The 253,733-nt window shown below is 39.4% G+C and overlaps 6 protein-coding genes, 1 long non-coding RNA gene and 2 pseudogenes across 15 annotated transcripts; 5 read left to right on the top strand and 4 right to left on the bottom strand.

Moving 5' to 3' along the window:
* The first annotated feature begins 11,322 nt into the window (after positions 1-11,322).
* LOC123942901 lies at positions 11,323-11,422 on the top strand (annotated as a pseudogene).
* A 4,407-nt stretch (positions 11,423-15,829) lies between these two features.
* Positions 15,830-52,016, bottom strand: PPIL4 (peptidylprolyl isomerase like 4). Its single transcript, XM_046005665.1, has 13 exons — positions 51,912-52,016; positions 45,761-45,828; positions 45,609-45,673; positions 45,230-45,347; positions 44,149-44,291; positions 43,639-43,735; positions 42,771-42,887; positions 37,104-37,228; positions 35,562-35,628; positions 31,353-31,464; positions 29,943-30,039; positions 24,697-24,844; positions 15,830-16,615 (listed from the first exon to the last, which is right to left on the bottom strand). Exons 1-13 carry the CDS (start codon positions 51,979-51,981, stop codon positions 16,364-16,366), a joined length of 1,479 nt encoding a protein of 492 aa, XP_045861621.1. The 5' UTR covers positions 51,982-52,016; the 3' UTR covers positions 15,830-16,363.
* On the top strand, positions 22,904-23,061 carry LOC123942807 (annotated as a pseudogene).
* Positions 52,017-58,297: 6,281 nt separating the features above from the next.
* Positions 58,298-83,568, top strand: GINM1 (glycoprotein integral membrane 1). 2 transcript variants are annotated; one of them, XM_046005903.1, is made up of 8 exons: positions 58,298-58,472; positions 62,997-63,056; positions 63,224-63,320; positions 71,215-71,366; positions 71,887-72,043; positions 72,629-72,759; positions 74,357-74,520; positions 83,090-83,568. In XM_046005903.1, exons 1-8 carry the CDS (start codon positions 58,353-58,355, stop codon positions 83,202-83,204), a joined length of 996 nt encoding a protein of 331 aa, XP_045861859.1. In that variant the 5' UTR covers positions 58,298-58,352; the 3' UTR covers positions 83,205-83,568. The 2 variants fall into 2 exon arrangements, with proteins under 2 accessions (XP_045861859.1, XP_045861858.1); XM_046005902.1 differs by having other exon boundaries at positions 72,626-72,759.
* Positions 83,569-85,215: 1,647 nt separating this feature from the next.
* KATNA1 (katanin catalytic subunit A1) lies at positions 85,216-137,344 on the bottom strand. 6 transcript variants are annotated; one of them, XM_046005894.1, is made up of 12 exons: positions 121,410-121,692; positions 121,011-121,113; positions 113,133-113,307; positions 110,266-110,423; positions 104,637-104,817; positions 94,200-94,321; positions 92,659-92,764; positions 91,624-91,782; positions 88,151-88,277; positions 87,507-87,641; positions 86,857-86,983; positions 85,216-85,571 (listed from the first exon to the last, which is right to left on the bottom strand). In XM_046005894.1, exons 2-12 carry the CDS (start codon positions 121,037-121,039, stop codon positions 85,373-85,375), a joined length of 1,518 nt encoding a protein of 505 aa, XP_045861850.1. In that variant the 5' UTR covers positions 121,040-121,113; positions 121,410-121,692; the 3' UTR covers positions 85,216-85,372. The 6 variants fall into 6 exon arrangements, with proteins under 6 accessions (XP_045861850.1, XP_045861851.1, XP_045861854.1 ...); XM_046005895.1 differs by lacking the exon at positions 121,011-121,113 and adding an exon at positions 114,886-115,095 and having other exon boundaries at positions 121,410-121,670; XM_046005898.1 differs by lacking the exons at positions 121,011-121,113; positions 121,410-121,692 and adding an exon at positions 137,252-137,344.
* On the bottom strand, positions 128,285-182,217 carry LATS1 (large tumor suppressor kinase 1). Of its 2 annotated transcripts, none has more exons than XM_046005891.1 (8): positions 182,090-182,217; positions 157,951-158,438; positions 152,377-152,524; positions 143,469-144,979; positions 140,621-141,203; positions 137,558-137,740; positions 137,252-137,358; positions 128,285-132,121 (listed from the first exon to the last, which is right to left on the bottom strand). In XM_046005891.1, the coding sequence occupies exons 2-8, from the start codon at positions 158,290-158,292 to the stop codon at positions 131,612-131,614; spliced, it is 3,384 nt and encodes a 1,127-aa protein (XP_045861847.1). In that variant the 5' UTR covers positions 158,293-158,438; positions 182,090-182,217; the 3' UTR covers positions 128,285-131,611. The 2 variants fall into 2 exon arrangements, with proteins under 2 accessions (XP_045861847.1, XP_045861849.1); XM_046005893.1 differs by lacking the exon at positions 182,090-182,217 and adding an exon at positions 181,817-181,938.
* On the top strand, positions 182,059-195,964 carry LOC123941996. The gene is made up of 4 exons (XR_006818377.1): positions 182,059-182,176; positions 191,498-191,600; positions 194,811-194,990; positions 195,911-195,964. It is a non-coding gene; the product is annotated as an uncharacterized LOC123941996 (long non-coding RNA).
* Positions 189,417-202,135, bottom strand: NUP43 (nucleoporin 43). Its single transcript, XM_046005900.1, has 8 exons — positions 201,985-202,135; positions 201,549-201,671; positions 200,625-200,702; positions 198,836-199,016; positions 195,717-195,852; positions 194,805-194,956; positions 191,471-191,593; positions 189,417-190,740 (listed from the first exon to the last, which is right to left on the bottom strand). The coding sequence occupies exons 1-8, from the start codon at positions 202,102-202,104 to the stop codon at positions 190,511-190,513; spliced, it is 1,143 nt and encodes a 380-aa protein (XP_045861856.1). The 5' UTR covers positions 202,105-202,135; the 3' UTR covers positions 189,417-190,510.
* A 2,441-nt stretch (positions 202,136-204,576) lies between these two features.
* PCMT1 (protein-L-isoaspartate (D-aspartate) O-methyltransferase) lies at positions 204,577-252,070 on the top strand. Of its 2 annotated transcripts, none has more exons than XM_046005757.1 (8): positions 204,577-204,934; positions 220,578-220,682; positions 222,295-222,326; positions 232,567-232,671; positions 234,778-234,898; positions 237,347-237,432; positions 243,464-243,680; positions 251,264-252,070. In XM_046005757.1, the coding sequence occupies exons 1-7, from the start codon at positions 204,706-204,708 to the stop codon at positions 243,641-243,643; spliced, it is 858 nt and encodes a 285-aa protein (XP_045861713.1). In that variant the 5' UTR covers positions 204,577-204,705; the 3' UTR covers positions 243,644-243,680; positions 251,264-252,070. The 2 variants fall into 2 exon arrangements, with proteins under 2 accessions (XP_045861713.1, XP_045861711.1); XM_046005755.1 differs by having other exon boundaries at positions 204,578-204,934; positions 243,464-243,633.
* Positions 252,071-253,733: the final 1,663 nt, after the last annotated feature.

Below are 253,733 nucleotides of genomic sequence, written 5' to 3'. Positions count from 1 at the left end.
GGCACAGGCCCCAGAATTCTGTGTCTGAAATCTTGGAGACATTATGTAGACGAGAAAAATTGTGATTGCTCTGTCTAAGAAAAGGATCCCCAGCTGTATGGGGCCATGATGGTATTGGATCCAGAGGAGCCTGGGCTGAGTCCTCTACAGCTAAAATGACTCAGTTGCCCGAAACGAGGTGCCAAAAGGATGAAGCCATGGTTGAGGCTGCTTATTCCCAAGTGAATGAGAAATAGAGTCTACCCGAGGTAAGGATCTTCATGAGGATGTCACTGACCCGAAACTAGCCTGTGCTCATGACAGATAGAAGAGAGACAGCCGGGGGGACAGGGTGGTGGCGATAGCTCTCAGAAGCCAGGAGTGCCCTGACAAGGGTGACAAGGGCTGGAGGGCAGGCCTGGCACCCTCCTCTCCTCTACTCTTCTTACCCTGGCCTTGCACCTGCCGTGCTCTGGCCCTCCGGTGAGAAGGAGGAGGTCTGTGCTTTCAGGAAGGGCCCGCAGGTGTTGAGCCAGGGGATCCTAAGTGTGGGGACAGACCTTTCTCCGGGAGGGGTGCTCAAGCATGCGGGGAAATGGCCTCACGAAGGACCAAGGGCAGGGCCCCGGGGCCTAGTGGCCTCCCCTCTCTCCACAGCCTTGGGGAGCACAGAGAACAGTCTTGCTCTGTATCCAGTTTTCTCCAGAAGCTAACACAGCCTGAAGGAATTCGCAGCAGTGGCCTGGGGCCTGGGGAGGAGGTGGGCCAGCTGGACAGCTCACAGCCGCCCTCTGCCATCGGACTCCTCCCCAGGAGTCGGGAGGGTGACTCATTCTGCTTTCTGCCCATCCGATGGGTAAGAAATGCTACAGCCCTTCTCGTGGTTATCTTGACTTTCATTTCCCAGATTGCGAGGGAACGTGGGGATCGCTTTGTGTTTACTGGCCGGGCAATTTTCCTCTTCTTCCCTCTGCGGCCCGCGCTGCTCCCCTGGGGGCTTCTTCTTACTGAGGCTGGTCACCTCCACAGAGTCTCGTGCTAAGCCCTTATCTCGCCTGAATGCTGCAGCTGTCTGGGCCTAGCCGGGCTCTTGTCCTTTAGCTTTGTTTATGGTGTTCTGCAAACGTTTTAGCTTTTGTGTGGTCAAAATTGTGGGCTTTTCCATCATCATTTGTGCCCTTTGAATGTTGTTTAAGAAGTCTTCCCTATCCTGAAATTGTAAATATGTTTTCCTGTATTTCCTTTAAAGTGTTAACGTTTTGTGTTTTACAATCAGGTCTCGAATCATGATCTGGAATGTGTTCTGCTGGATGGTATGAGAAAGGATCTAAGCTTATTATCATAGTTCAGGTCATAAACTCAGAGTCAGACCGCCCGCCACCTACTAGCTGTGGAAACCTAAACGAATGGTTTAATCTCTCTGTGCCTCAGTTCCCTCATCTGTAAAATGGGGATAGTAATCACATCTATGTCATGGGGTATGAGGAGAATCCAATTAGACCATGCATGAAAAGTGCTTAGAGCAGCCCTTGGCACCTACAAATTGCTCAGTGGATGGTTGTTACTGTTTTGAGCACAAACTTTAATGAGGATAGGATTCCAGGAAGTGATGACAGCCAAGTCTAGCACCCAGGAGAAACTGAAACACTGTCAGGGAGCTACAGAGACCAGGGAAACAACACTCTTGGTCCTCAACAGGCATGGGTACGCCCACAGCAGACACCGAAGCAAAGAGGGGAAGCAGTTGTCATTGCTGTGTGGGGTCAGCTTTTTAAATCTAATTTAAAACAACTGTGCATTTGAGACAATTGTAGTTTATTAAATAATATCTATGCATCACTCCTCTGAGTTCTACCTGAGATGTGATCCCAATTTTTGTTAAGAACATTCCAGTCTCATTTCACACCCTGCACCGGGCTGAGAGCACCAGCACCAACGGAACATCTCTGCCCCTGCGCGGGTGGAGGTAGGACTGGAAGCGAAGGGCTATGGTCATGTTATAGTAACGTGGTAAACGTTAACCTAGAGCAGGATTTCTCGACCTTGGCGCTACTGACGTTTGGGGCTGGAAAATTCTTTGGAGTGCAGGGACCATCCTGGCCCCTGGAGGATGTTTGGCCTGTTCTCTGGTCTCCAGACTCACCAGCACCCAGGAGCACAACCCATCATCGCAATGAGATGACCACGGATGTTCCCAACATTGTCAAGTGTCCCCGTGAGGGCAAAAGGGCTCCTGACTGAGAACCACTGGACTAGGAGGTCCCTCAAAGAGGGAACTCCCACTCTGTGAAGAGGCAGAGGAGGCTTCCTGGAGGAAAAAATGGCTCAGCTGATTTGAGACAACAGGCTAGTCTGCGTTCTCTGGGACATTCCAGGTGGCAGGAAAGTCCAGGCATAGGCTCAGAGGCACAGGGAAGCCTGGCAAGATCCAGAGGGCTGGTATTCAGCCTTGAAGTGAATAGCTCAGCTCAGGAAAAACTTCAAAAACTCTTCGAGAAGACGTTTAATTTTAAAAAGTAGAATTAAATGGGGCGCCTGGGTGGCTTAGTCAGTTAATCATCTGCCTTCAGCTCAGGTCATGATCTCAGGGTCCTGGGATCGAGCCCCACATCGGGCTTCCTGCTCAGTGGGGAGTCTGCTTCTCCCTCTCTTTCTGCTTCTCCCCCTGCTCGTGCTCTCTCTCTCTCAAATAAATAAAATCTTTAAAAAATAAAATATAATTAAATTATATTAACTGAATTATTAATGAATATGTTCTTTCACCTGGCTTTTCTCCTGTTTTTTTTTTTTTCAAGATTTTATTTATTTATTTGACAGAGAGAGATCACAAGTAGGCAGAGAGACAGGCAGAGAGAGAGGGGGAAGGAGGCTCCCTGCTGAGCAGCGAGCCCAATATGGGGCTCAATCCCAGGACCCCGAGATCACAACCCAAGCCAAAGACAGCGGCTTAATCCACTGAGCCACCCAGGCGCCCCATTTGTTTTGTTTTGTTTTTTATTAAGCAAAATAATTTTCGTTTCTGGGCCATAGTGAAGCTACCAGGTTGGGAAAACGGATGGTCTCAGATGGTCTCAAAAACTACACCACAAATATAATGTCTGCCTGGGCCCTCGCAAACTTCCTTTATTCCTTCTCCATCCCAGGCTGCTGACTTCACTGCCCTGCTGTTTACTGCCTAGTTTGCTAACCTTGGCTCAGATGCATCTGTGTTTGGTCCTAGAGACATTCTCTACTTAGAGAACAAGATCATATCTCTAAAACCTAAATAAGCTGGCATTCTGGAAAATCTTCCTAAAGCTGCTGTGACACATAGCTTCTGGATGACCAGTGACTTCAGAGAGCCTGCGTCTTCTGGACTCTGTGGTTCTCTCATAAAAGCCCTGAGGGAGATATGAGATGGTCTCTCCCTCTCCCCATGACAAGAAAGACAGACTATGAATCAAAAGGTGTGAGGTTTATGAAAACCAGGTAGAGGAACCCAGGCTAGAGACCAAGAATGAATGAGGATACATGTGGTAAACTAAGGCAGCTTCTCCTGGGCTAATGCTCCTGGGTGGTAAGTGGTCATATCTGAGCCCTTGCAACGTCCCGTATCTAGAAACCTGGGCTCTAGGGCTCAGCCTGGTTTTCTCTCCACAGCATCTTGGCTGGCCTCTGGCCAAAGGGCTGCAGAGGCTTTTCTTGGACTTTGCAAATACCTCACCCCTTACAGTGGGCTGAATTGTGCCCCCAAAAAGATACGCTCAAGTCCTAACCTCCAGTATCTGTGAGTGTGGCTTTATCTGGAAATGGGGCCTGCGCAGATGTAATCAAGGACGGTTGTTACTCTGAGTTAGGCTGGGCCCTAAACCCAGTGTTGGTCAGAGAAAGGAGAGTGAGGGTTGGATGCAGAGACACAGAGGAGCCACAGGGAAGGCCTGAGGATGAGGAGATTGGAGTGTCACAGCCGTGAGCCAAGGACCACCACCGGGAGCTAGGAAGTGGCAAGGGAGTGTGGTCTTCCGGCCTTGCCAACACAGGAGACTTCCAGCCTCTATAACTGTGAGAACGAATTTCTGTTTTGTTAAGCCACCCAGTTTGTGGTCATTTGTAATGGCAGCTCTAGGAAGTGAACACAGTCCTCAATCCCCAAACCGCCTTCCTCTCAGAGTTCTTAGCTGTGGCCACCATTTCCTCAGCTAAGCCTGCTTCTCCAGAATGGGAGGACGGGCAGACAAGCTCTCAGGCAGGTGAGTCCGTGGGCCTGAGGGTTGGCTGGTGGGCCAAGGAGCCACTGTCCTCCCACGACACAGCATCACCTGGGCCCGCACACCTAGGACAGACCTGAAGATCTGGGCACTGTACCGGGAGGCCCAGCACACTATTTCCCATAAGCACATGCTGAGAGAAAAGGCCACGGATGTGTGTCTTTGGTTTGTTTTCAGAGAATGAGTAGTAGATAGTTATCAACATAATTACGAAACAACATTTATGATAAAGTTAAAAATACATTTACTGCCACCTGCTGAGGTGGCAGAATTTGCGAGGCTGGTTTTCCACTTGGCGTGAGGCAGTCTCCTGCGGGCCAGATGTGAACAGACCAGTCAGGCCAGGGGCCTGTGGCTAACCTCTGCTGGTCTATCCGTGACCATTCCAAGGATATCCCAGTTATTTCCTATAAGGCCAAATGAGTGGTTATGTAGCCAGGACAGGATGACTTTCACACATTTTCACTGTGATGCCCGTTCCACATTCTGGCTTCTACATCACCTCCTCCGGGAAGCCTGCTTTGATGTGAATCTGGATTGGGGACTATGGTTGAAGGAACCATACACAATGCCATTTGAGGGATTTGGTGCCAATCCCCAATGATGATCCTATCCACAGCTCCTCAATGATCCCAACACACCACTTCCCTTCTGGGGAACAAGTTCTAATTTTCTACTGTCCGGAAAATCAAAGCCTAGTTTCTCAGTCTTGCACTCAGCACACTCCCATCCTGGTTTCCTCCTCCCTTTCCATGCCCGGGAACCTCCACCATCCTCTGCCTCAGCCACACCGTCACATTGTTGTCCCCTCCATGGCGTGCCTCTGCTCTCAAGCTTTCTGGCCCAGAACCCGAAGTTCTCTCTGCCAAACCAAACTGCTTTTGGAGGAAACAAAACAAAACTTTCCTCTTTTTCAGAAGCCAGTGGTTACTGTGGTCTGGTTCTAGATTCACGACAACAAAGCAACACCTTTCTAAATTCTCTTTTCATCTACTGTTACCTTGTACAAAGTAGGTTGCCCTATCTGCAGTCCCCTGTGCATCTTGAGCTTCCTAGAGCCCAAGGCAAAATAAATAATAGTTATACAGCCTTTTTCTTTTTAAGATTTAATTTATTTATTTGACAGAGAAGAGAGATAGAGAACACAAGCAGGGGGCGTGGGAGGGGGAGAAGCAGGCCTCCCACTGAGCAGGGAGCCCGATGCAGGACTTCATCCCAGGACCCTGAGATCATGACCCGAGCCGAAGGCAGACACTTAACGACTGAGCCACCCAGGTGTCCCAGTCGTACAGACCTTTACCTGCGCAGGAGACATCTCTCAAAAGCCCTGCCCCATCTGCCCATTCGATGCACAAGGCATAGAGAGAAGGCAAACGCAAAATTAAACCTAATGGGCAGTCCTTGGGTGGGGTAACATAGGGTAAGAATGAAGATTGTTCCAGTCACAATAACTGAGATTACTTGCTTTTAAAAAAGACAATTTTGAAAATTAAGGGGATCTCCGTATTCTATCACTTAACAACAGGAAGCACAAACTTCTCTAAAATTTCCCATCAAAACAGTTTCATAGCAACAGCCACTGAAAGGTAAGACTTCTGTGATTTCGATTTTACTGTATATTATGCATTCTTTGTGACTCAGTGAGGTGGGGAAGAAATGTCAAACTTGAGATTAAACATTTTTTATGATGCATGGAAAACATAGATAGGAAAACTATCTTTCAGTAATTAAAAAACAACCAAGTTATTTAAAGACACTTGTGAAAGTATCAGCTTATTTACAGTTTCTTTCTTTTGCTGTGACTCCTTAGGGCTTCTCTACTTTTAGCTTTTGCTAGTTCTGATCAAAACCTTTGAAAATTCAACAGGTAAAACAGATTGACCTGAAACTTCATAGCAAAGTTATAATGAGTGGGCAATTTTAGCCTTAAAATAACCTTTAAAAAAATAACCTTTTTTTGTTGTTGTTAATAAAAAACAATTTGATTACTGTATCTTGTTCTTTTTTCCCTGGTTTTAGCAAAAGCAACTAAGACGTGTTACTAGAGCCTGGTTCTGAGTTCAGAGAAAACGTCGAGAAGCAAAGCAGAATAAAGAGGAAATACGGTCACCTCCTCCCATCCCCGCCATAACAGCCCCCTGTAAAACACCCTCATGCCAGATAATCATACCAGTCATACTTTAAATACACCAATGAGATTGGAAGACAGGGATTTCCTCAAGACCCAAAAATATATTAACAAAATGGTAAGTGAACCACCAGCCTTCATGCAGAGCTTGGCGGGGCGTTGGGTGGGGGGGGCAAGGTAGTAAAGGCCTCAGACCACAGGGATGAGAGATGTCAATGAATACCAGGATTTGGGCCCTAAGGGAGTTAGGAACCTAAAGCCAGGGACTAGAAGGGATGACTACTGGAGAAAGTCTAGGCTAGAAAAGAACATGTGCAGGCATCTTCCCAGCCCTGCAATGATGGAGACAGGAATAGACCTTAAAACAGACTGTTTTCCCTGATCTTTTGTTAACTCTCACCATGGTCTACACTATGCATGCCCATGGAAACTATAAGCCAAGAAATCAAAGTGGCTCCAGGTTATGTGATTTGCCTAAAAGGTAAATATAAATGTTCTTTGGAGAAAAGCATTCTCAATTTAGATAACTTAGGAGTCCCAAATTACGTATTCCCGATTAAAAAAAAAAAAATGAAAACACACAAGAAATCACTATGTACAAGAGCTAACAGAAAAAAAAAAACTAAAGACTTAAATTCTCAGAAATATAAGATATTGGAATTGTCAAAAACACAATATAAAGTAACCATGAGTGGAAATAAGTGATTAAAGAAAAAAGGAAATAAAAAATAACCATGAGAACTCGAAAAAGAAGCAAACAGACTTCTAAAAATGAATCACTGAAATTAAAAACTCAGTGAATGGAAAAAAATTCAGTGGATGGGTTAAATAGCAGATCTGGCTTATTTGAAGAAATAATGGGTGTCCCGGAAAACAGGCATGAAGAAATTATTCAGAATGAGCCATATGGAAAACATGAGAGTGAAGATACAAAGAACAGAAGATGGAGACATTTAAAAAAAAAAAAATGACTGGAATTACGAAGGAAAGAACAGAATGAACAGAGGAGAGACAATATTTGAAGAGAAAATGGCAGAGAAGCTTCCAGAATAATGAAAAATCTGAAGCCATCAGGCGTAATACAAAATAAGGCATTGTAATCATGAGACAAATGATATACCAAGAAAGCTAACTTAAATAAATCTGGAACTAGACATATCATGGTGAAACTCTGGCACACCAAAGACAAAGAAAACCCTTAAAAGAGCAGCCAGAGACTTTTCAACAAATGGTGCTCCAGCAAATGGATTAACTCAAACTGGATCACAAAGTTAAATGTAAAACTCTGAAACTTTTAGGAAAAAAAGTAGGAGGAAAACCTCAGGGCTAGACAAAATCTAGGGCTAGACAAAGATTTCTTATTCATGACACCAAAAGCACAGTGTGTAAAAGAAAAAACTGATACACTAAACTTAAAAAATATTAAAATCTTTTCCTCTGCAAAGACCCTGTAAGAGGATGAAAAGACAAGCTGCACACTGGGTGAAAACATTTGCAAACAACATATCCAACAAAGACCTAATAACTAGAATATGTAAAAAACCAAGAGCACCTGGGTGGTTCCATTGGTTAAGCGTCTGCCTTTAGCTCAGGTCATGATCCAGGGCCCTGGGAGGGAGCCCTACGTCAGTCTCCCTCCTCCACAATGAGTCTATTTATCCCTCTTCCGCTGCCCCTCCGCCTGCTTCTGCTCACTCTCTCTCTCTCAAATAAATAAATAAAATCTTAAAAAAAAAAAACAACTCTCAAAACTGAGAACTAAAAAAGAAAAAAAAAATCCAATTAGAAAGAGGCAAAGGACACAAAAGAAGAGACATTTCACCAGGTGACAAAGATGGGAAAATGAGTACATGAAAATCAGGGTAACAGAATTAAAATCAGGGTAACAGAATTAAAACACAATTAGATACCACTACATATCTCTCAGAATGGCTAAAATAAAACATAACAAAATTGCCAACTACTGACGAGGATGTGGAGAACCTGGGTCACTCATGGATTGCCGGTGGGAATGTAAAATTTATGACCACTCTGGAAAAGAGTTCAGTGGTTTCTTAAAAATCTAAATAGGCAATTATCCTATGACCCAGGACCTGCACTCCTAGGCTTTTACCCAAGAGATATAAAGACTTATGTTTAAAAAACAAAAATCAACAGCAGCTTTATTGTAGCCAGAAATCGTGAACAACCTAGATGTCCTTCCGTGGGTGAATGACTAACCTGTGGTACATCCATATCATGGAATATTACTCAACCATAAAAATGGATGAAAATATCAATACATTGAACAATAGAAGAATCTCCAAAGAATTACACTGAGTGGTAGAAAAAAGCCAACCCCAAAAGTCTACATACTATGTAATTCCACTTATATGAAATTCTTGAAATGACCAAATTATCAGAATAGAGAACAGGATAGGGGTTGCTAGAGGTTAAGGACAGAATAGGAGGTAAGGAAGTAGGTATGCCTATAAAAGTGCAACATGGAGCTCCTCGTGGTGATGGGCTTGTGCTATATCTTTACTGAAGTAGTGTCAATATTCTGGTTGTGACATTGTACTATTACTTTACAAAATGTTACCATTCAGAGAAACTGGATAAAGGGTACCATAAAATCACTCTGCTTATTTCTTATAATTACATGTGTATCTATAATTATCTTCAAAATGAGAAGTTTAATTAATGACAATAAAGCAGACAGAAAGAAAAGATACATTACCTCTGAAAGAATGACATATGGAATGGCAATAAATTTCTCCACAGTGGTAATAAGTCAGAAATTAGGATCTTAGGGGGAGCCTGTGTGGCTCAGTGTGTAAAGCCTCTGCCTTCAGCTCAGGTCATGATCTCGGGGTCCTGGGATCGAGCCCCACATTAGGCTCTCTCCTCAGTGTGGAGCCTGCTTCCCCCTCCCCCTCTGCCTGCCTCTCTGCCTACTTGTGATTTCTCTCTCTGTCAAATAAAGAAATAAAATATTTTTAAAAACATTAGGATCTTGGAGTACTGGGGAAAAAAATTACTGTCTCCTTACAACTGGGTATATTAAAAAATCAACTTTAAAGAGCACGGGGGAATTAAAAGCACTTTTGATAAAAACAAAGGGTTTAGCCACCAACAGACTTGGCTGAGAGGCTATCAAAGACATGTTTCAGAAAGCAGGAAAATTATCCCAGGTGGGAGGTCTGAGATGCAAGAAGACAGGTAAGTAAAGAAACTGATTTAACACAAGGACAAATCCTAACAATTACCTGTATAAAAACAATAATAACCATAGGGTCTGATTTGCAAGGTGAAAAATCACAAGCTAAGACTAAAATACTGGAAGATTGAGTGCAAAAGTTGGAAGAAGGGCAATTTAAACTTTAAGATTCCCAAGATCATAAAAAAAAAATTGTCAATATCTTCAGTTAGAGAGAAAGATGAAGATACTAAAATTACACTTGAAATGTAGATGGTAAAATTCAAATGCAATTCCGCTAATTAAAAAAGATGGGGGGGTTGTGGAGAGGAGTGATTTTTTTAACTGTTTTAAATTAGGAAAATGAGGGGGGAGGGCACCTGGGTGGCTCAGTCAGTTAAGCATCTGCCTTCAACTCAGGTCCATGATCCCAGGGTCCTGGGATGGAGCCCTGCATTGGGCTCCCTGCTCAGCGGGGAATCTGCTTCTCCCTCTCCTGCTCCCCCTACTTGTGTTCCCTCTCTCTGTCTCTCTCAAATAAATAGAATCTTAAAAAAAAAAAAAAAAAAAAAAAAAAAAGGAAAGAAAGAAAGAAAGATCAGTGGGGAGGGGTGCCTGTGTGGCTCATATGGTTGAACATCCAACTTGATTTAGGCTCAGGTTGTGATGAGATCCAGCCTCAAGTTGGGCTCCATGCTCAGCTGGGAGTAGCTTGAGAGCCTCTCTCCCTCCACCCCTGCCCTGCCCCCACCACTCACGTGCTCTAAATAAATAAACAGATAAGTAAAATAAAATTTTTAAAAAAGGAAAATGTGGGAACAGAACTAAAAAGGTACAGAATAAGGTGGTAGGAATAAATCCAAATACATCAGTAAACAATTAAGATTAAACCCATCATTAAAATTAAAATTACGTTAAAAAATTATCTGGCTATATGTTGTTTCAGAGCCACACTAAAACATAAGATGTAAAATAAAAGTAAAAGCAAGGAGAGAAAAAAAAAATCTACCTGATATATTGAAAACTTCAATGAAAAAAAAACAAATTCCCAGGGAAAAAAAAGTAATAACAAAAATAAACACTTAAGAAACGGAAAGTCTAGTAATTCTACAACCATTGAAATCTAATAGCTAAGAAATTTCAGAAAGGAAATACAAAGTTCAGACAATGTCATAGGCAAGCTCTACCCAATTTTCAAGGATCAGATAATTTAAATCTTTTTCTTCTCTTTGAAGAGAACAGACAAAAAGAGAGAGAGAGAACATTGACTAACTGATTCTATAACCTGGACATCAAAACCAGAAAAGAGCAATAGAAAAAAGGAAAATTATAGGCCAACTTCATCACTGTACTAAAAATCGTAGCCAGCAACCATTAAAAGAATACCACTACAACTAAGTATATACATATTTTTTTAAAGATTTTATTTATTTATTTGGGAGAGAGAGCGATCATGAGAGGGGAGTGTCAGAAGGAGAAGCAGACTCCTTACTGAGCGGGGATTCTGATGCAGGGCTCCATTCTGGGACTCCAGGATCATGACCTGAGCCGAAGGCAGTCGCTTAACTGACTGAGCCACCCAAGTGCCCCAAGTATGTATGTATATATATATTTTTTCCCTAAAAAAATAATTTTAAAATAAGAATGGGGGAAAGAAAAGAAAAAAAAATGTATTTGCAAATAACATTATTGTCCCCATAGAAGATCCCAAACACCCTAGAGACCAATTCTAAATATAAGACTTTGGTAAAATGGCAGGATATAAGAGCAGTGATCAAAAACATTAACTTGTGTACTCACTTCAGTGCACATATAATGGAATTGGACCAGAGATTAGCATGGACCCTGCACAAAAATGACATGAAAATTAGCGAAGTGTTCCATATTTTCATTTTTGCAATGTTTCTGTAAATCTCAAATCATCTCAAAATAAAAAGTTGAAAGAAAAGTGTGACCTCGTAGGTCAGGAAACAAAATCATACTTTCAAAGATCCTATTTTAGGGGCATCTGGGTGGCCTGGTCAGGTCAGTATCTGCCTTTGGTTCAGGTCATGATCTCAGGGTCCTGGGATCCAGCTCCCTGCTTGGTGGGGAGCCTGCTGCTCCCACTTGTGCTCTGTCAAATAAATAAATAAAGTCTTTAAAAAAAAGATACTATTTATAATAGAACAGAATAGAGTAGAATCTTATTCATAAAAGGTATAGAAACCAGGAGTAAATTTTACAAAAGAAGAGCAAAAACTTCGTAAGGAAAATTCTAAAAGGTTCAAGAACAAACTAGGGCTATGCTATTTTTATGAAAAGGAAGATTCAATATTATGATGTTTTTTTCCACGAACGTTCCGATTGTTTTAATGCAAATGCAATTAAAATCCCAACAGAATTCTTGGGGAAACCAGGGAAGTTGATTTCAAAATTGCACACAAACAAAAAAAAAGGCAAAGGCATTACTAATAAAACCGGTGGGGGAACTTGCTTAAATAAATACTTTCTAGGGGCACCTGGGTGGCTCAGTGGGTTGAGCCTCTGCCTTCGGCTCGGGTCGTGATCTCAGGGTCCTGGGATCGAGCCCCGCATCGGGTTCTCTGCTCCGCAGGGAGCCTGCTTCCTCCTCTCTCTCTGCCTGCCTCTCTGCCTAGTTGTGATTTCTCTCTGTCAAATAAATAAAATATTAAAAAAAAAATAAATAAATAAATAAATAAATAAATAAATACTTTCTAGGGGCATCTGGGTGGTTCAGCATTTAAATGTCTGCCTTCAGCTCAGGTCATGATCCTGGGGTCCTGGGATTGATCAGACTCCCTGCTAGGCAAGAAGCCTGCTTCTCCTTCTCCCACTCCCTGCTTGTATTCCCGCTCTCACTGTCTGTCAAAAAAAAAAAAAAAAAATTTAATTGAATCTTTAAGGAAAAAAAAAGACTTTCTATAGTCACAGAAATGTAGATGTTTGATACTGGTAGTGGGATAAACAATAAAACAATGGACTAGAGAGCCCATGGAACAAAATCCACACACATATGGAAACATATATGACAGAAGTGGAAAGGTAGATCAACAGGGAATAAATGAACCGTTCACTAATGGATTTTGGACAACTGGTTGTATCCATGGTTTTTTTTTTAAGTGATTTTTTTTCATTATATCAAACCATCTACATACACACATAAAACGTAGATAGATTGAAGAGTGAAAAACAAAGCTTTACTACTATATCTTAAAAAATCATGAATGAGTATTGAATTTTATCAAATACCTTTTCTAAATGTATAAAATAATCAGTTATTTTCACTTTATTCTTTTAATGCATTGAATTACAATGATAGATTTATTCGTGCCAAACCATTCTTTTATTTCCAAATAAATTTTAAAAAGAAAGCTTCACTTATAATTTTTAGAATGTAGAATATCTTTATTAAGGATATCTTAAAATACAAAAATCACAAAACACACAGAGAAAGGCTAATAAATTTGACATTCAACTTAAAAATTTCTGCCTAAATATATATCCGAATTCTAGTCAAATATTTAGACCTAACTTCCAGTTCATAGGAAATAGAAGAGTTGGAAGACACCATGAAGTTACCACCAAATAATTCCCAAAATCTGAAACATTCTGTGAAATATTCTGGCCTGAACTCTTCAAAAAGTCAATGTCATTAAAAAAAAAAAAAAAAAGAAGAAAGAAAGAAAAAGGAGGTGGGATGGATGGGTAAGCAATTCTTCTGGATTAAGAAAACAAAATGACAAGAACAACACACAAGGCCTGAACCTTGAGTTTGGGTTTAAAAACAAATCAACACCTAAAAATGACATTCCTGAGACAATCAGGGAAATTCAAATATTGACTATGTGTTATATATTATGGGATTAGTTACTTTTTTAAGTGATCTCTATGCCCAGTGTCGGGCTGCAACTCATGACCCTGATATGGAGCTGCATGCTGTTACCGACGGAGCCAGCCAGGCGCCCTTATTGTTAATTTTCTCAAATGCAATAATAATATTGTGGTTAAACAGGATGCTTGCATTTTAGGAAATGCATGGTGAAATATTGAAAAGTGAAAGGTCATGTTATTTTCAATTTACTTACAAACTGTTCAACAACAAAGAGTTATTGACTGTTGAATCTGGATGGACGGTATATGGATGTTCCCTGTTTTTGTGTTTCTGTATGTATGAAGCTTTTCATATTACAAAGTTGAGGGGAAATTCATAACTTGTGCTCTTCCAAGGGCATCAATAGGAAGGTGAAAAAATTAGCCACAAACTCAGAGAATATGTTCATAACATCTCATGGTAATAATGGATTAGTATCCACAATCCATAAAAATTCTGTAAGACAGTAACTTCATATAAAATGGGCAAAAGACATGTAAAACTTTTCAGAGGGAGCCATCAGGAATTAATAAAACACATATGAAAAAATGCTCAACCTTGTTAGCATTTAGGAAATGCACATTTAAATACTGAGATTTCCACTTGGGCCAAAAAGAAAGTGACAGGACCAGGATTTACCTTCCCCATTTTAAACAACTAAAAACCTGTACAAAGTATATACTACATAGTTTTTCAGACACTGGACAGCAGCCAGTGCAGGACAGTGACTCTTGAGAGAAGGAAAACAAACAAGAAAGCGACAACTGCCTGAGCTGATGTGCAATTTCCACACTGTAGGACTATGACAGGGATGTGATTCGAAAGAGCCTGGGAGTCTCCCGGAGGGGGAGAGTTAGCGGAGCCAAGATGAAGTTTGCAGGGCAGAGTACTGGAAAAAGGAGGGAACTACAGAGGGAAGAGTTCCAGATCTACAGAGGGTTTGCCCGAGTCTTCAGCTGAATATTCACTGGTGTATACACACGAGGAAACCACCCAAAGGTGGGAAAGAACCATCAGGAGAGAATAGGCAGCACAACTTGGGAGTTCATATAGGGCTCAAAATAGTTCTTGTTCCCAACAGCAGAGAGGAGAAATCTCCGAAGAGACTAAGCAAAGGGGAGATTATTCAGAAGGTTATTACCTCAGTAGTGGGCCACATTAATCCAAAAAGCTCTTCTGGTCCCACCTCATTACACTTAAAAGCAAGCTATAAAAGGATCAGACTGTTTTCAAGTAACTAAATTATGTTCCAGAGAAAGCTCAACATATTTAAAAGAACACAAAAACTCTAGTATGCAGCAATGTAAAATCTAAAAAAATCAGTAACAGAGACAGACCAGAAGTGATACAGATGACAGAATGGTCGAGTACATTAAAACAGCTATTATTAATGTACTCCAGGTGTTTTAAAAAAAATGGAGGAAAGCATGAGCCTGTTAAGGAAAAGCACGGAGGATATAAAAAAGACCCAAATGGAACTTCTAAAATTAAAATATTGTATCATTGTATCTGAGGTGAAAAATATGGGATTAACAGAAGATCAGATACTTGAGGAGAAAAGATGAATGAACTTGAGGACACAGCCATGGAAACTATTCAATTTATGAAACAGGAGAAAAAGACTTCACCCAAATGGAGCATCAGTATAATATGTGACAACCTCAGATGGCCTAACATACAAGTCACTGGAGTCCTGGGGGAGGGACAGAAAAAAGTAACTAAATAAATAATACCCACAGCTTTTCCAAATTTGGTGAAAACCATAAACCCGTAGATAAACAGCCCCAGCAGAAGAAACATGAAAAAACTATACCAAGTACATCATAATCAAATTGCACAATAGCAGTGATAAAGAGAAAATGTTAAAAGCAGCCGGCGGCAGCAGAGGGGGAGGGTGGAAAAAAGCAGCCAGAGAAAAATAACGAGTTACATATAGAAGAACAAATATAAGAATAATAGTAATCTCCTTGCTGGAAACCACAAGAAGGTACCGCTAAGCATCCACTACACTGGTGAAATTTAAGTCTGAAACTAAGAAGTGTTCAAGATGGTAAAACGAAGGTAACTCACATAGTGCTGGTCTGGGCATAAACTGGTTTAGCCACTGCAGAATATAATTTGGCATTATCTTGTAAAGATGAAGATATCCACAGGCAGGTAGCGTGGCCGAGCGGTCTAAGATGAAGATATCCACACCATCTGAGCGAGCAATATCACTCCTGGACACAGAATGTTCACAGCAGCAGTGTTTGCAACAGCAAAACCAAAAACAAACCAACAACTCCAAATGTCCATTAACAGAAGAATGGGAGAGTTGTGGTCTATTCATACGATGCAATAAAGCAATAAAAATGAATGACTCTCTAAAGAAATACTAAGTTGAAAAAGCAAGTCACAGAAGTAAACATACATTATGCCACATATAAAATTCAAAAACATACAAAATTTAACATTTTATTTTTGAATACATACATTGTTGTAAAACTGTAACAAGCAAGAGAATGACAAATACAAAATTCAGAATAATCATCACTTGGAGAGCACAAAGAGGGTTTCTAAAATGCAGGTGATCTTCTATTTCTTAAGCTGGCTCATGGGCACACAAATATTTACTATTCTTTATACCTTATATATACATGTCTGTGAATTTTTAAGTATGAAATACTTCATTTAAAAAAAAGAAGAGTGGAAAATGTGAAAGACTTTAAAAATGAAGACTACTGTTTATGTATAACAATAAAATTAGTGTAAAAAAGTATACCAAAAAAAATGTTCAGTTCTTTTATAGTCTTTCTGTGCCCTATACAATCAGTATCAATTGAAAAGGGCCATAACCCTAGGGTGAAAAATAATAATGAGCAGAGTCTTTAATGGCTTTGACATAAAATCTGAATATCTGAGGCTCTACATTAGACAACAGTAAATACATAAGCCACTCATGTCTGATTCTTCATTTTTCATCTGTACTTAGATTTTTCTTTATCTTTGGATTTCTTGGGACTCCTACTTCGGTCTCTCTTTTTACTCCGTTCTCTTTCGTAGGGGTCGGTCTGGTATTTGGATTTGTGACTATTACTGTAGTGGCCATCCCTTTCTCGAGATCGGCTACGACTTCGGTTTTGAGGTCGGTCTCTCTTTTCACTCTTTTGTTTCTCCCAACAGCTTTCTTCTTCTTCATAGTGACCAAACCCCATCTCCCTGTAGATATCCTGTCAAAGGAATGGAGAGAGAGTTACAAGTCAATCCATAAAATAATCATTTTGTAGGTACTGTCAATTAATAAAACTCAGAAAGTCTACCATACCAAGCAGCTGTAACAGCTCAAATTTGAACACTACCACTAATGCTGAGAATCTTCTAAATTAGCAAAAATAATTCAGAAAGACTTAATCATTTTTCTTAACAATCTCATTGCTTTCTATCTACTACTTCAACTGAAGGATCTGAACGATCAGATCCCAAAACAAAGAACTGAAATCAACCAACTGAAATCAGAACAAATGTTTAGAGAAAATCACAATACCAAGAATTCTGGCTGTGGCTAGTCACTTTTCTACCTCCCCCTTCTCCACTCCCCCAACTGATCTGCAATGGAATTGCTAAAATTCCCATTAAAAACCCTAAAAAGAGGGGCACCTGGGTGGCTCAGTGGGTTAAAGCCTCTGCCTTCGGTTCAGGTCATGATCCCAGGGTCCTGGGATCGAGCCCCACATCAGACTCTCTGCTCTGGGGGAGCCTGCTTCCTCCTCTCTCTCTCTCTACCTGCCTCTCTGCCTAGTTGTGATTTCTCTCTGTCAAATAAATAAAATATTAAAAAAAAAAAAAAAAAACCCCTAAAAAGAAGACATTTAAATAACATAGCCAGAAGAGGTTTTAGACAAGTCAATCAGTCTAAAAAGAAAACAGATACTGCATACTCTGGGTCTGAGTGATTATTTTTATTTTTTTTTAATTTTTAAAAAAAGATTTTATTTATTTATTTGACACAGAGAGATCACAAGTATGCAGAGAGGCAGGCAGAGAGAGAGGGGGAAGCAGGCTCCCTGCTGAGCAGAGAGCCCGATGTGGGACTCAATCCCAGGGCCCTGAGATCATGACCTGAGCTGAAAGCAGAGGCTTAACCAACTGAGCCACCCAGGCGCCTGAGTGATTATTTTTAAAGTGCTTATTTTATAACAGCTTCTCTCCAAATCTTCAATATATTTTCCTTGTTTACATTAGGCTGATGTATGTGTTTTACTAAAATCATTTCTTGGGATGCCTGGGTGGCCCAGTCGGTTAAGCATCAGACTCTTGGTTTTGACTCAAGTCCCGATGTCATGGTCAGGAGATGGAGACCAGTGTCAGGATCCACCCTCAGAGGGGAGTCTTCTTGAGAGTCTCTCCTGCTGCCCCTCCCTCCTCACATGCATGCACTCTCTAATAAATAAATCTTAAAATAAATAAATAAACAAATAAATAAATAAAATCCTTTGTTTACATATTTTTTAAAAATGAGTTAAGAAACAATGGGCCAACAGAGTAGATACATTAAATTCTTTTTTTTTTTTTTTCTTTTTTAGAGGGGGAGAGAGAGACAGAGACAGAGAGAGGAGAGGAGGAGAGGAAGAGAATTTTTTTTTTTTTTTTTAAAGATTTTATTTATTTATTCGACAGAGAGAGATCACAAGTAGGCAGAGAGGCAGGCAGAGAGAGAGAGAGGGAAGCAGGCTCCCTGTTGAGCAGAGAGCCCGATGCGGGACTCGATCCCAGGACCCTGAGATCATGACCTGAGCCGAAGGCAGTGGCTTAACCCACTGAGCCACCCAGGCGCCTGAGGAAGAGAATCTTAAGCAGGTGAGCCACCCAGTGTCCCTAAATTCTATTCTTACTAATTAAGTAACAGTAATAATTTTCCTATATGAAGAGAGCTGGTTACAACAATTCTATTTCTGTTTGTATTCTACCCCTAATTAAAATGAGTATCTCAGGGGAGCCTGGGTGGCTCAGTCTGTTGAGCATCTGACTATTAATCTCAGCTCAGGTCTTGATCTCAGGGTCATGTGTTCAAGCCCCACCTTGGACTCCACCCTGGGCATGGAGCCTACTTTAAAAAAATAAATTAAATAAAATGAGAATCTCAGCAAGTGGCTGAAATCTAAAAAGAGACCAGAGCCAATGCTCTTTCAAGAGACAGTTCATAAAATTCAACTTCCTTAAAAGATTTCTCTCAGAGAAAAGCAAAATCCTAAGGATTGAGTCCCCAAGGGTCCCAACTCTATCACCACAGACATTATTATAGTAGATGTCAATGTCAAGGTTTCAAATCTAGAGTGATGAATACCCATGGTTAATGACTAGGTTTTAAGCAAAGAATTCATAATTATTCCATATACTGTCTAGATACTGTACCTTACACCTGGCATGGAGTCTGCAGCATGTGAAAATAGATCTAACAGGATTGTTATAATCAGTGTTTGTGGAATACAACTTTGTAAACTGTTCCATGATTTCCTGCACAATCCCAATAGTTCTTTTCACTCTATAAAGTCCCAGAGGAATGGTTTAACTCTTTAACAACTACTTTCTAGCAATCTATGACAGCTCTAGATAAAAGAATTTTTTGTGCTTCCTGTAACATACACAAAGTGTAAATATCTATGTACTATTCTGTCTACTTAAGTCCTGTATTAGATGAGGTAACAAACTTCTAAAATGGAGAGACGGCTAACCAATACAGAACTAAAAAATCTAAATATATAAATATTTATGTATATTTATATAAATATTTATGTATATATACATATATATTATATTATATATTATATATATTATATAATATATAATATATTTTATATATTATATATTTATATATAATATATAATATATTATATTATATATTATATATAAATATAAATATTTATGTATATAAATAATTATACAAATAGGCACTTAAGTGCTTTGAGTGTTTAAAATATAACAGAAAGAGATAAAAGATTATACAGTACTTAATTCTCTGAAAAACTTGATGAAATTGAAAATCTGAAATGCACTGAAACCTTAAAACCTCTCCTACTTGGGGTGCCTGGGTGGCTCAGTTGTTAAGCGTCTGCCTTCTGCTCAGGTCATGATTCCAAAGTCCTGGGATCGGGTCCCACATTGGGCTCCCTGCTCAGCAGGAAGCCTGCTGCTCTTTATCCTACTCCCTCTGCTTGTGTTCCCTCTCCCTGTCAAATAAATAAAATCTTAAAAAAAAAAAAAAAAAGCCTTTCCTACTTGGAGTATTTTTCGAAGCTACACACTTTAAAGTTCGGCAGTTCTAGGTTCAAAATGGTCTTTGTTATTTAAGAGATGTGCCAAACAAGAAATAATCTTGAGATTAGATTTACCAGGGAAGGTTTCATAGAGAAGTTGGGACTTGAGATTAACCTCAAAGAATGAGTGGGTTTGGCTGTGGATTGACGGCAAAAAGGCTAATGCATGGAGTGGAAGTGAAAAGTGAAAAGGAAGAATCAGCACCATGTGCATGAAGGGGAAAAGGTCAGGAGGCTGGATGAAGCCATATTAGAACAGACTTTTAAGTGTGTGCTAGCACAGTGCTGAATATTTCTGGAATACAATATTACCCTCGTTCTAGAAAATAAGGAAAGTGAGACTCAAGAGATCTATAACAGGGTGGAGAAAATTTAATTGATCAGTCACTTGACATACGAAATTGAAAAGCAGGTGGTACAGAACAATGAAAAACCCATACCTGACTGAATCAATATAATGTTAAAGTTCTAGCTCTCTCATTAAACTATAATAGGCTACAGGCCTGTGGGGTCAAAATCTTTACATCTAAGGGAAAGGCAATGAATTAGATGAGCTGTCAGGCCTCTCCAGTGCAGACTTTAAAAAATTCTATCATTTTATACCCTTAAGTCGTAAGACAAAATAACGAAACTAGTATGTGGCTAAAAAGGAAAGAAACACCACAAAATAGCCAATTTATTTATTTTTTTAAGTGGCCAATTTAAAGCAATCACCTTAACCTATCCAATAATTTCATGTAAAGCAGTTCAAAAAACTCTAAACTAAAAGCTAACCTTGCTCAGGTCTCTAGGACTAAATCAAAGATTTAGTTAAATCTAAAATCACTAAAGTAACACTAACTGGTTAAAACGACAGCAAAAACAGAGTCCCCAGTTATAAAAAAATAACCACCTATGAAAGCCACCAAGGAGAACTGACAACCAGGATGCATCCTCTCCGCCAGGCAACCCACAGCCCAAAACTCACTTCCCGAAATCCAGTAAAACCTAAACCTCAACAACATAGTAACCATCTCTGGAATAAAGACATGAGGTGGAAAAATTAAACAGAGAAGTTTTCAAATTGAACAGTGAGGCTGTCACTCAATAAAAAACAAAGAACTTGAAGAAATAAGTTAAAACATTCTTAGGAAACTAGGTTCACCAAGCAAAATACCAACAGGAAAATCTGAGCTACACTTGAGAATGACCTAGTACTGAAAATTCCCTTTAAAGATTACATTTTTGAGACTGAAATCAAAAGGATAAAAATCAGAATAATAAGACAAAAAATTGGGCCCACTAAAATCTTAAATACAGATGCTATTTCATTGGAAAGAAAAAGAAAATTAGCGCACTTGTATTGTTAAATCAAAGTACAAAACAAAAAAAAAAATTTGCTTTGAGGGGAGAAATAAGTTAAGAGATTATTTGGAACTTAACAATTTTATAACTGCCAAATAATTTAATATTATTATTTTTTAATTCTAACAACATTCCTCCCAAAAGCTACTTAATGGCTTTTACTCCATGCCAAAAAAGAAAAATAGTTTCTATTGTCAAATTTTAAGTGATCAAACAGCAGGATAAAAGAGATGCACAAAAAGAAGGGGGAAACACACACTTAAAATGCAGCCGGATTTTGGATTTTTTTAGACCTCTGGTTATTTCAATACACCAATATGTATTTCACACCTAAATTCACTGAAGATTCTATGTACAAGTACAGGATGAGAAGCCGTAGCTAAAAGCAACACATGGCACGGTGGTCGGGGTTGATGCCGGGTGGGGGGTGGGGGGTGGGGCTAAGGAATTCTAGTGGAAAATGTGCTAAATATTCATAGAAATGTTACGTAGCCACCATTTCAAAAGACTGGGTGGTCTTAGCCTAAACTAATACAGTACAAAAATTAAGAGGGAAACATGCCAGTTAGATCACACTGGAATATTACACTAGGAGACAAATTTTATTAGGATAGCAACAGAATTTAGGAGAGAAAACTGCCAGAATGTACTCCAGGTCAGAGCAGCAGCAGAGTGGCTAGGAGTGCAAGTCTGGACTTACACTGTGGCTCTGCTACTCATCAGCTCTGAAAAACCAGGGCAAGTCACTTAGAACTCTTCAGTTTTCACCCTCTCTGTTGTAAAATGGGGAAAATCGTATCCACCTCACATTGTCAAGCACACAGATGCCACTAGCTGTCACTGACTCATGTGCGTCTTAGTTGGGAGAACTGAGTAACAGAGAAAAGGTGTGACTTACACGCTTACGGCGGCACATTAAAGATGGGACTCTTTAAATAGCAAAAAGGTGGGGCGCCTGGGTGGCTCAGTGGGTTAAAGCCTCTGTCTTCGGTTGGGGTCATGATCCCAGGGTCCTGGGATCAAGTTCCGCATCGGGTTCTCTGCTCAGCGGGGAGCCTGCTTCCCCTTCTCTCTCTGCCTGCCTCTCTGCCTACTTGTGACCTCTATCTGTCAAATAAATAAATAAAATCTTAAAAATAAATAAATAAATAGCAAAAAGGCTGTGGAAAAAGGTCCACAGGCTAACACCAAGGAGTAGGAATACATGCTATCTAGAATAGAGGAAACTAAGAATATATATAAAATACAAATCAGCTGAAATTTTTTAAAAGTGAAGAACAATCCAGGAAGCACATTGGGCTGTTACCTTGGGGGGGGGGCAGAAGAAAGGGGGCAAGGTGGGGACAGAATCTAGGTTCTCTGCACATACCACTTCGTAGATTGTACTTTGGAAGCATACAACAAATTTTAAAACTACAAAACACATAAAAAATTATTTAAAGCAATCCCTAAATATTGAAAAGAAACAAATTAATTGAAATATGAGTCCAGTGAATGACCCTACCACAGAAACTATTCTAACTTAAAACACAGTAATTTGACTATAACAGTAAAATAACAGCCAGTATAGAAAATGTGTGCACACACATACTTCTTCACTTAATCTTAACAACATACCTGTGAGGTAAGTATAATCTCAATTTCACATAGAAGGCGGCTGTGGCTCAGAAAGCTAGTTAGCTTGTCAAGGCCACATCAATGGCTAGTGGTGCAGAAACTTTACACCTTGCTTCTCTGGAGCCAATCCTACATTTTGCCAACCATACTACATCTCTCCTTCTCTGGGTCTTTGCTTGATGTGCCATTCCCCCATCTTGAATTTTCTCCCTCTCACCTCTGCCTACTAAAATCTCTTTACCCAGCTTTGCGCAGTGGCAGTATCGTAGCCAATGAGGTTTATCCGAGGCGCGATTATTGCTAATTGAAAATCTCTTTACCCGCCACACGTAGCTCAAAAGTCCTCCCATGGTAACACAAAAGCAAGAAGCTATCATGTAATTTGCTTTTCATTTAACGGAGAGCCAAAACACAGGCTAGAAATGACCTCTCCCTAAAGTAAATTTTCTTTGAGGAATTGTCAGTATCACAGTCTTCAAAAATGTATTGTTAGGGCACCTGGGTGGCTAAATTGGTGAACAGTCTGACTTCAACTTCTGCTCAAGTCCTATGTCAGGATCCTGGGATTAAGCCCCCTCTCAGGCTCCGAGCTCAGTGGGGAGTCTGCTTGTCTCTTTGCCCCTCCCCCTGTTTATGATGGTTCTCTCTCTCTCTCTCACACACACACACACAAATAAATAAATCTTTAAAAATAAAACATGTGGGGCGCCTGGGTGGACTCAGCCCGTTAAGCCTCTGCCTTTGGCTCGGGTCATGATCTCAGGGTCCTGGAATCGAGTCCCGCATCGGGCTCTCTGCTCAGTGGGGAGCTTGCTTGCCCCCCCACCTCTGCCTGCTTGTAATCTCTCTCTCTCTCCAATAAATACATAAATATCTTAAAAAAAAAAAAAGAATATGTATTGTTCAAGAATACATTAATACATTTGGGATGATCAAGTTAATTATGAGTGCTCTTTTTATTTCAGATATACAATATGGAAGGGCATAAATGTTTCACAGGTCTTAAAACTTCAAGAGCAGGGCTCCTGAGGAGCTGAGTCAGTTAAGGGTCTGCCTTCGGCTCGGGTCATGATCCCAAGGTTCTGGAATCGAGCCCCGCATCAGGCTCCCTGCTCAGCAGTGGTGTCTGCTTCTCCCCTGCCCCTGCTCATACTCTCTCACTTTCTCTTTTTCAAATAAATAAATAAAAATCTTGGGGCGCCTGGGTGGTTCACTTGGTTAACCGACTGTCTTTGGCTCAGGTCACGATCTCAGGGTCCTGGGATCGAGGCCTGTATTGCGCTCCCCTGCTCTGCGGAGAGCCTGCTTCTCCCTTTCCTTCTGCCTGACACTCCCCCTGCTTGTGCACTCTCTCTCTCTAATAAATAAGTAAAATCTTTAAAAAATAAATAAATGGGGACACCTGAGTGGCTCAGTGGGTTAAAGCCTCTGCCTTCGGCTCAGGCCATGATCCCAGGATCCTGGGATTGAGCTCTGTATCGGGCTCTCTGCTCAGCAGGGAACCTGCTTCCCTTCCTCCCTCTCTGCCTGCCTCTTTGCCTACTTGTGATCTCTGTCTGCCAAATAAATAAATAAAACCTTTTTTTAAAATTTAATAAATAAATGAAAATAAATATCTTTAAAAGAATAAAAATAATAAAAAATAAAGTAAAAAAAAACCTTCAAGAGCTATAAGCACTATCCATAACACTAGGTGATAAGTTAAAATGACAAATGAGCACTTTTTCAGCACAACCACACTTGCTTCTGATGGGAGTAAGTAAGTGTCCACAGGTTCAGAAATCACTCGTTTCACAATATGGAACTGAATGATATATTAAGTTACTCTGAAAACAATCTTTCACCATTTGTGATCTATATTCTTGAACACTCAAGTCCCTCACCCCAGTGAAACCATTCTATGTACAAGAGTTAGGAACAAAACCACCCTGTTCAGAGCTATATCCACACCCCCTATATTATGCCACTAAGAAATAATTTACAGAGGGATGAAATATTTCTCTCTCTCTCCAGCTAAGGCTGGACATTACAAGTACCTGGTTGGTATTTCTGATTGGCATGTAGTCCTCATCTTCTTTTTCTTCAGAGCAGTGACGAGTTTTCTTCTTGTGTTTTTTACTTGTGTGTGAATGACTTGATTTTGAATCTTCTGCTTGCTCATCTAGCACAAGATCATATTTTGCACTGCAGCAACTAGTTAAGGACAGACATGAGAACTGACATGATAATACAACAAAACGTAAGAATCTGGTAAACAAAGGAGGCCGTGAGGCTAAAGGTACTTTTTTAAAGCAAAAAGCACCTCACAAACATAGAACTTATTTCTGAAACAAAACGACTTCATATTTTCTTTCAGGAAAAATGGAAAGAACCCTGTCCTGAAGTAAACAAGTAACAACTGGCAACTGAGTGGGCAAAAAAAAAAAAAAAAAAGAGGGGGCAAAGACCCTATATTCACAAATGAAAATTTAAGCAGCCATAAAAAACAAGGAAACCTATTTGTCAATAATGAAAAAAACTTAAACTTAGAAAATGAGGTACAGGTTTCACTGGAAAAAGTTAAGATATTACAAACCCCAATGACAGAGGAGCTACAGGAGATAAAAGACATTCATGTGACCCCTCTTTTCAAGTACTAATTAGTTCAATTCTATAGGAGAAAATTTAGCAAGGCCTCATAACAGCTATATTTAATATGAAGGAAGAATTTATAAAAGGTTAAAATAAGTTAAATAAAGGTATATATAACAATTACTTTTTATAACAGAAACTGAGAGTAACAAAAGCCTAGTAATAAAGACATTCTTAAATATACTGTAGAACTTCAACAGGATATATTATTACAAAGAAGTTATCAGCAATGATAAATGAATGTTACAAAAACACCCAGAAAAGTGACTGTGAAAAATTAAAAGTGAAAAAAGCTTGAAATAAAAATTGTCTATACCATATGGTAATCGTAACTTTACAAAACATAAAAGATCAAGATTTGAAAGAAACAATGAGAAAACTATCATCTGTCTAGGTAAACTGTGAGGATTTTTTTTTCTTAGTTGAAGTGTAGTTGACATACAATATTGTGTTAGTTTCAGGTATACAACACAGTGACTTCACATTTACGTGAGTGAATCCTGTCTTAACTTCATATAAACGTGTTCTTTTTTAAGGATTTTAAAATTTTTTATTTGACAGACAGAGATCACAAGTAGGCAGAGAGGCAGGCAGAGAGAGGGGGGAAGCAGGCACCCCGTTGAGCAGAGAGCCCGATGCGGGGCTCAATCCCAGGACCCTGAGATCACGACCGGAGCCGAAGGCAGAGGCTTAACGCACTCAGCCACTCAGGCGCCCACACATAAATGTGTTATAAAGGTTACGGTAATGCGTTTTAATTCAGAGGCATTTTCTCTAATATACTATTATGTTTTAGAATAAGAGAAAATATAAAACTATTGCACTCTCTGTTGAAAATAATCTCAAATCCTAAAATAGTATTTGAGGAAGGCTAACAAGGGGCAGAATAGTGGTTTTCAAAAAAACAGCTTCGGAGGAAGCCCAGCATGCGAGCTGTTTTAGAGGCGTGTGCAACTAGAGAAATAGCGGACACGCTTCCCTCAGGACTAGCGTTGTTGGGTCTGTTTTCACAACGCCAAAGCCTATGCCTTCCTCTAGGGCGTCTCACTTCTATGTAACATTGAACAGGCTTGGTTTTTCACAAGATGGCTAAAGACAGCCAGTCAGACTGCACCATATCCTATTCCTACTTCATTATCTCTAACTTCTTTTCTCCTTTATATTACGTCACACTGCTTCCAGAGTAGCTTCTGGAGCCTCTCCTTTTCAGGTACGGATCTAACTGCCCTTGCCCAGGATTTCACTTCCTGTGCTGCTGTACACATGCAGCTCCTTCCGTCCAAAATCCATTTAGTGCATCACAGCCAGCATTTTGTAATAAGGTAGAATAGAAAACAGAGTACATGGCACCTAATAAAAATACTGTGGCATTTCTGTTTCAGTTATGTGTGCATGTGAATGGCTATAGTTGGACTGTGCTGGGTATAATATAAACTAGACTTCTTAATGATGGATCGAGTTAGAGGAAACAGGCTCCCAATCCTAGCTCTTCCCCCATACCCAAGGTGCAGCTTTAATGTCACTTCTCTTCGTGTCACCTGAAGGTCTTCCCCAACTCCTCACCTCTGTAAGCCCCATGTACTCTCTTCTCCCTCCCTTATCCATCATCTTCTACTCACTATGACAGGCAACACTTGAATGTGTCAAATCTTTCCAAAGCTCTTTGAATTAAACACACATATGTGATTATCTCTCACTTCCTTTCCCCAATTTATTCCCCAAGGTCTACCCCAGCCAAATTAAACTTGCTTTTCCTTTTGTTCTATTTTTAATCTTATTAGTAGTCTAATTTACAATAACTTCTCTTTCTCTCAAGATCCATAAAAGTGTATTTCCACTATGACTTCTGAACTTAAAACTTATCTGATTATTTTTTTTTTTTTAAAGATTTTATTTATTTATTTGACAGAGAGAGATCACAAGTAGATGGAGAGGCAGGCAGAGAGAGAGAGAGAGAGAGAGGGAAGCAGGCTCCCTGCTGAGCAGAGAGCCCGATGCGGGACTCGATCCCAGGACCCTGAGATCATGACCTGAGCCGAAGGCAGCGGCTTAACCCACTGAGCCACCCAGGCGCCCAAAACTTATCTGATTATTAAAAAAAAAAAAAAACCACTAAACTTATCTGATTATTAGATTGTTCTCTGAATCTCCTTTCCCTGCCATACTGACAAAGTCACATAATACATAATACACAAGGTAGGGGGAAAATATATAGATAGATAGATACAGATATCTATCTTACATATTATATATGTATATATGTATATATATTATATAGGTAACATATATCTTACATATTATGAACACACTTTCTATCACTCTATTATTCTATCTGAGATTATAAATACCTTCCTAAAATGAAATCTATCAATTCCCAAGAAAATAAAGACTATCTTACCAGGTCAGACTCAAGAATTTCCTTTTTCCTTAATACTCTGTTTGAGAATGATTAACAATGTTTTGACTCAGGATATGTCTGTCTTCTCCATCAATTTCAAAAGACTAAAAGCAGGCACTGTTCAATATTACCCACAGGTGGTTGTTTAATTAAAATAAGCAAACTTTAAAATCCAGTTCCTCAGGGGTGCCTGGGTGGCTCAGTGGTTAAGCCTCTGCCTTCGGCTCAGGTCATGATCTCAGGGTCCTGGGATTGAGCCGCACATCGGGCTCTCTGCTTGGTAGCGAAGCTGCTTCCCTCTCTCTCTGCCTACTTGTGATATCTGCCTGTCAAATAAATAAAATCTTTTTTTTAATTTTATTTATTTATTTGACAGACAATGATCACAAGTAGGCAGAGAGGCAAGCACAGAGAGAGAGGGAAGCAGTCTCCCGGCCGAGCAGAGAGCCCAACGTGCGGCTCCATCCCAGGACCCTGAGATCATGACCTGAGCCGAAGGCAGAGGCTTCAACCCACTGAGCCACCCAGGTGCCCCAAATAAATAAAATCTTAAAAAAAAAAAAAATCCAGTTCCTCAGTCCTTTTCACATGCTCAAAACCACATGGGGCTAGTAGCTACACTGGAGGGTGGACATATTTTCCACCATTGTAGAAAGATCTAGTGGACAGTATTGGGCTACAGATTTATTCTCAAACATGCCTGGTTTCTTTAACTTTCAGTAATCTATCACCTTGAATTTAAAATATTTTAATACTACATATTCATTCTCTTTAGCCTGAACTACTTACCTCTATGAGAGAAAAGACAAAAAAGACATCGCCTTGTATTTTATACTTGATGCCTGTGTTCCTTGTATTTTATACTTGATGCCTGTGTTATACTTGATGCCTGTGTTCCTTTTATTTGCCCTACACATCTGCCAGTTGCAGCTATTAATGGTTAGCTTAAATTTATTTTTTTTTAAAGATTTTATTTATTTATTTGACACAGATTGAGAGAGACACTGAGACAGAGAGAACAAGCAGGGGAAGTGGTGAGAGAGGAAGAAGCAGGCTTCCCACAGAGCAGAAACCCAGATATAGGGCTTTATCCCAGGACCCTGGGATCATGACCTGAGCCGAAGGCAGCCGCTTAATGATTGAGCCACGCAGGCACCCCAGTGGTTAGCTTAAATTTAATTTCAAAGATTTGTTAAATAAATCTCAATTGTATTCTATCCAGACCTTTTATAATTTTAATATTTCAATCACATCCACCCTAATGTTCATCTTTTTAGACTAAATCTTTGTTTACTGTGAAAGCTTCCTCCTCATGTCAGTACAATTCAGACTTTATCCACCTCTTATGCCTCTTTATGCATTGTAGACAGTCAACACATTTTTTAAAATGAGTATATAGTAAGTCAACCTGATATTCATCTTTCCATGATGAATACTTGGAAAAGAAATGTCTAAGACAGTGTGGGAAAAGAGAATCCCTAAAACACCAACAGAAATTAGGAAACAAAGAAACCATTTACCAGAAAGAATCACAAAATCATCACTTTGGCAATGTGTAGAGTGATAGATTTATAATGAGAATATCAATGAACAAATTAAAATGACATAATGTAAATAGTATGTTTCATTGATTTTTACTTGTCTCAATCTAAAAGTTGGAAGAACCTAAATTAAATGGTCAAGTCAATGCATTTTTTTAATCCTATAAAAACCAACTCTTGCATACAAATACGAGCCCAATAAATATTTGCTGCTGGACTGACAATGTACTAAGCAGAAAGAAGCAACCTAATCATGTAAGAGAACAGGATTTTATTAATCTACATATTTACCATCTCCAAAGAAGTTAAATATTATGCAAAAGGTTAACACCAAGAATTTAGCTTATCTATATGAAGAAAATTTCTGAGTATGAGAAGTTTAAAACATTAAAATTATATACAAAGTACAAATCTTACCTAAGATTTCAGCATTAAGTGTTAATCTTAACCTAAGAGTAAGGAGGGAAAAGAATTAGGCCAGAGATTTTTTTCAACCCTAACCTTCTTCATACATTAGAGATTATACCAAAGAAAGAAAAGTATATGTAAGACAGTGAAAAAGGACTACAATAATCTAAATGATGTCTTCACAAACCACCAGATTTAGATACCTTGTCTTCTACAGACTGTGACTTTTTTAACATATTACACAGTACTCTACACAGAGCAGATGGTCTATCCACAGCAACTAATTGGTTCTTGTAAAGGATACTCCTGCTTGGGCTTTACTTTATCTTTCAAAACTAAATTAGACGGTTTATCCTGTTCTTTTTCATACTCCTTGAAATCACTCTTGGTATATTTCCCACCTATTTATTCAAAAAAAAAGAAAAAAGACTTAGTAAGAAAACTCAACTAATTTATTGAAGAACAAAAATTAATTTGTAAGACATATATTAGCTATTTTATAAGTGGCATATATATTGGAAGACAGAAAAAGGCTGAGAAGAAAACAAAAGAAGAGTAATTCATTTTCCATTACTATTTTAAATGAAATCAGATACCCATTTTGCTAAGTAGCTATACTGCCACCTAACGATGTGTGTGAGTATTACAACATCTAACTTTAAAATCCTCAATTACAAAGTCAATACATTCACTGGGAAATAACGCGGTATTTAAGTAGAGCCATTAACTCTGTGAGAAATTTAGGTCCAAAGGAAACTGAGGGCTTGAGACTGGAGTCTGAGATCTGAGAGGTTTAGAAGTTTGGAATAAGTGAGGCTTTAAACTTCTCTGATCTGTCATAAGAGACATGGACCAAAATCTCAACAGAGCACCAAGCAGATAGCACGACATCAGGAAAATACATAGAAGTTCACTAAAGGGTGTGAAAAGGGAGCGTCCCTCCCAAGTGCCAAAAATGAAATCAACAATCCTTCAGAAAAACAGGACCTACTGTTATGTCTTGACTGGCCTTCACTGGCAGGGCCAGGAAAAAGCATCCTATGCAGCCCCTTTACTCCCAAGTTGAAAAATATATGTATAAAATATACATACTTCCTTTTTTAAAAGAAAAAGCTATCAATATACATAAAGCCTACATGGGAATAAAAACATGAAATAAGAGGAAATTCTAACATAAAGTAAATATATATGTATGTATGTTCAAAGAATGTATGTGGAAAATAATACAAGAACAGGTAAGAGCGGTTACCTCTGGGAAGGGAAATTGGAAAGATGAGGAGCAGGAGTGGAAGGGAGAGTTTTTTACACCACCTTTTCAATTTTGTACCATATGACAGCTAAAATAAACTTTGAAAAAAACTTAAGAGTTTTGCTCCTAGGAGAACCAAGCCACCACAACCACCAAAATCATTACTTTGCAAATATGCCGGGTTTGCAATGGGTAATTATAATTTATAACACAAAGATAGTGAATATTTTCACCATCAGCTTAAATACACAAATACACACTCACACACACTCCCCTGGTACCCTAGATTCTTGTTATCAGTTATGTGAAACCATAAATGGCAGAAGTTCCATCAATGAACATTTCTCTTAATAAACAGCACTAAGGCAAAGGAGGTACAGCACACACACACACACACACACACACACACACACACATGCACATACATCCACAGTGAACAGAAACAAAGGAAGCTGAACAACATACCTTTTCCTTTCCATTTAACCTTTGCAACAGACTGGCTAAAATCCACATGTATTCTTCTGTCATCTATAAGTACATTGTCCATTTTGAAGAACGCTTTCTCACAATCTTCTTCCTGATAGTAATTATAAAAACTCAAGCATAAATCTTTATGGGAAATATTTCTGCAGCTAGAACAAATACTGAAAATACCACATGTCTGTTGTTATGAACACTAATTTTGAGTGCCTGTCACACCCCAGATGTTGCTGCACGTTCTGCATCTATGGGTTCAGTTAACTCTGATAACAAGCGTGTGAAGTACTACCTACCATTATTGCCATTTTCTCAAAGAGAAAACATGTATTTAGAAAGGTACAGAAGTTGCCAAAGGTCAGCTGGCAAAGGGGAGAGCCACGATTTGAGCTGAGGCAGTGTGACTGTAGTGGACATACATACGCTTGCAAACTGTGCTGTCCACGTCCCTCCACAAACCCTTTCATTTAAAACCTAAAAGTATTCTGAAAGTTGAAAGCTGTTGTTATAAACTTGGTGTTAAAATCCATTTGACAACAAAATTGGACCCAACAGAAGACCGTGGCCTTAATTTATTCCATTTAGTGTGAATATGCATGAGTTTCAGTGCAGAAATATTCTCTGAATGATTATGGAGTGCTGACCCAGAAGAGTATTATATAGTCCACAGACGTGTGTGTAGACACACACACATACACACTTTACCTTTCTAAGTTCTGAAAAAACCTGAAATCAGAAACTTAGCTACTCCCAAGGATGTGGATAATGGACTGTGGGCCGGAGATACCAAGGTCTGTGTTACATAAAGATTCTTCCTGTCAGCAACTTTGCAAACCCCGTATCTCCATTTCTGACAACCGAAGACTAGAAGTGATGCATTTCAACCCAGTGCTGAACAAGTATCTCCTATATTTCTGGAAATATATATATTTTTTAAAGATTTTTATTTATTTGACAAGAGAGAGATCACAAGTAGGCAGAGAGGCAGGCAGAGAGAGAGGGGGAAGCAGGCTCCCCGCTGAGCAGAGAACCCAATGTGGGCCTCAATCCCAAGTCCCTGAGATCACGACCTGAGCCGAAAGCAGAGGCTTAACCCATGAGCCACTCAGGCGCCCTGGAAACATATTCTTTGGTGGTGTGCTTACAACTTACTGGAGACAATTCAGAGAAGATTTAAAAAAAAAAAAAAAAAAAAGAACTAGTTATAATTTATTTATTTACCATGTATGTCAAGAGTTAAATGGATTATAAACTGCATAAAGACACAAACAAAGCTTTATTTATCTCTGTACTACATCATTTAGAACATCATCTGGCACATGATAGGCAATCAGCATATTTCTTTTTTTAAGTAAACCTTACACCCAACATGGGGCTCAAACTCATGACCCAAGAGTTGCATGCTCTACTGACCAAGCCAGGCAGACATCCCAACGATCAATGCATGCTTGACGAATCTATATACTTGGACAGGCATAACTTCATCACTGCGCCATTTCCATAAAGAGAAAGTTCTCAGATACTTCACACTTATGTAGGCACCTGATTTATGACAAAGATGGCACTGCCAAGCTGTGTGGATAGGAAAACTTTTTTAATAAACTATGAGTCGCCTTGCTATCCAATATAAGAAAAAATGAAATTTAAAATGATACACATAACACTCAAAAATCAACTTAAAGATCTAAATGGGAAAGATAATTTCACAGCAAACCTTCTAAAGGTAACACTGAAGAATATTCTCATGACTGTGGGGGTAGGCAAAGCTTTTTAAAACCAGCCATAAGAAAAATATTGACAAACTGAACTAAAATGCAGAAATTTCTGCTTATCCAAAGCTGCCATTAGAAATGGCAAAAAGGCAAATCTACAGAGAAGATACTTGTAACACACACAACTAAAAAATAAGCTTATATCCAGAAAATGTAAACAATCCTTATACATCAAGAAAAAGGCAGCCAAACACCCAATCAAAAAGTGGGAAAGTCTTCACAGTTACTTCATTTAAAAGAAAAAGGACAGGGGTGACTGGGTGGCTCAGCGGGTTAAGGCCTCTGCCTTCTGCTCAGGTCATGATCCCAGGGTCCTGGGATAGAGCCCTGCATTGGGCTCTCTGCTCGGCAGGGAACCTGCTTTCTCCTCTCTCTCTGCCTGCCTCTCTACCTACTTGTGATCTCTGTCTGTCAAATAAATAAATTAAATCTTTAAAAAAAAAAAAAAGATTAAAAAGACAAAAAGAAAAAGGACATCCGGGGCGCCTGGGTGGCTCAGTGGGTTAAAGCCTCTGCCTTCGGCTCAGGTCATGATCCCAGAGTCCTGGGATCGAGCCCCAAATCGGGCTCTCTGCTCAGCAGGGAGCCTGCTTCCCCTCCTCTCTCTCTGCCTGCCTCTCTGCCTACTTGTGATCTCTGTCAAATAAATAAATAAATAAATAATAAAAAATAAAGAAAAAGGACATCCAAATGCAATCATCATATGAAAGGGGGCACAACAAAGGAAATGCAAAATAAAGTCATCATTAAGATACCACTACACACTCACTAGAATGGATAAAAATTTAAGACTGATTATAGTAAGAACTGGTAAAGATACAAAATGACGGGCTCTCACGCATTGCTAATGGAAGTGAAAATTAGTATAACCACTTTGGGGAAAAAAAAAGTATAACCACTCTGGAAAACTGACTGAAATAATCTACTATACCCACAACTACCCTATGACCTAGCAATTCACTCATAGGTACATACCCAACAGAAATGCATATATATGTACACCAAAACGTATGAAAGAAATGGTTTACAGCAGAACCATTCATAATGACTCAAAACTACAAAGGACCCAAGTGTCCATAACAGCTGAGTGGAAATCTAAATTGTTTTACATACACATAATAAAATACTATACGGCAACAAAAATCCATATACACACAATGAAATACCATGTCAATGGAAATTAACGAAAAAGATTAATAAAAGCTACATGTAATCGGGGCACCTGGACGGCTCAGTGGGTTAAGCCTCTGCCTTCGGCTCGAGCCATGATCCCAGGGTCCTGGGATCCAGCCCTGCATCAGGCTCTCTGCTCGGCGGCGAGTCTGCTTCCCCCTCTCTCTGCCTGCCTCTCTGCCTACTTGTGATCTCTGTCTGTCAAATAAATAAATAAAATCTTAAAAAAAAAAAAAGCTACATGTAACAATGTATAAATCTTATAGCACTTAAGCTAAAGATGCTGGAGACAAAAAACACGTACTATGTTTACATTTACATCAAGTTTAAAATTAGACAAAACGGGTCTACGATATTAGAAGTAGCAGTGATATGGAGGGCCTCTGGAATTCTGCTAAGTTTTTTTCTTCTAATTGCAATGCCTGATATACAGAAGGTATGTGATAAATGTACTGGAATAACTATCAGTTGGAAGGCGCTACAACTGGATACACATCAGTCCAAAGCTGCTTAAAGAAATGACACAGCCTCACATAATGGCTAAAAGCAACAGGAACAGAGTCAGACTTTTCTAAATTCAAATCCCAGCTATGACATTCACTAGGGGCATGATTTTAATCAAGTCACATGACTACTATATGTCTCAGTTTACTTATTTGGAAAAGGAGGAAAGTACCTATCTCATAGAGTTGTGAGGGTTAAATGCAGGTCAAATAGTATAATGCCTGACTTAAAGAAAGTTATCTGAGTGACATAAGCTATCATTATTATTATAGATACTATTTAATCCAATATTCAAGTTGAATTTATAAGGAGGGTAATGCCTAGAAATAAGAGTTCTAAACAAACTGACAAACACCATAAAATAGGTGGTCAGTGACAGAGCCTGGGTTAATAATATCTAGGAATTTATACTCAGCCCAGTTCTCTATTACTCAATTATGGATCTACATAAACAATGCTGAAAAATCATTTATACAATGTGAGGGACTTCACCTAAAACTTTAAAATTTCAAAGATACATAAACTCAGACTGCACCTGACCCTCATGTAAAGGTATACATATTAACACCAAAAGATGTTGAATTTACCCTCTATTTTAAATATATAAAATTATCTTTCCTGGGTGCCTAGAGAAAGGGTAAACTAATTTTCTAATTTCAGAGACTATGGAGTTCTATAATTTTTCACATTTTAACACTACATAAGAACAAAATAAATATAAACTTAAAATATGTATATTATGACCTACCTTTTCAAATTCAATAAAAGCATAACAGAGGGATTCTCCTGTCTTCCAATCCCGAATAACTTCACAACTGAAAAAGTTTGGAAAAAGTGACTTTTAAAGAAAAATCATTCACTTTTACTCTTCAAAAGTGAAGAACAAAATAAGCCAGTAATTAAAAGTCAAAGTTAGGGGGTGCCTGAGTGGCTCAGTCAGTTAAGCATCTGCCCTTGGCTCAGGTCATGATCCCAGGGTCCTGCTCAGTGGGTTGTCTGCTTCTCCCTCTGCCTCTCTCTTTCACACACATAAATCAATCAACAAATAATCCTTTAAAAAATATATCCTTAAAAAATAACCTCTCATGGGTGCACCTGGGTGGCTCAGTTGGTTAAGTGACTGTGTTAGGCTCAGGTCATGATCCCAGGATCCTGGGATCGAGTCCTGTATCCCGGCTCCTAGCTCGGCAGGGAGTCTGCTTCTCTCTCTGCCTGGTGTTTCCCCCTGCTCATTCTCTCTCCCTGACAAATAAATAGATAAAATCTTTAAAAAAACAAACAAACCAACCAACCACAAAACCTCATTAAAAAAAAGTCAAACCATGGAACTATATTCCTCCAAGTTTCTTCAATAACAATTAAAAAAAATAGTTCACTGGTATAGTAACAAAATTATCTCAATTCTCCTCTAAATCCCCAATCTTGGCCTACAGTCCTCAATTTCTAATGCACTGAAGAAAGTATAAGATAAAATTATTTACTTTCCTGTGCCAAAAGTAAACCCCTGCTAAAAAACTCTTTAAGTCATATTTCACTTCTGGTCTAAATGTAGATGAATTATAGAATACCTAATGTTACTACAAAATAATGTAGACACATTCATACATATATACATGTTTAATAAGTTTATGCTTTGTAGTTTTTGAATTTTAATATAAATCAAGCTTAAATTCAACCCCTAAATATAGCTATTAGACTTCAATCAAGTAAAAGAGACAATAAGATGGGAGCTGAAAACCATGCAGCTTGTCCACTTCCTCACATATTGTAAGTCTCATTTTATTTTTTTTATTTTTTTAAGATTTTATTTATTTATTTGACAAAGAGATAGAAAGTACAAGCAGGGGAAGCAGCAGGGAAAGGAAGAAGCAGGTTCCTGCTGAACAGAGAGCCCGATGTGGGGCTCGATCCTAGAACCATGCATGACCTGAGCTGATGGCAGACACTTAACCAACTGAGCCACCCAGATGCCCCATAAGTCTCATTTTAAAAACATGAAATGAGGAGAACTGTTCCATTCACTTCTTGTTTTAAAGCAAAAATGTGTGTGTTGGAAGTGGAACAATCAGTCAATTATGTGTGTGTATATATATATATGTACTTATGTATATATCTTTGTATGCCCACATACACACATATACATACATATTTTTCTTCCCCACTGTACAAAGATTTATCTGTAAAATCCATCACTACAAAATTCTAGAGTTCACAGATTCATCAAAAAATGTCCTTAGAAAATCACCAATACTTAGCTTTTCTAAAATCTCTCACTAACTCTACAGATTACCTTCTTATTGGTCCAAATCTTGAGAATATTATCTCCAGATCTTCATCAGTGGTCACCGGATTCAGTTTACACACAAACAGCACATTTTCTGGAGGTTTAATATCTGCATCAGGTAGGTCTCCCACCTAAATTATAAGTAAACAAAAATTTAAATCAATTCCTTTACTGTTTCTTTTCTAAATACCCTATCTAGCCCAAAATGGTGATTTCTCTAAACAACTAAATTTATATTAGAAATCTACTACAGGCTTAGTAAAAGAAATCTAAGTATGATTTCAAAATTTGAAATTACAGGGGTGCCTGGGTGGCTCAGTGGGTTAAAGCCTCTGCCTTCGGTTCGGGTCATGATCTCAGGGTCCTGGGATCGAGCCCCGCATCGGGCTCTCTGCTCAGCGGGGAGCCTGCTTCCTTCTCTCTTTCTCTGCCTGCCTCTCTGCCTACTTGTTATCTCTGTCAAATAAATAAATAAAATTAAAAAAAAATCTTTTTAAAAAAATTGAAATTACAATGTTCCTGGTAGTAATATTAATAGCTAATACTTATCTACCTCTGACTTTGTATAAACAACATGCTTGGCACTTCATGTACACTACTAACCAATTCTTAAAACAACCATGTGGTTTCCATTTTAAAAATGAATAAAGTTAAATTCAAAAACATTAAATAACTTATGGCCACATAGCAGTAAGCAACAGAGTTGGGATTTGAACCCAGATCTATCTGGCTTCAAAGTCCCAATTTTATCTCCTATTTTACTTTTTTCAAGTATTTCACCTATTAAAAAAAGAATTTATATAAAGTATATCTAAGTTAAGAAGCATGAAAATAAAAAACACCCATGATGCCAACAACTAGCTTAAGAACCAAAATATCCCCTGATCCCACTGACTTTGCCTTTCCCCCCAGAATACCCAATGTCCTACTTTTCGGTTTTCTTTTTTGGCCATTCCCCTGTATCTTCAGTTTTCCCACATAAGTATGTATCCCCAGCAATACAGTTTTAGTTTTGTGGGTTTTTTTTGTTTTTTTATAAACATATAATGTATTTTTATCCCCAGGGGTACAGGTCTGTGAATCACCAGGTTTACACACTTCACAGCACTCCCCATAGCACATACCCTCCCCAATGTCCATAACCCCACCCCCCTCCCCCCAGCAACCCTCAGTTTGTTTTGTAGATTAAGAGTCACTTATGGTTTGTCTCCCTCCCAATCCCATCTTGTTTCATTTATTCTTCTCCTACCCCCCTAACCCCCCATGTTGCATCTCCACTTCCTCATATCAGGGAGATCATATGATAGTTGTCTTTCTCTGATTGACTTATTTCACTAAGCATGATACCCTTTTTTTTTTTAAAGATTTTATTTATTTATTTGACAGAGAGAGAGGTCACAGTAGGCAGAGAGGCAGGCAGAGAGAGAGGGAGAAACAGGCTCCCCACTGAGCTGAGAGCCCGATGCGGGGCTCGATCCCAGAACCCTGAGATCATGACCTGAGCCGAAGGCAGAGGCTTAAACCACTGAGCCACCCAGGCACCCCTAAAAAAATTTTTTTAAAGTTCTTATTTATTTATGTGACAGAGAGATAAGAGAGCACAAGTATATAGAGTAGCAGGCAGAGGGAGAGGGAGAAGCAGCCTCTCCGCTGAGCAGGGAGCCCAATATGGGACTCAATCTCAGGACCCTGGCATCATGACCTGAGCCTGAGGCAGCCACTTAACTGCCTGAGCCACCCAGGTGCCCTAAAAAAGATTTTTTTAAATCAGAAACAGTAATAAGCAACAGAGCCCATATGATCTGCTCAGTGTTTCTGAAGCCTATCAAAAGATGATAATCTGGGGTACCTGGCTGACTCAGTCAGTAGACCATACAAGCCTTGATCTCGGGGTCGTGAGTTCAAGTCTCATGCTGGGCGTAAAGCTTACTTTAAAAAAACCTTTTTTTAAAAAAGATAATAATCTATATCCAATAAGTAATATCCCAGTCTCTAAGGGGAAGAGCAAATCAGTAAAAATTCTAAAAAGCACCTATAATACTACATCTAAAGGAAGCACAAAAGGAAAAACAAAAAAGGTTATTGAGTTAAAAAAGAACTTGTTACAGTACTTAGTCAAAAGTAACTTTAAAATACTATAAGGGGGCACCTGGCTGGCTCAGTCACTGGGACATGTGACTCCTGAAATTGGAGTTCGAAGTTTGAGCTACACACTGGGTGTAGAGATTACTTAAAAATAAAATCTGGGGAGGGTTTTGAAGGGGGGGGGTGGGAGGTAGAGGAACCAGGTGGTGGGTGATAGGAAGGGCACGTACTGCATGGAGCACTGGGTGTGGTGCAAAAACAATGAACACTGTTACGCTGAAAATAAACAAATAAAAAAAATTGTACATTAAGCATAAAATAACTGATTAAACTTTTTGAAATTGTTAAAAAAAATAAAAATAAAAATAAAATAAAATCTGGGGCACCTGGGTGGCTCAGTGGATTAAGCCTCTGCCTTCAGCTCAGGTCATGATCTCAGGGTCCTGGGATCGAGCCCCACATCGGGCTCTCTGCTCAGCAGGGAGCCTGCTTCCCCCTCTCTCTCTGCCTGCCTCTCTGCCTATTTGTGATTTCTCTGTCTGTGTCAAATAAATAAAATCTTTAAAAAAAAAAATAAATAAATAAAATAAAATCTTAGGGATGCCTGCATGGCTCAGTCAGTTAAGCGTCTGACTTTTGATCTAAGCTCAGGTCTTGATCTCAGGGTCATGAGTTCAAGCCCCACATTAAAAAAATAATAATGATAGAGGCGCCTGGGTGGTTCAGTGGGTTAAAGCCTCTGCCTTCGGCTCAGGTCATGATCCCGGGGTCCTGGAATCGAGCCCCGCATCGGGCTCTCCACTCAGCGAAGCGCCTGCTTCCCTGCTCTCTCTCTGCCTACTTGTGATCTCTGTCTGTCAAATAAATAAAAATCTTAAAAAAAGGAAAATATTCTTTAAAAAAATGATAATAAAAATTAAAAAATAAAAACAGAAGATAGAGGGGCACCTGACTGGCTCAGGTGGTAGACATGTGACTCTTAATCTCACAGTCGTGAATTCAAGTCTCATGGCTTGGCACAGAGCTTACTTCAAAAGAAAAACACACAAAAAATGGCGGTACCCAGCTGGTTTAGTCGGAGGAGTATATGACTCTTGATCTTAGGGTAATGAGTTCAAGCCCCAAGATTACGTAAATAAATAACACTTAAAAGAAAAAAAAAAGATGAAGCCTGTTAACACTGAGAATCAAAACTACACAGGATCACCTATTAGAATGGCTAAAAATCCAAAACAGTGACCAAATGCTGACAAGAGGATGTTAATCAACAGGAACTCTCAATTTTTTTTTAAAAGATTTATTTTTCAGAGAGCGAGAGAGCACATGCACACAAGCAGTGGGAGTGGGAGGTAGGAAGAGAAGCAGGCTCCCGGCTGTATAAGAAGCCAGATGGGGGACTTAATCCCAGGACCCTGGGATCATGACCTGAGCCCAAGACAGATGCTTAGCCAAGTGAGCCACCTACGCGTCCCTGGAACTCTCAATCATTACTAGTGAGAATACAAAATGGACAGCCAGTTTGGAAGACAGCTTGGCAGTTTCTTTTTTTTTTTTTTTTAAAGATTTTATTTATTTATTTGACAGATAGAGATCACAAGTAGGGAGAGAGGCAGGCAGAGAGAGGAGGAAGCAGGCTCCCTGCCAAGCAGAGAGCCCGATGCGGGGCTCGATCCCAGGACTCTAGGATCATGACCTGAGCGAAAGGCAGAGGCTTTAACCCACTGAGCCACCCAGGCACCCCGCTTGGCAGTTTCTTAAAAGGATAAACAATCTTACCATAAATTCCAGTAATTGCACCTTTAGATATTTACCCAAACGAGTTAAAAACGTCTATCTATACAAAAACCTGCATACAAAAGTTTACTGCAGCTTTAGTCACACTTGCCAAAACTTGGAAGCAATCAAGACATTTTTTAATAGGTAAATGGATAAACTGTGGTACATCCAAACAATGGAATACTATTTTGTGATCAAAAGAAATTAGCTATCAAGCCACAAAAAGACATGGAGGAAAGTTAAATGCATATGGCTAAGTGGAAGACGTCAATCTTAAAAGGCTATATACTATATGATTCCAACAGTATGACCTTCTGGAAAACACACAAGTATGCAGATAATAAAAAGATCAGTGGGGGTTCCCGGGGGCTCAATCAGTTAAGCATCTGCCTTCAGCTCAGGTCACAATCCCAGAGTCCTGGGATCAAGTACTACATCAGGCTCCTTGCTCAGCGGGGAGCCTGCTTCTGTCCTCTGCCTCTGTGTCTCCCTGCTACTCTTGTCCCCACCCCACCCCAAATGAATACATAAAATCTTTAAATAAACAAAAACAAAACAAAACAAAAGATCAGTGGTTGCCAGGGGTTCGGGGCAGGAAGAGATGAATATACAGAGATTTTTAGGGCAGTGAAGCTACGCTCTATGATACTATAATGGTAGATATATATCTTTATACATTTCTCAAAACCCACAGAACGTATACAAAGAATAAAACCTAATGTAAATTATGGACTTTATTTAATAATATATCGATATTGGCTTACCAACTGTACCACACTAATGCAAGATGTTAATAAGAAAAACTGTTGGGGAGTGGTAGAGAGGTACCCAGGAATTCTCTGTACTTTCTGTTCAATTTTTTTTTATAAACCTAAAACAGTGGGGCACCTAGGTAGCTCAGTAGGTTAAGCATCTGCTTTCAGCTCGGGTCATGATCCCAGAGTCCCGTGATCGAGCCCCATATCTGGCTCCCTGCTCAGCATGGAGTCTGCTTTTCCCTCTCCTTCTGTCCCTCCCCCTGCTCCTATTCTCTCTCTCTCCTGCTCAAATAAATAAATAAAATATTTTAAATACATAAATTAATAAACCTAAAACAGCTCTAAAAAAATAAAGTTTTATTTATTTATTTGACAGAGATCACAAGTAGGCAGAGAGGCAGGCAGAGAGAGAAAGGAGGAAGCAGGCTCCCTACAGAGCAGAGACCCCCACGTGGGGCTCAATCTCAGGAACCTGGGACCATGACCAGAGCCAAAGGCAGAGCTTTAACCCACTGAGCCACCCAGGTGCCCCAAAAGAATTATTCTTTAATATACATAATATTCGGTCCAATAAACACTCTTAAAAAATGAGATGAATATAAACAACTGAAATTCAATGAATATTTGTAAATTGTACATCCACTACTCATCTTTTAAAAAGGCACTTGGTACTATATTGATTTTGGAATCAAATTTGTTTACTACCACGTATTATGTCATATAAAATTTAATCGAGAAAAAAAAAATCTTAAATTTTTATTACTCTATCAAAGAGCCAAAAATAGGGATGCCTGGGTGGCTGTTGAATGAGCATCCAACTCTTAATTTGGCTTGGGTCATTATGTCAGGGTTGGGGATCGAGCCCCACATTGGGCTCTATGCTGTGTGTGAAACCTGCTTGAGATTCTCTTCCCCTCTCTTCCCCCAAAGTCCTGCCCTCTCCCTATCTTAAAAAAAAAGAAAAAAAAAAAAAAAGAGCCAAAAGTAAACTCATAATAAGTTATATATGAAATAAACTGCAGAACAACTATCTGAACAAAGATAATCATCTTACCATTTCTAATAGAATAGCTTGAGTTTTGGCCTCTTTTTCTGCCTTTATTTCTTCCACTTCTTCAGCTGATCTTCCTTTGAAATCATCAATTTCTTCATCTGCTCCTATTCGACCACTCTGTAAAGGCAGAAGTTACTTAAACATATAGTGAAAAAATGGAAAAATCTGACAAGCATGGGAGATGTGATGCTTTATCCTTAGTTCCATCAAATGTGTTAGATAAAAACTGAAATTTACAAGCCTCTGAAAATTGATTTAAATTAATTTGATAATATGAGACAGATGAAGCTTCTAATTTATTGTTAAATCAAGATAAGCATTATAAAGAAACTATCTGGTATCCAACTCAGTTCTGAATGCAGAAAATAAATGATCTTAAAAATTAAGCACCAAATCTCAACTATGAAGATCAATTCAGCTTTGAGAAAGCTTCATAAACAGAAACTTATACCTTAAAAAATCTGAAGGAAAAGTCTGTATTATTCCACAAAAAATTTCTGGGTTCTAGCATGGCTCCAAAGTGTTCCAGGTGAAAAGCTCCCTTACAAGATAATAGTTTACCTTAGCCTTAAAGCTACACTCCTAGAGTTAGAAGATAAGAAAAAACATTTTTGCAAGGTATTTACATAAGCTTTCAGAGCTAAGGCTCTTCTAGTGGAACAGAAATTGAAAAAAGGAAATTAGGGATATGAAAAGATAGCTAGAATAATGAGTATCTCTATGGAAGAGAAAAAGAATGCTAAACTTGTCCTAGAAGAACTGATCAAGAAAGACAGTCATTCTGAGGAAGTTTTAATAGACTAAAAAGCAAAATCTATACAAAGCATTAATATGCATGTACATTCAATCACAAGAGGACTCTACCTACATCTAGCTGTTCCCTCGTAGGTTCTGGTGATCGATCAGGAATTAATAAATCAGGAGGGTCATCAAATGGATCGTCTAAAATCACTGTATGATTTATCCTTACAAAATAAAACCAGGTCAAAGGTTACATTTGCATTATTTCAGAATCTATGTTTTATTATTTCTAAAGATTATAACAAATGTCTTAAGTATTTCTAATGCCCCAAAATCGTAGGCATTTAAATTTTAATGCACAAGTATGTGTTACTAGGGTATACTTTCACAATTAGTGTTACTGTTTCTCATTGTTCGATATTAGATTTAGTACTCTGCATTACTCTAAAAATATTTCTAATATTAATATGTCTAACTAGGTATTTCTGCCATATTTCTCAATAATATGCATTTTTAAAAACTAAATTAAGGATTAATAATTCTCCCAACATAAGCAATTATAAATAATTAATAAAAGTATAAAAATACAAAAGGTCTTTTTTACTTTACGGATATTACACTGGGATAGCAACCACACCTGATATCTTGATATGGTACAAAGTCCTTGTCAACAAAGGTCTCATTAATTTTCTTAATTATGTCCATGCCTTCTGTCACCTCACCAAACACTGTATGAACACCATCAAGGTAATCTAGATTATCTCCTGTAGTAATAAGAAACTGAATAGAAAAACATAGAAAAATATACATATATATCTGTAATTCAAACTGAAATCAGTTACAGACTGACAAAAATATACAAAAGCAATACTCTACATTCACTGCATGGATTCTTACCCACTTGGTACTAGTACTAATTAAAAAGTACAAGCTTATATGTAAAATATCAATACACACATAGATGCTTCCCTGATTCTTTAAAATACTTGGGCAAGGGGCGCCTGGGTGGCTCAGTGGGTTAAGCCTCTGCCTTCAGCTCAGGTCATGATCCCAGGGTCCTGGGATCCAGCCCCGCATCCGGCTCTCTGCTCAGCGGGGAGCCTGCTTCCCCCTCTCTCTCTCTGCCTTCTTCTCTGCCTACTTGTGATCTCTGTCAAATAAATAAAATCTTAAAAACTTCAGGCGCCCCTGAAATTCTCTTCTTATTGGATAGTTTAAAAAGATACCTTGTGGCTGGGGTGCCTGGGTGGCTCAGTGGTTTAAGGGGCTGCCTTCAGCTCAGGTCATGATCTCAGAGTCCTGGGATCGAGTCCCACATCGGGCTCTCTGTTCAGCAGGGAGCCTGCTTCCCTCTCACTCTCTCTGTCTGCCTCTCTGCCTACTTATGATCTCTCTCTGTCAAATAAATAAATAAAATCTTTAAAAAAAAAGATACCTTGTGGCTCTTTCCAGTCCTTCATTTTAAAACAAAACTCATCTTGGGGTGCCTGGACGGCTCGGTCAGTTAAGTCTCTGCCTTCAGCTCAGGTCATGGTCCCAGGGTCCTGACTGAGCCCTGCGTTGGGCTCCCTGCTCAGCAGGGAGTCTGCTGTCCCTTCCCCCTCCCCCTGCTCATGCTCTCTCTCTCTCAAATAAATAAAATCTTTAAAAAAATATTCTCTATATAAAAAAAGAATAATAAAAATATTAAAAACTCATCTTCTTACTCATTTACTAACCTGAGATCCATGTTGATCACTGCCATTGTTCACCATGGACACAGTGCCTTTCTTCTTGTGCTTAATTCTTGGCACTTTTTCAGCCTCGAAAAAGCATGCTTGATCACCATATAGTTGACTGAAAATACGTATAATAAAGTTATAAAATATAAGTACTCTCAACATGAAATGCAAAGTACTAGTAACAAGTAGGATAACCATTTCTTTTTAGAAATGCCACTATGACTAAAATACTTTTTTTTTTTTTGCTATAGACATTTAGGGAGATTGAAAAAAAAGATCTATATTTGAACTGTATTTTAAAATACAGATTGAAATATGTTAGATAACACTGTTGAGGCAATTCTAATTTTTCTCATTTAAAAATAAAAGAACTCACCCAAAAACAGACTCTCCTCCACGACCAGTCCCTGTAGGATCACCAGTTTGTATGATAAAATCCCTCTATAATAAATAGAATATTTAGTTAATTCACAGAGTTTGCTAAATGGTTCCAATAATATAGGACATGACTAATAGCCACCAACTCACCTGTACATTATGAATAAGACAATAATTATAATACTTTATTTTGCACAACTTCAGGAAATTCAAGCAGGCTGAAAGAGAAGTAAATAGTAAATTTATCATAGTTGTTAACAAAACATTTTAAACCAAGTAAATGCACAGTTGGCATAAATTAATTTCTAAATTATCAAACAAACACCCCCAATGGTCAAATATACTAAATCATAAAAATGGCATAAGTGTACAAAAAGGCAATATATTTTATATTTCAATATATTTAAGTTATCTTTTTATTCTCTTTTTCTTAGGACTTCTTGGGCATCTGAACTAATGCAGGAAACTGCCAAGTATTTGGGATAGGCAACCATTTATTAATGGATTAGTTCTGCAAGAGAAAAAAAAAAAACCAAAGAGGATACTATGATGGAAAAGAATCTGAGTATCTGAAAAGGGGTACAAATTATATAAACTAGAGAAAATCAAGTATCTGAGACCAATTTCTTAAACGACTAAATAGCTCCTCACAAAAATCCGTATACTTATCATGTAGCAGCTTTCTCATATAAATGCACTCATTACTCAATAAATATTTACAGAGTCTCTTCTAGGTGCTTGGCACTGCTATCACAAATGCCATTAAACCATAGTCCCTCTCCTCAAGAAATTCATAGTCTAGTTGTACACTAACAAACGCTCCAAACACTAAGCTAGAAATCAGACAGAAAAACCTATGAGGCTATCCAGAGTCCTTACACCCAAGAAAAAATAGTTACAATACCAGATAGATCTAATACCATCTGTGCCATTTATGTAGTAACATGATAAAAAGTGGTTTTTAAAAAGCCACAAGAGTTCAAAAGAGATTGTTTCTGGCCAGGGAAATTAGAAGACCTTAATTAATAACAATTAATAAGAAGGGGCACCTGGGAGACTCAGTGGGTTGAGCCTCTGCCTTTGGCTCAGGTCATGATCTCAGGGTCCTGAGCAGGGAGCCTGCTTCCCCCTCTCTCTCTCTGCCTGCTTACTTGTGATCTATCTCTGTCAAATAAATAAATAAATAAATAAATAAATTTTTTTAAAAATTACTAAGAAGAGGCTTAAGGGGCACCTGGATGGCTCAGTGGGTTGAGCCTCTGCCTTCGGCTCAGGTCATGATCTCAGGGTCCTGGGTTCGAGCCCCATATCAGGTTCAGCAGGGAGCCTGCTTCCCCGACCCCCACCTCTCTCTGCCTGCCTCTGCCTGCTTGTGATCTCTCTCTCTCTGTCAAATAAATAAATAAAATCTTTAAAAATAAATAAATAAATAAATAAATAAATAAATAAAAAAAGAACTAGACAAGCAAAGAGTAGAGAGTGAGCATTTCAAGCTGGGAAGACAATATGAATAAGTCTGGATGTGCAAATATAAATGTTTTTTGAAGGGTCCAAAAGACCAGTCTAAGCTCTGTAACACTCTGGTAATACAAAGTGATAGAGGGTAAATAGGCCAGCAGGGTAAGATGGCCCATGGTATTGAAAGTGCTTGAGTATCAGGATTTTTATTGTTTGTCTAGAAAAATACATTTCTGGGATTACTGTTTAATACAAAAAAGTAGTTCTTTAACTAGAAAACAAAAATAATGGATCTAGGCAGTGATCATCAATGGCTGCCAAAATTTTTAGATGAAAAGCTAATGGGGACACTGCAACAGACACAATAGGTAGACAAGCCTGAACCCACCAACCAATTTTAACTTCACAGGAAGAACCAACCAGACATGAAGTGCTTCCTGAATTTGATGCAGCTGAAATGCAAAAGACCTTATTTGAAAATATTCTTGCCAAAAACATTAAACCTGTACTTTATCAAGACTAGATTTAAGTGGCAATTATGAGAAACAGAATAGATAAAAATACATTTAAATATACAATAAGGATAAAATAAGTCAAATCCAAAATGAGGGAAATTCTATAAAATAAATCACTAAGATTCCTTCTCAAAAAATTGTTAAGGTAGAGGTGCTTGGGTGGCTCAGTCAGTTAAGCCTCTGACTCTATTTCAGCTCAGGTCATGATCTCAGGGTCCTGGGAGCGAGCCCTGTGATGGCTCCACTCAGAGTCTGCTTGTCCTTCTCCCTCTGCTCCTCTCCTGCTCGTTCTCTTTCTCTCTCTCTCTCAAATAAATAAATAAACTCTTTAAAAAAGTGAAGTTGTTAAGGGAAAAATGGGGGTGGGGTGGGGAAGAACCTTTAGATTAAAAGGTATCAACCAATATAACATATAGATCTTGGCAGTTTCTTACAAAACTGAACACATTCTTACCATACAATTTAGCAATCCAGCAAATACACCTCTTGATATTTACTCAAAGAAGATGAAAATGTATTTTTACACAAAACCTGCACACATGTTTATAGAGGACTTGTTCACAATTGCCAAAATATGGAAACAACCAAGATGTCCTTCAGCAGGTGACTGAATAAATAATATGTGGTACATCCAGACAATGGAATATTATTATTTGCTACAAAAAAGAAATGAGCTTTTAAGCCATGAAAAGACATGAAAGAACCTTAAATGTATATTACAAATTGAAAGAAACCAATCTGTAAAGACTACACGCCGTATGATTTCATTCATGTAACATTCTGGAAAAAACAAATCTATGGATATGGTAAACACTGGTTGCCAGGAGATGCGGAGAGATGTGCAAATAAATAGAGAGAGCATGATTTTTCTGTATGATACTGTAATGGTGGATATATGCATTATATATTTGTCCAAACCCATAGAATGTACAACGCCTGAAGTGTACCTCAATGTAAACTATGGGTTATGACATGTCAGCATAGGTTCATCAAATGTACCACTGTAATAAGTGTACAGTGTTACATAGTACAAATGTACAAGAAAGGTACACTCTGGTGGGGGATATTGAAAATGGGGAGGCTGCACATATGTGGCAATAGGGGTATATGGGAAATCTCTCTAGATATCTTCCCCTCAGTTTTGCTATGAACCTTAAATTGCTCTAAAAAATAAAGTTTTTTTTTTTTAATATTTTATTTATTTATTTGACAGAGAGAGGTCACAAGTAGGCAGAGAGGCAGGCAGAGAGAGAAGGAGAAACAGGCTCCCCACTGAGCAGAGAGCCCAATGCGGGGCTCAATCCCAGGACCCTGAGATCATGACCTGAGCCGAAGGCAGAGGCTTAAACCACTGAGCCACCCAGGCGCCCCAATAAAGTTTTTAAAAATAGGCAAAAGGGGTGGTAACCAGAGCATAATGTATAGAGAAACTGAATCACTAACTTACACCCCAAACTAATGTAACATTATGTGCCAACTAAACTCAAACAGGTTTTTTTTAAAAAAAGGCAAGGAGGAGTTCTATAGATCAAAAGATATTTAAGAGCTATATCAGCCAATATAATAAATGAACCTTGTTTGCGTCCTTAAATTACCAAGTATTCTTTAAACACTTATGAGACAAAAGGGAAATATGAATGATACCAAAAAATTATTGCCAATTTTTTCAGATGTAATAATGATTTGTGGTTTTTTTTTTAAAGATTTTATTTAGGGGCACCTGGGTGGTTCAGTGGGTTAAAGCCTCTACCTTCGGCTCAGGTCGTGATCCCAGGGTCCTGGGATCGAGCCCCACATCGGGCTCTCTGTTCAGCCGGGAGCCTGCTTCCTCCTCTCTCTGTCTGCCTCTCTGCCTACTTGTGATCTCTGTCTGTCAAATAAATAAATAAAATCTTTTTAAAAAAATAAAGATTTTATTTATTTGAGAGAGAGAGAGAATAAGAGAGAGAGAGCATGAGAAGGCGAAGGGTCAGAGGGAGAAGCAGACTCCCAAGAGTCTTGATCCCAAGAGCCCAAGGCAGTCACTTAACCAACTGAGCCACTTGTGGTTATTTTTTTTTTATCACTTTTTAGAAATACAAACTGAAGTAACTGCAGATTAAATAAATCCCACGTAATGGAGTTATTACCAAAAAATCCAGTATAAATGATACAATATTGGTTATGTGTTGACAAGTTCATTAACTGGTCACTGGCACAGGAGGGCTCATTTTCATGACTCTTTCTCCTTCTGTATATAAGTTTTCTATAATAAAAAGTAAGAAAAGGAAAGAAATGGAAGGGAGAGAGCTCTAGATATCTAGATATCTAGATAGAGAGGGAGAGAAAGAGGAAGAAAATTAAGTCTGGATATATTTACTATAAAGTGGTAAGTAGTTATACATGTAAGTAAATATCCAGTCATAGGCTTACAAATATATACAAAAGGGGTGGGCTTAAGTTTTTAGTCTTCCAAACTATCTTTGAAGAATCGCTGTTTGTCTATTCTGTCTGTGTTAACTAGGTAGGATAACCCTACCTCCCCCTTTAGTTCCTCACAACCCTGGGGAAAGAGGCCCATTCATTTATCAGATGCTGTCCCACATGAACAGAGTGTCAAACAAATTCAAAGGAAAGGAAAACCAAGAGATGAAAAATACAATTTCCTATAATATCCTTTGAATCCCTGGATCCCACCATTCTTAAAGACAAGCTTACCTCAGTAACAGGAGGTACTCAATTATTTTCTTTGTTTAAGCCAGTTTGAGTTTCTATCATCTGCACTGAGAATCCTACCTAATAAACACATTTATATACATTAGTCAATCATGTAATGAGCCTTTAGTGTGTGCAAAGTGGCAGGCACTGCACCAGGTGCTTAGGATAGAAAGACAAGGAAGGAAGGCATAGTCCTTGCCCTCTTGGAGTTTACATTCTTGAGGGGAGACAAGATTTGCAAATGATTCCAGGATAACAGGTAAATGATATAACAAAATGTGTTACATGCTGTTTTAAAAGATCTCAGAGCAGAAGAAACAGACCTAATTCTGCCCAGGGACAAGAGAGAGCTTCACAGAAGAAATCGTGCTTGATAAGCAGGAAGTTTGCCAAAAGGACAACAGTAGAAAGAAACATGGAAGTAGAAGCAACAGTATGAAGAAGGCATGGAAGTATAATTGAGCATGTAGTGTTGGGGGTGGGGGTTACAACTCAGTGTGGGACAGAGTGTAATGTGGCAGAAAAACACTGTATGTACTGTTTCATCCTCTTTGACAGACTGCATGCCAGGGGGACAGGATCCTGATTGTAACTAATCTCTGTGGCCACTAGTTTCTCCCAGCTCTGACACAGTCTCCACACTGTTGCCTGTCATCTTTCTAGAACATATTTGCCATGCCTCAATCCTGCTTTTAAAACCTTCAAAGATGCTAGCCATCAGTAGGGCACACAAGACTATTCACATCTGACCTAACCAACATAACTTATACAACCAGACTCATACTTTGCCATTCCACCTCATGTTTCATTCCTTCAAGCCATACCAAACTACTTGCTGTTTCCAGAAAATTCCAAGTAAATTAAAAACAAAAAAAACAAAAAACCGAACAAACAAAAAAACCACCCTCATTCCCACTCATCTTTGAAAGAGCTAGTTCAAGTGTTCTACTTTCTTGGCTTGCTTTGCTTCTCCCCGCCCCCAACGGGGAAGAATTACTCCCTCCACTGGTTTCCATAGCAACTTACATTCCTCAACTACAACACTTACAATGGACATACAACACTTAAAGGGGCTCCCGGGTCTATTTCTCCCAATAGAAAATTAGACCGTCAAGGACAAGATGCCTATCCCAGAGCTTGGCACAGTCTCGCACCGCAGACGAAGAGTGTTTGCGAGGGCTCCGTGCACATCTCGGGACAGCCCTTCCTCCACCCAGGCGGGATGCTCACACTCACAGCTCCAAACACCATCCTTCCCGTTTCCATCAGGACTTACTGATTACACACCAAGGAATACAGGTTGTGTTCCTCTCACGAGTAAAGCGCAGTAAATAGCCACAAAAGCTATGCGCGTGGTATATGCAGCCTGCATTTCCACCCCCCTGCAAGCACACATCACAGGCATTTAATGCCACAAGCACTCGCCACCCGATCGGCTCGCCCCAGATACAGGAGAGAGGCTGCTCCTCACAAAAACTTTTCTTCGAACCACGGCCCGCTAATAAAATAGCCCTGTCGTGGGCACCCGTAGCCCAGAAGCTCGAACCCAGTCAAGGGGACCGGGCAGCGAAGAGACAGTGAGGAAAGGAGATTGGGGCCACCGCCAGACGGGACCAGGGCCCGGGTCTCACCGCGCGGCCGCTCCTCAGTGTACAGATCGATGACGACGTCGCCCAAAGTTGTCTCCAGCAAAACCGCCATGGCGCCCGCTCCTCCTCCGCAACAAGCCGCGGGTGTGACAGGCGCAGCCCGTCTTGGGTCTACGCCTCACGTCACTCTCGGCGCGACGCCTTTTACGTCATCCCTCCGGCGACGATCCTCCGGTAGCGGCCGCCCTGGTCAGCGCCAGGCCCTCTGTGGGCTGGCGTGGTAATCGTGTGTCCCGCCTCCGACGCGGCCCGTTTGAAAATCCTGGTTCTTCCAGGGCAACTGGCGCGGAAGCCTGTAGCTCAAAAGGACTTTTGTAAAGGGTTTTGTGTCCACCTCAAGAACGGGGGCACCTTCGAGCGGCCCATTTTTCTCTGCTCCTGGGGAAGCATTGAGAGCGACCGCGGCGCCTGCTTCTCCCACGTTATTATTGGGAGGACTACTCTGGATTTCCTAGTCAGGGGTTTTCGTCGTCCTGAATCGAAACCTTTAGGCCTTAAATGTACAGTTTGTTACCCGGAAAGGTGACTAACAGGCAATTCTTCCTGGCTGATCGTGCCCAGGATAGAAGCTCTGCTCACAGTAACAGCGACTAGTCCTTAGAGCGACTAGCTAAAAAACAGTAGGCTTCAGCCCCAATTTCTACTGGTTTTATCAATAATCTCTAACTTTGAAGACTTAAAAAATGATTTTTGGTCTCTGTTGAGGATTTCCACGCGAAGTTTATTCCGCCCCATTCTGACAAAACATTACTTTTGTATCATTTTGTACAATTATAGCTTCCAGTTACTTCACATCTGACTAAAACCCAACGTTTTTACAATGGTCTGCACGGCCTTACATGATACTCTTGCTGCCTATCTACCTGTCTTCTCTCTTACTTTGAAGCCACACTACATTTTTGCTGTTGTTTGAGCACTGTTGGCCACACTTCTGCCTCTGGGCCTTTGGGCTGGCTGCCCACTCTAGTTACAACCCTCTTCCTCTAGATATTTTCATGGCTCTCCTTCACCTCCTTTTGGTCTTTTGCTCACTTGTCACCTCTCAGTGAAGCCTTGCCTGACTACCATAATTAAAATTAAGCCCACATACATACACATTTTTCTGCATAAAGCCTTTTCCACATGGCTCTTTATTACCTAACATGCTATTTATGAATTTGTGTATGATAAATATGAATATATTTTATATTACTGAAATGTAAGCTATAGAAGACTAGAGCCAATTTTACAAGTTTTATTTATTGCTGTATCCCTAGTGTCTATGACAGCCTGCCACATAATGGGTGAGTAAATATTAGTTGAGTGAATTAATGAATATTGGCAATTAATTAAAGAAATGCATATTAAAATAACAATGAGATTGTTTATGGGAATATAAAATGGTAGAGCTATTTTGGACAGTGCATAAAACTCCAGTCAGAATCGCTGAAATTAACAAGTCAGGAAAGGACAGATGTTGGTGAGGATGTAGAGAAAGGAGAACCCTCCTACACTGTTGACGGAAATGCAAGCTGGTGCAGGCACTCTGGAAAACAGTATGGAGGCTTCTCAAAAAGCTACCCTAGGACCCAGCAATTGCACTACTGGGGATTTACCCCAAAGACACAAATATAGTGATCTGAAGGGGCACAGGTACCCCATCGTTTTTAGCAGCAATGTCCACAATAGCCAAACTACGGAAAGAGCCTAAATGTCCATCGACAGATGTATGGATAGAGAAGATGTGGTATAGGGGGAATATGCAGCCATCAAAAAATTGAAATCTTGCCATTTGCAATGACGTGGATAGAACTAGAGGATATTGTGCTAAGCAAAATAAGTCAACAGAGAAAGACAGTTATCAAACGATCTCAGTGACTCGGGGAATTTAAGAAACAAAACAGGATCATAGGGGAAGGGAAAGAAAAATAAAACAAGATGAAATCAGAGGGGGAAACAAACTATAAGAGGCTCTAAATCAGAAGACAGACTGAGAGTTGCTGTAGGGGAGAGGGTGAGGGGATGAGGGAACTGGGTGATTCACATTCAGGAGGACAGGTGATAAAATGAGCACTGGGTATTATATAAGAATGATGAATCACTGAACTCTACCTCTGAAACTAATGATACACTATGTGTTAATTGAACTTATTTACTTTTTAATATTTTATTTATTTGAGAGAGAGAGGAAGGGAGCACAAGCAGAGGGAGAGGCAGAGGGAGAGAGAGAAGCAGCCTCCCTGCTGAGCTGGGAGCCCGATGATGCAGGGCTTGATCCCACGACCCTGGGATCATGACCTGAGCCCAAGATAGAAGCTTAACCAACTGAGCCACCCACGCACAATTAATTGAATCTAAATTTTTTTAAATTCTGTGTATGGTTATAAGACATAGATCAAGAGAAAGAGAAAATTTGGAAAAATTAAATATTTTTTAAAGACAAATTTGGACTATTCAAAGAGAATGAGAAATTGACATAATAAATATGAAGAATGATTTCACATATAAAGTGATTCACTAATCACCATAAATGATATGACCAGACTCTTTTGCAAACTCCAGGCCTAGGTGTGATATCTTAAGCCTAAGATAGAATACCTTATTTATTCTTCAGTGTGCAATTTGCTATATCTTTAAATTATGTTATACTGAATATATATACACACATAGACACAATGATATATCACTAAATATCAAATATTCTACCTTCATGGGGAAAATATTTCATGATGTTATACAGTTCATGCTTATCAGCATCTTATTACATTTTAAATTCTAATGGTATAAATGCTTACGTGGTTTATACAGTAGATACGTAGGTGAAAAGAAACGAGATACATCCTTCACAATTCTACTAAATGTAACTACTAAAGTAGATTCAGTCTAGAGAAAAGATTAGTAAATTTGTATTGCCTTCCAAAAATCACGATCACCAACCATTACAACCAATTTCTCTGTTGACATCATTTCATATATTAATCTGAACAACCACATTCAAATGTCTGTAGCTTTACTAAAATTGCCAAAGGTAAAATCCTGATTTTAAATGACTAAATGTATGAACAACAAAAACACATATTTATGATCATATATAATATTATTTTGTGCAGAAGCATTCATGTGTTTGACAAGTCCAGCATGGTTTTCTGTACTCAACTTCTGTTCCTTTTCCTGCCGTTTCCCCTCACACCCTGAGGAATCTCCGTTTGGTGAACTAAGATTCATCCTAGTCACTGTTGTCATTATATTTACAGTAAAATGTCTGGGACAGTGGCAGTTCGAGGGCTAGAGACCATTTCTGGCTGGATGGAAAGCAGGACTTTTTGCCCTCATTGGAAGCAATCTTTATCTGCTTCTTCATCTGCCTGTCCTTGTCAAGGACTTCAACCACCTTTTCTTTGTTGTGATTATTTTAGCATTGACCTTTTCCATAGGTATTAGTATGGTGTTTTAAAATGTGGGCTTTATTATTATGCATGTACAGTAAAGCCAACAGGTCAGGAGATGATTGCCATTGAAAAGAGAGTTTGCTATTCACAATGGGGTTGGGGGGCACACACCATGCCATGCAGGACCAAATAGAAAAGTACAAGGGTTGGTCAGGATGTTGAAGGAGCCAAGAGAAAACTATAGGCAGGAGTCCTTTTTCTGGTTTCCATGGAGAAGGTGAGACAAGGAAGGATAAATAGGTTTAGAACTGGCTAGTGTGAATAATTTCAGTGGGCTCTGGGGTACAGAGGCTATCTCTAGTTGTCTTATACCTGGTCCTGGGATGATTAGGACAGAGGAATATTGCCTCCTGGACTGTAAAAGTCTGATATAAGAGGAGATTCAAAATATGGGCCCTGGATTGATTGTTTTGCATATAAAAGGCATGCTGTGAATTAATAGAAAATATATATTGGTCTTTGCCCCAGTTCCTGCCATGGAGATCCTGAAACCTGTTAATTTCCTAAATGATACAAACACTAGGAGCATCTCTTGTTTTGAGATTGGTTTCTCTCTGGGGCACCTGGGTGGCTCAGTGGGTTAAAGCCTCTGTCTTCGGCTCAGGTCATGGTCCCAGGGTCCTGGGATGGAGCCCTGCATTCGGCTCTCTGTTCAGCGGGGAGCCTGCCTCTCTGCCTACTTGTGATCTCTGTCTGTGAAATAAATAAAATCTTTAAAAAATAAATTGGTCTCTCTTTTTTTAAAGTAAATTCTAGTCCCAATGTGGGGCTTCCACTCATAACCCCAAGATTGAGAGTCACATGCTCTACCAACTGAACAGTCAGGCACCCCTAATATTGGTCTTTGACTCTGTTTCAGAAGCTCTTGTGATCTCGTGGGTAATAAGAGTGTCTTTTGTTCTACTGAGGTAACTCTGGGTGGGTTTCTGGCTGGCTCCTGGATGAGGACTGGTCACCAGAAAGACCAGGATGTGGCTTAGAATTTTCAGCCCTGCCCCTCATTCTCTTGACATGACACAAGAGCTGAAAATGGAGTTAATGATTGATGATGCCTCCATTAAAATCTCCTAAGTACAGGGTACAGAAAGCTTCAAGGCTGGTGAATAGGGGGAGGTGCTAGGAGTATCGTATACCTGGAGAGGGCACGGAAGCTCTGCCCTCTCCCACATACCTTACCTATGCGTGTCTTTCCAACCGTTCATCTGTATCTTCTATTATATCCTTTAACAAATGGGGAAACCTAAGCATTTCCCTGAGATCTGTGAGTTGCTCTAGCAAATTAGTCCAGTCCTTGGAGGGGGTCATTGGAACCTCTGCTCTGTAGCTGATTGGTCAGAAGTACAGGTAATAACCTGGGCTTGCAACTGGCATCTGAAGCATGTGTGTGTGAGAGTAGGTGGGGGCTGTCTCAGGGGAGCCCTGATCCTGTGGGATCTGATGCAATCTCTAGCTAGATAATATCAGAATTGAATTAAATTGTAGGACACTTAGTTGGTGTGGCCAAGAACTGCCCGCTGGTATGTGCCAAAACCCCAACAAACTCCAACTCTAGCAGGCTTTTTTTTTTTTTTACTGTTTTTTTGTCCACAGCCTTCCTGGGGCTCAGAGCTAGCCATGGAGACAAATGGAAGGATAATGGATCGTTAGACCATGGGGCAGAATCTATTGGGAAACAAGCTACTTCACTTTCCCTGTCTACTTTTTCATATAAATGTACTTTAGAATTGTATACATATTACTAATTCAAATTATGCAGATCCACATGTCATGTGTTCTGATCTCCAGATTGGTTTTTAATTCCAGAAGTCTGAAACAGAGTGAAAACCAGGTGGTTGTAGTAGGAACCCAAGAGTGGGCGGAACTTCACTGCAGAAACCCCTTGCAGGTTAATAATGTTGCGAATCTCACAGTAGGCAAGGAGCTAGTTGATTTTTGCAGTATACCCTACAAAGATTTTATAATTTCCCTAGCTAGAAAAGCAGACATGGGGGAGGTGTTGATAAAGAAGAAGGGCTAAGAGGGATACAGAGATTTGTGTTGCTTCCATGTCAAAAGTTTAAAAAAGGCTGAATGTTTCTTATTCTGCCTTGAATGGCAATGTCTCCAAGTTCTCAATCAATATTCAATCCTATTAATCTGAAATACCTTCCTTGGCATTCTCTCCTTCAAAGAGTTTCATAAAATATTTTTTAACAGTATGAGGGGGGGGGGGGAGTCTATCATCTTCATTTTGTAGATCAAGGAGATTAAGGAACTGAATAGAAGAGCCCCGGGAGCTCAGGTGGAGAGTGTTGTTCCCACGACGTCTGCAGTGATCCGCTGAATGTTGAACCTTTGATGCGTGGTTGATCCTCCACCCTAACACAATAAATCATTTGGGGGACTACGGATGCCGGAACAGCAGCCCAGACTAACTAAATCAGAAACTCGGGTGCCCCGTTAAGACCCCACAATTAGTAATTTTTAAAAACTGCCCAGGCAATTCCCATGTGCAGTCACGGGTGAGAACTACCGATTTAATAAAATTCCCCCTCGTGACATATTCCCCCTCGTGACAATTCTGCGATATTATCATTATTTCAATTTATACATATGTAAAATATGCACACGCAGAGCTATAGCTATTTCCATACGTATATATACTAGTCTCGTTAGTATATACTAATTTTAAAATCATGTCAATGAAAACATTTTTACTCCTTCGGATCAGGATTTCCTTCCAATTCGTCCCGCCAGTCTGAAGACCAACTAGGACCTTCCCCCGGTTAACTCCACCCACCCTTCCGACGTTTCGCGGAAGCACGCACGCGCAGTCCGCTTTTCCCGGAGCCCGGGAGGTACGCGGCCCCGGCAAGTTCCCCGGCCCCTCTCGCCCCCGCCCCGTCCCGCCTCCCAAGGTCCCGCCCCCCGGTAGTCTCGCCCAGCCCCCGCCCCCGCCCCTCGGGCTGGCGCGGCCCTCAGCTCTCGGCCGTCCGCCGCCGCTGGCCTGTCCAAAATGGAGGGCTCCCCGCCGGCGTCGTTTGCCCTCCGGCTGCTCCTGCTCGCGGCGCTGCTGGCCGCAGGGTGGCTGAGGACAGCTACCCGTGAGCTGCCACTGCCGCCCCAAGCCCCGCAGGTAGGGCAGGGCGGGCGCGGCTCGGCCGCTCCTTCGCACGGACCCTCCGGGGAGGCCCGGGCCGGAGCGGTAGGACGTCGGTGTCCGCATCGACGCTTCTTGCCACCGGCCGGCGGGCCAGGGGAAGGGGTCCGGGCGTCCAAGATAGGAGTGGGAGAAGCATCCAAGGAAATGGGGGCAGCCTGGGAAACGGCAGCGAGAGAGCGAAAAGGGATACTTAATGTGTGGTTAAGCCCAGTGCCGCGAAACTTGGGAATTCTTAGGGCAGTCCCAACCCTTGCCAGCCGGAGGGGATTTTGCCGTCGAAAGTACGCGACCACAAGTGCTCCCAGCCTTTTGTAATGGCGCCTTCTCGAGGTAGAGCCGGCACTGGGGCCGCGCAGTGTTGGGGAAACGTCGAAGTGGCTGTGTGAGAGAGCAAGAGCGATTCCAGGCCACCTGTCTGCTCCCGCGGCGACGGGAAGCACTGCCTTCCGCCGCGGGGTGCAGGGCTCGGGGGGGTGCGCCTACTCCGGGTCCCAGCCGCACCAGCATCCACTGGGAGCAGGCTGGAAACTCACTAATCCCATGCTTTGCCGGTAGGGCCCCCAGGTTGATTGTAAAGCAGCTGAAGTTGGATAACCACTGCGCCCTTGTACTGGAGGGTGGTTGGTTTTTTCTCGCTTTCGCGGGGCACGCATGTTGAAATAAACCAGTATTTGCCGTTCATCAGTTGAATGTATGGTTGGGAAAAGTTTGAAGATTTTAAAATGGGAGTTTTCCCAGAATGAGAAGAAACAATACAGGTATACTTTTTCTTACCCGTCAAGACTTGAATACTCTAAATTCAGGGGTGACTTACAGCATAAATATCACTTCAAAAAAAAATTTTTTTTTTACTTTGAATGACATTATTTTCTCTCTGAGAAAAAAAATAACGAGCATATCTCACTTCCAATTCTGCTGGGGCATTTCAGCAAGGCACAACAATGCAAGTCCTAAGAACCACTTGTACATGAAATTGTATACGGATCACAGTGCAACTGGCCAAAAATACGAATGTGATCGCTGAGCACCAAGACACCGAATAAAAATGAAATGATTCTTAAAGTTCTGGAATTCCACTGTCTTCCATTTTTTCCCCATTTTTAAAAAGATTTTATTTATTCATTTGACTGACAGAGATCACAAGTAGGCAGAGAGTGAGGGGGAAGTAAGCTCTCCACTGAGCAGAGAGCCCAATGAGGGACTCGATCTCAGGACCCTGAGACCATGACCTGAGCGGAAGGCAAAGGCTTTAACGCACTGAGCCACCCAGGTGCCCCTGTTTTCCAAATTTTAAAGCTTCATCATGGTCCCTTGTGAATCCAAGGATACTTAAGCCTGTCCCCATATAGTCTGAGAAAAATGCATTTTGACTGCAAGCTGAAAGTACATTGCACTGTGAGCTTAGTGAGCTTATCATTTTAGTTCTCCCTTTTAATGCCATCCTTCCACTTCTGGAAAGTCCAGATCTAAACTCAGAATTTCATAGATGAAAGAATGCTGAGCTGGGAGAGGGAGAATCGCATTCCTTAGAAATGTATATATGGGAAACTGAAGCCTCTTGATCTAAATTGTTCAATGTTTTATTTTTTTAATTTTCCTTCCTTTCTTTTCCCTTTTTTAATGTTTAAGCCCCAGTGCAGGACTTGAACTCAAGACCCTGAGATCAAGACCTTAGCTGAGACCAAGAGTTTGACCCTTAACCGACTGAGCCACCCAAGCAACCCTATTTCAAATATACAGAACATTTGAAAGAATGTTGTGGTGGTCACCAGATTAGATGAGGTCTGTCCAGTAGACTTTGGTATAATGATGGTGTTTGCTCTGTCCATTACAGTCGCCACTGGACTACTGTGGTTAGTGAGTGCTTGAAATGTGGCTGACCAGGGCAATTCAGGAACTGAGTTTTTAAATTTTAATTTTAATTAAATGTTAATAGCCACATGTGGTTATTGGGTACATACCATATTGAATAGCACAAACTTAGGCCACCGTTAACATTTTATTATACTTTATGCTTTATCATGTATCTGTTCATCTGTTCATTTTTGTATCTAACCTGATATGAATGTAAGAAAACTGAAAGTTAGGAAAATTCTCTCCATATCCCCTCAGTATGCAGAGCTACTGGATTATAGGCATTTTTCTGTTTTGTTTACATGTGCAATTGTTAGAAGTTGAGGTTACACCGATTGTAAAATAATGTAAATTTTTGTAGTACATGCTTCTAGTATTAAAATAATTTTGTCACCAAGGAGAGGCATCCAGAGGACACATACTTTCTATATGTGTAAATATTTATTTCGTATATTTCCCTGAGACTTAATTCATTTATTTTAAATGAGGTATCTATTACCTTTTTCCTTAGGAAGCTATGTGTACCAGCTGGGCATCTTGTGAGTGAAGGAATTAGAGGAAAAACTGAAAATGGGAGGGTAGAAACTTCAGTTCTGCCACCCACTCTTTAAGTCTCTGCCATCATGGCTCACAAGCTTGAACTTCCAGTTCAGTCAGAGGTTCTCAGAGCAAGAAATAGGACCTATCTCTGAACTTGAGCTCAGAAGGCAGTAAGGGACCCGGGTCACCTCTGAAATGAAATCATTCAGAAGACTAAAAAATTTAATTGAATCTGGTTCTTGCAAAATACAGCAGGATAGTGTCTGTTAATTGTCTTTTACAAACCCCAGATTTTACTAGGCAGGTGATCTATGTAAGTGCAGTAAATTACTAACAATGTAGTGTATATTCACTACTGAAAGGCAGAAGCTATGAAAAGGTTTCTTAGAATACTATCATTGGAGGGTTTTCCCTGGGCTGTTAGAAGAACAATAGAGTGTATAGTTGACGGATCCTCTAGTTTGAAAAGAGGAATTTTTGGCTGGAATTAGAACATAAAAACTATAACCACCAGTTTGATGACTTACTGAGTGTTGGTTTGTTCTAGAGTTGAGTGTATTGGTTCTGGCCCATGCTTAGTTCTAGGTTAGGACGGACCCGGAGAAAGCCAGGCTGGTTCTGAAGCTTCGTAGGCCCCCATGTAGGTTGGCAAGTGTACCAAATGTATGGCATGGACTGTCCATGCTAGAGTCCTGTTCCTTGAGTAGAATCACGTCAACCTCATACAGGTGCTTCAGTCTCATTCTCTCATTTGTTGGAAGTGTATAAAGTATTAGAGATTGTCATGGTGCCAAGAGATACTCTTGTATATTATTTTGATTATGAATAATTTTCCTATTTTCAAAGAATAACCCCTGGAAAAAAATACTTTTTATTCTAGATAACAGTATCTAACTGTGAGTCAACTTAGGGAAGGTTTTGTTTTTCAAATGACAAATTGTGAACCCTGTGAGTATTGGTGAATACTTATTAAAACAGTGCTTTCTTCTCTTTAGAAAGCATGTCATTAATAAACTTAAATATTTGAGTAACTGCTTTTGAGCATTTAGTGCCTCTCAAGGATTGTGAATAGTACATACTTGTCCACGGGCACAAGGGGTCCTATTTCAGAGGGGTTAGAGCAGGGGTGCCTGGCTGGCTGTTGTAGGAACACATGGCCTTTAAATTTGCACCTCATGTTGAGTGTAGAGATTACTAGGGGAAAAAAAAGGAAAAAAAAAAAAAAAAAGAAGGGGGTGCCTGAGTGGCTTAGATGGCAAGTGTCTGCCTTTGGCTCAGGTCTCGATCCCAAGTGCTGGGATTGAGCCCCACATCGCATCTGGCTCCCTGCTCAGCCTGCTTCTCCCTCTCCCACTCCCGCTGCTTGTGTTCTCTCTCTTGCTGTCTCTCTCTCTCTCTCTCTCGAATAAATAAATTAAAATGAAATCTTAAAAAGAAGAAGAAGGTTTAGAGCAGTTTTGTTTATGAAAATGAGAACGTTGGAAACGACTCAAATGTCCATGGATAGTAGAACAAATAAGTAAATTGGTAATCATTTGATGGGCTTTTACACAGTACTGCAAATAAATGTCTTCAACTGCATGCATTGGAAGTTTTAAATGAAAGAAGTTCCAGAAGAATCCGTACAAAATTGTTCCACTTACATAAAGCCTAGAAACAGATAAAACTAAGCAACTTATTGTTTGGAGAGAGACAAGCACAATAAAACCATAAAGAAAAGCAAGAAATGATGAAAATGGAGGGGAGGGAGGGGAACAGGACAGAGAGGGTCACGCAGGAGACTTAAAAGGTGTAGACGATACTCTGGTTTTTAACTAGGTAGTAGGTACATGAGTGTTAAGTTTTTCTCTTAAACTCTCCATTTGCATATTATATGCTCATAAATGTGACATTTCATAATGAAGTGGAAAAAATACAGATTAGGAGGAGTTGGAATTGTGAATAAGGGCATAATAAAGGCTGTAAAAATTAAAATGCTGGTTTTAAAAAATGTTCTTTTGATGTTTTGAGTGATTATACTAAATATAGTTGAGGCGAAAAGAAAAAGAATTGAGCTCTTACTTGGTGAAATGCATACCTATCCACTTCATGTGTGTTTTGCAGGACAGCATCAGAATTAACGTAACTACCCTAAAAGATGATGGGGAGGTATCCAAAGAACAGGTTTGTCTCCTTTTGATTATGTTTTAGTTTCACTGAGCTTAGTAGTAGGCAGCCTCTGTTATTTTTCCCTGCATGTCTAATTTAGTTAGATAATGTATTTTTGACATGAAGAATTTGTCATCATTTATAAGCCATTGGAATTAATGTATATGCTGCTTTATTTTAAGGTTGTTCTTAACATAACCTATGAGAGTGGACAGGTATATGTAAATGACTTTCCTGTAAATAGTGGTGTAACCCGAATAAGCTGTCAGACTTTGATAGGTGAGTACTACTAAATTATTTCCATAATTGTTCTGTTTTTAGTAATACTAAATTTGTGAAACACGTTTTTTTTTGTGATGTATTTTCATTTTAAATTAATAATATACATCATTACTGGAGTGTATAATAACACTAATGTGTTTAAAATTCAAATCCTACTTTATTTTGGTTATTCCTGGCATATTCACATTTCTTTCTCATGAGATTGTTGTTGACCAGAGCTGCATTTCTGGTAGGTTGATACCAATGTAAGAATATAAAGAGGGGTAATAAGTGGAGATTTACAAGTAAGAGGCAAAATCTTGAAGGAGTGCTTATCACAGTTGGGAGAAAATAAAGAGAAAAATGAATTGTTGCTCTAATTCTCTGGTTGCTTCTACCCTTTTGTCCAGATAATATTTTTTTAATCTTTTAAAATCTTGAGTTGTTTAAAGACAAGCAGATATGTTATGTTGTACCACCGTATTTGAAGGAAATAAGGAATATGAGAAATATGTACAGTAGTCTTACTACCTGTTTTAATATATGCATTTAAGGCAGTAAAGTTTTCTCTAAATAATTGTATTTTGTCCTTAATTTGTTACTTACTTTTTTTTTTTTTAAGATTTTATTTATTTATTTGACAGAGGGAGAGAGATCACAAGTAGGCAGAGCAGCAGGCAGAGAGAGGAGGGGAAGCAGGCTCCCTGATGAGCAGAGAGCCTGATGTGGGGCTTGATCCCAGAACCCTGAGATCATGACCTGAGCTGAAGGCAGAGGCTTAACCCACTGAGCCACGCAGGCACCCCTTGTTACTTACTTTGATAGTCATTCGGCTCACAGTGTTTTCCAGTTATTTGTAGTGAGAGTCCCTTGTCCTGTGGGTTATTTAGGAGTTACAGTGCTTAATTCCTAAACATTTTGGAACTTTTTACTGTTTCCACCTCTGTCATCAGAGGTGTACGGTGTATAATTTTAACCCCTGAAATCAGAGACTTGCTTTGTGGCTTAGCAGATAGTCAATTTTAGGAAATGGTGATGTCCAGGTGTCCTTGAAAAGAAAGTACATCATATAATTACTTGGGTATGATGTTCTACATATGTTGGGTGAAATTTTTTGTTAATTGTATTGTTCAGTCTATTAGGGAAGTACTGATTTTTGTTCATTTGTTTGCTCTGTCAGTTACTGAGAATGTATGTTAAATCTCCACTATGTAGATTTGTCTGTTCTCCCAGCTGTGTCAATTTTTGCTTTCTATCTTTTGATACAATATTACCAAATGCATACAGATTTGAAGTGGTATGTCTTCCTTGTAGATTGACTTTTTTATCATTGTAAAATGTCTTTATCTCTAGTGATACTTTTGCCTTTAAGTCAACTTTATCTATATTATTTTAACAGCAATTGCTTTTTGGCCTGGCAGATGGGAGGAAGATGGATTGTTGTGTGGTATCTTTCCATTTTTTTTTTCAGTCTTTCTGGGTCCTTACAATTCAAGTGAATCTCTAATAAGCAGCATATATTGATGGGTCTTATTTTAAATCAGTCTGTCAATCCATCTTTTATTTGGGATTTTGATTTATTTATATTAATGTTATAACTAATATATTTGGATTTAAATTTTTTTTTAATTTAAATTTTTAATCTGAATCATTTGTTTCCTGTTTGTGTCCCACCTATTCCATGTCCCTTTTTCTTCTCCTTTTGGCCCTCTTCCGGGTTTTTTATTTTTTCTTTCATCATTTCCCTCTTTTAATGGTTATCTCTGAGATCAATAAACTAGTATTTTTATCACTTCTCAAACAAAGCAAGAACCTCAGAACATGGAAACTCCATTTATTCCCTTTCTGCATTTTTGCTGTTACTGTCATACATTTTAACTCTTTGTGTTCTTAAATCCTAATATTATGCATCATGTCCACGATTTTGCAACATAATTGTTCTTATTATTTTGTGTAGTCCAGTAATCATTTATGTTTACCTCAATGGTTGCCCTTTCCATTGCTCTTCCTTCCTTCCTGAATGAAGAAATGAAGAAGGGGAACAAGAAACACACACATATGCACTCAAAACCCACACTCAGGGTGCCTGGGTGGCTCAGTGGGTTAGGCTACTGCCTTTAGCTCGCGTCATGATCCTGGGGTCCTGGGATCGAGTCCCACACCAGGCTCTCTGCTCAGCGGGGAGCCTGCTTCTCCCTCCACCCCCCACCCCGAGCCAGCCTCTCTGCCTACTTGTGATCTCTGTCTGTCAAATAAATAAAATCTTAAAAAACAAAACAAAACTAAAACCCCACACTCACTTAGTGTATATGTGTTTCATGTTCCCCTCAGGGCTCATTTTTCCTCTGCCTAAAAAATTCCCCTTAGTAGGGGATCAAGAAATCCCCTTAGTGCAGATTTGTTAGCCATGAACTATGTGAGCTTTTATTTGAAAACATCTTTACTTTGCCTGCATTTTAGGAGGATCTTTTTACTGGATGGGGAAACACAAGTTAGTACTTCATAGGTTAGTATTTTAAAGACCAGTTTTGTGGTCTTCTCCCTTCTGGAGTTTCTGTTGAGAGTATCAGGCTCATTGCTCCAGGATGGATAATAAGGTTTGGTTTTGTTTTCCTGGTTGCCTTTAATATTTTTTTCTTAGTCTTTGGTTTTCAGTAGTTTTACTGTGATGTGCCTAGGTGTAGGGTTCTTTAATCTGTGACTTCCTGTCTTTTGGGAAAATTTTTGAGCATTATCTTTTCAAAAAGTACTGTAAGTCCTCTTATTCCCTTCTTGCTTTTCATTTACATGTATGTTTGACTCTTTCATAAAGTTCCATATAAATTTTATACTGTTTTCTGTTTTTTTTTCTATCCTTTTTTTCTTTTCATTCTCTTTCATTAGCTCTGCCTAATTGAGTTATTTTCATTTACTGGACTTTACTTCTAGGGTGTCCATTTTATTCTTTTAAATTTTTTTTTCTTTTTTCTTTTGTTTTCCATCTCTTGCTCAGGCCCTGGATACTGGATAAAAAAAATATATATATATATAAAATATATATATTTATATATTATATATATTTATATATTATATATATAATTATATATATAAATATATTTATATTTATTTATTTATATTTATATAATTTATATTTATATATATATATAAATATATATATTTTTTAATTTATATATATATTTTTTTTCTAGATTTTTTTTATTCACTTGACAGAGAGAAATAACAGGTAGGCAGAGAGGCAGGCAGAGGGAGAGGAGGAAGCAGGCTCCCTGCTGAGCAGAGATCCTGATGCAGGGCTAGATCCCAGAACCCCGAAATCATGACCTGAGCCGAAGGCAGAGGCTTATCCCACTGAGCCACTCAGGCACCCTAATTTTATATATATATATTTTAAAGATTTTATTTATTTATTTATTTGACAGAGAGAGAGAGAGCACAAGTAGGCAGAGAGGCAGGCAGAGGCAGAGAGAGAAGCAGGCTCCCCACTGAACAAGGAGCTGGATGCGGGGCTCAATCCCAGGACCCTGAGCTCATGACCTGAGCTGAAGGCAGCAGCTTAACCCACTGAGCCACCCAGGCACCCCTAATTTTATATTTTTAATTTTGATTTTAGTAGCTTGCACTTACCTGGTGGAATTACTCATTTTATCACCTATTTTCTTTTATTTAAAAATTATTTATTTTAGAGAGAGTGCACATGAGCAGCAGGGCGGCGGGGGTGGGGAGGGGAGGGAGGTTGGTTCCTGGTCTGAGGGGCAGGGGGACGATGGAGAGAGTCTCAGGCAGACTGTGATGTGCGTGAACCCAACATTGGGGGCTGGATCCCATGACCACGAGATCACCATCTGAGCTGAAACCAAGAGTTGGATGCCCAACAGACTGCACCACCCAGGCACCCATTATTTCTTTTCCTTCCTTCCTTCCTTCCTTTTTTTTTTTTTTTTTAAGATTTGATTTATTTGAGAGAGAGCACGAGCAGGGGGAGGGGCAGAAGGAGAAGCAGACTCCCTATCTAGCAGGGAGCCTGACGTGGGGCTTAATCTCAGGACCCTGAGATCATGACCCAAGCCTAAGGTAGACGCTTCACTGACTCAGCCACTCAGGCGCCCCTATCATCTATTTTCTTGAACCTATTACTTTAAGTAACTTTATTTATTTTTTAAAGTAAGATTTACTTTTTTTTTTTAAAGATTTTATTTTTTTGTCAGAGAAAGAGCGAGCCACAGGCAGAGGGAGAGGCAGGCTCCCTGCTGAGTCCTGATCCAGAACTTGATCCTAGGACCCTGGGATCATTACAACCTGAGCTGAAGGCAGACGCTTAACCAACTGAGCCACCCAGCCATCCCTAACTTTAAAGTATGCCCAGTCTAATTTTTTGAGCCCCTTGGGATCTGTGTTTTCTTTTGATCCTTCTCCTTCAAAATATGTATTATTTTTGATATTGTGTACAAAAAGTTATAAAGTCTCCAGATATTATTATCTTACTCCAGAGAGGATTGACTTTAACCCCTTGCAGTCATGATAATAAGGGGCAGAATACCATAATTTTTAAGTCGAGGATTGGGCTGACTGAAGGCTGGATTCTTATCTCTGTGAGACTTAGTCTATTTCTTATTAACTGCTTTTCCCCAGATGTAGCTCATCGTAGGTCCCGAGTGAAAACTGGGGGTGATTATGAGGGCCCCTGTTTTGTGGGCCTCATACTCCGCACTGTCATTAGCCTGCCAGGGTTCTGTTTAGCTTCTTAGTGTCTTAGATAGAGGCTTGGTTTCTCGGCCCGCCCGACTTACTAATTAGCACATGTTTCTGCAGGGGGAAGACTGCATAGAATGTTCGCTTACTTCTGTTCTTCCCTTCTCTCTAGGATCTTGTAGCCATAATCTTTATTTTATGCCCCTCTGCGTGGGACTGCCCATTCAGCTCTGTTTAGCTTCTCTGCCTCTGAGTTCTTACTTTCTATTGAGCTTTGCAGCTTCTCTAGTTGTCAAGCTTGAGAATCAGTAAATGCCTTGTGGGGGCGCTGGCTGACTTTTTAACTCTCTGCTGCCTCTAGACAGATGTGGGTTTTGAGTATATATGAGTGTGTTTCTTTTTCTACATGTTTTCTGGTGGCTCTAGTGAGAAGGTTAGTATACAACAAGTTAATGCTTCATAGCTTGGAAAAGTGCTGTTGTTGGTTTAAGTAATAACTCCATTGATGGCATATTCATTAGGAATTTGCCACAGGGTGTGACCCAGCTGCCCTCTGTAACAGTTTAGTTCTAAACTTAGTAGGCCATAACAGTATTATCTCTTGGTTCCTGTAGATCAAGAATCTGAGCTTGGCCTAGCTGGGACATCTGGCTGTCCTGTAAGGTTGCAGTCCTCTCAAGGCTTTGCTGGGGAAGATCTGCTTGCTGGCTCACTCACGGCTGTTGGCAGGATTTAGAACTGTGGGACTGAGGCCTCCATTCCTTGCAAGAGGTTGGCCAGAGGCCTCCCTCCTTCCCTTGCCGCATGGACCTCTCTGTTGGGCATCTCACGAGATGGTAGCTGGCTATATTGGCTGGAGGACGAGGGAGGCCACCAGCAAGAGTGAACCCTCACAAGACAGAAGCTGCAGCCTTTATAATCTAATCACAGAAGAAACTTCCCATCACAATTACTTTATTCTATTTGTTGGAAACAAGTGACTTGGTCCAGACCATACTTGGTGGAAGGGAATAACGCAAGGACATGAATTGCCAGACTTAAGGGTCGTGGAGAGCCATTTTTGAAAGCTGCCTACCACAGGCACAAAGTCAGAATATCAAGGGCTTTTGTGCTTTTTAATTTTATTTTATTCTCCAATAGGGGTGCCAGATTTGGGGGCTGAAGAGTCACCACCTTGATGTCTTTATATGACTGTATTTTCCCCTCTATTGAATCTCTTGTGCCCTGTGCACAGCCTTTGGGCAGACAGATACACTGACAAGAAGCATGATGTTCTATGAGCAGGACCAAGGGGCAACCAGGGAAAATGCAGAGATGGACCACAGGAGAGGGGAAGTTTTACAGCTAGGAGCCTTAGAGGAGGGGAGGGAGGGAGGTTAGGCAGACCAGAATGAGAGAGCAGCAAGCGTTCCCAGAAGGAGCCTGAAGAAGGACCATTCAGAGAACTACCGAACAAGTCAGAGGGATGCCGCTGAAGGTGTCCGAGCAAGGCAGCTGTGTAGTCAGAACTCGTTACAGAAGATTAATTGTGCTCCTCTGTGTGAATGCTTTGAAGGGAGGGGGATTGAAGAAGGGAATAGTTAGGTAACCATTATGATGGTTGAGTAGTTACTGAACCACATATTCCACACCCCCACCCCCACCCCACCCCTGGTGGAAGGGAGAAATAGAAGAGAGACTGGACCTGGGGTGGCCCGAAGGAAGCAACTAACTGGATACAGGGAATGAGGGTGCAGAAGTCAAATGTAACCTCCTAACTTCTGTCCTTGCGAGTTTGGAGGAGGGAGGGTGGATTTATTTACAGAAACAGGGAAGTCAAGGAGAAACAGTTTTGTGAAGATTTAGGTTGAACTAAAAAAAAGGTTAGGTCACTTGGTTCTTAATGGAAATGTCTGTACCTGTTTCAAAAGTTAGAAATGGTAGTCTGTACCCCCCAGAGATTTTGCTTTATTGATTGGGATGAGGCTTGGGCGTCTGTACTATTCCTCAGTGGATTCTGATGCATAGTTAGGATTTAGAACCCCTAGACTGGGATTTAGAACCCCCAGACTGGTTTTGAATTGTATTGGTAACTGATGATGGCATATTTATTTTAAATTATGTATGTCTGATTCTGGATGGAATCACTGCTGAATGAAAGCCACAGAACAACAAACCTGACGTGTACTACACTGTCAGGAGAAGGCCGCCAAGTAAGGAGACAGGGTTATAAACCAAGAGCTACACTGCAAGAAAGTTAGTGCTTAAAAAAAGGCACAAACTCAGAAATACAGGGATACAGTAGCTAGAACTGCTTAAGTAGGAGTTTATTTAAAATGGATGAGAAGCCAGGGAGGAGTAGAGAACATTCCAGATATAGGGAAGAGCCCTAAGGATCTTAGGGAAGAGCACAGAATCAATTTAAACAGCTGGATCTGTATGCAGACTATCCATCTGGGTTTGATTTTGGCTGACCGTCCTCATATGATAACATTTGAGAGACTAACGTTTGAGAAGCTAAGTGCTCCTTTTCCACTGGTTTCATTGATGTATATTGATTTATCTTTTTCTGTAGTGTTTTCTGCCTCCGGAAGGTCACCGCTGGCTCTGTAGACCAGCTGCAGCTGTCACGCCCCGCCTCCACTGCTGTGGTTTCGGAGGCTCTCCGCCAGAGAAGAGTCTGGCCAGCTGCTGATCCTACCCCGTTGTCCCTTAGTGGGGAGGAATTACAGGGTGGTCCCAGCCTCTCCCCCATCCCTGCCCTCCAACAGCAACAGGTCACTTACTGGAGAAAGAATTGAGAAAACAACTTAGTGTCCTCACTGCTTTGGGGCCCCTAGATCCCTGGAGTTTGTGAATGAGTGAATGGATGGATGAATGTACTTACTTTACTATTACATGGGATTAGCTCTGTCTTCTGGTTGCTTTGTAAGTAGTTATGCCTTGTTCGTTCCTCCTTAACAAACTATGTAAAGGAATAGGAATGATGTTGCTAGTGTGGTAGTCTAAAGACCATCGAGCATTTTTCCCTTTTCAACAACTGGTAGACGTGGTGAGGATTTGTCAAGTTGTCTTTATTTTCATAAATTCTGTAACATCAGTGAAGTCGGAGATTGAGAAAGCCAAAGAAATTGTTCTGCAACTGTCTTGTTCCATGTAAATGTCATCAAAATAATCAAACACAGCATTAGATTTGGTGGCATTTGTTTTGTTCAAAGCTGTCACTACTTTTTTTTTTTAATAGTGAAGAATGGAAATCTGGAAAATATGGAGGAAAAAGAATATTTTGGAATTGTCAGTGTAAGGATTTTAGTTCATGAGTGGCCTATGACATCTGGTTCCAGTTTGCAACTAATTGTCATTCAAGAAGAGGTAGTAGAGATTGATGGAAAACAGGTATGATAATATTAGTAATTGGGAATTAAACCCTAAAGATTTATGCTGGGTATTATGCATGTGTTACATTATTGTATTATTTATTTCTGACTTGATAAGGAAGAATGGTACCTCGATCTTGCCTGTATGCAAGCATTTAGAATTTTTTACTTGTTTTAACATTTGTTTAGCATTTGAAGAAAAAATGACTATATTCATACATGTTTGTATCACTTTAAAATATTATAAACATTGGTAAATAGAGCGGATTGAAGGGATTGAATTTGGTTTATAGCTCTGCCACATTTTCCCCTGGCTAAGTAGATGAAATGGGACAGGGAGCAAGCTTCTAATACTGAATGCTAAAACACTCAGATTAAAGTTGCTAATTAAATGCCTCAAAGTGCAGGGAATGCAGAGTAATTGTGAACTGGTAAGTTTTTTAGTTAAATACAACAAAGGAGGAAAAGTTAGTTTTAGATTCTTAGGAATTGTGCCATTATTTAAAATAAAGAGTAATTGTTTCTTTTTTCTTTCTTAGGCTCAACAAAAGGATGTTACTGAAATTGATATTTTAGTTAAGAACCAGGCGATACTCAGACATTCAAACTACACCCTACCTTTGGAGGAAAGCATGTTGTATTCTATTTCCCGAGACAGCGACATTTTATTTACCCTTCCCAACCTCTCCAAAAAAGGTACTTTCAAAGGCTGTTACTTAAAGTATTAAGGAAATTATTTCTTTAGTGGATAGCTTTGTAATCATAATTAATATGTTTGGAAGTAGGCATCTTTCAGAAATGTTTTACAACATCTTTTACTTTATGTCCATTTAAGAACTTCCAGGAACCTATCTTGAGTCTTAATAGAAAGTGATCAAAACAAAAAGTGATCAGTGGTGACTGCTTGGTGACATTTTGTGGTAAATAGCTACCCTTACTTTGGGCAGTCATCACAAAATACACAATCAGAATATCGTTTAGGTACATTTAGAGAAAGAAGAATTCATTTTTTTCCACCGAAACGTGCAACTTTCTGAAAATTGGACTTCTACGTTCTGTGTGGTAGAATCATAACTGATGTAGCTCCCTCTTACTGTCTGAGTTTATGACTCCTTTCTGGCATTTAAACATGAACAGTGAAATGTTGTTTTTTTTCTCCTATGGATGGAAAAGTATATTCTTAGTATCCTACATGTGTTTGGCATAGTAACAGTAGAACTAGGAAGAGCGACACTAGTGTGTACCTAGCGTTTTGGTGACGTGGCTCTTCCTTCTCAGTAGAAGGTGTCAGCTCACTGCAGACCACCAGCCAGTATCTCCTCAGGAATGTGGAAACCACCGTAGATGAAGACGCTTTCCCTGGCAAACTACCTGAGACTCCTCTCAGAGCAGAGCCTCCGTCTTCTTACAAGGTACATCCGGTATTCGGGATTATCTATTACAGACATCTGTAGAAGAAAACAGCATTTCAGATGAGGTGGAAGCCATGAGGACTGGGAGTGTGAAATGTTAATAGTGGGCTCCTCACTGTTGGCAGTGGGAGGCTTTCAGGTTTTCCCATTTTCTTTTCTTTTCTTTTTTTTTTTTTAAAGATTTTATCCATTCATTTGTCAGAGAGAGAGCGAGTACAGGCAGACAGAGTGGCAAGCAGAGTCAGAGGGAGAAGCAGACTCCCTGCAGAGCAAGGAGCCCGATGCGGGACTCGATCCCAGGACGCTGGGATGATGACCTGAGCCGATAGCAGCTGCTTAACCAACTGAGCCACCCAGGCGTCCCGAGGTTTTCCCATTTTCTTCTCAAGTTCCATTTAATAATACAGTTAGATAATGATTATCAAGTCCCTAGATATCATTCTGGGGGGATTTTCAGCTCCAGAGTCATTCCCATATTCCTGTTTATTGATTCTGCGACTACCGTCTCAAGCACACATGCGTGTGCTCGCAACCACACACAGACACACACACACACAGACACAGAGGCCTGGGGCCCTCGGGATCTTCACAGTGACCGAGCGCATGCGGTGAAGGGTATACTTTCCCAAGTTGGACCGCATGGGTTTGAATCCTGGTCCTGCCACGTACTAGTTGCGTGATCTTAGACAAGTTCTTAGGCTCTCTAACCTCAGTTTCTTTATCTGTGCAATGGGGTATCCACTTTAATCTGTAAAATCATGCAGTTGTTACCAGGATTAAATACACTGGGTACAAATGTAAGGATGTATTTCCACCTATTAAGTACTCCTATATTACTAAGGGCGTGATACGGCTGCCTGGAAATATATTCGGGGTTTACACTGAGTATCTTGATACCTCCATACGTATTAGCTCAGCCTCTTACTTGAAATACTTTCTGTTTAAGTGAGCAAGATCAGTGGTCCAAAGGATTCCAGAGACTTTTTTTAGGTTCCCACTGACAGTTGGGATTGCCTACTTGGGGTTGTTGTAGAAACTGGTCACTTTTTGCTGCCTGAATACCAACACCCTCACTCTGAGTACATGCCTCCCTCCCCGTCCATGCACCCCGTCCATGCACCTTAGTGTCTGTTCTGATGTGTTCTGTGCCCAGTGAACTCCCCATCTGGGCCAAGAGCCACTAACACATTTGTCTTTCTCTCCTGCTGTTGTCGTCCAACTATTAGAAACCCATGGTTGCCTTTGGTCTGTTTGGCGTAGACTAGCCAAACCTCTTACCATTTAGCAATAACTTCACTTAATTTATACACAATAGTATAAATAATTGTAAAGGATAACAAAGTAACATTCCTATGCCTGTATTACTAGAATATAATTTTTAAGATTGTAAATAATTTTATCAAGGTATATTTTAAAATAAAATAGCACCCATTTAAAATGTACAGTTAGATAAGTTTTGATAAATGTAGGCACCCATGTAACCAGCATCACAGTCAAGATGCAGAATTTTATCATCGCTCAAAACTAGAACATAATTTTTAAAGTCTCTTAGAGATCAGATGGTACTTGGCTTATCTAATCAAAACTCCTCTTTTAGGTTATGTGTCAATGGATGGAAAAATTCAGAAAAGATCTGTGTAGGTTCTGGAGCAGTGTTTTTCCGGTATTCTTTATGTTTCTGAACGTCATGGTGGTTGGAATTATAGGAGCAGTTGTGGTAATAACCATCTTAAAGGTGCTCTTCCCAGTTTGTGAATACAAGTAAGTATTTTTTTTTAAGATTTTATTTATTTACTTATTTTTTTGAGAGAGAGAAAGAGCACAAGCAGGCAGAACGGCAGGCAGAGGGAGAGGGAGAAGCAGGCTCCCACTGAGCAGAGAGCCTGACTTAGGGCTAGATCCCAGAGCCCAGGGATCATGAACTGAATGGAAGGCAGCTGCTACTTCCAGGTACTCCAGTAGTTATTATTTTTAAACAGCATTAGTGTTTTTAATGATTAAAAAGTTGTATTTACTGTATTTTAGAGTACAAAATATAAATATTAGGAAGGCTATAAGATAAGATGGAGGGAAAATCATGTCTGCTTTTTTTCTAGCTTGTCTTCCAACTTTAGCAAAACTAAAACATTAATTGGATATCTGTCATGAACAAGACACTTGTCTTGGGGATTCAGATGTGAATAAGACAAACTCTACCCTCTAAGATCTTAGCCTATTAGAGAGAAAGGAACCATTGCATTTTAGTGAAAAATGCAATGTTAGACTAACAAGTGAAACAAGGGCTTCACCATGTATAATTTTCTACCTTGATCTATCTGTTTGTTTTTTCAAAGATTTTATTTGTTTATTTGACAGAGAAATCACAAGTAGGCAGAGAGGCAGGCAGAGAGGCAGGCAGAGAGAGAGGGGGAAGCAGGCTCCCTGCTGAGCAGAGAGCCCGATGTGGGGCTCGATTCCAGGACCCTGAGATCATGACCTGAGCCGAAGGCAGAGGCTTAACCCACTGAGCCACCCAGGCACCCTTCTACCTCGAAGTATCAATTTTAAATGAAGTGGATTTTAGAAGACTAGCGCAGCATTGCTAGTAACAAAGCAAAAACAAAAGAGGAAACCTCTGAACTGTTTATCAATGGTGGCTTAACTGACTAGCAAGCAATTCACATGTGCAGTGGGATTCTGTGCAGCCAAGAAGCAAAGAATCCAAAATCTATTAGGTGGGGGAAAACACTGCGTAGCATATGATCCCATTTGGGTAAAACAAAAGTATTATATATATGTGTATATAAATGCATAGGAAACTAATGGAATGACAAAATAAGTTAACTTCTAATGATGGAATGAGAACAGAGGTAGAGGTAGAGATACTTTAATTGTTTCCCTTTCTGGATGGCTTTTTTTTTTTTTAAGATTTTTTTTTTTTAATTTATTTACAGCATAACAGTATTCATTGTTTTGGCATCACACCCAGTGCTCCATGCAGTACATGCCCTCCCTATTACCCACCACCTGGTTCCTCAACCTCCCACCCCCCCCGCCCCGCCCCTTCAAAACCCTCTGGTTGTTTTTCAGAGTCCATAGTCTCTCATGGTTCATCTCCCCTTCCAGTTTCCCTCAACTCCCTCTCCTCTCCATCTCCCCATGTCCTCCATGTTATTTGTTATGCTCCACAAATAAGTGAGACCACATGATACTTGACTCTCTCTGCTTGACTTATTTAGCTCAGCATAATCTCTTCCAGTCCCGTCCATGTTGCTACAAAAGTTGGGTATTCATCCTTTCTGATGGAGGCATAATACTCCATTGTGTATATGTACCACATCTTCCTTATCCATTCATCCGTTGAAGGGCATCTTGGTTCTTTCCACAGTTTGGCGACCGTAGCCATTGCTGCAATAAACATTGGGGTACAGATGGCCCTTCTTTTCACTACATCTGTATCTTTGGGGTAAATACCCAGCAGTGCAATTGCAGGGTCATAGGGAAGCTCTATTCTTAATTTCTTGAGGAATCTCCACACTGTTCTCCAAAGTGGCTGCACTTACTTGCATTCCCACCAACAGTGTAAGAGGGTTCCCCTTTCTCCACATCCTCTCCAACACACGTTGTTTCCTGTCTTGCTAATTTTGGCCATTCTAACTGGTGTCAGGTGGTATCTCAATGTTGTTTCAATTTGAATCTCCCTGATGGCTAGTGATGATGAACATTTTTTCATGTGTCTGATAGCCATTTGTATGTCTTCGTTGGAGAAGTGTCTGTTCATATCTTCTGCCCATTTTTTGATATGATTATCTGTTTTGTGTGTGTTGAGTTTGAGAAGTTCTTTATAGATCCTGGATATCAACCTTTTGTCTGTACTGTCATTTGCAAATATCTTCTCCCATTCTGTGGGTTGCCTTTTTGTTTTGTTGACTGTTTCCTTTGCTGTGCAGAAGCTTTTGATCTTGATGAAGTCCCAAAAGTTCATTTTCGCTTTTGTTTCCTTGGCCTTTGGAGACTTATCTTGAAAGAAGTTGCTGTGGCTGATATCGAAGAGGTTACTGCCTATGTTCTCCTCTAGGATTCTGATAGATTCCTGTCTCACGTTGAGGTCTTTTATCCATTTCGAGTTTATCTTTGTGTACGGTGTAAGAGAATGGTCGAGTTTCATTCTTCTACATATCGCTGTCCAGTTTTCCCAGCACCATTTATTGAAGAGACTGTCTTTTTTCCACTGTATATTTTTTCCTGTTTTGTCGAAGATTATTTGACCATAGAGTTGAGGGTCCATATCTGGGCTCTCCACTCTGTTCCACTGGTCTATGTGTCTGTTTTTATGCCAGTACCACGCTGTCTTGGTGATCACAGCTTTGTAGTAAAGCTTGAAATCGGGTAACGTGATGCCGCCAGTTTTGTTTTTGTTTTTCAACATTTGCTTAGCAATTCGGGGTCTCTTCTGATTCCATACAAATTTTAGGATTATTTGCTCCAGCTCTTTGAAAAATACCGGTGGAATTTTGATCGGAATGGCATTAAAAGTATAGATTGCTCTAGGCAGTATAGACATTTTAACAATGTTTATTCTTCCAATCCAAGAGCATGGAACAGTCTTCCATCATTTTGTGTCTTCTTCAGTTTCTTTCATGAGTGTTCTGTAGTTCCTCGAGTACAGGTCCTTTACCTCTTTGGTTAGGTTTATTCCCAGGTATCTTATGGTTCTTGGTGCTATAGTGAATGGAATCGATTCTCTAATTTCCCTTTCTGTATTTTCATTGTTAGTGTATAAGAAAGCCACTGATTTCTGTACATTGACTTTGTATCCTGCCACGTTACTGAATTGCTGTATGAGTTCTAGTAGTTTGGGGGTGGAGTCTTTGGGGTTTTCCATATAAAGAATCATGTCATCTGCGAAGAGAGAGAGTTTGACTTCTTCCTTGCCAATTTGGATACCTTTTATTTCTCTTTATTGTCTGATTGCCGTTGCTAGAACTTCTAATACTATGTTGAACAAGAGTGGTGAGAGTGGGCATCCTTGTCGTGTTCTGATCTCAACGGGAGGGCTCCAAGCTTTTTCCCATTGAGGATGATATTTGCTGTGGGTCTTTCATAGATAGATTTTATGAAGTTCAGGAATGTTCCCTCTATCCCTATACTTTGAAGCGTTTTCATCAGGAACGGATGCTGGATTTTGTCAAATGCTTTTTCTGCATCAATTGAGAGGACCATGTGGTTCTTCTCTCTTATTGATTTGTTCTATCACATTGATTGATTTGCGAATGTTGAACCAACCTTGCAACCCAGGGATGAATCCCACCTGGTCATGGTGGATAATCTTTTTAATGTGCTGCTGGATCCTGTTTGCTAGGATCTTGTTGAGAATCTTTGCATCCATATTCATCAGTGATATTGGTCTGAAATTCTCCTTTTTGGTAGGGTCTTTGCCTGGTTTGGGGATCAGGGTAATGCTGGCTTCATAAAAAGAGTCTGGAAGTTTTCCTTCTGCTTCAATTTTTTGGAACAGCTTCAGGAGAATTGGTGTTATTTCTTCTTTGAAAGTTTGGTAGAATTCCCCAGGGAATCCGTCAGGTCCTGGGCTCTTGTTTTTTGGGAGGTTTTTGATCACTGCTTCAATCTTGTTACTAGATATCGGTCTATTCAGGTTGTCAGTTTCTTCCTGGTTCAATTTTGGGAGTTTGTAGTTTTCCAGGAATGCATCCATTTCATCTAGGTTGCTTAGCTTATTGGCATATAACTGTTGGTAATAATTTCTGATGATTGTTTCTATTTCCTTGGTGTTAGTTGTGATCTCTCCCTTTTCATTCATAATTTTATTAATTTGGGCTTTCTCTCTTTTCTTTTGGATTAGTGTGGCCAATGGTTTATCGATCTTATTGATTCTTTCAAAAAACCAGCTTCTAGTTTCATTGATACGTTCTACTGTATCTCTGGTTTCTACCTCATTGATCTCTGCTCTAATCTTGATTATTTCCCTTCTTGCATGTGGAGTTGGTTTGATTTGTTGTTGATTCTCCAGTTCTTTAAGGTGTAGAGACAGCTGGTGTATTCTGGATTTTTCAATTTTTTTGAGGGAGGCTTGGATGGCTATGTATTTCCCCCTTAGAACCGCCTTTGCTGTATCCCATAGGTTTTGGACCAAAGTGTCTTCATTCTCATTGGTTTCCATGAATTATTTAAGTTCATCTTTGATCTCCTGGTTGATCCAAGCATTCTTAAGCAAGGTGGTCTTTAGCTTCCAGGTGTTTGAGTTCCTTCTGAACTTTTCCTTGTGATTGAGTAATCTGAGAATATGCAGGGAATAATGTCAGTCTTTTGGTATCGGTTGAGTCCTGCTTTGTGACCCAGTATGTGGTCTATTCTGGAGAAGGTTCCATGTGCACTTGAGAAGAATGAGTATTCTGTTATTTTAGGGTGGAATGTTCTGTATATGTCTATGATGTCCATCTGGTCCAATGTTTCATTCAATGCTTTTATTTCTTTATTAATTTTCTGCTTCGATGATCTATTTCTGAGAGAGGCATATTAAGATCTCCTACTATTATTGTATTCATATCAATATGACTCTTTATCTTGATTAATAGTTTTTTTTTTCTGGATGGCTTTTTTTTTTAATATTTTTAATTTAATTAATTAATTTATTTATTTATTTATTTTTAAGATTTTTAATTTATTTATTTGACAGAAAGAGAGACACCAAGAGAGGGAACACAAGCAGGAGGAGTGGGAGAGGGAGAAGCAGGCTTCCCACTGAGCAGGGAGCCCAACACCAGGCTCGATCCCAGCATCCCTGGGATCATGACCTGCGCCAAAGGCAGACGCTTAACAACTGAACAACCTAGGTGCCCCTGTATGGCTTTTTTTTAACCATAAGAAATTATTTTATACATGTAAAAGCGCATTTATTGTTAGCATTTTTACAAGTTGAACAGGCAGTGGGCAACTGGCTGGCTCAGTTGCGGGAACATGCAACTCTTGATCCCTGGGGTTGCAAGTTGGAGCACCATGTTGGAAGTGGAGTTTACTTGGGAAAGAAACAAAAGAAATTTAGTAAGTTAAATAGTCATTTTAGTTGTCTTAATAGAAATAATTTTCAGTAGATAGAAATGACCACAGTTTTTGGCTTAAGTTATATTGTACCATGTTAGAAAAACCCTAGGATTTATAGGAAAAAAAAAAAGATTCAATTCAGACATTTGCTTTTCTACTTGCTTGTCGTAAGGTCTTTGAAATGCCCATTTCTTTATGTGTAACATTGAACTAAAACCTCAGAGGCTTTGTTAGAAGGCCATGATGCAAGCAAAGAGCCTGCGGAGTAAAGAAATATTAGTATCTCTCCCACCTTTTAGTTTGGTTTCCCCTGAAGAATTCACATTTCCCATTTCTTTCTGAAAATGGAAATCCTGGAACTTAATAGTTTCTTCCTTTTTCCTTTGACTGCTAGGAAGCTTGGGACCTTTTTTGAACTTTTTAGGCAAACCTGCCTAGAAAACCATGTTGCACTTTTTTTTTTTTTAATTGTTCTTTTACCAAATGTTTTGTTATGGGCATTTCTGTGGGAAGAGCTACAGTGTAAAATTAAAAACCAGATTTGCAGTATCTTGTGTCAATGGCAATTGTACTAAGGTTACTTTCTGGTAGTAAAATATTTCATCAATATGGAAATACAGAGAGCATAAATTAAACTACCTCTTCATTTCCCTGTTTTTTAATTGTTGTAACTAGAGGTGATCATGGTTAACTTTTAGAGTGTGCATCTTTTATCCAAATTCTCTGTATTGATAAAAATGTATGGTAGAGTAAATAGTATGATCCCATTTGGGTAAAACAAAAGTATTATGTTTATAATAATAAGGTTGTTTATCAGCTAGATTCCTAACTGTCCCTCAGATTGCTTTATTCACTTAACGACAGGTACATAGCTATCTCAGTGTGCCAGTAATTTTTTCCTTGGTCCCTTTATCAAGGCCAGATGAAAAGTAAAAGAAAAAATTTTTTTATTTTTATTTTATCTTACATATAAAAAAATTTATTTTTTTATTTCTTTTTAATGCTTTATTTTTATTTTAAATAGTCTTTACACTCAACGTGGGGCTTGAACTCATGACCCTAGGATTGAGAGTCACATGCTCCACCAACTGAGCCAGCCAGGCGCCCCTTTATTTCTTAATTTACATAGAGATGTATATCATTCTTACGTATATTTGCAAATGGGCTGTGTGTGCCCTCTAGGGCCCTCTAGAAAACTCTTGGAATCAGATGGGACCCTGCCACCTTCACTTCCTGTCCACCACTAGCTTTTATACAGTGTTGCTTTTTATCACAGCTGCCAAAGTCCAGCTTTGCAAAGATCTGACTTCACTGAAAGGAATGTGTAGTACAACCTGATGTTGAAACTGTGAGCTACCCTCCAAATGAAATCTTGAAAATCTACAACAGTCTGCAGGGCCCATGAGTCTGCAGTGCCACCCCAGGGGTCTTGGTGCATATGGGAACCACGGCCTTAAGACCTTTTCTTCTCAGCACATGTATTTGCTTATTGGTCCTCCTTCTGGCTGCATAGTGTTTTCCAGCATAGCTAAGCCATCATGTAACCACTCCTCCACTAGACATTCAGGTATCTTCCAGTTTCATGTTCTTTTCAATAATGCTCCCGTGTACCTTTTAAATGTACACATATCTCTTGGCACGTGTGTATTTACAGAGATAGATTCCTAAAAGTGAAATTACTGGGTCAAAGAGTATGTGTATCTTGTCAACAGCTGATAGCAGTCTTTTTTGTTTTTGCTACTGTGGACAAAAATATAATCTCATTTTAACTTGCCTTTTCTTTTTCCTTGTGTCCTTACTAGCCCAGGTCTAGCGGAGTCTAGCATCTTTGTGATAATTGGCTGTGTATTTCTCCTGTGACATGCCTGTTTATAACTTTTACCTGTTTTTCTATTGTTTTCTATCATCTTTAGTATGTGGGAGCTCTTTTTTTTTTTTTTTTTTAAAGATTTATTTTTTTGACAGATAGAGATTACAAGTAGGCAGAGAGGCAGGCAGAGAGAGACAGAGAGGAGGAAGCAGGCTCCCAGCCAAGCAGAGAGCCCGATGCAGGGCTTGATCCCAGGACCCTGGGATCATGACCTGAGCCGAATGCAGAGGCTTTAACCCGCTGAGCCACCCAGGCGCCCCTGTGGGAGCTCTTTTATCTGTTATACACACATATCTATTACAATTTAAAAAAATTTTTTAAATTAACATATAATGTATTATTAGCCCCAGGGGTACAGGTCTGTGAATTGCCAGGTTTACACTTCACAGCTTCACCATAGCACATACCTTCCCCAATGTCCATAACCCAACCTCCCTCTCCCTCCAGCAACCCTCAGTTTGTTTTGTGAGATTAAGAGTCTCCTATGGGGGGGCGCCTGGGTGGCTCAGTGGTTTAAGCCGCTGCCTTCGGCTCAGGTCATGATCTCAGGGTCCTGGGATCGAGCCCTGCATCGGGCTCTCTGCTCCGCGGGGAGCCTGCTTCCTCCTCTCTCTCTGCCTGCCTCTCTGCCTACTTGTGATCTCTCTCTGTCAAATAAATAAATAAAATCTAAAAAAAAAAAAAAAAAAGAGTCTCCTATGGTTTGTCTTATTATAATTTTTTTTTTTTATCCCAGATTACAATTTGTCTTTTACTCTTGTTTCTGGTATCATACAAAAGTTTTAAATTTAGGCTTAGAGCAATTCATGGATTTCCTTTGTGTCTTAGGATTTTAAATTTTTCTTAAATATACCTTTCCCATCATAAAATTATTTGTTTTCTTAAAACTTAGGTTTTTACCATCACTTGTGTATAGGTTAAGCTAGTTATGATTTAGTTCTTGCTTTCAAAACAGAAGCCATTGTTCCAGTTGTAATTTTCCCAGTGAGTCGGAATGCTACCTTATTATGAATGCAGTTCCCACATACATTCGTCTTTTTTCTGGACTCTCTTCTTCGCTTTGTCTCATGCTGTGCCACTAGCACGCTTTTAATTACTGTATTGTTTTAATAAAACCAGGCAACTGTCTCTGCTCTCCATTGTTCTTTTTAAAAAATGTTACAGCTATTCTTGCTATACCCCCTTGTGAACTTTCAGAATCAGCTAGATCAGTTCCATAAACAACTACCTTCTGTTGACATCTTGATTGGGATGATATTGAACTTGCAAAACAGGTCTTGGATCCAATCCAGAGACCTCCTCCTTGGACAGATACTTAAGTAACAAAAGGGAGAATACTGTGTAAAGATCCTTGAGGTAGCCTTGTCTTCCTATGAAACTGTAGACAGGAAATAATTAATTTCTATTTTTATATTTCAGAGGAATTCTTCAGTTGGATAAAGCAAATGTTATACCTGTCACAGCTATCAATTTATTTCCAGATAATCCTGAGAAAAAAAGAGCAGAAAACCTTGAAGATAAAGCATGTGTTTAAAGCACCATCTCAAATCATGGACTCTGAATTAGTCTTTTGGCTCTAAATTTGCTACTTGAATAGAATTTTCTTTAAATCGCTAAGAATCTGTTTATATACTGGGGAAATTGCTAAACAACTAAAACTGCCTAAAACTTGACCTTTAAAGTGACAAGTTAAAAGTCACCTTATTCTGTAATAGGGCTGGCTATTCAGATGATGAGAAATTTGAATGAAGTGGAAGAGAAGACATTAAGAAACTTCAAACTTACCAAAAAAAAAAAAGAGCAGGACAAATGCCATATGCCAATACTTTTCAAGGTGCCTTTGTAAAGGAAATTCTATCCACTTAATTACTATAATATATGAGACTTTATGAAAAGCACTTTATGAAATTCTAATTTAAAAACTCAAGAATTTAACACTTATTTTTTTATTCAGGTTAATGTGCCTTTATATGAAGTATGTGACTCAGTATAGAATCACTGAAGTGTATCATGATTTGATTATATCCTGTACCAAGACTACTTACCTGAATGCACCAGGATTTAAAAATAGTAGTGACATGTTCTCACTCTAAAATAAACTTTTTTTGAGGAAAACAATATAGAGTTTTGGTATAAAAACATTTCCCAGGCAAGAACTGCTTCTAAGGAAGAGCTCCTTTCACAATACACTGGCTGAAACCAGGGCTCAAATCAGTTAAGAGTCCGTCAACGTCCTGGAATCAGACCGTGCCCTTGCTCTTGTGGTTCTTAGTGCTGTTTACCCTTCAGCGGTGTTTGGTCTTTCTTTAACCATCATTCACACTGACATCTATTTTATGCAATCTAGTACATATAATACTTTACTCCAAATGGTATTTCCTATTGTTTAATTATTTATTGCAACCCATCATTTTAAACATCCCATTCAAGAGTGTAGTGACTGGTTTTTAAAACCACCTTAAATGGGGTTGGGGGGTAAAACCCCCTTAGAGTTAGGCTAAATAGATATGTATTTTTGGGGAAGGACGACAGGTAGCAAAATGAAGGAGTGAGATTTTATTGTCTAGCTGTTTTTCATAAGGAATAACAGCCCTGTGAAATATACTTTCCCCATATTATAGAAGAATAAATAATAGCATGCGATTTGGTTTGATCCTAAAGTCACCCAGCTAGTAACAACTGCTTTTTGTCCTTCCTCACCTTGAGATGCTAGAGATTCTAGTTCTAACTGCAAATAATGACAGGTTCTTATTGCATCCATTAAGCATATAGGGACTCAAGTGAGGAGAACCATGCAGGAGTCTCTGTGGCCCATTGGAGAGTGTGGTGTGGGATTTGCAGCGAGCAGAGTCCTGTCTGCTTCCCTCCCTACTGGTGAGCCCCAGGACCACGGCATCATGCTCTTTTCTGTGGTTGGGATGATACAGTAAGTTATTTTTTAAAAAGTAATCCTAAATGGGTATCTTACCTATAAGATTTTATACCATTAATTCCATTTATTAACCTACAGTTGCACCATTAATTATTTTAATTATGCTTTGTATCCATGAGTGAATGGGTTCATTCATTCATTAGAACACAGTGAGCAGCATGGGCTTACAAGCATCCGCTTGCCTACAGTGCATCCTCGAATGTGGGCAGAGTAAAGTCAAGCAAGAGTGAGTGCGCTCGTGTGTGTGCATATATATATATATATTTATTTTTCTAAGTGCATTATAAAATGAAGGGTCTTTAAAGCTCTCCCAGGAAGGGGAGGGAAGCTACTGTAACCCCAAGCAGGAAGGCACACCAGGGCCGTAGTTTGTGCATCAACTGGCTGCTTCTGTAAAAACGTTTGGGAATTTTCAGTTATCCACTGGCATCCAAGGTGCTAGAGCCAGTCTTACTCCCTAGAAGGAACAGCAGCTGGACAGTGGAAGAGAATATGTTGTACTTAGAAGTGCATGTAAAGACACTTTTCCAAGCTAAGTAGTCACCCCTGTGCTGCAACACAACATGGTCGTGAAAGAGAAAATCGGGTCATGCTAAAGTAAAACACATGTTTGCAGCTTTAAAAACTTGCCTTTATTCAGAATCATACTTTTTTTAAAATTTGACCATTATCAAAGTTTAAAAAAATATAGCACTCAGTGCAATGAAATACTACATTTAATTATTAATCAAACACTTAAGGCAGGTTTCTCACAGTTTACATGTGAGAATTTAGCATGATCCAAACTCAAATATCCACTTCTCGTATCTTTCAATGTCTGCAGCAGAAACGGACTTAGAGACCTTTTTTAAAGCCATTTCAAAGTCCTCCATAGTTGTAGGCATGTGCATTTCCTCTCTTGAAAGATTTCTGATCTCTTCTGGCGTCAAACCTTCAATGCGCCTTCTCATTGCCATCAAAGATGCATCCCTAGGTTTTAAATTAAAAGTGTTATTTTGATTGAATAAAAACCTATGAACAGAAAATCTTTTCAGAACGTGTTATTTTATAATTACCCCCTATACACACTTAGTACTGCATAGACTCTTATCAGAATATAAGGCCTGTTCCGAGATATTTTTTAGCTGTTAAATATTCCATGATGAATTAAGGATATTAATCAATTTAAATAATTGATACTGAGTAGGAAGCCAAGAAAAAGTAAAAGGGTGTAATAAAGAAGCTAGCAATTGAGGCACCTGGGTGGCTCAGTGGGTTAAGCCTCTGCCTTCAGCTCAGGTCATGATCTCAGGGTCCTGGGATTGAGCTCCGCATTGGGCTCTCTGTTCAGCAGGGAGCTTGCTTCCCCCTGTCTCTCTGCCTGCCTCTCTGCCTACTTGTGATCTGTCTGTCAAATAAATAAATAAAATCTTAAAAAAAAAAAAAAAGCTAGCAATTGAATTTCATTGTACGTGTCCAATAAAAGAAAGAATAAACATCAAAGAGACAGGAGAGAACCAGATGGCTGAAAAACCATTTTCTACATGGGCTGGAAAAACTAAATGGTCAAGTTAGCGTGTTTCAGCTTTCCCTTCTTTATTAGTTTTGTCTTGTTTTTCGGCATTTTTTTGTTTTTAAAGAAGAAACTTAGACTCAAGGACCTCTCCTTTCATCAAGTTTCAGCTTTAATAACAGCCACCATTTATGCAAAGGGACAGCACCCTATAGCTGCCTTCCATCCACATGTTCTCACTGATGCTCACAACAAGCCTGCGTGGTATACTTTACAGTGAGTACCTTGCTAATAAACATATGAACTAAAAGGACAAAACCTACTTGAATCAACTGGATTAGAGACTGTTTTTTTTCTTTTTTACTCCTGTTCCTGTCATATTTAAGACACCTGCACTGAAAATGGGATTGTACTCCCCTGGAGTATGCCCAATCCATTTCATACTTCTTAGGAAAAATACTGAAGAAGTACACCAACATTTTTTTAATCCAAGAAAATTACTCATTTTCTATATTATACCAATTGTTCTAACATGAGCTTCTTGAACTTGTAGCTTTCAAAAGCACTGCAGACTGTTCAATGACATGCAAGATACCCAAATTCTTACCAGCTCCTTACCACAAACTTAATACCAAAACTCTTATCTCTCAGTAGAAATTCTAATGTGGGTCTTTATTCTTCACCCATTTTATTAATTCAGCATAAAAACATCATAACAAAAGTTTATACCCACATACCCTACGCTTTCAAAATAATTCATACCTGCACACATTGGTAATGTCTGCACCTGAATACCCTTCCATATTTTCTGCTATGCTTGCAAGGTCAACATCATCGGCCAATTCCAGTTCACGTAGACTTATTCGTAATAGCTCCTCCCTGCCTTTTGCTAATGATGGAAACAAATTTAAAAATGTAAGCCTTCAACATAAACATACTGTTATTTTTTTCTCAAATCTACTTTGTATGAGAAGTTGTTTTCCAATTCTTAGAGCTCATTTGCTTAAAAATTTAAGAGCCCTTCTAAATTTAAAATTTCCTGGTACCAGGTGGCTCAGTCAGCTGAGTATCTGCCTTCAGCTCAGATCATGGTCTTGGGGTCCTGGGACTGAGCCCCACACTAGGCTCCCTGCTTGGCAGAGAGTCTGCTTCTCCCTCTCCCCTGGCTTGTGCACTTGCTCGCTCGCTCTGTCTCAAATAAATATATCTTTTTTTTTTTTTTTTTTTTTTAATTTTCTGGTACCAAGGCTTTCAGAAAAAAAATTTTCTGGAACCAGTTAATATAAGGAAGGACAACCTACATTTGTCTCTTTAAAGGAAATTAAATTAATTACTACCAAATTTTAAAATCTCTAAGCAAAACTACCTAAGAGTTAACATGAGCTTTCAGACAAGATTCAAATGCAGATAACCTGATGGTAATGGAATATAGATTCTTTTTTCAAGACGTCGTCTTAATGCCTCATCAATATCCCAGGGAAAATTAGTAGCTGCCAGAACCATAACCATTTTGGAAGGGTCATCATTTTCAGAAGCACCTCCAACACCTAAAAAAAAGGGAGAGGAGAATGTAAAAAGACAGGAAGTCAGAGTATAGAAAAATAAAGCTCAACTACTTAAAGATCATCACATATTTAGCACTCAACTGCAAGGTTGTGTAACTGTTAAGCCTCCCTAAGACTTCTAAAGCTAAATGGTACGTATATGAATTTGTGGCCTAAGAAAAATAAGTTTTAATATGCAAAAAGTAGGACGCAAAATAGATTTAATCAAAAGACCAGCCTAGTTTAACTACATACCAATTTCTTAAAATTTTTCAAAAACATACATATCCCTCAGGCAAATTTATTTACATTTATTTCAATTTCATTGCTGAAAATAAGAAATCCGAGCATATGCCCATGAGTGCTCTGTGAACAGCCATTATTTCTGGCATGTCCCCACAATACAGTCAATCTCCAGGACCTCCTTGCCAGCCCAGCTCTCTCTTGTCGGCAGGAGCTGTGTGGCTTAGCCCTAGGAGTAGAGCCTGGTCAACGCACAGACATACACATACCATCCATTTGAACCAGCAGCTCGGCTTTCACCCTTCTGCTTGCTTCGTGCTCTTCAGAAGTCCCTCTGCGACTACAAATGGAATCTATCTCATCGATAAATATGGTAGCTGGAGAGTAAAATCGAGCCTAAATAAAGAAACCATGTAACATCAGGTTTTTATTTCATTTAAAAAATAATCGGTAACAATTAGAAAAGAGCCCAGGAGCCTGCCATACCACGCATCTCTCTCTCATCCCAGCATTGGGAGAAGATAAACTGGAGCAGGTAAAAGACAGCTTTGAATGGAAACTCATCCTAGACTTCAATATGATATGGCAGTATTTTAACTGGCAGTATTTATTTATTCATGAGTGATATAAATACAGAATTACCTTATATGCTATAATAAGTCAACAGTGGTGGGAAAACACTTACAGATATTGGTAAGTGTTCTACAGTTCTAAAAAAAAAATTGGTTAGGGTCGCCTGGGTGGCTCAGTGGATTAAGCCGCTGCCTTCGGCTCAGGTCATGATCTCAGGGTCCTGGGATCGAGCCCCGCATCGGGCTCTCTGCTCCGCAGGGAGCCTGCTTCCTCCTCTCTCTCTGCCTACTTGTGATCTCTCTCTCTGTCAAATAAATAAATAAAATCTTTAAAAAAAAAATTGGTTACAGAGAATCATTACCTTAAATAAAATCATAGATTCTTTCTAAGAAATCCTAATTAAGTTGCCATTTTTCTTTTGACAATACATTTATTATAGTAACTAAAGAAGTTCATAATCATTTTATTTTTAAAGATTTATTTATTTTACAGTGAGAGAGCATGAGTGAGGGGAGGGACAGAGGACGAGAGGAGGACAGCGAGGGAGAGAACAGACTCTCCCTCTGAGCACGGAGCCCAGAGTGGGGCTCGATCTCACAACTCTGAGTTCATGACCTGAGCCAAAATCGAGAGTTGATGCCTAACAGAATGAATCACCCACGTGCCTCCATAGTTAATTATTTTTAAATGAAATATCCAACGAGGGCTAATTTCTCAGAGATTACCATAAAGACAATAAAAACAAGGCTTAAGGCACTGATGGCTATCAGAGCCACCACACAAAATCAAAGCCAACCCAGAGGTAAACAGGCAAAGGTCAAAGAGAAATCCCCCAAAACATCTAAACTGTTAGATCCTGCCAGGCCTAAAAAGCTAAAATAGATTCTGAAAATTCCTAGCTGCATAATCCAATATATTACTCTTTGGTTTAAACTTACTTGATTAGGTTTCTGACACTTGAAAATGAAAGTTCTTGACAATACAACAAAAATTACACCATTAAGTTTTGGTTATGTGTTTGCTACCATGTAATGAGAAAAATCCTGGAAAGATTTGTATTTAAGTGGCATTATTAAAAATACAGGCCTTGGGACGCCTGGGTGGCTCAGTTGGTTAAGCAGCTGCCTTCGGCTCGGGTCATGATCCCAGCATCCTGGGATCGAGTCCCATATAGGGCTCCTTGCTTGGCAGGGAGCCTGCTTCTCCCTCTGCCTGCCACTCTGTCTGCCTGTGTGCGCGCGCACTCTCTCTCTCTGACAAATTAAAAAAAAAAAAAAAAATCTAAAATAAAAATACAGGCCTTGAAAAAGAAAAAGAAAAGAAAAAAGAAAAAAGACACCTGAAATATGTTTGCTTTGAGAGATTCGGGGGAGTGGGGCTGGGTCCTGGGGGAGAGGCAAGTCATCTACAGAGCAGACAAAACAAGATGTGAGAGGCACTACTCTTCACTCCAGGAAGAGTCCATATGATGAACGGGGGGGAAACATTAAACCAGTTTTAATTTGAGTTTTAAATATGAGCCCTAATCAGAAGTCCCAAAGGCAGAAGCTCCAACTAGCCAGTGATTCAGCCCCACTACTCAGCCCCACTACTCAGCAGCAGGCAACTCAAAGTAGCAGATTCCAGAAAAGCAGGCACTTAAAGATGGTTAACATCAGGGAAGCCAGTAAAAAACAAGCTGTTTGATAAGCCTTCATAAACCTCACCATAAAAAATGATGTAAATTAGGATTTTGTAAGATGCTTCCTGGCACAGAAAAAAAGGGCCATTTTTTAAAAATATAAACTCTCCATTAGAAAATATATCAAATAATCCTGAAACTGAACAGCTACTACCAATTAGCCCCTATGAGTCAGGCTCTACAGTAAGCAATTCACAAGCATTAGCCCGTTGCGCCGTCCGAACATTACAGAGGCAGCTCCTGTATTATAGTCATCCTCTCACAGATAAACTGAGGAACAGCAAAGGAATTTGCCCAGAGTTACCCAGCTAGGAAAGAGATGACGGAGGTGGGATCTGAAGCCGGGCCACCAGACCCTAAAGACCCCAAACTTAGCCGTTCATTCTATTTACGTCACATTTTTTAAAAGCCCGAGTATTCTGGAATCCTGGCAATGTAATTCTCCTTAAGCCTGAGTATTCTGGAATCCTGGCAATGTAATTCTCCTTCCCCTGAAGCAAAGGGCAAACTAATATTTCAAACTAATCTAAGAGGTTCTCCACTACTACAGTATAAACTACAGATTCCCCTACTACAGTATAAATTTCTGATAAACTATTAAGAACCTGTTGGAATTTGCATCCTGCCATATGAATTATCAAACTTGAAGGAGAAAATGGGAATTCAAACGGGGAGAAACCTTTACAGAAAACGGATAACCTTAAATCGTAAGGGTTATCATTTACTTGTCTTATTTTATTCGGAGTCCAGGAAGTAAGATCTAGCGTCATATTAACACGGTCATCTAAGGCGTTGTCCACAGTGAAGTCTTTAAAGTTAAGCATGCAAGTCCCTGTCCATATAATAAGCATAGCTCTGTCCTGATACATGTAACTACATTATTTCTTAAATGAGGCAAGACTGAAATAATCAGTGAAGCTTAACAGAGTCTGAAGTCTAAAAAGCTGTTGAATTTAATCCACTCTACTACGAACTTGTTAAATTATAATTCCTTCTACTGATACTCAGATTAGTGGGAGTTGAAGAAGGGAAAAAAGAAACTCAAAGTCATAAGAAAAAGAGGAACAATCCAAAGTCTGGATCATTAAACTTAAGGTATTTAGCATAGTTAATAGATTGGAGGTGATCTAACTTCCACAACTACTTGATTTTCACCATCTCATATTACTGTTACAACACTGCACTTATCATATATATAAGCCTACTGATTTAAAAAACATAATAATTTCAAACGCCTAGAAAAGATTAGGAAGGCAGATCCCATAATATGAGCATGCCCATAAGCCAACAGAGATGGCTCCTCCTCTGGAGGAAAGGAGACACAGAAAAACTCCAGTTACTCATGTAGGTTCTAGCTTTGAGGGCACGGGAATCACACTCTGGGCACAGTATCATCCAGCCCAGCTATTCTACACACTGGAGATGGTTACGACTCACTTCCACCCCTTTTAGAGGTAAAGAATCATTAGAGTGGTCTCAAACATTCACCATTTCGAACAGAAGACGAACAAGCTTCTCAGACTCCCCTCTGTATTTGGAAGTCAGAGTTGATGAAGACACATTGAAGAACGTTGTCTTGCATTCTGTAGCTACTGCCTTAGCAAGGAGGGTCTTTCCTGTGCCGGGTGGGCCAACCATCAACACTCCCTGTCGGGGAAAATAATAACGTAACTGAAAGATTTACCTGCCACTGTTCTAATTCATAAGAATTCCATTACTAAGAATTAATTTTCAACTAACATAAAATATTAAGAAAAATAAAAGTAAGCAAAAGGATACTTTATCACCAAGTTATTTTTTTTCATTACAAAAGGTAACTACATTATTAAAAATGTGGAACTCAGAAATGAGAAAAAAACAATGTTATAATACTGACATTGTAATAATTACACCCTAACACAGGTACCAATAGTATTTGGATACATTTCCTGCTAGTCTTTAGGTCAAACAGATTGGTTTTTTTTTGTTACATAGTTGTACTCAAAGAATGTCCAGAATTTTGTGGCTTGCTTATCATTTAATATTTTAAGAATTTTTAATAATAAGTACAGAGTTAGCCATGACCACATTTTCTATGTCCAAGAAAGTTTTTTTCAGTCTCTTTTTAGATCAACTTATGACTTTTTAAAAAGGTATTCATTCAATACAGACAGATAGGTCCCAATTTCTTAAGGAAAACAGCAAGAAGTAGAGGATACAAGTTCTGTAGCAGATACACCCAATGGAGTAGTTCTGCATTAAGCGACTTGTTCATATTTGCAAATACAAGCTCATTCTAAATCAACTTTCCAAAGGTCACACTGTACCTATTTCTTACTCTGGGAACCTTGCAATAGCTTTTCGTCTAAATAAAACATGGAGTAACGTATCTTTTACTTCAAAATTTTCCTTAAAAAATAAATAAAATAAAATTTGCCTTACTTATTCTTTCCCCTCACTTCCCTGAATAAGATAAATACTGGTTTTCTATAGCAAAGTACTTGCCGTTCACTTTGTCAACACTATTAACAGTAATAAACTTACTTTCCATGGTCTCCTAATGCCCTTAAAGAATTCTGGCATCCACATTGGTAACACCACAGCTTCCTTCAGCAACTTTTTAGCTTCTACTAAATCAGCGATATCATCCCTGAAAGAGGATATATTTTATCAACACCCTCTTAGATCACATATTTAGCTGTAGGCACTCTTGCAAAACACAGAAACACCGTTTTCCACAGCTGCCAGACTGCGAAGCCCCACGCCTGGCATGAGTGAACTCGCACACAGGGAGGAGGCCTGCCACACCAGCCAGGACACGTGCAGCACAACCTGAATCTTCAATTCCTGGCAATAATGATTTCCAACTTGGTGAATGACACCACTGGTCTATAGGCCCACTCTTAAGTATTTATCATACCATCTCATTTTAAATTCCTGCCCTTGTGATGCTCATTTTCATAAACCCCATGATTTACAAACAATGAGCCCATTTAAAAAAAAAAAAAAAAAAAGAGGGGCGGCTCAGACAGTTAACTGTCTGCCTTCAGCTCAGAGTCCTGGGATTGAGCCCTGCATCAGGCTCTCAGCTCAGCGGGAAGCCTGCTTCTCCCTCTCCCACTCCCCCTGCTTGTGTCCCTCTCTCGCTGTGTCTCTGTCAAATAAATAAGTAAAATCTTTTTTAAAAAGTAAGAATAAAAAGGGCATAAAGCAGAGACAAGGCTACAATATTGCTGCTTTGCCCCCGACCCTATTAAAATGTAGACACCAAGGATAAAGAGTATCACAGAGACTATGAAGTTACCACCAACCACCAGAAAACTCTTACTGCTACTATTACTGGTACATGTGGCATTTTCATGAAAATACATGTTGACTATATAAATACAAAATACCAAAAAATATTTTTAAAATATCCCCAAAGTCATACCTAAAAATCATTAAGATTTTAATGAAAATATATAGCAGAATTAATTTTGTGGGAAAGAGGGCCTCTTTTTTAATTTAATTTTTTTTGAAAGGGAGCTTTTAGAACTCAGTGTGATAATTACAGTTCTTTGATTAGATACAGTAAGTCAAGCTGAGAACCACTGCTCAAAGTTACAGAAAATAAAAGCAACATGCATGGGATAAACCTATAGATAACACATAACAATGGGGCATCTGGCTGGCTCAGTTGCTAGAGCATTGCAACTCCCGATCTGCATAGGGGTTGAGTTCAAGTCCCACTTGGGCACAGAGCTTACATAGGAACAAAAAACAAAAGCAAACAACACACATGCCTAAGAATCCATGCCATTTCAGCATTAGAGGATGTCCCAAAAAGAAGATGAGATGTCTGTGATCTTTAGGAGATTTTTTTTATTTAATAGAAGAAACTTATTTACTGTTTGTTATTTTATTAAATGAAGATCTCAGACAAAAGTCTGGTATAGCCGGAACCAAGTGCTGGGCTTACATTGCATGCACTCTCATTCCAGCCTCAAGGGCTGATGATCTTCAGTGCATTTACTGAAAGTAATGGTTCCCGTTACTTTTCCTAAAAGCATTATCAGCATCAGTTATCTTGCTGTGCTATAACTTACCATCGAACATTGGGATTCTGAGAAATTATATCTCTTTCCAAAGCTTCCACTAAGTCCTTATCATATCCGGTACTATCAAATTTACTTGTCTCTGATTCGGTAACTGCAGCAGGTGATTTGTTCTACATTGGGAGAAAAACACAAGACCTTCTTCTGATTGACTCAAAAATGATACTCAGAAAAACAGATTCCAGTGTTATTTTTAAAAGAGCTAATATAATAGTACAAGTAACAAGAGAATCTGAGACTATTAAGTTATCCTCTACACCAACATCAGAGTTTCATATTCAATTTTTACTTTTACATTAAAAGTATGACGAAAGTATTCAAGAAAAACAAAAATACTATGCATATGAATTGGTGAAAATCAAAAAAGTCAACACTAAGATGAACTGGTTAAAGACAGATGGCTTATGTAGTTAAGATTACAGCTCGCTTTTTTTTTTTTTTAAAGATGTAATTTATTTATTTGAGAGGGAGAGTGAGCTCACGCATGTGAGTTGTGGGGGAAGCAGAGGGAAAGGCCAAGAATCTCAAGCAAACACCACGCTGAGTGCAAAGCCCCACGCAAGTCTCCATCTCACAATCCTGAGGTCTCGACCAGAGCCAAAACCAAAAGTTGGATGCTTGACAGACTGAGCCACGCGGGTGCCCCATTGATGGCTCATTCTTAACCACCTGCTCAGCCCTCATCAATGCTCCTACGACTTTGCTTTTCTCTGTTCTCACCCTGCTCCAAAACAGCACCATCTCCAGGAGCGATCCCCTCCCACCCACCACGACTGCAGCCCACAGGGCCCCAGCTCCTAGGCCCTGCACTGAAGTACTCCAGGGCACAATGGCAAGCTCACAGAGCGCTGCAAGATATTTTACATTTTTTAGTGAAACCCAGCATTTTCTGTTGAACTCTGGGTGAAATACCAGCTCCCTCTCTGTCTCTACATTAAAACTGCTACACTCCTTTCAGTGATGCCATATTTGTGTGAGGCTGGGTTTCTGGCAATTTCTGTGATAAAAGAAATAGCGGGAGAAAATCAAGGTGAAAGAGGAATCAGAGTGAAATATCCACTCTGCCTCTGAAGTCTGAGAAACTGAGCAGCACCCAAAGTTATCTGAACTGAACTTCTTCACCGGTGTATGGGTATTCTTTTTGTCCTTGAGGGGCTGTGAAAACATCAGAGATACTCATGAATTTTTTAAGACAAGAAAATTTATGACACGCTGCCTTACTGTGAACAGTCATTTACTTGGTCTTCTACTAGAATTCTCACCCTGTCTCATTAACATTGTTTTGCCCACATGTGCGTTCTCTGTCAGCAGTGCTATCTAAAGTCAGTATTAACACCTACGCTTAACCAGTATTTATACAGTCAAAGGTCTTAACACTAGATAGTCAAAAAAAGAGTGTCTTACAATACACATATTCACTATCCAATACGGACATACAAAATTCAAGGAAGGTACTGTGCAGCCTTTAGAAGGCTGGGGCTCCTGGCTGGCTCAGACAGAAAACCATGAGACTCTTGATCTCAGGGTTGTGAGTTCAAGCCCCACGCTGGGTGCAGACATCACTAAAACAATAAAATAAAATAAACTTTAAAAAATAAATAAGGGGCACCTGGGTGGCTCAGTTGGTTAAGCATCTGCCTTCGGCTCAGGTCATGATCCCAAGGGCTCCCTGCTTGGCCTCCTTTTCCCCACCTCCTCTGCCTGCCACTTTGCCTACTTGTTCTCTGTCAAATAAATTTTTAAAAAAATCTTTAAAAAACATAAAGTAAAATAAAAAATTACAAAATAAAGAAGAGGGGCGCCTGGATGGCTCAGTGGGTTAAAGCCTCTACCTTCGGCTCAGGTTATGATCCCAGGGTCCTGGGATCAAGCCCTGCATTGGGCTCTCTGCTCAGCGGGGAGCCTGCTTCCCCCCCACCCCGCCCCCTGCCTCTCTGCCTGCTTGTGATCTCTGTCAAATGAATAAATAAAATCTTTAAAAAAAATAAAAAATAAAGAAGAGAAGATGGTTATCTTTTAGGATTTATGCAGTTGTTGTTCATTCACAAATATTTACACCAAGAACTCATTCTGTGCTAGCAGCTGTGGGGGACAGAAAGAAGACACTGTCCTTGATTACTGGGAACTCACACTGTGAGCCTAGAAAGACACAGATAGGAAAGCACTTTCTAGTTGTTTTCTTTCCTCCCATAGAACACAGAGCTGATGGGATGTCTGCAGACAAAGCAAAAATGAATTTAAGCTAGGCAGAAAGGAGAAACAAATAACAGGTCACCAAAGGGAGATATGGAATTCGAAGTGCTGACATTTTTTATAGGATTTTATTTAATTAGCTGAAATAGTACAGTTTCCTTTAAGCACATATTGATTTAGTAAGTTGCTCTGAGTAAAAATGCTAACAATTAGCAGATGAAAGGGAGCAGGAGAGGGGCTAAAAAGAACACAGCGTCCTTTCTGATGCTTAAAATAAAGTTGAAGATGAACCAATTACCCAGGAGATAAATACCCAGATTTATAACCAGCTATTGTAAAAGCTGGCAACATTATACATACAAAATCCAAATCCACTATCTCAATTAAAATAATTTAAAGTGACAGCTAGGCTTTCACTCACAGGAAAACAGAGTGCTATGGAGAACTAAAAATCCTGGCTTTAGACATTTAACAAAGACAGGACTTTGAAAAGTATAGAGAAAGGAAGGTCAACCAGGGAACCTAGACAAGGTGGTACACCTTCTAGGTTTTCTTTCTCCTTCATAAATCCAGACTCAAGGTCAAAGAAGCCAAAACCCGAGAAACACCATGGGCACACAAAAACCCAACAAAAGCTTGCTCTCTCTAGCCAGAGGACCAAGAAAGAAGGAGACTAGCAAGACGGAATTTCCAGACAACACTCTACTCTAGTCATGCACCTCAGGAAAGGCCGGATCCCAGACCTAGCCAGGCAAGCAAAAGCCTAGGCTTCCACCCTTGGGAAGCTGGAATGAAGTACTCTACACCTCCATTAGGGTGTAACAGAGGCCAATTAGGGAGCTGGAATTTTCATCCCTGCCAATCAGTAACAGGACTCCCACTCAGTAAGCAGAGATTACAGAGGAAGTGTGTGATCCCCACCCGGAAGTAACGGGGCACTGGGGTGGTGTCAGAGGAAGACTTGCAGACTCAAGACAAGGTCACTCCCACCACAATGTTACTGGAGTTCACACGGACAGCTTCCATCACAACTCAGCGGTAATGAGCCCCATTCAGGTGTCAACAGAGGCTGGGTGGGACTTCTACTTTCATCTGATTGTGACCCCTCCCCCCCATTTCCCTGATACAGCAGTGTCAGAAAAAGTTAGGTAAAACAATAGGTGTAAATAACATCTACAGTCTCATAACATAATATGAAAATGTCCAGGTTGCAATCTAAAATCACTTATTAGACCAAGAACCGCAACTTAACGAAAAGACAATCAACACATGCCAAGACCAAGAAGATAGAATTTCCTGACAGATTTGAAAACCACCATGAATTTAAAATGCTTCAAATGAGCAATTACGAACAAATCTGAAACAAACCAAAAAAACAGAAAACTTCAGAAAGAAATAGAAGACCCCAAATTAATCCATTGAGAGTAATAAGCAAAACAACACCTTGCCTACAGGGAAAAACTATTCAAATAAGAGGAATTTCTCCTCAGAAAAGGAGGCCGGAAGGAGTTGGCACAAAACTGTTCAAGAAAAAGAACTGTTAATACAGAATCCTCTAACCAGCCTTCGGGGAATGAAAGCGTAATCAAAACATTCTTAGATGAAGGAAAAATAAGAGAATTCGTTGCCAAGAGACCAACCCTAAACAAACAAACAAACAAACAAACAAACGGTTAAAAGTTGTTCTCTAAACAGAAAAGAAATAATGTAAAAAAGAACCTGGAAAGATCAGGAAGGATGAAAGGACACAGTAAGTAAAAATAGGGGTAAAGGGGCGCCTGGGTGGCTCAGTGGATTAAGCCGATGCCTTCGGCTCAGGTCATGATCTCAGGGTCCAGAGATCGAGCCCCACATCGAGGCCCACATTGGGCTTTCTGCTCAGCAGGGAGCCTGCTTCCTCCTCTCTCTCTGTCTGACTCTCGGCCTACTTGTGATCTCTCTTTCTCTGTCAAATAAATAAATGAAATCTTTAAAAAAAATAAAATAAAAAAATAAAAACGGGTAAGTACAACAGGCCTTCTTTCTCCTTTTGAGTTTTCTAATTTATTTAACAGTTGAAGCAAAACTTTAACACTGTGTGATGAGGCTAGATCTAAATGAGGGAGAGGAAATATTTGAAAACAATTATAAATGGCAGAGGATAAAGGGATATAAAGAGAAGTAAGATTTCTATACTTTATTCAAAGTGGTAAAATGACAGAATCAACCAGTACAAGTTTTGTACACGTGATATCTAGAGCAACCACTGAAAAAGCTAACACAAAGGGATATACTGAAAACCATTATGGAATATCAAAATTTAATTCTAAAAAATATTCAAGTAAGCCCCATGAAAAGGCCAGAAAAAGAACTCAGAATAAAAAACAAAACAAAAACCACATCAGAAAACCAAAAATAAAACAGCAGACTTGAACTCCAATATAACAAAATATATTAATCATAAATGGCCTATACACACCAACTAAAAGAAATAAGTAGAATAAATTAAAAACATGACTCAAGTATCGGCAATCATCAAGAAACTTGTCCAAATACAAAGATACAGGTAGGATGAATGTAAAAGAATGGAAAAAGGTTTAACGTGCAAACATTAATCAAAGAAAAACAGGAATGGCTGTATTAATATCAGACAAAGTCAATTTCAAAGAAAAAACCAAAAGCCAAAAAACAAAACATAACACCTACCAAAGACAGAGAGGGACATTACATAATGATAAACAAGTGAATCCACCTAGAAAACAAAGCAATCCTAAATGTGAACGCACCAAATAACAAAGCCACAATATATGAAGCAAAAGTCCAGAGAAGTGAACGAATTGGCAAACCTTTACATATAGCCGGAGATTTCAACAACTCATCTCTCATGCAGAACAATCAGAAAGAAAATCAGCAAGGATACAGAAAAACTGAACAGCACCATCATCCAGCAGAATATAACTGGTATTAACAGAAAGTTCCATCCAACAAGGGCAAAATACACATTATTTTCAAGTACTCATAGAACATATTTCAAGTATTCACAGAACATATACCAAGACAGACCATATTCAGGGCCATACAACAAACTTCAACAACTTTAAAATAACTGACATCATATAGAATATATTCTCTAAGCACAAAGGATTCAAACTAGAAATCAGTAACAGAGAAGTAACACAATCTCTGGCCTATCAGAAACTAAGTAACACACTTCTAAATTGCAGGGTCAAAGATAAAGTCTCAAAAAAATTTTTTAAATACACTGAATTAAATGAAAAGGAAGATAAAACATAATTTCTGGGACACAGTTAAAGCTGAGTACTGAGAGGGAAACTTACAGCACTAAGTACATAGATTAGGGAATAAGTCTTAATAATCTAAACTCCCATCTAAGAATGTACAGAAGAACAGCAAAATAACTCAAAGCAAGGAGAAAAAAGGAAGTAACAGTGATAAGAGCAAAGGCCAATGAAATGAAAAACAAAAAAACACAGGGAAAAATCAATAAAACAAAGAACTGGGACACCTGGGTGGCTCAGTCATTAAGCATTTGCCTTTGGCTCAGGTCATGATCTCAGGGTCCTAGGATTGAGCCCTGCATCAGGCTCCCTGCTCAACGGGAAGCCTATTTCTCCCTCACCCACTCCCCCTGTCTGTGTTCCCTCTCTCACTGTGTCTCAGTCAAATAAATAAAATCTTAAAAACAAATAAACAAACAAACAAAAAAACTAGTTCTTTGAAAAGGTGAATGAAACTGACAAATTTCTAGCAGCACTGAAAATGAAAAAACCAGAAAACACCAATTATCAATGTCAAAAATGATCTAGACTTGCAGATACCATAACATGGAATCTTTTTTTTTTTTTTTAAGATTTTTTTATTTATTTATTTGACAGAGAGATCACAAGTAGGCAGATAGGCAGGCAGAGAGAGAGGAGGAAGCAGGCCCCCCACGGAGCAGAGAGCCCGACGCGGGGCTCGATCCCAGGACCCCGAGACCACGACCTGAGCCGAAGGCAGCGGCCCAATCCACTGAGCCACCCAGGCGCCCCCATAACATGGAATCTTACAAAAAACTGTACATACAGTTTTTAACTGTTAAATTTGTTAACTTAGACAGAAGGGATTATGTCTTGAAAAACCAACTACCACAACTCACCTAATATGAAAGATTATTTGAACAGCCTTACAACTACTGAGGAAATTGAATTCATAATTTTAAAACCAAAAAGGAAACGTCCAAGCCTAGATGTTTCACGGACAATTTTATCAAGCATTTAAACAAGAATGACTAATCTGATATAGTCTCTTCCAGAAAACAGAAGGAACAACTCTCAATTCATCATTTTTGAAAAAGGTATGAAAGCAATTCAATAACATACAGCCTTTTCAACAAATGATGCTGGAGAAATTGCACACGTACAATAGGCAAAAAGTGAACCTCAACCTAAGTCCACAACTTACACAAAAATCAACTCACAATAGACCATGGGCTTAAATGTAAAACATAAAATTATAAAACTTTTAGAAAAAAAAAGAAAATTTTCAGGATCTAGGGCTAGGCAAAGAGTTAAAAACTTGACATCATATGGTACAATTATTTATAAATGGAATACTGGACTTCATCAAAATTAAAATCTTTTGCCTTATCAAAGATCCAGTAAAAAGGATTTTAAAAAGACAAGTTGCACATTGAAAGAAAATGTTTTCAAAACACATATTGACAGGGGCGCCTGGGTGGCTCAGCGGGTTAAAGCCTCTGCCTTCAGCTCAGGTCATGATCCCAGGGTCCTGGGATCGAGCCCCGCATCGGGCTCTCTGCTTGGCTGGGAGCCTGCTTCCTCCTCTCTCTCTCTCTGCCTGCCTCTCTGCCTACTTGTAATCTCTATCTGTCAAATAAATAAATCTTTAAAAAAAAAAAAAAAAAAAAAACAACACATATTGACAAAGGGCTAGTACCTAGAATATATAAAGAACTCTCAAACCCCAATAAAAGAATGGACAATTCATTCTGACAATGGACAACAGAGTGTAAGAGAGAGCACTGAAGAGCACTTTGTGCTTGTTTTCCTTTCCTCTAGTCCTCTGGACAGCTACTATTTAGAAGAGCAGACCAGGGGCGCCTGGGTGGCTCAGTGGGTTAAAGCCTCTGCCTTGGGCCAGGTCATGATCTCAGGGTCCTGGGATCAAGCCCCGCATCGGGCTCTCTGCTCGGCGGGGAGCCTGCTTCCTCCTCTCTCTCTGCCTGCCTCTCCGCCTGCTTGTGATCTCTCTCTGTCAAATAAATAAATTAAAAAATTAAAAAAAAAAATTGATTAGAAGAGCAGACCAACTCAGTACAGAAAGAGTGTTAGAACGTACTTATTACTGAAAAGAACAGATTATGATTCCACTTGTGCCAAAAAAAAAAAAAAAAAATCATGCATATGGAAAAGGATATACCATGGGATAAACAGATCTCAGGAGGGGTAGGAATGTGAGTTTGAGTATTTTTGTTTTTTTGTTTTTTACTTAATTCTATTTTCTGATTTTCTAAAATGAATATGTTATAAAAGATTTTAAATAGGATAAAAATCTATTCACCTTCTATGGCTCAATAGTTTTATTTCTTCCATAAAGAAAGTTTTCTGACTACCATCAACTTCTAAGAATCTGTTCTTTTTAGTCATTAGTTACTACCACTGTTAAGCATCTAATTATGCTATAATTACTTGAAATATATTAATCTGGTCTCCCCAAGTATAGTTTCTCAACAATGGGTAAATATACTCAAGACACACCAGCTGACTTGAGGGGGGGGACCTTTTTTTTTTTTTTTTAAGATTTTATTTATTTGTCAGAGAGAGAATAGCAGGCAGAGGGAGAGGGAGAAGCAGACTCTCTCCTTGGCAGGGAGCCCGATGAGGGACTTGATCCCAGGACCCTGGGATCATGACCTGAGCCTAAGGCAGATGCTAAACCAACTGAGACACCCAGGCACCCCAGGGAGAAAATCTATTTCATACATTTGTTCTCTGCCATCCTATACCCCGTGCTCAAGGTCCTGAGGATTTTGGAAATTAAGTGAAGCCTACACTCAGCAGAGATACAGATAAGACCTCCTCTTATTGCAGCTAATCTTACGTTTATTTAGTATACTTTCTTTTCCTACTCTTGGTTGAAATAGTAGAGAACCAAAGAGTGGTGGAAACACTATACGTTTAAAAACTGACGGTTAGAATACTTTCACTGATAAACAAGAACTTTTTTTCTTAAGTGAGTTTCCTTTTAGGGGATTTATTTTTGTCTTGTTTTTAACCCACAATTTCTACCTTTGCATTTATATCCATTAAGGACCATTTTGAATATAGTCACCAACATCTGAAATATCTCATTAAATTTTTGAAAAAATGCAATGGCAAACTGTCTAAACCAACAGCAAATACAGGAAAATCTCAGTTACCTGGAATGTGTGGGAAATAGTAACAGCTGACACTCAAGAAGTATGTGCTGGGAGCCAGAAAAAATTACACACTTAACCTATGAAAACTCTAGGAGACAGGTGTTAAAATAATTCTATATAAGAGGAAGTAAAACTTAGAAACACTAAATAGCTTATAGTAACACAGCCAGAAAGAGCAGTGTTGGTGCTTCAACACAGGTCTACCTGTATCTAAAGCCCATGCTCTTAATCGCCATGCTGTATTTTTGAAAAGCTTTATGTTTTCGTGCCTTACCAGCAAGATCATATTAATTTAATCTCGGTTGAATAACTGATTTGTTGATTATTATTGTGCCAGAAAATGAGGAGGTACTCAGAGAACGATGAGTACATGTCAAAAAAAGACATAGGATCTAGCTTCCAAGGTCACACTCCTCAAATCGTGGACAATTTAAGCATCAAAAAGATAGCAACAGATGATAATTCACTGAACCAATAATCCATGACTGCATACTGATAAAATTGAATAAAGAGAAAGAGATGAAGTTTTTTCTTATGGTAGGATACCAATTAATGTTTCTTTCTTTCTTTTTTTTTTATTTGACAGAGAGATCACAAGTAGGCAGAGAGGCAGGCAGAGAGAGGGGGGAAGGAGGAAGCAGGCTCCCTGCTGAGCATAGAGCCTGACATGGGGCTCAATCCCAGGACCCCGGGACCACAACCTGAGTCGAAGGCAGAGCCTTCACTCACTGAGCCACCCAGGTGCCCCAGGATATCAATTAAATGTAGAAAAAATAACAGCATTAGAAAATCATGATTTTTCAATTATCACAGGAATAACTGATTTAGGCAAGCATCACTGGATGCTAAAACAAGTAGATGAAATTTTGATGAGAAATAAGATATTTACATAGTCTGAAGGTATCTCCCCCCAAATTACTGTAAAGGGAAAAAAGAGTAACTTTATAGTGGAGAGCCTAGGCAGACACCGCCTAACAAAGCACTCCAATTTATCACAAGTCACAGAACAAATAAGCATCCTGTGTCTCCTTATTATACACTGTAAAGAACAAAACTTCTCTTCAATGGTATTCCTGTCCAAAATGCACACCCTCCATTTAATCACGAAGAAACATCAAAAACAGTCCAAACTGAGAGGCATTCTACAAAACAACTGGGCTGTACTCTTCAAAAACGCTGGCCAAAAAAGAGAAAAGCTGAGAAAGATTTTCATATCAAAGAGACTACAGAAACATGACAAAAAAATGTACTGTATGCTTCCCTACTACGTCCTTGCATGGGGATAAAATGAACTACAAATGTCATTACTGGGATAATGGGGCTAAATTTTAGGAGGGTCTGTGGCTTGATACAGTACTGTATCAATGTAAAATGTATGGGTTTTAATAACTGTACTGTGCTTATGTAGAACAATGTCCAAGTACCTAGGAAATACACTCTAAAGTATTTAAGGGTAAAAGGGCATGCAGGATACCTACAATTTACTCTCATTGTTACAGAAAAAAAAAATTGTATATAGAGAGATGATAAAGCAAAACAGGTAAAATATTAATAATTGGTAAAACTGGATAAATTTATACCATTTATACCAACTTGTTTGCAAGTCTGAAATTATTTCAAAATAAAAGGATAAAAAAAATTACTCCAAAACGTTTGCTTAATATTGTGAATGGGAAAAATCCCAGTGTAGGTGGAATATGACTAAGGTTTTATTATGGTCTGGTGGTTTCAATGACTAAAAATTATTAACATTTATACAGTCTTCATTTTTAAGGTTAATAAATATTTCACTTATGAAAACCAGTAACATTTACCTTTTCCTCTCTTCCTTTACTCTGTTCTTTCTTTTCCCGACAACGAACAGCTTTCCCTCTGTCGTTGTGAAGATTGTGGGCAGATGAACGGTGAACTCTCACAGTTGTGCCTGGACGGTTACCATGTGGCTTAGGGTCACTGTACTGAGGAGACTGGCGTTTTCTAGGTCCTGGCGAGGGTCTAATTAGACATAAGATCATGAAAATCATAATGAACTGGAGGTGGTCCAAATACAGATGAATACATATCATGTGTAAGTTAGAGTCTATGACCTAAAGAAGCCAAGGCAATAATGAAACACAAGATAAGACTGAGTGAACGAAGTCACTAAAATCTAAGATCTGATATTTCTATGTTACACAGTGGTCTGTGGTGATTTAACTAACAACAAGAATGGACTGCAGTATGGTTATATGGTAGAAATAATAGAAGGCAAATAATCATCACCTCTCCTTTGAGAGGCAGTCACTGGTGTCCATCAACGATGAATGAAAACTTCATCTGACTCTTAAAAACTGAAGACAGTAATTATCAGAGAGAGTTTTATCAACAGAACCAGAACACAGCACAGGTACAGGATTCACATGTATCCACTGGTACATGGGTAAGCTGACATTATATTATTTAGAGTATATCACAGTTCTTATATTTTAACTAATAAAATTAAGTCATTTTCCCATTTAAAACACTGGCATAACCAGTGGCTGTGGACAGTCACAAGAAGTGAGGTACAGCATCTTATGTTTACACACACTGCCTCATGTCATCTATCTTTCTGCAACAGGACTCGCAATGCCCAAATATTTCTCAGGCTCCTAGACTTGGTTGGGGCCATTAAAATGAGCAATAAAAAAAGGTAAAAGAGGCCTATTCTCAAATACCTCAAGTATGGTTAAGAAAGAAGGTATGTAAAATTAGGCAAGTATGCCAGAAAATGTACAAGAGACCCAAGTGCTACCAATGACATCAAGAGGACAGAAAATAAACTAGGCCTAGAAACACAGGAGATGAACTAAACAAGAGGTTAAAACTGCAGACAAGAAAATCAGGGGCACCTGGGTGGCTCAGTGGGTTAAGCCTCTGCTTTCGGCTCAGGTCATGATCTCAGGGTCCCAGGATCGAGCCCCACATCGGGCTCTCTGCTCAGTGGGGAGCCTGCTTCCCCCTATCTCTGCCTGCCTCTCTGCCTACTTGTGATCTCTATGTCAAATAAATAAATAAAATCTTAAAAAAAAAGAAAAGAAAATCAGTGTAGAAGAGCAGAGAAATCAAAGTGATCTTCATCTATGTAAAAAATTATAAAGACACTAACTATAGACAACGGTGAGCCTTCAGGAAGGATACTGGAGAGAAGGTGGTTCAGTGAATAGAAAATCTGAATACTAGTTCAAGAGACTTAGGTTTTAGCTAACTGCTGCTCAAAGGTTTAAGAAAGATGAGTCCAGTGCTGAGAAAGATACACGGATAAAGGGAACAGAAAGCAGGGGTATCTGCAGGTTACAAATGTTATGGAGGCATGAGATGAGGGCCTGGCTTATGGCAGTAAGCAATGTAAGTCCGAGAGATACACTATTAAAAAAGATACTCCTAGCCATGGAAAGTTGAGAATGAGGATTTGGCATGATGATAAAGACAAAAAGGAACGATGGGGGTTTGATTTTTTAATTTAGGCACCTGGATAGCCAAGTGGAGCTATTCCTTTAAAAGATGTATTTATTCTCCTTTTACTAGAAAAATAATATAAAACAGACACAGAAATATAATCAAGTGTAAAGAATAAAAGTCACCTGTAACCCTATTACCCAGAGTTACCCATTTAACACATTAGTCTATTTTCTTATAACTGCCTTTCATTTAAACAGAACTGGAACTGTTATATATACATCCACTCATATTTTTCTCTAATCATATAAGGCATTTCCTGTATCATCACCTCATAAATGGCTTTTAATGACTAGATGGCAGTTACATGTAAAATATGCCACTTTCTATCCACTTCTTACTGCTAGTTATTCATTCCTCCAAAAACTAATTTACTGAACTATCACTGTCGATATGCACTTGGAACAAAAAATTTCAAATAAGTTTAATAAAACCTTTACCCTTACAGACTAGTATCTGTGTGTGTATGTATGTGTGTGGAAGGGCGTGTCAATGAAGACATCAGATGATGCTACCAGCAGTCTAGAAAAATAAAGGAGGGTAGGGGCTCTCATCGGGGGCGGGAGGCATTTCAGGTAGGGTGGTCAGAGAAGGACTTTCTCAGGTAACATCTCAACAAGGTGAGACCTGAAGGAAATGAGAGAACAAGTCATGAAATGTCTGAGCTGAAGGAAAGGCACGTGCAAAGAAGTGAAGCATCTGTGTGTTTGACCTGCTCGAGGATGAAGAGTTGTAAGAATTCAGGTTCTAGAGTTAGTACACAGGACCGCATGTGCTGTTGAAGGAGATGGTAAAAACTTTGGGTTTTATTGTGAGATAAGGAGATATCTGAGGGATGCTGGCTTTTAAAAGACATTTTAAAAGAATCACATTTAATAGCTTTGAAGCTATTTCTAATCTTTGCTCTAAAAGGCTCAGTGAACCACCTTTTACAAATGTTTCTGTGCATGATCATAGAAGAGAACAGTGGGGGCACCTGGGTGGCTCAGTGGATTAAGCCTCTGCCTTTGGCTCAGGTCATGATCTCGGGGTCCTGGAATCGAGCCCCGCAATGGACTCTGTGCTCAGCAGGGAGCCTACTTCCCCATCTCTCTCTGCCTGCCTCTCTGCTTACTTGTGATCTCTCTATCAAATAAATAAAATCTTTTTTTAAAAAATAAAATAAATAAATAAAAGAAGAGAACAATGGATCAGCTCAATCTGTTCTTTAAATGGGACTAAAATCCAGCTGATGACAAGGTCAGAATCACCAACAGAGTTCAAGAATGAGCAAGCGCGGGGCGCCTGGGTGGCTCAGTGGGTTAAGCCGCTGCCTTCAGCTCGGGTCATGATCTCAGGGTCCTGGCATCGAGTCCCACATCGGGCTCTCTGCTCAGCGGAGAGCCTGCTTCCCTTCCTCTCTCTCTGCCTGCCTCTCTTGTGATTTCTCTCTGTCAAATAAATAAAATCTTTAAAAAAAAAAAAAAAAGAATGAGTAAGCGCTCATAAGCATGAATACAAATGAAGACTAACAAAAATATAAAGCTTTGAGGCCATATAGTTGATGGAGCAAGTAAAATAAACTACAGGAAGGAGCAAAGACACAGCAAATAAAGTCAAAGAGGAGGACTTTATAGTTAATAGTGATCCATCCAAGGCACTTAAGATGAGGGACAGAAAAAGATATTAAAGAAAGCAAAAAGCAATCAGAAAGGAAACTAGGACTTATCATCATAGAATTTCCTGATGAAGAGACTCCTCTAATTCAACGTTCTACTACTCCCAAAGAGATTCCTCCTGCCTATGCTTGTTAGACTGAGGTGACCAAGTAATTCATTAAATTTGAAAGGAACTAAATTTTCACCGGGCACATGTATTCATCAGAAAGTTCTTACCAATAAAGTCAGAAAGGAGTTACAGGGCTGTTATGGACTGAATGTGTCCTCCCAAAATTCAGTGTATTAATCTCTCATCCCCAATGAGACCATTTAGAGTAAGGGAGAAATTAAAATTAGGGGCACCAGGCTGGCTCAGTCAGTAAAGCATGTGACTCTTGATCTCAGGTTGTGAGTTCAAGCCCCATGTTGGGCATGGAACCTACTTAAAAAGAAATTAATTAATTAAATAAAGTTAAATAAGGCGTTGATCTGAGGACCCTGTCCTTGTGAGAGACACCGGAGAGCTTGATTGTTCCCAAAGACAGAGACAAGGCAGTTGTCTGCCTGGAAGAGTCCCCAGGAACCAAACTAGCAAGCACCTTGATCTTGGATTTCTGGTCTCCAGAACTGTGGGAAATAAAGACATAAAATTCTGTTGTGTGAGCCACCAGTCTAGTGTATTTTGTTACAGCAGAAGGAACAGACTAATAGCACAGGGGCCAAATGATGATTCTCCAGAAAGAGGAAAGAATAAAGAAACTAAATAGGAATAAAACATATTTATAGGCAAAGAAAAAATAAAAACACTTGACTCATTATTAGTTCTACTGAAATTAAGAAAAAAGAAAAAATAAATGTAGAAAAAGATTCACTTACAAATATTCACTTTATAATAACAAAAAGTGGAAAACAACTAGTAAGAACACAATTAACTATGTAGGTTATATATAACCCTTTAAAAGCACCCAAACCTGCAATATCTCCTAGGTAAACCTGTATTATTTCAGACTCTCAGAGAGTGAAAACCCAGATAAGTGCCCCAAGAGATCTTTAGGTATTCTAGAGTTTGAGAATAACTGGCACGGCAGAGAATGTCAGTTTTGTAATCAAATATATCTGTGTTCAAATTCTAGCTCCACCAATTATTAGCTTTGTGATAATGGGGGAAAGTCACTGTACATCAAACTATCTTATCTGCAATATAAGGAAAACAACTTATTTGAAAGGCTAACTGTGAATAAATTAACATGTATAGTTCTAACAGTGCTTAGGACACATGAGCACTCAACATCCAACACTTAACATAAAATACAATCGAGCACTGAGAGTTACAAATGACAATGTGAAGCTGAAAAACACATGAGCAACGTCTTATTAGTGCAAGGTTCTCAAACTGATTAGCGGGCAAAGGACCTGCAAATGTGTTTTTTTTAGAATGCTCTTACACACTCCCATGTTTAGGTTCACAATACAAACTAGGAAATCTATTAGGTGAGTGGAATAGATAAGTGACACTTGTCAGTAAAAAATATGCAGGGAAACCAAGCATGACTGGCTGTGTAGAACATTTCAGTAAGTATCACTTTCACTGTTCATTTGCCAGCTCCAGATAATAGGAAGCCAAGGGAAAAAATGGCCAGAAAAACCCCTAAAATAGAGAACATTTTATCCTTTTCTTCCTGTGAATAAAAAGCCCATTTTTCAGGGCACCTGAGTGGCTTAATTGGTTAAGTGTCTGCCTTTGGCTCAGGTTATGATCCTGGGGTCCTGGGATCGAGACCTGCATCGGGCTCACTGGGAAGCCTGCTTCCTGCTCTCTGTCTGCCTCTCTGCCTACTTGTGATCTCTCTCTGTCAAATAAAAAATAAAATCTTTTAAAAAAAAAGCCCATTTTTCATTTTAACAATTCTGATGAGCAGCAGTATTCTATGACAGCCTGTTTGAGAACTACTGTTTTAATCTAACTCCCTCACTTTACCTAAGAAAAATCTGAAGCCTAGAAAGATTACATGTTTTTTCCAAAGCTGCGGATAGTGGCAAAGAGAGAATGAGAGCCCAGATATTTCAATTCCCAGCTCCTTCCATAAGATAATGTTGTCTCAACTACTTCTATAACCTCACTCACAAAAGCGTAGTTTTGGGTTATTTCCACCTAAGTTTAATTTATCCACATGGGTCATAGCTACATGATACACAATGTAAGAGTTCTAAAAGGCATTCAGTAAAAAACCTTCTCCTGTTACTGTGTCCCGACCACCCAGCTCTCCTAGATATAGCCAACGGTATTAGTTTCCAGCACCAATATGTTTCTTGAAAGGTCTCTACTCACCTTCGTTCAACAGGCACAGGCAAGGACCAGACTTCCCCCTCAGAGGCTGGGAGCTCATGCTGTGCAGCTTTCAGTGGAGTGTTGTCTAGCTTAAAGCTCTCCAGGGTTTTCATAATATCCTTAACATGTTTAGCTTCCACATTTATTTCCTCCCAAACCTGGTGTCAAAGGAGAATATGGCTCTTTAAATATCTATAACCAATAAATCACGGCCAAGACTAAACCAGGGCCATTTATTAGAGACGTTGGAAACCTCCATTTTGACATCAGCTATCCCATAAATCATGCCAAAATATTCTGTCAAAATTTTAAGGATGGTTCATTAAGGAGCGCCTGAGTGCCTCAGTTGTTTTAAGCATCTGCCCTTGGCTCGGGTCATGATCCCTGAGTCCTGGGATCGAGCCCTACATCGGGCTCCTTGCTCAGTGGAGAGCCTGCTTCTCCCTCTGCCTGCCACTCTGCCTACTTGTGCTCCGTCTGTCAAATAAATAAATAAATAAAATTTTAACACCCCCCCACAAAAGAATGGTTCATTAAGTTTTTATTTGCAACTGTAAGAAAAAAATGAATTAAATATTCTGACCAATTAAACCATATTATTAACATATGGTTTGTACTCAAACTGCATAACATACTGAAGTTAGCTATAACTTTCTTTTTGGAAATTCTGGTAAAAATAATCCTTTTGTAAATTGCTACTTTGATGGTTTTTATGCTGTTATTGGACTTTTTTTTTACGATTTTATTTATTTATTTGAGAGAGAGAGATCACAAGTAGGCAGAGAGGCAGGCAGAGAGAGCAGGAAGCAGGCTCCCCAGTGAGCAGAGAGCCCGACGCGGGGCTCGATCCCAGGATCCTGGGATTATGACCCAAGCCGAAGGCAGAGGCTTTAACCCACTGAGCCACCCAGGTGCCCCCTGTTATTGGACTTTTAAAATGGTGATGAGAACGCACTAATTTCATAGCTCATTAAAGGACTGAAACCTATAGTTTGAAAAATATGGCTTCAGATGACAAATAGCACAATTCACATAAAACCAAGATTTCTTTTAAGCATTCTCGACTCAATTTATAAACAATATATACAAAATATTGAAATAAAGTTGGTAATTTTTTTTTGTAATGTTTGGTTTTAAAACTAAATGATTTAAGCATCTTTACCAAAAAAGCGCAGACTTTTGGGGTGCCTGGGTGGCTCAATCAGTTAAGTGTCCCACTCTTGGTTTTGGCTCAGGTCATGATCTCATGGTTGTGGGATTGAGCCCTGTGTAAAGTACTGTGCTCAGCAGGGAGTCTGCTTCCCCCTCCACTCGCCTGCACACTCTACTCTCTAAAAATAAATAAATAGGGGTGCTTGAGTGGCTTATTTGGCTGAGTGTCAGGTTCTTGATTTTGCTTCAGACCATGATCTCAGGCCTATGACATCAAGCCTCACGTCTGGCTCCAATTAGCCACACAGTCGGTCAGCATGGAATCTGCCTGTGATTCTCTCTCTCCTTCTGCCCTTCTCCATCCTGCCCCACCCCCACCCCAAATAAATACATAAATCTCATAGGGGAAAAAAAAAAAAGCTTAGACTTTTAAAATAAAAGTCTCTGGGCTAAAGGGGCACCTGATTGGCTCAGTCAAGTGTCCAACTCTTGATCTCAGTTCAGGTTTTGATCTCAGGTTGTGAGTTCCAGTCCCACCTTGGGCTCCATGCTGGGTGTGGAATTTACTTTAAAAAAAGTCTCCAGCCAACAAACATAAGTCTTCCAGTGACAAATTTAAAACTCTTTATAAAATAAAATACTTTCCCTCTTCTGGTAATGTAAGGGATATGCAGAGGCAGATTTAGGGGAAAAGGTTTAAGTTCAAAGAGGTAGGATATTTCCCTCTTTTGAAGAAATTAAATATAGGGTGCCTGGGTGTCTCAGTTGGGTAAATGGGCTGCCTTTAGTTTGCTTTGCTTCTCCCTCTCCCTCCACCTGCTGCTCCCCCTGCATGTGCTCACTCTCTTCCTCTCAAATAAATTTTTAAAATCTTACAAAAAAAAAAAAAAGGAACCAAAATTAAGTACAAAAATGGAATACTATTCATAAAAGCAGTTTAGTGGAATCTGAGGGATAACACTGTACCAAGAAGACCAGCTCAAAAAGACTATTAAATTCTGCTAACATTTCTTTCCTCTATGATGTACCTAACCTTGCTAGAAGTGCCATCTTCAGGTGGACTTATAACCTCCACACTTTCCTCATATGGGATTCAAATAGGGTCTGCTTTAGAATATTCTACAGAGGGACGCCTGGGTGGCTCAGTTGGTTAAGCGGCTGCCTTCAGCTCAGGTCATGATCCCAGCGGCCTGGGGTCGAGTCCCACATCGGGCTCCTTGCTCAGCAGGGAGCCTGCTTTTCCCTCTGTCCCTGCCTGCCACTCTGTCTGCCTGTGCTTGCTCTCTCTCTCTCTCTCCCTCTCTCTCTCTGACGAATAAATAAATAAAATCTTTAAAAGAAAAAAAAAAGAATATTCTACAGAGAATCCGTAGCCATGATTCAGCTGTCATCTGCAGTTTCAACAATGGCTTAATAAAGTCAATTCTAATTTTACCAGGTAAAAAAATGTGATGTAGAAAAAAACCATCAAAACCATTATTTTTTAAAATCTATTACATTCCAACAACTATAACTGAGTAGAACTCGCAATACTGATGACAGTGACTATGGATATTATTAATACAATAAATCAAATTTCAAGTAACATCATATATAAATCCATGTAACAAACCACACACTCTTCACGTGTAACTGCAAAAGGCACTGACAAGCTCTTCAAGTCTTCTCTTTTGAGTGCTTAAACCATGAAGACACACAGCAGCCATGATTCTCACCTGTTGCCACTTCTGCTGGAGATAGGTATCCTTGACTGAATACAGATACTTGTTCATCTGGTCAAGAACTCCCTGATAATACACCATCGCAGAGTCATAGTTGCCCAGCAGCGCATATTCACGGGCCAATTTTACATTCTCACTAATCATAAGAAGACTCATGCTCACTTGTAAGCTAAAAAAAAAGATTTTCACATTAAATGTCTCCTAAAAATAAGTATACAAAGAGTTTCTCTAAAGTATACACTCTAAATAGTTTCTCTGAAATATATACAAGTTGGGGCTCCTTCAAGAAGCTCACAATCACACACACTGCACTTTCCATCTGTTATTTGATCAAGCCATTTCTCCTTCTTCAAAGAGTTCTTGATTCCCACACACAAACCCCACCAATGCTTCAAAGTCCAGCTCCAAGGGCAGTTCTCCCAGCATATCTACCCTCTGAACTTCTCAGTCTAAAATAAACTCTTCCCCTTCTAAAGCCTGCTGACGCTTTACCAGGCCAGACCAAATTTAAATAAAAACGAAGGGGCACCTGGCTGGCTCAGTTGGTGAAGCATTCAACTCTTGATCTCAGGGATGTGAGTTCAAGTCCCATGTTGGGTGTGGAAATTATTTACAAACAAAATCTTACAAAAAGAAAAAAGAAAAGAAAACCCCAAAACACTGGAAAATACTTTTAAAAATCAAACTATGGGTCACTTAAAAATTAAGAAACAAATCTTGGTGAAACTGCTAAAGGAAAAGAAAAAAGAACATTCAAATAAATGAAACACAAAATGAAAAAGAGAAAATAGGGGCGCCTGGGTGGCTCAGTGGGTTAAAGCCTCTGCCTTCGGCTTAGGTCATGATCCCAGGATCCTGGGATTGAGCCCCGCATCGGGCTCTCTGCTTGGCGGGGAGCCTGCTTCCTCCTCTCTCTCTGTCTGCCTCTCTGCCTGCTTGTGATCTCTGTCAAATAAATAAATAAAATCTTAAAAAAAAAAAAAGAAAGAAAGAAAAAGAAAAAGAGAAAATAACTAGATGGATCTGAGTTGAAAGTAAATGAAATTTTGGAGGCAACAGGGTGGCTCAGTAAGTTAAGCGACTGCCTTCAGCTCAGGTCTTGACCCTAGAGTCCCAGGATCAACCCCTCATCAGGCTCCCTTTCCTTTTGCCTATTGGTCCCCCTGCTTATGCTCTCTCTGTCAAACAAATATTTTTTGAAAAGATGAAATTTTTAAAAAATTTTATTTTTTCAGTGTTCCAAGAATCACTGTTTTAAGATTTTATTTATTTATATGAGAGAGAGAGAGCACGAGACAGGACAGGCTTAGAGGGAGAAGCAGACTCCATGATGAGCAGGGAGCCTGAGATGGGACTCGATCCTGAAACTGAGATCATTACCTGAGCTGAAGGCAGACGCTTAACCAAATGAGCCACCCAGGCACCTGAAATTTTTTCTCCTTTAAAAAGTTTTTCTTCCCTTATTTCCTAGAAAATGGAATTTTAATGAAAGAACTCTACCTTTAAAAGGCTTCAGGTCCAGAGGATCATTTTATAGGTGGGTTTTACCCACCCTCTAAGCAGAAAATAATTCTAATCACATAAAAGCTGACTGAGAAAACAAGGGAAAAACTGACCAACTCTTTTTAGGAGGCTGGGCTCACCTCAATTTCAAAATTGAGTATGAACAATATAAAGCCCGTTTTGCTTAGGACTAAAGATGTGGAAATCCAATAAGAGCGAGCTAACAATGTTTCAAAGCACACACACTCTCTCTCTGATCATGAAGATTTTCCACAGAGGGGTGCCAGCGTGGCTCAGCGGGTTGAGGGTCCACCTCTTGGTTTCAGCTGAGGTCGTGATCTGAGGGTCAGAGGGTCAAGCCCAGTATAGGGCTCCATGCTCAGCAGGGAGTCGGCTTGGGGTCCTCTCTCTCCCTCTGCCCCTCTCCTGTCCTCTCTAGGATAAATGAATAAACCTTAAAAAAAAAAAAAAAAGATTTACGCAGGAATGCAAGGATAATTTAAGATTAGAAAATCCATCCTTTTAATTCCTCATACTAATGGACAAAAGACTTCAATGGACAAAATGGACAAAAAGAAGCAAGTAAAAAGCACAAAGGACAATTCAAATAAGAGAAAACCCAAATGGCTAAAAGTACAGATACTATTAACATATGAATGCAAGTGAAAGAGTCCCTCTTATACATTCACTAGATTAAAAGCGAATTAGTAACTCCAATAACACTAAGTATTGGTAAGGATTTGGGAAAAAGGAAACCTTCACATATAACTTGTAGATATAAACTGGTATAGTCATTTTGAAGAGCAACCTGGTAGTCCTTAGAAAAGTTGCATAGGGGCACCTGGGTGGCTCAGTGGGTTAAAGCCTCTGCCTTCAGCTCAGGTCATGATCCCAGCGTCCTGGGATCGAGCCCTGCATCGGGCTCTCTGCTCAGTGGAGAGCCTGCTTCCCTTCCTCTATCTCTCTGCCTGCCTCTCTGCCTACTTGTGATCTCTGTCTGTCAAATAAATGAATAAAATCTTTAAAAAAAAAAAAAAGAAAAGTTGCATATGCATATATCCTATGATCCAGCAATCCCTCTCTTCTGTAAATATTCCAGAGAACATCTCACACAGATTCAGAGAGACTTGTTTTGGGATGTTAATGAAAGAACTGTTGGAGAAATCAAGGAGCTGAAGACAATCAACCTCTTCCCTGCTAGAGAAATGGGTAAGGAAATGTGCTGGAGGGGCGCTTGGGTGGCTTAGTTGGTTGAGCTTTGCCTTCGGCTCAGGTCATGATCCTAGGGTCCTGGGATCAAGCCCTGCATAGGGCTCCTTGCTCAGTGGGGAGTCTGCTTCTCCCTCTCCCTCTGCTGTTCCCCCCTGCTTGTGCACGCTCTCTCTCCCCCGTCAAATAAATAAATAAAATCTTAAAAAGAAAGAAAAGAAAAGAAAATGTGCTGGATGCATTCTCTGGAATACTATGTAGAAGATGGAAGCAATTGGGTGCCTGGGTGGCTCAGTGGTTTAAGACGCTGCCTTCGGCTCAGGTCATGATCTCAGGGTCCTGGGATCGAGTCCCACATCGGGCTCTCTGCTCAGCACGGAGCCTGCTTCCCTCTCACTCTCTCTGCCTGCCTTTCTGCCTACTTATGATCTCTCTCTGCCAAATAAATAAATAAAATCTTTAAAAAAAAAAAAAGAAGATGGAAGCAATTAACAAAATTTACAAATAGCAACATGCCCAGATCATCGAAATACGGGGTTGGGTAAAAAAAAAAAAAACCTTAGATACAGAATAAGATCTATACCACAATACCATTTTATAAACTCAAAATACATATGCTATACAAAACACTCTTTTGTCAGAGATAAATACAAATCCGAATACACATATTAAGTATCTTAGATTGCCTTTGGAGGATAAAGATACAGAAATATGAGTGAAGAAAGAAGATGAGGGTAAGGAAGAAAAAATAAATATTACAAAATAAGGGTCTTCTATCAATATACAATTAGAGACAGCTTCCAAGATGGGTCTCCATACCCTCTGCCCCCTTGTTTCCATAGCCTTGTGAAATCACGTTCACTTGAATGTGAGCTTGTAACAAACAGAATAATCAAAATAACGAAATGTCATTTCTGAGATTAGACTGTGACTTCCATCTCGTTCACTGCCTCTTGCTAGCTCACTCTAAGCTGCCCGTGCAGAGGTTCACATGACAAAGAACTGAGGAAGGCTCCAGGCCAATAGCCAATGAGGAACTGAGGCCCTCAGTTCAATAGTGTAGAGGAGCCGAATCCTGCCATAACCATGTGAGGGAGCCTGGAAGCCGATCCTTCCTCAGTTGAGTCCTCAGATGACTGCAGCCCTGATACCTTGATTACAGCCTGTGAAAGATCCTGAATCAGGAGCACCCAACTACCACACGCCCACAGCCCAAACAAAGAAACTCTGAGATAAAAGTTTATGGTTTCGAGCCACTACGTTTTGGAATTTGTTATGAAGCAATACGGCTATGAACTGACATTTGTAAGTAACTCAAGATTGAGCACTGGAGGTCCAAAAGAAAAAAGATTCATGACATACACAGTGATTCCATGGAGTCATGACCACTGATAATATTCCATCTTAATAAAAGCTCCATGGCCAGGGTATATGGCTCTCTGTTACTTAGATATACCCCTAGCACCTAGAACCTTGTTTGGAACAAAGTCAATATTCAGTCAATCTCTGAATGAATGAATGATGACAGGTTTTTATTTGAACTACTAAGACTTCTTATCTTTGTCCAATTCCTGAACCTCAGCATTCTCACATTCCTTCATCCTCAACTCATCCTTACCAGAACTGTGACTGCTTCTGCCCTAAGGCTCTAGATACCCTATAGTGACACCTCATCTGGGAAACAATGTTAGAAGAGTATAGCTGGGGCCAGATGCTGGCATGCTGGCAGTATACAATGTATCCTAATGAACCTAGATAATAAGACTCTGATGTCTTCTTCTCTCTCTTTCTCTTTTCCTTAACTGACTCCATCCAGATCTTTCTTTCTATATCCCCCCTACTAAAAAACAAAAACAAAAAGTAAACCAAGTTGTTACTGATACACAGATTTCGTCTACTTTTTTTTTTTTTTTTTTACTGTTTAAGGAATTTTTATTAAAGTACTTTTTTTTTTTTAATATCATGATTCAATGTCTCACAACTCATAGAGTTCACTCCAGGCCTTCTTTGAAGGTTCTGTGTTATGAATACTTCTTTCTAGTCGGATAAAATTCTTTAGCATCCAATGAACTGACATTTTCTAACAAAAGAAATACAAAGTCAATCCAAGGTCACCTGAAAAATTTTTGATTATCAAAGAAACAATGTGTTTACTGAAAATAGTATCAAAATACCCTTAGCTGATTAAATGTGAGACAAAAATAAATTTTCCTATTCTTCTAGAAGTCGCTAAGATAGCTTTCTTTTCAAATAAACAGCAACACTGCAAATTTATGAGGCTCCAATTTTGAAGAATATATATATATATTTTTAAAATATTTATTTATTTGACAGACAGAGATCACAAGTAGGCAGAGAGGCAGGCAGAGAGAGAGAGGGAGCAGGGTAGAAGCAGGCTGCCCACTGAGCAGAGAGCCCGATGCGGGGCTCGATCCCAGGACCCTGAGATAATGACCTGAGCCGAAGGCAGAGGCTTAACCCACTGAGCCACCCAGGCGCCCCATTGAAGAATATATTCTCATCGTTGCTAAAATTACACTGGAGTACAGAAATGAGGTCTACCTGGCACAATACCTGGCAATTTCTGAAGAAATGAGTATATTTGGAGAAAAGCCTATAGTCAAATTTTAACCACCATGAACAGTGAAGAGTATCTACTGGTTCAATTAATAGAATACTTACAAAAGTGAGATTGTCCAACAACTCAGATTCTTGATTAGAGAGATTATTAAAGAGAACAATAACCACAGGTGATGCCTATTTTCTCTCACAGCAGGCTTTTCCTTTACATTATCCTATCAGAACCAACCTTTTGCTTACGTGGCTTATGTATTCACTTTTGCTAATGATTAAATCAATTTAAATTAAGTAAGGTCAAACATGAAATTTTAATTCAAGTAACAGAGTAAAAATTTTTAGACAATAAAAAATATTGTAACATGGGGCGCCTGGGTGGCTGGGTGGGTTAAAGCCTCCGCCTTCGGCTCAGGTCATGATCCCAGGGTCCTGGGATCAAGCCCCGCATCGGGCTCTCTGCTCAGTGGGAAGCCTGCCTCCTCCTCTCTCTTTCTCTCTCTGCCTACTTGTGATCTCTGTTAAATAAATAAATAAATAAAATCTTTTTTAAAAAACCAAAATATACAAAATATTGTAACAAAATTTCTAGCAAACTTAATAGTTGCTGTGGTGTGGAACTTAGGTTGTCTTTTTCTCCTTGAGGATTAGGGAAAAGTGATTAAAGAGAGAAAAAGAACAGGCAACAGATACAAATATCTGAGGTTCTAAGATTCCTCCTCTCTTCCAAAATAATAAATATGGGGCCTTCCTTATTTCACACCTAAAAAGGATACCATATCCACTTAATTTTTTAAGGCTTTAGACTGGGTTCCACTAATACTGCAGTTTTACTGTAATGTGCATAGGTCATTCATTAAAGAAGTACTTACAGAGCACCTACTCAGTTGCAAGGAACTGTACTGAAGACAAAAATAAGAATTAAAACCTTTAAATCCTTGAAGTTTAGTAGAGGGGACATCATTTGATCTATCCTATGTGTATTTTCTTCACTTAGGAGGAGGAAACAAGCACAGCACAGTATTAAGCACAGGCTAAAAAATCAACATCTATGTTAAAAATATTTATCTGTGAGGCAGCTGGGTGGCTCAGTCCAGCGTCTGCCTTCAGCTCAGGTCATGCGGGATCAAGCCCTGGCATCAGGCTCCCTGCTCAGCGGGACGCCTGCTTTGCCCTCTCCCACTCCCCCTGCTTGTGTTCCCTCTCAGGCTGACTATCTCTATCAAATAAATAAAATCTTAAAAAAAAAAAAAAAAAGTTATCTGTAAAGCTGTCCTAAAACAGAAACAGATGAACCTCAATCATACATTTTCTTGAAGGCATTTCTGTAAATCGAGTGTAACTTTAAAAGTGACAATACAGTAATACGCAATGTTCAGAATGTTCATCTCTGGAATATGAAAACAACCATAATACTAGGTTACAGTCAGTCGCTAATGATTATAAATACATACAATAAATGAGTGACCCACGACCAATTACAGCATGGCATACATTCTTCTTACTTTTATAATCACTGTATAATAAATACTCAAGAAGCATGGGAAAGTTATCAAAAGAGTGCTCAGGAAAAAAAGGACATATATATGTATTTAGTAAACTTTCTCTCAGTTTATATTTATATAAACAAAATAAATCAGTGAATGTAACAATTAAAATGTAATTTAAAAGCCATGTTCAAGCCATATCAATAAACACTACAAGCAAAATCTATTTAGCATATTATCAACACTGACCACATTGATTTGATACACTATCTTTTTAACCAATCATGTAGCTAAAAAGAAAAACCTAAACCTTGTTGTAAACAGAAGTTCAACAATGTTGTTAGTACAGTACATTTCACAAGATTTCCTAATTCTTGTACTTGTCAGAAGAGTGACTCCAGTTTCAATAAGATGCAGAATCACTGTATAATATGCCAAGTACAGAACCTGTAAAATGAAAAAGCTTCTTGAATAACCAATGCCATAGAGAAGATTTACACAGCTTTCCACAATCTAGGAATGTTGGAAATTGGTCAGCACTGCTTTTTTTTTTTAAGGCATGATACAGTAATATTAACAATAATACAAAATACAAGAGTTCTGCTGCTCTTCCCGTATGAGAACTCACTGATTACAAAAAATTATCTCATTTGGAAAAGACAATAGGGCTGCACATAGAGACATTTAGTCCTGTGAACTTTACAAGAATCTTTCTTGACACCGTGGTGTTCTATCATTGTGGCAAAGATTCTAAAACATTAGGAATGTTTTCAGCAGTAACTAAAGGTCTGATTTCAAAGAGGAATACATAAGTGGATGCTTTCAAGAGAAAAGGATGCAAAATTGTGCTGTTGGAATTTAGTAACATATAAAATGGCACTTCGCAATTAAAAGAGAAATTTATTTTTTATTAAATAAGGGCTGAGACTATCCACTATAAGGCACTTAGGGCTTCACGTTTATCTCTAGCTTCGTCTCCATATACTACACGATATGAAACAAAGGTTTGGAGGGAATACGTATTTTTAAAAGGTACAAAGGCCTCCCAGAGGACGCCCGGCGCCAGAATAAAGAACATCCTCAACAATATCACACCCACCTAACAAAATGTAAGAAAAGAAGCTGCATCCCATTTCAAGGCTTTCGAGGTTTTTCAGGGGTGAGGGTATGGGCCGGGGGCGTGGACGAATTCCGTAGAGAACCTCTCAAAAAAGCGAAGAAATAAAGATAGACATGTTTTTCCGACCAGAGACTTCTCTAATGACACAAGCCTAGAAAAGGGATCGCCAGGAACCCCCCAAAGTCCCAGGCTGGACAGGATCCTCAGGTAGGGGAGCCGTCACCTGAGCCACAGGTGTCAGCGACAACCTGAGGACCTGAGGCCTCGGCGCAAGCAAGGGCAGTCTCATGGCAGGATGCGCAGAGAGCTCTCATTGCTGGCCGCGCGTCCCTCGCCGAGCTCCGGGATCCCCGGAGCACGGGGAGAGCAGACACTCACCTGTGGCTGCCGAGGCTCCCTGGGAAACCACCCACCGCCAGGCGAAGGGGAAGAGCCGTGCGTGGCTCAGGGCTGCTAGAAGACAGGGCCGGCCCTACCCAGCCCCAAACACTCTGCTCCGTGCTCACGACCCCAGCACGACGGTATCCAACCGTCACCAGCCCCCAGTGCTGCTGCAGCTCGCCGAGAATTTGAAGGCAAACCCACCAGGGTCACTTCCGGTGCTGAGGGCGGCCTCGGTGACTCTACCGCACGCGGGGCGACGCCCCGGGAGCGAGGACGCCGGGCGGCGTGCGCGCGCCGGGAGCCAGGCACCGGGCGTGGGGGCTGAATGCAGCTGGGCGGGGCTGGCGGAGCGCGCCTGCGTAGTCCGCACCGCCTCCTGGCGGCGGTCTGGGCAGAGTGAGGATCGTGGGGTTTTAAATTAGTGTCACGGATCATATCTTGGTATCTTTTTCAAAGATCTCCCTCACATTTTCTCCTATTTGATTTTCACCACACTCCTCAAAGGATAGGAAGTCAGAGTGTCTATTTTACAGGTGAGTGTCAAGGGTCAAATAATTTGTTTATGACAAATCCATATACGCAGAATTCGACTGAGGCTCTTGTCACGACATAAGATGAGTAAAATAGGGAATGGGTAAACAAAGATAATCGGACATGCTTCTAGTGGAGTTTTATTTTCTTGATTTACTTTTTTGATCTTTCTCTTAGTACAATCAGAAAATACACAATACTATGCTGTTTCAGGGTTTAGATACGTACTCCTCAGTATAACTGGCCATGCTTCCTCCAGTCTCAATCTCCATCCTCTCCCTCCACCTAAAGTGGAATGAGGCACTAGACACGTTTTCCTTTATGAGTGCATGGTTATTAAAATTCTAATCTTAAATCATCGCAGTAATTTAACACCGACTTATATAAAGGCAAGTCAAGGGAAATAAATCCATTTAGTCCACAAATATTTATTGAGCAACTACTATGCTGTCGACACTGTTGTAGACATTGAGTATATAGCGATCAAAAAAAAGTCTCATGTTGCTTAAAGTCTTGTAAAATTCTCACTTAAGTAGAAAATAATAGTTTTGCTACGGTGGACAGGAACTCCATTGTAATGGAGCAAAGGAAATTGTAATTAGTACAGCTAAAAAAAATGAATAAATAAAATAAAAATAAAAAAATAAAAAATTCAGGGAGGTACAGATTATCCTACTTAGGCTGAATCAACCTTCACCTTTTGTATGTGTACAAAGGTATGATGAATTATAAAGCCCATTTGTACTTTTAAAACTTCTCAAAACAGAGGTGATTGAGTGGCCCAGTGGTTAAGCAGCAGACTCTCTTGGTTTCAGCTCAGGTCATGACTTCGGGGTCCCCAGGTGGAACCAGATTCTCTCTCTACCTTTGCCCCTCCTCACTCCTCGCACTCACTCTCTAAAATATATCCTAAAACAAAACAAAACAAAAAAGAACGCATATTATATAATTCCATGTATATGAAATTCTAGAACAGGCAAAAAAAATTTATAGTAACAAAAAGCAGATCAGTGTTTGCTTGAGGCTGAATTAAGGGTGGGGGGAGGGAGGAAAATAATTAGACTTCTCAGAGGCATGTGGAAAGGTTTTGAGGTGATGGAAATGTTACATACCTCAATTATGGTAGTGGTTATACAAATGTATATATTTATTAAAACTCTTCAAAGAGAAAACATAAAATGGATGCATTTTATTGTGCAGAAGTCATACCTCGATGAAGTTGAATTTTAAAGTAAAAAAACCTCCAGGGGCGCCTGGGTGGCTCAGTGGGTTAAAGCCTCTTCCTTCAGCTCAGGTCATGATCCTAGGGTCTTAGCATCCCATCCGGGTCTCTGCTCAGCAGGGAGCCTGCTTCCTCCTCTCTCTCTGCCTGCCTCTCTGCCTACCTGTGATCTCCGTCAAATAAATAAATAAAATCTTAAAAAAAAAAAAACTAGAGACTTCTTTAAAAAAAAACCACCTCCAAAGAATGGCTTACATTCACTAGTTCGTTTCTTCCTTAGTAGTACCAGTTAGGGAAACTACACTAAGCTGTAGTAGCTCCTACCTCTAGGTTTCAAACAACAGGATTTTTTAAAAATGGGAGTATAAAAAAGAACTCCAAAATTTTAAGAATTTAATTAAATTAATTAAATTAAATTTTAAGAATTTAAATTTAATAGATAAATCTCATCAGAGAAATCTAAAAGGACTTTCAAGACCGATTTATTAATTTTACTCACCTGGTCGATTGTATCTGGCAGTCCTTGTCTATATACTTCAAAAATTTGAGCCATCTCTTAGAGTACAGAGTATATATAAAATAAGAAAATTTTAACCATGAGTAAGACTCTGCTGAATTTTTAGATTATGTCACAATATTTGCAGCAACAAACTGGGGCAGATCCCCAGTGTTGTTCATTAAGCTTATTATATACTTTCTTCCTAAATAATAGCTTCCATCACTGTCCTGCTACTCCCAGACTGCTGTATGCTGGGGGGGGGGCGGGGAACACACCACCATGAAGATGAATGCAGCACAACTGTGTAACTTCCAACCCACCTGAAATATATTTTTCTACATGTTCCACCTCAGTTCTCTCTCCCACTCTCTTCACATTAGTTATTTCAAACTTTAACCACTTTCCTCAAGCCACTACCCATTTCTGCCCTTTAAGCAAATCACGATGTCTCCACCCTAGGAGAAAATGGAAGCTATCAGATTGAAATTCCCTCAACTTGCTCCTTGTGGCAGAGACTGCCATCTGGCCACCAAATACTCATTTTCTTTACTTAGTAACAGAACCAAGCTTGATGAAATTGGGCCATCTGGAATAAGGACTACATTTCCAGACTCTCATGCACCTAGGTGTGGCCATGGATATAACTTCTGGCCAATGAAGAGTTACATAGAACTTTCAGGAAGATACTTTGAGAGGTCCTGAAACTCTCCCTTATCCTCTTTTCACCATCCCCTCTTTCTACCAGGTGAGAACTGGGAAAAGATGGGTGGAATATAAGCAGCCCACAACTGATATGTCACCCTTAGTATATAAGCCGTATGATGAAAGTAGCAGAATTGAACAGACGAGGTGTTGACTATGAGCAGCTGCCATTCATATCTGCTGTGGACTGCCAACTCCAGATATTGTATGTCTAAGCAGTGATTGTTTGGGGTTTTATATGCAGCTAAATCTAATCACAATACTTTTACCCTCCAACTTACATATCTCTATTCACACTTGCCTTTTTTTTTTTTTTAAGGTTTTATTTATGACAGAGAGAGACAGCAAGATAGGGAACACAGCACGGGGAGCTGGAGAGGGAGAAGCAGGCTCCTCGCTGAGCAGGGAGCCCAGTATGGGGCTCGATCCCGGGACACTGGGATCATGACCCAAGCCAAAGGCTGATGCCCAATGACTGAGCCACCCAGGTGGCCCACCCCTTTGGTTTTGCCTCCCACATCAACGAAAGCATAGCTTCCTTTGTCTACACCCAAGTCCTCCACTCGAACCTAAAGATTTTGGCTTTTAGCTCCACTTTATGTATTCATATGGTTCAAAATTCAAATGATACAAAAGGTTATATAGTGAGAAGTCTACTTTCTTGCCACTCTAGAAATCCAGTTCCCATCATCAGAGATAATCAATGACATCAAATTCATTAATTACCTTCCAGAGATACTATACATGCAATTAAATTATCCAATTTATTGGCTCCTTCATGGGTTTTCTCATATTCTGCCAGTTTGTCTTCAAAGGACATTCCTTTTTGGTTCTTACTGCTTCTGTTTTCTTACTGAGACTTCCTATCTTAACATTTGCTATGAGAGTATTTTTCTTTACATCACTGTGTTTTTTTAAGATTTTATTTATTTTTTGGGGGGTAGATGCAGAGGGAGCGTCAGAGGATAAGCAGACTCCCCGCTGAGCTGAGAGCCGATGTGGGGCTTGATCCCAGGACCCTGAGATCATGACCTGAGATGAAGGCAAACATTTATCGGGAGCCGCCCGTGCGCCCCATCACTATGCAGTTTAAGAGCCATTGTACTATCTTTGGCAATTCCTTATGTTGGAATAGGTTCTTGCAGTTGGTCTCCACTGTTTGTTTTTTTTGCCCACTGTTACATTCTTTTGAGACTAGGTCATATTTTTGTATTTCTGTGTGACAGGTAATTTTGAAGTGTATCCTTGATATTGGATATGTTATGTTATACTCTGGTTTAAATCTGTGATGTATCTCTGGAGATGTTTGTTTTGTTGTTAAACAGACAATTAACTTGATTTGATTTGCTTTCTGTTGGGCAGCACCTCAAATGCCAGTTTAATTCTTTTGTTCTTAGGATGCTTGGATTCTTCCCCACAGATATGTGGCAAATGACTCAGCTAGAGATTTGGGGCTTTCTTAGGCAAGATATCATGAAAATTAGATACTCATCCAGTGCCATTCCTCTCTTTCAAGTGTTGACTTCCATCCAAATCTGCCTGTTCTTGGTTCTACTCAGTTATCTTTAGAAGTGGCTGCTTTTGTATTTTCCCGAGTCTATGGGGGTAAAGTCAGTTGTTTAGGAGCTTACTTGGTCATAGTAGAAAGAGAATCCAGTTATCTTTCAAGTAGGTCATTTGGATGCTAGTTTAGCTAATAAACTTGAAGGACCAGAATGAAATCAAATAGAAAAAGTTACTGCAGTGGGTGCTTGGGTGGCTCAGTTGGTTGAGTGACTGCCTTCAGCTCAGGTCCTGATCCTGGAGTCCTGGGATGAGTTCCACATTGGACTCCCTGCTCAGCAGGGAGTCTGCTTCTCCCGCTGACCTCTCTCCTCTCATGCTCTCTCTCTTTCTCTCTCAAATAATTTTTTTTAAGACTTTTATTTATTTGACAGACAGATCACAAGTAGTCAGAGAGGCAGGCAGAGAGAGAGAGAGGAGGAAGCAGGCTCACCACTGAGCAGAAAGCCGGCTCCCCGTTAAGCAGAAAGCCTGACGCGGGGCTGGATCCCAGCACCCTGAGACCATTACCTGAGCCGAAGGCAGAGCCTTTAACCCACTGAGCCACCCAGGCGCCCCATCAAATAAATAAATAAAATTTTAAAAGAAAGTTATTGCAATAATTCAGGCAAGAGCTGATCAGGGCCTCAACGAGAGTAGTAACAGTGGAGCTGAAGATGATGAACTGGAGAAAAATGTACAAGCTAAAGTAACTGAGTTTCATGACTGGTTGCCTGGGAGATGATCAAAGTACAAAATGAGCGCCTCAAATTGTTTTGCAAATCAGATTAAACAGTAATATAAATTCTATACTAATTAGGGTACAAGTTCAACAACAGTAAGAAATGGGGATTTGTACACACACACAGTTTTGCTGGTTTTCCTTTTCTCTAACATTCTACAATTTATTAGTCCAGCCTGGACAGATAGCCCCGCACCACACAATCTTTCAGGTAACCAGGTTCCTTATTTTTTTTTTTTAAAGATTTTATTTATTTATGAGAGAGAGAACACGAGCGGGGTGTGTGAGGGCGTGGTGGATGGAGAGGGACAAGCAAACTCCCTGCTGGAACCCCAGGCAGGCCTCAATCACCAGACCCTGAGATCATGACCTGAGCTGTAGTCAGAAGTTTAACTGACTAAGCCACCCAGGTGCCTCAGGTAACTACATTCTACTCCTTTTGTTGACCCACCACCCCTAAGGTGTTTTCCCTAGTTTTCATGGTCAATATAAAGTCACCACTCTGTCCGTCTTCCATCCTGTGGGGAAGAGGGAAAGAGCAAGTGGAATGCAAGCAACATCAACTTTTAAGTGTGTATCACATATGCTCATATCCCAAGGGCCAAAACTTAGTCATGTGGCCACACCTAATTACAAGGGAATATGAGACAGGCTCTAGCAGGACAGTCAAAATCTGGACAGGGATGGGGGCTCTATTCAGAAAAGAATGAGAGAATGGATGCTGGGAACAAGAGCAGCCTATGTCATTGGTCAACCACTCTGGGAACTAAGGACTCATGAGAACCCCTTTCTCACCACAGAACAAATTTAAACCTTCTTCAGGGGGAAACAACTCAAAGTTCCACCCAGATTCTGAATCCAGCAGTATGTTTAGAATCTCTGGATCTTAAGTAGGAAGAAGGAAAGACAAGATATTAGGGATGACAATAACTGCCTATGTATCAGACATAGGCTTGACATCTTTCCTCTACCCTTCACACACATAAGCAGATGCATTTTTTGTGTGTTGTGTGTGTTTGGCATAACAAAGTAGAGTCACAAGCATGCCAGATGTGGGCCTACAATGTAGTATAATGAATCACGGGAATAATGCAGCTTGCATCAGCTATACAACAGCCTCACGAAGACCAAATATAATTTTATAGGAAGTGCAAACAAGAGATAAAGGAGATTAAGAATGATGGTAATGCTTGAAAAAGAAAAAAAAATAAGACAAAACTAAAACTGTGTTCATCGATGTAAAGTTGATTTAAGATGTAGCATCAGTATATGTATGATAAAGGGTTGTAAATAAAGGAAAACAGATTAGCCAACAACCATCTATTTTAAAATTTTAAAGCTGACTCAAATGATATGAAATGAGTCTGATAATTAAAAAGATTTAAATCTCTGCTAATCTAAAGGAAGCCTTTAACATGAAATAGTTACTGTACTTACGTTGGGCAAAATGAAAACATTTTACTGGGTTACACTAACTACTCAGTTTGCCTTAACCGTATTATCATTAGTTATATATATTCTAATTCTGAAACACTGAATTTTTAATCATAAATTTTCTAAGAATAAACATTAAAATACACTTTTAAAAATGAAAATCAACATAAAGTGCTTTGATAGCTTTCACACACAACTGAAAGATCTGAATTTTTTTTTATTATTATCCCAGCAAATATGACACTAGAGAAAATGGTTGGGAAAATACAAATAAAGTCATTAAAAACACAGGCTGATTATTCATATCTACTACATTCAGAAGTATGCAAAACAATTTAGTTATATTGCAAAGCCATAATTCCTTTTCCTAACAAAGCATTATTTTATAAAACTGTAGTGTTGTGTTGATTCAATTTTAATACAAAATACTTATATACACAATACAATATAAAAGTAAACTGTGGGATAATGCCTTCCACAAAGGGATATATTAAGGCGCTTTACAAATATACCAATATGTTGACCCAAATTACTTTTTGCTTTAGATTAAAACAACCAGGCTAAATAAATGTTTCACTTTAAATACCAAAGGGATTTTTGTTTATTTTTGCTTATTAAAGGAAAATTTCTAAAGTACCTTAGGTAACAGCAGCAGCAATATCTAAAACTCTTCCCACTGTACTCTCTAATTTCTAACATATTATTAAGTCAGAATAAAACATTTCCACTCACAGTTTTGCACTTTGCAACAGCAGAAGGTAATAACTTTTTAAAAAAGTCAATCTCAAAGTGACTTCTTAGTCATACATTCTATAGTTCCTATTACAAATAAAGTAGAAAAGATACAGCAACAGGGCCTGCCTTGGAATGTCACCAGACAATACATAATAGTATCTACAATTACATAATTATAGAACACATTTCATAAATACTATTGATATACATAAAAAGGGGATAAGTATAAGAAAGACAGCAAGTTTTTTATTAAGTGGGAAAATTATCTGAAAAAGAAAACACATATAAGCAATGTTTTCACTCTATTTCAACTGAAAGCATATAGATTTTTTTCATGTTGTTCTCATCTTTCTGGTCAGGAAACACCAGAATCTGTGCTAGAAGAACTGGATATGGTTTGGGAATAAGAGAGCTAATAAGTATATCCAAACTGTTAAAAGTGCAGACAGCAAAGGCTTGTACACTGCTTTACATAAACAGAAAAAGCTTACGTTGTCAAAGAAAATTTTAAAAGAACACAGAATTTGTAGTGTCAACACAGATTTTGTGGGGAGGGAGGGAGAGGAGACAGCACCTTAGTATTCCTACAACATAAAACAAAGTTGGTTTTGTACGGCACTGCATCACAATCCAGAAGTAAAACAACCAAATGGAAATTTCAATAAATCTGAGAAAACCCAAAGAGCCAGAGGGATATCTTAAAATTTGGTACTGAGCTAAAAATTCTTAACTACTTTGTTTGGCACAGGATTTTATAGCACTAATCAAATGTTCCATGAAGTGGAGACTGCCAACTCATTCTGGTGCCCTTTCTTACAACTCTCTGATTACAAGTCCTTCAGAAATATTCCTGTATCAAGCCTGTAACAATCCAAACATCTATTTCAGTGCTCTCAAGAGTATGTTTAAAATGTCTTAGTGCTGTACCAGCAAGAGAGAGGCATTCCTAAGGGTATCTTATCACATGGTACAGACTTTTTTCCATCACAAATTATCAGTGTTTACACAAGATGTGTGAATCTGAGTACTAATCAGTAAATTTAGAGCAAAGTTCTAGTTTAATATATCAGTGTTCTTCTAGGACAGAGGTTCGTAACCAAGTTTATGAAGTTTTCAACATGTCCAGAATTCCTAAGACTGCATGTAGCATTCTGTATGTGTGTGTTGATGTGTATTTTTCTGGGTAGAGAGTCCCCACCTTTCACCAGATTCTCAAAAAACCAATGAACCCCAAAGACCCATGGTTTACAAGCTGAGCTCTGAGAGGGACACCCAGAGAAACATGGGAAGTTTGAGCTAGTAAGTCTTCGTTGCCAGCCCCAATTCAAATAGAACAGCTTTGCTTTAATTTTACTTACATATGTGAGACTTCCACTAGCTTTTTTCCATTATGAAAATCACTAAAATTATGCCTCTTCTTATGCAGAAATATAAAATTTTGATAAAAAAAATTCCGTATCAGTGGAACTTAAAGAAAAGGAAGTAAAATACAAATTTTACTAACGGCAGAATAGAGCCCTTTTCCCCTTCCTAAAAGAGAAGCTAAATGTATTTTGGTTTGAAACCATAAGAGTTCTTAAAACCTAAGCATTATATATAATAGGCATGCTGAAAAACATATTATTTAACCTTAAGTTAGGAGGATTTGAATTTTCTATTAAGACTACTATGTAATTTTTTCTAATTACTAAGGGCCACTCAATTAGAATTTAAATAATAATCTTTTCACCAGTTAATCTGCCCATAGGTAAAATATGGTCAAACAGCCAGATTTCCTTTGCCGTAACAGTCCATATATACAGCACTGTTCTGAAAGAGGAAACATGTAACTTTACTGATGACATAACCAAAACTGTCACTATACAGCAAAAGTACTTTTCTAGTGAGTACCCACAAATAATTTTTCTAATTAAAGTTTCATATGAAACTGAAATTAATCTCTCTGCTTAGGATGGTAGAAACTTTAAAAAAATTTGAAGGAAAAATATGAAGGATGCTAGCTAGCATTCAGTACTGTAAATTTTGACTTATGGCAACTTTATTCCCTTTTAAAAACTAGAAGGAGCATTAAAAAATACCAGTATATAAAGAAAAATGGTAGTGCTCTGCTTCTTTTAAAGCCAGTATTCTTGAGAAATAAATGCTAGAAGAGTAAATATTCCACAGAGGGGGAAAACAAACAAACAAACCAGATAATCTGCATTATTTTTTTCTTCTGATGAACATACTATTTCAACCCTGTATTTCTCAGTTCTAAGATGTAAATTATCAGATTATCATTAGCCTAGGAACACTCTTCACCATAATGGCTTAATTTCTACAGCTTATTTGTACCAAAAACAAAGTTATGGGGGTTAAAAGAACAAAAAAACTCTGCGAATGTGGGATACATTTCATATTTGGTTAAAGCAAGATAAAACTAAAACTGTCTTTCAAAAAAATTTCAAAAACTCTGTTTTTTTTTTTAAATTATTTAGTGTATGTACATATAGATACCAGGCTTCTCCTTTTTAAACAAAGCACTATTTTTTTTATTTTAAGTACTTTAAGTACCAAGAACTGACTATAATATTCAGTTCATAATTTACTTTCTTTATTATTACTGATTTAAAAGACTGGAATAAATTAACATTTAAAAAAATTTTCCATAATTTAGGAACATAAGATATTGTACACAGAGCACTCATACACAGCTCTGTCACATTTGCATAATTTTACTCTCAGAGCCTCAAAAAACTCTGCGTTTAAGGTCTTTTTGCAAACCCTCATTACAACAATTTCCTAGTGTTTTAAACATACACTAGATCACGATTTTTGATCTCTGAGCCTGTGTGCTGATCATCTTCATCTGACTGTTGCTCTGAGCCTTGTGAATTAATATATTCATACTCAATAGGCTTTGGATAATTATATGGGTAGCCATTGTCATCAAAAAACCTCCGAAAGGTAAATTCATAGAAAGCATGTTCAGGGTGCTTTCCATTTTTATACCATCCGTTGAGAGTGTCATTTACATTTTCTTCCTCATTATCATCACTCCATAACTTATCAGGATCAACAGGATCAAAATTTGATGTATCTGTTGGGTGTGTGATTTTAGGAATGTATGAAGCAGACTGCCGTCTCAGGTCACTGGAGAAATCAATTGTTTTAAAAAATGGATGTGCTTTTATTTCATCAGCCCCATTCTTGCCTAAGCGATCTTCTGGTCCTCGGCAAAGTTTAATAATAAGATCAGATGCTTCAGGACTCAGTTTAGCTTGAGGTGGAATGTGAAGAGATGTTTGCCAGTTGATAACCTTTAAAGAGGATTTTTAGAAATTAGGAGGGAAGAGATAAATAAGAAAAACAAAAGTTTCCTCCAAGTTTTATACCAAAAAGTTTTACCAGACTATTTGCATCTTTAAAAATAAATCGTATTGTATTTCACCTTCCTTACCTTTAATCATGAATGAATCAGTGGTGGGAAATAACCTTTCCTCCCATTCTCTCCTCTCAAGGCAACTTATACTCATATTACAAGACTCATCACTGTAAGTTTAACTCCCCTGTTAAGTTCTTCTACTTATGGCAAAAATGATTATTTCTACTCTGCCTCCCGTTCTATGTTACTGGTATCACAGTATCTCTACTACTTTGTGATACATATTTATGTCTGTATTCTACCAGAGATAAAATTCCATAAGGCTATAGACCATGTTTTGTCTTTGTATTTCTCAGTGCTTGGCAAGTTGCCTGGCACATAATTTATAGATGTTCAATAGATATTTCTTCTGGGGATGCCTGGGTGGCTCAGATGATTGCCTTCAGCTCAGGTCATGATCCTAGAATCCTGGGATTGAGCTCCACATCAGGCTCCCTGCTGAGTGGGGAGTCTGCTTCTCCCTCCCCTTTGTCTATCCCCCTGCTTGTGCTCTCTCTGCCTCTCTAAGTGAATAAATAAAATCTTGTTTAAAAAGATTTTATTTATTTATTTGAGAGAGAAAGAGAGAATGAGAGAGAGAGCATAAGATGAGAGAGGTCATCGGGAGAGGCAGACTCCCTGCTAAGCAGGGAGCCTGATAAGGGACTTGGTCCAAGGACTCCAGGATCATGACCTGAGCTGAAGGCAGTTGCTTAACCAACTGAGCCACCCAGGTGCCCCGAATAAATAAAATCTTAAAAAAAAAAAAATTGTTCTGGCTTTGAATAAAACAGAATGAGGGAGAGTGGGAGGGAGGAAGGAAAGAAAGAGAAGAAAGAGTAAGAGAAAGAAGGTAGTAGGTAATGAAGAAATATTTGTTACTATTGAGTTTTGAAAATTCTTTTTATAGTCTAGATGCAAGCCCTTTGTGGGAAATGTGATCTGCAAATATGTTCTCCCAAGCTGTAGCTTATCTTCATTGTCTTGATTTGTTTTGTTTCGTTTTTAAAGACTTTTTAAAGATTTATTTATTTGAGAAAGGGCATGCATGACCATGCACATGCATGTCTGGCAGGGGAGGTGGGCAGGAAGAGGAGAGGAAAGAGCAGCGGGAGAGGAAAGGGGAAAGAATTTCCATCAGACTCTGTGCTGAGATTGGAGCCCGATACCGAGCTTGATCTCAAGACCCTGAGGATCATGACCTGAGCTGAAACCAAGAGTCAAACGCTCAACTGACTGAGCCACCCAGGCACCCCTTGACTGTGTGTTCTGTATACTGAAAGTTTTATTAAAGTTCTGATGAATTCCAATTTCTCAACTTTTTCTTATATGGATCATGAATTTGGTGTCATTTCTTTCTTTCTTTCTTTTTTTTTTTTTGACAGAGATCACAAGCAGGCAGAGAGGCAGGTAGAGAGAGAGGAGGAAGCAGGCTCCCCTCTGAGCAGAGAGCCCGATGCCCGGCTTGATCCCAGGACCCTGGGATCATGACCTGAGCCGAAGGTAGAGGCTTTAACCCACTGAGTCACCCAGGTGCCCCTTGGTGTCATTTCTAAGTATTCCTCACCTAATCCTAGGCCATAAAGATTTTCACCTATGTTTTCTTCTAAAATATTATAGCTTTACATTTTATCTCTAGATCAATGATCCATTTTGAGTTAATCTTTGTGTAAGGATGAAGTTTACATTGAGTTTCAGTACTCTGTATATGGCTGACCAATTTTTCCTATATCATTTATTGAAATACTATTCCTTCTCCACCTGCAACTTTGTCAAAGATCAAATGGTCAATATTTGGGCGATTCTATTTCTCCATTCTCTATCCTATTCCATGGATTTATGTTTGTGTCCTTCTGCCAATATTACCCTGTCTAGATTACTGTAACCTCACAGTAAGTCTTAAAATCAAGTAGTTGATTCCTCTTTCTTATTTTATATTTAAATAAATAAATGTTAAATAATATTACAAAATATTAATATTACATAATAAGTATTTATTTTTAAGTAGGCTCCATGTCCAGTGTGGAGCCCAATGTGGGGCTTGAACTCACAACCTTGAGATCAAGACCTGAGCTGAGATCAAGAGTCAGACGCTTAACTGAGTCACCCAGGCAGCCCCTTTGTTCTTCTTCTAAAAATCAGTTTTCATTATTCTAATTCCTTTGTCTACCATATACATTTTAGAATTGGCTCATCTATATCTACAAAAATTCAAAGAGAATTAAATCTATAGATGATTTTGGAGATAAGTGATAGCTTTACTATGTTGAGTCCTTCAATCTATCAACATGGCACATGTCTGTATTTATGAAGATCTTCCTTGATTTTCTTTCATCAGAGTTTGTAGCTTTCAGCATACAAATCTTACTCATGTTTTATTAAATTTTTACCTACATATTTCAATTTGGGGAAGCTTCTATAAATGTTACAGCTTTTAAATTTCAGTTTCTAGTCATTTATTGCTTGAATATAGAAATATAATAGATTTGTATGTATTATACCCTTATATCCTACAACCTTGCTAAATTCACTTAGTAGTTCTATGGGTTTTTTTCATAAATTCCCTCGGATTTTCTTTTTCTTTCTTTTTTTGTTTTTTAAAGATTTTATTTATTTATTTTGACAGAGAGAGCACAAGCCCCAAGGATATCTGTTCTTACCAGTCTTATTAAGCATAGTTCTGGAAGTCTTAGCCAGTGTAATATAGCAACAAAAGAATTAAAAGGCATACAGATTATAAAGAAAAACTTCGCCTATTCAGAGATGACGACATAATTTTCTATGTAGAAAATCCCAGGGAGGGGCGCCTGGGTGGCTCAGTGGGTGAAAGCCTCTGCCTTCGGCTCAGGTCATGATCCCAGGGTTCTGGGATCAAGCCCCGCATCGGGCTCTCTGCTCGGAAGGGAGCCTGCTTCCCCCTCTCTCTCTCTGCCTGTCTCTCTGCCTACTTGTGATCTCTGACTTGTGATCTCTGTGAAATAAATGAATAGAATCTTAAAAAAAAAAAAAAAAGTCCAAGGGAGGGGGCACCTGGGTGCCTCAGTTGGCTAAGCATCTGCCTTCGGCTCAGTTCATGATCCAAGGGTCTTGGGACTGAGCCTGTATCAAACTCCCTGCCCTGCAGTGAGCCTGCTTCTCCCCCTCCCTGCTGCTCCCCCTGCTTGTGCTTGCTCTCCCTCTAATAAGTGGGTAAAATCTTAAACAAAAACAAAAAAAAAACCACAAATATCCTTTCCCTGTTCATTTTTTTAAAGTTTTTCTTTATTTATTTTAGAGAGAGAGAGAGAGCAGGAGTGCGGGGGTAGAGGGAGATAGACTCTGAAGCAGACACTATGCTGAGCATGGAGCCCAATGTGGGGCTTGATCCCAGGACCTGAAATCATGACCTGAGCTGAAACCAAAAATCAGATGCTTAACTGATGGTGCCACCCAAGTGCCCCATCCTTGTTCTTGATTTTAAGGAGAAAGCATTCAATTTTTACAGACACACACACACACACACACACATATTTTTATATATGTATACATATGCATATATATGTGTGTGTATATATGTATACATATGCATTATACATACATATATTAAAAAGAAGGTAAAATGAAGATATTTTCAGACAAACTAATCTGAACTAAACCTGAGGGAAGGCATTACTGAGAGACCTATACTAAAGGAAATCGAGGAGTTTCTGGTGGCTCAGTTGGTTAGGCAACCAACTCTTGATTTCTGCTCAGGTCATGATCTCAGGGTCTTGGGACTGAGCCCCGTGCTGGGCTCCAGGCTCAGCACCGGAGTCTGCTTGGGATTTTCTCTGCCCCCCCCCACTCTGTCCCTTGCCCTCAGTTCGTATTCTCTCTCTAAAATAAATAGGGGCACCTGGGTGGCTCAACTGATTAGGCATCTGTCTTTGGCTCAGGTCATGATCCCAGGGTTCTGGGATTGAGCCACACATCAGGCTTCCCTGCTCAACAGGGAGTCTGCTTCTCCCTGTCCCTCTTCCCAACTGCCACTCATGCTCTCTCTCTAATTAATAAAATCCTAAAAAACAAAACAAAACAAAAAAAAACTTTAAATAAAAGAAAAAATCTAAAGCAAGTTATTTTTATTTTATCTCATCTTATTTTATTTATTTTTATGTAGGCTTCACACCCAGCATGAGCCCAATGTGAGCTCAAACCCACAACCCTGAGATTGAGACCTGAGCTGATACCAAGAGCTGGACACTTAACCAACAGACACTCAGTGCCCCAGAAGTTTTAAATATAGTATATTAAATGCAATGAAAGAAGTAGTTACAACTTAGGGGGAAGCATCATAGAAGACATAACTTGAAGATACTCAACGAATGGTTAAGAATGAGTTCATTCAGGAGTAAACTAGGTTTAAAGAAGTGGGGAACATTGTGGAAGATGGGAAAGAAAGGAGGAGGACATTCCAGACAGAGGGAATGGTATGGACAAAGGAAAAGAGGGCAAATCTGGATTTTAATCCATGGACAGGGGAACCACTGAAGGGTTTATAATGGGATTGTTTATAATCCAAATTGAGGAAAACTTCTCATTTAAGTGCCAGAGGTAATTTCAAGTGAAGATACATACTGTTTGTAGTTTGGGGGTAGACTGCCCATGGAAGGAAACAAAGCCAGGAGCCAGAAGGTGACAAAAAATAATTTAGAATAAATCTGCAAACAGTACTAAAGCTTTCCATGAGAAGCAGTGAGGGGGAATATAACAATATGAAAACAGTGGGATGATGCAGATTAGAGTTCACCTGTGGAATTTTTTCGTGGCTTCCTATAACCTTACACGTTCATTTTTTTTTTAAACGACTCTACCCCAATGGGGCTTGAACTCACAAACTCATGACCCCAAGATCAAGAGTCACATGCTCTATCAACCCAGCCAGCCAGCAGCCCCCTTACAAGCTCATTCTTAAATTCCAGATTAAAATGCTCTAAATAGAGGACTGCTAAAGGTCTGGGATACAGGGACTTTGTAACAATTCTTTGGTATAGATTCTATATCTTACCTTCATTTGTGTTTCTAATGGTGTTTGTGCCAAGAAAGGAGGCTGTCCCACCAACATTTCAAAAAGAATTACACCAACACTCCACCAGTCACATAACTGTGTATAGCCTAAAATAAGATACCAAAGTTATAGTCATTCATAAACCTTTTAAAAAATGCTCAGAATATAATCAAAATTAATAGGAAATCACCAACTTATGCTGTAGAAATTAATATTTTTATTATAAACCTGAAAAATAAGCCACATGCTAATTAAGTTTCAGCTGGTCTAAGGGGCTATTGAGATATTATGAAACTAATGTTTTACCTGTTCGTAACAACACTTCAGGTGCAATGTAATTGGGAGTCCCAACCAATGAATGTGCAAGACATCGCTGGTGCTGGCGTGCCGCTCGCCGCTCTAATGGCTTCAATCTATCTCCACATCGACAGTTAGAGGGGTCACCCCATTCATTACTGAAATCCATACTATCCTGCCGTGGATGGTCACCTGTGTAGTAAACAGGTAAGTAAATAAAAACAAGAGTGTAACAAAACAAGAACAAGAGTGTACCAAAAGCCTGTTTAATATTTTAACATCATGGCTTAGAGTTAACAACACTCTTTTCTTGCAACAAACTAAGACACAATGTATGCCATATCACTGATCATATTTATTACTGACTAGAGCCTGTGCTCTGAAATAGCAACAGGACAGGTTTTAAAAGAAAAGTTAGCATAAGATTCAGTAATTTACTCAATGTTAAATGATGATAATGAAAATCATGAGTAGGCAGGATCAGGAATCTGTTATTCAGATTGCCCCCATTACTTATCTGAACAAAGTCTCAAATTAGATCAGTGTTTCATTCACTTAACAAATGATAATGGTAAATAAGAAAGACAGGGTTCTTCTCTCAGGTAGCTTCTTTGTATGGGACAAACACAATCCCATTGAAACAGAAACAGAGTGATGCATCCCATTCGGAGAATCAAGATGGGATGATATGACACATATACCAGGGTGGCTCAGGAAGACTAACCGAGGTGACATTTGTAAAAAACAAAAAAGACTCAACCACTTGAAAACCAGAGCAAGGTATTCTACACAGAAACAGTAACAGAGAAAAGACCAGTGCAATTAGTAAAGGATAGAATGGTAGACAACAGAGTGGGAGCCAGTGTACCTGGGTTTTACGAGCAAAAGAAATTATTTGCCTTTTACTCCAAATACAGCGGAAAGATATTGGAGTTTGAAGGAAGAGAATGACAAGATCTCATTTATGTTTTAAAAAGAACACTAACAACTGTGTAGAAAATGGATTATAGGAAGGATAAGTATAAAGAGACCAATTCAGAGGCTACTGCAGTTAAGCTTGGACTATGATGGTAACAGTGGAGATAGAGAAAAGTGAATAGATCCAAGGTATTTTCAGAGGTGGAATAAGCAGGATTTATTGATGGATTGGATATAAAGGGTGTGGAAGAAAAAGAATCAAGGACAACTAAGTGGGTGGTGGTAATACAATTTACTAAAATGGGTAAAAGCAGAGAGGGAGAAATCAAGAGTTGTTTACTGGTAATGTTAAGTTTGAAAGGCCTATTAGAAACATAAGAGACTATGGACTCTGAAAGACAACCTGAGGGTTTTGAAGGGGCGGGGGTGGGAGGTTGGGGGAACCAGGTGGTGGGTAATAGGGAGGGCACGTATTGCATGGAGCACTGGGTGTTGTGCAAAAAACAATGAATACTGTTACGCTGAAAAAATAAATTAATTAATTAAAAAAAAAAAGAAAAGAAACACACATGCGGTGCCTAGGTGGCTCAGCTGAGCATCTGATTTCTTGGTTCAGGCTTAGGTCATGATCTCAGGGTCCTGGGATCAAGCCCCACATTGAGCTCCCTACTTAGCACGGCATCTGCTGGAGCTTCTCTCCCTGTGCCCCTCCCCACACTTGTGCACTCTTTCTCTAAAATAAATCTTAAATACACACACACACACACACACACACACACACGAAAGGGAGAGGCTATTTCTAAAGAGAAATCTGGAAGTCACTGACATGAGATGGCATTTAAAGCCATGACTTGATGAAATCACCTAGAAAAATATATCTGAAAGTAACCTAACTGTAACAATCATCGGGGATGTTTGATTAAAATACAATTTCTTGGGGCGCCTGGCTGGTTCAGTTGGTAGACCATACAACTCTTAAACTCAGGGTTGTGAGTTTAAGCTCCATGTGTGGTGTGGAGCCTACTTAAAAAAATAAAAAATAAAAAGCAAACTTTAAAAAAATATGTATAATTTCTCCTCTCCAGTGAGTATTTTCAATCAGAAGACTGAATAGAGCCTAAGAATCATATTTTTAAGAAAAACTCCAAGTAATTCAGGTGAATTTGGGAAGACAGGTTCAGGTGTCTCAGTTCTATCCATTTAATGTCAATTTACTGTGTTCGCTTAAGCACAGAGGGCAAGACTTACCTCAGAAGATTGCTGTGACCCTTAAGCTAACAACCTAGTCATGGTAAGATTCAAGAATCGTTAGATCGACTTACACTTCCATTAGCTCTTTAAAGGGATCTTGGTGAGGCAGTGTGGTGTAGAAGAAATAACATGGGCCCTGTAATCAGACAAACCTGGGTTCAAAGCCTAGCCCTTATTACTTCTTTTCTGTCTGACCCTGGGCAACTTACTTCATCTAAATAAGCCTCAGTTTCTTTATCCTGCATCACAGTGATATTGTGTATATAAAGTGTTTAAATAAGTTGTGTAATAGTCGTATAATGGAATCCTAAATAATAGTGAAAACAGAAGTTATATGCAGTAACATAGATCAACCTCAAACATATAAAGGAAGTGAACACAGAAGAATATATATAGAATGATTACATGTAAATAAAGGTGCAAGAGTAGACAAAATGAAGTAACAGTGTTTAGGGTTACAGACATATGTGGAAAAAGTATAGAGAAAAGGAAAAACCTGATTACAGAGTTCTGAAATAATGGTTATCCCTGTGGAGGAGAGGGGAAGTGATCGTTTATGGGCTTCCAAAGTACTGATAACCTGGTTTGTAAGCTGAATGGCAGGCATGGGGCTTCACTTCAAAATTATTTTAAAATGTTATTTGACATATTTCAAATTAACAAAATATAGAGATTAACTCAAAAATATTAATGGTATTTAGAAACAACTGACTCTAACATATTCTTTCATTTTGTAAGTCTAGGTGTTTAAAGGATTCACTCACATTTATCCAACAGTCAAGACCTGAAACCAGGACTTCTGGCTTTTACCAGATAAATAAATACCATCTTATAAATACCATCTTGTATCTTATTGCATTAATAAATCATATTAGTATGTACAAATTTTATAATTTTACTCACCACTCTGATAGTACTTAGAATCATGTGTCCATCTGAAGCCAGTGCAGAGGCCGAAGTCAGTCAATTTAATATGACCATCACGATCAATCAAAATGTTATCAGGTTTAATATCTCTATGAATAAAACCCATTTTATGAACACTTTCGACTGCACAGGTAAGCTCTGCTATGTAGAATCGTGCCAGATTTTCTGGAAAGATGCCCATTCTAATTAATAGGCTCATCATATCACCCCCAGGAATATAGTCCATTACAAAGTATAAATTGTCCTTATCTTGGAATGAATAATACAGACGAACTACCCATTCATTGTCAGCTTCAGCCAGGATATCCCGCTCAGCTTTAACATGAGCAACTTGATTTCGAAGCAGAACGTCTTTCTTTCGGAGAGTTTTTGTTGCATACAAAGCCTTAGTATCTACTTTTCTTGCTAGACAGACTTCACCAAATGCTCCTATTCCTAGTGTCTTTATCTTCACAAACATAGACTTGTCCATTTTAGCCCTCTTTAGACGGATGTAATTAGACTCTTTTTGGCAAAGCATCTTTCTCATTTGATCCTGTGCATCTTGAGATAGTCCAACCTAGGTAAATAAACTAAAGGTTAAATGAGGAATAACTTTCTGCACCAAAGAGTACAAAATAGTTTGGAAAAAATTCAGGCATATAAGGTTAAATGCATAATAATTTTTAATAAAGCATGTTAGGAATCTAGAATATACTTCAAGGAAAATTAATTATCAAAAGTGCAGCTTAAGAGACAGTTAACAGGATATACAAAGGTGAGTATATATGCAGATTCTGCTGTGGAGAGCAAGAAGATGATACCAACGATCAGCTTTCAACTGCTTTCTAATGCAGCCCCCAAAAAGTTCCCGATGTGCAATAACCAAACATCTGTTAACATGCATCCTCATCTATCTCTCCATGCATATTCATCCCAAATTATGTGATTTGACTGCCTTCATTTTATGCTTCTCTTATGAATGCCTAGAATTAGTGTTCCTATTTTACCTTTCACGAAAAAAAAAAAAAAAAAAAAAAAAACTCTTCCCATCCGGATTCATTTGTTCTAAAAAATTGATGTATTAAGAACAAAAGAACGTCTTCTCTAACCTAACCACTCATTAACAGTCCATTTTTTTTTTCTTTAAAGGATTTTATTTATTTAATTTGACACAGAGAGAGAGACAGCAAGAGAGGGAGTACAAGCAGCCAGGAGTGGGTGAGGGAGAAGCAAGCTTCCCTCTATGCAGGGAGCCCGATGTGGGGAACGATCCCAGGACTCTGGGATCGTGACCTGAGCTGAAGGCAGACGCTTAACAACTGAGCCACCCAGGTGTCCCAATAGTCCATCTTTCCTTTCATCTTTCTTTTATTTTTCTCAGGCATTCGAATAAGGGTAGGACTCACAGCCACCACTAATGCAAAATGCAAACTCTTTCTCCTACCTTATTTAAACAGGACAACTTGTTTGATTAAAAGGTATCTTTTTAGGCACTTTGGAACATTTCAAAGAATAGTCAATGTGATTTATGAAGATACCAGATTAAACGCAGATTAAAAACAAAAGCCAACTTCTGAGTAGACATGGACTACCTGTATTTAGAAGGAAGTTTATTTTTGTCTAGTTCAATAAAGAACTAATTTAAGGGTTTAAAAAGAAAAGGAATTAAAGAAGTAAAGTCTATTCTAGAAATGCAAGCCTAATTAGAATAGAGCAACCTCATGCTTCTGTTAGGATGCGCATTTGCATGCAAAAATTTTTTTAAAAGGGTGGCATGCCAGACTTAAAACTGTTTCTCTTAAAATCTTACTTGCCTACACAGTAATGGAGGCTACAGAAGTCAGCAAAGCTTCCAACACCATAAAAGTTTAAATCAGCTATTAGTGAAAGTAAAGAGGAAAAAGGAAAAATAAACTAAGAAAATACATACAGACAGACTTTAGTAAGAAATCCTAAGAGCTAAAATATGGATAAGTCATACAGATTATCATGGTATTTCTCATCTAAGAAAGCTCAATTTGTAACAGGAATAACATAACTGTAAAATTAGATTAAGTAAAATTATCTTAAAAAAATAGCTCTCAAGTTAAATGAGTAAGTTTCATCACAAATTTAAGCCTCCCAGACTCTGAGTGATAGATATATGACTGGGAGTCAACCTTTGAACTGTAAACATGTGACAAATATATTAACAATAATAGTACCACCATAATATCTAGTGAAGATATATATATATATACATATATATATATATATGAGAATCACAACACAGATTCATCTAAAATGAGTGAGCACTAATTCTGGTCTCCTTTTTAGTAGTTTAAAAATTTCAGCACATTTTCAAGAACATTATAAAAATGAAATTAGAAGAGGAAACAACTGAAGGGACAGGTCTTTGACACTTTCTAATGGGACCAACCAGATGAATAAACCCGATGAATAAGGCCCAAAACTACTATAAGTAGAAACAAATGTTTCATAAGTCGAGCTAGCAAGAGATGGGACCCAGATATTTCTAGCTTATTTTAAAATGTTGTAAGATAATGTGTAAAACCTAGAAAATAACCCTTGCTCCTATTTCCACAAAAGGGATTATGTACATCTAAACAGCACACTATAAATTATATTTTTCTTAATTTATTAGAACTTTATTCCAGAAAATTCTGAGTAAATCTTGAAATACTAAAATAAAATGGTATAATCAAAAATACTTTAATTTACTGACTTGTAAGCAATGATAATATATTAGCTATAAAAGAAAGAAAAATATTGGACCGATATTTTAAAATAAACAAGCGAATACATGATCAAGCATAAAAATGGGCATTTTAAAAGGTTTTACCCGCATCATTTCATTCTCTAATTGTTTTTTACGATGTAGACGTTGCTGATGAGATTTGAGTACATTTTCTACATGTTGCTCCATAAAAAATTTAAATGCCTGAGGAGAGTAACTCTGAATACGAGATTCCCTTCGCTCTTCATCTTTCTTGTTTTTCCTAACGGTGATAGGTGAAGTCGTAATCTGTTTCTTTTCCTTATCCCCACTATCAACATTTTCATAGCTTTTTTCACTCTCATCTTCTTTGGGCACGCTCGCCTGATCCTCTTTGCTAGATTTACCGACTGATTCGTATGAAGGAATAGATGGGTTCTGGTGCAGCAGATGTTTTGGATAAGGTGGAGGCGGACCTTGATAGTTTGGAGCTTCAGCAACTGGAGGCATAACAGTCATATTTGAAGTGGTACTCTCAGAAAAAGGACTGGGTTGAACTGTTTGAATCGGTTGTGGTATCCAAGAAGGGTGTGTAGGTGCTAATGCAGTCTGCAGCTCTGGTTTTAATACGCGTATACTTTTCACAGGCTGTTGAATAGGAGCAGGTGTAATAGCAGTGACTGTTGTAGCTGAAGGCTGAGAATTAGCAGGATGACTTGCTCTACTTCCTAACGGATTATTAAAGGAATTTGACCTTACTGGTATGTTAGATTGCCATGTGGAGATTTCATGCCCACTGCTTGGGGACGACTGGGCTGGAGCAGAAGACGACTGAGGCCAAGTTGTTTGCAGTCCAGGTGCATTCATGTTATAAAGTTCCATGTTATGACTATTTCTGTTTGGCACCATCATAGATTGGGGAAGATTTCCATTTGTATATGATGAAGGAGCAGCAGATGCCCCTGTTTGTAAAGCAGAAGAGCTTTGTCCATTAGCTGGGGTCAGAGGATACGGAGGCGGTGGCTGCCGATTCACAGTGCCAGGAGGGACATTTTGGTGTATCATAAAATCAGTCTGACCACTACCATTCTGAATTCCAGGTCTTCCTGGTGGGAAGTTAAATTTGTTGGAACTCTGCATGATGATTGGTTGTCTGCCAACAGGGACAGAACTCATGCCTCTCTGTCCCTGATTAGGAGGATTCATTGGGGTTGTGTTCAGAGGTGGGGGAGGATAGCTTTCCTGCCAGGCTCCAGGTGGAACAGGAGAGATTCTGGAGATTACATATTCCATATTCCCAGAATAGCGCTTTGTTTGAGAGTTTGGTTCCCATGAGGGGGGAGGTGGAGTTGTACCTCTTGGAGGAGGAGTCTGGCCCCTAGGAGGTGGTGGAGGAGTGACACTCCTTACTTGAGGAGGTGGTGGGGGGTTCACTCTCTGTCCATTGCTAGGGTGAGCTTGAGCAAAAGCTGTTATACCAGAGCCTGACAAAGGTCTTCCTACATCTGTCTGCGAGTTGGGACTTTCAGAACGATAGGCCACGCTTTCTCCGAGTGGTGGGCCATGTCTCTGAGGAACTAAGGATTCTTTGGAACCTTTCCAGCTTTGTTTGCGGTTAACTGATTGCTGCACACTCCCTATGGTCATAAAACAGAGAGAAAAAAAAATGTTTTAACCTCTTATTTTTGAAAAATTTTAGCTTGGAATTCTGACATAGCTAAATGGTAATTCTCTTTTGAGAATTATAAAAGTCAAATTTCAGTTAAGCAGTTTTATGTTACCTTTCAAATTTTTACTTAATTAGATAATACATTCTCATAGCTCAGAATCCAAGAAGTACAAAAGTATATCCATCTCTGTCCCTTGGCCAACCAACTTTCTTCCCTGAAGGCAACCAATGCCATTAGTAAAATATTTTGGGGATATGCAAGTAAATAGACTACCTCCTATGTATACTGCTGTGACTGGCTCTTATTAAGATATTGAAGATTCTGTCAGTTTGTAAAGTGTTTTCTTACTTTTAAAAAGTTTACCACAGTTTTTCACTGTATGGAGGTACCCAAATTTAATTTAATTTTTTTTTTTTAGGTAGGCTTCACACCCAGCATGGAGCTCAACATGGAGCCTGAACTCGTGACCCTGAGATCAAGACCTGAGTTGAGATCAAAAGTCAGCTGCTTAACTGACTGAGCCACTCTGGAGCCTGGATGTACCCAAATTTAATCAGTTTCCCTACTGAAGAATAGTAAGGATGTTTGTAGTCTCTTGCTGTACAAAAAAAAAAAAAAAAAAAAAAGAAGAAGAAAGAAAGAAAAGAAAAAAGGCAGTGAAAAATTTTGTACAAATGCCATTTTTAAAAATATTTTTTTGAATAGAGATTTTATTTATTTGAGAGAAAGCAAGCATGAGCAGGGGGAAGGGTCAGAGGGAGAGGGAGAAGCAGACTCGCTACTGAGGGGGGAGCCCAATGTGGGGCTCAATCCCAGGACCCTGAGATCATGACCTGAACCTAAGGCAGATGCTTAACTGACTAAGCCATCCAGGAGCCCCGAGATATCATTTCATATATAAGAAGATAAATTATCAGAAGTGGCATTAATGAGCAAAGGGTGTGTCCATTTGTAATTTTAATCGATACAACTACTTTTAAATATATTTCAAAGATACCAGGAGATAATGAGCTGAAATAAAGTCTAGATTTTATAGTTTCTCTTTACTGGAATTTCCAAATAAATGAAACAGGCAAGAAAATAATTGATAACTCCTCCCCCAAACTGAAGTATTTAAAATAGTCTGACTACTTGGAAAAAGATCTTTAACACATTCAAAAACACATAAAACACATTTGTATAATGTGCAATACATATAAATAATACATTCCAAATAGTGAATATACAGTAAAGATTTATAGATCTAAATACATAAAACATAAAACACTTAGCAACATTCAAAACAAAACACCTATGAGAAAAAACTGGTAAATGTTCAGAATGTACAGTTTAACACTCTGTTTCAACCAGGCCAGGCTGCATGCTGGGCCTATGACTAAGGAAAAGCCATCACTCCAGGCAACCTAGGCAAGTCCTCTGGCCACCAAGCTCTCTTTCACCTTCTTGAGATAGTCAGCTGAGGCTAAATACATGTATTCACTCATTCAGCTTTTACCAGTTAAAGTCTCCGTCAGCCTAGAGCATACTGCCTTCTTTGTTCTGTACCTCTCACAGAGCTCTCCATGTTCTCCCTCTTCCCAAACCCTCCCACTATTGCCCCTGCCCCCAGACATGCTCTGTTCTATAATAAACACTCCTATATCACCGTCTGCTCCAAGCTTTCCTATCAACTCCTTAAAGCTGGTTATCTTCTGCTGACATTACTTTCTTTTCAGCCCTTTGCAATTAAGGTTTTCTTTAAAAATAAGCTGGGCTAGGGGCGCCTGGGTGGCTCAGTGGGTTGAGGCCTCTGCCTTCCGCTCAGGTCATGATCCCGGGGTCCTGGGATCGAGGCACCTGGATGGCTCAGTCCATTAAATGTCTGACTCTTAATTTCAGCTCAGGTCATGATCTCAGGGTTGTGAGATCAAGCCCCATGTTGGGCTCTGCGGCTGGCAGGGAGCCTGTTTGAGATTCTCTCTCCCCCTCTCTCTCCAAAATAATTAATTAAAAAATAAACTGGGATAAACGTGGGATTCTACCTCTTATTATTCCTTCATACTCTTTTTTTTTTTTTAAGATTTTATTTATTTATTTGACAGACAGAGATCACAAGTAGGCAGAGAGGCAGGCAGTGAGAGGGGGAAGCAGGCTCCCCGCTGAGCAGAGAGCCTGATGTGGGGCTCGATCCCAGAACACTGGGATCATGACCTGAGCCAAAGGCAGCGGCTTAATCCACTGAGCCACCCAGGTGCCCCTCCTTCATACTCTTTTTAAAAAGCCAGCTCTTTGGAAACTCATTCTATCCTAGAGGCCACATTCATTCCTCTCACTTAATGAACTCTTATTTGCTCATCCTCATTTACCCATAGTTTTGATTCAGTCTACCCTAAGCCTTGCCAACATTCTGTAACTTCAATGTCCACATGGACAAACCACCCATCACCCTCATCTCTCAGTTTCTTGACCTCCTTCCTTCAACCTCCAATCACTCCTAAGATCATATTTCTAATTTTGATATTACCCACATCTGGTGTTTTTTTTTCCAAAATAATTTAAGGTTTCTACACTTGGACCACAACTCTCCCTCTCCCTTTCACGTTTAACTACCACTAAAAGTATTTTTCAACTTCACCAAGACCTTCATATCCCTACTTCATTAGTCCTCCACTTTCTTTCTTCTTCTTTTTTTTTTTAATAAAGATTTTACTTGTTTATTTGACAGACAGAGATCACGAATAGGCAGAGAGGCAGGTGGGGGGGGGGGGGCAGGGAAGCAGGCTCCCTGCCAAGCAGAGAGCCTGATGTGGGGCTCGATCCTAGGACCTTGGGATCATGACCTGAGCTGAAGGCAGAGACTTTAACCCACTGAGCCACCCAGGTGCCCCAAGTCCTCCACTTTCTTTATGCAACACTTCAGCTAATTTAAATCCATGGTCCACTACTTCTTCCTCCCCTCTGTAATCCTTTTCTCCTCCCCTCATTTCTATTCATTCCTTAATTTTTTATTGAGTATCTAGGCAATCCAAGTACAGTGATGAACAAATACCCATGGCCCCATGGAACCTCCATTCTTAGGGGAGAAGAATGCCAATAAACAAGGAAATAAAGAAACAAGGTGGGGTGCCTGGGTGGCTCAGTGTGTTAAGCCTCTGCCTTCAGCTCAGGTCATGATCTCAGGGTCCTGGGATCAAGCCCCGCATCGGGCTCTCTGCTCATCAGGGAGCCTGCTTCCCCCCAGCTCTCTCTGCCTGCCTGCCTCTCTGCCTACTTGTGATCTTTGTCAAATAAATAAATAAAATCTTTAAAAAAAAAAAAAAAGGAAACAAGGTAACAGCTGGGTATGATAAATCCTATGAAGGAACCATAAATGGTATCAAAATGGTAGATAACAGGGAGATAGAAGGCACTAGATTCAGTGTCAAAAAGGCTCCACCAAGGAGATGAGGTATGATCTAGGACCAGCCAAAGGTCCTGAGATGGGAACTTACTATTTTCCAAGAACAAAAAGAAATGCAGTATGGCTGGAGAGCAGTAAATGAGGGGAAGTGGGATACTGGAGGAAGTCTGACAGCAGGAAAGTCATCAAGAGGAGTCTGGAAGGAATGAAAAGCCACAAACAGCAGAGCAGGAATATGCCCTGATCAAGGATTTAAATCACCCTTTCAGCACTATTCTGTCCCCCCCTTACCTAGCTTATTTTGTACTTGTTTAATAGAACTCTAGTCACAAATAATTCCAGCTATCTTTTTTTTCATGCCTGCTGGAAAAGGTGATATAAAGTGCAGATTGATTCCACCATAAATTCAATGATCAGCATCATCAAATGGCTTTAGCACTGCCAGGAAATCCTACTGTTTCTTTTGGTCTCTAACACAACTCTCTCTAGTCCTGGATCTCCTCAAATTACCTGTCCCATTCCTCACACACCACTCTCAGCGGGAGACCTGATTTTCCACTTTGGAGAAAACTGAAGAAGTCAGAAAGAACTCCCTTATCTTGTTTGTTCCTGTTAGAGCAAAATAGTTGATTCCCCTTCCTCTATAAGTCTAATAATCTCTTATCTTACCCTTTGGATCCTTTCTTTTCATGGTTTCTCAGGAACCTTACTTGATCCTTTTCTCTTGAGTATTTAATTTTTCTTTTACCTGGAGTTTTGCAATTATCTTTTAAACATGCTTAAGTCTTTACTATTAAAACAAACAAACCAGCCTCTCCCTCCATTCTCATATGGAGCACTACCTTAAAATGTTGTTACTAATCCACTGTAAGTATGAAAGTGGACAACAAAAACTTAGAAACTTTTACATAAATCTAACAGTGAAATTTTAGGTCTGTTAAATATAGTAACAAAATATCTGTACTTATATATGTCATTTTAAATTTAAATTTTAAATCTAAATTTAAATTACATTTTGGAGTAATTCATCATTATTTTATAAGATTAGGGCCCTCCCTAAATGACCTTATTTAACCTTAACTGCTTTCTTAAAGACCCTGTCTACAAATACTGCCAAATTGGGGGGGAAAAAAAAAAATACTGCCAAATTCTGAGGTTTTAGGAATTAGGACTTCCTGAATTTGGTGGGACACAATTCAGCCCATAACACATGTGGTAACTTGTTTCTGTTCAGTCATGGGAGCATAATTCAAATTAGAGTGGGCTGAGGAATAAATGGATGTGAGGTAAAGAATTCATGTATAAACAACACTTTGAGAAGTTTTTCTATGAGGGTACAGTGACGACATTAGCAAGAATATGCTTCCTAGGGCGCCTGGGTGGCTCAGTGGATTAAGCCGCTGCCTTCGGCTCAGGTCATGATCTCAGGGTCCTGGGATCGAGCCCCGCATCGGGCTCTCTGCTCCGCAGGGAGCCTGCTTCCTCCTCTCTCTCTGCCTGCCTCTCTGCCTACTTGTGATCTCTCTCTCTGTCAAATAAACAAATAAAATCTTTAAAAAAAAAAAATATGCTTCTTATACGGTGAAGATCTTTTTTTTTTTAAATTTCCAACTCATTACAGATTAGTAATTTTATAACATACACACCTTGGCTTTCAAGATACTGTTCTCTTATTTCCTTCTTCAGCTAATTCTTCTATCTTTGCAGGCTTATCCTCTCCTGCCAGCTACTAAGTAATAGGCTTGGTTCTAGGCCATCTTGTCATTTTGGTCTACATTATTTCTCTCAATGACCTATTTCATACACAAGGCTAATTGTATATATATCCAGCTCCCTACCTGACATCTTCATTTGGATAACTCAATGAACCTAACTCAAGCTGATGTCAAAAACCAGACTTATGATCTTTTCCCACCAAATCCCATTCCCTCTTAGCATTCACTTTTATAATGTTGGGGATCACCACACTGCATCTATATTTCTGCACCAGAAGCCTAAGAGTCATTCCTCTCCATTATCACCCCTTGTATGTTATCTATCACCACATCCTTGACTTTACTCCTCTCATCTCAATTCACTCACTTTTCTCCACTGTCCTCCTCCAGTCTAAATAACCTTCATTTCCTGGGAACTACTGTATCTCTTATCCAGTCTATCCCAATACCCAACCCCCAATCCATTCTTATCCACTGCAGCCATCTTTTTGAAACACAAATCTAATCATATCATTACCCTGCTTGAAGTTTCCATAACTTCCTGCTGCTCTTAGGATAAGATGAACAGACAGTCCTGCACCATCAGGCCCTATGTATTTCTCCAGTCCTGTTGCATACTCTTGTTTTCAGTGTCCCAGCCACTTAGTTCTTCTAGTGTAGCAACAGAACTTGTCAAACAGGCCATGCATAGGGACACCCTTCCTCACTAAACCCTTCCCATTAACCTTAGTCTTTCTTCAGCTATCAACTCTACTATCAGTTTCATAGGAAGGTCTGATCCCCTTGATTAGGTCAAAAAGCCCTATATGATAGGAGTCCCAGTACTCTATAACTCACCCCACTTCATTCACATGTAATGTAGCTGTATTCCAACATGTATTCATTTGTGAGAGGGTTTGATCTCCCTTACAAGAATGTCAGCTCTACAAAATGGCAAGAATTTTATATGCTGAGCAAATGCTGAGCAAAAGGCCTAAAACAGTAGTGGACAATCAAATTTTGCCGAATGAAAAGAAGAATGAATACACAAGGCCTCTTATAATCAATAAAAAAGGATGAACACAAGATTAATAAAGAATAAAAAGCCAGCTTAAAAATAACCAATAACCAATAAATAATAAATAAAAATAACTGATAACCAAATATTTACTACCAGTGATCAAAGAAATGTATAAAATGAGAGAGTATTTCCACAGCCATTAAATATACAAAAATCATAATACCTAGGTTTTACAATTACAGGAATTAATATATTAAACTGATTAGGAGAATATAAGTTGGGAATACCTTTCTAGAAAGCAATATCTAAGAAAAACCTTAAATTTCTGCAAGACTTTGAAAATGAAAGTTTCCTTTACAAAATCATCAGGAATGTATAAAGATTTAGGTACAAAAGGATTTACTATAGTGCTATCTAGAACAGCAAAAAAGGGAAACGAGGCAAATACCAAAAGATGAGAGACTGGTCACATAAAGTATGTGCTAAATCTAACTAAATGTAGTTACTAAAATTATTTTGTAGACCATTTAATAATAAGGAAAGGAATGCACAATATATTAAGTGAATCAAGTAGGTTTTAGTATGACTCCATTTTTTGCTTAAATAGTAGGAATCAAAATACACACATGTAAACCCATTCAGGTTTTCCACAGGAAAAAAGACTGAGGAAAAAAAATACCAAAATCTTATAGGTATTAATAGTGGTGTCTTCTTTTTCCTTACTTACTTTCTAAATATTCTGTGATGAACATCTTTCACTCTTACAATAAAACAAGATTATAAAAACAAAAAAAATAGTTTGAATATGATATCTGTGGTAAAAAAGAAATATAACCAATCAAGAAGTTTTCAACCTTGGTGGCTGCTTATCAGAATTACTTATGAAACTTTAAGGGCCTCATCCTCAAATTCATTTCAGTATAACACTATCATGCTATTACCCTGATAAGACTGTAACTTACTGTGATGCTTTTAACATTTCTAAGACTAAAGAGTTGACATACATAAATTTTTTTTTTTTTTTTTTTTTTTTTTTTTAAGATTTATTTATTTGACAGAGAGAAATCACAAGAGAGGCAGGAAGAGAGAGAGGAAGGAAAGCAGGCTCTCCGCTGAGCAGAGAACCCGATGTGGGACTCGATCCCAGGACCCCGAGACCATGACCTGAGCTGAAGGCAGCGGCTTAACCCACTGAGCCACCCAGGCGCCCCGACATACATAAATATTTTAAAACAATAAGAAACGAGAAAAAAAAAGTTTGGTTAATCACCTGGTTTCAAGCCGGCATTGATAGGTCTGGCAGCTGCTGCGGCCATCTGTTCCCGGTGAGGATCTTGGTAACTCATTTTACTAATGAATTCAATTGCTGCCTCTATACTTCTGTTATTAGTTTTCTGAAGAGCTTGTATAACCATATCCTGTTAAGAAGTTTAAAAAAAAGAAAGTTTAAATCTTCTAATTAATTAGGATAGAAAGAGCACTATGAGCTTCACTAGAGAACTTCGTAAGGGCCCCAAACCACAATATTAAGTTCCTGTTTATAAAACTACTATAAACATCCATATAATCTCAAGCTGAAAAAGAAAGCAAATCCTCAAATTCTTCAAAAAATTCTTTAATATTTTCACCTTTATGTAACATATCACTTTTTTTTTTTTAAAGATTTTATTTGACAGAGAGAGAAATCATAAGTAGGAGGCAGGCAGAGAGAGTGGGGGGTAATCAGGTTCCCTGCTGAGCAGAAAGCCCGATGCGGGGCTGGATACCAGGACTCTGAGATCATGACCTGAGGCGAAGGCAGAGGCTTAACCCACTGAGCCACCCAGGTGCCCCATATATCACTATTTTCTTATAGGATTAACTTCTGGGGACAATCATAACAAAATTAATTATTTCTCATTCTTGATTTTATCCTTATACAAAGAGACTATCAGATTGTTAAAAAGGTATCAGTCAAAATACTGGAAGCCACTCTTTTGTATCATTAAAACATTTTGAAAACACCTTTGCCACTGTGTTTACTAGTAAAAGAGCTATGTAATTCTGATTTCTAGCCTCTCAGAACTTACATTTTCAGAGAACCTTATTTTCAAGGACATAAATCTAAGTCAAAAGGTATAAGAAGAACATTATATATAATTACGTGATGAAGACTTGAGGATGTGACATGGCATGACGGAAAAGCAGAGTCTGGCATCAAACAGCAGTTTGAGTTCTATTAGTATGCTTTTGTTTTTTATGCTTAGAAGCAAAAATACAACGACTGCAGATTTATTTACATGCTCCCCCTTAAGAAATGTGTATTTAATATTTTATTTATTTATTTTTATTAACATATAATGTATCATTTGCTTCAGGGGTACAGGTCTGTGAATCATCAGTCTTACACAATTCTTATGGTTTGCCTCCCTCCCTGGTCCCATTTTGTTTCATTTTAGATTATTTAATATTTTAACGCTCAATTTCTTCATCTGCAATAGATTCACAGAACTGATAATGAGGCCTCAATAAAAAAACATGTAAAAGCACATAAGCACAGTGCCTGGAGATTAGATGTGGGTTGTCCTCCTGTTCTGCTCCTTGCCCTTTAAATGTAAACATAAATAATAAAAACATACAGAACACATATGGATAGGCTTTTTTCAAGAGAGAAGGACCTATTTACTTGCCTAGCGGAGCTGGTATTGAAATCAAACAATATTTTATTTATTTATTTTTTTTTAAAAAGATTTTATTTATTTATTCGACAGACAGAGATCACAGGTAGGCAGAGAGGCAGGCAGCGAGAGAGGAAGGGAAGCAGGCTCCCTGCTGAGCAGAGAGCCTGATGCAGGGCTCGATCCCAGGACCCTGGGAACATGACCTGAGCCAAAGGCAGAGGCTTTAACCCACTGAGCCACCCAGGTGCCCCTCAAACAGTATTTTAAAATGGAAATGGAATAGTAAGACCAGTGGGTGAACAGGCTACTAACAGATGATCCTCCTATTGAAATGACTAGGGTGAGACCAACCAAAAAAAAAAGGCTGTGGCAGGGGCACCTGGGTGGCTCAGTTGGTTGAGCTCCTGTCTCTGGCTCAGGTCAAGATCCCAGCCCTGGGATCCAGCCCTGTGTTGGCAGGTTCCTTCAGCGAGGAATCTTTCTCCCTCTACTTCTCCCTTTGTCCCTCCCCTCTGCTTGTGCTCTCTCTCGCTCTCTCAAATAAATAAATAAAATCTTAAGAAAAAAAAAAAAAAAAGTAAAGGTTGTGGCAGAGACATGTTGCCTATTCAAGATCCACTCTCCCTTTCCTAGAAAAAGTTACGATTTTGTTGACAGAATTCTTCCTTATAGCTACAGTGGCCACATGACAATTTTGACAAGGAAACAAAAGCAAGAGTTTCTGGAAAAATGCTGCTATCCCTGCTTTAGGTATGGGTACTTCCTGTAACCTGTTTCCCAGATGATAGATCTGACATCTGTGCTATAGCATGATGCCACAAAGAAGAAACATTCAAGAAATTCATAAGAGTCTTAGGTTCTAACATCTTTAAGACAGTGGACTAATGCTAGCTATATAAACTAAGTCACTACTTTGTTTAAAGCATCATTCTTTGGATTTTTGCTAAAAGCAACCACACTCAATCCTTAACAGACACAAAAGAACAGTGATCACATTTTATGCCAACCAGATTTCTGCAAGTTTGCAGTGAGATGCAAAAGAATTAATAAGTCTCACTTTATGTGCAAATTTAAAATAATTCATATCACTCCAAATTAAAATTCAACAGGGATTACTTACATTTAAAACTGATTAAGCCAAAAGAACTGTATTTATGCTACTATCACACAGCAGTGTCATCTCACTTGGTTTTTCAATATTGTAGGAACCATATTTTTGTTAAATGCACTAGAATTTCATTTGGTGATTAATATGCTGGTTTTATTTTTGAATAATTATTGCTGTATGTTAGAATGTTTTTTGCATCTGTTAATGTATCTATTAAAATTCTGTAAGTAGTGGTGTTGGTCCCAGTGTGAAAAAGAGGACCCTTGGGGCACCTGGGTGGCTCGGTGGGTTAAACCGTCTGCCTTCGGCTCAGGTCATGATTCCAGGGTCCTGGGATTGAGCCCTGCATTGGGCTCTCTACTCAGTGGGGAGCCTGCTTTCCCCTCTCTCTTTCTCTGTCTCTGCCTGCCTCTCTGCCTGCTTGTGATCTCTGTCTGCCAGAAAAAAAAAAAAAGACCCTTGAATCAGTAACTTTAGAATATAAGTCTAATGTGATAAGAAAACACTGTGTCCACATTACTATGGTTTTTTCCCATGCTTAGCAGCAAAAATATACTCCAGTGACTGTAGATTTATGTGCCCCAAGAACACATCAATTCCATTTAATATTTATTCCTACAAAGAAACTAATCTTGAGGGGCGCCTGGGTGGCTCAGTGGGTTAAAGCCTCTGCCTTCGGCTCAGGTCATGGTCCCAGGGTCCTGGGATCGAGCCCTGCATCAGGCTCTCTGCTCAGCAGGGAGCTTGCTTCCCTTCCTCTCTCTCTGCCTGCCTCTCTGCCTACCTGTGATCTCTGTCTGTCGAATAAATAAATAAAATCTTTAAAAAAATTAAAAAAAAAAAGAAACTAATCTTGAAATACCTGAGGTTTTAATTTAACAGAGCACTCGAAACGTTCTCAAAAAACTGCAACTGCCTTGAACCTGAATAGCTGAAGGAATAGATAGGGTTTATGAAATGATAAAATAATTAAGTGAAAACTGGATAAAAATTTTATTCTTTTAAATTTTTTTAAAAAGATCTATTTATTTGAGAGTGAGCAAGCAAGCAGGCATGGCGGGGGGACTCGGGGAGAGGGAGAGAGAAACCCAAGCAGACTCAACAGAGTGTAGAACTTGAGGAGGGCTCGATCTCACTCCCCTGAAATCAAGACCTGAGTTGAAGCCAAGAATTGGACACTTAACCGAATGAGCCACCCAGGCATTCCTGGATAAAAATTTTAAACTACCAAGTTAGGATTTTTAAAAAATCCTGCAATATAATGAAAAGCTACCAGAATGAGCCATTCAAGGAGGTAGCAGAAGTAAATTGTCATATTCTTTATGCCACTGTAGGATAAACAATACCTTTACTTCATTCTTTGGACAAATGAGAATTGATAAATGTCTAAATGCTTTTAGTAAAGCAACCTTGGTTAACCTTGTTATAAGGTGACAACTGTGAAATGTGTCATTGTAATAATGCTAAAATATCTTTGTAATGCGAAGCAGTTACTGTTACTATTTCCAAAAGATAAAGAATAGGCCACTGACCTAAGTGAAGTTAGTCAGAGAAAGACTAATACTATATGATTTCATATACATGTGCTGAAGGCAGATGCTAACAGACTGAGCCACTCAGGTGCCATGATTCATTCCTTTCTTTATTCTTCGCCTTCTGGCTAAGAGATGAGGAAGAAAGTACTTGGCAGAAACTCCATGTGAAGCCATTTGCTTAATCCTCCAAGTACTAACCAGGAAAACAACACAGGCCCTCTCCTCTTTTCTCTCCATGTATTTTCAGAAACAAATCCAATTATTTTTAGAACACTTAGCATAAAAATGATAGGAAATAATAGTAATCAAATGGATGAACAGGGTACACCAGAAAGACTCAACTTTTTTCTCTACAGTTTGGTTGAAATCTTCCTTTTCAAATCCTTTACTATAATGCATATTTAAGTTATCAATTTTAAGTGCAGAAATCTCTGAAAATGTGGTCACCAAAATATTAACGATAATGAAAGAATTTTAAAGGTAATTCTTTATGTAGTAGAGCTAAAGATAATTTTCATTGTTTTCTTTACTTTTTAACAGGAAATAGGTTTTTTTTAAAAGATTTTATTTATTTATATGAAAGAGAGAGAGAGTAAGAGAGCGCATAAGAGGGGAGAAGGTCAGATGGAGAAGGAGACTCCCCGCAGAGCTGGGAGACCAAGGAGACACTCCATCCTGGGACTCTGGGATCATGACCTGAGCCGAAGGCAGTGGCTCAACCAACTGAGCTACCCAGTACCCCTGAAACAGGTATTTTTATAAGCACAAAAAAAGTTACTATAATTTCAAAGGAGAACTTAATTAACACGTGCTCATTCACATTTAGTTACATTTTCCATGGCAATTGGTTACCAAAATGATTTCTGCCACCTAAAATATTCAGAGAAAGTATGTTATCATGGAAAAAAAATTTTATAATCCAAACATCAGATTATAGATCTAAACATGTATGACTGTAAACATATACATGTGCTATGAAAAACTTTCAATGCGAATTCTAAGGGTAAATATTAAAGATTTGGCATAATTAAAATGAAATGAAATTTCATCAAAATAAAACTTCAAAATTCTAGCAGATTGAGCAACATGTAAATTTTTAGTTTCTGTGAATTTGAGATTTGGGCCTCAGAATGATGTGAACAAAGCTACTTAATGAAATCCTGATTCTACTTCTTTCTCTGTAGAATGAACTTAAACTTCATAAACTGTCATTTCCACAGTCACTAGACTCTCCAGAGCTCCTACTGCACTCAGAGACCCTACTCTGTCCTCCCCTGCAGCTTTCCTCAATTGCACTTCCATCTGACTTCATGACTTGACCTTTTAAATCTCAGAAACCACAGAGAAAAATTAAAGAAATAACCAATTATTTTGTTTCACTAGTTAATGGAATTGTAGAGATTCTTTGCTGTTTAGAATATACAAATTTGTATACACAGTTAAATTCTCTCAAAGTAAACATTTCGGAAAGAGATCACCAAAATAGTCTTACATAGTATAAGGTAAGAAAAATCCTTTCTTTTGTCTTTCAAAATTCCTACCTCATCAAATCCAGCAGCTTGCAAGTCTTGCAGCATTTGTGGATTAACTTCTGAAGCACTCCGACTTGTTTCATTTGCAAATGGTTGTAGAGAGTTTCGAATTTCCAGCAAGGCTTTATGATGTGTCCCAAATTTGGGTGGATTTCTGACTTGTCGAGGATCTTCAGTTGATGTTTTATTCATGTTATGCTCAGCCTTAGCAGCATCCGATGGTTTGGATAAATTCCTAAGAGATTCCCGAATTTCTTGCAACATTTGCCTGCTACTGCCAGTGTAGTTACTGGCAGGAAAGGTCTTAGGCCTCATTTGTCTATATCCTTCTGGCTTTTCACTCCTCTTCATGAAAACATCTATATTTATAACCCACACAAAGGACTTCTGTAAGAACTACTTGACCGATCCAGAACTTTCTCTAGAGCACGACTGAAAAAGATCCTTTGCAGAAGTCCCCAGGAATGCTGAAATTCTTTACAAACAAATTATTAACCCTATAAAAGAAAAAAATAAAGCTATAAAGTGATTAACTGATAAAGCAGTACCATGTGTTTGGGGGAAAACATACACTGATTTCTTAGTCAGAGACCTGGGTTATAGTTCTGGCTCCACTAAGGATTACCGTACAGAGAGGAAAATTAGTTAATCTCTCTGTGCCTATTTCCTAATTTATAAAATTATATCAAGTACTGGTTATGATGATAAAATATAATTTTGGGAGCGCTTAGTAAACGGGGGTGCCTTGCTGGCTCCAAGCCCATGCAACTCTTGATCTCAGGCTCATAAGTTCAAGCCCCATGTTGGGTACAGAGATTACTTTTTTTTTTTTTTAAGATTTTATTTATTTATTTGACAGAGAGAAATCACAAGTAGACAGAGAGGCAGGCAGGCAGAGAGAGAGAGAGAGAGAGAGAGAGAGGGAAGCAGGCTCACCGCCGAGCAGAGAGCCCGATGCGGAACTCAATCCCAGGACCCTGAGATCATGACCCGAGCCGAAGGCAGCGGCTTAACCCACTGAGCCACCCAGGCGCCCCCAGAGATTACATTTTAAATAAATTAAAAACTTAAAGGAAAAAAGAGTGTTTAGTAAGCATATAAAGTATATACAGATACAAGGGATTAGTAAGTGAATGATACAATGGACAGCCTCTCATCAACCTCACCCTGAAGCTCCAATTCTAGATTTTAAAATCAGACTCTGGGGCATTGGGGTGGCACAACTGGTTAAGCGTTTGACTCTTGGTTTCAGGCTTGGGTTGTGGTATCAGGGATGTGAGATCAAGCCCTGCATTGGGGTCCATGGTCAGCACAGGGTCTGCTTTAGATTCTTTCTCTCTTTCTCCCTCTGCCCCTCCCACTCATGCTTTCTTTCTCCAAATAAATAATTTTTTTTCAAGATTTTATTTATTTATTTACAGAGAGAGAGGAAGAGACAGAGAGAGACTGTACACATGAGCAGGGGCAGAGGGAGAGGGAGAAGCAGGCTCCCCACTGAGCAAGGAGCCTGATGTGGGACTTGATTCCAGGACCCCGGGCTCATGACCTGAGCTGAGGGCAGTGGCTTAACAACTGAGCCACCCAGGAACCCCTAAACAAATAAATCTAAAATAAAATAAGACTTCAAGTATAAGATTTCTTTAGAAGAAAGGATTGTTGCTTTAAAAAGGTTTTAAACCACTAGTCCAGAAGATACCTTTATGCTTCAAAAACAAATGCTGGAGCTTATTTCACCAACTGTGGACTGTGACTCTAGAGACAGTAAGTTTATTAATGACAGGATGGGGAAAGGATGTCTGTGGACAACTTGTCTTATTCCTCACTTAATGCATGAATGTCTTCTAAAACACACTAGAATTTGCAATGATGTGGATGGAACTAGAGGGTTATCATGCTAAAGCGAATTAAGTCAATCAGAGACAGACAATTATATGATCTCACTGATATGACTAATTTAAGAAACAAAACAGAGGATCATAGGGGAAGAGAGGAAAAAATAAAACAAGATGAAACCAGCGAGGGAGACAAACCATAAGAGACTCTTAATCATAGGAAACAAACTGAGGGTTGCTTGAGGGGAAGGGGGCTGGAGAGATGGGGGAACTGGGTGATGGACATTAAGGAGTGCATGTGATGAAATAAGCACTGGGTATTATATAAAACTGATGAATCACAGACCTGTACCTCTGAAACCAATAATACATTATATGTTAATTAACTGAATTTAAATTTTAAAAAAGGGGAAAAATTTTAAAAAATAAAACATACTAGAAGAACAGTCACATAAAGTCTACTTAAGTATCTTCATTGTAGGGAAAGCACTAATGCAAGAAAGCCATTCTATCTGTGACATGCAGCAAGCGTTAAAGATGTTTTCTTTCCAGGGAGCATCATGAAATCCCACTCAGTACAAGTTGAGAGCCTGTTATGGGCTGGTACTAAACAACTTTTGTCTAAATCCTTTCTTAGCCATCTTAACAGCTCTGTGAAAGTTTACTATCTCTGCTTTGTATATGAGGAAACAGGTTCAGAGAGTCTGAGTAAAACAGTTTCTAAGTGGTACTACTGGGATGTGAAACATTGCTAATTATCATCTACTAGGAGCCTATTTCTATTCTTATATATTTTTAAGTAATCTGTACACCCAATGTGGGGCTTGAACTTACAACCCCAAGATCAAGAGTCCACGTGCTCTGGACACCTGGGTGGCTCAGTCAGTTAAGCATCTGACTCTTGATTTCAGCTCAGGTCATGATCTCTCAGGGTCATGAGATGGAGCCTCGTGTTCAGCTCTGCGCTGGGCATGGAGCCTGGTCGGGATTCTCTCCCTCTCCCTCCCTCGCCTTCCCTGTACCCACATGCTCTCTCTTCCTCTGTTACAAAAAAAAAAAAAAAAAAAGTCACATGCTATATACAGCCAGTCAGGTGCCCATTTCTATTCTTACAAAATAATCATTCATGTTACATAAAAAGGTCTACAGGCAAATATAAGTACATCCTCCTACTCAGCCTTATGTTACCTCCTCAATAACTCTCAATGACTGGTCACCTAATTATCCAGTTTTCTTTTCTTAATAGTACTTACTACTATCTAAAACTATTGTACTTGTTTAGTTGTTAATTGTCTATCTTCCCTCACTGACAATAAAAGCTCTATGAGAGAGGCGCCTGGGTGGCTCAGTGGGTTAGGTCTCTGCCTTCAGCTTGGGTCATGATCTCAGGGTCCTGGTATCAAGCCCCACGTCAGGCTCTCTGCTCAGCAGGGAGCCTGCTTCCCTGCTCTCTCTCTCTCTCTGCCTGCTCCTCTGCCTACTTGTGATCTCTGTCAAATAAACAAAATCTTAAAAAAAAAAAGTTCTATGAGAGCTTTTTTTCTGTCTCATAATCACTGTTCAGTGCTATCAGAGACTGACATAAAGAGCGCTCAATGTATGTGTATGTTGATAAATGAAATACACGTGTCTCCTATGCATCTCTAGTTCCTTTAATTATTTATTTATTTACTTTAAAGATTTTATTTATTTATTTGACAGAGAGAGACACAGCTAGAGAGAGAACACAAGCTGGAGGAGTGAGAAGGGGAGAAGCAGGCTTCCCGCTGAGCAGAGAGCCAGATGCAGGGCTAGATTCCAGGACCCTGGGGATCATGACCTGAGCCAAAGGCAGATGCTTAACCACTGAGCCACCCAGGCTCCTAAATACTTATTTATTAGAAAGAGAAAGCAAGCATGAGTTGGGGAGGGGCAGAGGTAGAGAGATAGGAAGAGAATCTGAAGCAGACTCCCCAATGAGTGTGGAGCCCTGTAGCGAAGGGGTGGGAAGGGGGAGCCGAAAACAAGAGTCAGATGCTTAACCGACGAATGCACCCCTAAGTTCCCTAATTCTAGCCATGCTCTTCTGGATAATGCTCTAGTTTGTCATAGTCCTAGAGGTGCCAGAAAGTAATGCAAAAACAAAAAGTTATTCAAGTACCTGTTCTGTTAATTTAAGCAATGTGAACTTGGCTTATTTATTTCTCTCAAAAACTGTTTCCTGAGACATAAAATGGTTGGAATAACAAGGTTTACTTTAAGGCTTGAGTAAAGATTATGAGGAACAATGCAATACGACTAAAGAAACACAAGGGTTCAAAGGTGAAGGATGCTGCTTGCAACACCATTTATAACGGCAAAACATGGTATCAATCTAGATGCTCATCAGTAATTGAGCAATTGACAGTACATCTAAATGTATGAAGCAGATGTAAAAAGAATGATGCAATTCTATCTAAATATACTGACAAGAATAGACACCCAGAACACCTTTTTTTAAACAGACCTATTTACTTACTTGACACAGAGCAAGAGAGAGAACATAAGCACGGGTAGCAGAGAGAGAGGGAGGGAGGGAGACGTGGGCTCTGCACTGAGCAGGGAGTTCAACAAGGGGCTCAATCCCAGAATCTCAGGATCATGACCTGAGCCAAAGGCAGAATCTTAAGTGACTGAGCCACCCAGGTGCCCTCTCATAACACATTCTTAATTAAAAAGGGCAAGTTTTAAAACACTACAGGTAAAATAAAGCCATTTTCTATTTTAAAATTAGATTATTATTATGGCTATATAGCTCTGGCCAACAGCCACTGAATTGTATACTTTAAACGAGTACATTTTATGGTAAATAAATTATATCTTAGAGCTGTTAAACATAAACACTTCGGGGGGGTTTCTGGGGGGCTCAGTCGGTTAAGCATACAACTCTTAATTTCGGCTCAGATCTTGATCTCAGGGTTGTAAGATTGAGCCACATGTCAGGCTCTGTGCTGGGCATGGAAGCTGCTTAAGATTCTCTCTCCTTCTCCCTTTGCTCCCTTCCACCACTCTCCCTTCTCACAAACAAACAAAAAAACCCACAAAGAAAAAAAACCAAATTCTTTATTTTTTTTTAAAGATTTATTTATTAGACAGAGAGAAACACAGCAAGAGAGGGAATACAAGCAGGGGGAGTGAGAGAGGGAGAAGCAGGCTTCCCGCCACGCAGGGAGCCTGATATGGGGCTTGATCCCATGACGCTGGGATCATGACCTGAGCCGAAGGCAGAGGCTTAACCCACTGAGCCACCCAGGTGCCCCAAACTTTGTATCTTTTTTTTTTTTTAGATTTTATTTATTTATTTGACAGAGATCACAAGTCAACAGAAAGGTAGGCAGAGAGAGAGAGAAAGGGGAAGCCAAATGCTTTATTTTTAAAAATTACACTTATGGATGTTAATTATACATATACATAAACAACTATTTGTAGTAGGCCTGAAAAACGATGAAGTCCTGAAACAGACCATCAGAGGCAGTTTCCTGGTGACTCAAAAATCAGTACTTCTGTGGTACAGTTCTTAGTTATGACTGATCCAATTCTACTTAACAAGAAGACCACATTTCTCCATTTTTATTTTTTTTTTTAAGATTTTATTTATTTATTTGACAGAGAGAAATCGCAAGTAGGCAGAGAGGCAGGCAGAGAGAGAGGAGGAAGCAGGCTCCCTGCCAAGCAGAGAGCCCGACGCGGGACTCGATCCCAGGACCCTGAGATCATGACCTGGGCCAAAGGCAGAGGCTTAACCCACTGAGCCACCCAGGCGCCCCAACATTTCTCCATTTTTAAAAACAAAAATGAACTCTGTCATTGTGTTGCTGAAAATCACACATATTCTGTCTACAACATAACCCAATCTACTGATAATTACTTCATAAATGAAATTAAGATGGACACATCTTATGCTTTTATGAAGAAAGCTGGCCCCTAATGATGAGCAGTTTTTCCCGAAGCCTTCCAAAAATATTAATAGCTTACTAATGAAATAGTTTACATTTCACATTTAGCTCACCAGTCTAAAATTTACAGAATTCCCCTTCTTGCCCTTCCTGAAAGTGAAAATATTTTCCATTTCCTGTTCTGCAACCTATCATTTTTTCTGCAATCAAGGATTAACATCAGTGGTTATCCAATGTCATATTTAGTTCTCTCAATATCTGAGTTACATTTCATTCATTGTATCTAAGCATTTCATTAATATATCACTTATTTTGGGTTTCAATTCCAAGTTTAGTATCATCTCACTATTATTATTTTACCATTTCCAAAATCATTCTCCTTGATAGAGAATAACAAATAACAAATAAGCATAAAAAATAACAAAAATAATAAAATAACAACAAAAAATAACAAAATAATCATAATTTGCTTTTCTCTGTCAATATACAACATTTGCTCCCATCCCTAACACAGAGCCTGGTAAACAGTAAGCTGTGCAAAAATATCTGCTGAACTAATAAATGCAAGTGTTTTATCCCTCCTTTTTACCCTTAAAAAACTATAATCTTAGTTTTTTCTAATTATACAAAAATGTATCCTCATTGAAAAACTTTTATATTATATAATATAAAGTAGAAGTCCCTCATAATTCACCTCCCTCAACAGTAAGAATCATTATAATAGGCTGAATGATGGCATCCTGAAACATATCTACTTCCTAATCCTTAGAATCTGTAAATGTTATCTTATTTGGAAATAGGGACTTTGCAGATGTCATTAAGGATTTTGAGATGGAGAGAGTATCATGGATTATTCAGGTAAGCAGTACACAGAATTGTAAGTGTTCTTCTGAGAAGAAGGGTGAGGGAGATCAGATACACACAGAAGCGGAAGAGGTAATGTGTCTGAGGGGACAGAGAGTGGAGTGTCGTCAGAAGCCAAGGAAAGCTGGCAGCCAAAATGGCAAGGAATGGATTTTCTCTTAGAGCTTCCTGGAGGAAGAGTGGCCTTGTCAACACCTTGATTTTGGGTGAGTGATACTGAATTTGGATTTCTGGCCTCCAGAACTGTAAGAGAATAAATGTATGCTTTTTAAGACCTCATTTGTAGTGATTTGCCAGGTAAGCCACAAGAAACTAATACAATCACTATCTATATGGCATATTTGAGACATTTTTCCAAAGAAGATATACAAATGGACAACAGATATATGAAAAAATGCTCAATATCACTAATCATCAGGGAAATGCAAACCAAAACCACAATGAGCTATCACCTTATACCTGTCAGAATGGCTACAATCAAAAAACAAGAAATAACAAGTGTTGATGAGGATGTGGGAAAAAGGAATCTTTGTATACTGTTGGTGGAAATGTAAATTGGTGAAACCACAGTAGAAAATAGTATGGATGTTCCTCAGAAAACAAAAAACAGAAATACCATACAACCCAGTAGTTCCATTACTGAATATTTACCCAACAAAAAAAGAACCCTAATTTAAAAAGATATATATGTATCCCAATGTTTACTGCAGCATTAGTTATCATAGCCAAGATATGGAAGCAACCTAGGTGTCCAAGGACAGATGAATGGGTAAGGATGATGTGTTGTTTATAGATACAATGTTAATATTACTCAGCCATAAGAAAGAATGAGATGGGGGCACCTGGGTGGCTCAGTGGGGTAAGGGTCTGCCTTTGGCTCAGGTTATGATTCCAGGATCCTGGGATCAAGCCCCATGTTGGGCTCCTTGCTCAGTGGGGAACCTGTTTCTCCCTCTTCTCCCTGCTCATGCTCTCTCTCTCTCTCTCTCTCGCTCTGTATCTCTCAAACAAATAAAATCTTTAAAAAAAAAAAAAAATGAGACATCGCCATTTGTGACAACATGAACAGAACTGAAGGGTATTATGCTAAGTAAAATAAGTCAGACAAAGACAAATACCATATGATTTCACTTATACGTGGAATCTAAAAAGTAAGTGAACAAACAAAACCCAAAAACCCACAGACACAGAGAAGACACTGATGGTTCTCAGAGCGGTGGGGACAGGGAATGGGCAAAATGGGTGAAGGAGAATGGTAAGTACAGGCCTCCAGTTATAAGATGTGTAAGCCACTAAATTGAAACGTACAGCATAGAGAATACAGTCAGTGGTATTGTAACGGCATTATACGGTGACAGATGGTAGCAACATTGTGGTAAGCAAAACATAACACAGAGATGTCCGAGTAGTATACTTGCAACTCATATAACACTATGAATCAACTCTACTTCAATTACGGTAATTTTTTAAATACTGCATATTCTAACATAATATTACTATCAATCAAAATTGATTGATCAAAAAGGGGCACCTGGGTGGCTCAGTCTGTTAATCTGACTCAGGTAATGATCTCAGGGTCCTGGGATCAAGCCCTGTGTAGGGCTCCCTGCTCCGTGGGGAGTCTGCTTTTCCTTCTCCTTCTGCCCCTCCCTCCCAATTGTGCTCTCTCTCAAATTAATAATTTTTTTTTTAAAAAACCAAAATGGAATCACAAAATATGACCTTTTACATAATACATGAATTTATAAGAAGAGAATGCTGTGTTACCCAAACTTATCTGACCAAAGAACTTTCCTACCTCTGAGAATTTCATGAGATCCATTTCTATGGAATACATTTTAGCAAATGCTGAACCAGAGGCACCTGAGTGGCTCAGTTAGTTAAGTGTCTGCCTTTGGCTCAGGTCTGGGATGGAGCCCCACATAGGGCTCCCTGCTCAGCGGGGAGTTTGCTTCTCCCTCTCCCCCTGCTCCTTCCCCTGCTCATTCTCTCTTACTTGCTCATTCTCTCAAATAAATCAAATGAAGAAAAGAAAATGCTGGGCCAGTCATCCTAATCCTATATCCTGTAACTCTGTACTTGAATAATATAATTTCTAATACTGTTAACATCTGAGGCTACAATGGTCCAGAAATGACTGCGTTCTGGTATATATGTAATAATGTGTTTTAAGTTAAAATAAATGAAAAATTAGTTTATTCTTAGCTTTTTCATCTACATGTTGGAACACTTATGAATAAAATATGATGTCTGGATTTTATTTTAAAATATGGTGTCTGGAATTTCATTTATTTATTAAATAAAATTTGGTTTTGCAGAGAAGTGGATGGAGACATAGATGAGACCAAAGCAGCTGATGACTGTTGTAGCTGGGTGATGGGCACATGAAAGTTCATCATCCTATTCCCCTTACTTTTGTATGGGCTTGAAATTTTCTAAAACACAAAAGTTAACAACGAAAAAAGAAAAGAAATGACTACAGTGCTCTGGATCTTGAAATGGTTCTGCTGCATATTATTCTTATTCAAATACAAAACACACAAGGAACACAAAGGGTTTCTTAATTTAAAGGAACAATTAGGGGCACCTGGGTGGCTCAGTGGGTTAAAGCCTCTGCTTTCGGCTCAGGTCATGATCCCAGGGTTCTGGGATCGAGCCCCGCATCGGGCTCTCTGCTCTGCGGAGAGCCTGCTTCCTCCTCTCTCTCTGACTGTCTCCCTGCCTACCTGTGATTTCTGTCTGTCAAATAAATAAATAAAATCTTTAAAAAAAAAAAAAAAGGAACAATTAATTCTACACAACAACATCATTTCAACATTAGCTTTTCAGGGGAAATAACAGAGATGTAACTTTTTTTTTTTTAAGATTTTATTTATTTATTTTAGGGAGGGAGAGGGAGCAAAAGCAGGAAGGACAGAGGGAGAAGGAGAATCTCACAAAGACTCCATCCTGAACACAGAGCCTGTGAGACTCAATCTCATAACCCTGAGATCATGACCTGAGCTGAAACCAAGAGTTGGACTCTCATCCGACTGTGCCGCCCAGGTACCCTGAATCATTAGGTTTAAAAGTTTGTTTCAAAAGATAATCCATACCATCAGATTTCAATAATGATGGAATAGAGAAGTGTGACATATCTTTATCTAATTGGTCTTGATAAATCCTTGTGCCAGAAACTATATTTACATACTGCCCTCTATTTCCTAAGTTAGATCCTGCCAAAGCTCTACGAACTGATGTAATGTGTCAATTCTAGTTGAGGCAGTTAGAAGCCAGTGCTTCTCCATCTCTCCTCCTGCTTCAATGACAATGCTGGTCACATTTTGAGATGGTAGCTTCACAATATGGAGGGAATATGGGCTCCTAAGCCACTGAATGGTTTACTACTGAACCCCACTGGACTTTGTGTAAAGAAGAAAGAAATCTCTATTGTGTTATACCACTGATATTTTGCAATGTTAACTACAAAACAGCCCAATATTATTGTGGAAATAGAGACCATCCAAGGGACACCTGGGTGGTTCTGTCAGTTAATGTCTGATTTAATCTCAGCTCAGGTCTTGATCTCGGGGTCATGAATTTGAGCCCTTGCAATGAGGCCTACTTAAAAAAAAAAAAACTTTTTAAATAAATACATACCACTGAAAATAAGCAGAATCTACTTATTAACAGCTTGCCACAGCAAGGGAGTCAGGCAGCTACCATCTCTTTGGCAGAGATTCAAAGGCAGGCAGGGGAATGAAAAAGCTTTAAATTGAATAAAAGGGAAGAGATCAGGTATGCTCTGCCACAATGAAGCTGGAGGCCAGCTAACTTGAAGCAGGGCATCCTATGTGATTGGTTGGGGGTATATTTGTCTTTCTCTGGTTAGTCCTGAGTCAGAAGTTGGCAGTTACTGACAAAGACCTGGCTGTTTGGGCCTATTGCTATTGAGGCTGTGGGTCACAGTTCTATTTTCATATATGATCTCGCCATTGTCTATCTGCCTATTTAGTCTCTCATTCTCCTAATATAGAAATTGGTACCTAGAGGGGCACCTGGGTGGCTCAGTGGGTTAAGCCTCTGCCTTCAGCTCAGGTCATGATCTCAGGGTCCTGGGGTCAAGCCCAGCATCGGGCTCTCTGCTCAGTGGAGAGCCTGCTTCCCGCTCCCCCTCTGCCTGCCTCTCTGCCTACTTGTGATCTCTCTCTCTGTCAAATAAATAAAATCTTAACAACAACAACAAAAAAAGATGAAGAAATTGGTATCTAGAAGTGATATGCTACTATAATAGATACCCTAATACAGTATAGATTTAGTAGTTAAGCAAAGAGCCTCAAGGAAAGTGATACTGGGGTTGGAAAAATGAAAAACCATGTTTTACAGTGGTTGAATATTTGATAAAGCTGTTGCCTATTATAACTTACAAGGTGACAAAGAGTCTACTGAATTTGTAGTTCTATAAAATAGAGTTTGAAAACGAGAATCTTAGAAGTGTATGTTGGCTGCTATTGGCTATTTGGCAAAGTATTATAAATAAATGATAAGGTCAGGAAAGAAGTAGCTGATTTGGAAACAGAAATAGGAAGGAATAGACAGAAATTTAAAATCCTGCAGGGTTGGAATGCAGCCTAATTCTAGACCCCAAACAGGAAGAGGTGGAATTAAAAGGCTCAGCACAGATGTCCACTAGCATCTCTCAGCTGACTAAAGTACCTCAGTGGTAAAACCCACTCTAAGGGGATAGCTGCGTCTCAAATAACCAACTGAGTATAGAAATGGGAGCTCTCAAATTTTTAGAAGAGGTTACTAACACATATGAAATATGGTTTTTGACCCATGGAATTGACTAGAACTAAACACATCAGAGGCTTACTAACGTTGAGGAAATAACTTTTTTTTTTTTCAAAAAACTACTCAAACTCTGATTTTTTAAAGAGGCCTTTGACTATTTATAATTTAAATCCCTGAGGCTCCCAACTTGCACGAACCATAATCTAGATGAGAAAGATTTGCACCTTCTAAAGAGGTACTATTCTCCCACACACTTCCCTATGTAGCCAAGGATGATAATGGAAAAAAAAACCCCAAAGAGGTTCTTTGAGGGAACAATGGTCAAGGGTCACAGAAAATGATGAATGAGGATGGAGTTCTTTCCATATAATTGGATTAAGGTCCAATTAAGGAAAATCCCCTACCTCCATAGCTGGTTGCTTTCAAGACCTGCCTATTGAGATTTAAAATTATTACGGATCAGCAATTACTGCTTTTCCTATTCTTCTCCTTTTCTAATAGTAGTGCTTATTAAGGCCCTGCCATTCTTGTTATACCCCTGTGTACGGTGTTTGAGTGAACGAGTGAGAGGGGATAGAGAGGAGGACAAAGAATGAGAACAAAGATAACTGAACAAGTCTCTGGACCAAAAGGAACCATATTTGGACCTGAAGAGGACATTACTGGACAGATGGGCCACAGGGCCTGTGAATCTAGCTATTGCTGCTTAGGGCCCAATAAACTATCAAAAGAACAATGTAGTACTATGACCATCTTTTGAAAATAAGTAGTGTTTTGATTGTAAGATACATGCTTTCCACATTCTAGTATTTCCGAAATTGAGTACATACACAAGTCAATATTTATTTATTTTTAAAGATTTTCTTTTCTCTTTTTCTTTTTAAAGCAGGCTCCATGCCTAGCATGGAGCCCAAAGCAGAGCTTGAACTCATGAAGCAAACTAAGATAAAGACCTGAGCTGAGATCAAGAGTCAGATGTTTAATGGACTGAGCCACCCAGGGAGCCCCTTAAGATTTTTATTTTACTTTTATGGGGCGCCTGGGTGGCTCAGTGGGTTGAGCCGCTGCCTTCGGCTCGGGTCATGATCTCAGGGTCCTGGGATCAAGTCCCACATTGGGCTCTCTGCTCAGCAGCGAGCCTGCTTCCCTCTCTCTCTCTGCCTGCCTCTCTGTCTACTTGTGATCTCTCTCTGTCAAATAAATAAATAAAATCTTTAAAAAAAAAAAAAAAGATTTTTATTTTACTTTTAAATATTTTTTTTTCAAAGATTTTATTTCTTGAGAGAGAAGAGAAAGAGAGAGCACCCTAGTGAACAGGGGGAGGGGAGAGAGAATCTGAGGCAGACTCTGCATTTAGTACAAAGCCCAACACAGGGCTCAGTGATCTCATGACTATGAGATCATGACCTGAGCCAAAACCAAGATTCGGTTGCTTAACCAACTGAACCACCCAAGGATCCAAAATTTTATTTATTTGTTTGTTTATTTTTACTGCAACAGAGCCATGATTATATTATTCTCTTTACATAAGCTAGAATCAATGCTATGGATTTTGCATGCATTCTTTCATTTAAAGTTTATTATTATTATTAACATGTAACATATTATTTGCTTCAGGGGTACAGGTCTGTGAATCATCAATCTTACATAATTCACAGCACTTACCATCGGACATACCCTCCCCAGTGTCCATAACCAAGCCACCCTATCCCTTCTCCCCCATCCCAGTAACCCTGTTTGTTTCCTGAGATAAAGAGTCTCTTACGGTTTGTCTCCCTCCCTGGTCCCATCTTGTCAAAATTTTGTTTATTTTTTTTTAAAAATACTTTATTTAACAGACAGAGAGAGAGGGAGATCACAAGTAGGCAGAGAGATAGGCAGAGAGAGAGGGGGAAGCAGGCTCCCCACTGAGCAGAGCGCCCGATGTGGGGCTCGATCCAGGACCCCGAGACCATGACCTGAGCTGAAGGCCCAACCCACTGAGCCACCCAGGTGCCCCCAAAATTTTATTTTTAAGTAATTTCTATACCCAACGTGGGGCTCAAACTTATAACCCCGAAATCAAGAGTTGCACACTCTACCAACCAAGCCAAGCAGGTGTCCCTTAAAGTCAATATTTAAAGAAATTTTGCCACCCCCCAAGCAGTTCTGGAACAGCAGACAGTGCACATAGCTAATTTGACCATAAATATAAGGTGAAATTCCCTTGTCATTTCAACTCCGGGTGTGTGTTTTTAAGTAGGCTCCACCCCAAGCATGGAGCCCAATGTGGGGTTTGAACTCATAACCCTGAGATGGAGACCTAAGCTGAGATAAAGATCTGATGCTTAACTGACTGAGCCACCCATGTGCCTCCAACTGTGTTATTTTCATTGGCAGCATCACATATGGTTGAATCTAGATCCTTGATTGTCAAAATGTCTTCAAAAAGATTCTACTATCATACAGCATTATGTACTCAGGAACTGTCATCCAATAGGCAATGCAATTAAAGGTATAAAGAACTGCCAAATTTAGGTGAGATCACACAATTTTCAGAGGTAGGAGAGATTCATGAAGTACATGCACATCAAAGTCGTTTGAGTTATCACCAAATGTTTAATTTCCAGCAATAACTCACTTAGCTAAGAAAAAAATAGTTTAAGCAAAGACAAGACAAAATCCAGTATTCTTCAATATACCTCAAAATCATATACTCAATTATAAAAAAAAAAAAGTGGCATGTCATCATGTTGTGTTAACTACCCCAAAGCCCAAAGAAATCCAGCCTTATTCACATTCAGAATTTCTTCTAAATGTGAATAAGGTTGAGATTCAAACTTTTTTGCCACCAAAAAAAAAAAAGAAAAAAGTATACAATTGACTGGATAAGTGTATGCTATTGAAGGTTAATAAAAAACTATGTTTAGGGGCACATGACTGGGTCAGTCAGTGGAGCACATGACTCTCAATCTCGGGATTTAAGTTTAAGCTCCACGATGGGTACAGAGATTACTTAATTTAAAAAATGTTTTAAGAAATATTATTGAGGGGCCTGGGTGGCTCAGGGATTAAGCATCTGCCTTTGGCTCAGGTCATGATTCCAGGGTCCTGAGATCGAGCCCGCATTGGATTCCCTACTCAGCGGGAGGCCTGCTTTTCCATTTCCAACTCCCCCTGCTTATGTTCCCTCTTTGTCAATTAAATGGATAAAAATCTTTGGAAAAAAATATGTATTGTTGAAAAAATTAACTATGGGGCATCTGGGTGCCTCAGCCAAATACTGTCTGCTTTCTTCTCTGGTCCTGATCCCAGTGTCTTGGGATTAAGCCCCACGTCAGGCTCCACATTCAGCAGGGAGCCTGCTTCTCCTTCTCCCCCTACCTCCGTCCCTTCCCCTGTTTATGCTCTCTTGCTCACTCGCTGTCTCAATAAATAAATAAAATCTTTTTTGAAAAAAGGAAAAAATTGACTATAAAAACAACTATGCTTCTTTTACTTTCCCTGAAATACTGTCACTAAACAGATGGTTTTAGACTTACTGTTCAGAATTTCTTGAAACTGAGAAAATATGACAATGCAATCTTATTTTTCTAAGTAACTCAATAATGAATTACATCATGTATATGTACCATAATTTAATCTATCCCCTACTCATGGGCATTTAAGTTGTTTCCAATTTTTGCTTTTATAATGTTTCAAACACTGGTAACTTTATTTATTTATTTTTTTAAAGATTTTATTTATTTATTTGACAGAGAGAGATCACAAGTAGGCAGAGAGGCAGGCAGAGAGAGTGAGAGGGAAGCAGGCTCCCTGCCAAGCAGAGAGCCCGATGCGGGACTCAATCCCAGGACCCTGAGATCATGACCTGAGCCGAAGGCAGCGGCTTAAACCACTGAGCCACCCAGGTGCCCTGGTAACTTTAATTGTATTGGTAATATCCTAGTTCTGAGGATGGGTGGTGAGTTCACAAATTTTTTTTTATTATTATGATCATAGCTTATATGTATATAACATATTCCTTGTAAATACTAAAATTAGTTCATTAAAAAATGTGACAATAAAAATTGTTGTCCACACATTGTTGAGCACTTCCCTTAAGATAAATTCCCAGGCACTGGGTAGCTTAGTTGGTTAAGTGTATGACTCTGGATCTCAGCTCAGGTCTCAATCTCAGGACTGTTCAAGACCCATGTTGGGCTCTATGCTGGGCATGGAGCCTACTTAAAAAATAAATAAATAAATAAAAATAAAAATAAATTCCCAGAACTGGAATTACCGCATCAAAGAGAATACACATAGGCATATCTAATTTTATTTGGCTTCTCTTTACTGTTTCAGATACCTTTTTTTTTTTTAAATAAACTGAAGGCCTGTGACAACCTTGCTTTGAACAACTCTACTGATGTCATTTTTTCCAGTAGTATTTGCACACTTCATGTCTCTGTGCCATATTTTGGTAATTCTTGAAGTATTTTAAAACTTTTCATTATTATTGTATTTGTTATCATGATCTGTGATTGGTGATACCTGATGTTATTACTGTAATTGACTTGGTACACCATGAACTACACCTATACAAGACTGCAAATTTGATAAATGTAGCTGTTCTGAATGCTCCACCAACCAGTTGTCCCCCAATCTCCTCAGATATCCCTAGTCCCTGAGATACAACAATACTGAAATTAGTAAGCCTATTAATAACCTTATAATGGCCTCTAAGTGTTCAAGTAAAAGGAAGATTTGCAGGTCTCTTACTTTAAATCAAAGCTAAAAACAATTAAGCTTATTGAAGAAGGCATGTCAAAAGCTGACAAGCCAAAAGGTAGGCCTCTTGTGCCAGTCAGCTAAGTTGTAAATGCAAAGGAAAAGATTTTTGTTTTATTTTGCCTTTTTTTAAAGATTTATGTATGTATGTATTTATTTAGTTTCAAAGATTTTATTTATTTGACACAGAGAGAGAGCTCACAAGGAGGTAGAGAGGCAGGCAGAGAGAGAGGGGGAAGCAGGCCCCTACCAAGCAGAGCCTGATGCGGGGCTAGATCTCAGGACCCTGAGATCATGACCTGAGCTGAAAGCAGAGGCTTGACCCACTGAGCCACCCAGGCACCCCTGTTTTATGAATTTATTTTAGAGAAAAAGAGTGAAAATGCAAGCAGAGGTAAGGGCAGAGGGAAAGAATCTTTCAGGCTGACTCCCCACTGATGAGGAGTTTGCGGTGGGGCTGGATCCCACGTCCTATGAGATCATGACCTGACCAAGAGTCAGACACCCAACTGAGCCACCCAGACAACCCAAGAAAAATTCTTTTTTTTTTAAGATTTTTTATTTATTAATTTGAGACAGAGAGATACAGAGAGAGAGCATGAGCAGGGGGAGAGGCAGAGGGAGATGGAGAAGCTGACTCCCCACTGAGCAGGGAGCCCAATGACGACGTGGGGCCCAATCCCAGGACCCTGGGTTCATGACTTGACTGAAGGCAGACACTTAACCATCTGAGCCACCCAGGTGCACCCCCAGGAAAAGTTCTTAAAGGAAATTAAAAGTGCTACTCCAACAGTGCCTGACTGACTCAGCTGGTAGAGCATGTGACTCTTGATCTCAGGGTTGTTAAGTTTGAGTCCTACGTTGGATATAGAGAGTACTTGAAAATAAAAAATCTTTAAAATAGGAAAATAATAAATAAAAGTGCTACTCCAATGAATGCATGAGGGATTAAAAAAGTGAAATGCCCTTACTGCTGATATGGAAAGTTTTGGTGGTTTGTGTAACAGATCAAACGAGCCACAACATTACCCTAAGCCAAAGCCGAATCCAGAGCACGGCCCTCCCTAACTCTCTCCAATTCTGTGAAAACAGAGAGGTAAAGACTGCAGAAGAAAAGTCTGAAGCTAGAAGAGGTAGGTTCTTGAGATTTAGAGAAAAAAGCCATTCCCAGGGGCGCCTGGGTGGCTCAGTGGGTTAAAGCCTCTGCCTTCGGCTCAGGTCATGATCCCAGGGTCCTGGGATCGAGCCCCGCATCGGGCTCTCTGCTTGGTGGGGAGCCTGCTTCCCCCTCTCTCTCTCTCTGCCTGCCTCTCTGCCTACTTGTGATCTCTCTCTGTCAAATAAATAAATAAAAATCTTAAAAAAAAAAAAAAGCCATTCGCATAACATAAAGTACAAGGTGAAGTAGCCAAGTACCAATTTAGAAGGTGCATCAAGTTATCTAGAAAATCCAGCAGAAAATCCAGCTAAGATAATTAAGAAAGGGGTTCACTAAATAACAGACTTTCAGTGTAGGTGAAACCGCCTCTATTGGAAGAAAATGCTATTTGGCCTTTCATTGGCACTGAGAAGTCAACGCCGGGCTTCAAAGCTTCAAAGGACAAGCCAACTCTCTTCTTAGAGGCTAATGCAGCTGGTAACTTTAAGATGAAGCCAATGTTATGTTCATTTACCATTCCAAAAATCCTAGGGCCCTTAACAGTTACACTAAATTTACTCTGCTTGTGCTTTATAAATGCAACAACAATGCCTGGATGACAGAACATCAGTTTACAACATAGTTTACTGAATACTTTAAGCCCATTGTTGAGATCTACTGCTCAGAAAAAAAGATTCCTTTCAAAATATTACTGTTCATTGACAATGTACCTGGTCACGCATGAGCTCTGATGGAGATGTACAATGAGATTTATGTTGTTTTCATGCCTGCTAACACAACATCTATTCTGCAGTCCATGTATTCCGAGGTTATTTCAACTGTCAAGTCTCATTATTTAAGAAATACATTTCATAAGGCTATAGGTGCCATACACAGTGATTCCTCTGATATATCTGGGTAAAGTAAGCCAAAAACCTTCTGGAATGATTCATCATTCTAGATGCCATTAAGAACATTCATAATTCATTGGAAGAGGTCAAAATAGCAACATTAAGAGGAGTGTGAAAAGAAGCTGATTCCAACCCTTATGGCTGATGTTGAGGGGTTCAAGACTTCAGTGGAGGACGTAACTACAGATGTGATGGAACCTCATAACAAAACTCTTATGAATGAGGGGTTGTTTCTTATGGATGAGCAAAGAAAGTAGTTTCTCAAGATGGAATCTACTGGGCGCCTGGGTGGCTCAGTGGTTTAAGCTGCTGCCTTCAGCTCAGGTCATGATCTCAGGGTTCTGGGATCGAGTCCCACATCGGGCTCTCTGCTCAGCGGGGAGCCTGCTTCCCTCTCACTCTCTGTCTGCCTCTCTGCCTACTTGTGATCTCTCTCTCTCTCAAATAAATAAATAAAAAATCTTAAAAAAAAAAGATGGAATCTACTGCTGGTGAAGATGCTGTGAAGATTGCTGAAGTGACAACAAAGGATTTAGAATATTATATAAACTTAAGGAGTTTCTTAACTTGGTTGAGAAAGCAGTGGCAAACTGAGTGGCTGGCTCCAATAAATACTGAAAGAAGTTCTACTGTGGTTAAAATGTTATCAAACAGCTTCGTGTGCTACAGAGAAATTGTTCATGAAAGGAATAGTTGAGGGATATAGCAAACGACACTGGTGTCTTATTTTAAGAAACTGCCACATCCCCCCTAAGCTTCAGCAACCACCACCCTGATCAGTCAGCAGCCATCAACGTGGAGGCAAGACCTTACACCAGCAAAAAAATTATGACTTGCTAAAAGCTCAGATGATGGTTAGCATTTTTTAGCAGTTAACATATTTTTAAATTAGGATGTATTTATTATCTTTTTAGACATAATGCTATTGCACTATCAGTAGACTACAGTATAGTGTAAACATGACTTTTACATGCACTGGGAAACCAAAAAATTCATTTGACTTGCTTTATTACAATATTTGTCTTATTGCAGTGGTCTGGAACTAAACCCGCAATATCTCCAAGATATGCTCATATCACTGACATCTGAATGGCTAAAATCAAGAACACAAGGAACAACAAATGTTGGTGAGGATGTGCAGCAAAAGAAACCCTCCTGCACTGTTGGTGGGAACGCAAATTGGCACAGCCACTGTGGAAAACAGTGTGGAAATTCCTCCAAATGTTAAAAATGGAACTACCCTTAGATCTAGTAACTGCACTACTGGGTATTTAACCCCAAAATACAGAAACACTAACCAAAATACAGAAACAACTAACCAAAATACAGAAACCCCTATGTTTATAGCAGCATCATTTATAATAGCCAAATTGGAAGCAGCCCAAGCATCCATCAACAGAAGAATGGATAAAGATGTAGTGCATACATATGCACTGGAATATTATACAGCCATAAAAAAGAATGAAATCTTGCCACTTTTCAGGACATGGATGGAGAAATAGACCCTTAATTATAGAGAACTGATGATTACCAGAGGGGAGGTGAGTGGGGGGATGGGTAAAATAGGTGAAAGGGATTAAGGAGTGCACTTGTGGTGATGAGCACTGGATGGTGTATGGAATTGTTGAATCACTATATTATACACCTGAAATATAACACTGTATGTTAACTTAATTGGAGTTTAAAATAAAATACAATTTTTGAAAAAGGAAAAAATAATAAAGAGCTATGTCAAAAAATAAATTCTGACACTTATTGTCAGATTGCCTTCTAGAAAGGTGTATGAATTTACAATTCCAACCAACAAGATATACTCAACACTGGCAATAACAAATCTTAGTAATCTCTGCTAATTGCAAATGTAAAGATTCAAATTAATAATAAATGAAGAGAAATTTTTTTTAAAGATTTTTCTATTCGACAGACAGAGCGATCATAAGTAGGCAGAGAGGCAGGCAGAGAGAGCGAGGGAAGCAGGCTCTCCACTGAGCAGAGAGCCTGATATGGAGCTTGATCCCAGGACCCTGAGATCATGACCTAAGCCAAAGGCAGAGGCTTAACCCACTGAGCCACCCAGGCGCCCCAATAAAGAGAGTTTTTAGGGGCACCTGGGTGGCTCAGTGGATTAAGCCGCTGCCTTCGGCTCAGGTCATGATCTCAGGGTCCTGGGATCGAGCCCCGCATCGGGCTCTCTGCTCCGCAGGGACCCTGCTTCCTCCTCTCTCTCTCTGCCTGCCTCTCTGCCTACTTGTGATCTCTCTGTGTCAAATAAATAAATAAAATCTTTAAAAAAAAAAAATAAAGAGAGTTTTTAAAAATGAATTCTTCAAAGCAAAATAGCTTACCAGGAACTCATGTTACATTGGTGTCAGATTAATCTTCCAAACAAATAGTTCTGATCATGTCACTTTCCTACTCTAGAACTCTCAATGACTCCTTTAAATTAGTGGTTAGAGAGCCTTGGAGTCAAACTGCAGGGTACAAATTCCAGTTCTACCACTAACTGGCTGTGTAATCTTAGCAAGCTGTGCCTCAGTTTCTGCATCTTCAAATGTGGGCAATAATGGTCTTATCTAATCAGGTTATTTTGAGCATTATGCTCAAAATACAGTTTAATACAGTTGACCCTTGAACAACACAGGGGTTAGGGTTGTTGAACCCTACACAGTTCAAAATCTGAGTATAACTTTTGCCTTCCCCAGAACTTAACTATTAAGAGCCTACTGTTGACCAGAAGACTTACTGTTAACACAGTTAACACATGTTAACACAGTTAACATGTACTTTGTATAAGTATTATACTCTGTATTCCTACAAAACATCTTTTTCTTAATTTATTTCAGTATTTCTAGGTTATCCAACTCATCTGTGAGGTTTTTTTTTTTTAATTTTATTTCTTTATTTGACACAGAGAGAGATCACAAGTAGGCAGAGAGGCTAGCTGGGGTGGCAGGGGCAGACTCCCTGCTGAGCAGAGAGCCTGATGTGGAACTTGATCCCAGGACCCTGAGATCATGACCTGAACCGAAGACAGCGGCTTAGAGCCTGATGTGGAACTTGATCCCAGGACCCTGAGATCATGACCTGAACCGAAGACAGCGGCTTAACCCACTGAGCCACCCAGGCGCCCCTCATCCGTGAGTTTTTTCAAATTGTTGCAAATCTCCAAAAAATTTTCCAATATATTTAAAGAAAAAATATCTGTGTATAAGTAGACCTGCACACTTCATATCTGTGTTGGTCAAGGGTCAATTGTGTATGTCAAATATTTAGAATACATGCCCAACTCAATAATGTCAGTCAGTTATCTTATCTCTTTCACTATCCTACCCAGCCTCTCCCCAGTGTACCTGATACTCAAATCAAGCCAAATTACTTGATATCAGCTTTTGTATCTGTGCTTTTCTGTCTTGTGCTTTTCTACCTTCATGTCCTTACTCATTCTGTTTCTTGGGAGAGCTCTTGCCGTATCTCGTCTTGTAGAAATTATACCCAACTTTTAAGGTGCCATTCACATGCCATCTTCACAAAGATTTCACTGACCTGCCTATTTGTTATCCTTCTCTGAATTGTAAAGGCACTTTGCATGGTCAAACAAAACCTATGTTTTTGCCCTACTCTTGTAGTTGTTTCATTTTTCCTACTAGATCACAGATTCAGAGAGAATAGGGTATCTTTTTTTTTTTTAAGATTTTTTTATTTTATTTTATTTATTTATTTGACAGAGAGAGCTCACAAGTAGGCAGAGAGGCAGGCGGTGGGGGGGTGAGCAGGCTCCCTGCTGAGCAGAGAGCCTGATGCGGGACTCGATCCCAGGACCCCGAGATCATGACCTGAGCCGAAGGCAGCAGCCCAACCTACTGAGCCACCCAGGCGCCCGAGAATAGGGTATCTTAAATATATATATCCCCCCATACACACTGCAGATGAAGAAATGGATTTGGAGAGATAAACTGGCCCAAGTTCACACAGCCAACTGGAGGTCACACTAGAAACAGAATCTGCACATCCTGAACTACCCCAGGGCTCTCCTCATCAGAACCTGCATCTTGAGTTTCCTAAAGGCAGGGATCATGACTCACTCATTCTTTTAGGGAACATTTAAATTGGTTAGACTGAGCAGACAAAATCTCCATTTCTTTGAAACTTCAGACCTTTACCAAATATGCAAATGTCAGCAAACCCAAACAATTTTTGTAGATATCTTATCCAACTTGGGGAAAAACCAGGTACCATTACTTAATAGGATTTCAAAGTGTTACCTTGGGTTGAATTAGGTTTATAAAAAAAGATGGCCTGTCTCAATGCTTTGACTAAGTCAGTTACGATAATAGCAACAGTAGTAGTATGTATTGTTTTTCAGCAGCATAGAGTCTCAGTTGTTTAGACAGCAATATTCAAGAATCTCTTGCTTACTGATGACATTTTCTTCACTTTGCTTTCTACAAAGTTGATCAAAAGTGAAAACTACCACTATATTTTATCTTGTGCTGAAAAATGACTGCTATTTCTACTTGATGAAAATGTTGTTCAATGACTAAATAACTTTGTGATCTACAAAAAAACCACTAATCTAAATGTAACATCTAGAATGAAAACTAAATAATCAGAGTTGGATCTATTCCAAGGCTCTAAGTTATACAAAGTAACAAGGACTAGCATTATAAACAAAACAACCTATAGAAGAAAACAGATATCATACCCCCCCCAAACCCTACAATTTTTTCATACCAAAAAAAAACCTGTAGAAGTATTTTTTTATTTGCTTTGGAAAGAGGCAAGGCATATTCAATAGGTATTCAGGCACAGAGATTGTGCCTTCCCCAGCCTGTGCCACGATTTAGTTTCTTGCAGCAGCAGCTGATCAGAGGAACACAATGCTACTTCTTTTACTGTTAAATCAATCAAATTCCTCCACTGCCTTAGCGTAGTTAGCTCATTTTACCTGCCTACAAACTTACTAAAGGAAAGAAATAACCTTACTTAAATCACAAATGTAGCTATCTTAGCAAAGAACATTCATTCCAATTATAATTTTCTACCTTTTCTTCCTCATGAAGGGAGTCTGATAAAGAATTTTAATTTAAAAAAAAAATAATCCATAAAGCCCTGACAAGCTTCATGATCCTGGGTGAACTGACACAACATTTGTGTGTAAGACTCTATTTACTTATTCTTCACTAGTTTTAGGAATAACTTCTAAACAACGATATATATATAATTTTTTTTAAGTCATAGTAACATATGGGGTGACAAACATTAAACTTTGTTCTCTTAGGAAATAACTTTCAATTGGAGAAGAGAATGGGGTTAAATCAAATCACTGGGGAGTCATTCTTCGCGATCCAAGTTTTGTTCTTAAGTTATAACAAGTAATATTCCTTTCCTTTTCTTTCCCTCATTTTATTTAGGTACACATTCCTACCGCATAAAAACCCTTCCGTCCCTGCTACCCTCCTAGCTTATGAACAGTAAGCTAACATTACAGTGGACTGGAAACAGAAATTCCCAGGCTTTCTTCAAGGTAAATCCAGGATCGAGTCTCTCTGGGATGCAAAGAACTGCAATTTTCTTTCAGAACCACCTTTCACTTTCCTTCCTTCCTAAACACTGACCCGTCCCTGTTCGGGATAGGGGTGAAAGCGGGACACTTCGTGCAAACACACTACCTAGCCAAACTCTCCCCAAGCCAACCTGCACTTCCAAGGCGGCGGTGGCTGCAGCTCTTCCTTCAGCCCCGGGCGCGGCCAACCCTCGCTACCCCAGGGCAGGGCTCAGCTCAGGTCCATGCAACCAGCCAAATCAGGCCCGCATCGGGCCGACTCGGCCCGGCCCGCCCGCCGGTCCACAGCAGCCTCTGGACCCCCGCCAGCGGTGCTGGGCGTGGGCCCCAGCGGCCACCGCCCCGCCAACTCCGGCTCGGGAGGAGAGAGTGCGCCCCACCCGCTACACCAGCCCCAGACCTACCTGCAGGGGAGAGCGGGGCTCCTGGACAGCGGCCACGGGCCCGAGGACGGGCGCCCAAGCGACTGGAGCCCGTCCCAGAGACCCCAGGTATCCCTGGTGGGGCAGGGCGGAGAGAGACGTTGGCGGGCTGCCGCGGGCCAGCGCGGCCCGTCGCGGGGGTCGCGGGGACCTGGCTCTCCCCTCAGCACCAGTCCACCGCCGCAGCCGCCATTTTGCCTTCCACTTGGTGTCGCCGCCGCCGCACTCCGCCGCAGGTTTCCCGGATGTAGGCATTTCCCGGCGTCGCTTGCGCGGGGGCCGAGAACTGGGGGCTTCTGATCGCTCGGCCGCCAGCTGCCAGAACGCCCTTGCGGCCTCCCGCCTTCCGCCGGTTGTCCTCTCTTCAGCGTTGTTGGCGAGCGTCGCCCCCGCCTGGCGCTGCCCAGCTGACTCGCCCCGGCTCGTGGGATCAGGCTCTCCTCCTTCCAAGCCCACTCATTTGAGAGTCTCTCTCTCTCTTTTTAAATTGAGCTCTTTCTGTGCACGGATAGAGAATAAGACGCGCAATAAGGAGTTTAATTCTCAGAACGAAACGTCAATGAGTTGCTCTGAAACCTCGCTGTGGGCGCTAGGATCGAGATTTCTAGAGGCTTTGAAATGAATTGAGTTTTGCTTAGCCCTTTCCCTGAATAAGTCCGTAGCCAGTCAGCTTAATAGATTCTTGAGCCAGGAAGGGTTAATAGAGTTTGGAGATTTTTAACCGGTCAACCAAATCGGTAGACGAGGGAAGTCATTATTGCCATAACTGAAATAGCGGCGAATGCCAGAAGGGGTTTTATTTCTTGCTAAGTTGAATTAGAAGTTTGGGATGGGATCATTGGGTTTATGGTATTTGAAAGTACCATATACCCTTTGTAAAGCGAGCCTTTGCCACATTTGCCTCCAGAAAATATATAGTGTTTTCAACCATCTTTCTTTCTTTTAGATTTTGTAAGAAAAAAATAATAAATTATTTAATACAGAAAGAGAGGGAGAGAGACAGCGAAAGAGGGAATACAAGCAGGGGTAGTGGAAGAGGGAGAAGCAGGCTTCCCACTGAGTAGGGAGCCCAATTCCGGGCTTCATCCCAAGACCCTGGGATCATGACCTGACCTGAGCTGAAGGAAGATGCTTAAGGAGAGCCACCCAGGCGCTCCTAGATTATATTTTTTAAGTAATCTCTACTTACTGGATTGGGGCTGAAACTCACAACTGGAAGATCCAAGAGTCACAGGCCTCACTGACTGAGCCAGCCAGGAGCCCCTCAAATCTCTTTTCATTCTTCTACTAGAGACTAACTATAAAAATTTTCTTCAGATTAAGGTTCATGATGTTAAATTAGTTACTGACCATTGTATCCTGAAGTTCAAATGTGGAATCAAGCCCCACATCAGGCTCCCTGATCCTCGGGAAGCCTGCTTCTCCCTCTCCCATTCCCCCTGCTTGTGTTCCTCTCTCACTGTGTCTCCATCAAATAAAAAATAAAATCTTAACAACAACAACAACAAAAAAAGATACAGTATATGACCCAAGGTGGGTCACATAATAGCCCTAGCTCTTATTTTCATCAACTGCAGGACTAAGTAACCTTTGGGGACCCTTTCAGCCTTAAAATTATATGAACCTAATATGTTCACAGGCCTGCTTGCCCTTTCCAGAAGGATTATGTATCTGAAAAAGCATACTGCTCCCCAAATCTTGTCATCTCTGTTACCATCCAGGGGACTTCTTTATGTAAGCTCTTAATTCTAAGCCTAAAGTCAGGTATCTCCAGCTATCTTCATAAACTACTGTTCTGGGGAAATTTCCTAAATAATTCAAGTTCAGTGAATTGCTCTGTCTGGGACTGGAGGTTTAATTCCAATGAAGCAGGGGGAGAGAAGAGCAGGAAAGGTGAGAAGGAATGATCAGGAAAGATGAAGCAATCCCCAAGATGAAAAGCAGCTGAGACTGGGGATGGAGGGTAGGTGAAAGAGCAAGGGAAATGCTTACTCAGGCTGCTGGATGTCTCTGAATGGCAGTGCCTACCACTGCATTTGAAGGGCTTTGTGTTAGTGTGATGGAAAACCCTCGGTCCAGTTTCAACCTACTCAACTTTTCAATGCTTCATGGAAATGGGGACTTGGGATTTCATTTTGTTTTTATCAACAGATGTAGGGGCCAAATTTCATGCTTGGGTGACAAGAGGAACAGGGGCAGCAAATATGGAAGAAGTCTGAAGAGCAATGTGGCCCTGAGAACATTAAATTCCTCCCAGTAACTCAGTTTTAGGGAAGGGCTATAGACTATGAGCAACCCATACTTAAGGGTGAAAGTTGTGTTCTACCTCTTTTTGGGCAGAGAATTTACATAAATCAGATGGAATTCGAGCAGATTTGTCTCTTCTCCATTATTTTTTTAAACATTCATATCAATGTAGACTCATGGATTTTTTTTTTTTTAAAGATTTTATTTATTTATTTGACAGAGAGAGAGAGAGATCACAAGTAGGCAGAGAGGTAGGCAGAGAGGTAGGCAGAGAGGCAGGCAGAGAGAGAGGAGGAAGCAGGCTCCCTGCGGAGCAGAGAGCCCGATGCGGGGCTCGATCCCAGGACCCTGAGATCATGACCTGAGCCGAAGGCAGCGGCTTAATCCACTGAGCCACCCAGGTGCCCCCTAGACTCATGGATTTTTATTTTATGGTTTGAGTAATTTATTTTGTTGATCAAATTGTTTCAGCTTTCACTATGGGGAGCTCTTCCAGTTGAATTGGCTTGTGTCCCTTTGACATGCTGATCTTCCCCATTATTATACCTTTTAAAATCATTTAAAAGAACTCCCTTAAGGGGCACCTGGGTGGCTAAGTTAGTTAAGCATCTGATTCTTGGTCTGAGCTCAGGTCTTGATCTCAGGGTCATGAGTTAAACCACCCCATTGGGCTCTATGCTGAGTGCAGAGCCTACTTTATTTATTTTTTTAAAAGATTTTATTTATTTATTTGACAGAGAGAGAGATCACAAGTAGGCAGAGAGGCAGGCAGAGAGAGAGGAGGAAGCAGGCTCCCCGCGGAGCAGAGAGCCCGATGCGGGGCTCGATCCCAGGACCCCGAGATCATGACCTGAGCCCAAGGCAGCGGGTTAATCCACTGAGCCACCCAGGCGCCCCGCAGAGCCTACTTTAAAAAAAATTTTTTTTAAAGCTCCCTTACTTTCAGACAGTACAAGATGCTTCAAACTATCTTATATATTCCCTGTTCCTCCAAGAAGTCCTTGTTCCTTTTTTTGGAGAAGGGTATTAGAAACCAAATCTGGTTTTGGGTATGCTTGTTACTACTGGAGTATCATTATTTGTAGGACAGTTCTTGCTAAGAAGTTTTAAAATTTAACTTCCTTCTATACAATGAAGGGGTAAAATCTGTGTTTTGATGAGTTGTAGCTATTATTTTACAGTCTATCAGTTTAGTTTCTTATGTCCACAGTCTGCACAAAAATTATTTTTTGACAGCTGATGCATTTCTGATGGCTCTGTTAGACTAGTGTGTCAGCTACTGTCCCCCCGAGTCTAGTTATAACAGCTTGGAACTGAACATTATTTATTTTTTTTAACCTGATCAGCTGTATTCTCATCTACTCTCCCTTCTCACCCTTTCCCTGTAGTTTTCTCCCTCCTTGTTGACCTAACGGAGCAAAGTGTTGGAATTGTTTTGATGTGATGATGATGGTAGTCTGTTAGTTCTCTACACTGCCACTTAATGTTGTGGTTCCGACGATACTGTTGAAAGTTTGAATACTTGCTTGGTAGAGTTCAAATGTCCCCAAGTTTCTGATCTGTACGACTAGAGTACTGCTACTGCTTCAAACCATGTAACTAGTCTGAGCTGGGTACCATATTGATACCATAAGCTTAAATGAAGGCTTGATATAAACTACACTGGTGGACTTAGTATTCTTCTTAGTCAAGATTCTAGAATGGATTATTTAAAGGATTATTTCCTTAATACCATGAAATGGAAGTGTAACAAAGGACAAGGAATTTTTCAATCATATAAAATTTTTCATGGGATAGCTATAGCACAGGTATCTCTCCACAGCAGCTTTGTGAACAAGATAAATGGGGAGAATGTCAATACATTAGGTTGGTTTATGAAGATTTCAATACCTGTAGTCAAATACCAATGATTCACATGTCACTGATAATTCGGAGGACTGGAGGAGTGGGCCTAAGCACTTCAGTACATTTATCCTATCTCCTAACCAATGTGGTGAGTGTCGATCATGCTGGGAAATTCTGAAAATGATTGGCTTCTGAGGAAGACCCTCAAAGGAGATTGTTAGCTCTTTATGGAAATAAGATTTGTCTTTGTTGAACAGGGATTGACCAAATAGTAAGGATCAAAATCATCTGCATTAACTCAACACTAGGGGAAGTATAGTATAGTATACATGTGTGAAAAAGGCAAAGGGTTTAATTTCATCTAGTCAGTAGTCTAGAGCAAATGTCAGAATATTTAAAATAAACTGAGATAGCATTACAAAGGAATACTGTACCAAGAACCAGGATGGTAAGCTTTCTTAAGTCACCTCTGAGGGAAGCAGACACCACCTGGGAAAGTGTTCATTTTGGAGGTCACATTTTAATGATGGTCTTTGGCAAAAGGAGTATTTGTTTCCCAGGGAAAAAAAGATTGTGAGGTTAGTTCAGCTCAGTTTGCACTGCTTCAGTGTTTACCAGAGATCAGATACTGTATTAAACATTGTTAATACGACGCTAAGATATGGGTCCTGTTCGTTTGGTCCAGTTGAGACAGGCTGTTTAATACAGCTGTAAGCACAGCACAGGCCCTGCACAATGGGGCTTTTGAAGCAGAGTATAATTTAGCCCAGACTGTCAGAGGCCAGGGAAGTCTTTCTGGGAAAATGACACCTAAAAGGGGTTTGGAAGATTTGGAACTTAACCAAGAAGGGCAAGCAGGGGTACCTGGATGGCTCAGGTGGTTGAGCATCTGCCTTCAGCTCTAGGCCATGATCCCGAGGTCCTGGGATCAGGTCCCACATTGGGCTCCTTGCTTGGTGGGGAGCCTGTTTCTCCCTGTTGCTCCCCCTGCTTGTGCTCAATCTGTCTGACAAATAAATAAAAAAAATTTTTTTTTTAAAGATTTTATTTATTTATTTGACAGAGAGATCACAGGCAGATCACAGGCAGATCAGAGGCAGGCAGAGAGAGTGAGAGGGAAGCAGGCTCCCTTCAGAGCAGAGAGCCCGACATGGGACTCGATCCCAGGACCCTGAGATCATGACCCGAGTCGAAGGCAGCGGCCTAAACCACTGAGCCACCCAGGCGCCCCTAAATAAAATCTTAAAAAAAGAAAAAAAAAATAAGGCAAGTAATGCTGCAAAGAGACCTTTGCCCATTAGAAACCATTGAAGGGATTAAAAAGTTTACCCTAAAAAGCTATGATTATTTAGTTTTGAGTATTTGGATATGTGCTGAAGGATTAAATTTTTTCGTGGCTCCCAAGGAAGAAAAATGAAAGCAAATTTCAGTTCAGTAAATTTATTTAGTGAAACCTTATAGTAAAGCACCCTCACATAATGCAAATTCAGTAAACTGAATGGTGATTGGCTGTCTTGCAGTAGGTTCACATGATCATTTCATTAACCCACAATAACATGATTCTACTTTTTTTTATGGGATTGTTTTATATTCCACTCTTACACTAAAACCTTGCCATAATGCTGTATCAAGAAGAGCTGTCCAAGAGCTGCACTGGGAAATGGTAAACTTGATCACAGTATAGTCTTAAGTACAGGCTGGATGATAATTTGTTGGGAATGCTATGGAAGTGATGGTTAAATTTGGGTTAGATATGCTCTCCCAAGGTGCCTTCTACCTCTGTGATCCTACAGCCCTCAAAAGAAACTATGTGATAGTTTCATGAATAAAGACAGTGATAATGAACAAATTTATAAATTAGGGCTTATTTATCTTCCATAAAGCTAATGTTTCATATTAAATCTGGCAGAATTCACCAATTGATAAAAAAATTTAACACTGTCCAAATGTACTTTCTTTTATTCACGGTTACAAATACTCTTAAAGCAAAGCTTCAAACCTGAAACTTGTTTGCAGCCTAAGTTAATATTCTAAGCCTACACATCTGGCTCCCTCCCTTTACCAATTATTTACTATAACAACCTCGGGAAATTGTATGTATTGCTGCTGAAACCTGAGAAGGGTGTTAACAACGTATATGAATCCTTTAAACTTTTCAGCAGCATATAATGTAAATGAAAGCGGAGGTACAAGTTTGCCACTCAGCGTGTATGAAAAATGTGCCCCCCACCCGAGCTAGTCTTCCAGGAGTGAGATCAACTCAGGGCCCACCCACAGGTAAGGTAGCCTGCTGAATTGAATGGGAGTATGCCTGGAAAGTAAAGAAAGGGACGCTAGGGCGCCTGGGTGGCTCAGTGGGTTAAGCCTCTGCCTTCAGCTCAGGTCATGATCCAGGGATCCTAGGATCGAGTCCCGCATCGGGCTCTCTGCTCAGCAGGGGGCCTGCTTCCCCTCTCTCTCTGGTCTGCCTCTCTGTCTGCTTGTGATCTCTCTCTCTGTCAAATAAATAAATAAAATCTTAAAAAAAAAAAAAAAAGAAAGGGACGCTGAACCTTAGGCTGCAGGAAGACATTCATATAAAGGGAAGTGAGTCAAAGGAAAATTAATAGCTATGTTTTTTTTTTTAAATATTTTATTTATTTATTTGACAGAGAGAGATCACAAGTAGGCAGAGAGGCAGGCAGAGAGAGAGAGAGAAGCAGGCTCCCTGCTGAGCAGAAAGCCCGACATGGGACTTGATCCCAGGAACCCAAGATCATGACCTGAGCCGCAGGCAGCGGCTTGACCCACTGAGCCACCCAGGCACCCAATAGCTATGTTTTTATTATGGAAACCATGTGATTACTGCTGGGGAATGTATATTCATAAATATAACATGCTATATTTCATTTTAATAAATTCTACACACATTGATAAACAGCAAATGAAAAGACTATTAATTGTTTGATATTAAAAGTACTTAAAAATTTCTTTTGACTTTTTTCCTTTAACAAATTACTTCTCTAATAACAGAAAAGTGTTAAAAATTACTTTCAGCAATAAAACTATAAACAGATTAAAAATTCCTATGGCAACATTTTCTTCTCTCATTCTTTGGAATTCAAGTTACCGATTTTATCAAATATTTTTGAGTTAAATTTATATAAAAAAGCAGATTGCATATATGTATTCCATTTAAAAATGCTGACAAAAATGTCCAAACCAAAATCCCCCGAGGTAAGGTGGCATAAAGGAATTGACAGTATTTATTAGGACAGAAAAACAAAACTTTACCATAATTACTATCACTGGAATTATAAAGTAAATGAATACACTCTTTAATAGCATAACAACAGTGATTTGTCATTAAGGTCTTCACGTTCAATAACGTTTAACAAACTTTAGAAAGACAATGCCACATTGTTTTTAAGTAAGCACGACACATTAACCTGAAACTAATGTAAAACTGTGTCAACTATACTCAAAAATAAACAAAACACCTACATGTTAGATTATCATTAACACAGTAGATAAGGACAAAGACAGCAAAATTCTCTACTCTTACCACATCATCATACTCATCTCATACATGTTATCTATCAATTTTTAGTTTGGAAGTCAGCTCTCTTATTAATATCAAATTCTACTTTATTGCACAATGTCCAGTTCAGCATCTGAACTATCTTTTAAAACTAAATAAAAAATGTACTTTTCCTTTTTCAAGAAAAATGAATTTGGGTCTAAGCAGTTGAAAGTTCTGTTCAAATCTACTCTAACAGAGGAACCTGTCAAAACACTTTCCTTTAAAAAAAAAACCTTTAAAAAATGTGAACACTTTTACAAGAGTCATTTTTACTCTACTCAATTCTTTATGAAGTTTATTAAACTTATTAAGGAAATAAAATGTGGGAAGATTCAAGAAAATATCTACCATAAAAAGGATAAACATTAACATTGGCCTGGGCCACCAGGGAGGGGTAATAGCCCCCATAGTGTTGTTAAAAATAGGAACCTGTTAGTGGTTTGAGAAAATTATGAAGTACCACAACATCAAAAAGAATAGTCTGTTTGAAGGCAACGTCTACATCAACAAAAGGATCCCTCTGATATTCTTCCACAGATTCCAATTCGCTTGCCATCAGCATTCTCTCTGACTCTGGAACTATGAGAACATTCAACTGACAAAAGCCAAAACAGGGCATCGATATTACCAATAGTTTACTGAAGCTTCCTTTGCAAATTTCACATTTTCCAATAATAAAAATCTCCAGAGAATTTGTACTTCGAAAGGCTAACAATATGCTTTACCTGAAATCTTGTAATGACAGTATTTCATGAAAAAAGTTGTCTAGTAACATAAATTGCTTCTGAATCAGTTCCACAAACAAGACAAGGACCTAAAACATCCAAACTGTTCACAGACAAGGTCCTGCTGGGAAGCAAGCTTGTGATTTCAATACGGTCTTTTGCGGGATCAGTGCTGAGCCAGGAGCTTATAAGAGACTGGTGAACACTAGCCTGGTTACTAATGCTGTGAGACAAAAAAGTATTATTTCTTCCTCCTGCAAGAAAAAAAGGGGAAAACATCTTTCAAGACTACTATTAGGAAACATCTGAAATTCTCCTGATATTTTAAACAGTTTTGTTTTTTTTTTTTAAGATTTTATTTATTTATTTGACAGAGACAGAGATCACAAGTAGGCAGAGAGGCAGGCAGAGAGAGAGGAGGAAGCAGTCTCCCTGCGGAGCAGAGAGCCCGATGCGGGGCTCGATCCCAGGACCCTGAGATCATGACCTGAGCTGAAGGCAGCGGCTTAATCCACTGAGCCACCCAGGCGCCCCTCTCCTGATATTTTAAAAAGGCCAGGATCAAAACTTAATTCTCAGAATATCAGGGTGATGACTCCATTATCACACATCACCATTTTTCACCAAAGGCTCATTCAGTGATATTAAATACTCAAATTTCTGTGGGATACTATGGGTATCGAATTTGAAGTCTTCAAGTAAGAAGATTTTGACCATCTTTCTGGTGATTTAATGGAGAGTCTTGGAAATGTAGCATGAAGACCCCTAGCTGTCCGAGGTGAGCCAGCTATGGCATTTGTAGTCATCAGCACTACAGCAGTAAACAGCTGATAGATTTCAAGCTCTAGGATACCAGAATTTACCTTGAGGCAGGAGAATGGAAACATTCTATCATTCTTTAATGTTAAAAATCTGAGAATTTCCAATGTGGTATTTAAAACTGTAACAAAATTACACACAAGAATCTTCATTAAATCCTTTTACCTTGATTAAACAGTGATGATTTTTCAGGTACGTCTGTGGAGGCATCCCAATGCCAGAGGGATCCATCTTCAGAACAAGTAAATAGATGATCTGGGTTGGATGGGTGAAAGTGAACTTCCCACACTAAAAGGTAAGAACCAAGATGCTAAAAACTGTGCAAATGAGTTGAACAAACTTTAAAGCCCTGTCTCTAGGCATCATCTTCCACTAACCTCCACCACATACCTTCAAACCCTAAGTCTGTGATAAAAATCAAAGGCTTCAGAATTAAAAGACAAAATATAATTCTCCAAATGGCTATAACATACAGATAGGATAAAGAAGCCAAGTAAATCTACTTGTGCATTGGGCAAGTGAATGAAAATAAATGCCAATCATTTGACTTATTATATTTTTTAATGAAAGAATATGATAATGGGATAATTCCTAAAATATATATATATATATACATATATATATATATATATATTTCTTTATTTATTTATTTATTTGACAGACAGAGATCACAAGGAGGCAGAGAGGCAGGCAGAGAGAGAGAGGAGGAAGCAGGCTCCCTGCCAAGCAGAGAGCCCGATGTGGGGCTTGATCCCAGGACCCTGGGATCATGACCCGAGCCGAAGGCAGAGGCTTAAGCCACTGAGCCACCCAGGTGCCCCATAAAATATATATTTTTAAGACTTTACTTATTTGTCAGAAAGAGAGAGAGCACACAAAGCAAGGAGCCTGATGCAGACTCAATCCCAGGACCCAAGAATCATGACCTGAGCTGATGCTTACACAGACTAAGCCACCCAGGTGTCTCTAAAATATTTTTTTAAATTGGTAAGTTCTCTTATTTTCAATTCCTGTGTCATTAACATGTGAAGATTAGATGCGCCTGAGTGGCTCAGTTGGATAAGCAACTGCCTTCGGCTCAGGTCATGATCCCAGTGTCTTGGGATCAAACCCTGCTTCTCCTTTTCCCTCTGCCCCTCCCCACTGCTCATATTGTCTCTCTCTGCTCTCTCTCTCAAATAAAATCTTAAAAAAAATAAAAATAAAAAAAAAATATATATATATATGAATTTTATATTACTGGAAAAACAGAGAAGACCATAAAGATAACATACAAATGAATTTCTAAGCAGCAGTTCAATTTTGCCTCATGCCAGTATTCTGGATACCTCTGGTGTATATCACAGAAACAGCAACTAGCTCCTATTAAACTAAAACCTAGAAATGCTCCCAGAATCTGGGTGTTTCAGATGGAGGGATTTTAAGAAGCCAATCTGGGATTGAAAACCCTGCAAGTACTAAACTTTAAGGGAACTTTGTGTGTCAGTAGACAAATGGGAGCCAATGACTGGCCAGGACGCCTTAGGAGGTTCTCTGCAGCACACAAATCAAACAGGTAGTCTGTGAACAAGGGTTCTGTGATTCTGGCTAAGAACCTTCAAAAGGCAGCATAGAAGGTGCTAGGGACAAAGCATAAAAAGTATTAGAAGGCACATGCTTGCAAGTGGGCAATTTTTATTCTGACAGATACCATAATTAAGCATCAAACCACAACACATTACAAGGTCATCTTCCTCAGGAGAACGTGTTCTGAGCAAACCCCTATGTAAAATATATTCATACTGTTTCATTTAAAAAAAAGTGAAGGAAAATAGCCTATAGAACCATAAGCTGACTGTATAAACCTAGATTCTTAAGTATTTATTTTCAAAGTATAACACAAACCTCTATACTAAAACATCTTATTTCTAGCCAAGAGTCAGAATGAATCAAAACAATACATTACAATCTGCTACATCTATGTATGTATTGCTTAGCAATACAGGCTGGCAGTTAAAAAGGGAGGCTGGAAGAAGAGATCTGAAAGTTTCTAGTATTACTACCACTGGGTTAGCCAACATCAGATTCTAAGAGGACATACATTATTTTTTATTCTTTTTTCCCCCAGGGTATAGTTACAACTAGAAGAGGCAAAATATTTCTATCCTTTTATTTGTTTCTTAAATATAATCTTAAAAATCATTTATCTTTCCAAGGTAATAACGGGAAGCTTAAACCGAGACATTACAATACTGGCATGTTTCTACTTTTGCAAGGCTTACCATAAACTTAAGTCAGAATTTAAAACTATAATCCAGTCATGATATCAAAGATAATGATAAAATGAAAAATTTTTGTCTGGTCAAAAAATCCCCACCAAAATAAAAAAAATGAAAAAAAAGGGGACAAGACCCTATATATAAATACTGTTCTTGTTTAAAAAAAAAAGTACAATAATAAATTGAGGAACACTAGATTGGTAAATATTAAAAATAGCCTACATTTACATGGGAATAGGGCATCCTCTTATACAGAGTGTGGCAATATAAATTGGTATTTTTATGTGTAACAGTTTGATAACATGGATCACAGTTTTATGTTTTGGCTCACCAATTCTTCTAAAAAATTATCCCAAGAAAATAAGCATATAGGGTGCCTGGGTGGCTCAGTTGGTTAAGTGTTTGCCTTCCCCTCAGGTCATGATCCCAGAGTCCTGGGATCGAGACCTGCATCAGGCTCTCTGCTCAGTGGGGAGTCTGCTTCTCCTTCTCCCTCTGCCTGTTGCTCCCCCTGCTTATGCTTTCTCTCTCGGTGTGTCAAATAAAAAAAATATTTAATTTAAAAAAGGAAAGAAAGAAAGAAAAAGAAAAGAAGCACATAAAGATGAACACATAAGGATAATTACTGCGGTTTTGGATAGAATAATGGAACGTTGAAAAACTTAAGCATATGGGGTGCATGGGTGGTTCAGTCGTTAAGCATCTGCCTTCGGCTCAGGTCATGATCCCAAGGTCCTGGGATGGAGTGCTGCATCAGACTCCCTGCTCTGTGAGAAGCCTGCCTCTCCCTCTCCCACTCTCCCTGTTTATGTTCCCTCTCTGGCTGTCTCTCTCTCTGTCAAATATATAAATTCTTTCTTTTTTTTTTTTTAAAGATTTTATTTATTTATTTGACAGAGAGAGAGAGATCACAAGTAGGCAGAGAGGCAGGCAGAGAGAGAGGAGGAAGCAGGCTCCCCGCGGAGCAGAGAGCCCGATGCGGGGCTCGATCCCAGGACCCTGAGATCATGACCTGAGCCGAAGGCAGCGGCTTAATCCACTGAGCCACCCAGGCGCCCCAAATAAATAAATTCTTAAAACAAAAAAACACTTAATGTCAAATAAAAAGGGATTGTTATACATTTATATAATTTAGCCAAAAGCTACAATGTGAAATGATCCCTGTGTATCATTATAGAAAGCTGCTTACAATATACCACATTACCACCTGACAAAAACTTATGTATCCCCACAACACTTACTTTCAGCTTCATGAGCCTTCAGCAGAGACACAGGCATAGTGCCTTGTCTAACATCCCAAATACTCAGCATTCCATCCTGGCCACCAGTAGCTACAACATGCTGCTGGTTGGGATGTCTATCAACACAGTGGAGGGGTACTCGGTCACCAGTCCTTTTATGGGAGAAACAAGGACATCAAACATGCTGTGAGTATGATTTATCTTTGCATAATCCATGAAACATGTTTCACTCTAATAACTAAATGATAACTTTGCGGCTGGAGCAGCTGGCTGAACTTAAATCATGTCAAAAAATTGAGTGCATTAAATATATTTCTAAATATTAGAACTTTGCAATGGAATTAAAGCCAAAGTTATCCCCTCTTCAATTTGGAGACATAAGGAGCATGATCATCTGATGGTAAGATATGCAAACACATTTCCATTTCTTGGCATTTTAAAAACAATATGTACAACTAAGGAGCATAATCTTTACCTTCACCTTATTTAATATTTTGTTTATATAATTACTTTTTCAGTTTAACACATTCTATATTCTTATTAGAGAAAAAACTGCATACACAGAATGGGGATTTTTGCTTAGAAAAAAGTATCCTGGATTGTGTTTTTCATACAACCACATCTGGAGTGCACTGTACCTACTATCAGTACAATCATTTGCTGAGCAAAAATAAATTCCCCATTAAGTAATATAAACTTCAAAGAGAAAAGCCTCTGAATCAATAGGACAAATATTTACTAAATGCAGCACAGCAGCAGCAAGCCCAACAAATTGTACTCGCTTTACCAAATTTAGTCAGGGATCATTCTTTCCAAATGCAGTTAAAATACAATACGGTTTAAAGTCAGTTGCTATAAACAATTGAACAATTAATTTTGTATTACCGTAGTGAATTACAAATGACAACTTACAGTGATAGTATCTGAGAGGGCTCATTTCCTTGTTTTCTGAAATCCCATATTTTTAACTGCCCAATTGAATTTACTGTCAGAATCTCAGGAGTTCGAAGGAAGGTTACAGCATGGAGTGTACTGCTATCTGCATTGTCTACAAATTAAGAAAGCAGTAGTGTGTGTTAATAAGTCCTGCTTTTCCTTTTGCACAGCCAAGGAAACAGTCAACAAAACCGAAAGACAACTGACAGAATGGGAGAAGATATTTGCAAATGACATATCAGATAAAGGGCTGGTATCCAAAATCCAGAAAGAACAAACTCAACACCAAGAACAAATAATCCAATCAAGAAATGGTCAGAAGACATGGACATTTCTGCAAAGAAGACATCCAAATGGCCAACAGACACGTGAAAAAGTGCTCAACATCACTGGCCATCAGGTAAATACAAATCAAAACCACAGTGAGATACCACCTCACACCAGTCAGAATGGAGAAAATTAACAAGTCAGGAAAAGACAGATGTTGGCCGGGATGAGAAGAAAAAGGAAACCTCCTACATTGTTGGTGGGAGTGCAAGCTGGTGCAACCACTCTGGAAAACAGCATGGAGGTTCCTCAAAAAGTTGAAAATAGAGGTACCCTACAACCCAGCAATTGCACTACTGGGTATTTACCCTAAAGATACAAATATAGGGATCCAAAGGGGGCACGTGCACCCCAATGTTTATAGCAGCAATGTCCACAATAGCCAAACTATGGAAAGAACCTAGATGTCCATCAACAGATGAATGGATAAAGATGTGGTGTGTGTACATCCACACACGCGCGCACACGCACACACACACACACACACACACACACACACACACACCAGAGTATCATGCAGCCATCAAAAAACCGAAATCTTGCCATTTGCAACAGCGTGGATGGAACTAGAGGGTATTATGCTAAGCCAAATAAGTCAATCAGAGAAAGACAATTATCATATGATCTCTCTGATATGAGGAATTTGAGAGGCAGGGCAGGGGGTCATGGGGGGGTAGGGAAGGAAAAAATGAAACAAGGTGGGATCAGGAGGGAGACAAACCATAAGAGACTCTTAATCTCAGGAAACAAACTGAGGGTTGCTGGGGGTGGGGGGAGGTAGGGATAGGGTGGCTGGCTTATGGACACTGGGTAGGGAGGGTATGTGCTGTGGTGAGTGCTGTGAAATGTGTAAGCCTGATGATTCACAGACCTGTAACCCTGCGGCAAGTAATACATTATACATTTAAAAAAAAGTCCTGCTTTTCCACAAAATTCTTTTTTTTATTTTTTTAAAAGATTTTATTTATTTATTTGGCAGAGAGAGATCACAAGTTGGCAGAGAGAGAGAGAGAGAGAGAGGGAAGCAGGCTCCCTGCTGAGCAGAGAGCCCGATGTGGGACTCGATCCCACGACCCTGAGATCATGACCTGAGCCGAAGGCAGGGGCTTAACCCACTGAGCCACCCAGGCGCCCCTTCCACAAAATTCTTAAATCGAATTCCTTCCATTGATTGAAATATTACAGGTAAACTTTTAAACAAGTCACAGTTTAATTTCTGTAGAAAAATGCATATTAAAATAGACTTTCCTTTGATAGAAAAATATCACTTATAGAACATCTGTTTTTTACTCAGCAGGGTTTTCACATATTTCTCTATTTCCACCTAAGATTATTACCCTCCATTGCTGATACAGCTATTCACGTTCCTCTGTATCTAATTTTATATCTCCCACTAGTGCTTAACCCAGAACCTCCAAACCCAGTGCTTCCTACAAAGCTCATTCTGAACTTGTATCATTTGGCCAACTCATCTCAAATCTATTCATTTTGGGGGTCACCTGGCTCACTCAGTTGGTAGAGCATGCAACTCTTGATCTTAGGGATGTAAGTTCAAGCCCCATGTTGGGCACAGAGATTACTTAAAAATAAAATCGTAAGGGATGCCTGGGTGGTTCTTCAGTTAAGCGTCTGCTTTTGGCTCAGGTCATGATACCAGGGTCCTGAATCAATCCCTGCATCAGGCTCCCTGATCAGTGGGGAGCCTGCTTCTCCCTCTTCCTCTCCTCACTCTGGGGCTTGCTCTCTCCTCTCATGTTCACTCTCTCTCATGCCCCTCTCCCTCTCTCTCTCAGATAAATGAGTGGAATCTTAAAAAAAAAATTAAATAAGTAAGTAAATAAATAAAATCTTAAAAAAAAAAAAAATCTCTTCATCTTTAGCCTCATAAACTCTCTTCTCTAAGAAGTCCTTCCGGACTGGTATACACTGATCCTTTCCCTTTTCCTAGAGTGTTTAAGCTTGTACCACATAATTTAACATATACTTCTAGATTTTGTTTTGTGACACTCCTCCAAACTCCAGGTAATGGTCCTTAACTGTTAAATAAGTGTGCTTCAGAACTATAAATAAATAAATAAATAAATAAATAAATAAATAAATAATAGTAATACCACAAAAAACTCATTCATGGGCTGAATCCACAGAGGTTCTGAGTCAGGAGGTCTAGTGTGGTAGGTTGTTAAAACTACTGTCAGGCAAATCTGTCTTTAGCACAGTTGAGAACTAACTAGACTAACTCTTCTAAAGCTCAGCAAGGAGTGTATCATCCCCTTGACTGAAAAGTTCCGGTGGCTCCTTAGTGGTCTACCTAACAAAATGTAACCTCGGTAGCTCTGCATCACTTTTCCCAACCTGGCCCCAATTCACTTCTCTTGCTTCGTCTGTCACCTTTCCTACCTGAGTATCGTAAGTATTGATAACTATGCTTTTTGTCCTTCTCTAAGTGGACCTATCCTGCCTCCGTGTTATTCCCTTTGTTTGGTATACCATCGTTTAGTATTACTTACGGTCTAGAACCTAGATTCAATTAATTGCCACTTGCTCCTCAATTCTTAGAGAATCCTCACAGGCCACAACAAAACAAACAAAAACAAAATAGTTTCTCCTGTGTAGTCACGCATTCATACATGCCTTAGCAACATACTGTCTTGTAAAGGGATCCCACTTTGTATCTTTTTACATCCTTCAAACACTTAGCATTGGGTCTGCTTAGCACATAGTAGGTGCTCAACTGTTATGAGATAAAAAAGAAGAATGATTTTTCTTACCTATGGTTCTCACCGCCTCCTTGTGATCAGCTCTGAAGAGATTTATCCGACCATCTTCGCCAACGGTGACAATTTCAGGGTTGCTGCACACAACACCTGTGCATGGTGCACTGCCACAGGAAGGACTGCCCGGACCTGTGTGGTAGTGAGCAGCTGTCCACTGCTGGCTGACTGACAGAGTCTAGGTTTCAGAAATGAGAATAGGATGAACCAAAGCAAAGCCTTAAAAACTAGCACTCTTCTGAATAGACTATCCCATACCCCTCTAGAAAAAGAGTAACTTTCATTTTTCCTTTGTATTTCTGGACACTAAAGCCTAGAAACTACTTCCATCAAAGTTCTGTATACACGGGGTGCCTGAGTGGCTCAGTCGGTTAAGCATCTACCTTCGGCTCAGGTTATGATCCCAGCGTCCTGGGACTGAGCCCTGCATTGGGCTCCTTGCTCCGCAAGGAGTCTGCTTCTCCCTCTTCCTTTGCCCACCACTCCCCCTGCCTGTGCTCACACTCACACTCTCTCTGTCAAATAAATAAATAATAATAAAAAAAAGATTTTATTTATTTATTTGACACAGAGAGAGAGAGAGAGAGACAGTGAAAGAGGGAACACAAGGCAGGGGAGAGGGAGAGGGAGAAGCAGGCTTCCCGGCCAAGCAGGGAGCCCTGAGAACCATGGATCCTGGGACCATGACCCAGCCCGAAGGCAGATGCCCAATGACTGAGCCACCCAGGCGCCCTAATAAGTAAAATCTAAAAAAAAAAAAAAAAAGTTCTGTATACACTGGATTAGATTTTTAAAATGCTACTCAATATCAAACTTCTCTCAAAGAAATGTTTCAGGTACCAGACAGTTGTGTGTTCAAAAGCAACTCTAAATTTTTTTTTTTTTTAAGATTTTATTTACTTATTTGTGAGAGAGTGTGCAAGAGCACAAGTAGGGGGAACAGCAGGCAGAGGGAGAAGCAAGCTCCCCATTGAGCAAGGAGCCTGTAGCGGGACTCAATCCCAGGACCCTGGGAACATGACCTGAGCCAAAGGCAGATGTTTAACCAACTGAGTCACCCAGGAGTCCCTAACAGCAACTCTAAATTCTTAAGGGAATTAGCCTACATCTAAGAAAGAAATCTCTAGGTTTTCTAACTGAAACCATTAGGAAAAATACTTAAGAAGATCTGGGTCTTATATTTATTAGGCATGCCTATTGGGAAGATGAACTTTACTAGCCTAATAATCTAAATGAGCACTCTCTTCCAGCAACTTAAAAATGTTACTACAAATGGGGCTGTTTTAAAGGACTGCCCTACCACTATGAAGGTCACCACCTGGGCTCTTAATACACAAGAAAGGCATTGATAAAATGTCTTTGTAGTGCATTCTTTCTTCTAATTATAACCTAGGTTCTATCCACAGCAGCAAAATGCATCCTCTCTAATTAAAACCTAGGTTCTATCCACAGAAGCAAAGTAGCTGTCCCTGTTCTCTCTCATGATACCTGAGCTAGAAGGTGCTCTTTCTTTGAAAGATCAGAATTATAACTTGGGAAATTACTTGCCAGAAAAACCATATCAAGAGCTCTGTACTAACAGAATTTAAGAGGTATCTACTTTCAATAACAGCTTACACAAACCTGGTTCAAGAATTAATCTGCTAAAAGACAGGTAATACTGTATTTCTCCCTTCCATATTTTGAGTATGAAAGTTACTTGTGTCATTATTATATACAACCTAGGTTAGGCCTCCTTAAAAATAATTAAAATATAAATTCAGTTTTCGAGCAAAAAATTCTTTACCTGGTTATTTGGATGGTGAAGGAAAACTGTTACACATCCTGTTGATGAAGCTGCTACAATTCTTTCCTGGTCAAAAAACTAAACAGAAAATTCGTGCTTGTTATAGATTTAGAAATGTCGATGGGGGAGGGGAGCTCATTTGTTTGACTCAGTTAGTAGTATAACAATTTTAAAATGCAAACAGCCTATAAATGCTAAACAAATAAAATGTGACGATGGAGCTGAAAAATCAAAACCACTACACAAATGAAAAGATTTTCATGAAGAATAAATAACAAAGTTTTCCCCCTCAACTCCTTCACCTATAACTGGTTTAATTTTGGACTACCACCATAGAGGTTTAGAAAATAATCATTCTCGGGGTTAGGCAGTTTTCTATAGAAGAAAATGCAGGGACTCTGAAGTCCTACAGACCAGGATTTGAAAACTTAATTCCATTTCCCCCACTTAACAGGCTTTGAGACATTGGCCAAGTTAAGTTCTCTAAGCCTTGATAAACCTTTAAAATGGAAGAACTAATTCCCACTTAGGGGGTTGTTATAAGAATTCAAAAAGCAAAACCATGTGAAGTACCTTAGGTATTTGTCCCATAGTGACATAAAACACCTGATTCACAGCATGTGACGAAAATTAATCTTTGTAAAGCCCCCCAAATACTGTTTGGCACACAGTAGATGGCCAACTAATTAAGCAAAAAAACAAATCAGGATTTTTAAAAGTCTGATTAAATTCACATCCCCTTCGCCAGTTCTGATTCTGCTATTAAGTGGCTATATAATTAACATTAGCAAACCATAACCTACAGAGAACTCAGTTTCCCGTAAACCCTGAATAACACTAGACAAACTTTAAGGTCCTTTGCACCTCTAAATATATTACTCTCAGTTTTTTAGAAGTTAGCTTGTGGATATTACACAGACTTACCTGTAAATCCATTACATCGCCATGGTGTCTGATATCACACAATAACTGATGGTCTCCTTCAAACCCTCCATCAGAGTCCAAGTTCCCAAAATCTCCAATAGACCACAGTGAAACATAATTTTCCTGTAAAGCAGAAAGTTTCCTCTTGAGATGAAATTTACATCAAATTCTTGAACAGTAAAATCTGTATTGCCTTCAAGCAACCTTGCTTTTCAAGCATCTCAGATCACTGGAAGGTGACAGTTTAAAACACGAGATTCGAGGTTCAAGCACATCGTCGATGGCTCTGAGTTACCGGACAACAGAACCTAAGACGGGAACATGGGGACGGAGATGGCGAGAGGAGCCAGAAGGCGAGAGTTCCCGCGCGGACCGCCAGTGGCGCGGTTCCAGGAGAAAGGGGAAGCAGGAACTTCTCGCCCAGGAGCGGGGGTACCTCATTGTCCCAAGAGCCCGCAGCGAAGGTATCCGCGGTCTGCAGACTTCCCGGAGGTACAGGTCGCCAGCGGGTTTTGCTGATTTTCTGAGACACAAACTTAGCATAAATGTCCTCCATTGCAAACCAACTGAAACAGGTACAGCCAGAACACAGCTCGCGCCTCTGAGCCCCGCCCCTTCCCGTGGAATCCTGATTGGGCCGAACGTTACAAGGCTGACGGTGGCTGCGGAGAGCCAATTCTCGTCCTTCGGCAAATGCAGGTACCATCAACCCCCAAGAGGGAGGAAGTTGGGCCACCCTTCCTCACCGAAATGGCTCTGAACAGAGTCCTCAAAGTCAGTATAGGAACACGAAACGGTGCATTTGTGCAATAATTGTGCAACGTAAGACAAATTTAAGAGCAAAACCAAATCAATGCAAGAGGAACCACCTAGTAGCTTCACCCGTTCAGTTTTGTATCTCAGCACCCATAGAAAATACTAAAAATCCCTAAATTCTTGTAGAAGTACGTTCACTACTGTACAAACTCATTCTAAAGCTCTCCCCTTTTGTCTCTCAGATACTTCGCTTATTGTTTATTATTTGCTTAATTATTAATACACACTGTGAGAGCCTGGAATTGGAATTCTAAAAACTCCAATTATAGCTTTGACATCCACTGCCTAGCTGTGTAAACTTACTCAATTCATTTAAACATGCAATGAATGAGTTTGATATATAATGTCGACAGTGTAGGAATTAGTGCTCTAGGTTCCTGCTTCTGTGCTTTGAATGACCTACAATATCCTTTTATTCTTCTCTACTTCTTGGAATCCTGGTCATCCTTCGGGGTCTGGTTCCTTCCCCTATCTTTTCTTGATTACTCCAGCCCATGATGTTGTAAATAAGCATAGCTCTTGACTTTTGGACCAGAATAGTACTTATATTTTGCCCTCCAAAGCTGCCTGTTTTCTTTCAAAGCAGATCTCCCCAATTAGCATGTAAATCCTATTGCATACAAAAGGTATCATTGACTTAAAAAATTTTTTTTAAACTCTCCTTTATACTACATTCATAACTGTGTTTTAGTTGTTCCTTTAAAAGGTAGTCCACCCACAGCTTATAGAAGCACAACATGTAGATGTGATCCATCTAGGTCAGCTTTAGAGGCTTACCAGGCTCTTGTTGAGAGTAGACTCATTTTGTTCTTTTAACTAGAATATTGGGAAACTGCAGAGATTAGATAGAAAACTAGTAGAGTCCCAAACCGACAATTTTATTTCTAATATTAAAGAACACTCTAAGGTGCTTCCTTAGGGCAGTAGGCAGTGCATTGGTCTCATAAAGAACGCTGCTTTGTTGTTGTTTTTGTTTTAAACATTTTTATTTATTTATTTGACAGAGAGAGACATTGCGAGACGAAATCAGGTGGAGGAAGGCGGGAAGAAGCAGGCTTCCCCCCGAGCAGGGAGCCCAATGTGGGTCTCCATCCCAGGACCCTGGGATCATGACCTGAGCTAAAGGCAGACGATTAACGACCGCGCCACCCAGACACCTCAAGAGCACTGTTTTGAATGTGGTTTCTTTTGTCACAGAATCCCAGAAAACAGGTAATGTACAAGTATATCTTTGGAGTGGTTTTAGGCTGAGTGTTTCATTTCACAAAATCTGATGAGAATTGGATTTTGAAAATCATTGCTCATGCAGTAGCCTAGAGGTCTTGACGTTGGTTTGTTCTTTTCTTGAAAGTTTATTGGACTAAATGGTAACTGGATTCTGTCATTCTCAGTTCTGATTTGGAGGCAGCAAGTTGGATGTGACGGGCAATGTTCCCAGTCAGCTTCCCGAACGAACTCACTGTCTTGCAGGGCTGATAGCGATAAAGCTGTGTCCAGTCTAACGGTGGCATTTGTGGGGATTAATTAGCTGAAAATGCACACTTGTATTGGGAAAAGAACATTCTCCATTAGATACTGTGGTAATTTTAGCCGATTGCATTGTTTGCAGGAGCAAGGCATTCCCACGCTCCACCCCTCCCCCCAGCCTTGTTATGGTGTTCTTCCACCCTCCGATTGTGTGCTTTAGAGTTGAGAACAAATCAGGGTCGCAAAGTTTCTGCTAACCAAACACTGATGCACTTGTCACAAAGCCGGAGACTCAGTACTCCGGTGAAAGAGGGCCTTTGCCCTCAGGTTCCATTAAGATTATTCAGGCTCCACCATACGGAGCTCTTACTCTAACGGACCTAAATATTAGACAACTGGGTTGGGTGAGGAGTACGGAGGAAGCCCACCGTCTAACAATCTGGACAGCTATAGGAGCAGACCCGCTGCTCGCAACAGCTGACTCGGCTGCGACTACGGAGTTACCCGCAGCGGCGTAACCAGATCGGGCAGACGCGGCGTCACGAACCGGTCCCACCGTCGTGCCACCGCGCTCGGTAACCAAGGCCGCAGCCAGGCACGCGACCGACTGCGCCGGGGCCCACCCCGCCTGGCCGCAGGCGAACTCAGCAAGTTGGCGGCGGTGCGCATCCCGAGGCCTCAGAGAGGGGGCACGCACCCGCGGCTGCGGCTGCGGCTGCGGCGGCGCTGACTCAGCCCGGGCTCCCAACCGGCCCGCAGCAGCCGCAACAGCCACACACGCAGGCGGCGGGGCACGCGTCCACCTCTGCCCGCGGCCCCACCCCGCCGCACCCGAGGCCGCACAGCGTCACAGAGCGCATGCGTGCCGCGGGGGATGCCGGGAGCGCGCAGTGGCGGCACCGGCGGCGACAGCAGTCACAGCGGAGACTACAGCGGGGACGCGAGCGGGGCGGTGACCGTGTGGGAGGTGGTCTCACTCTTGGGGAAGCTGCTGGGCACCGTTGCCGCGCTGAAGGTGGTTCTGTACCTGCTCCGGGTGTGCTTAGCGATGGCCTGGAAATCCGGCGGCGCCAGCCACTCGGAGCTAATCCACAATCTCCGCAGTAAGTGCCACCCCCGCCCAGTGTGGGGCAACTGGGCCAGGCGAGGCCTGGACTGGGTCCCCCTGGGCGGTCGGGAACGCTCTGTCTACGCCCCCGCCCTGTGCCGGTTGGAGGATACGGTGCAGTGTTGCACCAGCAGTATCGAGCGGCGTGCGGTTGTTATCGCCTCCCCCGGGGACCTGTCACTCATTGGCGACGTGGACTGGAGGGGTAGAGAAAGAGCCACGGACCGCTCTTGGTGGGGCGGGGGCAGGCGTCTCCCCACGGGCCTGGGGGAGGGGTTGCGACACAGGTGGTGGGGCTGTCACTCGAGTTCGCCGACTGCTCTTTCGGGTCTGGCGGGCGAGGGGCGTGCCCTCGGGGTGGGGAGATGTTGGCCTCGCGTAGAGGTTGGGCTGGGTCGGAGGGGACTCCACCCTCGACCCCTGCGTGGTCTCGCCTTCCTCCTACTTAATCCGCCTCACTGTAAGCATTCTCTCCTTCCTATACAGCCTCCCCCGCCCTCCGTTTTTTCCTCTGGAGGGAGATGCCGCCGTCTGATACAGGCGAGGGGAGGGAGGGAAAGATGAGAGTATTGTCATTGCGGATTCTGGGAGAAATTTCTGGGGCGGCTGTCCAGTGGAAATCTTCGTGGGGGGCGGAGGAAGAAATAATCAGAGGATGCTGTTCCTGAGACACTTGTGTTTCAGGAGCTTTTAGAGGTCATCGATCCAGCAAATAACTGTATGTGTGGAACGTTATAACTTTTTTTCAAGGCAGTTTCTTTATATCATTCTCTTTAGTTATTGTATTCCTCCCTTTACGATAATTTTGAGGTGAGATGAGTGCTGTTACTTCCTTTTTTTTAAAATCGAGGACCGCAGTCTGTAATCCCTTCACTCTAGTCAGAATTTGTGTCACTCTGTTTGCCACCAACTTTGCAAATAATCGTATCCTGCCACGTGGTATTTTTAATTGTCATATGTTATTTAGCTTTTCTTGTGTTTGTCATGTTTCCTAATTCGATTTGTAACTTCCTGGAGGGTGAGAACTTTTGTGTTTTTAATCTTTGGAATTCTCTCAACTTGTACTCATTCCTTTTTTCATAAATGCAATTAAATATACATTATGTGCTTGGATCTGTGCTAGGAATACCAAGATGAGTGAGAGAAATAAATATCCTCGTTTGGCACATGGTTAGTACTTAATATCAGTCGTTTGACTATTTTTTATTACACTATTTAAACTTTTATAATTGTGTCCTTTGCATTTATTAATGAAGAATGTTTAGATTTCAGAATTCTGTCAAGCATTGCGAGTCTTCATTTTATGGAAGGACACTTGAATGGAAGTGGACATTTATATGCTGGGGCAGTATTTTTTTTTTTTTAATATAGAAGTTGTTCGAGACTTTTTTTTGTTATTTTTAAAATTTTTATTTATTTGACAGATAGAGACACAGCGAGAAAGAAAACACAAGCAGAGGGAGTGGGAGAGGGTGAAGCAGGCTTCCTGAGGAGCAGGGAGCCTGATGTGGGCCTGCATCCAAAGACCCTGGTATCATGACCTTAGGCAAAGGCAGACTCTTAACAACTGAGCCACCCAGGGACCCCTGAGGCAGTGTTTTTAAGTGTGATTTAGGTTCCCATGGATTACACATAAACTCAATATGTTATAAAAATTTTATCAACATTACTTAACGATCCTAGTGCCTACAGTTTTAGTGAACACATCCAAAACATTCACAAATTGCACAAATTGTGACTAAGTAATTAGTCCACTGGTAACTTATCACAGTAGACACTTGGCTATGGCAGAAATTTGTAATCAGGCTCTTAATGACTGTCCTTTTTGGGCCAAACTTTTAGTAAGTCAAGCTAGCTCTTTCCCCAGTAGTTTTATAATCATTTTATTGCAGTGTTATTATTCTTAGCTGAAATTTCTTTTTTTTTTTAAATTTTTCAAGATTTCTTATTTATTTATTTGACAGAGAGAGATCACAAGTAGGCAGAGAGGCAGGCAGAGAGAGTGAGAGGGAAGCAGGCTCCCCGCCGAGCAGAGAGCCTGAAGCAGGGCTCGATCCCAGGACCCTGGGACCATGACCTGAGCCGAAGGCAGCGGCTTAAACCACTGAGCCACCCAGGCACCCCTTAGCTGAAATTTCTAAGGATGTTTTTCTATCAGAAAATTTAACGATAATTATTTAACATACATGGATGGCGATATTGCAAATATTTAGTCTTATACTGTAGCTGTGATTTATTGCAGGAAATTAGAATGTTCAAATTGTTTAGCCTCTTGTAACACTTGTACAATGTTAGTTTCAACTTCTTGCTGAATTCTAGCTAATAGATTTCATTTTTACTTACTAGTTTATTATAAAAGCACTACCTTCTCATGTGAGAATTTCATAAAATTTGAAAATTTCTCCCTTTTCCTGTTATTCCATTGTTGTGTGTTCTTCCTAACTTAAAGGCTTTTAGTTGACTTTTAGAGAAAGATAAAAGTGTGATTATGTTGTTGAATCACTCTATTGTACACCTGAAACTAATATAACACTATACTGTTAAGTATACTGGAATTAAAATAAAGAACTTAAAAAAATGTGTTATGTTGGTGTTGAAGTGAAAAAGAATCTGCAGATTGGAAGAGGAAGAAAATTACGGTTGTATATTTTTTAAGAGAAATGAAGTTCACGATTGTTTTAGTTTTAATATTATAATTTCATTGAAAATATCTACTGAGTTTTCCTTATATGGGATGTCATAATAGAAATTTGGCTATGTATGATTTCATAGTTGATATATCATTTATGGAATATTGTAGAATGAAATGGTATGTCTCAGTATTTCATAGCTTATGATGACAACCACTTTTTAAAAAAAGATTTTATTGATTTATTTGGTGGGGAGGGACAGAGGAAGATGGAGGAGCAGACTCCCCATTGGGCAGGGAACCTGACATGTGGGACTCAATCCCAGGACCCTGGGATCATGTTCTGAGCTGAAGGCAGAGGGTTAACCAACTAAGCCACCCAGGTGCACCAACAACCACTCACAAGGAAAGTGGTCTAAAACTTGAGCATGCTTCAGAACCTCCTGGATCACCTGGAGAGCTAGTTAAAACAGATTGCTGTGGCTCAAGAATTTGTATTTTTTTTTTTTTAAATAAATTACTTTGGGGGTGCCTGGGTGGCTCAGTGGGTTAAAGCCTCTGCCTTCGGCTCAGGTCATGATCCCAGGGTCCTGGGATCGAGCCCCACATCAGGCTCTCTGCTCCGCAGGGAGCCTGCTTCCTCCTCTCTCTGCCTGCCTCTCTGCCTAGTTGTGATTTCTCTCTGTCAAATAAATAAAATATTAAAAAATATATATATAAAAAAAAATAAAAAAAAAATAAATTACTTTGGGGCACCTGGGTGGCTCAGTGGGTTAAGCCTCTGCCTTCGGCCTAGGTCATGATCTCAGGGTCCTGGGATTGAGCCCCACATCGGGCTCTCTGCTCAGCAGGGAGCCTGGTTCCCCCTCTCTCTCTGCCTGCCTCTCAGTCTACTTGTGATCTCTCTCTCTCTCTCTCAAATAAAAAAAAAAAAAAAATTACTTTATTCTTTCTAAGTAGGCTCCATGCCCAGTGCAAGGTTTGAACTTACAACCCTGAGTTCAGGAGTCACATGCTCCACAGACTGAGCCAGCCAGGTGCCCCCAGGAATTTGTAACAGGTTCCTAAGTAATGCTGCTGCTGGTCTGGGGACCACTTTGAGAATCACTGACACAGAGACTTGAAATTTCTGAGGTTAAATTCTGCCAGTGTTTCAGCTGAATCAGTTTTACGCTTTAGAAGAAAGTTTTAGGGAAAAAAATTTCTGTGACAGTCCTGCCCAATAGAGCTCTGGCCTGTTCAGTATGGTAGCCACTAGAGCTATATGTGGCATTCAGCTTTTGAAATGTGGTTAACACAACTGAGAAACTGGATTTTTATTTATTTAACTTAAATAGCCACATGTGGCTAATGGCTATCATCTTAGACAGTACAGGTCTATAGAAATGAAGAATATAGTTATTTTATATTTATGGGCTAACGTGCTCTTAAAACAAATTAACTTAAAACAACTATGAGCCTGCTTAATCCAGGAAATGTGACAATTTAAGTAATATTTGTATTAGAATTTATTTTCTACTTTTATTGGAATAATATCAAGCCATGATAAAATTAGGAAAAGATGGGGACAGGAGTGGTTGAGGTTGAGAAAGGTGATCTCCTAGAGCAGGGGTATCTAAACCTGAGCATTTATATAATGTTAACTCTTAACTGATAGACCTGAAATGCTACAGTGGCCACTTAAAACATTTGGTTTGTTTTTTTTTTTGGTTTGTTTGTTTTTTTTAAAGATTTTATTTATTTATTTGACAGAGAGAGATCACAAGTAGGCAGAGAGGCAGGCAGAGAGAGAGGAGGAAGCAGGCTCCCTGCGGAGCAGAGAGCCCGATGTGGGGCTGGATCCCAGGACCCTGAGATCATGACCTGAGCCGAAGGCAGCGGCTTAATCCACTGAGCCACCCAGGCACCCCTGTTTGTTTGTTTTACCTATTTTTATTTGTTAGAAAAAATTCAGTCCAGTGTTCTATCAGTTATTTTTATTTTGCATCCTTGATTATGTCATTTGCATATTCCATAATGTTTACAGGATTTGTCAGTCAACTGATATTTAACTATCTTATCGTCTATATACCAAACTGAACAAAACAAATATTCTCTCTTGTAGATTACTTCTAATGGGAGGAAACAAATACAATACTTAGTATGTCCCATGATAAGTCACAAAGTAGAGAAGGAGAATTGGGAGTGTGGGGTCCTAGGTTTGCAGTTGTGGGAGAGAAGGCCTCACTGCGCTGTCACTTGAGCAGAGTTGGTGGATGGGAAGAAATTCTAGCTTTGCAGATAGAGCCGGGGGACAGGCAGTCCAAGCAGAGAAAATTGCATGCCCTAAATTTGGATTTGGGGTGTGGGAAAAGATTGGATCAAGGAGATGAGAGCAAGGTTTTGGGCCTAGGCAGTTGGAATGATTTGCCATTTTCTGAGTTGGAAACAATGAGTGAGTGAGCAGCAAGGACTTTTGGGTGGTGGGAAGGAGGTGTGGGAGAGCACGAGTTTATTTTTGGGGATGTTGTATTTGAGATGCTTAGAAGACATATTGGTGGAGACCTTGATTTGGTATTTGAATAAGAATTATAATAATTTGTAGTTTTTGTATCCTTACTTATTTCTGATAGCAAATTGGAATTATTTTCTTTTTTTTTTTTTTTTTTTTTTTTTTTTTTTTTAAAGATTTTATTTATTTATTTGACAGAGAGAGATACAAGTAGGCAGAGAGGCAGGCAGAGAGAGTGAGAGGGAAGCAGGCTCCCTGCCGAGCAGAGAGCCCGATGCGGGACTCGATCCCAGGACCCTGAGATCATGACCTGAGCCGAAGGCAGCGGCCTAAACCACTGAGCCACCCAGGCGCCCCTGGAATTATTTTCTTATGCTATTTAGAGTGTCATTCTTAGCTACTAGTAGCATAACTAATGGAAAATAGAATATTCCAGTAGTTTTACCATGTGTGTTCATGGGCCAAATAAACCAGCTAAGAAAATCCCAAGGGATTGTTTTCAGAAATGGGGGCCTTATTTAGAGTCCAGTCCTCCTCATTTTGATTTGTTTCAAGTCAGTCTTATGGGTACATACTAATAGGTAAACTTGCCATACATTGAGTAGAACCTAATTTATATGATTGGAGGGACTTTAATATCAGTCTAGTTAAAGTTAAATGAAGTTTAAAATTCAGTTTCTCAGTCACAGTAGCCATATTTTAAGAGCTCAGTAGCCATGTTAGTGCAGACATAGAACATTTCCATCATTATAAGTTCTCTTGGATAGCACTAGATCTAGCTGGATTGTATTACATTCTATTTCATGTGGTCTTAAGTCCATTATGCTGTTCCACATATTTTATTTTAAAGATTTTATTTATTTATTTATTTATTTGACAGAGATCACAAGTAGGCGGAGAGACAGGCAGAGAGAGAGGGGGGAAGCAGGCTTCTTGCTGAGCAGAGAGCCCAGTGCGGGTCTAGATCCCAGGACCGTGATATCATGACCTGAGCGGAAGGCAGAGGCTTAACCCACTGAGCCACCCAGGCGCCCCTCCACATATTTTTTTAATTAGTATTACATTTAGTTTTGGCCAACATGCTTTAAGAGTAGCAGTGAAAAAACAAAAGATTATCAGACAAGGGTGATGAAGATGACCAGAGAGTCAGCATTTTGTATGGTGATTTGATGGGATCGAGGTGGTTTGATTAGCGATGAGGAAGCTTGAGAGAGCAATAGTGTTTAAATATTTTAGGAAATGTCATGACTTGAGGGTCAAACCAGGACCAATGGAAGGCAGATCTTGGCTCATTGTAAGGAAGTATTCACAAAGCTATCCTAACAATCAGAGTTGGCTTTGAAAAATAATGTTTTCTGTTGCAGAATATGTTGAAGCAAAGAATGGTTGACCATTTTTCTGTAAGGGATATCACAGAAGAGATTTGTCATCAGCTTTAACTGTACATTAAACTCCTAAGGACTGATTTCAGTTGCATCATGGATTCTGTAAAATCAGCTTCAGGGCAACGTGTATGGGGGGGGGGGGGGTGTGGGGGTGGTATGCTCGCACGCGTGCATGGGTGTTAGGTAGAGAGCCACAGAAGTTAACATTTGGTTACTTATATTTTAGAATTCTGTGTAGCATTTTAGTTTGTCAAATGTGAGGAGTCCAGGGAATACCTTCCTTTAAGAAATAGTGTCAAAACAAATAGTTAACTTTATGTATCTTTTTGGAGTGATAGCAGTCCCTGAAAAGATGTGTTTTTTCTTTCTAAATTATCTGACAAAGAGTGCTACATTAGTTTCTTTTTCTTTTTTTTTTTTTTTAATATTTTATTTATTTACCTGAAAGACAGAGATCTCAAGTAGGCAGAGAGGCAGTCAGAGAGAGGAGGAAGCAGGCTTCCTGCTGAGCAGAGAGCCCGATGTGGGGCTCGATCCCAGGACCCTGGGATCATGACCTGAGCCGAAGGCAGAGGCTTTAACCCACTGAGCCACCCAGGCGCCCCTGCTACATTAGTTTCAAGTGTACAACATAATGATTTAACAACTCTAGTAAAAAAATTGAATTTTTAAATAATCTCTGGTACTTAGATGATATGCTTTATCATAATTAGCCATCATGTGAAATTCGTCTTTGATTATAGTATGAATTGAAAACTAATCTCTCTTAGACTTTGTATACTGAAAGTGTCTCAAGCTGTGCTTACCTCTTATGCCTAATCATTCTAGAGAGGAAGTAAAGGTGACCAGTTTGTTCATTTCTTCCTGTTTTTCCTGGCATGTTGATAATTGAGAAGGAATATAGAGTAGGTGGTTAACAACTGTTAAGGTCAAATAAAGTAATATAATGTAATGCAATACTTCTTTTATTGAGCTGTAACTTTGTAGCAAGATTAGAGAAACTTGTTTGAAGTCCATGACAGCTTACTTTTTCCCCCTTGTGTTCAGCGCTTCATATCAGCACAGGCTTTCATCCTTTTCCATTCTTCTGTTCTCCTGGATCGAAAATCTTGGAGTAGTTTTTGATTCTTTCAGACTATTACCACAATAACTCAGCAGTTCTTAGGTATTCCTTTCTTAGTCATCACTTCACTGTTACTTTCATTGGTACTCTCCCAGCCAGGGTTCTTAGTCCACACTTGGAATGATAAACCTCCAAGTGTCTAATGGGTTGTCTCACTCTGTTTCCCTCCCCTCAGCTCCATTCTACACACTATGCTCATTTTCCTAGTATACAGCTTTCTGTTAGGTTGCTTGTCTGCCCGGGCTTCATATTGCTTACTGTATCAAGTGTAAACACCTGTTGCTCAGATTTCAGGACTCTTTAGGGTCTTATACCACCTATTCCCATGCTCCAACTCCAGTCCTGTTCTTCAGACTGATCTTGTTTTCCTCCTCATATACTGTGTGCATTAGGGTACCTGTTCAGCTGCTGTAACAGACCACAGTAACAATAGCTGAAACAAAATGAAAGTTTCTATCTCCTGTAACAACCCAAGCATAAGCAGTTCAGAGATAATATAGTGGTTCCAAAGCATTGAGGACCTGCGTTCCATCTCTCTTGTGCTTCCTAAAGTCTTTCCCTTATCTGAAAGGTTGAAGATAGTTTACCTCCATCATTTCCATATTCCAGCCAGTGGGGAAAAGAATGGGGAAAGAGAAAAACCCCATTCCTTTTCAAGGGGATGATCTGGAAGTTGCAAATACATAATTTCTGTGTATGTTCTGTTGACAAGAACTTAATTGTAAGACTACGTGTAACTACAGAGGGGCTAGATAATGCCCCCAGTTAAAATTCTTCCACTGTGAAGGAGGAGTCCCCTGCCACATCTTGCACCTTGCTAATTGGAGGGCTGTGTGTGTGTGTGTGTGTGTATTGTGTATATATTTATATAAATTGTGTATATATTGTGTATATGTTTATATAAATATGAACAATCTATGATAACAAGGTTGAGAGAATTAAGATTAATTTTTATTTTTAAAAAAGATTTTAAAAATTTATTTATTTTCTAAGTAGGCTCCACACCCAGTGTGGAATCCAGTGTGGGCCTTGAACTCACAACCCTGAGATCAAGACCTGAATGGAGATCAAGAGTCAGACGCTTTAACCAACTGAGCCACCCAGGTGCCCCAAGATTAATATTTAGTCAAGTAATATATGTATATGGTTAAAATATAAAATCCTACCCAAGGGTATTTATTGAAAAATCACAATTGATTGGCTCCATTCCTCCCTACCCCTAGACTCACTGCCTAGAGGGAACCACTTTTACCTACATTTTTTTGTTTTTTTCTGGTGATTATCTTCATGTCTTTAAATAATGTGGTTAAACTGTCATTTCGTGTTTTATCAACTTCAGACACTATCTGTTGACCTCCTGCCAAGATGGACAAGTGTTTAACACTACAAACCCAGCTCTCCCTCATATAGTTATATCATAATTTTTTGCTTCCTTCTTTGTGGTTACCTTTCCAACTTTTAGTAATATACTTTAACCTCAGTTTCTTTTTTCATAATTTATAAACTAACACTATCTCTGGTAACCCTTCTACTTTGTAAGAAAGGATACTATGGAGTTCTCCCTCTTATTTTCCAACTTATTAGTGGCTCTTTTACATTGTCAGAGTTGATAATTTGTATTTTGTCCTCAGCAGTAAATAAATTTTCTGTATTTTGTTGATTTTTAAGTGTTGGAAATCAGTAATCATCAATTGTATGACTATGTCAACATTTGGCTGAATTATGTAGTCTGCTGTGAGTTTATTCCCTACTTTCTGTTTCCAACATCACAGACCCCCCCCCCCCCCACTATTGTAGAGGAATAGTCGGATATTTTTCCTTGTTTTTACATTTGATCAGTTGCTTGGAATCATGTCACATTTTAGTTTTCTTCATATCTAAATCATGACTCTTAAAACATTTTTGTTTTTTCCATGGAATTTATCTCCCTCTGCAGCTTTCTACCATCCCACAAGTAGAAAAGAAACAGACACTTAACATAGCTCTAATCTTTTCAAGTTTCTAATTATTTGACTTATGGCTTGGATTCTATTGCATTCTCCTTTTTGAATCCTGCTGATTTCTCCTTTGGATCAATTGCATATTTGGACCAACATTAGCCATTATTATAATTATTTAATTAAGGTCCTTGGTCCCAAGGGTGCAGGAGGATTGGGTATGGGCGGTTCTAAAGCTGTTCACTATTTTAGAGAGCCTAATGGTAATTACACATTTACTCGTAATTAGGCTAGCTACCAAAAGTGAAACATTAAATTATTTTGCTGTTTGATAAAAACATTTTAGGGCACTGGTAGTTGTATATGCCAAATTACCAAAAATGGCAAAATGACTTAACTTATTAAATGTAGCTTAGTTTAGGCATCTTTCAAAATACAGAATTTGGGGCAAAAATAAAAAGAATCTTGTAGTGGAATTTTTGGAAACCACCCAATAATGGTCCAGTAAAGCTTGATTCTAAGCCTTGATGTGTTCAGCTTTTTAATAAATAGTGACATGCTTTTAAAAACCATCTGGTTTTTTTGTTGTTGTTGTTTAATTTTTTTTTTAATTTTTTTTTATTTGACAGAGAGAGATCACAAGTAGACAGAGAGGCAGGCAGAGAGAGAGAGAGGGAAGCAGGCTCGCTGCTGAGCAGAGAGACCGATGCGGGACTCGATCCCAGGACCCTGAGATCATGACCTGAGCCGAAGGCAGCGGCTTAACCCACTGAGCCACCCAGGCGCCCCTGAAAAACCATCTGGTTTTTTAACTGAGTGGGTAGCTCAGTTGGCTAAGCATCTGCCTTTGACTCAGGTCATGATCCTGGAGTCCTGGGATGGAGCCCTATGTGGGGCTCCCTGCTCAGTGGAGAGCCTGCTTATCCTTCACTCCCTCAAATAAATAAAATCTTTTGGGGAAAAAAACCATTCAGGGGGTGCTTGGGTGACTCAGTTAAGTGTGTGACTCTTGATTTCGACTCAGGTCCTGATCTCAGGGTTGTGAGATGGAGCCCAACAATGCCGGGTCTGGAGCCTGCTTAAGATTCTCCCGCTCGAGGGCGCCTGGGTGGCTCAGTGGGTTAAAGCCTCTGCCTTCAGCTCAGGTCATGATCTCAGGGTCCTGGGATCGAGCCCCGCATCCGGCTCTCTGCTCAGCGGGGAGCCTGCTTCCTCCTCTCTCTGCCTACTTCTGATCTGTCTCTGTCAAAGAAATAAATAAAATCTTAAAAAAAAAAAAAAATTCTCGGGCTCGTGGGCGTGTGCACATGTGCATGCACTGACTGTCCTCTCTCTTTCTCCCTGCCCTCCGACCCCACATGCATGCACACTTAAAATATTACAATTTGAAAAATTCAGAAAATATAGTTCTGTAACCCAACACCCTAATGATACAGAACAAGGAAGCTACACTGCACAAGCCAATCTAGTCTACTGTCTGTCTGTATTTATTTATTTATTTTTAAAAATATTTTTATTTATTTATTTGACAGAGAGAGATGCAGTGAGAGAGGGAATACAAGCAGGGGGAATGGGAGAGGGAGAAGCAGGCTTCCCGCAGAGCAGGGAGCTCGATGCAGGGCTCTATCCCAGGATCCTGGGATCATGACCCCAGCAGAAGGCAGATGCTTAAAACAGTTGAACCACCCGGGTGCCCCTGCTTATTTATTTAGATGTATTCATTTATTTTATGTAGAGAGAGTGTGAGTGCCCAAGGGAGGGTCAAAGGGAGAGAGAATCCTGAAGCAGCCTCCTGGCTGAGCATGGAGCCCAAAGTGGGGCATGATCCCAGGATATTGAGATCGTGACCTGAACTGAAATCAGGAGTTACAACTTAACCGACTGAGCCATCCAGGTGCCCCAACTCTTTATTTTTAGTTGTAAAAGTTTTCTTAATACAGCCTTTATTTGGTGGTGTTTGTGGTTGTTCCCATACTACACTGACAGCTGAGTTCTTGCAACAGAGACTTTGGTCCGCAAAGCCTGAAATATTTACTATTTGGACTTTTTTGTAAATTTGCTGATCTCTGATATAGAACATTTCTTTTACCTACAGTTTCCCGATGCGCCTTTGCAATTAGTCTACTCCTTTTAACCCCCCCCGCCCCCCGTCTCTAGCAATCATAGATCAGCCTTCTGCCACTATCGTTTTGACTTTTCTAGAATTTGATATAAATGGAATCATATAATGTGTAGTCTCCTTGTCTGACTTCTTTCACTGAGATTGGTACTTTTAAGATTTATCCAAGTTGTTGAATGTAGTGGTAGTTTCCTTTTTTGTTGTTTTTTTTGTTATTCTGGGGTTTTTATTTTTTATTTTATTTTTATTTTTTTAAATTAAGTTCTATGACCAGTGTGGTGATTGAACTCATGTATTTGAGAGTAAGTAAGTACGGGGTGGGCTGTGGAGAGCAGGCAGAGAATGAGAAGGAATCTCAAGGAGACTCCCCGTTGAATGCCATGCCTGACCTGGAGCTTGATCCCGGGACCCTGAGATCATGACCTGAGCCGAAACTGAGTCAGATGCTTAACTGACTGAGCTACCCAAGTGCCCCTGCACTTTCTTTTCTTGAATTTCTTGAAAATGTTGCTTCATTCTTTCTTTGATTTGAATTTTGCTCTTAGGAAGTCTGATGGTTGCCTAACTTTTTTTTTTTTATTTTTATTTTAAACCCTTATTAGGTAATTCCCTTATTTTTTTTTAACCCTTATTAGGTAATTTTTTTAACCCTTATTAGGTAATTACCCTTATTAGGTAATTTTTTCCCTTGAGGTTCTGAGGATTTTTTTTTTTCCCATGCCGTTAAAGTCTGATGGTATTTTGTTGTTGTTGTTGTTGCTTGTTTTTGTTTTAGAGGGAGCATGCTCCCAAGCCAGGCTTGGGTGCAGGGGCAGGGGGAAGAGGGGCAGAAGGAGGAGGAGAGAGAATCCACACCCAGCACTGTGGGGCTCCATTTCACTACCCTGAGATCATGACCTGAGTTGAAATCAAGAGTTTACACATAACTAGCTGAGCCACCAGGTTCCTCTAAAGTCTGATAGTTTTATTAGTATATGTTGTGAGGTTGATTGTTCCTGGTAATACTTTTACTTACTTTCTGCTGTTTTCTTAGAGTATAGTTTTAAAATTATTGTTTCTGTTAAATCAGCTGAAATGGTTTTTAATTTTTAAGTTTTCAAAGATTTTATTTATTTGAGAGAGAGAGCATGAGCAGGGGGAGGGGCAGAGGGAGAGGGAGGAACAGACTCCCCACTGAGTGCAGAAGCTGACATGGGGCTTGATCCAGGGCCATGAGATCATGACCTGAGTCAAAGTCAGATAATTAACCAACTGAGCCACCCAAGCACCCCTTGTTTTTTGTTTTTGTTTTATAAAAAAAATTATTTGTGTATTTATTTTAGAGAGCAGAAGCAGGGGTAGGAAGGAGAGGGAGGGGAAAGTATCCTAAGCAGACTCCTTGCTGAGCTTGGAGCTCAAGGTGAGGGGTGGGGGTGCTGATCTTAAGACCCAGAGACCTTGACCTGAGCCAAAAGGAAGAGTTGGGTGCTCAACCTGCTGAGCCACCAGGTGCCCCTCAGCTGAAATGTTTTGATTTGCATTTTGTTTTCTTTTTTACAGTATCTTTGAATGGAGTTGGGTTTTTTCTTTTTCCTATTTTTGAACATTTTGTGGACACAGTTCCAGAACACCTTTTTTTTTAGTTTAGTGACTTGCAGTTTCTTTAATGGATGGTGATGTGTTAGGAAGTAGTACTGGGAAAAGGGGAGGAGTTGGCACATCTTGTTACTCTTGTTTCTACAGGATCCTTAATTCTCTTTTCCCTTTATTCCTGTACCAAAAGGCACCATTCTTTCTTATTTATTTATTTATTTATTTATTTGACAGACAGATCACAAGTAGGCAGAGAGGTAGGCAGAGAGAGAGAGAGGAGGAAGCAGGCTCCCCATCAAGCAGAGAGCCCAATGCAGGCCTTGATCCCAGGACCCCGAGATTATGACCTGAGCTGAAGGCAGAGGCTTTAACCCACTGCGCCACCCAGGTGCCTCAAAAGTCACCATTCTTTTCCTGTTTTCTTTTCATTCTTCCCCAGAATCAGAGCTTCTTGATTGCCACTTCTAGTCCCATTGAATTTTTCGTAAATTTTTAAAAACTTATTTATGAGTGAGAGAGAGAGATTCAGCAAGCAATTGGAGGAGCAGAGGGAGAGGGGGGACAAGCCGACTCTGCCAAGCATGGAGCCCAAGGTGGGGCTTGATCTCAGGACCCAGAGATCATGTGCCAAAACCAGCCTGTGCCAAAACCAAGAGTCAGACGCTTAACCAACTGAGCCACCCAGGGGTGCCTAGGTGGGTTAAAGCCTCTGCCTTAGGCTCAGGTCGTGATCCCAAGGTCCTGGGATCCAGCCCCATGTCAGGCTCTCTGCTCAGTAGGAAGCCTGCTTCTCCCCGCCCCTTGCCTACTTTAAAAATCTTAAAACAAAACAAAACAAAACCCAAAACTGAGCCACATAGGCTCCCCCTTTGAATTTTTTTTAAACAACTTTACTAAAATATGCTTTTATACTATATAATTCACCTGTTTACATTGTAAAATTATAATTATGTTATCTTGTTTATTTTTAATCCTATATAATCCTGTGTACCATTGTGTCTGGTATGTATTAGACAGTCAGTAAGCATATTGAGTGAGTTAATAAGGACTTTACTGAATAATAACTGTGTATGGTGTAAAGTTTTGCAGGCGAGGTAAACAGGACACCAGGCGAGGTAGGCACAAGGCAAGATTTATTAAAGGCACTCTCCGGCCAAGTTTCGGTGAAGTTTCAGGGCTCAGGAGAAGGGGAGCCAGGAAAGTAGCGCCAGACGGAGGTGGGCACCCTCAGGGGAGGTTCCAGGACTCACAGAAAGAGGGAGGGAGAAAGAGTGAGTCGACTCACAGAAAGAGGGAGGGAGAGAGAGTGAGTCGGGGAAGTCACGCTGGGAGGGAGTTGGCTGAGGCCCTTTTATCGGGTTGAGGTAGGGCGTAGCCTTGCGTCCATACAAGGCAAGGTATGCGGTGATTGGAGGGTATGGGGCGGGGAGAGTGTATCGGACCCAGGTAAGGCATGGGCTCGAGTCCATATATGGCAAGGTATGTGGTGATCAGAGGGTATGGGGCGGGGGAAGTCCGTGATGGGCAGTTCCCGATTGGGAAGTTCCTGGGTGGAGAGTTTCAGTTTCCTGGCGGTGACGTGGAAGCCACAGTGAGGGTGGCGGGAAAGTCTGCCATCTTGGAGAGGGTTGGCGGGAAAATCCGCCATTTCGGAGCCCCGGTTTTCCCAGCCAGCCCATCCTATGGTACCATGAGGGTTATTTAAGTTTAATATAGTATACTTAATCTCAAAGAATTTATCATTCATTGGGGGAACCAAATATACTCATTGACCTTGCTTTCTTGGGCTTTGTAACAGTTTATCTACTTGATTTTCATCACGTAGCTGCTTTTTGTCATAATCTTTGAAGGTTCCACTTCCTTTGCACATCTCTTAGTGTTTGCTTTTGTTTTTCTTCTTTGTGTATTCTTCCCTGGCTACTTGAGTTCACTTTCATTGCTTCAGTTGCCATCTATATTACTAGAAGTCTATATCACTGTCCTAGATCTCTTTCCTGAGCCCCAGATACACGTGTTCAGTGGACTGCTGCGTATCTCCACTTGTATGGTTTATAGCCACTAACGAATAAGTAAGTTATCCCTTTCCTCCTTAACTCTGCTGCTTCTACAGGATTTTGCAAATCAGTGTATGATATTAGCATCTGAACCATTACCCATTATCTTTCCTCCAAAACTAGTTAGTTAGGTATATATTACCTATTAAATATAACTCAAATCCTTCTACTTTTCTTCATCCTTAGTGTCATCACTGAAGACCAGGTTGTGTTTACCTGGGCCATTGCAATAACTTCCAATCTTGCTCTCCAGTGCAACCAAAGTAAACTCTAAAGTACATCTAGTCATCTCACTCCTAGCTTAAAATGTTTGCCTCATTCATTTCAGAAAATGGAATCATCAAAACAGATAAAGTATTTGAAGTAATGCTGGCCACAGACCGTTCCCATTATGCAAAATGTAATCCTTATATGGATTCTCCACAATCAATAGGTAAGATCTGGACTTCTTAAAATGTCACGTTTTTGCTCACTTACTGTATAATTTTTGTTAAGTAAAAACGGACTGGGACACAGATATTTATTATTACCTTGCTAGTGTGAATTTTATGCCTCAGTTAAGTGTCATATTTCCAAACAGGCATTTTCAATAAAATGATGTTATGTATTAAGTATTTTTTCTATTTTTTCAAACTATATATAACATATATAAGTATTTTATTTTATTTTGTTTTTACGATTTTATTTATTTATTTGACGGAGAGCACAAGTATGCAGGGGGCGGGGGGGAAGCAGGTCCCTGCTGAGCAGAAAGCCCGATGCAAGGCTGGATCCCAGGACCCTGACCCGAAGGCAGAGGCCCACCCCACTGAGCCACCCAGGCGCCCCTATAAAGAATATTTTAAACATTTTTCTTGAAACTTTTTTTTTAAGATTTTTATTTATTTATTTGACAGAGATCACAACTAGGCAGAGAGGCAGAGAGAGAGAGAGAGAGAGGAGGGAAAGCAGGCTCCCTGCTGAGCAGAGAGCCCTATGTGGGGCTGCATCCCAGGACCCTGGGATCATGACCTGAACCGAAGGCAGAGGCGTTAACCCATTGAGCTACCCAGGTGCCCCTTGAAACATACTTTTGATGAAAATTTAAGTTTAAGCTGAGTGCTGAGCTTTCCTTAGGGCCTTAATGACTAAAGTTTTTTTCACATTAACATCAATTTTTAAAATGACTGTTAAAGGAAATAAGTATAATTAAGTGGTTACTGACTTCTCTGCTTCACTTGCCCTGAATTTTTTGGTTTGTGCTTGGTTTTAGAAAGTTCGGTATTTAACTCCTTCTCCTGAAGCAGATTTTGATGAACTGCTGAGCCTTGGCAGTGGGCGCCTTTGAGGCTTAGAAGGGCCTCAGGATTCTGTCTGCCAGCTGCCATGCTTTCTTCTTTTGAAGCACTCTAACAGTCAGCAGAGAAGATCCTGGGGAGCTTCTGAACCCCGAAGGCACCTGCTACCACCGCTCAGTGAAAATTGCTTCAGATGCAGAAGCAGGTAAATAACTTGTGAGAAAGGAGCACTGGAAGAAAAAACTTGAAAGCTAAAAACTAAGAAAAGATTGTGAATTACCATCACGCAATAGTGTAAAGAGTAAACTGAGATAGTTTTTTAGTCTCAAACTACTCTGATTGCCAGATGCTCAATAAGTTGCCAGAAATAGGAGGCAATTTAATTTTCAGGGATTTTGCATGCCTGTTATATATATATGGAAGTTTATTTTCTTTTTATAAACCTGGAGAGAAAACAAGTCATAAACTTACCAACTCAACTTCTTGACAACTGTATGTTAGCTAATGGTGGCAGAAGAAATTTTTGGAAATAGTGGGAGTGTTGTACTCGATGAACATATTGGCCTTTGGCTTGATTGTATTTTCTCATTTTAACTGCTGCTTGACAGTACTCTAAAATGCAAAATAAAAGTTTTATTTTCTTGAGATCATAAAAACAGAAACTATTATTATGAAAAAGAATTTGTGAATGTTAGGAAAGGAGTTATGTGGAGTATTTGGTATGTTTTTGCAGCTGAATGTGTCAGTAGTTCTCTTCTTCTTTTGCAGGTTTCCAAGCAACAATCAGTGCTCCACACATGGTAAGTTGACTTTGGTCATTTGGATATAAATTGATCACATTTTCCCTCTAAGACATTTCTTCATTAAAAAGGTTTTTAAAAAAGTTGAATTTGTAATTAGATCAATTTTATCATCTATGAGTTATGTAGATTGGTAATGAACCTCTTTTTTTTAATAAATATCTTTTCTTTCTTTAATATTTTATTTATTTGACAGAGAGAGAGATCACAAGTAGGCAGAGAGGCAGGCAGAGAGAGAGGGGGAAGCAGGCTCCCCACTGAGCAAGGAGCCTGATGTGGGGCTCAATCCCAGGACGCTGAGATCATGAACTGAGCCGAAGGCAGAGGCTTAATCCACTGAGCCACCCAAGCGCCCCAAACCTCTTATTCTTAATACATGACATATAGAGAGACATCTTCTTGGTAGATATTGTCATTAAAGTTTTTGTTGGTTGTCATTATTATCTAATCATGTAAAAAATGGGGTATAAAATGTTCTTTAGTGATGAGCAAATTAAGGAAGAGAATATATTTTTTTAAGATTTTATTTATTTATCAGAGCGAGAGAAAGAGCACAACCAGGGAAGCAGCAGACAGAGAGAGAAGCAGACTCCTCACTGAGCAAGGAGCCTGATGGGGGGCTTGATCCCAGGATCCTGGGATCGGGACCTGAGCCAAAGGCAGCCACTTAACTGAGTGGCTGAGCCTCCCAAGTGCCCCAAGGAAGAGACTATTTTAAATAATACAATGGATATACTGTAGAAATCTCAAGGTGAATATTATTTTTTATTTCATATCTTATTTGGAAAATTCATTAGGGATTGGTCAAGTATAGGAGCTATGAAGCTTTATAACTTTGAGAAAGAACTGTTTTAAGTTATCTGGCACTTTTAATCTGTTGGGAATTTTCTTGGGTTTTAAATGTCAGTTATTTGAATGACTACTCTGTAGTTTCGGGGGAGAAGAACAATAGCTTTTCTGATTCTCTGAGAGTATTTGGGATTGGAGAAGTTCTTATTTAAATGTAAAGTCTTCTTTATAGTAAAATAAATTTACATATATTTATGATGAACTGATAATTATACTAGGTGAAAATATAGGAAAATCATTATTTATAAACATTAAAAAATGACTTGGGGTGCTTGGGTGGCTCAGATGTAAAGTGTCTGCCTTCAGCTCAAGGCATGATTCGAGGGTCCTGGGATTGAGCCCTACATTGGGCTCCATGCTCAGCAGGAAGCATGCTTCTCCCTCTTCCACTATCCTCCTGCTTATGTTCCCTCTCTTGCTGTCTCTGTCAAACAAATAAATAAAATATTTAAAAAAAAAAAAAGAAAGAACTTTATTTCTAAATTTATTTTCAAAAGATTTATTTATTTATTTTAGAGAGAGGGACTGAGGGAAGAGAGGAGTAGACTCCCCGCTGAGTGTGGAGTCTGGTGTGGGGCTCTCATGACCCTGAGATCATGACCTCAGCTAAAATCAAGACCTTACCAACTGAGCCACCCAGGTGCCCCTAGAAATGACTTTTTATTTTTTAAAGATTTTATTTATTTATTTGACAGAGACATAGCGAGAGACGGAACATAAGCAGGGGGAGTGAGAGAGGGAGAAGCAGGCTTCCTGCCGAGCAGGGAGTCCGATGCAGGGCTCAGGACCCTGGGATCATGACCCGAGCCAAAGGCAGACGCTTAACGACTGAGCCACTGGGTGCCCCTAGAAATTACTTTATAAAACATGGCAAAAGAGGAGCCATTAAAAACATGTATTTTGCAACATAAAATTTTAGGATTTCTGCAGAGAAAAAGATGTTATAAGCAAAATTAAAAGAAGAAAAACTGAGGGAAATATTTATAATATATATACAACAATCTAGGGCATATTTCCATATACAGATGTGGGTGTGTCTCCTGTAAAGTAAGAAGTGAAAGACTGGTGAACCCAAAAGAATGTAGTTAAAGTACAAAGTATAAGAATGATAGTTCATAGAAAAAGAAATACAGATGACATTAGCAGTTAAACAAATGAAAAAATGTCATTTTCATTTATATGCTTAGTAAATCACAGATTAGAATTGTAGTGAAGTACCATTTTTCACCTATCAGATTGTCAGAGGTCAAAAAGTTTGCTACTTTGTATTGGAAAGAGGGGAAACAGTTACATACTTTTTTGTTGAGAGGAAATTGATAGTGTTGGAAGGCAATTTGGCAAATTTATAAAATGTGAAATAAATAAACCTTTCACTCTTCAGTTTTATTTCAAGAAATTTATCCTATAGTATATTTTTATAGGTACAAAATGACTAAAGATGTTCATTGTCTCATTAGTTATAATGGAAAAAAAATAGTGATCATTGATAGTCCACTAATAATGGATGGTAAATAATTGTAGTACATCTATACAGTGAGATATACTGTGAAGCTGTTAAATGAGGAATCTCTGTAAGTACCAATATGGCAAGATGTTCAGGAAACATTAAGTCTAAAAGTAGAGTACAGAAGAGTATTTATAGTATTCTATAATATATGAAAATCAAATCTGCACATATACATACACACATATGTCTTCCTCTAGGCATGAAAACTAAAAATGGTTTCTTCTAAGGTCAGAAGTAGATGATTAGAGGGATGGGATTGAAAGTGAGATCTCCTTTTCACTCTGTACTCTCTACATGTTACCAGTTTCTGTTTTCTTTTCTCTCTCTCTTTAAGTTTATTTATTTAAGTAATCTCTGTAGCCAATGGGGGGCTTGAACTCCCAACTCCAAGATCAAGAGTTACATGCTTCTCTGATTGAGCCAGCCAGATGCCCACTTCTTTGTGTTTTTTGACCATGGAATAGGAATAGTTTTGTTTTTTAAAAATATTGATCTACTTATTTTATTTATTTAATTTTAAAGATTTTATTTATTTGAGAGAGTGAGAGCATGCACATGCAAGTGAGCACAAGCAGGGAGAGAGGCAGAGGGAGAGGGAGAAGCAGACTCGCCACTGAGCAGGGAGGCAGATGTGGGCTTGATCCCAGGACCCTGGGATGATGACCTGCCCTGAAGGCAGATGCTTAACCCACTGGGAGCCACACAGGCAGCTAAAAAGGATGCATTTTTAATCATTTATATATCCTTACCGCTGTCTCTTAATAAGGAAAATGTGTGTATTTATGTGTATGTATATAGTCACACAGTGCATCTATATGTATGTACAAACAGTAATACTACATTGTCCTTTGATGCTTGCTGAACCAGGATGTGAGGAGAATAAAACAGTATTGATTGTGTTATGCAAACAAGCATTTGTGATTTTGTATCATTTATTGCATAGATCTGAGAAGTGTTAAAAGAAAAACAGAAAGTGAGCAGAGAGAAATGACATCTCTGTTTTTTTTTTTTTTTCTTTTACATCTCTGTTTAATGAAGTTTGACATCACGGACTTGCTTATAAGTATCTACAATCCTGGAGTATTTTCCAGAGTCTCAGTTGAAAATGTGTTGTATGCATTGGGCAAGAAATTAAAAGCAACCTGTTAAAATGGCAACCTGGTAGCTGTGAGCTCACTTAGTATGCAGATATTGAATCCTCAGTATCATTTCTAACTTAATGAGACTAGAGCTCCTTGGAGAAGTGACTGAATACTGGAAAGTGAGGATGTACTCAAAGGTTTATGAGGTGATGCTGGAAGGACATAGGAGCAGATTTGAAGAGATGCCCAGAGGCCAAATTGTAGACAATTTGAAAATTGAAGGGGCGCCTGGGTGGCTCAGTGGGTTAAGCCTCTGCCTTCGGCTCAGGTCATGGTCTCAGGGTCCTGGGATCGAGCCCCACATTGGGCTCTCTGCTAAGCGGGGAGCCTGCTTCCCCTCTCTCTCTCTGTCTGCCTCTCTGCCTACTTGTGATCTCTGTCTGTCAAATAAATAAATAAAATCTTTAAAAAAAAAAAAGAAAATTGAAAAATGATAGATAATGAAGATAATGGATTATAACACTGTGAATTAAGAAACAAAAATCCATGAGTTCATAGAGATTTTTTAAAAAAGCAAGTCAGACAAAAATGAAAAACAGAAGAATGGCAATTAATATATATGGAGGGAATAATAGAACTTTAAAAAAAATCACTATTTTGTAATCATCAATATAATGATTGAATTGGGCAGAGATCACCAATTAAAACAATTTAGAGGAAGGTTATTGGGAACAAAAGTGTTCAAGTAGTCTCAAATTATTACTCTACATATCACTGATTACAAAGAGAAAATTAGGCCTTTAAAATAGAGTGATCTAGTTGTTACCACATTGACTGAGTGGTTGAGCTTGACAAGTCCAGAGAAGTCCAGAGAAGAGCCCAACATTATGTGCTTCCTGATGTGATGCAACGGGAGGTGCCTAGCAAGCATCATGTGCTGTTCTTGCTAAGTCTTGGATCTGAGTCTAACCCTGAGGAAATTGAGGAAATCTAGAATATGGGGTATTATGTGGGACGATCAGACAGGACTTCTTAAAGGAGTCAGTTGTTCTGAAGAATAGAGAAGTGGTGGGTAGAGGAGAATTGAGGGGGGAATATTTAATATTGACAAATGCAGTGCATGAACCTTGAAAGGACTAGGAAAAAAAACATCTGTAAAGAACATTTTGGGGGACGCCTGGGTGGCTCAGTGGGTTAAGCCCCTGCCTTCGGCTCAGGTCGTAATCTCAGGGTCCTGGGATCAGGCCCCACATCGGGCTCTCTGCTCAGCAGGGAGCCTGCTTTCCCCTCTCTCTCTGCCTGCCTCTCTGCCTACTTGTGATCTCTCTCTCTCTGTCAAATAAATAAAATCTTTAAAAAAAGAATATTTAAAAAAAAAACATTTTGGGGACAGTTGAAATTTTGAGTATGGTGTGTATGTTAGATGATACTAAATTGATTATTTTCTTGAGTGTGTTAATGGTGATGTGGTTGCAAAGGGAGATGTCCTAGTTTTTTTAGCAGATTCATGCTGAAGTATTTTGGGGTGAAGTATCGTGATGTCTACAGCCTATTTTCAGATGGTTTTGTAAAACATTTGGCACAATATATAAAGTTGGTGACTGTATATAAGGAAAAAAGTGTATTCAATGTATTTGTGAGTTTAAAATTTTTCATAATTATATAAAAAAAGAACTTTTAAAAAACTTAGTTTGAGAATTTAGAGATAAACATGGGTTATCCAGAAAAATATTAGCTAGGCTGATAAAAGCATAAAAAAAGCTAGCAATTGTGATTGAAGGCCTTGACATTTTACCCCTGGATGGGACTTTAATAATAACTCAGCATACTTCTTTTTTTTTTTTTTTTAACTTATTTTATAGAGATCACAAATAGGCAGAGAGGCAGGCAGAGGGCGGGGGGGGGGGGTTGGGGGGCAGGGGGGGAGCAGGCTCTCTGCTCAGCAGATGCCGGGCTTGATCCAGGACCCTGGGATCATGACTTGAGCCAAAGGCAGAGGGTTAAAGCCTCTGAGCCACCCAGGCGCCCCAGCGTACTTCCTTTTTAAAAAAACAAATCTTATATGCAAATGTGGTACTGTAAAAAAAGATTCCTGAGAGGGGCGCCTGGGTGGCCCAGTGGTTTGAGCCGCTGCCTTCGGCTCAGGTCATGATCTCAGGGTCCTGGGATCGAGTCCCGCATCGGGCTCTCTGCTCGGCAGGGAGCCTGCTTCCCTCTCACTCTTCTCTGCCTGCCTCTCTGCCTACTTGTGATCTCTCTCTGTCAAATAAATAAATAAAATCTTTAAAAAAAAAAAAAAAAAAAAAAGATTCCTGAGGCTTTTTTGGAATTAAGATGGTAAAGTACTGTCTGTAGGTTGAGGATTGGCACCTTCAGAAAGTTCCTTCTTGTCCTTTGATTTCTGGATAAGGAAAGCCAGATATTGCAGGAGTTATTTTGTTTCTTTGATTACTTCCCTATTGTTCTAGGCCCATACTTGTTATCTTATTAGTAGAAATTATTAAACCTCATAACTGATTATTATAAGAGTCTGATGAAAGCTGCTATTTAATCCAGAACTCTTTTTCATAAGTGTTTTTCACTCTTCAGTCAAGAGCCTCCTTTGTAAAGCAGTCTTTTTGAAAAATTGATAAAGTTCGTTCTCTAATACTCTTTTCCCAGAACACACCCATCCTTCAGTGTACATTTGTGTGTTATCCCTAATGGGCTTTTTTGGAACCTTAATGACTTTCTGGAACACTGTTTGAAAACCCTTGGATTGTGTGTAGTTGTATCTATTAAAGGCCTTTTTTACATTAGTTGTAGAATAGTAGCCTTAACTTTTTCTGTTTTAACTTGTTAATGTGGAAAGTTTCCAACACCACATATACAAATAGAATAATGTAATGAACCCTCATGTAGCCACTGTCACCTTTAATAATTACCCACAATTTGTTAATCCTGTTTTATCTTTGTTTCCTTCTTGCTGAACTATTTAAAAACAAATCACAAATATAATATTATTTACCCCTAGACATTTAAGTATAAATCTGATTACTTTAAAAACATGACTGCAATACTATATCATACCTAAAAATGTTCCTCAGTATATTAATATCTTATACATAGTTCATGCTCAGACTGTACCAAGTGTTTCCAAAAAATTGTTTTATGGTTAATTTGCTTAAATCAGGATCCAAACAAGGTCCAGAATTTGCCTCTTTTTAGTTTTTTTCAGTCTTTTTCGTACCTTTTAATTTTAAAAGACCCCTTCCTTTTTTAAAATACCACCTATTTATTGACAAAACTCATCCATTTGGGGGAGCCAGTGTGGCATAGTCGGTTGAGTGTGCAACTGTTGGTTTCAGCTCAGGTCCTGATATCAGGGTTGTGAGATTGAGTTCTTTGTCAGGCTCCACATTCAAGGCAGAGTCTGCCTAAGTTTCTTTTTCCCTCTCCCTCTACCCCTCCCCTCTGCTTTTTCCCACCCTCTCCAATCCCCCTCAAATAAATAAATTCTTAAAAACAAAACAAACCTGTCCATTTGTCCTATAGAATTTCCCATATTCTAAATTTGGTTAATTGTTTCCTAGTGGTACTTTAACTTATTCCCCACCACCCCCTGACACCAACATGCACACTTTTTTTTTTTTCTTTCCCTTTTCCTTTTCAAGAATACTGCCTAATGGTTTTTTTCTGTTCCATCACATTGGGGTGGGGCATGGTATCTGATCGTCCACATTTAGTGATTGGAATAAATAGTCTTTTCAATAACTTTATTTTTTTTAAAGATTTTATTTATCCATTTGAAAGAGAGTAGGGGGAGGAACAGAGGGAGAGGGACAAGCAGACTCCATGTTGAGTGTGGAGCCTGACGTGGGCCTCAATCCCAGGACCCTGAGATCATGACCTGAACTGAAACCAAGAGTCAGATGCTTAACTGAGTGCACCATCCAAGTGCCCCTTAATAATGTTTTAAATTATTATGCACACTCAGAAAAGTACACAGATCTTAAGTGTATAGCTTATAGAATGTTCACATATGTATATGTGTAACCATCACCTAGATAAAGATCAGAACATTTCCTGTGTCCTAGCAGGCTCTCTCATGCCGGTTCCCTAGGCTCTAAGGCTTTGGTCACCTAAATTAGTTTTCTAAATAGGGAGAATAGGGAGTTTATAGTCTGTCCTCCATTTTGAACATTACCTGTTTCTAATGCTTAAAATTTTTCTTTTTTTCTTTTAAATATTTTATTTATTTATTCTAGAGAGAGAATGAGTTGTAGGGGAACAACAGACTCCATGCTGAATGTGGAGCCCTTGGTAGGGCTTGATCCCATGACCCTGAAATTATGACCTGAACCAAAACGTAGAGTCAGACATTTAACAGACTGAGCCATCCAGGTGCTCCTCTGATGATTTTTTTTTTTTTTTAAGATTTTATTTATTTGAGAGAGAGTGAATGAGAGAAAGAGTGAGTGTGGGAGTGGGGAGGATCAGAGGGAGAAACAGTCTCCCTGATGAGTAGGGAACCTGCTATGGGACTTGATCCTGGGACTCCAGGATCATGATCTGAGCCGAAGACAATTGCTAAACCAGCTGAGCCATCCAGGCACCCCCCAATTTGATGATTTTTAATAATGAACATAGCAGGCATTTAAGGACAGCTTTTGAGATAACATTTATTAGTTCTAACTCCATATTTTGGAAAAGCACTGAAATGTAAGTTTATAAAGAGGAGGGAGTAGAAAAGGCTTTATTTCTTGGTTTGGTCTAAAGTGTATCCAATATGATTTTATTTGATTAATAATTTATATATACTGTAAACATAAAGATATATATCCTTTGACCCCCCTCAGTTCTACTTCTAGGAACTTATCCTATAGATACACTTACAAGATTTTTTTTTATTTTATTTTATGTATTTGACAGATCGCAAGTAGACAGAGAGGCAGGCAGGGATGGGGGGGGAGTGGGGGAAGCTGGCTCCCTGCTGAGCAGAAAATCTGATGCGGGGCTTGATCCCAGGACCCTGGGATCATGACCTGAGCCGAAGGCAGAGGCTTTAGCCCACTGAGCCACCCAGGTGCCCCAAGATTTATTTTTTTAAAGATTTTACTTATTTGAGAGAGAGAGAGAGCGTGCACTAGTGGGGGAAGGGGCAGAGTATCTAAGCAGACTCCTGCTGAGTGTGGTGCTGGGTGTAGGGCTCGATCTCATGACCCATGAGATCAGGACCTGAGGCGAAACCAAGAGTCAGATGCTTAACTGACTGAGCTATCCAAGTGCCCCACTTTATAAGGTTTTTATAAAGATTATTATATTATCCTATACATAACAGCTTTTAAGTTTATTTCATCTCTTTTGTTACAGAAAATTGGAGCTAAGTTAAATATCCCTCATTAGGGATTTTTTGGGGGGTGGGTTTTGTTATTATATGTACAAGAATATACTTCTCAGCCACAAAAAGGAATGAACAGACTATTTAATTATTGATAAGAAAGGGGCACCTGGGTGGCTCAGCCGGTTAAGCTGCCTTCAGCTCAGGTCATGATCCCAGGGTCCTAGGATCCAGCCCCACATTGGGTTCTCTGTTCAGCAGAGAGCTTGCTTCTCCCTCTCCTTCTGCCTGCCGCTTTCCTTGTTTGTGCTCACTTGCACTCTGTCAAATAAGTAAATAAAAATCTTAAAAAGAAACCTTAAAAAAAGTATTGATAAGAAAGGTTCTTCAAGGGGTGCCTGGGTGGCTCAGTGGGTTGGACCTCTGCCTTCAGCTCAGGTCATGATATCGGGGTCCTGGGATCAAGTCCCACATGGGGGGGGGTCTCTGCTCAGCAGGGAGCCTGCTTCCCCTGCACTCTCTGCCTGCCTCTCTGCCTACTTGTGATCTCTCCCTGTCAATTAAATAAATAACATCTTGTTAAAAAAAGGTTCTTCAAGATATAATAAATTAAAAAATAGATACATATTGATACAATATGTTACAATAGATACAATAGATACATATACATATGCTTGTATATGCATAGAATAGGTATGTTTGAAAGGAATCACAAGAAACTGACAACAGATTGCCTTTAGGGAGAGAAATTGGTTGGGGATGGGAAAGGTTATGGACAGGGGTGGGGTAGAGACTTCACTGTAAATCCTTTTGTAGCTTTTGACTTTGAATTAAAATTAAAAAATTCACACACTGGAGATCTAAAATACTAAAACGATTTTTTTTAAAGATTTTATTTATTTATTTGACACAGAGAGAGAGATCACAAGTAGGCAGAGAGAGAGAGGAGGAAGCAAGCTCCCCGCTGAGCAGAGAGCCCAATGTGGGGCTCGATCCCAGGAGACCTGAGCCGAAGGCAGAGGTTTTAACCCACTGAGCCACCCAGGCACCCTACTAAAATGATTTTTTAAAAGATTTTATTTCTTTATTTGAGAGAGCGTGTGAGTGAGAGAGAAGAAAAAGGAGCAACAGAGGGAGAGGGAGAAGCAGGCTCCCCGCTGAACAGGGACCCTGAGGTAGGGCTTGATGTGCGGCTGGATCCCAAGACCCTGGGATGATGACCTGAGCTGAAGGCAGTTGCTTAACCCGCTGAGCCACCCAGGCGCCCCTACTAAAACATTTTATATAAATGTAATTTAATCAGTGAAAACTTTCTTACATAATTCTGTAAATCTAAGTATATAATATGTTGTGTTTTCATTATCTTGGTAGATGATAATAGTAGAAAAATTGGTATGAAGTTGGAAACTTTATATGCCATGGTATATATACTTTATAGAGTCTTGAAAAGAAATGAGTATTTGCTTTGTTTTCTTTTGACAGCATGCCTATGCGCTAGAACTTCTATTTGATCAATTGCATGAAGGAGCTAAAGCTCTCGATGTAGGATCTGGAAGTGGAATCCTTACTGCATGTTTTGCACGTATGGTAAGAGCTTTATTTTTCATTCCATTCCAGGAGAAGCATATTATATATTTGGCTGTATATTTCTTTACTAGCAGTTTTGAGGGTTTTTTTTTGTTTGTTTTTTAATTTTACTAAGATAGCAGTTGGAACATGTATCACTTAGGTTTTTTTGTTGTTGCAAATAACAGAAGATATGGTCCAAATTCGGTCCCAAAGGGGAATTTATTTGGTTTATATAATGGAAAAGTCCAAAGTGTATCTGGCTTTTTGTGTGGCTGGATTCAAGAGAAGATCAGACGTTGTTATTGACAGTGGGTTTCTCTTTGGTTCTTGGTTTGGCTTTGCTTTCCTCCAAATGTTGGCTTCAGTGAGACTCTTCCCTTGTGATCACAAGATGGCAACCAGTAGCTTCCAGTCTGCCTTCTTCCAGATTCTCAGCTGGCAGAAAATGATGTAGAGAATCTGATTTCCAAACACTCCTACAGGGTATTAGAAATGAGAGTAGAGCTTCTTTTATATTAAGAAAAGTACTCTTAGAAAAATGCCTCGTTTATTATACTTCAAGTTTTATCACCAGAGGCTTATCTTGGTTAGTGACTCTCCTGAGTCTGTCTGGAGTTACCTGTGCTCAGATAATCAAATCAATTTATTACGAAAAATCTTGTCCCTGAGGGCTAGATAGGAAGATTCTGGTCTAGTTAGGTTGGGATTTATGGATGATGCATCTTTTAGAATCCATTTAACTTGCTGTAAATATGTAACTGGCAGACCACCAGCATGTAAGCTTCAGGGAGGGTGGGAATTTTATTTGATTTTTTTTTTTCCCGTTGATGTATCCTAAGCATCCAGAACGATGCTTGTTACATAAGACGACTCAGGTATTTCTTTTCAGTTGTCTTACTTGTTTTGTAAAAGTTAAGTTCCCTAATGGAATGTCAGGTTTTTTTATTTTTTGGTTTTTTAGGATTTTATTTATTTGAGAGAGAGGGTGCTCTGGAAAAGGAGACTATAAGAGAGAAAGCATGAGCAGGGGGAAGGGCAGAGAGAGGGAGAGCTGAGCAGGGAGCCCAACACAAGACTCAGTCCCAGGACTCAGAGATCATTACCTAAGCAGAAGGCAGACACTTAACCAACTGAGCCACCCAGGCACCCCAGGGTTTTTTTCTTTTACACTTAGACACAGTATTTACTTAACGACGTGTTCTTGATATTTGATATATTTATGGTTTTAGAGAAAAATTCACCTCTTAAAAATCATTAGATTTCTGAGTTACCTTTTTAAAAGTAGTGTTAATATCTTTCACATATTTACCATGTGCTAGTGAGTGTTCTAAGTGCTTTTTATGTATTCTTTTATTTAAGTCTCACATCATTTAAGAGGTACGTACCCTTTTCCTCGTCATTTTACAGCTGAGGAACCTGATTCATAGAATAACTTGCCAAAGTTGTACAGTTGTAAGTAAGTGATGAAGGTTAGACGTGAACCCAGGTTGTCTGACTTCAGAGTCTTTATTTTGTTAAATTTATTTTACAATTTATATTTATACTTGGGGCATTTTTATATTTTTATGTATTTTATATTTTCCACATATGGCAATAGAATCGGGTATAGAAATCTCTATACAATTTTTTATGTAATATTTTAATGTTTAAACTCACAGTTTTAGATGGAATTTAATTAAAAATGATTTTACCAACTACCATCTAATACTAGTTAAATACAGTTTAAGTATTTAATATTAATTTATTAAGCACTTATTATTAAGCATTTAATATTTAATATTAATAATAAGCATTTAATATTTGTCAATTATTAATTAATCAGTTAAGTCTTATTTCAGGGTGTGGGGTTTAAAAACGAGAACTCAAAGAAAGGATTTTTTTAGTATTGCAAGTTTTCGTAACTCCATTTCCTTAATTACTGAAATGTAATTATCCATTTGAGGGTTATAACTGAAAAAGTTGTATTTGGTAAATACAGTAAACTAGTAAATCTAATTGGTGGCTTGAGCTGTTTGTCTTCATTTCTCATTGCAGAATGTGACTTTAGGTGAGGAACCACTTTAATGACACTTCAGAAAGACAAATTTAGGCCAGTGAGCTATTGAATTATTCCCTCATTTCCAGGTTGGCTCTAGTGGAAAAGTCATAGGAATTGACCACATTAAAGAGCTAGTAGATGACTCAATAAATAATGTCAGAAAGGACGATCCAATGCTTTTGTCTTCAGGGAGAGTGCAACTGGTTGGTGAGTATCAGAAAACTTTGAAAATTTCCTCTCTGGAGGATTTTTGTTTTCAGAAGATCTCATGCAAGCTAAATAATACTCAAGCTAGTTTTTGCTTTGTTTTTTTTTTTTTTTTTTTTTTTTAAACATTCTCTTTTAAGTCCTAGGTGAGGAAAACAGTTATTGTAAAATATTATGCTGGCTGTACCTTGACCACAGTGGTGATATGACTGTTAAGCATTTCAGAAAATGCTCATGTTGTGAATTCTTTCTTCATTGCTTTTGAAGAAGTAATAGCAAAGTAGCAAGTGTCCATTATGAAAAACTTAAAGTGCAACAATGAATACTGTTACGCTGAAATAATAAATAAAATGGAAAAAAAAAAGAAATTAAAATAAAAAAAAATTTAAAGTGCAGAAATGTGTAAGATAAAAAAGAAACCCCTCCTTTTCCATCTTAAGTTTTGTAGACATATATGTATGAAAAAATAGACACAGTTTCTTTTTAATTGGCTCATACCTTCGTAGTTTGCTTTTTTCATCAGTATATAGTGAAAATATTTCCATGTGAGCACACTGTACTATTATGAGAAGTAACAAGCATTAAAACATGCAGAGAGCATAAATGTGAAGCTTAGCAAAAATACCTGCTTCGTCATCACACTGATCTAGAAAGGGGAACAGCATTTGTAGCTGGGATGTCCCCTGCTTGCTTTTCCCTCCTCAGAACTCTTACCCTTCAGGAGAAGTGCTAACCAGCATCATTACTTTTATGTATTTACTGCTTAGTTGCACTTCCATAAATGATGCTCAATTTAATTTTGAGCATTAGATAAACAGAATCATACAGTATATATTCTATGATGAATGACTTCTCTCATTCAATATTATGTTTGTAAGATTCACCCATCTTTTTTGTATAATTAATTTTTATTGCTTGCTGTATAACATCCTACTGTAAGGACATTACCAAAATGTGTTTGTTTCTTCTACTGTAGATGGATATTTTGGGTTGTTTCTAATTTGGGGATGTTCACAGTACTGCTGTGAACATATGTGGACAGAGGTCCAAATGTGTATGAACACTCATCAGACAAGCATTCATTTGGGTAGAGCATTATTGCAGGTTCATAGGGTAACCATAGACATTGCAAAACTTTTTAAAAGTGATTGAACCAATTTACATTCCCTTCAGTAATGTATCATTGTTTTTAGTGCTCTTTGTTTTATCAACACTGGGTATTGCTAGATTTTTCTTTTCACCCACTTAGTGAGTGTATAGCAATAAGTCTTTGTGATTTTAATTTTGTATTTTCCTCCCAACTGGTGAGGTCAAACACTGTTTCATGTGCTTGACCATTTGGATGTTTTCCTTTGTGAAATGTCTTGTTCAGATATTGAGTTGTTTATATTTTTCTTTGATATGTAGGATCTCTACAGATTAGCCCTTTATTTATACATATTAAATCTTTTCTTTCACTCTGCAGCATGCCTTTTCACTCATATTGGTACCTTTTGGTTAATAGAAATACTTAATATTATTTTTTTAAGATTTTATTTATTTTTTTGTTTGAGAGAGTGCATGCTGAAGTGGGGGGAGGGGCAGAGGGAGAAGCAGACTCCCTGATGAGCAGTAAGCCCAATGCAGGGCTCCATCCCAGGACCCTGGGATCATGATGCTTAATGGGCTGAGCCACCTAAGCACCCCAATAGAAATACTTAATTTTAATGTATCAGACTTAATAGCTTTTTCCAGTGTTCTGTGTCCTTTTTAAAAAAAATTATTTATTTTAGAGAGAGAGAGGGTGAGCACGAGTGGGAGGGACAGGGGAGAGGGTGACAGAATCTGAAGCGCGCTTCTGTTGAGTGCCGAGCCCCACATAGGGCCCCACCTCATGACCCTAAGATCACGACCTGACCTAGCACCAAAAGTCGGATGCTTAACCAACTGTGCCACCTAGGCTCCCCTTCTGTGTCTTCTTTAAGGCTACTCTAAAATCAGTACACCAGGGTGACTCAGTCGTTGAAGCATCTGCCTTCAGCTCAGGTCATAATCCCAGGGTACTGGGATCAGGCCTCACATCAGGCTCCCTGCTCAGTGGGGAGCCTGCTTCTCCCTCTGCCTGCCACTATCCCTGCTTGTGTTCTCTCTCTCTCTGATAAATAAATGAATAAAAATTGTAAAAAAAAAAAAAAAAAAGAACATAAAATCATGAAGCTATGTCCCTGTGTTATTTTGCAAAAGCATTATTTTAGCTTTTCCCATTTAGATCTTTGATCTGTCTGACATTGATTTTTGTGCATGTAAGAGATAGAGATTCAAGTGTATATTTTTTTCCATATGAATATCCAGTTGTCCCCGCATCATTTATTAAAAGTTTCTCTTTGCTCAGCTTTAAGCCTCCTGTAATTCTTCACACTGGGTAGTTCTTTCTAAACAGATTTTAAAGCATAATTTTTTTTCTTTCAGTGGGGGATGGAAGAATGGGGTACGCCGAAGAAGCCCCTTATGATGCTATTCACGTAGGAGCTGCAGCGCCAGTTGTGCCGCAGGCAGTGAGTTGGGTCTTTTCCTGTGTTTCTGTGCTTGCGTTAACTACAGCTGTAAAAGACTTAAGAGAAATGACTTCTAGATGATCAAAACATAATTAGACTTTTATGTCATGCATTTTAATTACACTTAGTAGGCATTTTTTTTCATATGCAAAGTTGTATAAGTGCTTTGGAAAATTACTAAATTGTAGTTCACGGCTGTCTTATTTGAAATCGCATTTGATCCATCTAAGAACTAGTATGCCAGTGGAGTTAGGAAAATCCATCTGGAGTTCCAGATATGATTATCACTTGGTGTTTATGAAATACCAGAATGCGCAAGATTGCTAACTGCATGGGTGAAACCAGGAGGTATTTGTCATATATTTTACCCTCACAAAGCTTATATTCTGGAAGAAATGTGTTGTACATATAACAGGGAAATTAATGCAATGATAGTGTATCATTAGCATATAACATATATTGAAGGGAAAAGAAACCCCGTACTACTATAAGTTCAAGTGAGGGAGAGAACTTTATGTGAACAGTTAAGGAGACTATTTACATGGTCTAAGGAGACTGCATACAATGGAATTAGAACTGAATCTGAAAGAATAGTAGGGTTTGCATAGTTACAGTGAGAGGGAAGTATTGTATGCTACATAATCAAAATATTTAAGTACAAAATTGGTTTTTTGTTTTTAAATTTTTTTTTTTTTAATTCTAGAGAGAAAGTATGACAAGCAGGGAGGGGGATGAGGGGGAAACTCAGGCAGACTCTGAGTTGCGTGCAGAGCCCAACTTGGGACTTAATCCCAGGACCCTAAGATCGTGACCTGAGTCCAAATCAAGAGTCGAATGTTTAACTGACTAAACCCAGGCACCCCCAATCTTGGTTTTCTATTTCAGGAAGACTGATTAGCTTCTGTCAGCCCTTAATAATCCCTGGTTAAGTTCACTGAGTTCTTCAGTTTCTATGGTGTCTGGAGTTTTCCACTATTCTGGACTGGATGACTAGGGGCTAAGAGTGACACTTCTGCCCGGTCTCAGCCACTCCCCAGTCTGGAAGGGTTCTTAATTGTATGCTTAGATCAGTTAATGAGAAGCTGAAAGTTAAGAGAATTTGTTCTGGTTATTGACTGAATGACTAGAAAATTACTTACTTTCTCTGGCCCTGTTACCTTTTGTTGTTGGTTGTTTGTTTCCTTTCTAAAACTAAACCAGTGGTTTTATTTTTTTATTTTTTTAAAGTTTTTATTTATTTATTTGATAGAGAGAGATCACAAATAGGCAGAGAGGCAGGCAGAGAGAGAAGGGGAAGCAGGCTCCCTGCTGAGCAGAGAGCCTGATGCTGGGCTTGATCCCAGGACCCTGAGATCATGACCTGAGCCGAAGGCAGAGGCTTAACCCACTGAGCCACCTAGGTACCCCATAAACCGGTGGGTTTTTTTTTTAATTTTTTTTTTCCTAATTTTATTTGACACAAAGAAAGATCACAAGTAGGCAGAGAGATAGGCCGAGAGAGAGGGAAGCAGGCTCCCCGCTGAGCAGAGAGTCCAATGCGGGGCTCGATCCCAGGACCCTGAGACCATGACCTGAGCCGAAGGCAGAGGCTTAACCCACTGAGCCACCCAGGCGCCCAAACTGGTGGTTTTAACACATTTTAATTGAAGGGTTGATATGCTGCAAAGGGAATGCTTGACTGGCTCAGTAAAGCATGCAAATCTTGATCTTGGGGTCATGAGTTTGAGCCCCATGTGAGAAGGAGAGTTTACTTAAAATTAAAAACATATGTGCTGTAGAAAGATGTACAAGTCATAAATGAATAGCTCAGTGAATGTTCACATATGACACATGGTCTGTAGGTTTTTAACTTTTTTTTTTTTTTAATGCAACCTAGTAGGAACAGAACTGTATTTAAATGAAGGGGCTTGACTGCAGAGCTTATCTTCTCCACTAAGTCCCTGAGATGATCTCGAAGGGCATTTCTGGCTTTAGCTCAATACAAATTTAAAGATTTATTTATTTATTTTAGAGAGAGAAAGAGCATGTGCGCAGGGGGTGGGGCAGAGGGAGAGGGAGAGAAGCAGACTCTCCACTGACCCCACTGACCTGCTAGACACGGAGCCCAACTCTGGGCTTGATCTCACAACCCTGAGCTCATGACCTGAGCCGAAATCAAGAGTCAGATGCCTAACAGACTGAGCCACCCAGGCATCCCTAGCTTAGTATGAATTTAAATGTTTGTAGTAGCACTTGGAAGTATTGTAGGGGTCTTTAACACCTGATTAAAGAGAGACATGCTAAAAATAAATAAATAAATAGAGACATGCTGAAGGGAGGACCTTTCAGTTTTAGGATAACAGAAAAGATGTTTATGCTTCCTTTCGTATATCACCCCAAAACAACTAGAAAAGCAGGAAACAGAAACTCTGTGTTTCATTATCTTGGAGATTATACCTGCACTCCTGAACCATGTGGCCTACGCAGATGGAAGTGGGTGGAGCAGTAACTGACTCGGGAGGTGGAGGAAGTTGGGCCAAAGAGGCTGCAGAGGGGGTTATTGAAGAAATAATTTGGTCTGCACAACTTAGAAAGAACTTAGAAATTGGAGGCATGAGGATCTTGGAAGTCAGAGATGAAGTTTGGGTCTGGTAAGAGGGGCTGCTGCTTAAAATTCTCTATGAGAACAATTAGTGCTAAGCCCTAAACCCTAAGGAAGAAAGTTTCCAAGAACCAAAGGCCATGATTCTATAGTTTGAGTATCCAGTATGATGAATTTTTTCTAAAAAGAGAGGGGAAAAAAACCCCATAATATCACCATAAAGCTGTAGAGTGATAAAGATTCTAAAAGTTCCCAGAACAACAAGTCATAATCTGTTAAGGATTGGTAATCAGAAAGGCATCAGACTGCAACAGCATTATAATCAAGTCAGAGGAACAAACTCTCACAATTCTCAGCTGAAAATTATTTCCAACCTTGAATTCTGTACCCACATATATTGTCAAATACATAAAATATAGTTTTAGATATGCAAATCTCAGTCTCTCTCTTTTAAAATACTCCATGCACTGTTTCAGAATACTTCTAAAGGAATTGTTTTAATGCCAAAAAATGAGGGAGAATAGGGACGCCTGGGTGGTTCAGTCATTAGGCATTTGCCTTCGGCCCAGGTCATGATCCCGGGATCCTGGGATTGATCCCCACATCGGCCTCCTTGCTCAGGGGCAAGAAGCCGGCTTCTCCCTCTCCCACTCCCCCTGCTTGTGTTTCCTCTCTTGCTGTGTCCTTCTCTGTCAAATAAATAAATAAAATCTTCTTAAAAAATGAGGGAGGAGAGAGATGGTAGGGAAAACCAGAAAGAGCAAGCCCTGGAATCTGGGCAGTTTGAACAGCTGGCTGGGGAGAGAGATGATGAAGAGTCCCCAGCGTTAGAAGGGACCTTTCCTGACAAGAGCTGTGCAGTGGGGCTGGGGATTAACCAGCCCAGATTTGGAACTGGAGGAGGATGGCACTTGAAGCTACCAAACAACAACAGAACACTAATTAGGGGCGCCTGGGTGGCTCAGTCAGTTAAGCATCTGCCTTCGACTCAGGTCATGATCTCAGTGTCCTGGGATCAAGCCCCGCATCGAGCTTCTCCTTCTCCCTCCTCCACTGCTCCCCCTGCTTGTGTGCTCTTTCTCTCTCTCTCTTTCTGTCAAGTAAGTAAATAAATAAATAAATAAAATCTTAGGGGAAAAAACACTAATTAGATAGGTTTGACTGTGAAGATCTTACTGAGAAGTTATTGGAGGGTACAAATATTTAGAAAAAGTTACCCAAAAAATTGAGTGAAAAAAGAAGAGCTTCATTTTTTTTTAAGTTTATTCATTTTTCTTTTAAAGTAATCTCTGCACCCAGTGTGGGGCTCGAACTCACAGCCCCAAGATCAAGAGTTGTGCTCTTCTAATTGAGCCAGCCAGGCGCCCCAAAAGAGCTTCAGTTTCTTTTCTTTTCTTTTTTTTTTTTTTTTAAAGATTTTATTTATTTATTTGACAGAAATCACAAGAGAGGCAGGCAGAGAGAGAGGAAAGGAAGCAGGCTCTCTGCTGAGAGAGAGCCCGATGTGGGGCTCGATCCCAGGACCCCGAGATCATGACCTGAGCTGAAGGCAGTGGCTCAACCCACTGAGCCACCCAGGTGCCCCAAGAGCTTCAGTTTCTAAGTGTAGGATAAACAACTGTTGTCTAAGAAGGGAAACAGACATTGGATACCTCTTGGCTCAGCTGCAAATTATGTTTAAAGTCATAATTGAAAGTGTCTTTAAAAATTATGATAATTAGTTGGATTGAGGAAAGGAGAAAGGAGCAGAATAAGAGTGCTCAGGCTTTGCCTAGTGTATAATTTGAAATAAGAACATAAAGACTACAGTATGGTGACTCTAGGTAACAACACTGTATTGTGTATTTAACAGTTGCTGAGTGAGTAGGTCTTGAAAGTTCTCTTCATCACAAAGAAAAAATTGTAACTATCTGTGGTGATGGTTGTTAATTAAACTTATTGTGGTAATCATTTTGCGGTATATACATATTATCAAACCATATGTCATACACCTAAAACTAACATGATGTTATATGTCAATTATATTTTAATGAAAAAGATGAAAGACATGCTTTAGAAATAATCACTACAAAAAAGTAAATACTGATGACCCAGCCAAAAGCATTTAAAATATTTAATATGACTGGATTTAGGGGGCAAGTCTCCTTCATTTTATTGTAAACCTTGACATTTAGAGAAACAACTCAAGGAATACTTGTAAGAATTACTTGAGTAGGAGCGCCTGGGTGGCTCAGTTGGTTAAAGCCTCTGCCCTCGGCTCAGGTCATGATCCCAGGGTCCTGGGATCGAGCCCCACATCGGGCTCTCTGCTCAGTGGGGAGCCTGCTTCCCTCTCTCCCTCTGCCTGCCTCTCTGCCTACTTGTGATCTCTGTCTCTCTGTCAAACAAATAAATAAAATCTTAAAAAAAAAAAAAAAGAATTACTTGAGTAAAAATTAAAATGGGAAAAATAAGATAGGCTTGCTGACAACTGAAATTTTCATTGAGGACCCGCTTTTATGGGATAATCCCATCCAAAGTAAAGTTTCTCCCTTAGAGGGTTTGATAAGTAGTCATTACTAAGGCCATATTCAAATGTTAACATATGACTTGAAAGTTTTCTGACCAGAAGGGCTATCATTGAGTAGTTTTGGTTTTTCATTGACAAGGGTGTCTTCAGTCTGATGCTGCAGGAACTCCAGCTCTACCGTCCTTTGTCATGGTGCCAGTATTTCTAAATTCAGTCATAAAACCGAGGTTCCCTTGTTTTTTGGCTCAGTGATGCCCTTAAATTCTGCAGTGATAGGATAGGGACTCCTTGCTGATTTTTGCACTCCCTTGCTCCCTTCTCTGCTCCAGACCACAAAGATTCAAAACAGGGGTACGGGCATTGAAATGTTCTGCTTTGCCTTTGATCTTCCGAAGAGGCTAGCTCTACATTATGTGGTTAGCTCATACTGAGCCCTCCAGTTGTACCACGTACCGTGTTAGGTACCAGGCGCACAAAGATGAATAACATCACAGTCCCTCTTGTCAGAGAACTTGTAGTTTAGTAGTGGAGGTCTATAGGTAAATGGGTAGGTAGTGACTTCAGTAATAAATTTAAAAATCAAAGTATGGGGGCGCCTGGGTGGCTCAGTGGATTAAGCCGCTGCCTTCGGCTCAGGTCATGATCTCAGGGTCCTGGGATCGAGCCCCGCATCAGGCTCTCTGCTCCGTGGGGAGCCTGCTTCCTCCTCTCTCTCTGCCTGCCTCTCTGCCTACTTGTGATCTCTCTCTGTCAAATAAATAAATTAAAAAAAAAAAAATCTTTAAAAAAAAAAAAAATCAAAGTATGGATATACTAAATGAAGTGCATTTCTGCTTTCTGCTCCTGGACACTGGAAGTTGTTTGTGGTGATGCAAAATGACTTTCAATATAAAATTTATAACTTGGTGTGCATGTCTTTTTCTTTTCCTTCTTCTTTTCAGCTGATAGACCAGTTAAAGCCTGGTGGGAGATTGATATTGCCAGTTGGTCCCGCAGGTGGAAACCAGATGTTGGAGCAGTACGACAAGCTACAGGACGGCAGTGTCAAGATGAAACCCCTGATGGGAGTGATATACGTGCCTTTAACAGATAAAGAGAAGCAGTGGTCCAGGTGGAAGTGATTTTATCTTCTGCTCTTTCTTCTTCCACACATGCAAGGTGAAGGGTGTGGATTCTAAGACATTAGACCACAAGAGCTGCTTTTTTTGGTTGTCACCTTTATGCTATTCCATTTTAACATCAGAAATCCACTACATTAAAAATCTAGAAAAATTTTGCATGAGTCTGCCCTTCTTTTGGTTTAACTCATATCTTTGGGAAAGGGGGGTGAGACTTGGTTGGCACAAAGGTGGGGTTTTTTTCCTTTTTTTTTTTTCTTTTTTTTTTTTTTTTAAAGAGGCATTTAGCCACAGTTCAGAACTTTCTAAGGATATTTTATTATCAGCTATTCTGTTTCTGTATTCACAAATCATTTTTGTAGCTGCCCTATGGCCATGGAAACAAAGGCTTTAGTCTGAAGAGAAGGGGCCATCCTTTCCTGCCTTGTTCATACCCTATTGAACCATTGTTACAAAGAAAAAGGGAAAAGATACTCTTGTCCCAGTTTTCAAAGGTGTCAGAATCCCAAAGAGGACATTCTTCCTCTCAGCTTGCTTTGCTTTCTCTCTTTCAATCAGGTTCATTGACATTCCTGTCTAACAACCTGTGCCTGTTTTACATTCAGCTCCTGTTTCAGAGCCGCTATAAGGAATAAACTTCTCGCTGGTCTATAAAACTGGCCAGCCCATTCTGAAGCCACTCTGAGTTCCTGGGGAGGGGAGTGGATTCTGTGAGTGCAAAGCCAGCGCAGTGCCCAGGTCTCACAAACCCACCCAAAGGGCCAACAGCATGCAGCATAATCGTACAGCATGGCTCATTGTAATGCCTCCTTGTGTTTTATGTCTCAGCATTATCGGAGTATTTTGTCTGAAGCCAAGGTTTCTCTCCTTCCTCTGTCCTTCTCCCTTCCCCTCCCCGTTTCTTCATTGGGAAGGAGAGAGAACAATAAGTAAGGCACTAGCTAAGACTATTTAAAAATTCAGTGTCAAAATAAGAAAGACTTTACAAGTTTCCTTGTTTTAGAATCTTTTTTTATTTGACAGAGGTACTTATTTTTAGATAATTATTTTTTTAATGAGTAAAATGATGATTATAAGTGTCACAGACTTCTTAATTTTGTGTTTTTGGAAAGAGGAAAGACACCTTTTGAGTGAATGTTTAATTGCAAAAATGATAATGAATCTAACTTAGTTTTCCTTTTCACTCTGGCCATTTCTGGGATATCTGACTAGGAATTGCTTTATTCTTCACATAATGTGGATTTAGCTATTTTCTTTGAACTCTAACCTGGAACACAAACACTTCTTTAAAAAAAAAAACAAAACTAAAAAGCCATGAGACCTGTCAGTTAAAATCATATAGTTATTAACAACTGATTACAGCCTTCCTTGACTTTGCTTCTCGTATGGTTATGTTGTTATATAATTGTATAGTTGCTGTTGTGTAAAAGGGGCAAATATACACTGAACTTACAAAATTTGATATCAAGTGAGAGTTCCGATTTTCATTAAGAAGTAAAGTTTTCTTTTCTTTTTTTTTTTTTAAAGATTTTATTTATTTATTTGACAGACAAAGATCACAAGTAGGCGGAGAGGAAGGCAGAGAGAGAGCCGGGGTAGGGAGTGGGAAGCAGGCTCCCTGCTGACCAGAGAGCCCGATGTGGGGCTCGATCCTAGGACTCTGGGATCATGACCCGAGCTGAAGGCAGAGGCTTTAACCCACTGAGCCACCCAGGTGTCCAAAAAGTTTTCTTTTTATATTCAGTAAGTACTAGTATTGAACATTCCCCTGTAGTTTGATGATGAAGGAATTACAATGGTATTTTGTTTTTATAACCAGATGTGGATTTAGCATGAAGCAAATGAAACTTAAGCCTCAGGACCTTCACATGCTAAGGGGCCTTCTCAGCCAGTCTTGTTTTTAGTCCTTTTTTTCCCTTCATGGAGAGGTTCCCCCCCTTCCCAGGTCATAAAAGCTCTAGGTTTCCACAACACCTGTATCCACCCCTTATAAAACAAACTATTTGTATTAAATTTAGAATGAATTTTAAATTTATTGACAAGTCATTTACCAAATATATTTTTTTACCAAATATTTAAATATATATGCTTGTTTTTCTTTTTGGTTTTCAACTTTTTAAAAGATTGAGCAATTTTACACATATGTATCACTGGAAACTTTTCTCTAGTTGTACCAGGAGGAATTCCAAATTCTGTTGTAATTTCCTGTTTGTTCAGACACATTTTCCTACATCCAAAGATGTAGTGGGTCTTTTTTGTTTTGTTTTGTTTTGTTTTAGGTAAGCTCTGTGCCCACTGTGGGGCTTGCACTCATGACCCTGAGATCAAGAGTTGTTTGCTCTACCAGCTGAGCGATCTAGCTGTCCCCAAAGATAATCAGTTAATTGTAAATCTCTACATTTAAAGAATATAGTTTTAAAGAATGTACAGGTGAAACAAAATCTGAAAACAAAATTGGAAAAAACAACTGCCACATTAAGTATCTTTTGTACTAAAAGAAATTACTAGAAAATAGGGTGTTTCAAAGGGTAAAGCAACAATAGTTACTTAAAATCTAAAGAGACCATTAATAGGCTATTTCTTCTTGTATTCTTAGACTGTCAGTCAGGGTCCAGAACAGAAAATATGCTCAGCTTAGATTTGAAGTGATTTTAGTGAAGGATTGTTCAAAGAAATGTGGGAAAGGTTATGGGAATCTGGAAAAGACGTTGACATACCCAGGGACCAGGAACCTACCATGATAGGCTATAAGGGGAGGAAACAATTTTCCTGGAACTCACTGAGAGCAGGGACTGTACTAGGGCCATGGTTACTTAGCTGAGAATTTGAAACTGACCATTCTTGTGGAACTTAAAGTTACATGGGATATCCCCGCAAAAAATCTACAGAAGACAAACAGGCAGTTAGAGTGTAGTGTGTTTAGAAGGGAGCAGTTGTGTTGAAGCTAGACAGTGAAGTAATCAGAATTATATTTCAGAAAGATGACTTTGGCTGTGGTATAGAGAATAGATTGGAAGGGGACAGAATGACTTTCAGAAACAGAATGTGGTTGTAGCAAGTTAAGGGTGAAATGGTGGTGGCCTGAATTAAGGCAGTGGTAGTAAGGATAGAATGGGGTTGAAAAGAGTCACTTACCATTTTTTCAGTGCCCAGCCTACATCTGGGAATTAGGATCTCAAAAGCTCCTAGTCCGTTTTATTGCCAGGTTAGGTGATCTCTGTTCTTTCAGATTTTCTTCAGGATTAATTTAACAGCGCATCCCCATGCTTGCTTCTGGACCTTCTCTTGCTTCTCACCAGCCTTCCATCCTTCTCTTCCTGAAGAATCCAGAGCTAGTTGCCATGCCCCCTGAGGGTGAGATCCAGTCTTTGCTGAGAAAGTGTGGTAGAAACTATCTGGGGGAAATATGCCCCAGTGGGCATGCCGAATTCTCATGCCAAATAAAGCCCAAAGCCTGAATGTAGACTTACATTTCTGTATACTTGGAAAAATGTCAATAATTTTGGTGAAAATTAAAAGGGGAGACAACATCAGTTGTATGAGCCATAGACCTAGAACCTGTGGTATTCTGTTCATGACTATGAATGTGTAGTAGTTGTATTAGTTGCTTCGTAAACTCTTCATATTTTTTAAATTTGTATTTTATTTTACATAAGTATATGTAGAAATCAATATTTTGTTCATCATCTGGTAAGTTTTTTTTTTAATATTTTATTTATTTATTTGACTGAGAGAGAGATCACATGTAGGCAGAGAGGCAGGCAGAGAGAGGGCGGGAAACAGGCCCCTGCTGAGCAGAAAGCCTGATGTGGGGCTTGATCCCAGGACCCTGAGATCATGACTGGAGCTGAAGGCAGAGGCTTAACCCTCTGAGCCACCCAGGCACCCCAAGTTTTTTATTTTTAATGATCACAACAGTCAATGAGAATAAGTCCATCTCTGGTTTGTGAACCTGAGTAATGTTTCCGGGTTCTCATTCTGTAAGCGCTTTGGTTATCAGTGTCATCTCAAAGTGCCATATGCACATGAAAAACATGTTATGAGTTGGTTGGGCATTTCTAAGATTGACGGGGTAGGTCCTAGGGTATCCAGTTGTTCCTGTGGTCATATTGTTCTAGATTGTCCCTTTTTAATTTCTTTACATACGTTACAGCATTATGACATTTTGCATCTTACAGGCAGGGATACGTGTTGTTTTTGGAATTCTTTTTATATCTTTCATAATGCTTTGTATAATTTGCTTTATTATCTCAGAAATCCCATTAAGTAGAACCCATTCATGGATTTTGATTGTTGTTTCTTGGTGGCATCTTCTCGTTTGTTCTTGATAAAGAATATATAATACTAATGTTAGGTTACAGTTATTAACCTAATAAGTTATGTATAATTATACATTATATAATAAAATAATATATAGTTATTAATCTAGTGAATATGTTTAGCACATATATAATAAAAAGACTTTCTAGAAATTTAGGACGTAATACTTTTTATTGTAAGTGATCCACACATGTAAGTCAGATAATGATAGTTACGTAGAATATGGAATATTAAGTGGAAAAATAAATGACTTGAAAGTTATATAGATGTTAGAGTATTAGGATGTGACATTTATAAGAAATGTCAAATTTTTGATTTTCTTTGGCACCCTAAATGTTAAAATTTAGATCTATAGACTAAATTTCTTCTCCTTTTCTTTTTTTTTAGTGCTGTACATTTTCCTTATTTGTTTTTACTAATACAATTTCTGACTACCAAAATAATACATACGTAATGTAAAAATTTTTAGAAGTACAAAGGATGAAATAAAAATCACCCACAGTCCCAGAACCTAGAGATAACCACTATTAACCTTTTGATATTTTTTTACTCTTTTGTCCATAGTTCTTTATATATTTTTTTAATCTTGAGATCATATAGTACCATTATATTGTAATCTTCTTTTTCCATTTTATTAAGTGTTATCAACATTGTCACACACTGTTAGCTTTCTTACAATATGATTTTCCTCCAGTTTTATTGAGATATAATTGACATAGAATTATTTCTTTTACATGTACAATATAGTGTTCTGATATATGTATATACTACAAGATAATTACCACATTAAGTTTTGTTTTATGGTTTGAGGTCTTAATTCAAGTCTTTAATCCATTTTGAGTTGATTTTTTTTGTGTGTGGTGTTAGATGGTCATCCAGTTTCATTCTTTTGCATGTGGCTTTCTAGTTTTCCCAGCACCATTTACTGAAGACACTATCTTTTCCCCACTGTATGTTCTTGGCTCCGTAATTAATTGACTATATATGTGTGGGTTTATTTCTGGGCCCTCTATTCTGTTTCCTTGACCCATGTGTCCTCTTTTTATGGTACTGCCATACTATTTTGATTATTAGAATTTTGTAATATAGTTCGAAATCAGGAAGAGTGATACCTCCAGCTTTGTTCTTTCTAGAGATTGCTTTGGCTCTTTGGGTCCTTTTATGGTTCTATACAAATTTTAGGGTTGTTCTGTTTCTGTGAAAAATGCTCTTGGGATTTTGATGTGGATTACATTGAATCAGTAGATTGCATTGGGTAGTATGGGTATTTTAACAGTATTCATTCTTCCAATCCACAAGCACTGTGTCTTCCATTAATGTCTTATACTTTTCAGTGTACAGATCTTTCACCTTGTTTAAATTTATTTTAGGCATTGTATTCTTTTCTGATGCAATTATAAATGGATTGTTTTCTTAATTTCTCTTTCTGATAGTTCATTATTGGTGTATAGAAACACAACTGAATTCTGTATACTGATTTTGTTTCCTGCAACTATATTGAATTAGTTTATTAGTTTTGACATTTTTTTGTGTTTTTTAGGGTTTTCTATATATAACATGTTGTCTGCAAAAAGAGATAGTTTTACTTCTTTCTTTCCGATTTTGATGCCTTTTATTTCTTTTTCTTGCCTAATTGCTCTGGCTAGGATTTCCAGTGCTATGTTGAATAAAAGTGGCGAGAGTGGGCATCCTTGTCTTGTTCCTGATCTTAGAGGAAAAGCTTTCAGCTTTTCACCACTGAGTATGATGTTAGCTGTGGGCTTGTCATATATGGCCATTATTATGTTGAGGTACGTTTCCTCTCTACCCAGTTTATTGAGAGTTTCTATCCTTTTCCTTTTTAAAAAAATTTTTTTAATTGAAGAGGATATTTGGAAATGTTTGTACTGTGTTGTTGGGCAGTAAGGATATTTATTTATAATATCCTTAATGCCTTGCAATAGGCAAGTCAAATATGGTATATTATTTTACAAAAATAATAGTATCTTCAGTTCACATTTTAAAAAGCACAAATGAATTTATGAATAGAGCACTTTGCAAATGAACTCTTTGTAGATTAAATATTTTAATGCTTGCATGAATTTAAGTAAATCTATTCCATGAGAATTATAATGCTTTAATTATTTAGAAGAATATATTAAGAGCAACCAGAACTGGTAATTTGTCATTAAACAGATAATCCAGTACTCCATGACAGTGGCAGCTTATGGGAGACATAATCTTTACAATAATTTCTCACACAATTTACAAAATTCAGTTTTTAAAAAGAAGCATATTACCTTATAGTCCCTTAATTCACCACGTACCTGGAAAATCTTAGTTCTTTATTCACTTTCCCTTCAAACTTATTTTAACCTTTCAAAAAACTTTTTAATCTTTATTACAGACAGATTATAAGAATAGTACGAAGACTTCCTGAATCTCTTCATCCAGAGTTACCAGTTAACATTTTTCCACATGTGCTTTCTTGCTCCCTCTTTCTCTATATACACACAGGTCATATTTTTTTCTTGAAATCATTTGAGATTTAGTTGCAAACACATACTTCTTCACTCCTAAAATTCTTGAGTGTTGAACAATGTTTCTGTCACTCAGATTATCCTGAAGTATGAAGCTTTTTGGCTCTTTTGGTAGCTTTATTTTTTTACTTTTAACAGCTTTATTGAGGTATAATTTACATGCCATACACTTGCGGCTGCATCCTTCCTTCCTTCCTTCCTTCCTTCCCTCACTGGCACTGGCTGGTACAGTGCTGCACCCGGCTGAGGGAGTGGTTTCCTTTAGAGCTGAGAAACTGCCTTCTGAAATCAGCTGACAGATGCCATCTACACAGGATGCTTTTTCTCCCCGAGTTTGGGTTGAGAATGACCCACTCAGCATTTGTTAGCAGATAGTCTAAGCAAAAGACCACATTTTTGTCCAGTTTTGTCAATGTAACTATAAAAAATGATTCCAACTCTAAATACCCATAACCATTTTATGATAAGTAGTGTTAGCAAGATCCTCGGTCTAAAAGTTAAAATTTCTTTGAATTTTTGGCTGTGGAGGAAGAAAGTTACCTTCAGAGCAAAAGCTAATGACTCCAGGGCCTTCAGGTCTCATATTTCATTCTGGAGTAGCATGAGAGATGTTTGGATGGCTGACTTCCATTTTTGCTTTGACTTGGGGCTGTTTGCTTTTTTTTTTTTTTTAAGTGCTTGGGGTTTGGTGTGTATTTTTACTTACTAATTGTATCTAAATTATTAGAAAGCCAAATTTTGTAGTACATAACACCTACTTATATATTTCTCTTTTTACCCCCAGGGATGAACTATAAAAGCGCCATCAGCTTGACCAGTATATAATATTACAGTGGATTGCTCATCTCAGTCCTCAGAGCTTTTTGAAAACCAACAGCATCACAGCTTGTTTTGGACTTCGTTACACTATTATTTTCAGCATGAAAATGTGTAGTTTTGTAGGGTTTCTAGTTCTTCAAAGAGGCACAGAAGCCGAGTTGGTGAAAGAATGATGCAGAGTATAAATTTGTGTATTATTACTTTAACATGCCCACATTTTACTTTAAAATATTAAAAGACGGGGTTCCACTAAATGGAAGACTTAGTTTGTGAATTAATTTCGAGGAGTGGTTTTTCTTAGGCACTTAATTCTGTTTCAATATTAATTTATCAAAATGCTCTTGTGCATATCAGATAACACCACTGTTCACAAGTTAAGATTCCTGGTTTTTGGATGTCTGTTAGCTGCCACTAAGAAAATAGAGATGAGCTTCCTTTTTAAAGCTTTTGATGTGGTGTCATAGAGTAGCATGTTGTAGATACAATCAGCTGCTTTGTTACCTTAAAACTAAGCATTTGTAAATATTGAAACTTGAGAAGATGGCAGGTGATGTCCTTTACCACACTTAGCTGTTCAGATTGGACGTAACTGACATAGTTCTTCCTTTCCCTCTTTACAATTTTAGGAGACTTGTAGCTCAGTATCGTTTTTTCTGTTTCTAATTTGCTGCTGATAATGTATATGAATTTACCATGCTGTGTAAGCTGGGACCCGGTCACTGAACAGTTTATGCAGTGCTGCTTTGCCAAATAAAGTTAAAAGTAAAAGAGGCATGGGTGGTGTTTGAATACAGAAGAAAGAACCACGTGTCCACCACATACGGAATGCTCACTGAGATCACAGAGAGAATGTGTCTCTGATGCCCCGTTTTATGAAACTGGAGTAGCCTGGATTGGTAACATTGGTCCGGCTGTGCGTTTGTAGACTGTGACTATGCAAGGATTACATCTTTCTTCTCTGCCCGACATAGGCCTTGCTCTCTTGTAGAGGAACAGCAAATGCTGAATGAGTGAGTGAATGAACTGACTTCATGTCAGGGAACAACAGGGTCAAGGATACATGTACCAAAATAATAATAATAATAATCATTAATAGATTTATTAATATAATAACTGGAAAATGAGTTTCTATGAGGGCAGTAGCACTTTGGGATCTTGTTTAAATATTGTGGTCTTAAACCTTTTATTAAAGGATCTTAGTCTTTCTAGGAGTTCTAGAACTTGAGAATAATATAAACTAGATCTAGTAGAACTAGTACTTCCAGGAAAGCAGCCCCCCTCCTTTGTGCAAATGTGTAGGATTCTGCCAAGTCAGTCCTTAGTGTGAGGTACTTGTCTGCCACCTCTTAAAGTCTTAAGCTTTATTTATTTAAAATGTTTTTTTATGCACACATCTTTTCACTGGTGTTTCTTCTTGGGCAAGATGTCAGACATCTTGCAAGAAACCAGCATCCGTTGGCAGCTCAAACTTGGGAGTTTCAGTTCCCTGCTGGCTTCAGTCTGCTGCTCTTGGTGCTGCTTCTGGACCCAGGGCATGGACCCTTTGGGGGCAGGACTCAGTGTCACTTGAGGTAGTTTCAAGGGTTAAGTTTTCTTTAGGTCTTAAATTGATTCTTAAACTTACTCACTGGTCTATATCCTTCATAGCCATTGCCAACATCTTATTATTTGTAAATCCCTTATGTTAGGTCTTGGGATGAGAAAAAAGTGCTTACTCTGAAGGAGTTTACAACCCGGCCGAGGGGGCAGTTTATAAACACAGTAGGGCCAAGTGCCACCTGATGGGTATAGACTAATGCCATGCCACGCATTACTGTTGGGTTCTACGCTTTTGTGAATTAAAATTTTTAAGTGTTGAAGAAACGGGAATGGATTTTAAGGGAGCATCGATAAGTGGCCGAGAGAACAATAATGAATTTTAACTCGGTCAAAAAGCGTTCTTTTTAAGGGAGCTGAATTTATAGATGTGCTGGTCAGAGATAAGAAATATCTCTTTAATCTGTAGTATTCACAATCTCTATACTACTTTAGCATGCTGTTTTTTTCTTCATAGAAGTGATTCCTTCACACAGTATAAAGAAGACACTGAAAATATTTTTTAAAGTTCCAGCTTTATGAGATCCTATTGAAATAAGGTGTTTTTACAGATTTGATTTTATTAAAGGGCAAATCTAGCTCCTGGTTAAGAATAAAATTAAGAATTCCAGTCTCTCCTTTTTTTTTTTAAGATTTGGTTTATTTATTTGACAGAAAGAGAGACAGAGAGAGCGGAAACACAAGCAGGGGGAGTAAGTGAGGGAGAAGCAGGCTTCCCACTAAGCAGGGGGCTCCATGTAGGGCTCAATCCCAGAACTGTGGGATCATGACCTGAGCCAAAGGCAGACACTTAACCAACAGAGCCACCCAGCTACCCCAAGAATTCCAGTTTCTAATGA

This window comes from Meles meles, chromosome 5, assembly GCF_922984935.1.
Source record: "Meles meles chromosome 5, mMelMel3.1 paternal haplotype, whole genome shotgun sequence".
NCBI lineage: Eukaryota > Metazoa > Chordata > Mammalia > Carnivora > Mustelidae > Meles > Meles meles.
The sequence above is the reverse complement of the archived record's forward strand: the minus strand, read 5'-3'. Positions and strand labels throughout refer to the sequence as shown.

Bases quoted from the DNA above. Each gene is read 5' to 3' on its own strand.
- GINM1 (XM_046005902.1), top strand. From the start codon at position 58,353: ATGGAGGGCTCCCCGCCGGCGTCGTTTGCCCTCCGGCTGCTCCTGCTC. The intron at 58,473-62,996 runs GTAGGGCAGGGC...TGTGTTTTGCAG, and splicing joins TGCCGCCCCAAGCCCCGCAG to GACAGCATCAGAATTAACGT. The intron at 71,367-71,886 runs GTATGATAATAT...TTTCTTTCTTAG, and splicing joins TAGAGATTGATGGAAAACAG to GCTCAACAAAAGGATGTTAC.
- LATS1 (XM_046005891.1), bottom strand. From the start codon at position 158,292: ATGAAGAGGAGTGAAAAGCCAGAAGGATATAGACAAATGAGGCCTAAG. The intron at 137,359-137,557 runs GTAAAACATTAG...ATCTTATTTTAG, and splicing joins TGAAGTGTTGTTACGAACAG to GCTATACACAGTTATGTGAC. The intron at 132,122-137,251 runs GTAAGATATAGA...TCCTCTTTAAAG, and splicing joins CATTAGAAACACAAATGAAG to GTTATCAACTGGCAAACATC.
- PCMT1 (XM_046005755.1), top strand. From the start codon at position 204,706: ATGCCGGGAGCGCGCAGTGGCGGCACCGGCGGCGACAGCAGTCACAGC. The intron at 222,327-232,566 runs GTAAGTTGACTT...TTCTTTTGACAG, and splicing joins CAATCAGTGCTCCACACATG to CATGCCTATGCGCTAGAACT. The intron at 234,899-237,346 runs GTGAGTATCAGA...TTTTTCTTTCAG, and splicing joins AGGGAGAGTGCAACTGGTTG to TGGGGGATGGAAGAATGGGG.
- PPIL4 (XM_046005665.1), bottom strand. From the start codon at position 51,981: ATGGCGGTTTTGCTGGAGACAACTTTGGGCGACGTCGTCATCGATCTG. The intron at 37,229-42,770 runs GTAAGATGATTA...CTTATAATTTAG, and splicing joins AAGCTATTCTATTAGAAATG to GTGGGAGACCTACCTGATGC. The intron at 31,465-35,561 runs GTAGGTCATAAT...AATTACTATCAG, and splicing joins CTTTTATTGAATTTGAAAAG to GAAGAAGATTGTGAGAAAGC.
- KATNA1 (XM_046005894.1), bottom strand. From the start codon at position 121,039: ATGCAGCTTCTTTTCTTACATTTTGTTAG. The intron at 94,322-104,636 runs GTAAATGTTACT...CTCCCAATGTAG, and splicing joins GTAAAGGAAGAGAGGAAAAG to AACAAATCACCTGCTGCAGT. The intron at 86,984-87,506 runs GTTATCTGCATT...TTCCATCATTAG, and splicing joins CTATATTCCATTACCATCAG to CAAAAGGCAGGGAGGAGCTA.
- NUP43 (XM_046005900.1), bottom strand. From the start codon at position 202,104: ATGGAGGACATTTATGCTAAGTTTGTGTCTCAGAAAATCAGCAAAACC. The intron at 199,017-200,624 runs GTAAAGAATTTT...TCTGAAACCTAG, and splicing joins TTCACCATCCAAATAACCAG to ACTCTGTCAGTCAGCCAGCA. The intron at 190,741-191,470 runs GTAAAAGGATTT...TTTTTCTTGCAG, and splicing joins ATCATCACTGTTTAATCAAG to GAGGAAGAAATAATACTTTT.